We start from the raw sequence: 231,595 nt of genomic DNA, 5'->3' as shown, positions 1-231,595 counted from the left end.
GAATATTGATCCTGACGCCCCATAGCTTGGTGGGAAAAATCATATCTATTCTGTCTTCAAGATGCAGGTCAATCAATCGCAGTAAGCGTGAATACTTGATGAGCTGGAATCCACATGGGTTCAGTGAATAGTAAATGTGCTGTATATTGGAGGGAAGTAAAAGTGGGAAAGCGGGAATTTGCTTTGAAATGCTTATTATCCAACGCCTCGGCCTGTTTCCGCGGGCTCATTTGTCTCGACAAGTGACTCAGTCACTGTGAACGGTCCCCATCAGCCTGACACTAAACTCTTCCTGTGAAATGTATGAGCAAATAAAGTGAGCTCAGCACATGTAAAGCCCTCCTAATGCATTGTAAAACAGCCTTAAACACATCAGATGTATCTTCGGGATGGGAAGGTCGCTCTGATGGTAATATATGGTCTGCGCTCAGAAGTCTCAAGGTCGTGTCAAATTCGCCTACATAATGCATGATTTCCCGTTACTCTTACAGACTCCAATCATGCCTCTCAAGCCTTGAGATGAAAATTTTAATAAGTAAATCAGCCACCTTGCTGGCATTTCTATTACCCCTCAATGTGCACTGACAGAGAAAATGAATAATTCCAAATAATAACACATAGTAACAAATCAAATTTACTACTCTGAGAGAGAAAGTGCTGCCGTGGATGTAAAACTGTTAGCCGGCTTTAGTTATTCTTTCATCTCGCCTGTATGGATTTTACTTCTGTTTTGTGTTTGTTTTGCGCTGCTGTGTAAATGTCTTCTTTGTACTTTATGAAGATGAGCGTGTCGCTCCTCCACTTGTCACTGTCCTCTCGTTAGATTGTGTGTAATTATTGTGTCACTTATTGCACGAGAATTGCTTTGCTTTGAATAAAGCAGTTAAATGACCCTGTTAGCATAATTAATTTAACTATCCTGAGGGTCTGCAAAGTCGCAGCCTCATGAATATTAATCGCTGTCAGTGTCGTGCTAAATATTGTACGACAACAACGCAACGTGTTTCTGTTTCGTGTTTGTTTTGAAGTGATTCATCGTTTGATGCAATTTTTGGAGCAATATTTGGAGTCTTTGTTCCTCGTTCTTAGGCGCTCTATTTGTTTGGTTTTTTTGATTAACAATAACACATTTAATACAATCGGCCACATGTAATCAGATAAATATTTGATCAGACACTTTCACTTTTTTTTCTGCATCATTAAAACAAAAACAAAAAAAACACATTGATTTGGCAGAAAACATACAGTAATTATACACACTAGTATGGCAGAGGGGCATGTAAAGTTTGCATTTTAATGTTCACACCCCAGGGCTCTACAGCTGTACATTGTATGACACAAAGCATCATTGCCATTGATTTTACATGCTTGCAGGCTTGGTTCAATGCATTACATCCTCACTTGAAATTTGAATAATAAATGGGAGTTCCAAATTATTTGGAAACCAGAGTGTAATAACCTTGTTTTATATGGTTATTACAACCTAGTTTCCACAAACTGGCAGCCCAAATAAAGACATAAACAGATACTGTCTAACATCAAGAAATAAGTAGTACTACATATAGTATCCCCTATAGTTACATTATTGTCATTGATAATTATACTTTAGAAGAAAGATGCTTTTTGGTTTATTATATGCAATTACAAATAATATTAAAATGTCACAAAGACACATCTTTGCTATTATAACAGATGAGAATAAAAGTATTTTCCCCTACATGTTATGGCTGTTTGATTGAGATAAAATGAGTATGATATGCACATGAACTGGCCAATAACAATCTTTTTGGCAGACAACAATCACTTCAATGTGTCTAGAGTTCTGCGCCTATGCTCATTTGAGATGCTAGACCTTACATGCTTGAATAGAACAATCAAACATTGCAAAGGAAATTCCTGGAAATATTGGCATTTACTTCTTCTATCAGGTCCCGAGGGTGGAAGTGCTGATTGTGTTGAATCGCGTCTGTGTTTATCTAACAAGTGGACGTGAAAAGGAACCAAGGAAAAAAAAAGCCCCCAGGAGAAATGGCTGGTTTTCTCACATGGCCAATTCTGTATGACTCCATTGAGGCACAAGAGAATACTTAAACAAGCAGTGTACTGTACAATGAAGTGATGTGTACCTACAGTATCCGTGGCATCATGCTCTTTCACTCAAATGGCTGCTTCGGATGGATGCAGGAATTATTCTCTCAGATTTTGATTTTTTGGGGGGAGGGTTATTTCCCATGAACGTGTTTTGAACTGTAAACAATGCTCATACATTACATATGAATACACATATTATGGGACCCACGGTGGTGTGACCTGAGGGACAAATGTGCCGTGCTGTATGTCAGACTCTGTGGTATTTCCTGCGGCACTCTTAGCCTATCTCTGGGGTCCTCTGGAGGGCAGCCTCTAAAATGGCTCGACTTGGCCTTGGCCGATGACAGTGACATACAGAGGCAGTCGAATTTTGACACACGGCTGTGAGTAATTGTGAGGAAAAGGTGAGGGAAATCCGTTTGTGGGTGAGTCTTAAAGACATGGAGATCCAGCCAGCCTCCTTGGGGTATGGCGTAGCACAAATGAAATCCTTGAATCATGAATACTCTGGAGGTGAGGCACTATTTACTGCAGCCAGTCTTGCTTTTATGGAAACAATAATGGTGGTCAGTAGCTGGGAGCTCAGGTTTTAAGTAGCCCATGTTTTTCTTTTTCTTCTTTTTGGATTGCCAATATGTAGATTTCTATTTATTTATTTTTTATTAATGTTTTATTTCAACTAACCATTTCTAATAAGTTAATTTAATGATTTTTTAATTATTTTTTAAAGGAAGCACATTTAAAGAACAGTGATAAAAATGCTAAAACGGTTGAATATACCAAACTACAAACTAACCAAATCCTAATCATACTGAGAGATTTAGTCAAATCAAATAAATCATTTAAGGAGGGGTTAAAGTTAATTTTGGTAATCATTTTTCATAAACATTTTTAAAATAAATCAAAAAGAATGTACAAAAACATATCCACACAATAACAGGCTAGCACCATTACAGCAACCAGAGATCAATCCATTTAACAAATTTTACCAATTAGATTAGATTAGATTAGATAGAACTTTATTAATCCCTCGGGTGGATTCCTCTGGGAAATTCGACTTCCAAAAAAAAGCACAGCAACGACCGAAGTTTGATAAGCACAACTCCAAGGAGTTATGAAGCACTTACTACAGTTGATCAACTTGTTGGAGCAAATTCTTTGCAGTTCTTACACGGGCTTTTGTAAAGCTCAAGTTCACCTCCATCACTGCATGATCATGGATACCTGTAAAAAATGTAATGCTCTCCTGTCCTGGTTGCTGAGATTCTTATTTCTGGATCGCACACATTTTTGCCATGAAGGTGAAGTAAGAGTCAGGCAAAGTTGAGGTGTTCTCACAACAAACAATACAAATCCTACACTATTTGAGATATGCATATGGTGATTAAATGCCAATAGCACAAAACATTGATCCATTTACAAGAGCTGGTTCAAGTATCCTTGAGCTAAAGGTTTATTAGTTGTGATTCTCTTCTATGTCTGGGTAAACTTCAGCTGTGAACCTGTGCATTTGGGTATCAGCAATGCTTTCTCTCTGTGTGTCAAACTGGCTGATAGGCCTAACCTTGTCTGTCTTTCCAAACATATTGATTAGTCTGTGAGAAAAGATATGCTGAGTGCAGAGGCTAAACTTGAAGTAATTCACTTCCTACTAATATAATCCTCTTTTATTACAATGAGGGAAAAGTTTGGAACTACGAGTACACAGCTGAAGACAACAGTGCTCAAGTTTTCCACTTTTGCCTAATAAGAAAATAATCAAATGTATGCCAGTCTATTATTAATAATATCAAAATGCAAGTCTTTAACACTGAAAAACAAGCTGACTTGACAACACAGTCTTGATTTCATTGGACGTCATGTAATGACAGCCAACCACATATCTGAGTCTGTTATTGTTTGTGTGTCAGATAGAAAAACCAACCATCCATGACAGGCTTAGAGAGGAAGATTCGCCAAGTTTTCCAGAAGAGGACATTCAACACAAATTACAAATGGCAGTGGCAGCCGGGGAAAAAAGAAGAGAAACGCCAACCCCTGTGCCTTTGTTGTTCTCCTTTAATTCTGTTAATCGCCCCCAGGTAAAGATTAGCTGCTCTTGCCAATTTAATTCAGCCTCAAATGATGCCGCTACAAGGTCACTTTTTCTATTCCTCCTCTCTCTTCTGCGTTCCCTTCATTCACCCTTCCTTGCCTCACCCCCCCTCACTTTCCATCCCAACAAACTCTCTCCTCCATTTCTCTTTCCGTGAACAGGATTGAGTTGTCATGTAGTTCTAATAGGCAGCACAGGGAATCATTAGTCCACCTCGCCTCCCTGACTGATGGGTATTTCACTCCAATCATCTGAGTACTGTGCGTGTATTTGTGTAGGTGTGTGTGTGGAAGGAGAAAGCTGGAATATCCCCCACCTCACCAACCCCCCTTCCGCACATACACACTCTCTCCGCCATAGACTATCACCAACACCCCCAACCCCCTAACCCCCCTCCGTCACAGCATTGTGCGCCTGCTGCTATTGACGGAGTGTCAGAGCTGAGGGGAGATGTCTTAATCAACTTGGACACACTGGGCATTGATTTGACAAGCTGCTGTAATGACCTTCTTGTTTTTGTAAAGGATCACTGTTTATCTGGGCCACAAGTGATGTGCTGAGCATGCCTCATCGTCATGGAAACTATTATCACAGTAGAATTGGGACAGGGCTCGGTCTTTGGATCTTTTCCTTTTCTTTCTCTGTCACACAAACAAACAAACACACACACACACACACACACACATGCAGCCACACTTATCGATATCGATATGTTTGAGGTGCCCTACTATAACCAGATGTTTGGATACTGTAAAACATTGACCGTGATGTTAAACGGTTCAGGGGTCAAAAGGTAGAAGCTCTAAATGGTGTTGACAGCCTTTGTGTCAATGTTATGGAAATTGTTACACAGTGGTTGGATTGACTGAGATGGCTCAATAATCCCACGACAGCTGTTTCATGCACTTGCCTTCCAGCTCTTTTTAGAAAATTATTTTAAACCTGCAGGTCACTGATTTGCTAAACGGCTCATTATGACAAGGGGATAATGATATATATATCTAAAGATATATGAATATATCTTCTATTAGTCAATGAATGTTTAAAAGAAGTAGCTAAAAGAAGCATAAACAGCATCGGTGTGGTGCTCCATCGTCTGGTTCACGTTTAAAGGCACACCCTGCTTCCTTAAAAAGAAGAAGAAGGTGAAAAAAACGACACTGCTGAGTTTATTTGCAGGGATCTCAGGTTCAGGGTGCTGTCAGCTTCTGTCAGGGCAATCAGCAACACTCAGCCTCCCTTGAATAGCCCGCACACCAGACGGTAAATATTATTGGCATTCTGACACCCTCTCGCTGCGACGAAGTGTGTAAAATTGTTAATAAGGAACATGATGGGGCCACCACACGTCGTCCTGAGAATGGAAAAGCTTGCTCTTGTTGGCAATTATCCAAATAACAGGATGAGGCGTGCGAGGACAGGTGATTTAAGTCCTTAGCTGGCTGGTGGAGAGGTTTGTTTTGGCAAAGAGGAAGTAAAGAAAAGTCACAGAGGTCACATGGTAAACATTGTCCTTGTGATTTATCCATCAGTAAAACTCCTTATAAAATGTACACGGAGACCCTTGTATGTGCCGTTTGGAAAAATTGCCATATACGAGGCACTTTAACACTTGAGGGCTGTTCTACATTATGTATGACAGGCATGTGAGTGTAGGTAGGCTAAAGGTTGCTGGTGTGTCAGCTTTAAGTATGGCTGAGAATGTGCTGCTTGTTTACTGAAATCCACTGTTATTAGTTATTTCTATGCCTCCCTCTGAAAGTCTCAATGTGACACTGAGATAAGGCAAACAGTATTCCCTCCCTTTGCATAGAGCAGGTAAGTCATTATTTTTAAAGGCATAGTATCTCCAAGTCACAGAAGGACACGTTGATAGGAGAATAAAGTACACAATCGTAAACGTTTATGCCAGTATTTCTCACTGTATGATTACATTTTTATGGTTCATATTCTGATAGGGCTTGTATTTGCTGCCACCTCCAGAGAAATGAGACAGGCCCAGAGGTGGCATTTCTCCTCTGCTTTATGGAGAGTTGGGTGGGGGTGGAGAGGGGGGAGCTGGGAGGAGAGTCCTGCTCGTTTTTGTTCAGTAAACACACTGCCAACCTAAATGGCTGATCAATCAATTTCAGCGGGATCGATCTGCATCAGTTCTGCCTGCATGCACACACCCGGAGCCACTTTATTGTAAATCAATCATTTTGAAAACATCTCACAGAGGGGCCCGTCCTCACTAACAAGCCATCAATTCCAGCTGCCTGTGTAGCACCCTTATCAGGCCACAAATCAGCAGCCGCACAAACATCTGCTCCATTTCCATCGCTTTCCCTCCTGCCTCACTCTGTCTTTTATCCCCGCTCTGTCCGTACCGCTCGTCGTGTTTTGATGTCTGGGTGTCTGGCATGGAGAAGAGAGGAGAGAGGCCGGGATTCTTCACCACACCACTTAAGATAACCCAAGGGTAATAGTGTTTGCACATTTGAGAGAGAAATGAGGACAAATGCCAGGGTGGGTCATACGTTCTCTTTCTGACCGCCTGTTTGACGTTGGAGTGTGAAATTGCACACTTCAGCTGAGGAGGAGGAGGAGGAGGGGAAGGAGGGCAGGGCTCGGAGACTTATGAGATGTCCACTGATTTCTAGCTATGAGATAAGAGTGGCTCGTTGTCTGAGAAGTCATCCTGACACATCATAACACCTCAGAATTGGTGCTGCTCGTGATGTTTGAAGGATTCTCGGGCGATATCTCCGTACCCTTGACACGGGCAGCACAGTGTTCACTGCAGTGTATATCTAAACAGATTATTGGAGTTGGAAAATTACTGCATTACAGAAAGGTTAAAAATCCTCCAACGTTAGCGCTGTTTAATGACATGCTCGTCAAGGTGCGGGCTTCGCTTTGACATGTCGTAGCTCTAACAGCGAGAAAGAGGATTACTCCCTCAATAAATCAGTCGCTTCTATAATAACTGTATCTGCAAGCCAAATCCACATTAAGATGCTACACATCCTGATGTGGCGCACATCCACAGCGCTGACATGACAGCACAGCGAGATACCTGGTATGATGTCCTTTACTCATCCACTGTCACTGTCCTGGCGGAGATATACGAGCTACTGTGGACAGAATGCTATTCCCACCCATCACTGTGTGGATCCTCATTGATTGACAGTGTGACAGGTGAAAGTGATGGAGCAGCTAATAGCATGTCAGTAAACGTAAATCAAGACTAATGCCAGACTCAGAGGATACGTGATTGGTGGTGGGACTTGGACGGCAGGGTCACCGACCCCTCGGCAGGGTGAGGATTGGTAAAATACAGTTTGTATTCATCTCAGGTGTCTCCTGTTCATGGTCAAGGTCAGGGGCTGGGTCTTTTTCAACTGTACTGTACATGTTCAGAGAGATAATTTGGCATGTGGGTAGACTGATGGTGGTCATATTTGATGTTGTGCACGAACATGAACGCTCCATGTTGTTGGCTGGAGTGATGTTGGTTTGGTCTGCGCATTTTTTTTCATTTGCAAACAGAGTTGTGCAAACACTGCACCGAATGGACACCTATCAGACAAATACGAGATTTCGGTGTATCTAATAGAAAGCACTTTCAATCACCTCCAGAAGCTTTATAATGTAAGGTAAAGACTCTGCAGTAACAGACAGAAAGCCCCAACAATCAGATGCTGATGAGCAAATGCTTAGTGATGGTGGTAACAGGAAGAAACTTCCAGCAGAACCAGACTAAAGGAGGAGAAGCAAAAGACACATTGTGGAAAAGAGCCAAAGATTAATTAATATATGGTAAAAAATTAGAGGGATGTTTGCTTATGTTATCTGTCAATTATTGCTTAAATCAGATCAAAACACCCAAACACAGACCCGATGAAGCAGGCTAGCTGAGTTTCGGAGCCTGCTACTAAAATAAACTCACCAGCTCCTTTGTTAGGTACACCTGACAAACTGGTTTAACTGCTTGTTAACACAGAATTTAATCAGACAATCAAATTGAACCTGTGGATCTACACATGGTCAAGATGACTTGTTGAAGTTCAAACCGGGCATCAGAATGGGGATAAACAGGTGATTTAAGTGACTTTGAACACAATACGGTTGTTAGTGCTATTTTGAATATTTCAGAAACTCTTGAGCTACTGGGAATTTCCCAAATAACCACATCTGAGAATGGTCCAAGCAGCAGTTCTCTGGAAGAAAATGCCTTGTCAGAGAAGGTCAGAGAAAAATGTCCGGACTGCTTCAAACTGATAGGAAGGCAACAGTATCTCAAATACCCACACACAGCAACCAAGCTATGGAGAAGAGTGTCTCCAAATGCTCAACATGTTGAACCCTGAAGCAGATGGGCTCCACTAGCAGAAGACAACAATGGGTACCACTCTTGTTAACTAAGAACAGGAAATTGAGGCTACAGTTCACATAGGATCTAAATCTATGCTATGAAGAGTTAAAACAGTACTGAAGGCAAAAGGTGGCCGAGCACTACCAAGGTGTACCTAATAAAGTGTTCGCAAGTGTATAACATTATTTAACGTATGGACATTGTTTACAAGTATAAACTACATGTAATAGTTGTGTATGTACTGTATCACTTTCTATTTATGGTCATTCCAAATATATAATTGTATAGTTCATAACTGAGAACTGCTGTTTGTAGCTGGAATTTTTCTAAACAATTAGGAGAATGTCCAGGTTTAGAACACAAATACATCCATTTTAATTTGAGAAAAAATACAAAAAGAAACCATGTACAATCTATGTACATTTTTTTTGTACAAGACAGTATATTTATCAGCAGATTATATTTGACAGAGTCAGGTAGATCAACTCAGCACCATCAAATAATCCATTTATCCATCACATCTTGAACTCATCCAAACTAATTAGACTGCTGTGTCAAACTTCCGTTTGCTGCAATGATGATGTACTAAGAAATCCTATCTGTGATAAACAAGAGCAATATCTTGAATTCTTCCTGAACTGATAGGCAGCCAAAAAAAGCAAGTTTTCTTTAAAAGAAAATGCTGAATGCAGTTTTCATGTATTATTAAGACTTGAGACCCACCTCCTATCCCCATAAGTATTTTATGTTCTATTATATATCTAGTACATTTCCCAGCAAATAAGTTTCTATTTCCATCCTTTACAGCAAAAAAATAGATTAACAAAATTAATGCAACATACTGTAACAGTAACATATGACGCGTCAGTCTTTTGATTTGTTCAGTGGATAACAACACATCTGTGCATCTTTCAGTCATCCATATCTCATTACACTGTATGACACAACCTGCTAACCTTTAACAAAGCATGTGGCAGATAGGACATGTGTGATTTATTGACTGAAGCTTGTATCCATCTGCCCCATCAGCCCCTCGGGCCTCCTGTATGCCACTTTTCGCTTTAGTGGGACTTAATATGGGCCCTCCTCTTGACCTCCTGCACTGCCTGGCACTATACTGGCATGGAGGCATTGATGGCTTGGATGTTCTCCATGTCAGTACAAGACTTTATTCTCACAGTGGAAAACACGTGGACTCCCTTAAAGGAAGCCTGTGTCCCTGAATGACTGAAGGATGCCTGCTCAACTGAACTCTTCATGGCACTTAAAAAAAAACACTCCAAAAACTTTAGAGGTATACAATGCAAAGAACATCTGAAAAGATGTAGGAAGGAGAGACATCTCAGTCCAGTGTTGTGAGTAATGCCAGCCTGAATGAGTTGTGCAATGAGGGTTCAGGTCTAAAAAAAAAAAAAAAAAAAAAAAGCACAGTAATCAAGTATAATGAAAGTAAATGGTGCATTACTTTTCGAGTTTATGCCGGTTTGCAGCATGTACCACTTTGCTATGTTTAAGTGCCTCAAAAATATTCTGTAAACAAATAAGAAGCAGTTGTGACAGTTTGTGATAGATAATGATGAGCTGACAAAATGGAATGTAAACCCTGATACAAAGCAAAGTAATAGAAACAGGAAAACGAAGGATGTCCTGTCTTTCGATAATTGCTGAATTGGTGCTACCTTTCATCTTTGTGATGGCTGATCAAATTCTGCCTAACCTATCCATGTGCCACATACAGTACTTGAATAGTCTCCGCATTCCTACAATAAACCAAGATCTTTTATTTTTTTGAGATACATATTCATCTTTTTTTTTTTTTCTCAACAGAACAATCAGTTTGTCGATTTTTATGTAGAGTGAGCGACCGATGTTACCAAATATTAATTCCTTAAAGTTCAGGCTAGAAAGTATGGCGTTAACAACCCAATTATACGTACATTTTACTCACATATTTTTCCAAAAAGAAACCTATTTGCTACAATGTGTGACAACGATGTAATCACAGTTCAAAAGTTCACTTCAGGACAATGTGTATGAGGCTTCAGCATAGTTGTACCACACCCAAAAGACGGACACTGAGGCTCAGATCATTTTGATTGAGAAAGAAATGTCATCTATATCATGGGTTGAGTTTACACAAACATATTTAGCACAGTATCATCTTTTCCATTTTCCAAAATTGTTTTCTATTTTCAGAATGACGTTCTCTTTACAATCTATAGAGCAGGATCGCTGCAATAAACAAACAGCGTCTCCCGGTCATATTCTGTGGAAAATACCAGCACACTTTGTGGTAGTGTACATACTCCTACTCCATGCTAGGGACCTAATTTAGGTCACAGTCATCTAATAAAGGTCGTTCGGTTCTGGTCTGCACACAGTGGGAGAAACTTTCTATTCATCCCGTCATTATTAACCATTCTAATCCACTGCTTAGTTAAGTACATTTACCCTCTCCCCCAAAACACAACTCCTTTACGCCTTTCTTCCCTTTATGCATGTTCTCAGCAAGGGACGCTTAGTAGTAGACACATTATTTAGTAGACACTGCATCTGTGCAACCAAAGGAGGCTTCCGATTAGCCTAAATTTATTTCTACAAGCACTCAACAGAGCTGAGCTGCCAAGCTGAAGATGTTTTCACAATGCAAGCTAGTCTAAGCTATGTTAGCTCCAGAGTGATGCAGTCTGTCAGAGAGGGGCTAGGGTGATTAAAAAAATAATCATTTGTTTTAGTATACGTGACAAAGTGACAGTCCAACATAAAATCTTTTGATATGTAGTTGTAATTAAATATATCAATTCAGTCTTCTCCTAAAGTACTTTTAACTTTGCTCTTGACTAGAAAAATAAGTACAAATTGATTATGTTTATGGATATAAAATAATTATGCTGAAATGTATAAATCCCACTACTTTTTTTTTTCTTGGACAAGGTTGACCATTAGGAGTACGAGGCTACCGGGTCAATCCTCCGTCCATGCAGCAGCCTCATTTGGATATATAGGCGCGTTAGCATACAGAAAATACACTCATGTTGCACCCGAGCACGTTCCACTTCCTTGTCCTTATGCCTGTGGCATTTGTTGCATTTCCACCAACTATGCTTGAGCATTTCCTCGTGTTCGAGGACTGAACACAGCAGCTTGGCGTGCGACATCTGGGCTGGCAACAGAGAACATCCAAGCTCTTTACTGCCTCTGTGCCAACCCCGTGCCAGGCAGTTGCTCCGATCAAAGGAGGACCCACTGATGCCCACTATTACGCAATATGTGGCATTTCTTTCCTCATATATTAACTTTATGTTACAGGCAATACACCACTTTGCTGAGTGGTCCCAGTGCTGTTACAGTTATAACGCCATGCAGCTGCTGTTCATGTTAGATACGCTCAATCATAGTTGGCTATTTTGGTTTGGTTTTGGATGCAACTCAATGCCTTTGTTAGAATATCCAAGTGATTTATGATCTACTACTGTTTGTGTCTATTATGACTCTTTTTTTTTCTTTTCAAACATGCTGTTCCCTCAAAGGTGCTTCATCACATACAAATCAGTGTTGGTGGGGAGTGACAGTGCAGCATCAGAAGGACAAGTGGCTGTAATACGACACACACATACACACAGTTTATACATAAACCTGAATGCATGAAGGACAGAACAGGTTTTTGTTGTTGTTGTTTTTTTTTTTTATCCTTTTCATGTATTCAGGCTGATTAACCGCGATATCTACTGGGCTCAAGCACAGGTATCTGACATATCAGCAGAAGACTCGGGCTCTCCTTCCAGCCAGCATGCACCAACACTGCACCATTGTCTTGAGTTTTTAGATTACCAATTTGCAATATTTGATATCCTTTTTTTTTTGTTTTTTGTTTTCAGGCCTGGATTGATCTCACTCTACATGGCGAGTCAAGGTGAAACAGCAAAACCTTAAAGCAATGACACGATGAGCAACAAACTGAGAACAAAATTAGTATGCCTCCAAAGCCGAGCAGCCCTTCCTCCGTCATCTCCTCAATGACTCTTTACTCAGAGGTGGCGTGGGGAGGTGGGGGGTGTTGATGTTTCCAGTTGTTCTGTGGAAAGAAACTTGTTCAGTTTTAGTGCAAATAGAACAGAAGCAGACGGGAGATATGACGGCGATGAACCCAGCCGGTTTGACGCAACTGAGTTAATCTTTGGGAGATGATATGATCAGTTTATCGCTGCAACCCTCATCCTCCAATAACCAGTCACTTCAGCCATGGAGTCTGGTCACATGAAGAGGTGAACTATTGCAAAGAATTACAGGAAGTACTCTTCTTTCTTTTTTTTCCATCAACTCTCAAAATAATTCCAAAAAGTGCTAGAGGGAAGGAGCTGTACAATCCTTATTTGATTGTCATTATGTACATTTCTATGGACACATAAATAAATAAAACAAATGTCCAAGAGCATGGAAGTAACATTAAACATATACACATAGGAGGTCCCTTCCCAGTCTGGGTTCCTGTCCAACCCTCAATTAGAAGAATGAGTGAGGAGAAATGTGTCAATCTTCACCACCTCTGTCATCATCATCATCATCATCATCATCATCATCATCCCTCCTTTGGTGATCTCTTCCAATCTCTTTCGTAAAGAGCGTACAGATGTCTGGTGAGTCAGCAAGAAAACCTGGTGTTCAGCATTCATCTTCAACTTCTCTGATTGGTGGAATCAGACTACTAGTGGATTTGTATTGGTTGACTTGGTTGGCCATGTGAGTGCTCATGGGCTTGATCTGAATGTTCCTTGGGTAGGCATTTTCTGGTTCATCTGTAAACCATTTCTTTTCTAAAGGGGAAAACGTGAGAGAGGAAGAAAACAAGGGTTTAGTTAGAAAAAGTATGCAATGCTGGTTTAGTTACAACCATACTGCCTCAGTTTAAGTGAGATTAAGATTTGCATGGCATTCTTTGTCGTACGCAAGGTCCACTTTCAGTTTGGTTTCTGGTGACCTGAGACAATCTGAAGTTGATATGGTGGCATTGTCCATAACTGACTTTGTATTTATGTGGGTATGTTATATCAGATTTCTAATTAATTGTGGGAAGACTGATAAGACAAAAGAAAAAAGAAGAACAGACTAGTATGCTATACAGTACATACTAAAGCATATTTCAGGATCTGCTCACCCAAATTACAAAACAGAAAACAATGTTTGTTTGTTTTTAAACCATTTCTCCTGTTTTTGGATAGTTTTGGTTTTATTTCCAGATTTTGAGACATCCATTCCAGAGATTTCTGCTGTCACCACAATACAGAGTCAATGTCAGTTGACTCTGTGTTGTCAATTCTTAAAAATTAGTCTAAATAAAGACTATTTTTTTAAGAATCTCTTTATAGCAAAGAAATAGTCTGTATAAAACCTCCAATGAGTGTATTCCTCTGACCAGCCAGACTCAAGATGTGGAACGGGTGGATTCAAATTCAACATAAATACCCTCAAATTGCCAAGGGCAGTGTGAGTGGAAGCAAATGTGGGACTTTTTTTTTTTTTTCATTTAAAGGAAAAAAAATCTGGGTGAATTTAAATATCAAGCCTTTACAATATTAAAGTATAGCAATAGATTTAGAAATCTTGGTATTATCATTAAAACTATGTAGATGCATTGCCATTTACAAGAATACACATTTGACACATTTTTACAGGGGCTCATTTACCATTCTAAGAAATATGGTGTGTAAAATATATACACACACTATAAATAATATATACATAAATTTGCAAGTCATTTAAACATTATTTACATAAAAGTAATAAAGACAAAATATTAAGTGCTGGTGCTAAGAAAAAAGTTCGGAAGGGAACAAAAAAGCATCTCTCCATCTGTACTAAACTGGCCTTCCTGTCGGCCTGTCCCATCACCCATTGAAAATATTTGATAATTTCCCTTAACAACAATAGTGGATTATGATGAATTATTTAAAAGCTGAAATTCAATATAAGCAAAAATGAGGAAACATTTTGCCTTGAAAGCAGCAGAATCTCCTCAGTTCACACCCAGAAAAATGAAGGATTAGAGTATTAAAAGAAGAGGGAATGCAACATAGCTTTTAGTAAGTCTGTGTCCCGATTTTTTTTAAGCGTGAAATCAAGTTTAGAAAACAAAAAGAAACCAAAGAAAATTATTTTTAAAATATTTAACCGGTTATTTGTTTTTTGCTTTTTTAAATTTTTGCATTCTGTTTTTCTGCTACACAGCTTGCTCATCAAAGATTGGCCACACTCATGATAATAGTATAAAAGATGATATAAAAGGTACCAACCCTAACCCTACTGATCATAGTTTAAAAGACAGATTTTAGCACTGAGATTTAACACAATGATTAAATTAGTCCCCTTATGAAACCTGTTCTTCATGTAGTGAAACTGAATGCAATGTGCAAGGACCTGACTGAGAAATGGGCTAACTTGTGAATGACAAGTTGCTAGCTGATGAGCATGTCCCCTTGAACTGGTTCATTGCTTTTTCATGTAAAAAGTGGCATAAGCACATGTGTGCACAAATGTGCTGGTATATAAGATGGAACCATCAAACATCAGTGAAGCAAACATCAGTGAAGCAAAAGCATCTCACCGAATCATAGATACAGTTTGCAGATTTTTCTTATTAATTCAATTTTCAATTCAATTCAGTTTAATTTTCTTTATACAGCGCCAAATCACAACAACAGTCACCTCAAGGCGCTTTATATTGTAAGGTAGACCCTACAATGATACATACAGAGAAAAATCCAACAATAATATGACCTCCTATGAGCAAGCACTTTGGCAACAGTGGGAAGGAAAAACTCCCTTTTTAACAGGAAGAAACCTCAGACAGAACCAGGCTCAGGGAGGGGCAGCCATCTATTAAAGCTTTTTTCAAATGGATGTTACCCAAGCGTTTGCTACTTGAAGCTATGCCATGTTCTACCATTAAGCCACTTAAAAATTGAGCAGGATTTCAAAAGGTAAAGGAGAGGACTGGTTCTGCACCAGCACTACATTGGTGGAAAAGAGGTAAAAGGTCCTAGCTGTGAGCAGGGATGCAGTATTTCTTGTTTGGTAAAACTGGGGTTCTGTTATTAAACTGTTATTATCCAGAGAGGTCCCACTGTCTGTGCTTTTCAGATGCAGCATCTGAACATTTTCAGCACACACAATAAACCTGAATTACTCCAACTAAACGAAAACCAAATAAATAGCTCATCTCCTCTGGAAAAACAAACAAATAATAGTGGATTAGGATTGACAGAATAACAGGTAACCAGAGGATGATCCACAACTGAACCAGTACTTTGTACTTGTGAACACTGAATTTAATTAATCTTTTCAAATATCGACAGGAAAATGTGCCTTTTGTGGTAAACTCTAAATTGTTAGTGCTGTGAAATTCTATTCACTTGTGTTGTATTTGGATGGTCGCAGAAATCAAAGAAATAGATACCATGCAATAAAACCAGAACTTTTTGTAGGACCATTTACCGATAGTGGAATTATAGAAAATGTGTCTTTTGCGATTTGGGTGATCTGGTTGTTTAGCTAATAATTTAAAAAAGTGCACCATACCCTAAACAGTCGCATTTCGGAGTGAGCTCTTAAAATCACTGTCAGCATGAGAGCAGGAAGGAGATTTGAGAGGGTTGGATGTGTCATCTAGGAGAGAATCTCTTCATGTTTAAGTAGGCTATGAGAGCAGTGTTTCTGAGGAAAGGGAAGTGTGTATGCCAGCTGTCAGAAGTTTGTAAACTCACTCCCAGCACTTCACAGGCGACTGCAACGCCATTCAAGATGTCACTTCCTTTTGGGTGAAGTTGTAATATCAAATTTTAACTTTGCGATGTGGAGCACACCCTGTGCACGCATCCGTGCGTGTGTGTGTGCGTGTGTGAAAGTGCTCGTCTACATGCAGGACTGCATGTGCAGAGATTCATTTGTGTGGGCTTGAGTGTGTGTGTGTGTCAGCAAGCTTGAGGCTGCAGGGCTGTGTGTTACAGCAAAGACATTTGATGTGTAGAATTGTGCCTGAGGTGAAGCAAGATGTCTGCCATCTCTCTCCGGAGTCTACTGCTGATACGGTGAACTTAGTGATGTCGCCTCAAACCACCATATCAGGCGTGCAGGGTTACAAGGAGGAGACTTACAGACTCATATTCCCCCTTCAATTTAAACTCTAAATTGGTCACACCTCCCACTTTTGCAGTGTGACCGATGGCACAGGGCTGGACACACTTTCTTAAAGTTCTGTGAAGAAGTAAGCAATTTGGCTGCATCAGGGGGATTTGAATCAGTCTGACCTACATGTGAGCTATGGTACATGTATGTACAGTATTACAACACGTAGTTGCTCTGCGGTACATGCTGATGCTGTTATAATAACATAGTTGCTGTGCTAAATGAGAGGATAAATTTTACATCTGAAAGTCTGCTACAGTCGTCTCATAGCATTCAATAGGAGGGAAGATGCGCAAACACACAGACCTCTCACACAATGCAAACCATCTCAAGTTCAAATAAACCGTAAGAAGGCATGATAGATAATGAGAAAAAAATGTGGAAGATGATTTTGTCTGTAGGAGAGAGGAAAAAAAATCATATCATGAAATAAATAACTGAGGTAGAGGCACAAAGGAGGGGGAGGGCAGGGTGGGGCAGGGTGGGGTGGGGTGGGGTGGTAGGGTGTAGGGGTTGTCTCAACCTCATGCAGTGTGGAAATGGTCCTGATCATGGCAGGGAGGCAGGAGCAGCAGCAGACATTTTGCTTTCCAGATGAAAGCAAAACTTAAACTGAGGCATGGTTTACTTAACGTCTGAAGAACGTAAGAAATAAAACAAACTCCCCTCATCATAACAATATCCACAGAGGACATAGTTATGATCAGAACCCCAGGTAAAAAGGTTGCTAAGTCATGCAGAATCGTTAACTTGCATACCTTGGCCCATTCTATTCATCCTTGTTGCACTTCAGAAAGAGAGGTAAGTAATCTACTGTAAGTGAGGCGTATTTACAGTTAATACACAACTAACAAATGGCTACCAGTCTATCTTATGCGTACATGTTGTCATTACAGCATTCGGTTGATATAATACATCTACGTTTCAAGATGTATTCAGGACTTTTCCTTTACTCCTTAACAGCTCTGGAGTACGATTGTAACAAATCTGCATGCTTTTAGAATATGTCACGCTTCAAAAATGACTTTATTCTCCCAAGTCAAAAGAAAATTACGCTCATTTTTGGGAGAAAATATGGAATAAACACCAAGTATTGTCAAAAATATTTCACCAAATTTGAAAATAATCTTATAAGTGAATAATAAAGTACAGGAAATAATAGCCTGCTCAAAAGGGCTACCAACATGGACATGCAATAAAGCAGTACAGATGCACCATGATTAACAAAATATCAACACTGCTAATGAGGGATGATCTTATGAGTATCTGTAATGTCAACTTAATAATAAATATCAGCTACAGTAGCCAAATCACAGTACGTTACATCCATGATCCAGGTGTGCTGATCATGTGCACAAATATCCAACACATAACAGTTACTTACTCCACAAATACTACAAGATAAACACAAAACAACTAACTATTAAGACAAATACAACAGGTAGACCAAACAACATATTGAAAGTGAGTTGTGGTTGGGGCTTTTTACTGTAATCTTCTTTCCAACCACAATGGCCGTTTAATCCAAACAAATGGCCTTACTGTTTACAAAAGAGGCTCGAGTCTTTGAGGCAAATAAATGAACCCAGTTCTCCACAAAGTGAGTTTACCATTTTGCTTATGCCATGTTATGACTGCAGTGATGTCAGAGTGAAGACCACATGCAGATGATTATGAACAAAACACACAAACACAGGGCATGGACGCAAAGCACAAACACATAATACACAGTAATCATCAGTGCATGTGTCATCACCGTCTACACACACAAACACACACACACGCACGCACACACCTATAGCATACTGTACAGGTTGGGTATAAAACACTAATCAGGCAGATTGCAGGACATGTGCGTATGCGTACTTCTGTTTTTCGCGGGACTCCCGGGTCTTGCTGCTGCGGTTCTGCCGGTTCGATGGGGGGATGGAGTGCACGGATGAGCTCTTTTTGCTGGAGGAATGGGAGGAGTGGGAAGAGTGGGACAAACTTGTCCGGGACTGGCCGGCGTTGTGGTCGAACTGCATTAGGCAGAAGATCAGGTCGGTGGGCACCAGTTCAAATTCGTATGGAGGGTTTGTGATCACATACCTAGCCGGAAAACACATGTTACAGACGATAAGACTCAGATACATCAATGAAAGAGCGGCAAAGCATTTACTGCAACATTTAAAAATTAAACATAAAAGTCATGTTAAAAATAAAGTTTCCACAGGCCTCTAAGTACACCCTTACCTTTTCTAGAGGGATTAAATTAATAAGTAGCAGCCAGGCGCTTCTAATCAAATGCAACTGAAAATCAGCAAGCGTGATCAACTCTGTAAAAGCATGGGTTTTGGCAGTTTGCAGTCTGGAGCATTCAGGTAAATGTTAACACAATAGCACAATCTTCCCAGGAGTGGAGCTCCCAGCAAATTCACCCCAAGATCAGAGAAAACGATCAGAGAAACTCTGACATAAAATTGCATAAAACCCAAGAGCTACATCTCAGACTCTACAGGCTCTAGCTAGTGTTTTAAATGTTAAAGTTCATGACTGCACAATTAGAAAAAGACTGAATAAAAATGGCTCATTTGGAAGGGATGCAGGATACCAGAATATGAGCACAAAGACATCGACGAACTGTCAAGCACGGTGGTGGAGTGGTGATGATTTGGGCTTGCTATGCAGTCACAAGACCTGAACACCTTGTAGTCACTGAGTTTAATACAAATGCCTCTGTATATAACAGTACTCTGGAGTCTACAAGCGTAATCATTCATTCTATTACATCAAGATATTCATTTTGTCAATGAGCAAAAGCTTGTATCATACCGTTTTGTACATTGGCTTGGTGCACCGAGATGTGCATCTCTTAATCTGTAGATTCCGAAACACAGCATGTTGTATGTCTTCAGTGCTTTGCAGAATAAATCTCCGTAGCAGCCGCCATCCTGGTGAACAACAGAACAAAGAAACCATGATTGTGTGTTAGGTCAGTCAGGTTAGGACAATAAATGGAATTGTTAAGTTGTGAGATTCATGCGCTCTGTACCAGTCTTTTGCTTGCCAGTAAACACCAACTTTTGGCAGAGGAGACTGCAATAAAAACTGGCAGTGTTGTAAAATTATGCCAGAGTTCATCCAAGAAAAAAACAAAGCAAAAAAAACTTCATTACTCATAGTTCACAAGATTAAGAAAACCTGTTAAAAACAAGGTTGGAACCAATTAGAACCAACACCATGTTGGTTCATTGTTCTCTTCAAAGCGATCTTCCCTTTCCACCCACTAAGGCTTGCTTTGCACAATCACTGTTCTTCACATCAGATTAAGGCCCGGGAGCAGCAGAGGTGGGCAGATGTGTGCTGCTGGGTAGTGGCAAAATGTGTCATCTGCACTTAAACATCCACTTACCCCTAAGTCAGCAAATGGCCCGTCGTAGAGGGCTAGCTGGGCGACGCGACACCTGTCTCTGTTGGCCAGAGTTTGCGGTGTGCTGTAGCCTCCTCTGAGAGCATTCTCTTCAGCCAGCAGACCCTCCAGCTCTGGCGTGGCTCCCCCTGTTACCAGCGTTCGAATCAGCGTGAGGATATTATCATTAAAGTATGTCTGGACAGAGAAAAAAAGGTATATGTATAAGCAGATGTCATTAGAGTCACCAGTAGAGCTGTAGCAGACATAAGTAAAAAGCGCTTAGACCTTACTGCCTCTCACTACTCATTAGTTATTGAAAACATATTTTCTTCCTTACCTCTTGTGATATTTCACTGTAGGTAGTTTGGACTTTATTTACTGAAGTTATTAATCTTTAGGTTTCTGATAATAAATGAATTTATTTGAAAAGTCAACAGAAACACATCTTTGTAGAAACCACTTTGCTGTTATGGTCAATAACCCACAGATCTCAACACTGACATTTTTCACTGTGCCCGTTTCTTATAAAATATAAATTTTTTTAAATGCTGATCTTTTTATGCAATAGTGAATATTTGCTTTAAAAAAAATGATATTTTAAAATCTTTCTTTTCATGCGCCATTCACCAAGATGAATACATTAAAATATTTTTTTAAAAACTGACTTTGAAAACAGAACCATATACATGAATAAATACAACTAGATATAAGTGCAAACATGCTTTTTTGGCTTTTTTGGGGGGGTTAGTTGGTGAACCAGCCCTTTAAGTATTCAGTATGAGAAATGTTGCATTAGGTTGCACTAAAATATACATAAAATTCAAGATACATAAATCTATCAAATTTTAGAGCTACATGGTCAAGGACATTTTGCTAACCATAGTACATGTGGGATCATTGCATTAAATAAAACACTAGTACTTCCACAAAACATAATTCTTTCCTCTACGCACCCCACAAGGTCTGCTTTGACTTCCGAAACAACAATTTGACTGCGATCTGCAAGTGTCAGGTTCTCCTGTCCTTCAAGCCGATCAGAACCTGCTTTTGCTAAGAGTGAAGACAGCTGATGTCACCAGGCAGACGGGCCGTAGTGGCAGCGCCCCTCACTGGGACCCTGACAGGCCTGCAGAGCCTCATGATGGATGAGCAGTGTCCATTAGCTGGCTTCACCTCTGACCAGTGCCAGACTACAGCTGACGCCCGCTATACTCCCTGCACAGCTCAGCTTTGCACGCTACTCTAACCCCTTATTCGCAGAGAGAACTGCTGGAATTAAGCCATCACAGCACCAAAGGGAAACAACACACTTGGTCATCGGGAGAGGGAGAATTTTTCTGTAGCTTGTTTTCTGCCCATTTCATCTTTTTTCTTATCTCCGGCTCAGTGATCACAAATGACAAAACAGCATTTCTTTGGCCCCTTTCTAGCTGCACATATATCACCACTACTACACTAACTTTTAGTTTACTTTGTTAAAATAAAACTCCTGAAAGTTAAACAGTCAACACTTAGGGTGAGTGATGCCAACTATTTCTCTTCTGATGTCAGTGGAGTTGGCAGGCATATGTGATCAATGTACTGTGCCATTTCATTTACCAACTTCTGCCTACTTGAAATGCCAAAACTGCGCATCTACTTAAATTTATGTCAACACATCATCTCAGGATGTGTTTTTTTTATTATATACACCAGCTGAGTTTGTAACTTATAGGTAAGTACAGGTACATCTGAAAATTTATTGTTCTAAAGCAATTTAATTGTAAATAAGGAAAATAAGGAAATGATCTGGGTTTATTAACATAATGCAATGTCTTAACTCTACCTTAATCTACAGTCTCTACCTGAGCAACAGCATGCAGTTAAGTCTTTATGTACTTTATTTGAAACTCTTCTCTAATGAATATAGCTATTAAAGCATGCAGATGGAGAATTTCAAAAATAAAAATTGTAAAATTTAAAACAAGCACAGTGGGTTTTCAGTCTGTTTAGGAACTCACCGCACTCATCAGGGAGTCGAGTACACTGACAGCGAAGGCGGTGCCGCAGGCGAAGGGCTGAGTGAGGTACAGCTCTGTGTCTGGGTCGTCATCATCATCTTGGTCCAGGAACTGAACGTTTGAGTCGTTCACTGAGAGAGGGGACACAGCCGAGTTAGAGACGGGCAGAGTGAAGTGCACACCTGAGAGTTTAATAGCATACGATACACTTCTTCTTCTTCTTTTTTTTTTTAAATGCTGAGTTACATTTTAAAAGATTAGGACACATCTTAGTAATGGAAGAAGAAGGTCTCAGGCATATAGGTATTGCGGTATGGTTGGAGCTTCCAATATAATGCAACATCAGATGCACATTATATCTCACTGCATATATACACCACTGCACTTACTTTAAAACACAAGAAAATAAAATAAAATTAATTTCTTCTCCAAACAATTGACATGTTTTCCACTGATCATGAAATCAAAAATTATTGTAAAATTGATGCCCAAGTTTAAAAATACTCTTCTTTTGTCCTCATATGTTTAATTGTTTGGAATGTGACAAATATGTGTTGCTGAATAAAATACCTTTTTCATTTTTTAATATGTATATTGTAATATATGTAATTCTATGTACTGTATATAACATGCAGGGTGCGTTTCATACATTTAGGCAAACCACAACTTTAGATAACCATTGAAGAAGTCCCCAATCTTAGCATCTCTGTAGCTACTATATACTCATTTTGGTTTTCCTTTTATTATTTATTATATTGCTATCCAAGGTACATAACTGCACAGAATTTCAAAATACAGTGACAGTAGCATACATAAAAACAAAAACAGATATGTATTTTTAAAAAAAGCATATATCTATATATTTATAAGGGTTCATTAAAAAGTAAAATTTGAGACTTCAACAATGGCTACTATCTCACATGAGAAAACCATGCACTTAATGACATGCTATGTTTTTTTTTTTTTTTGTTGTTGTTTTTTAGGAAATTCCTTCTTGATGGATGTGTTTGTCACATCATCACCATTGTGGAGATACATCTCACATATTTACCTGCGCCCCGAAAGTCAAATTAAAACCAGATAACAACACACTTTTTATATTATGATGAAGAAAAACATGATCTGCACAGTCTAAATGAAACTAGCCTGATAATAAATGGATTTTTTAAAAAACCTCTTAAGTGTAATAAAAGAATGAGTTCTTGCTGCAAATCTTTTTCCCTATAATGTATTTCTAGCAGCAGTGGACAGCGATGAATCTATGAGCCAACATTACTCTAAAAGAGAGCATCACACAAGTTTTCTGTTTGACTTGTGCAGTATCTGTGCCTCAGAGTTATGGCATGAGGGAAAGAAAAAAAAGAAAAATACATTTTAAAAATAAACAAACAGCTTAAAAGATTTTGTTCGTTGTTGTTATTTTTGAAATTTGATTTCTTCCCTTGTTTCCTGTGAGCTGTGGAACAAAAATGTCAGTCAAAGAGAGAAGGGGGCTGATGCAAACGGGCCTGGGCCAACGGAGTGAAGGGGGGGAAAGCGGGAGTTAGTGTGTGTGTGGAGGTGGCAAGGAGGGGAGGTAGGGGTGGTGAGAGGCCGAGGGGGTGTTGCTATGAAAACAGCCACAAGGACAGACTGAACATGATCAAAGGCCTAGCGAAGCTCTGCAAAAACCCAACTGGAAGAAAGAAAACAAAAAAAAAAATGCCCCAAAATAAATAAGAAAAATAAAAAAATCAGTAAAAAGAGGGCCAAAACAAGACAGTCAATTTCAGCCAGAACGAAGGATAAAAATGTGTTCAAAGTGAAGCCATGGGAGCGGCGAGAGCCTTGACTGCAGCCAGATAAATCAAGACAAGCTGATGAGGAGCGGAGCGACGGAGCGAGGGGGAACGAACGGCAGCAGAGGACAAAGGCTCAGCTTACCCAGCTCTGTTATCATTTGTATGCTGGTTCCACTTTTTTTTTCCTGACTGAGTGAAACCAATGGCAGTAGTTTGCCAGGTTTAGCTAATGGTGATGAGACAGTGCAGAGAGAGGGAGAAATTGTGTCGTTATTGAAACAGTTTCAAAGACTGCAGTAAAGGCATTCGGGTGTCTCGAGACTGCTCGCGTCAACTTCGGAATTACTCTGAAATATTCACGGCTGTCCGGTGTCTAAAAGTGAAGCACCCCGGATTAGAGTGCACAGTAGATACGAAGCCCGAGCTGTCACAGCACCTTGCCGCTTCAACAACAATAAATAATTTCATGGTAAAGCAGTGAGACGGATAAAGAAAAGGATCTTATCCATAAACACACCTACTTCACACGCCATGCAAACAAAATTGATCACGAAACTCAGATGAAGCGTGTTTTTTAGGTTTGAAAGTGACTTTAATATGCTTCTGGCACTGTAACCTGAACATATGACAATGTAAGTACAGCATATATTTGGCGTAAGACATGCAGCCACTCTTCCCTTTGTATTCTCTTACTTCTTCCTTTCCTAAAAGACAATGTTATCACATCTAGTGATGCTGCAGCTTGAAAATTTTCTAAGCAAAGACCATGCAGAGAGGCAACTCCAGAGCCATGAGCATTAAGGTCCAGGACAGAAGCCTTTGGCTCTAACGTGGACTATCTAGTTTTGATGATTACATATGCGGTTAGGAGTGTAATGGGAGAGGCTCAATTCAGGTAATGGCTGTGCTGGTTACAAGTAATATTAGGCAGCTTCTTTCTCTTTCTGGCCTTTTCTTAGCTGGCCTCATGCTCCATTGCTCCCTAATTGGGTCAGAGGAGACAGAGTAGCTAGTCTCTAGTGCTTTAGAAGGCCCCTCGGAGATCTGAAAGTTTCATGAGTCCCCATCACCATTGGGAATACAACCAGTGGTATTGTGATTAATAAATGGACCCATTTTGCAACCAAGGCACTTTTCCTCTTCTACCTTTTCTCTTCCCTTTTCTCCCTCTCTCACTCTCTCCATCAGGCTGAGTTTCTCTTGTCCATTAGTGGACAAATGGCAGGAGATGTGGCTTTTGTCCCGAAAGTGCGTGTTTGATACCTTTAAGTTGAGTCACCACTTGACCAAAAAAAACAAAAAACAAAAAACAAAAAACCTTGCAGGATCCAGTAACCCACATCCGAATATGAAGTTGAGTTGGGCAAAGCTATCAACAACATGAAAGTGGACAAAAATTCCACACCGTGCATTCTTTAGTCTGTTTGACCTCGAATGAGTTGGAACTTTTGATAGCAGAATGATGCCTGAGATTATTAGCTCTGTGTGTCTACATCTGGAAATGAATAATGAGTTGACTGGTAGTTACTGGATGTAACATGCAATGTTTGCAACTGAGGTGGGTGGAAACAGTTTTACCTAGTTCTGTGATGATGGGGATGTTGGATCCGGTGGTGACAGATGCCTGACGCACGAAGCCATGTACTGGACTGCTGTCTGGAGATGACCTGTCCATTCCAGGAGGCGTGAAACCTTTACACATTCGGAAACAAAGACATAGGCTGAATACATCAGCAGATAAAACAGCATTATGGATCAAGTATTCAGGGTGGTCAGCAAACTTTATAGCTGATGTAAAGGGTTTAAATCTTAATATCTACTTAATACAAATAAAGTCATGTGAAAAAGAAAGTTTTCAGTTCAATGCCACCCTCACTGCTTCCACAGGCATTAAAGCCAGCCGGGTGCTGCTAATCAAATGTACCTGATTAACTGACCATCAGCAAGTGTGAGCACCTCTATAAAAACACAATTTTTGACAGTGTGCTGGTCTGGAACATTTGGGTGTGCGTTAACACAATGCCACAATATTCCCAATAGTGGACATCCCAGCATCACCCCAAGTTTAGACCAGGCAAAGCTAAAAAAAAAACCTGCATAAAACCCAAGAGCTACAGGTTTGACCCTATAGGCATCAATTAGCATGTTAAAGGTTAATGTTCATGACAATGTAAGTAGAAACAGACAGAATAAGTATGGCTTGTTTGGAGGTGCTGCCAGCAGAAAACCTCTTTTTACTATATAACAGCATAACTTCAGTTTAAGAAAGTTAAATTAAAAAAAAAAAAAAAACCCAATGCTTCTGGAAACTGTCCTCTGGAAGGACAAGACCAAAGATGAGAGGTTTGGCCATAGTGTATAGCACAGAGGCAAATCTACAACAGAATGGCTGAGAATAAAATGAATCGAGGTGCAGCGATGGCCAGTTAAAGCCCAAACTGATAATAAGGAATCTATGGCAGGACCTTAAGAGACATGTGCATAAATGAATGCCTGCAAACTTCAGTGAACTGAAGCAACATTGTAAAGAAGCCTGGGTCAAACTTTTCCCACAAAGATGTAAGAGATGGATAAAGTCATGCAGAAAAAAATTACTTTAAGTTATTGGAGTTAAGATGGTTCAATAAGCTACTGAATTCACACGACTGGGCATTTAAAGAAAAAACTGTTGCTTCAGCTTCAATTTATACTAAAAAATAACTACATGATTTTGATAGGTTTCTATTATTACTATTTACATTTGAATAAATAAAATATAATAAAACAATAAAAAATTATTAAAGTTATAGCAATATGTTACTTTTAACTGATGTTTTCCTACTAATTTACTAATTATTTATTCTTTGAGCCCTAACTTACATTTTGTGGTGTTTTTTGAATTTAATTTAATTTTGTTTCACCTCAAACATATAATGCTATTACCAATGCGACTACTCTTTATGAGGCATAATAATTTAATAAACATAAAAAATCAGATTCCAACTTAAATGTCGTCACTGTGTATCGGCTTAATGTGGGTCTTACTCTTTATGACAAATAGCAAAACAAAAATGTGCAGTCTGTATGTTTTATTGTAGAAGTATCACCGGCATGAGGGCATGACCTAAAACTCTGCATCAGTACAATTACAGATGCATTCTATCTTACCCAGCATGAAGTTTTTGATGTGCACTTTATGTGCGATTCAAATGTGTGGATTGAAGAACACACACGGACACAAAGAAGGCAGCTAAGTGAAGCAGGCGCCTGCCTAAAAACTGCAATAGTGATACTGTGCTTTTAGGGGTCAGCCAAGACATATTTAGCATTCACATCCCTCCATCAACTGGCAGACATAAATTTTATATGTTGTTCATTTTGTTACAATAAAATTGGTGAAGTGGATCCTGAAAACCTTTTATCGAAAATGGTGTGGCACAGAACCATGAAATACAAGTGCAAGTGACAGGAGTATGAATTCACATGACTTCACATTTTTGCATTTCCTCAAAGTGACAAGTAAACACCTTAAATCTGTAATGCTATATGCATAATGCATCAACTGTGTTTTGACATCCATCATTTAATGCTGACTACAGCAAAATGTCAGCTTATAGTGCCACCACCAAGGAAACATAATGCAGGGAATATATTCAGGTCACAAAGTTTTAAAAGGCTTGCAAATTCTCTCTGTGTGCGAGTGTGTGCGTGCCTTTCTGTCAAGAAACTCAATGAGCTGCTTACATTACAAAAGAGATCTTTCAGCCCTTTGCAACGGAAAAGGCACCAAATAGTTTAGTACACAGCGGGAAGCACACACTGAACTGAAGCATGGATAATCATAACTTTTGTTACACCAATTATTGAACTAGGAGATAGCAGCGGTTTGACACTTCAACCAGGGAGCACAGCTCAGATAGTGCAAGCATCATTTTGTCGATGTCCATAAAGGATGATGTTTACTCCACTGGAGAGTGACAGCAAGTTTTTTGGATTCTGCCTCTAAAACGCCGCGCTTATTGTATCATAGTGAACATGAAGACTGTGGGAAGACGTAGGAGAGCGCCTTCCACTCTGCGCAGCGCAACCCCAGAAAGTGGCGTTGGTGAGAACAGGGATACATGAGGCCTGCTGTAGAGCTGCTTTCAAAACCTGTTAGGTTACAAACAGCTCAAAAGTCGTTATGCAGTGTGAGCTGGCAAAATCCAAACAGAGAGCTGAGCCTCTACTGAGCACTGAAAAACAGAAGAGCTCAAATGTGTTTTTCATATGACCCATATGAAAAACACTGTTTATCTCTAAAGAAAGACACTGTTTATCTTTATAGACTAGTCTTGTGTCCTTGTGATTGAAATAACAGTATGCTTCTTGAATTGCCTAATTATACTTAAAACAGTCAATTTTCCTCTTTTATATGTTTTATATTAATGCTAACTTTTTTTTTTTTTAATGAAAAATGAAAATGATGCCCCAAAGCAAAGACGCTGGCTTTTGCTTTTGTTAGACTGTAACTTAGTTTATTCAGCTACAATCTACAATAGATGAGTGAGATCTGGGTTACATGCCCCCTTATCCCTGTAGCCCTGCGGGCACAGCTATGCTCTGTGGTTGACTACATGCTACAGCAGCCGGGAGAAGCTCTCCCCCAGGAAAGCGCATGTTTACTTATTCATTTGCACCTCTAAATTCCACAGACAGCGTCTGAATGAGAGCATCGCTAGGAGGAAGGAATCCTCACAGCAATACCCATGATACAATAGCAGCGCCTGGTTATATGAGTGTATTTTCTTATGTATGCATGATTGCATGTCACTGTGTTTTCTTAAATGGGCCGTTAAAGTAAGACCCGGTTATTGATAACGCCAGTCTCAAACCATTGGTTTGGGTTAGAAGACATAAACCTGCGAGCTTCTGGATGGACGTGGCTTTCTGCAAGTAGTGCTCCCCAGAGTGGACGCGCTCTCAGATTTACTCCTGCCGATTGTTGCTTGCTGGCACTATTATCGACAGCGTATCGCTCACACAGGCTGGAGAAGTAACTGCATCGGCATTCTAATAAAAATGTGGATATGCCCTCCATTACGAAAAGAAAAAAAAAAAAAAGGCCTCTTGAACCTTCACTTTGATTTGTATTTACAACAGTCGCTGTGGTGGCACTAACTGCTTACCTCAAGGCATGTAGAACCTTTCAAGCTAATCATAAACTGAGGATCACCTGTTTGTGAATGTTTGTGGATAGGATGCCTTGGCATGAGTACCCGAGTGTGTTACGCACGCAAACGCGTGCGCACGCTATGAAGCACTGAGGTGTGTGCGTGCATGTGTTGCTGTTTTGTTGTGACTAATGAGGAGCAGCTGAATTGGCCTGCCTGGTGATTTGTACTAGCTGCTTAATGATGATGAGGCCTGATGGGATGCCTGGTTCGTATGTTTGTCTGCAAACATCAACAATCTGTTCCAGACGATCTGCCAGACTCCAGATCAGGGGGAACAACATCAAATGACACAGTCATGTTGATTACATCATTAAAAAGTATTATCAAAGGTTTAGCAGCATCTAATTGCCAGGGACAAGACTGAAACCATCAGAAAATTGCGCGGAGTAAACACTCTTCAAAGGCTTGATGAAGGTATAAACACAATGTTTCTGTGTGTGCACATCTTCAGTTAGAGTTACAGTAATGTCAGTTTACAGACGAGACTCAAAGCAGACTTTCAGAGAATTTCAGTTATGAGCGCTTAGCAGACTCTGTGCTCGACAAACTACATCTACCCTTCCTGTGTGGCCTTCTCACTGCCCTCCAGTCTTTTCCGCTTTTCCTTTTCCATTTTTTGACTACTCTCCTTTCCTCCCTCCCATAACCTGTCCCCTTTGGCCAGGAGTGTACATGGAGTCTAATGGGACACTTCTTACCTTGGGAATTAGCCTGTAAGACCCCAATGCTGTCATCAAACTGCATAGATTTGATGTTGAGTGTTGCCAAGATGCATTCCTTATCCTGCAGAGACGCATCTTCGATATTGTTCTGATTGGCTGACAGTATTACACACATGTCGCAGAGGTTGATGTTGACAGCCCTTAAATCTGCCCGACTTAATGGTGTACCCTTCAGGGCGAGGGGAACACAGAGAAAGAGCAAGACAGCGAGAGAGAGAAAGCAAAACACAGAGAACAGACAGACATGGGGGAGAGAAAAATAAATTTAAGAAGTGAGCAGAGTGGGGCTGTGGGAAATTAGTTAACAAGTATTCTTGTTTTGAGGCGATGACATTCCACTGATCTAACCGGGCGTTGGAGATTCAGAGACATGGACTAATCTAAAGGCTAGCCTGCGCTGAGGGCTGTGTTTGTGATTCTCCTCTGATCATCAGTCAAACCAGGCCTAACAAGCTCTAAGGCAGCAAGCCACGCCATCTGTGATGGGCACTGCAGCTGCAACGCTCATAAACTCCACTTTGGATATGCAGGATGTGTCACTGCTAGGGATGAGGGAGGCTCACTGAGCTCTCATGAAGTAATCATTCAACTGAGAAATGCGCGATCAAACTCAAAATGACAATCGCTTGAAAGATTTCAGCATGAGTGCAACTTAAAATGTCAGCGCCTTCTAGTTGGACAGATATTCAACATGCAGGTGAAGTAGTACACTCACAGGTAAGATGGAGACCTTGGGGAAGTTGTGTAAAGTTTCCCACTCTCTCCGAAGGTAATCCAGCGAGCCCACAAAAACTATAGGCTTTAGCTCGTGGTAATGGAAGTTGCTGGCTCTTAAAGGCATCACCAAGTTTCGCAGCCCCACTAAAGCGGACGTGACATCCCCAAATATACAGACCACTACATGGCCGCTTAGCACTGTCATGGAGGCTTCACTCCGGGTCTGTAGGGAAGAGAGGGACACGGGGAAGGGGGGGAGAGAAAAGCAGAGAATGAGGAAAAAAAGCGAAGGCAGAAAAGAGATGAGGAGGCACATAGAGACAAACACAGGTTTACAGAATAAAAATGAGTGCCGATAACAGAAAACTGGGTCAGGTGCATGAAGTTAAAACCCCCCCAACATATCTAGAGTTTAAATGTGCTTAAAGGCATCACATAAACTGTTATATATCCACATGTAATCATTTATTAACCATGTGTTTGGTTTTATTATTAGCTCTTCATTAGACAAATTAAACACGCACGAATGTAAGCTGTAAACTGTTACATTCATAAAAAAGTACAGCTGCAAATTGTATCATATTTTCAGCTGGCGGCAAATGATGTTTATCTGTGTATCTGAAACATTTTGGTGAAGCAGCCTTCATATTCCCTTGAGTTGAGTGAAAACAGCACCTGGGTCACTCGAGTCTTAGACAAAGCAAAGATATGTCGTATCTTTACTATGCACAGTAGGTGACTGCGCCTCCTACTTGATCCTACACAAACAATTTATGCACTAACATAAATGCTTTAAACCGTCTCGTTAAAGCATCTGAGCAAAGTCATGCACCGAGTGTTGAAATGCTGCTCACTCATTCCTTGGTGGATATACACATATACTGTATATATAAATATAAAAACAAACTCACCTTGAAACAACAGAGAGGCAGTGAGAGAAATTTCAATACACATTAGTATGTGATTGTGTTACTGCAGTACTGAGGGGAAACATTTGCTCCTGAGCATACTTACTAGTACCTTCTTTTTTTATATACACTATTTTTCCCCTCACTGGGTAGCAGTTACAGAACTTTTGCCCCACTTACCAGGATGACTTTTTCGATGTCTTTTGAAGGGCACCAGTGAAACATCCCTGTCGAGTCATACCTCTTCACGTTCATGTCCATATTCTCAATTTGTTCATTTCCAGGAATTAGAAGGGGATCGTGTCGACTGGAAAAGAGAAAATATTTACGTTAGGCTGTTTTGTGGCAGAAGCCAGGCAGGGTTTCTTGATATCTGTGCTGTCTGATCGTTAAAAGTCCATCTCATTCTCAGAGTATGAAACTTTCTACTGCACTGCATAACTAGAATATCTTTCCCTCCAATCTGTCTCATCCCCTATGTAGAGGCATCAGAAAAGTCAATGACCCTTGTGCTCACTGTGGTACAGAGGAGAACAGCAAGATGTGAGTACTACTGACTGAATGGCATGACAACACAAGGCCAATTACCAGCTTTTACCCTCTCTTCCAGTTCCTGACGCCATGTGGCGCAAACAGTAAAAGCTCCAACAGGCTCGCACTTTAAATATTTCAGGAATTTGCCCAATCACATTTTGCTTTCCCAGCTGATGGTCATTAATGTTTCAGCAGCATGTCACAACCAAACAGGCTAATCCACAGCAGTGGGCTGCTGAGTTTTATCTGCTGTAACACTGACCATGAAAGGGTTCCTGTCAGTGTTGTTACGCTGCCTCTCCTGTTCTTGAACTTATTCTACAAGACATGTTCTCACAGCCCCTCTGAACACGGTCCAGAAAATGTCATCAAAAACACAGAGTCAAGATAAACGGCGGAAGTGCTGTTTTCCCACAAAGGCCCCTTGTTTTGCAGCAATGTAAATGTAGTTTATTGAGAATTTAAGAAAAATTATGAAAATTCAATACTGCTGATACTCCTAAAAAAAGGGGGGGGAAACTGCAGAGATAGACATGTGAGTAATATGGGAGAAAATATCTCAAGAATTTGACATACATCTCTCTCAGTATCACTCTCTCTATCCTCTATCAACACTGTCATTCACTGACAAGGCTTTGATGTTGTTTCTTCCTTCAACCTGCATTTGGATTGCATGCCATCGCAGGCAAAAGTTAAAGTTAAAGAAAAAAAAAAGCTGTCAATTAGCCACCCTCTCTCTCTCCACCTCTCTTTCCCCCCCTCTCCCCTCTATCAGTTAGAGCAGGTGATAATAACACTGACAGCATTTAGTGTTTTTACACTCAGCCTGAATCTTTCATCCAGAGCCGCGTGTTGCGCCAATCAACTCCACGGAGCCCCCCGTCACTTCAATCTGCTCAGCTCTGCTCGCCTCCACACAGGGGCTGACTGGCGCATGCAGACGGGCTGCCGCTCCACCTCTCACTGCCAAGACAGCTATCTTTCACAGAGCTGTCAGCGGTGTGACTGGCAGCCTGTCACAGGCTCCGCACACCTCCTTCCTCTTCCTTCTCCGCGCCTCGGGTTGAACCTACCACAAGGCTCAGGCAGAGCAGACATGACGTCTGTGCTACGGGGCCACGCCCAAGGGATATCAGCTGCAGATGATACTGTGACATCTTCTGCAAATGGATGCGTGTTGTCAGTCATGACCCATCGTGAAGGTTTGTGTGGGTGTGGGGTGGGATGGGATGGTGTTAGCGCCACGGCAGGAATGCGGTTCATTAGGAAATTTACAAGCTGGATTGGCTACTAATAAATTATTTAACACAGGGCTCCTAAATGTCACCCAAATAGCAAGCGAAGTGACAGATAAATGCAGATATTCTCTGCTGAGAATTTTCAGTCCTGAACAAGTAGATGCAGAATTACGTGAACTTTGCTTAATTTCTAGCATTGTACCAGAATGCAAACTAAATGTTGTGCTCGGTGAAATACAATATTTTATCAGATGCACTTTTATGGAGGACAAACAGTATTTCCCTTACAGCATGTCTCACTCCGGTGCCTCCCTCCCTCCCTCTCTGTCTCTTTCTTTCTCTCGTACCCTCTCCCTCAGTATATTTCAAACAGAGTTGAATTATTCCAGTGTATCACTCTGCAGTCACAAAGCTGGGGATGGGCGTGCTCCCCCAATCCCTCTCTGCCAGACTACGAAGGCAGCTTCTTGCTTTGAAAATTTTTCCCATCATGCAAACTGACAAAGGCATGCTTTTCAAAAGCCCACAGCCAATCTGTTGATCATTATTTATTTACAAAGGCCTTCAGGCTGCGAGTCCTGTAAAAACCATACTTGATACGTATGTTCGCTCTCTTGCTAGCTCTCCACTGTGTTTTCCCCCTTCTTGCTTGTTGAATAAAGTATCCCTAAGGCTACCTCAAACAATCACTTTTCATTCTGCATAAAATCCACCTCGCAAAGCACAACGGTTTATATAATATATATGGTCTTATATGTTGACAGGGGCAGCTGTGAAGGGGTGGAGGGAGGGACTGTGGACTGCGATGGGTAATTTGATGTTCTGCTAAAGGCTAATACTTGGAGGGAAAAAAAAGAAAAAGCTACACCTATAACAGAGGACCTGTCATCCCAGCACCCAAGAGCCAGCAGAATACAGAAGCAACCCTAAAGCAGAGAAAACTTTGACACCGCTTTGAAGCGTTTTCAAAACTGAGTAAATAACTCGCAAGGATTATTATCACTGCGAGATCAAAGCGCAGATGCATATATTACATGGCAAACGGGGACCGTCTTCTAAGCAGAAAAGGAAGAGAAGAAAAGGTTTTGTGCTTTAAGTTAGGCAAACTAAAGAACCTTTTAAAACAAGCAGTTATCTGGAAATGTGCCAGTGTCTCGTTGTTTTTGTAGCAGTTTGCTCCCTCTGAGCAAGGGCATCTGAGCTGATGCTCTGCTGCGAACTAGACTGAAGGGTATGACTCTGTGTTGGGCTAATGGTTTGGCAAGTGTGAAGGCTTATTAAGTGCTTGTTTTGTTGTGAGGGGGAGGCCGACAACTATACTGGACAAAAATCACATAGGCATGCCAGTGCAGTAGGAGGATTGCTGCCTGAGGGAAACTAGCAGGGCTAACGTACACGGCACTCAACCAGAATGGTACAGTAATAAGTGAAAACATTATGCAGTGTATGAAAGAGAACAAAACAGAACTACTTTGTATAATAGCTCATATTTATATTGATTTTATTTGGAAATGTTAACTATTCCACCTTAGAGTTTGCTTATTTTTTAAAGGGTTTAAATTCCATAAATAAGATTAAGATTATATATATTACGAGGTCTCTCTTTAGAGTTCCTTAATGTAAACCCTCGCTCTCATTAGGAGACGAGCAGTGTAGCTATGAGTGTTTCTGTCCTGTTAGATCTTCGCCACCGTGCCTTCATCCCGCCGTCCCAACCCGCACAGCTCGGCCTCCCTGCATTTTCCTCTCAGTCGTGCGTCTAACCCCGCCTTGCAGTCAGAGGAGCACAAAAACCTACCCTTTTTATCTTTCAAAATCAATTAACAGCAGTTTAATTCCAAAGGACAGGATAAAAGGAAGGTAATATTTGAATTCATATTTGATTGTGACGATACATCTCGCATATGGCCTTAAGTACCAGATACACTACTCACAGGGGTTCCCACAATAGACGAGTAGCCCGAGGGCAAAGTAACCATGCAGGTCTCTCTGATTGGTTGGTGGTGTCATTAGTGCCAGCATTGTTTAAGGAGTACATGTGGACCAGAACGGAGGAGGTGACAGCTGGGTCTTTAAAGCCAGAGGAGTTTTCAAACGGCTCCTCACAGCCGCTTTTCATGACAGAAATATTATTTCAGCTCTGTCATTAACAGCTGACAGCATGCCATCCTAAACAGCCAGCACCTAACAGGGCATTTCTCTTCTCTTTTTCACTCACAGAGTTTCTTACCTCCCTCTTCTGCCACCCCTAATTTGCCCCCTCCCATCCATCCAAACTCCCACCATCTCACCATCAGCAGCATACGCCTCTGAAGTATCTCTCAGACACATACCCCCCCCCCCCCCATGCTCCCTCCCATCTTCCTTATATCTGTCTTCCTCTCACTCCCAGTTTGAAGGCTGGAAGAAGAATAAAATCAGCATCTCTTACCTCATCATTTTGGGCGAGCAGTTGGGTGAGTTTCGCATCCCTCCGTTGCGCTGCTTTTTTTTGGGCGAGAGCGTTGACGGATGCTCGTCTTCGACTGAAAACACATGCGCACAATGTCAGAGCAGAGACAGACGGTTCAGAAAGAGAGCTGGACCTGACATGAAAATAGGCAACAATCAATCATTCAATGCAAACCACAAAAAAAGAAACTGAACGCAAGAAAAGGAAAATTAATAATTCAATGTGTCAAAATGGAAGGGAAATAAAAATAGAGAGAGAAAATATTAGTAATGGACAAATGATTAAATCTGAAAAAAGCCGGAGGAAACCACGGAGAGAAAACAATTCCTGACCTAAAAGGAAGGTTTATTTAAAAAATAAGAATTTTTTTTTTTAAATGTCCCCCATGTTGTGGCTATACTAAGGTGCAATATTGCACATCCTCCACTGACACTTCACTGCGTCTGTTCACCCACCGAACTCTGCAGGCGGTTGGACCTCTAGCAGTTTACATCCAAGTGACCATGCTTACCTAAAGCATTAATTGCAATGTGATGCTACAGACTGTTATTGTCACTGGGGCATGGGCAAAAGCAATGACAATGATATAAATACAGGTTATGGAGATGAATTTTGAGTGCGTAGTTGACTTCCTAATGAAACTACTTGAACCCCAACACTTGTGAAAACTTGTGTCGGATTAAATATACAGCGTCTTTGTTTCATGTTTTGCTGAACAATGCTGTGTTATTTTATAGTCCTCTTTTGTTTGTTTTTTTAAAGATTATTTGATCACATTTGAACTCGGTTTTCTGTCAGCCATGCTTCGCTAGGTTGAAAAAAAAAATCATCTAAAAACAAAAACACTGTTTCTCAAACTTTACTTGAGTCCCAGCCAGACAGAGAGAATGAGAAAGAGCAGCCGGAGTGAGTCCAGGCCCAGCTGTCTGAAGATTTCAGTCAAGCTAACAGTAGTCTGATCTTCTTCACTGTCTGTGAGTTTCAAGAGCTTTCAGACAGGCACCCAGATACTCTTATCCAATCTACGCTCTCCCAGCGCAAATGTCAAGTGCACCGTCACTTCAAACCCGCATTAGTCCTTTGGTTAGAAATCAATAACACAGCATGATATTAGTGCAAATCAATGTGCGCGCTGCAAGCCGCGGTTATTCCAAGCATGTTGAATTTCATTATTCTCTGAGCACCCATTCTATGCTGTCACCTAATTCTGCTAATAAAAGATAAGAAATATGGCTTTGCCTTCTAATAAAATGTCATTCTCTGACATTTCCTTTATGCAATTGGGCAATCAGAATAGCTAATATCACAAGCATTTTACACTTTACAAATAATTCTCTCTCTGATGTACTTTGAAAATACCACACAGCAGAAAGTATGCTTTCCTTGCTATACCATTTGACAAACTCCTCTTGGTTTAAACTTAATTTTTTAACATTAAAACAATTGAACTTTTTGCTTTCACGGACACCACGCTGCATTTCCCCACTACATAATGATATTAGTGCAAAATCCCTGAGCTCACAACACCTAGAGCCACTTCTGAAATAGCACGTTGTCTACAGTAAATTCACCTGTTTTATCCCGGCGCTTAAAAGTTATCTCATATAGACAGTAGCAGCCACTGCACTAGCAGCCAGATCTGTGCAAAGCAGCAGAAGAAACAACAGCAGCAGCTCCAGCAGAGTGAGCCGTCATGCAGCAAACAAGACAAAATGAAGAGACGGGACAGCATTACTGACTGATGCATCCCGCTAAGGGGCCAACCTACAGTGCCTACTGTGACTGAGCAGCATGGCATTACTGGGGTGGCAGCGGTATTTCACTGGCAGACTGCGGGCCCGGTTCAGTCGACTTTCAGCCAGGGATCTGGTCGCCACGTCTCCTGGACCCGAGATACTGAAGCGCAATTGCGAGGGGTCGTCCCCGGGCCCCAGCCGCATGTGGAGCAGGCATCCTTTACGGTTATTAACGAGAGGGATGTTGACTGTGCCAGGGCTGACCAGGGGGTCCTGGCTGGGGTGCAGGGCATTGGGAAGGAATACATTTGAGGTGATGGAGGTGGAGATGCAGCCGGTGGTTTTAAGTGTTCTGTTTTGAAAAGGCGGTCTAACTTCATCCGTTACTGTCAAATAGTGGAGAACAAAGAGTGTGAAAACGCCTGCTTTAAATGCTCAGAAATGACTGAGAAAAGAAGTGTTATTGTATTTCAAATTAGATTTTGTTAAATAGATATTTCAGGGTAAATTCCATAAAACAATCATTATTTCACAGTATGTTAAAATGAATATCTGATCACTATTTAAGAAAAAATGCAATTTAAGTTTTGACTGAACCAGCTTAAAGCAAAAATATATTAATAATAATGTTAATAAATAAAGGCAGGAACCATGTAGAATTTCCTAAAAATAGTTGAAGCCTTCTTAATTTGCTTTTCATTTGTGTTAAATTCATTAGAAGCCTCTTAACTTTACTTCTCATTTGTGCTGCGCTCGGGTAGAACAAAGCAGAGGCATGGCTTGGCTAAAGCCAGTCAAAACCAATTAGATATTGTCACTTCAAGTGAGCGTGGCACACCACAATAATGTCAACAAATAGAACTAAATATTTATAATATTATAAATTCAAAACATCTAATCATTAAACATGTATTGGATTCCTTTTGGATTATGTACACAAGTGTGATTTAATTCCGCATGAAAAATGTTGAAAAACAGAGCATTTGGAATTTTCACTATTACACTAAATCGCTTGAGTATGAGAATAAATACTCGCATATGTACCAAATATGTTCAGCAAGTCGTTTCACCAAACTCACAGAAACACACACTCACACACAGTCCATCTGTGGCTGCAGAGTCAACCCGCATGTTTGTATGTACTGAAAGGGTCATGGCACACTGTAGGAAGACAGCAGTGGGAGATGAGTAAAATATCTGGTTGCAAAGTTGACTTGGAGAGGCGGAGCCCTTTTCCTCCCTTTGGTTGAAGGGTGGTTGGTTGGTTGTTTGGAGGAGAGAGCATGCTTGGGTGGCCCTGGGCGATAAACAGACGTTTATCCCAGCCGTCAGCTGCCTCCTTGATTTACAGGGCGCCACCGATAGCTCCTGGATTCATCTGGCCCTTGTCAAACACGTGCAGCGTTACAGAGTGTTCACCCGCCCTGGCAGGTCCACTGTGCATCCTGAACAACCCAGACGGCAACTGTCCCTTCTTGAAATGATAATCACATGACGGTACTGTCCTGCATGCAAGCCTTATCAGATCGCCGTGACCCAATGTAAACTGGATGATGAGGCGGAGGAATAACAAGTAAAAATGTTTACTTTACTATGTGAGCTAAGCTGGCTTTGCCTTTACAGTGTTTGCTGCATGAGCGAGCTTTGTTCTTCAGCTGCATTGCAACTGCATGAAAGAGCTTTTTAAAGCCATGCATTGTGGTCTTTACAGTTAAAAAAGGGAAGAAAAAAAAACTTATGATTACTGCGCTTCCTTTTAGTTTGCTTAACAGGTGAGGCAGCCATTATTTAATAAAGGAAACCAAAAAAAAAGCCTTTATTGTCAGTATGCCTAATAATAACAAATACATTTAAAATGTAGACACAAAGTGTTAGAGGTGACAAATAACATTTCAAAAGTGAAATGTATTCTTAACCAGTAAAATAAAGGAGGGGGGGGAAAGTCATTTAACAATTATTTACCAAAGATTTACCTATATTGCAATCAGCTTTGAATCGAACGCCAGCCTCTTTATGGCTTCCACTGTTTCCTGGTGTTGTAGCGCCATCTGCTGCTACATGCAGCACAATACAAAAAGAATATTTCATGGATCTACATAGTGTTATCAAACACAAAATGATCTCAGTACTTTAGTTTGCTGTCAAAATATGTTAAAATGATTTTATCATATTTAAGTTAAATATAAATAAACTGGATATTTTAAAAGAAACACTGAAAGTTTTTCAAAAGTTGGTTTCCTTTTTTTTTTTTTTTACAGTAAAAATACAAAAATACTTAAGCAAAGCATCGCTACTAAGAATGTTATATGACATGCTGAGGGAACTATACTCTATACACAAAGCTATGGCAGAAGGACAGGGAAACACACTTACGTGATCTGACAAATCCGTTATACTTATATTTGGCTGGGGAGGATGCAAAGACAAGTGGCAGGTCACACACAAGGAGAGAGGGTGTAATGAAAGAGACACATTAGGAAAGACATCAACATAAGAGCCGTAGATGGAAATTAAATCAAATGTAAATCTGATGTTGTCTCACCAAAAGGTATGAGGGCACAAACCAAAAAATGAAAGTATAAATAATTAAAAATCACTGTAAAACCCTAATGGTGGCACTGATTACAGTATGATGTGATGGCACATAAAAGGCAGACAGATGAATGAAAGAACTGTCCATTCACAGAGTGAGCCATGCTTTTAGGAAAGTGTACTACACCTGTAATGAGATGTAATGACGGTCTAATGGCTGGTTTTAATACATTTGAAAAAAAAAGGAAAGAACTACATTACATGTCACATCATTTCCGTGTAGATTTAGCAATTCCATTTTTTCCCCATTTTATAATAGAGTTTCGTGGGGGGTTTTTATATCTAAAAATGATGGGAAGTGTGAGGCGGAACAAATAAAGCCACAATGGGAAATAAAGAAAACGAATACATACTTCAGTGCATGTATAAATCCAAAACAGACAACAGCTGCTCAAAACAGCTGCGCTAACAGAGCACTAATGCATAGATACCTGATTTTCGCATGCAGTCCAGAAGTCTTATACAAATAGAGATTTTAAAAATTAGGGGTTTTTTTTTCATAACTTGAGCTCAGTGCACGATCTTTGGGGTTGTACTTTTAAAGGGTTCACAAAGGTCTCCACTTTTGCCAGTGCAGTTAATTCTCTGGTAATTACAGTTTTTGACCTTGACCAAGAAGATATTAAAGACCGGTACCACTAGAACTACTAATGTAGTAAGCACTTGAACTCAGAGCTGCTGACACTCCCCACTCTCTCCCAGAGTATCTTCCAGCAGTAAAGGTCACAGTGAGGGCCCAGGGCTGGCCTATGACACAGATCCTCAAAAAGAGACCCACAGTGGCCCTGGCATCTGTCTCTAGCAATCTGCCCGCACCGCAAAGGCGGCAGACTAACTGGCTAGCATCTGGGGCATTGCGAGGCGGCGTAGGACAGGGTGGGTGGGGGAGGGTGGTCGAGGGGGTGGAGGTCTGCCTGGTGGACAGGAGCTGTCAGGGCAAGTTTGGTGATGAACCAGCAGGGCTGGGAAAATGCAAACATAATTTCTGTGTCAGGATGGATAAGGTCCCCAGCAATGAGATGCAGATTCACACACATGCATAGACACCGAGATACAAGTGCATGTTGTTGCGCACACAAGATGTGCACATGCGCACATATACACAGCCCAGAAGGTTGTGGACAAGCCGAAACCATCTCCCTAACCCCAGGCCCACATCCCTTGTCCAGAGCTTAGCAAACCAAGTTGAAACCTCTTAACTGACTAAAGATTTTCTAAAATAGTGAAAGTCAAGTCACAAAAAAGACTTGTTTCATTTACAGACAAAAAAACCTCTTGATGTAGCCAAAGAATTTAGCATAAAGTAATATGTTAACTGCCTATAATAAAAAAGAACAATGGAGAACTACATTTTTCTAACCACTTCATCTGCATACATATCATTACTCATTTAATGAGTTTGTGTTAAAAGTTGCCATAATAAATATTGTATTAGTCGTTAAAGCAGTTTACAGTTGTATACTTCTGCCATCTTAACTTGCTGATAGCTGTCTGTGCTACACACAGACATGTGGCCCTAATTTGGCACGTGTAGGAAAACAGCAGCTTAAACGAAGCAGTGCTATCCAAGAGATCAATAATCAAAGTGCAAGAAAAAAATTAGTTCAGAAGCGTATGAAGTCATCGTGGATAAAGATGTCTTATCCTCTCAGCCTGGTGGAAAAAAAAAAAAAGAGGAAATAGGGAAAGGAAATCCAACAATCCCTGACTGACAAAGCCCAATGCGCTCCTTCACTAAACTCACTTTGTTCAGATGAAGTCAGGGTTAAAAAGAGAAAGAAATCTAAGACAGAGGAGGCTTTCCTGAAATCCTACAGGGGGTTGAGGGAGAAGTGAGATCAGTAACCATGTAATGGCCAGTAATTGGTACCGAGGGATATCAGCGCAGGCCCAACTACAAGAGGCCAAGCCAAACTCATCATGGCATGTTTGACACTAATCTAGGCTGAGTCGGCAGACGGTGGGAGAATGTTGAGAAGGAAATCAGATCTGTATGTCTGAACCCAAGGCTTTGATAGCTAGGCCTACTGCTGCCATGTCTAATTGACAAACAATTTAGTATTTCCCATCCACTCAAAAGGAAAACAGATTTAAGGCGATCTTCTAGGAGCCTCGGGCCTCTTACCTTTCCTTTATCAAGCCAGAAGCACTTTTTATAGTTTCCTTTTTGATTTTAATTTCTCCTTCTCTTTTCTGTTCCTTTATCTATTTTCTTGTACTCTTCCCAGCTACATAAAGCATTCTTTTTCTCTCATTTGATTTTTTCCTCCTTCCTATTTCACTGCCACGTTCCTACCGTATAAATGTGACAAACTATCAATGGCTGCAGGACAGATGAAGTGCAGGAAATACAAGTCTGAACAATACAATTAATGTGGGGGGGAAATGCATGTATGTTTTCTTAACCGTTGCATAAGTAAAATTTGATTTCAGTTCCATTATTATCTGTGCCCTGCTCATCATTTTTAAGACCTGGCAAGATGATAGAGGCTTAAACGGTATTTCATTTATGATTCATTTAAAATCCACATGAAAGCAAAGCCAAAATCTTAGTATAGTTTCTCATCAAGGTTAAAAGAAAATGCAGAAAAAAGCAAAACCTACGTCAACTGAAAAGTGTACAAACTTAAAAAAGGATTAACTCAGAGGTTTGAAAGAGTCTTCAAAGTAAATGTACAAAAGGCACAATTAACAAATGTTATCATTAAAATGCAGAATAAAATCTTTCATTTTTGTGTATTCAGACATCTTACCTGAAACAGTTAAAAAGAGACATAAAACACCACGCTCCAACAGTGACATTATCACACGACTGCATGACTGGTGCCGCATGCGGGAGCCACATGTCTAACATCTACAGTACTTACAGCACCACCACTGAGCCACGTCACCACTTATCAACCACACATACTATAAATCAAAGAAAATCTAACCAGATATAGAGAAAGAGAGAGATAGATACAGAAAAAAAAATAAGATCAATATAGAAAAAAAAAAGTAAAACAACACAGAAACACATAGACCACGGGTACACAAACAATGGGGTCACAATAAACAAATTACACCTCACGCACGCACACACGTACGGTATGGTACACGGTACGATACACAGAGCACACACCACAGACACGTAACAGCATGTGTTGGGCGGTGTAACTTACAGGCACGTAAAGTGGTTGCGCAATCATGAACAGAGACAGAGGAAAGTGGGTAGGCCCTCTGAAGGGTGTCCATGTTACTATGTACACTGCCTGACATGCAAGAGCAGTCTTGCTCTGAACGGCCGCAATCAAAACAACATGCCAGTTTCATTCGTTTGTAGACGGACATCTTGGCTACAGTCATGTTTTGGGATGAGAGGAGAGGAAAAGCAGCAGGTTAATGGCAAAAGGAGAAATATACATCTAGGGGAAGTCGGAAGGTAACTTCATCAGAAAGTGCAAGCCTTAGTCACCTGCTCCCACAGGCTTGAGCCCCAAGTTATATTAACAAACTCCAAGAGTTACATTTACCTTAACAAGTCAGCCGGCACATTTCATTTTGCCATTTTAAAAGTGTCTCTAAATTGGACACATTATCTATTATTATAATATTATCAATTAAAAATACAACAGTCATAATGCTGGTGATTCTCTTAGGAGTTCAAGCTGTGCGCTAAGGCTGTAACAAGTCAAAAAGGCAAAATTATAACAGTGGGAAAGAGAGGTGGGGAGAAAGGGAAGAGGGTAGGGAGGCATTCGGGGAAGAAAGGCATGAGCAATGTCTTCAGCAGCAAACCTCATACAATGTTTCATACATTTGTACATCCTCTATCCATTTGGCTAAAGGAGTGGATCACGTACCTGTATCCCATCATGCAGCTGTAGCGGTTCTGTCCAAGGCATCACACTAGTCTACTGGCTAGACTGGCTAAATCATGCTATATTCAAAACCTGCAATTTCACTGCTCCACTCCCCAAAGGGACTTCACTCTGATGTGCATGTGCTTAAACGGTATTATTACACGCTAAAGTGTTAGTTACACAGTTGTTGTTTTGATGTAATTTGAAGTCATGTTTGAAGATACAAATGGGAAGTATAATTCACAAGAAAATGAAGAAATAACCATTAATTTGATCCTCTACTTAATATCCCCAAATTATCAATTGTTTGCAGTGTGCCTGATTTTAAACACTAGTTTGTACCTGGGAAATTCTGAATTTCCGTTTAAATAATTTATCTAATGTTCTCCGTATTCCATAAATTTATAACCATTCACGGGCCATTATAATACATGTAATTTTGTCTTTCAACCAACCAGCAAAACTGGTTCCCAACTAGCGTTTCCAACATACAATATAAAAGCATTTGAGCATTTACATACACCTACGTTTTTGTTTTTTTCAAGCTCGCTGTTGTGTGCATCAATTCAGCACATACAGCCCAGTGAATCTTTCAAATGGTTCCAGTCCACTTATGTTTCTTTTCAATCATCGCCCAAGTAGAAAACAGGCAAGATGACGATCTGGTGTGCTAATTAAGTAAAAAAGGATGTAAAAGTAGTATTACGCCAGACAAAAGTTTTAGCTACAAAAGTCAGCCTACAGCCAAGTGTATGTGTGAGTGGTGTGTGAAGCCCTTGAACCCTGAGGGAAGCGGGAGTGAAAGTCCCCAGAGTAGCATCTCTAGATTGCTGTGACTCTGGACAGAAACAGTCCCTGGTCCCCATTCTCTCATTGCCAAGGTGTAAACAGACAGCAGACTAATACTGTCTGGCACCTTTCAGCATCTTTGACTCTGACTCACATTGGAAAATAAGACCTTGAATGAAGTAATATGTTTTCAGCTCCTGGCCAAGGAAAGAATGGGAAACACAGATCATATCCCATAAGATGAATGCATCAGGGACTGCTGTATCCTGTGACATGCATATGTGCCTTACTAGCATGTGGAAAGCATGCAGGAAATGTAGCTTAAGTCCTGGCAACAAGGAGAAGTACACAGATAACTGTTCACAGTAATGAAACAGTTTTGGGAACATGGCGGACAAGTGCAGTGAGGCCGTCAGGTCATGCTGAAGTTTCTTTGCTTCGGTGTTTTTGTTTGGGCGCTTGGAACATATTATGTGGGCTCACTGGCAACTTTATTAGGTACACATGTGAAATCTAACATAACCTAATACAACAGCTCTGCTGTAAACTCTGCTTTTACGAGGCTTCTTTATTTTTTAAGTAAACGTGAGTTGTCACGTTCTGGCCTGTAAACATGTTCAGTCTTTAACCCTCTTTGCATGTAATCAAGTGGACAAATGGAGTAAGATGAAGAATTGAAATAAAAGTAGACTCTATGGCAGAGCTGTTGTATTGGTCTGCATTTAGCGTCACAGGTGTACCTAATAACAGCAGCCCATGAGTGTGTATACCACAATGTAGACTTCTGACAAATGGAAGGGGAGCAATGGAAGACAGAAGGCACATACACGCACACACGCACACACACAAAGACAATGTATTTTACTTCTGACTTCACAAATACCTAGATTCTGGTTTAGGATGACAAGGTGTCCATTTCAGGGCATTCCTAACTGAAGATTCAACATAACAGCGACCCTGATCAACTGTCTGTGTGGGCTTGATTGGCTACTACTGCCTACAAACCACTAATATTCTGTAAACAGAAGCTATCAGGGTGCTACGTTGAATATGAAGGATGTCCCACAGAAAGCAACATTCTGATATCCACCTAAAGCCTCCTTATTCAGCAACAGTGCAAGGAAAAAGATTACTGCTGGCTCAAGAGGTGAACCTTTGAGCAATAACTAACAGAGAGTGCAGTATCCTGTCAGAGTGGGGCACATAAAAGTGGACAAAACAAATACTTTTTTGCTTGAAAAAGCCAACTTTGTACACAAGTGCACACCCCTCCCCATACCCTGCTTTATATTGTAACATATAGATATAAAAGCAATGTAAAATAACATGTTAAGGATGATAAATCTGTAAAGCCGTACAAACTGATTTATTATCCTAAAACAAAAAGGCACCCATCTGATCCTTGCAATTTTGTTGAACAGGTCTCAGGGGATTAGAGTTTCCTCTACAGACATCACCATTTAACTATGGATATCTATTACCGCACAAGACTCTGGCACGGCACTACCATCTAGTGGGAACTGAAAATTATGACAATGCCGCGTATTAATCCTAGACTTGTCTCCCAGTAAAGCGAGTTAAACAAAATGGCCCAACGACAGTCTGTGTTTGAAAGGCACAAGGCTCGTGCAGTTCTGAAAAGAACCAGTGATCTCTGAAACATCAGCCCAGGCTGGGCCAGGGCCCGGAGTTTATAAAGGGGCTGAGATCACAGCAAAGGGGGGTAAAAGGGGAGACCAGATTGTTTTGATTGTGTTTTGGCAACGTAGCTTAACAGGATTTGAAGAACATCCCAGAAGGACGTTTTCTGCTCTCTGCCACACAAAACTACCTTTGACAGAAAGCAGATCATTTTAAATAGCAGTAGATCTTTCCCCCGTGTGTTGGTTCCTCTAAATCTGTTTTTAATGTACGACATCTCAGATTTTTATTCTTCTGTTCTTTCTCTGAGCAAATACACTATAAAGAGGTTAATCACATGTAATGACACAAGACTCGCAGCAGATTGGCTTTTAAATGCCAAATACGTGTTTGGTTTGATGATCAAAGAGTGAGCAAAAACTGCACACCTCATCGGCCGCATCCAATCGTGTAGCGCTTTATTTAATTGTCATCTCCAACAAATCAGATCATCAGCCGGCTGAGCCTCTGAGGAGCAGAGGCCTGATGCTGGTGCGAGTTCAATATCTGCTGTTTTGGATTCAGTTTGTTCTGAGCACGGTGTAGAAATGGGAGGCGAGGAGAGGGATGCAGAAGCTACACCGGTAACATGCAACATAGATACAATATACTATTTGCTGAAAAGGAAGAGAAATAAAAAAAAAAACAAAAAAAAAAAACACTTGCACTGCACTCTGGGTAATTAGACACCCATTTTCATTTTACTCACAATAAATCACTACCAGTGAGTAGTTAAAATAAAGTGGTGTTTTCCAATGGCAGCAGGGAAGGAAATACATCAAAAGTGTGTCACTGGTCATAAAAAAACATGGGAAAAAACAACAGAAGAGAACAAAACATGACAGAACAGAACATACAGTTGGACAGAATCCCATTACAGTAATGGAACTGTCATCTTTTTAATGCAACTCTCTTGTCAGCAACAAATGTAATAAGATAAAACATAACGCCATCAGCTGAGTCTCAGACATGAAGATAGTAGGAAAGCAAACAGAGGTAAATAGTTGTGGTAAATAAAACTAGAGTGTGAAAAACCTGTTGATTCTATTGAGTTGACAGAGCAGAAAGCGTCTGAATAATTGAAATGGCACAGACAAAAGAAGGAACTGGAGGGTACCTATTTTAAAACCAGGCTATGTCTGTAACGGACTGCTCACCGTAACAGCCTGTGACCTTTTATGGAAACATAGAATATTAACCTGAATTATTTATCCATCAGCTAACACATTCTGACAAGTGTCGCCTGCACATAGGTCAGGATGTATTTGCGTGCATTTCCTGCCTTAATGGTAATGTTGTATCTGCATAAAACATTCACTGATTTGATGTGGGTGTTTGCATAGCTAAATTAGAAAATTAACAGCTAGCAACCCTATCCATAACATTTGTGACCTATAAAACAATTGAGAAGAATGAAACAGCCTTAAAATATTTCACTGAGAGCATTCATATGTAAGTAAGAGGATATGTTTCCTAATTCCTCCACCAAGCTGAGGCTGAGGCACAGCATGTGATCAGTACTCAGAAACTACCAGGCTGAATTTCATTAAACTAGGTGAAGCAGGTAAAGCACTGGCAGAACCTGAACCCATCCTTTATAATTGCAACATAGGGCACTTGGTGGATCTGCTCTACTTTCTAATGTTTCAAATGCGATACAGAAACAAGCCTGGTTTAGACTCTTACGCTTTCTACTTACATGTTAGCACTTTGCATTTCATTCACTGCAATACAGTCTCAGTTTGTGCAAATAAAGTGGTGATTCAGTGGTTAAAGCAAGATGAATAGACATTTAAAGATGGCAACAGCTACATTTTGACAAAGAAACAAAAGTGCTTTGACTTATGATCATGCTATAATGGAGGTTATGGAAGCTCAAATGGGACCAATAACAAACACTTTCCCTAAGAGTATAATGGCAATATAATGTTTAAAACACAGATTCAGAGTACAAGAAGAACAACAACACAATGAAAGGCATAATAACCATGTGCACACCTATGAATAAAGAGAAAGACGAGACCCATAGGTTGGTCTTTGGAGTGAGAAGGAAGGGAAGGAAGGGTGCCAGTGGGGCAAAATAAAGGCACAGCTACTCACGTCGCTTGCAGCCGCACTTCTTGATCCGTTTGGGGTCTGTGATGTCATCATGACAAGCTTTGCAGTAGAAAAATGCTCTAAAAGTGACACAGTAAACATGTTTAGCGCTCCTATTCATTTGTCAACTGACACGGTTAGTGACCCCGCCGTTTGGCAGGATGGCCCAATTACCTTTTTACTTCTTTGGCATCACTAGCGATAAAAAATCCCAGTGTTCCCTCCTGCAGCTTGACATGGTTGCCCGGGTTGATGAGAATGCTGGGTAATCAAAGACATACAGACAAATAATGCTCATTAACATCTGGACATACACAAAATTCATGCACACAACATGCTAATCAAGAGGAATGGTACACACACTTGTTGAAGCCCTAAAATTGAATCTGGACTTTGCCGGGCTTCCTTTTTTGCATCATTTTAAACACATTATCCTTCCCTTTGTTACGTGTGTCTTGTAAGTTACCACAAACACACTTGCTCCTTCTGATTTGAGGCAATTTACTGATGCGATACTCACACGGATGGACAAAAATGTACAACAGTAATGATCGCACATTGAATTTTAATTCTTTTCTCTACGAAGTGGCATTGGATTGCCCCGGGGGTGGAAGAGAAGGACAGAGAGATATAAGTAGAGGGACGAGGGCAGAAAGAATTAAAATTATGGCCATGGAGTGGTTTTAGTCTCAGCACTCAAATGCAGTCATCTAGTCAGAACAGATGTTATGATGTCCACTGAGACACGGCTGTCGTACAGAGAATGTCCAGTAGGTGTATCTCAGTTAGTACTTGACAGTGGAATGCAAGGGAATGAACAGCTCTTTCTGTTTATTATACTGAGCTAATTCTTACAATTGAGTCTGCTCTAGACTCTGCTAGGGGAAAATAAGACTGGTCCAAATGTGTTGCTCCATTACAAATACTTGTAATGCATGTCTAGTTAAGTACAAACTGCTTTAATCATTTTCATTATATTTTGATTTAAAAGAAATGTGTTACTGTAATAAATAATAATTACTCGCTTCTTTTGTGATAAAGTGGGATTTGGTTTAATAGTCAAGGGTACTTTAAGTGATTGGCTGTATCATTCCCCATTAATTAGACTAAGACAAAAAGTAGACGCCACACACAAATATGCACACACGCACACGCACACACACCCCGGTCATTAATGGTTACCTGTGGGCAACAATCATCAATGAAGTGAGTGTGAAGTAAGATATCAAAACACTGTACCCACAAACCTTTAAGGGTCACTCTTTCAAAATACAAGCCCAGATGAAAGATGATCTTGATTCTTTTTTTTGTCTCATTCGCTGCTCTGTTTACATTTTAAGCTTTTGTAAATTTGCAACATTGATAAACGAGAAAAGCTCGACTGATTGTGTGTTACCAACTTGATTCACACTTACGCGTGTAATAACTATTCACGGCATTTTAGTCATTCATTTTGAAAGAGTATGTGAGGTCTAGATTCGGGGGAGAAGGGAACAAGTATATTATCGCACAACATCTTTCCTCTGAGCTCTGGAAAAAGGTTACATTAGGGAGGAAATTAAAAAAAAACTATTAAGGGAGCAATTGAATCCATATACATATTGGGATGTGATCAAATTGCACCAGTCATGCAGATCAGAATTCTCTTTCCATACTGCAAGAAGTAAAATAGCACCTAACATACGCTCAGATTGAATGGCCCCCAGAGAAGTTAACAGGCATTATACCTGGCATGCTTTTTTAGTCAAAAATAAAACAAAGAAACCAATCAAATCAAGACAGTTCCACAAACATTGCTGCCCAAATCTGAGATTTTACAGGTGTAACTATCCAAGACATTTTTCTTGAGTCGTGTGCAAACTGGTGAATAAAAGCCAAGAAGACGCATCAAAACCTCATATTGTGAGCAACAAGGCAAGCATCAAACACTTTATGTGATAGTGTCGTAGCATGCAGTTACCAAACAGTATGAGGAGGACAATAATAAAACAGAAAGGCATAGCCACTGCAGTACAGGTATAGGGACAGGTACGTAGATGCAGACGGTTGCAGTAACTTCTGTGCAGTTGGATTGTTTCTCAAACACCAAACTGACAGGAAGTGACCTCACTTAAGAACATCTACTCGAGAGACGCACGAGCATGACTGTACACGGTGGCTGAGACGCACAAAACTCCACACTCGCACACGCACACACACTCAAAACACAAACTCTCCCTTCCGAGGTGATTGCACATACGCAGACGCGCATACATGCACAGATGGATACACATTTGGGAATGAGGACATGAGAGGGTGATGGGATGCAAGAGTGAAATGTGGGCCACATAAATAAAACTTCAGTTTGGATAAACCCAATGCTATCCAAAATCAACAGCTCCATGCCTTTTCTAGTGTCTTAAAAAAATCATGAAAAAACAAAGATTGGTGAGGTGCTGCTGGTATAATAAAACCATGAAAAACAACAACAAAAAACATACTGCTATATCAATCACCGCCTACAGCAGTGGCGTGTAATCAGTCATTTTATTTAAAGATTATATCCAAAGTTGTAGGATATCAGTGCCTATCAACACCATATCTGATGTCTGAGATATGCATACAGAAACTCCTCACTGTACTGTTCTGGTGAAGACTTTTAAACACCGATGAGTGGAAAACGTGGCTCGTCAAAGCTAAGAAACAGTAGGGTAACGACTGAGCGACACTGAAAAAGAACTGAAAGTGTGAGAGAAAGAAACTAAAGGAGCAAAGGAGTTTGCTTGAGGACAAAAATGAAAAGATCAAATAAGAGGTAGATATGGAGAGGGTGAGTGTTTGGCCTTGGTACAGCGACAACAGCAAAGACAAAAAGAAAAAAGAAAAGAAAACAGCACTTCTACAAACATGTCCAATTTATCTATCCTCTCTCTGCCTGCAAAGAAGTTAGTGCATTAAGCACAAGGGACACCATAAAAAGGAGTTAGAAAAAGAGGCCTGTGAGATAGTGTTTGGAAAAATATCCTTGGGGAAACTCCCAAAGTCAGAAGCTTTAAAGTGGTGACGATTGGGTGGAACTTTGGAAGTAAGATAAGGTAGAGGGCATACCGCTTTCGGCTTCTGCAAACAACAAGAAAAAATCTCAAATCAAACAGTTATCATGAATATAAAAGAAGAGGAGAATATAGCTGTTGCTAATGCTTCTCTGCCCATTTACAAGCTATGCTTTCATTATATGGCAGCGTGTGATGCAACTTTGTCTTTGTCTGAGGGCCTTGCAACTCAGAGTCATAAAAATGAAGAAAAAACAGTGTTTGAAGTTATTCATCTTTTACAAAAAGTACATAGAGGGCAGAGAATATGTTTAATAAAAGGTTTGAAAGTATAAATAAAATATTCTAGGGTGTCACTATAAAATGTACAAAAAGAAAAAACGTAAAAGAAAAAGCTCAACTACCTTGAAAGTGATTGGACCATGGACACAATTTAGCCCACTGGGTTATATAAAGTGTATTCAATTAGTATCAACTAGAATTTACATCATCTTTAATTAATATTAAATCAACCATGCAACCTCGTTAGTACACAAACATTTGACACAGGTGAATGGGGAAGGGTGAGTGGGATTTGGCAAATTGAGACTACTGAAAAAATGCATTTTGTGTCGTTATTGGTGATAAAACCAGCACTCATGTAGAGTTAGTGATAATCATAAAGACAGAGCAGGAGCACAGTAAAAAGTGCAGGAGACACATTATGTGAAATTTAAACGTGAAGCAAATTTGTTATTTAGGTGTAAAGTTTGTCTCTGAAAAAGGACCGTGAACATGAAGTTAATCCAGTGCAGTACCTAGTACTTCTCTGAAACCAATCACAGTTTAACCACATTTCAAGTTTTTTTTGTCCTGCATACCTGCAAGGTTTACCTAAAAGCTTGTGACCCGAATCCTTGGCCAATATCAATCCCATTTATTTGCTTTTTAAAGAGGGTAATAGCTCAGAAAAAAATAAATACTGAATTATTTATTATAGGGAGTACCTCATGGTGACACAATACTGCTCAAGTGTTCACCAAATTGATCTGAAAAATGAATATCAACTGCATAGATAACAAGCTGCAAAGAGGACTTGAGAGGAAAAGAAAAATCGAGATATCTTATTAGAAGATCTACTTTTAGCAAAGTACAGTGCAGTTCACTGTTATCACAGCTGTATCAGATGCTCCGGAAAGATCCGCTATACCAACCTGCTCTCTCTCTGCTCAGACTTGAATTCAATGGCAATAAGCAACAGCTTCAGTTTCACGTAACACAGCCTGTAAAACAAGTGCACTCATTAGAGAAGAGCAGGATATAAGCAGATGACTGATGTGTTCAAAAACCGTTAAAATCCACAGCCTTACATCCCAACACTCCTCTTTTTTGTCAGTCTTACTTTGCATTATATATATTTTTAAGCTACCTACCATTGAGAGTGGTCGTGTTGATCAAAGAGTGATACTTACTCGCAGACCATGGGGAAGGAGAGGCCTACAAAGGCACTGGACAAATACTCTGTGTACATCTCATTAGCCACTCCTTCAAGGTAATACTTCTGCCATGTGTCCTCCTCGATCTGATAAAAAAAAAAAAATGAAACAGGGAAATGTCACATGTGTTGGTTAAGAAAAAAAAGTAAGAAAAAAAAAAGAACAGTTTTCCTTCCAAAAGCAGCCTAATCTGGTCAGCAGATGTCCCACTGCACAACATCAGCCTGGTCATTATAAGCTGATCTATCATCTTTATGACATGAGAACAGTTTTTTGATAGAAGCAAGCACCTCTTCAATTCTAAGCCGCAGAGAACACTGAACAGATTCCACATGACATGTCACACAATAAAATATGATGTGCCAGAATGACTGAAAACACACTAATGGAAGCCCGTCTCTGGACAGAGATGTCAATTTTTTTTTAGGGAATGCACTGTTTGACAGACCTAGTCCATGTGTCAGCAGAGAACCTTCTTATTTAGCCTATAATCCCTTAATAAATCACCTCATGTGCAAAAAATGCAATGTGAGAAATCATTCGTCAATAGTCCACTCTGTTACCTCAATAAAGGACCTCATGGAGAAGAGGTTGGCTAGCATTGTCGACAGACCCTGGGCCAGACAACTCTGCGCAATGAAGCCTGCCTTCAGCTCTGCCAAGCAGATAGCATCATCACCCTCCTTCCAGTTCCAGCTTGGAATATTCAGTAGATGGGCCTTCATCACATGAAAGTTAGAGAGGTCAGAAACACAGAAAACTGTATATATGAGTCACATTTCTTTTGGAACAGATAACATTAATACAACCCTCATATCTGCTTGAACTGGGAACTGGGTTAGCCTAAAAACTGGAAACTGGGGTAAGCTAGCTTGGCTTTATGCGGTGGTATTGAAATCCAACATTCAGGATAACAAAAGTCCACTAATTAACATGATCTACCTCAATTAGTTCAAAGCTGAAATGCAAACATGTGAATGCAAATTAAATTAAACAGTTACAATAAACAGCCAGTTAGCTTAGCATACAATAAAATAAATAAAAACTAACTAGCTTATCCTAGAAATGTAGAGCTGTTCCTTTCCTAAAGTCAGCTAACTACTAGAAAAGTTAGCATCCTGGGTAAATCCCTTACAATGTACAAGTCTCAGTTAGTGTACCAGTTTCCATACATAAAGGGCATCATTCACAGCAATTTAAAAAAATATATACATATTTGCATATCTCCTTGCCATGTCATATGACAGATGCAGTGATTCAGACACACAATTATTAAATATAAAAGACACATTTTCAAAAGCTCACATTTTCTCCTGTAATACTATTTACCATGCTAAGTGCTGCTCTATTAATTCTTCATTTAAAAAAGTGAGGTCCATTCTTCAGGAGCATGCACAGCATGTAAGCAGCTGAGCGAGTGAATGCTTTAAAAAGTCACTTATATGTCAAAGTTACCATGAATCCTTAAAAGCACCACATAGCTCTCAAGCTGACAGGATTGCCATTTTACTGCAGCCATAATCTTTCTGTGAGGAAAGGTTGGAGAGCGGCCAAGATGAAGTGAAGCAAACATACACTACACAATGCAGGGCACCGAGACGTCTCACCTTATTGTGATACTGCAGCATCTGTGTGATTATTCTGATCTTGGGGTGATAGTTCTTGATGGAAATGACCCTTTGAAAAACAGGCAGATAAAGTGAGCAAGGAAACATAACACCTCCGCAAGCCAGTTGTTACTGATTGTCCAGAAGAGAGAATACCTCATGATGTTGGAGGCATCTTCAGCATCAGGATCTGCACAATACTTGTTGGCTAGGATTAAGCAGGCATCTGCTGACTCGATCTATGTGTAGAGTACCAAAGAAACAAATATGACAACATTAAAGTGCACGTCTGTATTTAATAAAAAAGTATCCAATATACCAGATGGTTTAAATCTGCTCAACAACAACAAAAAAAGTATTTTCTTTCTTTCTTCTGTCCTGATATATTTTGGCTAAAAAATTGAAATGGATATCATTAGATTATCATTCTTCTGCATTTTTTCTTTACTCTCTTTGTCAGCTGAATTTATACAGTAATACGTTTATAGCCTGCTAATCAGTGACGCACACAACTGCAGCTAATCTGTGAAAAATGTTTCTACTCTTAAGTTCAACAACAGCTGTCAAAAATGTTAAGGATTTTCATTGCTCCAGGAGTCTCGCCACCAGCCGGTACCTTCACTCGGGCCAGATCATGAGGGTTGAGAACCGATCCCTGGTAGAACTCTACTTGGGTAAAATGGCGTTTGAACAAGGCTTCCAGCTCAAGATTAGGGGAAATACTAAAAAAAAGAAGATGGGTTAGCACATAAATATAGCTCCTATGCAATAGTTCGTTTGTTGCTAAGCTACAAAGGGTGAGAAAGACAAAATTAACTTACTTATGGAGAAAAACAATTTCTACATTGACATCATCCCTGTCCTTGTGTAGGAAGTCTTTGAGGAAGTTGGAGACACTTTCGAGGGTAATATGACCACAGACCACAATGTGCCTGAAAGAGGGAGGGGGGTGAAGAAATCATCTTGAGTGGGCAACATAAATCACTGCAGACACTGGCATGTCTCCCAGAGATAATCAGTCAAACCAAAGCACTCTAACATCTAACTCAAATAAAGACTGAAAAAAATATATATACATGTCAAGAAATGTCTTTTCGAAGCAAACAACTAACCGAATTATCATTTTTGCCATAAAAGTGAATATTTTCCTCGATGCAATGAAAGTGGTTAAATTCTGCACGACAAGTACAATCAAACACTCAACTCGCGACCACTTGAAAAAAAAAAAACTAAGATATAATCACACAGCCCACAGTGGTTGGACTGTCATCCGTTCTCAATAAAAAAAAATTGTCCCTTCAGCCAAACCGCCCCTTTGTGAGCTGAATAGATGTTGACAAAGACATGTACATCAATATGCTTGTGCTTTTACACAGAGCATTACTAAAACTCTCAAAATGATTTGGAGGCCTGTGGTTGACAAGAATTGTAAACAGGGCCTCGGAGTTTTTGACAGGTCTCTGGCAAGATTCGGTAGTGCATTACAGCAGAGGGATCTGTCAGAAGCTGTACGGGGCTGATTACAGCCGTAAGGGAGTGAGAAAGGTTTGGAACGGTTTGAGGTTTGAGGTTGTGTCCCTGTTTATCTTCTGACGACAATATAAAGTGATCAAGTTCAGGTCAACTTCATATTTATGCCAACTTTATGGACACTCGGGGCAGTTTGGATGGACATTGTTCCAGCAAATAAACTTGTGGTGCTTCTGTAACTCGAATATTTTAACATCCTAAATCTAAGAATTCAAATATTGGTGTTAATAAAAAAAACATTGCCTTTATTTTACATATTTCCATTGCATTTTATCCTGTTATATTAGGTTATCTTACTACTTTATCTCGTTTTTTCTTCCTAATAAAGTCATAGTCATGGCTGTTGGTATTAAAGGGACTTTAAGCACGAGCATTCAATAATTCTGATTTAATTCAATCACGCTAATGTGGATTTAAAACCCTTCATAAGATTAATTTGCACTATGGTAAGCTGAGCTACTCTGCTGGACTTACTGCTAAATGTCATTTGTGAAGTCTTATTGCCAAGCCTTGCACAGTAAAACCCAGACCTAATACTGACATAGATTAGTGTGGACACTCGGCAGACACCCTAATTACCCTATGGAGACCTGTAAGGCAATCTGTGTAATGACAATGGCCTTATCCACCACTTGATGTGCCAAGAGACAATTGAACCACTTTAGTTTTTGAGTGCCTGGGTACTGGACAGCTTTGCACTTAACACAAGGTGTATTGAGTTACTTTTTCCAAAAATAAAGAAAAAAAATTGGTGGTCATATTTGTTTGAAGTCCAAGTTCTTATCGTGTACATTTGTAGGAGAGATTTCTATTATCAAGTGCTTACACAGAAGAAGGGAGTCGTGGTGAACAGACTGGCCTTTAAAGTTGATGTCTAAAGCTGTATAAAGCATTATTGAAACCTGAATCAGTTTGGCAGGTTTAAAGGGAACAAAGATATTTATTGATGTTAGATGAGAACCATAGTCCAGATCATTGAGTGTTCTTCTGCCCTGTACCTGAACTGATGTGGACTTGGCAAAGTAATGCGACGGGCATATTGAGGGAATGACAGTTTGTGGATGTTACAGGATATAATGTTCTTCGCAGATGTTGCGTCTGTCCTTTAAGAGAATCTAATGAGCGGTCGTGATTGCATGGTTGGCCAGAGCTGAGCAAAGGGCCGTGTGGTCTTACAAGCTGATGAGCTGGGATGTCTGTGGGCAGCCAGCAGTATCTGGCACAAGAAGTCTCTCATTTTATGAAATGTTAAAAAAATATTTTTTTTAAAAACCCACACACACACAATCAGTCATGTTTTCCTATTCAAGTATCCCGATGCTCGTCCGAGGGTAGAGGAAGTTTAAAGATTTATAAGGCAAATTATTTGATTCATGTGGGTTCAATGGAGGTTGTGGATCTTAAGCACAAACTTGGAAGTGTAAATGCATCTCCGTGACATGTGCATTTTTCTAAATAGGTTTTTAATCAGGGAAGCAAACTTTTCTTCCACATCTTGAACACGCCACTAATTTAGGTCCTTATATTTAAGATGGAAATATTCACTTGATATCCTTAAAGGTTTCCTACTTCTACTTAGTTTCCCTCTCTATCTCTGTGCCAAAAAAGGCATCAAGCTGAATACCAAGATCATAAGCTAGTTAAACAGGACATGGGGGGAAGATATTAAAGATAATTCAACCATTTATAATTACCCAAAAACTAAATATCTCCCTTTTTAGTCAACCTGATTGTGCAGTACAGTTTTAGCTAGACATATACAGAAAGAATCAAAGGAAAACAAATAAACATAGCATTTAGAGGGAACAGGTTTCTTTCTTTTAACAAGAAACCATAGACAACAACTCAGAAACTAAAAAAAGGTGTGGCACAGAGTCACATTAATCAAATCCAATGGGTTTTACAGAGCATGCACACAAGAACATGCAGCCAGGAAACATCTCAGGATGTCACTGGGGATACACTTAATACAGCGAACAAACACAGAGCTCAAACGTCAGCAACAGAGGTCACTCACTTGGTACTGCTCTAATCCTTAGGGTGACGAAACTTACTGCAAGAATCATCTTTATGAAAATGTTGCAGTTTCAAAATCTGTGTTCCCTGTTTTGGTGTATCACCTTTCAGGGAACTTAAAGAAAGGGAGGAATAAACACCATCTCCTGTGTTTAATGCCAAGAATCAGCTAGGTGAAATGTTACCAACACTAGCCAATCAAATTAAGCTCACAGACATAACGTACTTAGTGCATTTTGTCATTGTGTAATTACATGAAATTGTGTTGGAACCTCAACTAGGTGCATGTTTTGTGAATATGCAAATAAGTGTTAATTCCTGACACTGAAAGTCTCCGAGTCTGCACGCTTCAAGTTTGTAGCCTCGATGGAGGACTTTCAAAGTTGTGTGTCAGAGTTCAGCCAGGGTTGAAGCCAGTTTTCATGCCAAGTCCTCTCTTGAAGTTGGGGCTAATGGAAACCATAGAGTCATAATGGAAACCACAGAGCCCCGAGTGCAGTGGGCGCCAACAGAACGCAACACTTGTCATTATTATATCAGCGCACACAGGCTGAGAGCTGTCATTACGCTCACGGGTGTATGCTACACTACACAGAGTACTATAAGCAACGCTAGCATGAAACAGAAATCCAGTTCAGATCCAATCCAACCTTTCACTTCCAAATAAGTTTTGAAGGCCTGGTTCAAATGACAGCAGACAGGCCCAGAGATGAAATGAGGGCTACATTTAATAAACTTCACTATGTATCATGACTTCATTGTTTGTGAGCTCTGTAATCAGGCAGATACGTGTAATCCCCTAATCTTATTTCCAAGATTTGGAGGATTGTGGGCTGATAGCTGCGAAGTGATAATGCACTGAAGCCCAATGAAAATCCTAAATCCACATGGCAAACCACTTTTTCATTTGCATTACGTCCTATAAGCACATATCCAAATGAGAATGTAAAAGAATGTAGCTACTCTTGAGTCTTTGATGAATATCTTCCGATTGTTACAATATGTTTGCACTCTAACCAGAAGGAGACATGGAAGGGGGGTGTGGATGGAGAAAATAAAGTGTGTTGGAGAAACTATCCACGATTTTGACAAGGGCTTCTCTCAGCACCCATCTGTGAGCCTGGGTTGAGGTCACTGGCCAAACATAACATTTCATCAATCTTATCTCAATGACAGGCAAATGTTACTGCACAAAGGCTTTTTTTTCCCCCTAACGTCTTGTTCTACTGCTGACTCCTCAGAATCTGCTCCGCTGAACAGAATGACTGAAACTGGTGGGGGTGAGATTGGAAAGAGAAACAGAGTGAGAAAGAGTAGACAGCAGATAGTAGCAGATGCTGGCTGCCGTACAAAATTAGAAGAAAAGAGACGGAGGACAATGAAAAGAGCACTTTCCCTGTTCTGTATACGCTCCTTTTGGATTAATTTAAATCTGTGTGCTGAATATTTCAAGGTTTGAGCCACAAGGAGGGAAGAGGAGAAGAGAACTTCACAATAAGTATTGTGGCACGTTTGTACAAACACTATAATAACCACAGTGTCACATATACTTCACAGTGTACTGGAGCCTCGGCTGCGAGAGGGCAGTCGCACATTTACATAAATATGAGAGCCTCCAGAGATAAAGTCCACCATCACCACCACCACACACACATAAGAGCCAGGCGGGCATCAACGAACCAAGCAGGCAAAGCAAGCCAAAAGCAATTGAAAGCCTCCAATGGGAACGAGGCATCCAGCATTCAGGGTGTGGGAGCTGACTGAAGATCAGGGCCAGAGTAATGTCAGGCATTGATGATGCGATGCGCTAGCAATGACAGACAACAGAAGGATGACTTTATCATCCATTTAGCAATTAATGACAAAGCCACAAGACTGCAGGTCATAGAGAACATGCCCGATATGATGCAGTTAAGGAAAAAAGTAATTCCACAAAGCATGCAAAACGAATTCAAGCAGGGAAAAAAATGCATATAATAATTTAAAAAAAGCAAAAGTAAAGAGAAAAACAAAAAAACAAGAAAAGAAATTGTATCCTGCAATGCTCATTGAGATTGATGATTCTTAAAAAAAAAGACCACCAATAATAATGCACTTGCAGATGTTTAAATCTTTCTATTTTCTTGTGAGAAAATGCTTTAAAAGCGGATAGTAGGGATTTCATGACTGTTTTGTTGCTTTTTGATTTGGATTCTAATTAATCCCTGTAGGCTAGCCTGTATTGATGAGACACACTGGGCACACGTTACATTAAATAGAAGCACCACAGGTTAGTTTCCTGTTAGGCTAAAGTGTAATAGTCATGAAAGCTCTATTTTCCAAATTAAATTAAAGCGCAACACAGGATGTTTCAAGGAGGACACAGAAAGAAAATGAAAAGCACACAAATGACTTTAGGAAAGCTTTGAATGGAGGATAGATAAAGGCAGACAGAGGAAGAAGACAGAAAGAGAAAGACTGAAAGAGAGAATTAAAGGGCATGGACATGTGTGTCCTATTGGCCAAGGTCTCCAGTCACGCAGTGTGACTTGACATAATGTACCTTTACTTTAACTGCGTTTAAACTTTACCATTCTAAAAAAGTCAAGTTAACTAACCCCCAGTAACTACCAACTTCTGGAGGTGTACCTTAGTCACACAACCACACCTTGTCTGGATTTCAACTTACTTTCTGCCTCGTGTCGAGTTATAACTCCCTCCGAATTTCTTCCGATTAAGGATGAGAGCAGCAATTTCTGGCACGTAGCGAGCAAACATGGCCTACATGCATGGAATAGAAAAAAAAAAGAAAAAAGCATGCAGAGAGGGTTCTACCGCACACAGAAAAACAGCAGAACCATCTGGAATACTTACTTTCTCCCATTAACCGCACTATAGGAACCACCATATTTCTTGCGGTTTCCTATTAACTCTATGATTTCAGGGACGTAGCTGGCAAACATGGCCTAAGGAGAAGATAGAAGACAGAAGAAGAGACTAAAAAAGAGACTAGTATGGCGCAGAGTGGGTTGTGGAGCGATTGGTGCGTGAATCCAGATTTCTGAGGATATAAAAAAAATATTAGCCTGTAAATCCCATCGCTCTCATTACCTGGAGAGACTCCCTAAAGTTCACAAAAATCAGTGGAGGGAAAAAAGAAGTAGCCCCAGTGTTTAAAAGTTCAGAACGGGTTTGGTTAGTGGGCAATAATTTTGTTACAGCTGACAGCTAGTCAGTCTGCAATTAACACCCAAAACCTTTCTTTGGAGAAAAGCTGAGGAAGAATAAAAACCTATGTGCCATGTTTTGTCCAACAAACACAGATGACCTGGCAGGTTGATTTGAATAGGCACACCTGATGGTCCACAGCTGCAAAACACATTAAGACTCATTTGTTGGGCTAGAAAATGAGCTGGATGCATTTTGCAAAGGTTGACAGCCTGTCGTCCCAGCACAGAGTTATGTTTAAGCTCACTGCTTACCAGTGGCGTATACTCGCTGGCGTTACTCGCGTAGGCTTGCATCTACAGTTAGCAACACAGAGATGCCCTTGCTCGGTAAAAGCATACTTCACTCGTGCCTGGAAAAAATGTACTGTTACATTACCAGGAATAGTGTGACATTATGTGAGTTTGATTTTATCCTTGGCTTTAGCATACCTTCACCCTGGAGTCATTGCTAAGCCACTGCTGCTGAGAGGAAGCAGGCGGAGGTATTCGCCTAAAGACTTCCAGAACTCGCAGCACTAAGAAAACCTTGCAATCTATCACCATGGTCACAATATGGTACACATCCACACAGCTGTAGGTCATCAGTGCATACTGATAGCTGTCTTTGTACAGAATTTGGCTAAATCCTCCAGTCTTTGCGAGCGAAGACGAAGGGCGTGCGCGCTCTTCTGTATGCGACCGTGTGTTCGAGTGCTTACAGGTGTTTGCGTTCATGCGTGTTTACATGTGAGTTACTGTACTAGTGTCAGCCCAACGGGACGTTAGATCAGAGGAAGGTAAGAGGGCAGGTTGTGGGAAGCTGCCGTTGCTATGGTAACATTCAGGCTGGCCTAAGCTTCATCTCCCTGTCCCTGTGTTTGTTGGAATTGTGGGAAGAGACACGGAAGGAGGGGTGTCCTGAAACCGCAACTGCTTTTAAGAGAATAACAACATCATCAGACAAAAGCTTATAATCTAATCAAACAAATATAGGGAGGACACATAGGGGGAAGAAGACAAAGGAGCACAATGATCTGTGACTCCAGGAGACAAGATACAGTAGGCTAAACAGGAGGATACAACTACACTGTGACAAAGATATAGCATGTACTGTCTAGGCAATATAGTTCTAACAATATAAAAACACTACACTAACATGTTATACAGTATAGATCATTCTAAATATTAACATCACATTTTATTTATTTTATTTTTAGACATTTTAAACAGTTCTAAACAGTTTATTGATGGGGGCAGGCAGGAATTTATAGGGAAAATGGGATATAGGGAGAATAAAAAGTCTGATTTTACCAAACCGCCAAGGATGAAGAAGACCATAAAGAGGCGCCCCAAGGTGGTTCTTGCATAGACATCCCCGTAGCCCACTGTAGACATAGTCACCATCAGCAAGTAGACACATTCCCAATATGATAGTGACTGGGAATTTTGGAAGTTTTCCCAAGGATCCCCTGAGTTTTCCACCTAAAATTGACAAGGGAGTGATGCAGAAGGATCATTAGATACAATTCGCACAACCAATTTGTAAACAGAGTTTTTCTAAAAAGAAACAGTTTCCTGAGATTTGATTAAATCCAGCTGCAAGTGTGCCAGCATTCATCTCACTTTGTGACATCGTCTTCATTTAGTGAGCCTTGACTACCATCTAGTGGTAAAATCATTTAATACCTCACGAGTACGGATTTTCACTTTAAAAGCATCTGGCTTAACTGAAACCAACACTTTGATCAGAATAAAGGGAAGGTGAAGGAGGAGGCAGTTTTATGCTCCATTTTATGTGTTTGTAATATTAAATACCACATCCCTAATTTTGGTTCACAGGAAAGTTCCAAGGGTTAAAAACCCTATTTACAATTTACACGCATCCTACATGTGATCAGTATTAAAATGACATATATGCAGAAATCTAATTTAGTAGAAATGATCTCAGGCAGGAATAAAAGCAAGTCATGCAGCGTGATCACATGAAAAAAATCTGCTTTGTTCAACACAACTACTTTTTCCCGCCACTGGAAGTAAGCCTGATAATAACTACACGAAGTGCAAAAAAGAAAAGAGGAACGCTTCACCTGTCCTGGAATGTGACACGTGTCACCAATTTCTCCATTCAGATGGGATTCATGTGAGAGTTTAGCCGAGATAACAAGAGTAGATTTCAATAACAGGTCTAAATAATAAATCTGAATACAGATCACATGGAAATTCCAGGCATAAATTTAATATAAAAATCTGAGCTGATCTTTCAGAAAATACTGATGATTCACACACATAACATGCTGGTTATTTGCTTTGTGACAGTTAGTTAAAATTTGCCCTACAGAATAAACACAAGATATTTACACAGATAGGGCTTGGCTTTAATATCCCTGATATATTTTATGTACATTAAAGTTAAAGTCACTAAAATGTCTTTAATTATGCTGCCTCCTAAGTTTTAGTGGCACAGCAGATAGTGCCCTATCCACATATGACATCACAGCAATGTTTTAAACTTGGAGAAATTTAATTTTTTACTAGCAAATACCATTAATTTAGGCTCTTTATTCATACTATCAGACTCACTGAAAGTGCTAGGTGTCACACTTGTGTCAGTGAGGTAGTTACAGTTAGTTCACTACAGTATCATTCTTTCTGGAACATTTAACTCTGGATGCCACTGGCCGTCACATCTGTCCACTTACCAAATGTATGAATCCAGCAGCTGTGAGCCATGTGCTTATGAAGATGGAACACAGGTTCACCAGCTTGATGGAATTGCTGCACAGAGTGAAAAAAAAATAAAACTCATTTAAGGCGGCGAGACCAGTGACAGAAAAAAAGAGATTTGTTTTATTCATATATATAACAAAGTTTTTTGTTTTTTTTTTACATCTTACAATAGTTGAAAGGAAATCAGGTTGAATAAAAATGTCAGAATTTTGTTCCCTATTATCTATTGTTTCCTTTTGTTTACTCCAAATCAACCACAGTGTTCATCACACACTCATGGTAAAAAGAAAGTCCCCAATCTTTCAGTTCAAGGTTTAACATAATAAAAACAATCATTTAATCCCCACCAGGTTTTAAAATTAGGTCAATGCAACCTCAGATGAAGAACACTTATATTACACTGTGTCGTCATTTATTTCACAAACATCACTGTGCAGAAATTTTGGCCCACTCTTCTTTAAATATTGCTTCAGTTCATTGAGGTTTGGGGAATTTGTTTCTTTTTCAGCCATTCTGTTGCATGTTTGCCTCTGTGCTCTGGGATCACCGGCCTGTTGCATAAGCCAGTTTGGGCCAAGTTTTATATGCTGGATAGGTGGCCTCACATTATACTCCAGAATACTTGAGTATACAGATTGCTTAATGTGCCACTCGATGATTGCGAGGTGCCCGGGTCCTGTCCCTGCAACACAAGCCCGAAGCATCAGCTCTCCTCCACTGTGCTGACAGCTGATGTTTGGTTTTCAAATGTGGCACTGTGCATTATGCCCAAACATGTCCATCTTGCTTTCTGCCCAAAACAAGCCACTCTTGTTCAGTCAGTTGCACTGACATGAACCTCAACATTTAGCAGGCTGTAGAGTCTGAGGTGTAGCTTTTTTATTTATTTTTTTAATTTTTTGCTGAGATGTTCACTCCTGGGATGATTGCCAACTGTCTTGAAAGTCTAGCTGTGAATGACCTTCATCCCCCGTAGAATACTGGATTACTTCTTTAAGATCATTGCTGATGTCTTGGCATCGAATGCTCCAGACCAGCAAACTGCCAAAATACGTGCCTTTATAGAGGTCCTCACACTTGCTGATGATTAAGTTAATGAGTTAATCAAGTACATTTGATTAGCGGCAACTGGTCACCACTTACCTTCTTAATATATATATATATCGAAGTATTTACCTAATTGTTTATACACCGCTTCTGTATTTTGGCCTAATTTGTGTGAACTATGGTATGGCTATATTATTATGTTATACATAATATATGACTTGTTGTTTATCTGAGAAGATATTTACTAAATTTTAAGAACTGATAAGGACCAGATGATTTGTATTATGTCCTGATAACCAAAGCATATTTATTTAAGACTCTAGGTGATAGGTTGGTCTTAATACTAAAAATTCTGTTGTCAGGGTATGTGTGTGTTTTGTAAATGAAAAAAAGAAAACACTTTTCTTACCTTGTTTTCAAGATATTTAAGAATTGCAAAATCTCTGAGAACTGTATCAATCTTAGTGCTCTCAGGAATCTTAAACCTGCGTGAACAGAGAATAACAGAGAAACTTATCAACATGTAACATGCACTGACAGGAGGGAAATGTAGAGACAACACCTGTGCAGACATTGTCCTGAGTTCAAACAACATGAGGTTCTGCATGTTGGCAGATCAGCTAGTGATGCAGCCCACATGTTACCACAGCATTTAGGCACAGTACAGAGCAACATCATCCAAATCATCAAATGTAGCTTATAACATACAAGAAAACAAAACAAAAATAATACATCAATAAATAAATAAATAAATAGCACATTTTCTGAATAATTATGGTGTCAACCAAGTTAGAAGGAACATTTTAAGCCGTGAGTGTCAGTGCAAAGAGCAGGTCCCTCATGGATTATAGAGCAAAGTGGCAACTGTCTCATTGTCTTTTTATATAACAGGTCCAATCCCATAGAACAAGCATACATGGATTTATGTCAGTGATAAAAATTCCTACTGAAATTATACAATCAGACCCCACAAATATAAGGTTGTCACAGGCACATCAATGATTCTGATGAAGCAATCTCACGTATTACACTTAACCTAAGGCTCTTACCCCAGTTGGAGAGAATGTGTAAACAGGACCAAACAGAATAGTAAAGTCCTGTCTGGCTTCCCTTTTTCTCCTGTCCATGATGGCCCTGCCTCACCCTGTATCCATTCTGAAAAAGATCGCCACAAGACTTCTTTCGCCTCCATGTCTCTTGGAGGGTTTGCAAATTTACATCACTGTGTGTACGACGGTACACAAGCAGTTTAGGAGGAATCATTGTTTCTGGACCAAATCCAGTACTTGGGACTTGACTTCAGGTCAAGAAGTCTGTAATCCTCAAATATTTAGGGTCTTTAAGTATTCCTAGTAAAATAACCAAAGAAAAGGCTTTAAAAAGAAAGGCTTCCTTGATAGGACAATGTTGCTTCTGTTGGTGTTAAATCATTGGTCTCCGTGCATTCAGCTGCAGTTGTATAGGTTTTCCATGTCAGTCGCATCAGAGAGTGTCTCTGTGAGCAAAATGTCAGCTCTAATATAATTGTTTTTTTTTCCTCATTTTTTGTTACAGTGCCTTTAATCCCCACAACCCAAACAGATTTACCTTTCTCCTGCCCCTTTTAGTGATTTACTACTAACCCCTATAAAGCCACGTCTCCATCAACACAGCTGTGTCAAACCTTTCAAAAAAGTCTGAACCATGCCAGGGATTAACAGAGATGAAAATAAAGCAGAACAAAAACAATAATCCGTACATAAAATGAGAGACCTGTTTTCACAATGAAATTTCAAACAACTCTGTCTGACAGTAAAAAAAAAAAAAAAGTAAAAAAACAAAAACAAAACCCATCTCTGTCAGATTAGGACTACAGATAAGGAATCTACACTTCCATGTAAACATGTATTTAGGGCATAAATTCCTGAAACTTTTTTTTTTTTTTTTGTGTGTTTTTTTTGTGTACTTTTGCAAAAACCTGTTTGTTTGTTTTTTTTAAACCCAAACAACAACAACAACAAATTATAAGTACACTCACCAGCTCCTTTGTAAAGTACTCTGTGCTAGTACTGAGTTGGACTCGCTTTTCTCTTCATAACTGCCTTAATGCCTCTTGGCACAAATTTAGCAAGGTGCTGGAAAATATTCCTTTTTGAGCCATACAAACATGATAGCATCACACAGTTGAATTTACAGTCATCTGCACAAGATACACATCTTTATTTCCACTAAATCCCAAAGGTGGTCTATTAGACTGAGATCTGGTGACTGCAGAGGCTATTTGAGTACAGTGAACTCACTGCTGTGTTCAAGAAACCTTTGTGACATGGTGCGTTATTCTGCTGGAAGCAGATAAGCAAAAGATGCGTTTCTCCTGTCCATGATGGCTCTGCCTCACCCTGTCATGTCGTGCGGCAACACAGATACATGTATATATAAATAATGCTTTTTAGTTTATTTTTAGTTTTCTTTAGTTGTAACAACGACCATCTATAAATAATGTCAATGAATAATAAAACAGTTGAACAAATGTACAATATTAAACTTAATATTAATTAAGGAAAATAAATTAGCAACATAAGTTTAAATTTCATATTTTTTAATGACCACAAATCATGTTTTCATAGACGCTGATATCCTATTGAAAAAATGTAATACTCCCCTTGGTGTTATGCTGCTTCCTGTTTTTACTCCACTACATGATGGATGCAATTATTGTAGTTTATTTATTTTAAAGCTTTAGATGTGTATTATTTCGCTGATATATCAAGAAATCTAGCCATATATGGTGTAACAACAGGTCAACAACAGCTGCAACATTAAATGTATGAATCAATAAATTCATAAGTATTATACTATGATATCATTTATACAGATGATTCTTGAAAGTTTTACTTCAACTACTTTAAATATGTTTTGTTTATATCATTGCTAGCCTACTTAAGTAGTATTCTAATTTTACTTTAGTATATAAAAAAAAATCCAACTGATGGTGTGGATCGTAATTCATACTGCACACATGTAATCCTAACTGACCTCACTGTGTTTTGCCTTTTCGCATTGGCTTTGGATGCAGTGATTCACACCTGTTTAACAATAACAAACAAAATTGTACATAAAAACAAATGACTACGCTCCACAAACTGAAACTGTATATTTGTTCGACTGGCAAACACAGAAATGCTGTGTTGCACTTACAACACAAAACATAGCAGCCAGCTTTTTGACATAAAACTGATGTGACAACATCAACAAATACTTCGCAAATTTGGCGTTCAGATTGCAAATATCAGACATGCCACCAAACACACAGTGATGCTGCGATGCAGGTGGCTGCAGAACACATTTTTCTCAATTAGTGTGAAGCATCTGTGTTTGTGTTATGCTGTACATCTGTGCGTGTGGTATTTTGTCTTGCGTTTAACACTTTGTGAGACTTTGTGGAGAAATATCTGTTCACGCTATCACATCTGAGACTTCACCTACACTGAGTGAGAGCAAGAAAAACAGCCCCACAAAGGCCTACAACAATTATAACACACAATAATTTCTTTTCTATAAAAAAAAATGTGTATTATGTAAAAATCATGTTAAAAACAAACCAAAAAAAAAACCTCAATGAAATTCTCTTGCTGTGTTCATGTATGAGAAAATCTCTTTCCCGCACATGCCAAAGCCTCTTGCACACATGTGTCAGCTTGCCAGATGCTCATTCAAAAAAAAAAGGTTTTCTGTTCTGTGCCCGCTCTTACTTAATTGAGGCTTTGCAAGCCCAAGCACTGACTCTGTGTCACATGTCCTGGACGGGCAGCTTTCTGGGGCTTTTTATCAATCGGCAGGCTGGAGCAGTTCATCTGGGATAACACTGACAGTAAACCAAGCCAGGATTAGATTATATGATGCTACGCTAATCTAAACACACAGATCCTCAGCAAGTGTACACAGCACTGACTCTTCCTGCTCATTCATGGAGGATAAACAGTCCATATTTATCAATACATAAAAAAAAAAAATGTTCAAACTGCAACACGCGAGAAGCCTGGCTATACCAAAGAGGCTTAAACTTCCCTCGAAACAGTTTCCCTTCCCTACCATGGGCTGAAGGGCCATATAAAGCGATCATGCCCATATCAGGTGCTGTAAGCCTCTTTCAGCAGGAAACCAACAAACTAACCCACCACTAGGAGGCAGTAGCATGTCAGAATATAAGGCACGTCTGAAGGCTACAAACTACTGCACATTCTTCAGGCCAGTGAAGCTTCAATAACATTAGATTGACACCATTTCTTACTGGCTATCCAAAAACAGCACACTTTAATCAAATACAATGAAATAGAAATAAAATAGACTTTGCAGTTGTCTTTAGGTATTTTCATGATGCCATTTGTCTTTAAAAAATTGTTTTATTCCTTAAATATTTAAAACTGGGAAGGTAGTCCTCTGTAATGGCTGTGGTGGAAAGGCATGGAGTTAACTTACAGAGTGTGAAAGCTAAGGCTCAGTAGCCACAAGATCTATGAGCATCTTTCAAACGGCAAATCCCACACTGTCAGGACTCTTGGGAGAAATGTTAAGTTCAAGTAGTTAAAGGAGATTAATTCCTTTTTCCAAGGAAGAACTCTACATGCACTCTTACATTAGCCTCACATCATTCTCCTCCCCTTAATCAATGTCCAATTTGCAAAGCCAAAGAGAACATGACTTAAAATGTGCACAGCGTATACAGGCACTGCCTTGTGTGCAAAGTGGGTGAATACTCTACCACAGAGCACAGGGCAGAGCCCTTATTAGTGGGCTTTTTATTAACTGGGCACACCTCCACTGAATTTCCACTGGTCTTCTCCAGGACTGAAACGAGAGGTAGTATAATTGTGATATATTATGCTGGCTGGTGTGTGGTGTGTATTCCCTACCAGCTAATTGAAGTGAAGATGAACCAATCCAAGGGGATTGAAGAGCACAATACGCACTCTTAACAGCCACCATGGCTTCTAACAAAGCCTGCGTTAAGGAACAGTATGGACACTTAACTAAATGAAAGTAACAGCAGTTGTGCATTAGCTCGTTTTGGCCCTGTTAAGCTGTCTGATGGAAGTGAACAACCACATACACAGCTAAAGCAAAACGGGCAATTTCATTTATTTAACAGTGAATTGCAAAGGTCACCATCAGAAAGCAGATCAGGTTCTGACTGATACCGTTTAATTGTGCTTATTTTCCTCCCACCACAGAGTTCCATATTAACTCCCTTATTAATACAGGATATAAGCAGTTAATAATGACTGCTATTCTCAGGTTCTCGACCTGAATATGAAGACACTTTCAGCACATGATTGGTATTCTAAAATCGACCGTCACATCCTACTGCAGATCGACGCTCTGTTAATTTTATAACATGGGCTTCGCAGCACTTTATGTTGCTATTAAACACAACGCCCGGTAAAAATAAACCCATCCCAACGCATGACAGAGGGTTTTCTGTTCTTTTACTGTGCTGCTGTTAGACAAGTCCAGCACTAAAATAAAAAATGTCTTCGTTTTTATGAGGTGGAGATGCCACCTCTCGTGTCACCACTGTGAAACTGAAACGCACTGAGTCTCCCCATTTAAAAATAATGAAGAGCCCTGGAATCTAGGGCATCTCTAAATAAAAAAAACATTATAGGCACATTTTGTTTAAGGATAACAGCTCACAGTGAAGCTGGATTATATGTTAAGGTGTTGTTCTTTCCTGCATCAGGTCTACATGCAGGATATTTAATAATCATTACAGAACATCAGCCAGCAGCCAGACCACTATTTCACAATCTTTCATCATCCTCATCAAGGGCCTAACGCCAACAGTCTTCTGGGGAGGAGATGAGGACACCTTGCATCATGAAACCAGACTACTTGGCTTGGCCACGTCTAATTCATTACACAGCTTGTTCCGTGTGAAATTCGCGAACCACTCTGCGCTTCTTAAGAAACCTTCATCAACTCAGAGATCAAACATTCACAGCCTCACATTACTTCACAGAGTCAGTGATTCTGGCGGGCATGTAAAAAAAAAACCTGAGGAAAACCAGCATTATCGAGTGATTCCTCGTGTTTCTTCTCAAATTTAACAAAAACCTTGCCAATGGCAATATCGATTGCTCTACTCTTTTAAAACTCAGTGAAATCCTTAAAAATGTAGCAGTGAACACCAAGAGCACCCTGAAACGGTCACATTTAATTAATTGTAATATTTGAGCACTCCTACTGTTACTGATAAAGAGTGTTGGAGACAAACTCGACAAAAATGGCAATTTGAAGGAAGGTTAAATGTCATTATTAGTGTGACTACTGCATTAACATTGTCGCTCAGCAATTTTTGTATTCCAGTGACACAATAAGACCAACGCTGGAATAGTGTCGGCACGAACGAGCTTCTTTTTTGAGGTTTTTAAAAGCAGAGAGGCAGAGCATCCAAAAAAGAACACACCTACAAAGAACTGCAATGTAATTTAGGTCACATCATCTAAACACGGTGGGGAAAAAATAGGTCGTTATGTAATGCAGGTTAGGGTATTTTCCAGTCTGCTCATGCGAGAGTGTGTATAAGTGTGTATGGGGATATCACATGCTTTTACATGTGCATTTTTTTGTTCGCATGGATGTGAATGAGTCTAATAGATGGTACAGCACTGTGAGGTACCCCAGGTGCAACGCCTCGACGGACCAAGTACTAATGAATGTGAAGCACAAACATGGAGAGTCACCGAGCCACAGCCCTACTCTGAGTCACTTTCCCTCCCATTAGTTGATCCACTCTGCTGTGTCTGTGTTCCCTGAAACATCAGAGGAACCCAGCCCTGTCACTTTCAATGACGAGGGAACATTGACTGTAGCCGCAAGCAAGAGAGCCTCCGAGATTTGCTCCCAGTGATGGGGAGACGGTGGGAGTGATAGGAGGAGATAAAAAGGAAGGGTGGCATTCAATGACAGAGGGCAAAAAGGAATAGAAAGACACAAATGTGAGGATGAAAATTATTAAAAATAAGCGGAAAGGAAAAGCAATAGGGTCGATAGAGTGAGAGCTATAAGTTTAAGTTTATGGATATGGAAACTTACCAAGCCAGCTTCTGTTTAAGTAGACAGAGACGAACACAGGAGGAACAGTGAAGAAGTCAACCACTGAGTTGACCTCCAGCCAGAACCACAGCTTGTCATTGGCTGCTATAAACTGTCAAAAAGAAAAAAAGGTGACAACTGAAGGTTAATTTTGCACAAAACATCCTGACTTTGCCACAGCCCGCTCTTCAAACTGCTGTGTCTTCTTTTGACAATGCTGACTTATTATACACAATGACAAAAGCTTCACCCTACTTGCTGAGTCATGCAGTAATGGTTGTTGGTGTAAGCAGCTTATGAGTTTGTTTGTTTTTTTCATTCATTCAGGATGTCAAGCATCCGGATAGCATTTGCACCATCGGAATTCTGCTCTTGCATGACAGCCATGCTGGGAACATCGTTACAGCAATGTCAGCTTAAACTAAAGGTACGCTGTTTGAGTAATGGGTGACTAAGGTAAAAGTCTGCACATGCATGTCCAAAAGATTACTGTGTCTCAAAGTAACTGTTTTTTATGCCATCATGAAAATAAAATCAATAAAAAGCAGTAAATGAATGAAGTCAGATGCATTAAAGAGCCTTTTTGAAGATAAAACAACAGCTATATGGCTGTATTTTGTAGTACATTCATTGCACAGCAGATGCATGTAAAAAATGGGTGTGTGCATGCACCAGCTTACCCGCAGGCCAAAGTAAAGAAGGAAGAATACGTTGAAGGCCATATCAATCTGTAACGTGAAATCTTTGTAGAAGTTCTGGCAGGATTCTATAGGACTAGAGACAGAGAGAATTATCAGTTAACAGCAATTATCAGTCAGTAAATGTGAAATAATTTGATCAAAATATGGAGTTATAACCACTGTAATAAAACTGAAATCTCCCGTAATACTGAGCTCAATGCAATGATGGTGTTTTACGTCGACTGAGTCCGAGGAGTGAGTGGGAGGGGCGGGTCATAGAGCAAGATGAAAGACTTATGGCTCTAGCTTAGCTGTAGAGTCAATCGCATCTAGATGAAACGGCCAAAAATATACTGAAAGTGGAGTTTGCTTTGATGTGACAGTACTTTCAACACGCATAAATTATTCCTCGTCTGTCACACACAAATGTTCCAAAAGATAGTCCCTCATTTGAAGAGAATGTGTGGAGACTGCAATCACTGGGCTGGTGATACTCTTCAAAAAGGCAGATGATGAAAAATGAGTTATTAACTGTCTGGTCTGTCATATGATCCATTTTCTTATTTACCGCGTGATGATTAACCATTAGCGAGTTGGTGCTCGCAACAAAAGCAATAACAGGCTCTGTGCCCACCCCATTCTTCACTTGGTCATGGGCCTATAGTATTTTGCTCTTGAGTAATGAGGAAATCCCACTGTGGGGATAAGCATGAATATGCATTATGGTGTGGCTGACTACAGGCGACATTTTGGGAATGTATAGAGCGGTGAGGGAAGACACACTGGGCTATTACCACAGCACACAGTTCAAAGTCAAGTTAAATGTTTAAGTCTACATGTGTATGTAGGGGGCCCATGGGGATGCAGTGTATGAATCAGAATGGAGTTTACCACATAATGAGACCCCCAAAGGAAATGATTAGTGATACTTAATCATCTTCCAGTTAACATCAGACCCTTGATCACATGATGCTTTTTTTATAATGGCTGACTAAGTAGAGAAGGAAGATTGCTCGAAGAGGATGATCCAACTTCTAATACGTGGCCTTGTTGGGCATATCCTAAAGACTGATGCGATCTTTTAGACACTGATGCTGAGAGCTAGGATGATATGGATTAGTCTAATTTATGCAGCAACTGTTTAAAAATCTAATCCTTAGAGCTAAAGTAATGGACCACCAGAAGTATCTCTACGCGATATCAGATCAAATTGAAGCAGCTCACAGATAATAAGTAAATAATAAGTATTTGGCATCCAAAATATTCATCCGCAAATCTTCTAACATCTACACAGTGAAACTCACACAATGATTTAGAAGTTCAACCTTAGCTAATGTTTGCAGACCTAAGCGCAAGTCAGTGTCTTAACAAAGCACATATGATCATAAGCACACATTTATACACATGCAGATGGTGCATACTGAAGACACCATTTGGAGCGGTCACTGTGGAGTTTTCCCTTGGGCCCAGCTCTGGCCTAATTCTGAATAACCACTAAAGTCATGTGACTGACTCTTGACAATACAGAGAAAGCATGGCAGCAGCAGCAGGGCTCATGTGGTTCACTGAATCTGCCGTCTATTCGCTTTAGAAAAACAACACAATGGTTACACAGAGAGCTCGTGTTTAGTCATTTTATAATCATCATTGGAAAGCAAAGCTCATCATTAACTAAAGTAGGGGGAAGACACAGTGAGATGATTTCATCAGTACAACATGGGTACAGTCCAATTATAGAGCGGCTGAATTTTAAACTGCATATTACGGCAATGTGAACTACAAAGGAAGAAAAACAAGAACAGACAGGTGACTTTTTTCAAGTCCACTGTTTTTTCCACCTTCTCCCTGCATTAGATTTGCCAACCTTGGCTGTTCTTTTGTGGACATTTTTAAAAGCACAAATAAAAATGAAGCCACACTCCTAATACAGGTGTGCTAATAAATGGATTCGATGTACTGCAGTCATAGAGTTGAGTGCCATCACACGCGTACAAATTGTTATGTTTTGTCTGCTAACATTAAAGCAACATTTTTTCAAATAATGTATTCCTTTAATTTAATCTAAAGCTGCACTAAATGCAGCAGAAAGCAGTTCCCAGCCAAAAAAAAAAAAAAAAAGCTGACTGTGCACTACAGTACCTGAGCCTCACAGAAAGATACACAAAGCAGGAACTACTTGACAAACTAAGTGGAACATTTAGAAGCTAAAAGGCCAGAGAGACTGTTTTATATTGTGAGGCCAGGTTTAATATTCAGACGATGTTAAGTAGAAATATTTGTTCCAGAATTCTGCTAGAAAAATGTTATTTATTGAAACGTGCAAATATACATGCAAATATCTCTTTTATGACTGTCTGCTGCCTTTTGTTCTGCTTTCTGTCAAGATGATCCCACACTGCCTCAATAATGTTGGGGTCCAGACTCTAGGGAGGCCAATCCATGACTGACAGTGTTCAATTTTGTGTTTTTCTCTCCAACTATGCTTTTACTGGATTGGCAGTGTGTTTGGGATCATTGTCATGCTGAAAAATGAATTGGATGCTGTCTGCATTCATAATTACATGCATTTTGTCAACACCACTGGATGAAATCTTAATGTTTTTTTAGTTGTTTTTTTTTAGGCCCGATATTTTGTCTTCCACTTTTCCAGTTTCCTCAGTTTTGTTGTAACCGCACACTGAGCACAATAGTGAGATAGCTGAGCTAATAGCTCTTTAGAAATCATCTTACTTGTACCAAAATACTATTGTACGCCTTTCAAACTGTGTTTTCTTTATACATTCAAGTAAAGAGATGGGAATATATTATGTGTTTTTGCGACTGGCTACTAGTAACAAAGCATGGAGACCATGTTAAAAATTACAAGAAAGTATGAAAGGAAATGGAAAGAAATTACGGCTGACCCAAGAATTTAGCACAGTATGTATTATACATAAACAAGCAATTCATTTGTATTACAATTCTCTGTCTATCCGTCAACCATAGAAAACAAGAATTTACACAAGACAGATTTTGCGAGAAAAAGATGGCATTACTATTCAGTTTACTCCTGCTAAACTTGGATTTAAGGAACTCAGTAGGTCCTTGGCACAGAAACAGATGCCAGGTCATTATATTCCTACTGGGTGTAGCTCAGGCGGTATAGAGCAGGTCAACTACTGATCAAAATTTTAGCGGTTCGATTTCTGGCTCCCCTAGTCTGTATGCCAAGTATCCTTGGGTAAGATACTAACCCCAAGTTGCTCTCAGATGCATCCATCGGAGGATGAATGCATGTGAATGTTAGCTAAAAAGCACTGAAAAGCATAGAAGAAAGTGCTGGTGTGAATGGGTGAATGTGGCATGTCGTATAAAGTGCTTTGAGTGCTCCATGAGGGCAGAAAAACGCTATGTAAGAGTCCATTTACCATTTACTGATTCTGATGAGTGAACTCTGAGACACCCCTCCTCAAACTGACCCCTTGCAACTCAACAAAAATTTCTTCAGACATGGCATTTTTAAGTTAGGGGATTTATAAAGGATAACCTAAGGCAAAATTCATTCATAGCATATAATCCTAAGTAAGAGAGCAGTGGGCGACACCTGAGAACAAGCTCCAAGTTACTGTGCCTTGATCAAGGAAAATTAACCCAGCAAGTTTCTTCCTGTGACAGAAGGAAACCAATGAAAGCCTGGAGACAACATGTAAACTTTAAAAGTTGACATTACTGTCACGTTAACACTTTTAGTCACACATACAATCAGAACTGCTCCCAACAAACAGATGTTTACATCTGCGCTGTAACTGCAATAATTTAATCAACCGATTTGCACTACAACCTGGTTTGCCTCTTATCTGTAGTTAATTTTATTTAATTTTAATAACTGTACAGTACTCTGTTTATAGTAACCATTGTCCTTAATGTAAATATGTAAGAAAAATTGTGTATGTTTCTGTTCTGTGTCCTGTTTACCGTTTGTTGTATATGTGTCTTTCTGGCTGCTGTTACAACCAAATTTCCCCTTGTGAGACAATTAAAGGATTATTCTATTCTATCTATTCTTCTATTCTACATCTCCAAAAGTTGATTCTGTTCATCTGGACGTAGCGTTTTGTGGGAGAAACGTTTCGTCACTCATCCAAGTGACTTCTTGGATGAGTGTTTTAGTCACACAGCTCAAAAGTAGTCATGAAATAGTTAATGAAGCCTTAAAGTTAAATGTTAAGGACAAAAGCAAATAATTAGCAACAACTGTGGCCTGACAAAATTCAATTCAAAATCCCTTAAAAATGGGTTCATACTTGAGAATTCTGCAGCCATGTCCAGGTGCCACTGCATATGCCTTCGTCAACGTCACATGTTATCAATTTGTCATGGGATAAAAGTGGGTTGCCCATGAATTCACTCATTATTGACCTGAACAACTATTCAAAAAGATGATAAGCCTTTTAATTCTGTTATGCATTGCCCAGCAATAGGATGGGCGCTTCTGTTATTGAACCCCACTATCTGTGTCACCTTCCCACACAAAGAGTGTGTAAGACAAGACAAAATCCAGATTCCTGCTTTCAATGTCATTTCACACTCTGCAATCACAAGGGATTCCTGGCCACATGCTGCCAGTGTCCTGCAGAAAATAGATCTGCCCACCACAGGTCTTATTACTCCTTAAGCTCTGCCACAGCCTGGGGTTACACCATCGTGCCTGACAGGAAGAGGAGACGAGAGAGAGACGGAGCAAGAGGAGGGAGCAGGGGTGGTGGGAGAGAAAGAAAGACAGCAGCAAGACATGTAGAGATTAGACAAGGAGAGAAGAAAGGTTGTGACATAAGAGGGAGAAGAGCCGAAGATGTAAAAGTGACAGCGGAAAAACTCTTCATCTCCAACCCCACTGTGCTTATTACCTAAACTAGGACTAGATATGCACATGTATACACACGCAGACACACGCAGAATAACAATTAGGGGCAAAATCTCGCAGGATATTAAAGGTAGAAGCATCAAAATCCTCTGATCCCCACCTAACCCACCGCAACATGGGCCAGACAGGCAAAAAGTCATTTGCGTCTCAAGGGCAACAGAGTATGTTGATGATGATGATCTAAAAATAGTCCCGAACACCTTCAGTCCGTCAGCAGGACCCAGTCATTCGTTAGCCTGCACATGACCTTGGCTAGCTGCAGGAGCAACAGCAAGGTTTCTCCCTGAGGAAACAACAACAACACGCTACTGCTGACATGACTAATGCTTACAATCACCGTGCAACACACACCAAATCTCAGTCACTCTTCATAGACGAGAAATGTCGCACTCTTTGTTTTAGATTATTGCATTTTCTGAGTCTCATTTTTTAAAAGTCATCAGGTGTTAATAAATGTGCTCGGGCTGAAAAATACGGATGTGTCGGGGATAATACCCAAACGTCTAATAGCTTAGGTGCAGCATTTCTCCAGAGGACAGCACATGGAAGCGGCACAGCAGGGAGGGGTCTGTGAAGCTGAAAGAAGGCCAGGTTGGTACTCTGATTGATTTAGGTCAAGGCACCATTACTAAAATAAGAAATACTTTAGCAACGACAAGGGCAACGGACAAATAAAATCCCTCCAGGGAAGCTAAAAATAGACAACTCAATTTTGTAATGTGAGTGCAAATGACTTGCCTCCTGCTGCAGGCGTATCCTGTATTAAGACTTTATTTTAGTCTCAAGCTGCCTATGAATGAAAATAGCTCACCTTTAAAAGAAAGCACAATTTCATATAATGCAAGCAGCAAAAAGAAAAAGAAAATCAACAGGTGAGTGCATTTTTAATATACTGCAAAGCCACAAAAGCTAAAATACATTAAACAAGCAACTCTGCTTTTGAACACAAACTAATTAAGAGATAATAAACTGTGGTTATTCAGAAAGTGTAAGTCTTTATCAGCTCACTGATGAAAGTCGTCAAGCAATTAAGTCGGCTGTGCTGAGTCCTACTCCTATTTGGTCTCATTTCAGGTCATTTAATCAGGGCATTATCACCTATTCATGTAAAATAACCTTCTTTAAGGACACAATATTAACTCCTTAATGCCTAGTCAATTTTAATGCACGAGATTTTGCACGTTTTTGAGGCTTCTACATCACCAGTGTGATTTTCTTTCCCCCTGAAAGGGCTATATAAATTGCACAAAACATTTTGGAGCAATAAATTGTATTAAGAAAAGTGCCAGATATAGCAAATATCACAAAAACAATGAAAATTAATATTTAAAAAATTAATTTGTCACATGGTTATCAAGAATTGTCAGGGAATTATTTCACTGAGTTTATTATATAACACATATATAATATTTATTGCAATATTCTTATCAAAAAGACATTTCTCCTAAAACTCAGAAGTAAGATTCCTTTAAAATAGTTTATCCATTAGAGAGAAAAACTATTATTTTAATTCTATCATAGTTTAATTCAGTTTCAGATCATTCACAGTAAGTGATAGAAAACTTACTTTGTGTGTTCAGAGAGTTTTAATGGTCTGAAAAGGTAAGATTACAATTTTTCCAATTTCTTGTCTCTCCATGTTAGCCCTGTAATAGACTATAGACTATAGAATACCTTGGGTGTCACCAAAGGTCAACTGGGAGAAGCTCACGATCAATAGTCATGGGAACTGTTGAGAGCAATTCATGGTATGTGTAATTTTGTACCAGTTTGTTTTAAGTTTTTTCTAGATGAGGACCAATCAAGAAAAATGAACATTTTTTTCCGATATAGAGTAATCATTTTTGTCTTCTGGGGTATCTCCCATGCTGTGTCTAAAATCGCGCCCACTTATAGAACATCAGGAGAAGAAAAAAAGAACATCTTTGTTTATTAGCATCAACATGGCAAGATGTAACCATTTGTAACAGCAGGTTTCCATGGTAACTTTAAGCCTCTTAAGCTCAAATTAAGTTTTTTGTTGCTAATGCACAACCAAGTCCTGCAGTGGTACTTCTGAGTAAAAAAAACTCATAAAATATGTATGTGGGGTAATCAGGTTGTTAGTTTCTAACTGTTGCAAATCAGCAACGTCTGCCTGGAGAGGGTTAACAATCAAACTGACAAAGTTTCAAGTGACCTGGCTAATCATGTGTCCAGTCATTTCTTTCATTAGACCTTGACCATGATGCAGTGCATGCACGGGATTCACAAGGTAACTGTCATTATAATAATGCTTTAGGACTGTTATGCTATATTGTCACATCTATAGCTTAATCGAAAGTGAACCAGGAATATTTTTCAGACTCTTTCTTAGGCCACACGCAGATGACAAAGGCAATTAAATAGCCTAATTTTAGCAGTGTAGGAGAGAGGCTCCATTGTGACCAAACAGTGCTGTTACGTTCCACAACATTCACAAAAATGTTGTTGACATTTAATCATTTCTCATAGTTTTTCCTTTTCATTCAAGTGTTGATAATCGCTCAGTTATCGGGCAAGAGAAAATCCCCCTAAGAGTTTGGATAAAAATATTGAAATGCTATTTTTGTCTCAAGTGGGAGAGATTTTGGTAAATTGATGAAAATAGCATCTTGATGGGAGTCATTTTTCTTTTTACCCTGCAAGTTGTGGATTAAGTCTGAATCCACTTGGGAATGGTGTTAACTATGACTTAATCATACTCATAGTTACACAGTCCTCGCTGATCCATACAGAAACAAAGCTATTCCACCCAGACACAACAATCAGGTGTTGCAAACACCCAACGTCCTTTAATAGGCTACCCTTCATTGTGACAGTCTCCTGTGCTTGCCTCAGTGCTCAGCCATATTTCTCACCTTACCCTATTAATGAATAATCAGGCACTGCTTCTTTGCGATCACACACCAATGATAGAGTTACGGGCACCAGATGCTGCTTTTCAAGCCTCTTTGAGGCAAAATTGAGTCTGTATGCTTATACAGACGGGCACCTCTTCACATTAACGTGCCTGTGCAAGCATGCGCATGCAGAAGCATGCATGTGTGACATGGAGGGATCGAGAGAGGAGAGAATAGAAACAGAAGTGGAGCAGGAACAAGGGCATCCCTTTAAGAGCAGCCTGCAGAGACTTTGTCCTACATTCCTCTTTGTTTCATGGGAGCACAGAGGAAGGGGAGGGAAAAAAAGGGATGAAGAACGAGGAATGGGCCAAGGTATTAAAACAGATTCAGATGTGGGCGGGAGAGGACGCAGTATTCTCCCATTGAAAACATCCCCAAAATAGCATCAGTTTGGCAAGTGAAGTCTGCCGCAGAGGAAGAGAAAAGGCATTGCCTTATCATCCATTATTATGTGCACTGTGGTAAACAAGCAGTTTGAGAAAATAAACAGATGGACAATCTTTTTCATTAAAGTTACATTACCATTCATTCGGGGGGAAAAAAATCATAAGAAGCAATCTGCTTAACAACAACAACATGGTTTCCAAGTCAGTGACAAGTAATATATTTGTTCAACTGGAAGGGCATCCAATTAGCAATTCCCAGCTTTGAACTCTGTCTACCTGCTTCCACAGAAGACTTTGCTGTTTTTTTTATCTGTGGAGAATACTGGCCAGCATAACTCCTGCTAGGAAAAGTCCCATTTGCCGAAAGGTAGAAGCAACACGGCTCCTAGGAGACTGACCTGGGCCTCCAGAACGCTACATTTTCTTCAGTGTTTTACCCTTATGTGGCCTCACGGGGTTTCCCTACATCACTGAAGTAGATATAAAAGCCCATCGTGCAGCTCCAGCCTCACGAGGTCCAACCCACATGCACTTACTCCACCGCATGTCTCTTTTTGCCATCACCACAGGGAACGAACCATAATCCTTCCCATTACTGTTGCCTTTTTCACAGACAATTTCAGAAGGATGTTCAGTTCATCCCATGGCCAAAATAGCAGATTGGGAAAGCAAGGCACTGAGCCTGAATAGTCCATGAGTCTGGAGTAATTGCTGCCATTAAAAGAGTGACCTATAAATCTGCGCTCATTGATTTCTCAGTCATTAACATTTAGTGGCAGGGATGCTGGTGGGAGAGAAGGTCATATCTGGGGAGCTTTTTTAAACGCAAGCATTTGGAGGAGAAGAATGCGAGTGTCACCATTGCAATGTATGAATTTATTTTTTTATATCCGACATACATGCGTGTGTAACATAAAACAAAGGGTGATAATGAGAGAAAGAATGTGTGTCCACAACTGTGCCCTTGTGTAGAAGCTTGTTGGACTGCGTGGGCTAATCATAGCCAAAAACGGGGAGTAAAATGTAAAGCTTGCGACAGGTGCAAGTGACAGGTAGCGTAGATGCAACGTGTAATTTGCACAATGGCCAGCACGATACACGCCTTGGATTATTTTGAGGTCAGCAGCTGCAACTTTCAGATATTGTTTGCAATTAGATGTTAGAGCAGATTGGTGCCGAGACAAAGATGTCTTTCTTAGAAGACAGTTGACAAAGAATTAGGATGTGGTCAGCTGACATGTAACAAATGGCGCAGAGCACGCAAGAGGCTTCAGCTGCTGTAGTGAAAGTATGGCCATAACACAAGGCTGGTCCTATTTACGATGTGAAATGCTAAAGCGTCAAGTGGAGCTCCTTGGGGTTGATTAGTAGCCCCCCTCCCTGAGTGGAAGTACACACGTGATAAATGACAAGCTTGAGCTAATGACAACAGTAAGGGTGGAGAAAGCCTCAGGTTAGTGCGAGCATAGAGACATCAGGTCAGTGCCTCTCAGAAGTTGAGTCACAAAGAAATACACTTAAAGTTTGCATTATGACATTCAAAGGTGAAATAGTCTAAAGAAAGCTACAGCTATACATTCTTTTTTAACCCTATAAGTTTGGTGTTCAGACATTAAGCACACTGAGTATAACCTATACTTTATTACTATGTGATAAGTATAATTGAGTGTAGTATCCAAACCTTACACCTACCAGTCACTTTATTATTTATAATTTACTAATAGGGGATTGGACCCCCATTAGCCTTCAGAACTGCCCTAATTCTCTGTGGCACAGATTCAACATGATCCTGGAAACATTTCTTAGAGATTTTGGTTTGACATCATATCATCACACAGTTGCTGCAGATTTGTTGGCTGCACATTTCCTGTTCCGCTACATCCTAAAGGTGCTCTGTTGGTTTGAGATCTGGTGACGGTTTAGGCTATTTGAGTACAGTGAACTCACTGTGACGTTCATGAAACCAGTTTTAAGATTGGTTAAGCTTGGCATGTTATTCCGCTAGAACTTGGGTAACACTGTGGTCATAAAGAAATAAATATGGACAGCAACAATACTCAGGCAGGCTGTGGTTTCAAGCGTTACTCAATTGGTACTCAGGAGTTCAAAGTGTGCCAAGGAACTGATACAGGCAGGATGGACGGATGCTGTCATTTTGTTTTAAGATCCTACATGTGAATGTCACAGCAGAAATCGGACCAGACAACATTTTCACCCAGATAACTGGCACTCGGTGGATATTTTCCCCTTTTGGAAAATTCTCTGCAAACCCTAGAGATGGTTGTGCGGGAAAATCCCAGGAGATAAGCAGCCAACAACTTGTTCAAACTTACTTAAATTACCAGTCCTTGTGCTAAGTTTTAACTTCAACAGATCATGCAACGAGTTACTTCCACGTTTAGTTTAACCTGATTAGTTTAACCCGATTAGTGCCTGATTAATTTATCCCTTAATTTACATTAAGGGTTGAAACTGGTGTACATGATGAATGTACACCAATGTGTGTGCAGACTACACAGTTATATCAGTTATATGGATGTGTGATGCAATATGCTACACATATTGTCTCCAAATATGATCATTTTTGCATGAGTGTTATGTAACAGCATGGCTCAGCTGCCAAAGGACTTTTGAGACCACATTTCACTTTCAAGTATCATGTGATGAATGCCAACCAGGTGCCTGTGATTGTTATTTTTTATTTTATTTTTTAATCATCCAGCAAGGATTTTTACTTGTAAAACTGTATCTTGAATCCCCCTTTTTTTGTCCAAATAAATGAATCATAATAATAATTCCAAAAACGTTGATTAGAAAGAATCCTGGGGTTGGGGTGGGGGGAACACAGAATATATACGAAAAGATGTGGAGGAAGAAGTAAAGGTTTTTATCCTGAGGTGCAAATGACTGAGTGGATTCATCCCATGAATAATTTTCATCTGATGCTAAGAGATAAGACTGAATAAGTTGGATTGCATTTCAGATTTACTTCTTTTGAGAAATTTGCATCTCTATTCCTGTTTCAGACTCGGTTCCCTCAAGACACAATTTCACAGTTAACACCAGTAATAAAGCAAAAATAAACTACAGAAGCAAGGCATTACTGCAAGAAATAACTATGGTGAAATAGTTGCACCCGGTTTCTTCCCTGTATGATCAGTAAGTTAGGATAACACTACAGTCAACATTCCCTTACCCGCAGCCACTGCAGATTTATTTTGGTTAATCACTAATACATAAAAGTAAGTGCTGTCAAAGTCACTGTGTGTTTTTTTAGGGCACTGTCATGCATTCCTGATCTTGATTTTCAGCATCAACCTCTAACAAACAATTACATGGTTACAAGGATGCATATGGAAACTAGGAAGATACAAAAATATGTTCCCCGCCCCTCAAAATAACACTTCTGATACAGCATATAAACATACAGCGTATTACAGGTTTTGTTGAGCAGTAATAATATACACACTGGAACCCTTTATCACACCTCCTGACAAAGAGAATTAGGTTGATTAAATGTTTTCTGGCTCTCCATTTGAGCTGCTATATTTTTTTAGCCAATAATTTTGTATCTCGAGTGTAGTCTGGCTATGGGATGTGCTGCCAGAGCTAATAACACAATATCTTTTACTAGAGAGAACCAGAAAACTATCCCTTCAAAAGGTACAGTTAGACTGAATGGTGTGAAAGTAGCTGCAATAGATGTCGGAGAGATGCCAGGCCTGCAATCTGTCTCTGGGTGACTGCCAGCCAGGGATACACATAAACTGACAATACCCACACACCCGTACTCGCACACAGAACAAGCTCCCCAACACATACAGTATCTGCCTATCTCTGTTACCATGGAAACTGACAGGCCTCCCATTGACAAATCTTCCGATGGAGATGTGTGTATGTGCGTGTGTGTCCATACAGTACGCGTGAGCATCGCTGCTTCTTGAGTGCTTGTGGGGGTGTTGATATGTGCGTTTGCATTTCAGAGATTGCACTCTGTGAAGATGAGTAAGCACACATGTGCGCCCATCATTCAGATACAGCGCGCAGGCCAAAATAAATGCATGTAACAAAAAACTGTACTCATTTAATTTAATCTAAAGTTGTCATCGGTAACGCTGGTGGAGCATGAGTGAAATTACACCCTAATGAGACTGACACTTACTCTGAGGAGTCTATAAAGTATATTCCAAGGGCCCCGATGCTGAGTGCAAAGACTAACACCACCTAAGGAGAGAGAAAAAAGACAAGGGAAAGAGAAATTACTTTCATGCACTTCCACTATGCTCATTAATAAAATTTACAGTAAACAAAACACTGCACTCATCTGGGTTGGACACAATTTGCAACACTAGTTACAGCATCTGTAATTAAATAGTGGCTTGCCTCCTGCAGGTTGCAGAATGGGTAGACATTTTCAAATAGCACACACTGAATAATGAATGCCAACTCTCATGTCAGCAAATACCGCGTATTGAACACAGGCAGTGTACAAAAGGAGGCGGCACAATTACAGGGAGCAAAGGAAGGGTGCACATAGGCAAGCTGATGAGAAGAGCAACAACAGTGTGTGTTTTAGGGGGTTAAGAGGAAGCACTTAGAGAGGACCACAACTATCAAGTGTTGACATGTGCTTCCAAGCTACTGCACTGAAACAATGTATTATGCTAGACTGGGGTCTGTAATGTTACTGCGACTATCTATCACTTCCATTAATAACATCAATACCAGAACCCTGCAGTTATTCATGTTTTTTTATATCTTGCAAAGATTTGAGTCCCAAAGCATTGCTATAAATGAGTTAAGTGGATACGGATCTTATAAACACGAAAATAGTATCATTTTCTTCCCGTCTCTTCAAATGTAGTATAAAAGAAATTCAGAAGCTGCTTGAAAACACCTTATTGTAAGCACATGCATGTCTCTTCTTGTTCCAGACCAGCAGTTAAAAAGTGCCACAATAACCCCCTGCAGCAACATCAGGGCTCAAATCATCATCATCCTCACTGTGATCATCACAATCATCGTCGCAACAGCTGACCAATGTAGCGTCGTATAATAGTTCCTCTCTGATGATCCCTTCTCCCATTCAGCCATCTCACAATAGAAGCTCAATATCCCTGCTGATTGGCCCATTTATTATTGATGATGGGAGCTTGATAACTTTCATGTGATGGGTCCTTTGTATTGATCCAGCGCATTGTGGCTGAGGTAAACACCTCCCACCCACCCACTCCTCATTGCATTTTTAATAGCTCCCTGCTTGAACAGGGGATGATGGCAATTCCGAACCCAGAGAGGTCAAGGGAAGGAATAACTAAACAAGCCAAAGACATCAATGAGGTTCCGCATAAAAGACACAAAGAGAAAGCTCAAGCTGAAACGCTACCATAATGTCAGCAATTTTGGGTTTTTTTTTTTTAATGAAAGGCACTCCACTACTCTAAATAGAAGAGGTAGTAGTCCATTATGGTGCATTATCTCATTCTAATGCTGCCTTGTTGTGTGTTTTTCCCCAAAAGATGGTCATAGATAGTCTTTGGCAGATGCTTGTTGAGCATCAAAGCCAAACTGAGTAATCTTACACAAGTTTTTTATTTTCTTAAGAGAATCTAATCAATGTTATACTTTAACCTGTTTGTTGGAATACTATTGCTTATGTAAAAGAAAATGCATTAAAATGACATTGATTTCTGTAATGGCGCTCTGTAATTTCTGTAACAATAAATAGTCAGGACATCTTTTCTCACTACTTGTGAGAACTGATTCTTAAGCAACGTTCAGACTTTCAGGAGGTGATAGTAGACAAGGTGTTTATGTTGCATTAGCAGACACCTAATCATCTGTGGTCTGGTATGCCAACACTTTATAATAGTAGCATGGCTACTGGTCTAATACCACATCCACCTGTAAGTTTTAGAGAATGACAGAAATACAATGAATACAGGAGAATCTAATCTACTGTACATTCTAAATCTGACAATACTACGAGAGTGCAATGTTAGTTCTCCACAAACCACGAATGGATCTGTAAGTCTCAGGAAATGTGACTAGAATGAAAGTTAGTGTCAGTCGCTTTGGAAGTTTGATGGCTGTGATGGTGGAAAATCAACAGTTCAAACATAGCAGAGACTGCATGTAAAACACTGATGTTCCCATCGAGATGGACTACCATTATATGAAGCATCGATTCTGGCACTTTGGCTAGGCACCAAAGGCACCATAACCAACTTCTCAGTTACAGTAGCCATACCCTGTAACATATACACCTTGACAGATATTGGATTTTTAAGACCAATTCTGATGCCGATAATTGGTATTATATATCAGCCACAAAAAACATAATTAGATTCTCCTACCATTTGTTATGTGTAATTATTCATGAGTTCTCACTAAGATAATATACTATATAATATGATACTCTGCCCAACTCTGTGCGGATTAGCTGGTTGTGTTTGTGACATTTTAAACGCACATATGTTGTCAGCACTTACAGAGTTTGTGCGTTGTGCTGCTTAGAGAGGGCACTTTGGTGGAAAAACTATGTAACACAAGTACTCATAACATGGTCAAAGAGTGTTTCTCCATTCTGTTCATCACTTTTTAAAATTTTCATTTATCGGCCGTTATAACGCGGATATTGATATAATGGCAAATCACTAATAATTTCCAAAACATCATCATGCTTTAATAAAACACCCTATTTTGTCAACTATTTTGCTCTAGATATAACCAAAATTACAAAAACAAACAAATAAATTGGTGGGCACTGCTTGCTGGCTCTGCAAGAATGAAAATTGAGTTAAGTCATTAATCTTATAATATCTCAGTTTTTCAGTAAAATGCATTAAAGAATTAAAGCAATAAAGAAAACACAAGAAAATACACAGAAAATGAAAACAAAGCAGTTAACAGTGAATACCCAGCTCTGAGCTGAAGAGATGAGAAACGTCATCATCTTAAAATGACCCAGTTATTCAACTGTGTTTTGCAGCCCACCCCTCCCCACACCCCATACACTACACTTTTCCTCACTCTCAGTGTCTCTCATCTATAAGGGCTAACTGTTGACCTCAAAACCATAATCTACCAAGGGCAACCAACTGAGCATCCGCCACTTCAAATCAAGGAAAATGCAATGACAAACTACAGCAGCAGTAATAGCAGAAGGGGCATTTCCTCCACTTCCAAAAAGAAATTGAATCAGAAACCTCAGCAGCAGTACAAAGATTACTAAGTATAGCTCCTGCATTTGTAATACCTCAAAATTATTTCGGGGGGCCATTTATGTAAACATTCAGTGATTCACATGTGATTAAATGACATCGGTGAGTCACATTTCTTATCAACTGGAATATGCCAGCATCATGTCTGAGGAACAGCTTTCGGACATGATGTCTAGGTTTTCATTGGTGTACCCCTTTCTACATTTAAAGTGCTAAGCTAAATCTGTCAAATGCTTTCCGAGGTGCACTTCAGCAGGCACACTAGAAGACTCCAAGTGTAAACAGGGCAGCAACAAATTGTGGATGTGTGTGTCTGTGTGTGTGGGTGTATGTGTTTGTGTGTGAACTTGAAAGCGTTAGGGTTTCAGGTTCTCTTACTGCAAGCAGGCTAAAGGCGGCGGCTCTCAAATGACACGATCAGAATTGTAAACACATAATAACACTAACTTACACATATAAACACACATGCAAGTCTGACACACTGAGCTGATTTGTAAGTCTAAAGAATTTTAAGAGCCCATCACAGCTCGCCATCGGAAGCGCCCTAAAACTGAGCCAAAATTTCACACATGACTTCCTTCCCCAACAAGGATCCTATCTAATGACTTCCTCTGTCCTGTAACTGCACTTTGTGACAAGAAGACAGCGGACTCCCGAAGGCAGGTGATGTAGGGTGGCAATATACAGAGAAATCACTTCACATTAAGGCCAAGTATGAGGTCAAGAGGTCAGTGAATCAAAGCTCCTCTGTTTCTACCATATTTCTTTTAAGTGATCAAGACAGAGTACAGTTATGCATTTCTCCATGGTAAACTGAGAAAGGGTTAAAGACATGCCTACACACATTTAGATTTCACTAAAATTAATTTTAAAAAGACATTCTGCCTATAATAACCAGAATGTGGGAATGTCTTCTTTACAGTGGACAAACCAACTAAAATTTGACAGAAGTAGTTTTTACTCATGTTGATTAAGACACAATATTTTAAAAGCCAGTCTGACCTATGCCTGTTTACAGATGCAGTTTACTAAGGCCTCAGTCACACAGGCCAAGAGACTGGTTAACAACCATCTAGCAGCCACTGGTTGCAAAGAAAAAAATTAGTACTCCCCAACTGCTTGAAAGTGTTTGCTGGAAACCACTGTGAAATCAATTGCTAAAGTCCTCTTTACACAAGCCCAGAGACCAGATAGTGATCCCTTAGCTACTGCCAGTTGCTACGGAAAAGCACTACCAGTCTCAAGGCTTGGGTGACAAAGCTCTAACCAAGCTAGCTATCATTAGCTGCTAAATTAGAAATCCACTTTGTCATCCATTTAAGGGAAGTTTTTCTCACGGGTTAAAGATGACTTTCATAGCCGCTGAAATGCTAATTCATTTATTAAAAGCTTTTGCTATAGACATAATAGCAGCATGTGACAAAAGAGGCAGTCCTACTATGTATCTTGCTGCTGCTGGTACATACAAATGTGTGCATGCATGTATTTATGTATGCTAGTAAGCTTCTAGAGATAATTGAAACAATAAAGGGTGTCATGAAGGGTTTCTAGGAATCCTGATTTGTTTCCGAAGATTACATGAGTGGGAAACATCTTTGGGAAGTCAAGAATGCCCATCAGTACTGTATGGCATCAGGATAAGCTTGTTCATTAATCCAGCCTGGCTCGCTGGGTTAGCCAGAAAGAAGAGCTCCAAAATGTGTGATTGATGCCTCAGCCAGAAAGGATTTCAGAGGTCCACAGCCAAGAAAATCTCTGGCCAATCCAGTGTAGAGTTTCTGCTTTTCTATGGTTTTAATCCCCAAACACATACAATATATGGTTTGTATTTTTTCAACAGACTTCAAAACAATAAAGAACATTATGTGTTAATTCATATTCTATACAGATTTTCTCTGAATAATTGACCTGTCAGTGAAACAGAAAAGAGATGCAACACTATAGCTTTCCCTTTCTCATCAACTTGTCACAATGTTTGCACTGCAGAGCAAACATTTGCATCAATCCCAAGTGTTTGCTTTCATAACATCCACTCCTACATTATCAGTCACGGGTCTATGGTGTCAATGCAGATTGAGATGCACTAGGAAACAGAATCGTATGTCACCGTGAGGCAGAAGTGTGAGCCTCTCTCTGAGGGAATGTCAGCAAAGGAAACCTCCATTAAACTTTGATGGCATACACCCATACATCAGCACACATTGTGATATCCCCTGTCAGAACGCCGCACTCTATATTCCAGCCACAGACTGCATAACTCAACCTAGACTACTGATTCGCTCCGTGAGACTGAACAGAGGTGCCACAAGCATACCAATTCACGCCAGCGTGTTCCTATCGAATACACCGGCAGCTTCGGAAAGTACGTGATTATTAACAACAGGAGCCAAACAAATTCTAAGGCTCAGATTATGACCAGCGGACTGGAAAGAGACCCAAGAGCCTCAATGCAATTAGCAGCACGTTGCTGAAATCCAAATATAAACCAAAAGTCCAATTTTTTTTGGTTTGCTTTTGAGGCAACCTTGAATTAAAGCAATTTACTTCTAGGCTTTCAAGGGACTGAAAGTCCACTTCACACTGTCTGATGATCAGTCTGCTGATAGCTAACCTCTGAACAGACTTTCCCTTGGCCTGATTGCTAATTGCCACCTTCACTACAAAAGCATTTTACTGATTAAATGCGGTTTCAAAACTGTTCTTATTTTTCTAAAGCTGGAGCTCTGTTTGTTTTTTTATAATACTCTCTTCTCCACTGTATAAGTTTAAATTAAGAGAGGCACAGAGGACAAAAAGCAGGCAGCAAACGAGCTGAAGCTCGAGTGAGTTGTGCATCAGTGTGTCTGGTTTTTTTTTTTTCTTCCATTATTTGAATCCACTGTAGACTGAGTTTATTTTAGTCAAGTCTATTGGGGAAGGAGATGGAGGAGTTGAGTACTGAACTACATCTAGTCCCCTGTAATGAAATGTCTACCACTACTGTTAGAATATCTCGGTAATGTTTTATACTTCTCATCTGTCTAGTGTACATCTGTTTCTTTTTAACAGTTGTTATACGTCTTAGCTCCTTTTTAAAGAAAAGAATCTGAGGTTTTATGAGGTTGAATTGTCTGGTTGGAATCGAGTAGTGAAAATACTGCTGGCTCTAAATGTTGCGCTAGGCAACACAATCCTGTCTCCTTTCTTTCCACTCATATCTCGTCCTCGCTCTCACAGCTAGCTCAATTTGTGTTACCATCCAAGGTCACACAGTAGCTGTTCTCTGGGGTCTCTGGGGAACAGTTGAATAGAGACTTGGTTGGAGGACATTAACATGTCCTTCAAGAATAATCATTATCATTCATCCACCAAAAAACTTTGCTTTTAAAGCCATGAAAAGTAAAAAAGTTGGATTTTCAGCATTTACATGTTTATTCTGTTACATACACTATCACAAGCAATGTTGGAAAAAGACCTTATGTCTGGAGAACTGTCAGAATGGACGTGAGGGAATGTACGAATAAGCAGAAAAAGTAGAGGTTCAATTTTATTTATATAGCGCCAAATCACAACAAGCTGACCACAAAAAAAGAGCATGTAAACCACCAGGGCATTTTGCATGGTAATCAACACATAATGCACTACACAGAGACACAAAATGCTGGCAACAACGTCGCCCACTAACGCAGATAACATCGTAGGGTCTGTAAAAACTCCTTGCAGAAGTCTCAAATATTGTGATTTTAGAGAAAAGCATGAGAAATGGGGATGACTCAGCCCATTTCCAATAAATCACTGGAAAGTTTGAAAACAATGCAGTGCGTGGTGAAATTACAGATTAGAATCTACATCTCACTCTCCTCACATCCCTGAATTTAACGATACTTTCTTCCCACTTCCTACTTTTTCTTCCATTATTGCTTTTGCCTGCTGCCAAAGCCATAATGTCTTCAGCTATAAAAAAAATAATAATTTTAACATTGCAAAAGCTGGCAATGTGACACTGCCGGGACTCTGCCCGATTTTGACGCATGAAAATACAAACACGGTGTGAAATGTAACACTTTCAGAGCGCTGACTCTGTTTAAAATGAACTCTGGCGATGTCAACAGAACAGGTGCAAGCCCGCAACAAGCCACAACAAGAAGAGTTAGATTTCTGCATTCCAAATTCTGCATAGTCACGCTTAATTTGTTGCTGGCATGTTTTGCAATACCCGATCACACAGATTTAGAGCCATCTAGAGCTGCAAGGATTGCACAAATAACGGCAGGTCAACCATTTTGATAATAAATGCGCACAAATCAAAGTTTAAAATTAGTATTAGCTGTATCTAAATATTCCGGTATTTTTATATTTCTATTTGGCCCAATTGTTTCAGTGAGGCACATGTAGGGGTTTGGAACACACAGAAATGCTTATATAATAATGCTTATAGCTACTGACTGCTAATTCTGAGAATTAACTACTAATGCTCTAATATGAAATCCTACCTATTCCTCAGACAGCATATGGTGTATTATTTCATCTTACATAACACCAAGAAATGACTAAATAAACTTGCTCACCCCCACAATGTTTTTTTTGTTTTGTTTTCAAATCCCGAAAACAAATGTGCTCTCATAAATCAGTATACAACCCTAGGAATTGGTTTCATTCAACCTTTGTGGCCTTTAAGAGACAGATGTCCACAAACTGTCGTACCTAGGCAACAGAAACAGTGATTGACAGGGGGAGAGAGTGGGAAGGGGGTCGTTATGGAGGAAAGCCTTTCAGGTCTGACAGGGTGACAGATCCTAAAATGAGCATCTGTCAGTGGGAGATGAAGAGGAGGCCCGTGGGGATCCGTTACAGATTTCACAGGACAACCTTTCTGAAAAATCTCCCTAAAAGCTTTTACAGCATCATTAATTCATAAAAAGAGATTTTTTGGGGGAGGTGTTACTTGTGTACTATGAGAGACAGACAACTGCAAAATTAAACGCCGCTAACAAAGATTAGCTTATGTGAGTTGTACAGTATGTTCTAGGTACTGGAAGGGCACCCCACCCTTCTTATGTCTAATCGCAGCCTTTTCGGGAGTGACCATGACCTTGTATGTTCTCGGAGAATATCAAAAGGACAAAAGAGAAAAGGAGAGAAGGAGAGAAAATAGATGGAGGTGATTATGACAGGAGATGGAAGGATGAGAAAATATTAGAGAGAGCTCCTCACCCCTGTGGGACATAAGGAACATTAAGAGGTGGCAGAAAATGGCTTGTGGCAAAGACAGAATGAGAGCAAGCGAGAGCAGCTGAAGAGAGATGGAGAATAATAGAGCATGTCCTCTAAGGCACAGCAAGAGCTTAAATGCCACAGCGTGTACGTGTCATTGCACGTCTTCACCTGTGTGGATGTGTGCGTGTGAGAGGGTGCATGTGTATCATGCGTTCAACCTTACCAAGCATTCAACCTTTGAGTATGTCTACGAGACAGAAGGTAGGAGCCCTACTGGGATTATGCCAGCACAGAGAAGATGAGCGCATGTGACCGGACTGCAAAGAGGTGCTGACAGTGTTCTTGTGGGGTTGGGGGATATTTTTCAATCAGCCATCATATCCTTTCTTAGTCTACGACATTAACCTATAGGTGGTTCCATCTGAACGCTTCACAGTGTGAGCGTTACCATAATCGTAACCATACATACGTATGGCAGCTAGAGGGCAATATTATTTTCAGCAAAATGTGACTGTTCAGCTCTTACAGCGGCGCTAACTGAGTGGCAGGTCATAGTTCAGCTGACACTACAAAAAAAAATAACAAAACATAACAAACTGATATATTTTAGGTTAAGTTTGGCTTTTTGCTGCTAGGTATCACAGGTCCACAGACTTCTCCCCGAGCCCCTGGGAAATGTCGAGTGTCCGTAAATGTGCAACAGCCCACGAGTAAGCCAGAGCCTCAGGCATGGAGGGTAACACTGCAAGGACACGATCCAGAAACAAACTCAGTTTGTACACCTGAAGCACAAGATATTGCAAGTACAAAAAAGCAGCTTTCACAATGTTAGCACTCAACAAGAAACTGTAGTTATTCTGGGTATATTGTGACAGGTAAAGTGGAAGAAACTTATTAAATTTTTTTCCCTCACTGAATTTTCAATTTTTCGTCATCATACAGTACTTCAGCCTGCAAAAAATGTAAAAAATACATACGTGAACGTTTAAATAACATGATAAAAAGGTTATTGAATGATCTGCCTCATTCTGAAATCATTGCAAACATAAACAGGCTTGTTTTTCTGTTTCAGGAGTGAATTATGGTGATAGACAGAGAGAGCACATTCAATAGATGCACAGACACATAGATGGATAGGTGGATGCTGCGACACTTTCTATTCTAGTAACACCTCCGAGCCTTTGAAGTTGTTACTTTTCTGTCTAATCAGCCAAGTTTTTTCTGAGTCAACACAGTGACAACACTCCCCCACTGTTGCTAGACTTATAACCGTTTAGGCTACACACGTTATGTTAACAGGGCACTTAAACGTTCAGACTAATTTAACACACAATTGCAAGGTTAACAAGAATAGTTGTCATGACTATGTCTAAGGTGGCAAGTCTGACTCATTGCAACACAAGCAGGGAGGCTGAGTGCGCTACAGAAGACCTGATACTAGTAACGCAGGGAGGTTTGATAAGGAAGTTCTTTGTTTGATTTAAATGAGCCCAAATTCAAGTATGATGCCGTCAGCTCATGCACCTCTGGACCATTTTAATCAACACTGCGGTTATTTTTAGGGCTTTCAGCAGAATGTCTTTGCGAAGGGGAGGACAAAGTTGCAGCTAGTCAAATCTGGCAAGTGGTGCAGGTGATGAGTGAAGACTGTGCTCATATTTTAAAAAATTCCTGCGTTGTTGATGTGCTCTAAGATGGCTCAAGATGGCACACATCACAGTTCACGTTAAGTCTTTCCCTGTGGAGCAATTAACTGTACCTAAGCTGATGAATGATCAGAATAATGACAAGTATTCTCCCTGCCTCACTCTTTGGGGCCCAGTCACACGGCCCTACAGTAGATACTGGTTGGTGACTACCTACAACCAACCAGACCAGTCTCTTATGTTTGATCATTGTTTGTAATGTGGAAAAAAAGTACAAGTATCCACTCGCTGGGGCGACCAAGCTAAAAGAAGCATTTACCTAAGTAAACATTTACCAACATACTCAAGTAGCTAAACAGTGCAAAGCTTGTATAGTTAAAATATATTTAAAGTACCTAAAGTAAATGTACTTATCATGTAGAATGGCTATTTTATGAATCATATATGCAGGATATTATTGGATCATAATTACTGATTTATCTCTCGCTAATGTTGGAGCTGCTGGTGATTTTAATGTATGTATTGCTCTGTAGCTTGAGATATAATATTGCAATTTGTCAGCAAAAGAATTTAAGTTCAAATAAATAGGATAAACTACTGTGTAGTGGAGTAAAAGAAAGCAGCACCGCATGGAAATACTTATATTAAGTACAAGTATATCAGTAATCCTCAGTAAAGTTCAACCCCTTATTGGACATGCCCCTGAGCTGGAGTCACTGTGGTCATTGCTTTTTTTGGCTTTTGACTCTTATGGTCCTGTTCTCAGGACTTTTTGCTCACACCTCATATTTAAGATGTGCTATGTGAGATTAATGGGGAGTTGGAGTACAGACTTATCAATCAACTAGTTCGCTTGTCTGGGCTTGATCCTGGACCACTTACAATCCTTCTGATTTAATGTGTAATAAATTAGTTTTTAAGGTCGTTGCATTCATGAAAATGAAGACAAGTAAAGTTTTATGAATCACCACTGAATAAGATTTCTACTTCTGGTGACTCGTGCACCCCTGCTGGCCTCAGACTGAATCCTGTCAAAGTCATCTTCTTCCCCACTCCCTGCAGCTTCAATCAAAAGGAAACACTTAATATCCCGCAAGACCTCACTTCAGACTTCTTCCATACTGGGAATCCTTTCAAAGTGACAACATGACACAGAGTGGGTCTCTTCTTTTTCGGTGTTTGTTTCCAAACAATAACCAGAAAATGAGACACAAATCTGAGGGGATTTTCCCTGGTTTTGTACGGAGCAGTCGAGAAGCGCGGTGACATGTCACTGCTATTAATTCATCCCTTCGCAGATGTTCTATTCAAAGCCAGATTTACTGTCTGCATGGAGGTAGTTTACCAGTAGATCTGTAGCTTGATAGACAGCAGAAAAAAGGAAAATAAAGTCTGACAGAAAAGAGCAGGTGGTGTGACAAATTAAAATGCATCAGTAGTGTAGTGTTACCAGAATCTTAATTGGTGAAAGTGAAATGACTGATTTTGTTGAGCATAATCTCTGAGCAGAAATGTATGGGTATCCCTTAATTATTAATTTCAGCATTGTTAAGAGTCTAACTGTGCCCCGTATCCACTCATAGCTAATGTGGCATTTACATAACTGGTATGATTTCCCATCGTACCACTGAATAGATCGCTCTCAAATCACAAGAAATAAAGTTCCCTGTGTGAATACTAAAAGTCTTTTCCCTGTGGTCTCATCAAAATATATGCAGGTCACTAGACACTTGTCCAGGCACCACTTACAGCCACACAGTTCCATTATGTACCTTAAATTACAGCATAAATTATCCCTGTCACAGTTAATATTATCAAAACTTTATCACACCAATCCAATTTCTGTTACAATGCGTGCAGAGCAATTACTGTGTCTGATGTGTAATGCAGAATCCAGCAGAACCTTTTTATCCCCCTCCAAAAATGTCATACCGCATTTCGCTGCCAGAGGGACAGTCAACTCCTGCCAAATGTGGAATTAAAAGTTTATGTTCCTTTCCTATAAAGCAAATGGAATAACTACCAACCAAATTATAAAACCATATAGATATATGCATACTCAATAACCTTTTTTTTTTTCTTCCTTTTCTTAAATTCACCTTTTTATGACACCAACAACCCCCCGTCAGGTACATAGGTTTCAACTCAGAAGAAACGCGACAGTGACACGATCTTTATCTAATTTAAAAAAGGTTTTATTTAATTTCCTGAAGGTTAATGAGAAGTTTATCATCCGCGACAAAATCCACTTTTTCTTGCTAACAACGTAGCGGGTTGTGATAAGGCAGAATGCTCACGCTCAGCAAAAAGAAGATGAGACTAGGATCCACAGAGAAGGGAAAGCTGCATTAGTATTCTGTGTTTGCTGGCAGGTATAAAGTGCAGAGCAGCAGTCTCTGAGTTTATCCCACCCATGTTTGCTTTCTGCCACATAAGATCAAGGGTTACATACACCTGTCCAGCTAAGTAAATGAGGTGGGTGGATGCCTGGAACCATCATGTATGACCTTAACACATTTCTGATACCTTCACCCACCAGCAGGAGGGATAAAGGTGGCAGCTGTTTTAACAAACAGAGGTGTCTGGAGAGCCAAAACATCCTAAAACGTCATATAATATTTCAAATAGATTTGTAACATTAGAAACTGTTGAATTTTTGTACTACTCACACTTTTATATACACACTTAAGATATGTGGAGGGATGAACAGAAGGCTAATTTGCTAATGGTTTCTATTTCTTTCCCTTTTGGGGTATTTTTATTAATTGCACTCTAGTTAAATTGTGCTTATTCCTAAGATAAGTATTACTCTCTACAGAAAAGAGCTAATCCAACTAAGAAAACGAAAATCAATTTCAGAAACTTCAATTTAAATACAGTTTTTCACAGGAACTATCTAAAAATACTGAGAGCTTTTTCCCCCCCATAATCATAAGTAAACAAAGAAATACCATTAATTATTTAATTTAGAAAGTAAATAATGTTTTTAACTTTTTGCCGTTTCTCTTGCAGCCCCAACATTAAGAATACACTTCAAGTCAAACTATACCTTAATATTCACTTGGTACAACTTTCACCTTTCACCTCTGAACATAGGCCACTGGTTACATTAACTATTAATTTGCATCATGACAATACTCATTATCCAACATGCTTCTCAGGGAAACAGTCAGCCGTGTGCTACCTGGAGAGCTGTCAGCGTTACGTTCAAAATACACAAGCACCGATCTACAGGCCAGCGAACATTTTCTGTGTTCGGCCAGTCAACCTCATGTATACAGCAGCTCAGCTAAACAGTTGCATGCACACTTGTCCTTAGTGTCGAAGCTCCTCAACATAAATGAGGACACAAAGTTTGCCAAAATAACAGCACAAGCATATTAATCTCAACAAGCCTAATCACAGATATTTTAAAGAAGCTAACAAAGGCAAACTGGCTAAAGCTAAAACTCAAAGCCAGCAGGCTCAGTATGAGCCTGAGTACAAGCAGAAGATCAGAGCAGCTACAAGGAAAATTATGGAGATGAGGGAAAAGAGGAAAGAGTTGATGTCCTGTAATCTGAAAAAAAAAAAGAAAAAGAAAAAAGAAATACAACCAAAATATATTTCCATAAACAGTAAGAGGGGAAGAAAGAAATGACAGAAAAGACACTCAAACTATATTATGTGCCATTTTCTTATAAGGTACCTTTCTTTAATATCCTTACACAAAAAAACAACAACAACAAATTAAGAATGTTATCACTGTAGAGGTCATACTTCAAATAAATATCATCACAAATTAGGGAAAAAATTAAAAAGGTTTTGTCTCCCTTAACAAATCACAGATTTAATGCACTGCCTGGCAATCGCACAAAGTGACGCTAAAAATAGCATCCCAAAGAAAGATGGGTTTTCAGAAAAAAAGTGGAGAGGTGTTCCCAGCTTTCACAGCTCCATGAAAGGCTGTGTGGGTAAACTGTTCAATAATTTAAGAATGAAAGAGTCAGAGAATCCAGAGAAATGTCTAGAACTGAGCCACAAGCCCAAAGAATCTAATATTGAATAGCTGTGATCTTCAAGCTCTCATTCAGCACAGCATTGAAAACAGACATGTTTCTGCAGTGGAAATCGCCACATTGGCACAGGAAAACTTAAAACCTACTGTCAGTGAACACAGTTTGTCCACGCATCCTCAAATACCAGCTCAAAAGTACAATAAATAAATAAATGAACGCACACATAACCAATCATCACCTTGTTTCTTTGGCCCACGTGCATATAAGAGAGATTGATGGAAAACTCGAACCTGAGAGAAATGAATGACTTTAATATAAATTATGGACACAGAGTCTTCTGGGCTAAAGAGGACAGAGACAATCCTGCTTATTTTTAGCAAAAACCCCACATTCAGTGTTGCATATGGAATCTACCAACTGAGCATTTGCGCTCCTGTTAATTGTATCATCCTGAATATTTTTTGAGTTTCTAATGATAAACTCAAAGGATGTATCCATTTGCAAAAAGGCAGAAATCACTTAGCAATTACACATAATTATTAATTTGCTTGAAATGCCCCTTCCAGCCCATTGAAAAAAATGGATACATAGAACAGAGGCACCGAGGGATGGTAAGGAGTGAGAGAGAGACAGAGAGAGAAATAAAAACAGAGACAGACGGAGGGCACAAAGCTCATTCTTGTGAATAAGAGATGTGAGATGTTGCCACGGTGATATGCCACTTGTGGGAATAACTGTGAATGCAATGTGCCAGAGAAATGCATGCAGCTGCAGCAAAGTAATAAAAAGGGATCACAAAACAAAGGCATTATTCAGTCTTCAGAGGCTAGGACAGTCTGCCCTTTTGGCCCCTTTTTCAGAGGGAGTTTTATGCTTTCATTACTTCATCTCAGTATACCAGTGATAGATCTCTCCCTAGCCTCTGGTTTGCAGTCAATTTATCAACAAGAATATTTCCAAAGAAACTGACGTAACTGGAGGAAAAAGAGGATGTAATTTCTAATTAATTGATCTTTTTGAGGAGAAATTTTAGTCATTCATACTTTTTAATACAGGTATGAACAGAATTACATCAATTTAATACATTTAATAGAGTTTTAAATTAACATACCTATATAATTAGATAGATGTAAGAAAATGGTACATAATATGGTTTGATAGCTTTCACTGATAACAGCTTAGACCTGCTGCGTAATTTTTTTCTTCCTCTGTGTCTGCTTATTAAATATTTTTGTTTGTTTGTTTTATTCCCACCTGCTTTTTTCATATGATTTTTACTACATGAATTCACAGAGGGGCAATCCCAGTTTACTTCTCTGTGAATCACTACCTTATCGTGGTGGAGGGCTTTGTGTGTCCCAGGGATCCCAGGGGAGTCCGGCTTTGTCTCAGTCTGAAGTTGCCCTTGAGAGGCGGCAGGCTCGGGTGGGTATTTAAATGTATTTATTTATTTATATTTATTTTGATAATCTCTAGTCCTGTGTTCAGTGTGTTTGTATTGCTTCCTCCCAGTCTCATTATGTCTGATTAGTTTCAGCTATGTTTCCCATCCCCTTATCATCCTCTGTGCATTTAAGCCCTCAGTCTTCCTCTGCTCGTTGTCACGTCATCCACATTGGCTGTGCGTTCTCATGTTTGTTGCAGGTTCCCTCATTATGCCAAGTTGTGAGCTCTTCATTTCCAAAAGTCCAAGTTTCTAGTTTATCTTTTGTTTGTTTGTTTTGGTGTGTTTTCTGTATCTTTTTGGTTGTTGAATCACAGGAATAAAGCTGCCTCTGAGTTCTGCGTTTGGGCCCTACCCTCACCTGCCACACAGCCTTCTGAGACATGGAGGGGCCTTATTGAGAGGAACAGCCTGACAGATCTGAACTTGAGTGGTGTGTGTTACCGGACTTCTGTGCAAGTTTGTCCATATTAAACACAATGTTCTAATATAAGGTTGTCCATAAGTGACTCTGGATAAGCACAAGAGGAAGGATGGACGGAGATTGATCTACCTGAAGGATACTTTGTCCCCACATTCACTATGACTGTGCACATATCAGACAATCATAATAATAATAATAATGATAACAGAAAATATCTCCCTACATTATTCATGCATGCAGTCAATTACAAGTGTGTCTTTGCCAGGTGAGGAGGCGACAAATTAAATTAACACCTTGGTTCCTAAAGACGAAAAAAATACTAAGGAAAACAGTGGTTGGAGACCATTTGACCGAAATGACTGTGACTGTGCAACCTTTGCCTTTGAAATGGATGCATCAAAGACATGGTCTTAGACCACTCTTCAGTCATTTGCTGTCTTCAAGTCAGCTTTAGTGAGTGAAGATGGCGGTAAAACAGGAAGAAAACGACAATAAGACAGAGTTAGTTTGCTGTCACTTTTCAACTGAAGTGGTTCATATTCAACCCACACAGTCTGTTTGTGAGATTCTCATGGTTAAATGTGATAAATTGCAAATTTAAATCAGAAGTGTCGACATGTATCAGAGGAGAAGGGCAAAATCCTAGGGCTAAGGGCCGACCTCTTCTCAAATAAAATGCAAGAGACTGAAGAAAAATCATGTTAACAATATTAGTTTTAACTCTTCTGGGGACAAATTATTCTATTACATTGTACAAACTATTTCCCCATAAAAACCTGAAATCTGTGTTTAACAACTATATGATTACTGCTGTGAAAAGACATGCAGAGATGTTTTCTTTGTGTACTGATTTTTATGTAGAAATGTGACTAAAAGCTTTAAACACTGGAACCTCTCTGCTCTTGAATTAAGCAGGAATGCAGGGCTCTGCACTAAACACCCAGGACCAAGTAAAGAGCAACAGGACAGAGCAACCAACTGGTCACCACAAGCACTTGCAATCAGTACTAGACACCAAAAAAAAAAATGTGAATGCAGTCTCTCACCAACCACTGCTTTTTACTCTGTTGCAAAGAGGCTGTCCTATATATTTTTTAAATATAAATTCTCTATAAAAAGCCTAAAATAACACCTAAAAAAACATATAAATCATCCAAATAAAGCTTATGTAATATATGTGAAAGAATATTTTCTCCCTCTAAAAACTTTAGAGGGAGTCCCTTTCCCTGTATGTCTCATTTTCACCTGCCCCTTAACACTCCTCTCCCTCCCTTCTTTCCTGTGTTTGTTACATCAACTATGATCATCCCCTAATGATCTCATGGAAACTCTGAGCAGTAAGTGGCGGGCTCGTGAGGTGATGTCTTTTAGGGACACTCTGTGGCCGTCCCGTCCCAGGAAACAGAATCCCAGTGGGGGTAAACGGATCTGAAACCTGGCTTACCAGATGGTCCCCACTGAGCTGACTCCTCTAATAAGCAATTAGAAGCACTAACATGACACGAGTGACAACAGCATATTCAGGATGAACCTGAAACCATATATATGACCAGGCCTTTTATGAGAATCAAAGGAGGGTCAGAAAGTTGCTGTTGTTTTTTAAAATAAACAAGGAAGCATGTCATACAGAGGCTACACATGGAAATCTCACACTTAATCCTGCACCTTCTAAAGCTCTGCACAGCACAAGAGGTGTTTTTCCCGCCAAAATAAACCCATTATGTGACGGCCTCTTTTTATGTAGGTCAGTTTTAGGAGGAGTACAACCATCATCATCCATCTTCCACCATGGATGTTGCTGCAATAATAACCTGTCCACCCTTTAAAGCAGAGGTTGGGAATCAGTCAGCCCCATCTCTACTGATCCTTCCACTCCCACACCAACTTTCTGTGTGACTCAGACCTGCTGATGTATAGATGAGACAGGCTGAGAAGAGGAGGCAGTTCCAGCTCCACAGAGCAATTGACATGCGGCATATAAGCCTGCACCAAGAAAATGTTGAATGTTAATAATGTGACACTTTATCAGTGCCCACTGGGAAATTCTCATAATGCTTAACCCACTCCAGGGAGACTGGGGCATGAAGCATGAAGTGATTTAGATGGCAACACGATTGGATCCATCTCCAGGTCAATTCCAAGTCACTGAGTGTACTTCTCAATTAAGGGTGATCTATATTTGTCTCTGCAGATATGCTGTTAAGTTGTTGACAATACATCCTTCTGCTCTTCTTTCAGCTGTTCGTCCAGTAACAAGATAGTTTCCCCTCCCAGTCTCAAACCTCCTGGTCTTTTGCATGTTTAGCAAATGCTAACCTTAACCTATGAACTATGGAGCCGCTTTACAATATAGAGAAAATCCAAATTGTTTGGTTGAGCCTTTCTTTCCACTACACAGCCAAGATGGTGTCCATGAGAGCATTCAGCTAGCTCCAACTTCACTTTGTAGTTATAACTTGACCTTTTTCACTATATTGCTTTTTTTCACAATATAGAGAAAATCCAGGTTAGCTCTGTCACCTCACTGCAAGAAGGTCCTACTGTAGGTCCTTCCTTGTTGTGTTTTAACTTAAATATCTACAACTTAAAGATAACTTATTTGTATATCTGAAGGACTCTTAATACTTCACCGAAATAAGCTATAAATGATTTATTAAAAAGAACATTAAAATAGAGATCATTCACTCTTGTTCAATTTGTTTTATCAGTAGTATTGCAAGCAAAGGAATTTTCTTTCTTTGGTCATTTTGGCAACATCGTCTGTCCCTAATCTTGTTTTCAGAAAAAATTAATAAATGTGTCTGGCAGCAAGAGGGTTGTTTAAATTGGTCGGATCACTGTGATGCTGCAAGTTCTGATCCATTAGATATGCGTCATCCTGGAGGCACTGAGTCACTCAGCACTCCTCCCTGAGACCACACCAGGCAGCCACGACAAAGATGAGATGGGGAAAGCGCAGTCTTAGATCTGACAAGGGTCTCCAAATAACAAACACGAGAATGTCTGCATCTTCTCTGACTGCCTGCTTAGGTCTCTGTCCATAGCCACGTAATTTTCTGCCTGTCTGTTTTCCTCCCGTGTTGATTCTTTGCTGTGTGACTGTGTACTCCTGTCTGTCTCTCGCCTGCAGTCTAATCTGCTTGTGACTCTAAATGTAATCTCATTTCTGACTACCCTGTCACTCTTCAGCCCGAGGCTTCAGCAGAGCATAAATAATCATATTGTAAAAAGTAAACAGTCATTTGCTTGTGGCTTTAATTTTCTAATAGCATGGGCCACTTGTTTAAGAGCTAGAGTGGGTTTGCTGTAATTATCTAAGTGATTTTGGATTTCCTTATGACACACTTCAAGGGCAATGTCACCAGAGTGTTTAAAAAACAAAGACTAAAAATAACCAGAGACAAAATGAATGTGTGCTGTCGCCACAGTGTCTCAGACACTGTGGCCTGTAAGTCACAGACAAATTTGATCTAATAGGGAAAAGGTTGGGCACCCAGATAAATGAGACATTTAGTGTCTGCTCTCTTGACCTTTTCCTCTGCAAAACAGTTTGAAGGAAGGTGGGACAGACAAAGGTCGCAGGGACTGCAGCACAAAACGATGGGTGTAGGTCACCGACTCTTTAGCAACACAGGCGCAGGTGGCAAATGGATGGGTTAATAGATGAGAGAGGAAGAGGGAAAAAAAAAAAAAAGAGGGACGAGCAAGGATGAGTCATCGCACAAAGCCTTATGATAGGCCTAAAGGGGGGGCTGCAGGGAAAACCATTCATGAGGACAAATTGACACAATCTAATGCAAAGTTGTAAAATTCTCCCTAGTGCTCTAGAAATGTAAAAGCCAAGGGAGAAATTGAGCAATTATAACTACACTACATACTCCAATGTGAATGGTATAAAAGAAATTTTACCCCGGTGTACATTTTAAACAATTTAATAAATGTATCCTCTGTAAATTTGCCATTTTAAGAAGTTCAACACAGATGAACAGCACTGTGTACACTTCTTAAATAAACCAATGTGTCTACTATCAGAAAATATAGAGCATGATAGCAGGGATCCTTGTTCTTTTCTTTCCTCCTATGACACGTTGCTTTCCCTCTCATCCCCCGTCCACCTCCTCCTCCTACACTCCTCTACTACTCAATACAAGGCTTATGTTTTTTATGTGGCGGCAGCCCAAAAGGAAAAAATAAGCCAGGAGGACCTGACTTCACACTGCTGACCAGTGGCAATGGTATGAACACAAATTCTGAACCACAGCTAAATCTCACCATTGTAAATCTAAATCAAATACAATAGTGTCTCTTATCTACAAAGGTACCTACAAAATAATTAATTTGTAATTGTTTGCTGCCTTAAACACTGTATGCATGAGAGGTAAAATAATCAAATGGTTCTTTGTCACCACTGGACATAATACTCTTTCAGCATACAGCTTAATTTCTCTGAAAGGGACCGAGTCTGCCACACATCCTCTGGGCACTTTAAGGATTTAAGCTGACTTTTGACTGTGGATAATTACAGGTTATTTCAAATCAGATGAGGTCAGTAATATAGAGAGCAAACGCATCCATAGATCTGGTGTTGAAATGGACTCTCACCAGGGATAATGGACTTCAACTTATTTATAGCACATATCAAGCAGGTGAATTTGCCTGTGTTTGCCTGGTGGGAGGGGTTTAGAACAGACAGGGGAGCTACAGAAGGAGCGCTATCTATTTTCAAAATCTAGCAGGCTAAAATTATAACAAAGTGAAAACAAAAATAGATCACCTTTCATAATGAGTTTGTGTGTGAACACATTCTATGTTGCTGTATTTAGTCTTTGAGCTAAAGCCAACATCAGGATGCCAACACTGCTAAAAATGCTCATGTAAAGCCCCAGTCACAAAAGCCTAGAGAACAGTCTGACCTCCTGGTAATTAGTGGTTGCTAAGGAAAAAAAATGTGCATTCCCGAAGCAGTTGCCAAAGAGTTTGAAGTCACTGCTAGTCTAGGTGTAAATGCTTGCCTAGCTTTGGTCATGAGCAGATTGCCATGGTCGGCCATAGTTACAGTGGAAAATGGGACAAGTGCTTGGAGACAATTTGGCATCTTTGATGCGAACTACAGGCGGCTATGGCAGTCCACTGGTGCCTGGAGCAATAACAAGGAGGTTGTTGGTGCCTCTTGGTGACCAGTTTCACCTAGCAACAGCCAGCCAACTTCCAGCAACCACTCGCCAGCTAGCAAGAGAAAGGTGGCTGTTAGTCAACTGGTTTCTACGCTTGTGTGGCAGATGCCTTAAGCAAATGTTTTGAAGAGATGTATTAAAGTTTTGGCTAAATTAAAACTTTGAAATGAGATAAAGATGAAAAAACTTGAGGGAAGTTTAAAATGTTGCAATTATTAGAGCAGGAAAATGAAACTCATTTTATGTGGGCGAAATGTGAGTGAAACTCCCCTTTTTAAGAAGTGAAGAAGTTTAACTACACACATACAGTAAAAAGGCGCTTCTACTGTAGTAAAATTGAAAATAAATGAAAGAAAGCACATCTTTGGGCTTCAAATGTAAGAAATACATCTATAAAATTACAGAAAACTTCTGGTAGCTGTCTGTCCAGACTGTTGTTAATTCATAGAAAATGTCCATTATTTACATATGGATCCATTGTAAATAACACATTTCTTTAGTAGATAAGGTTATTCATAGGTTTATCTGTTGGCTATGGAGAAGGTCTTCATCGGTAGGAAAAGATGTGAAACAGTTAAAAGTCTAAAACTTATGCCATCTTTAATATTCTCCAAAGTTGGCCAGTGGACTAGATTTGAGTCTTTGCTGGGCCAATTCTGGTCCTCAGGCCTTATGTTTAACACTCCTGTTTTAGAGGATGACTTAATGTTTCATTCCAGTCCATTTAATACTTGATTTAAACTAAAAAATATCAGTCTTGTGGTGACACTAGGAGAAAAGTCAAGGAATCAGCAGTCAATATTCTTAAGACCATAAATTCCAGTATCACAGTCATACCATTTTCAGTCATTTATTCACCATGTAGCCATCTTATACATGTTTCTCTATACAGAGAACGCATTCATTACTTCTCCAGTGGCATAGTTGAGGATTTTTGTTTTCCTATGTACAGACCTTGTCTTGCACTAGACACATCACACTCCTTCTGCTCCCTCCACACCAATCTCTCTGCCACCGTGTTTATCCCCCGAGGTCGCTTTTGCCAAAAACAGTCATTCATCACTTTTCAGAGGATTTACGTCAATGCCAATTTGATTGCCATCAAACTGATAAATTGCGGCAAAAGACAAATTAATACACTGTGCAGCCTGATTAATCCAACAGCTGAGAGAAATGGAAGCAAGGCAAGGTGATAGCCTGGAGGTTTCAGAGGTCATGGAGTTTGAGTTAGGGGAATAGGAGCAGACTGGCTCAGAAATTGAGTTTCATTATGGTGGAACACACTGCTGAGGCAAAGTGTCATATCACCAAACTGGGGGAGTTAGGTGAAAAATGTGTCTGAGCCCACTGTTATTAATTTAGAAACAAACTAATTTGTTAAATGTGTGTGATTTCTGCAGAGATGGCCTCTCTGGATCTTCCAACATTGATGTAACTGATGATGTCTGACGGCCCCTTTTGGCACCCACTGAGGAAATTTACAAGTTTGTGAGCATTGTTGTTTTAAAGGCAGAGTTGGGTAATAAGTTTCAGTCATGTGCATTTGATTTTTAGTTATATTTGATAATGATGAATTAAAAAATACATAAAAATATGATGATTATGATAATGATTTGCAAAATACTGACTAGTCTTTCTGCATGCTGAGTATCTGTGTCTATATGTGGGCGGTTGTGTTTCTTGTAAAGATTTCTCATTGAGCTTTTACAGCAATGAAGTAAACTGCTCCCCCTGAACGGAAATAAAACGTAATTTTGTAAAAACCATATGCTTGCATTCATGCAGGGAAGTGTAATTAGCAAGCACAAACAGCAACACATGGGAAACTGTCGCCACGAACATAAACACGCACATATAGCACAGAGAAACATACTGTGTCTACTCAGGCAAACACGTCTCTCATGCACACACATACATTCAGAGGCAAACAGTCTCTGGCAGTGCCCAACGTCTTCTGTAAACGAAAAAAAAAAGAAGTGCTTGCACAAGCCCAAGGACCTCTAGCACAAAAATGTACTTATACATGGGTGTAAACACAAACAGCGCCAGCATCATAAACAATCCCAGTCTGAAAAGTACTTTGTAGAGCACGGTGAATGACAGACGTTCTCTGCACAGGAATCATGGGGAGTGTGAGCGAACACTTATTTTCTCCCCAACAGGATGTTTGAGGACACATGGAAACGTGGTGAAACACACTTGCAGCAACCTTACACACTACGCACAATCTCACCTTGGTCTCTGCCAAGAAACGCACACAAGCACACACAAAGACACACTCACACAGTAAGAAATTGTTTGAAAAGAATGAGATAATAGAGGGGCAATCACGGGAAAAGCTACGTAGCAGGAAAGCAAGCATGTCAAAGAAATTTGTGCTTCCTGTCCTGTTGACTTCTATCATTTTACTGAAGTGTTTAAATAAAAGGAGCTGGCTAAAAAAGAAAAAAAGGTGTGGATTTGTCACAGCACTAGTTAAAATGAAAGTGTTATCACTTAGCTGTAAAGAGAAACAGATGTGTTGTATTTTCAGATGATAGGGGTCGATATGCAGAGTGCCGTGCAGTGTGTGGGTGGATGGTAGGCAGAGGGATGACCATAGGGTTTAGGGAGCGTGCCATGTGAACAGATGGTCTCTGGTTGCCACCCAAGATCCCATTAAGAAAGATGGCAGGACTGACCTATTTCTGGACCCACCGTGTCAGGCAAATCCACTGCACCGAGAGATAGGGGGAATATCTACATTCAGTGGTTATAATCCTTCGCTGTTTTTGTTGAACATTATGGGATTACACACATTGTCACTGTAACAATAATGCAGGAATCTATTACATGATACGCTGGGCTCATGTAGCACAAGAAGTTAGCCAACTCATATTTCCAGCTGTCCGAGTAGTTGCTTCCTCAGACGTTGTGCCCTTGAGCGCTTAATTAGGTCTTTCAGGAAAAACAACTGGGATGATACGGTTGTCGAAGTAACTGATGAGCTATCCACAGCCTGACGGGAGGTGCGCTCTTTTTCCACCTATGTTCCCGTACGCTGTCCCTTTGCGTGGACAGCTGTCTCATAAGGGCTCAGGGAGACACATTCTTCTGAGTGCACAGTACAGTCAATTAGTTGCTGCTCTGCATAAGCCTTTTTCCACCTGTCGATTAATCAAAAAAAACTTCATCACAAACTGGAACCTGCTAAAAATGCTGTGATTTTCTTCTCTTCTAATTTCAATCACTGTGTTAAAAAAAATACATGTTTTCCCTTGGACGCAAACTTAGTGTTTGTATTTGATAAAGCGGTATTACAAAGGTGTGGAGAAAAAAAAAAGAGCTAAACAACAATAACTACTAACCCATACAGCAGAACAACACTGGCTCACGCAGGCAACATTCATCTCACTGGCATCTTTTTTTGTTGGTGACATGTTGGATATACTACGTGAGGGGTTGTTGGGGGGGGGGGGGGGGGGGGTCTTTTGGGTAAGTCACAAAAGCTATGGTGAGGAAAAAATGTATTATCAGCACCTTTGCCTTACACACACACACACACACACACACACACACACACACACACACACACACACACTTTTTTGTTCTTCTGCAATTTTCTACTTGTGCAGCCTGTGGCTCACCAATGGGATTATTTTTAAAGACATGATCGCCAACAACCAGAATGATCAATTCCCATGCAGCATGTCCGGTCCTGATGGCCATGCAGCGTAGGCGAATGTGTGCTCATTTACATTTCTTTCTGATCAGAGCAAATTAGCTCGGTAAAGTCACTGCACATCATTTTAAAAAAAACAAAAAAAAAAACACAGGCATTGCGTTACTCGTGCTGGCATTTCATCACAGTATGGAGCAGCATAGTTTCCTAAGCTCCAAAATACATTTTACAATTGCTTTCCCACTGGTCAGGTGCTCAGAGGTAACTTTTTCTTCTGAATGAAGGTAGCACCGTAAGTTGGCAGGAATTTGTTGGGGTGAACTCTGTTGTAAAAAACACATGAATAGTACAAAGGAGACAACCAGGCTCCCATCTGTGGTTAGGTTTAGGCAACGAATCTGAACATGAAAGTCAGTTTCTAACCTTAACGGAGGATTTGACTGAGACTTCCAAAATAATATATGCGACTCATTATTGCACAGCACATATAAATTTTTCTAGTAATTCAGTAAGCCTGGGGGTATAGCTGATTGTTCACAAACAGGGAAGTCATCAAGGCAGACAAATGAATGGGGGATGGAGGGCTCCGCCTACCAAAGACCATCCTTCCCAGTGTGCTTTTGTCCCTTTTCCATCTGGATAGAACCGAATGGGGTCTACATCAAGATGTAATCCCACCTGTCTGTGTGTGTGTGTGTGTGTGTGTGTGTGTGTGTGTGTGTGTGTGTGTGTGTGTGTGTGTGTGTGTGTGTGTGTGTGTGTGTGTGTGTATGTATAAGTGTAAAACACAGAGAGAAAGACTGAATGTGCATGGTATTTCTACTCTGCTCTGCCCAGGCAGACGGCCCCCTAATGTCAAATGACCGAGCGCCACTACACAGCAGTTGCTATGGTTACCAGCCAGGTTCTGTGTACACGGATACTCATCGCAATCTCGATCTGCAGTGAAGCACCGATGGCAGAGCAAGAGCCCCGCAAAAGAAAAACTAAATAATATTAATAACATAAGAATTCACCTACCCACCCACATGCACATACATACACACAAATCATGTTTATACTGTATGCAGTACATGTTGAGAAATACTTGCATACATGCACCCACGAATGTTAATTCCACCCACATGAGAAGATACTGTACTCACTTCACCTTCACGTAGCACTCACTTGAGTAAATACTCAGTTGTGCTGCATATCATTAGAGTGAGCAAGTAAGCAAACACAGCCTGCTGGGCAGAATTATCAGCCCCAGCACAAGTAGCACAAATCGCAGTAGGCGATACACTGGGATATCACTATGGCTAGAAACCCCTCTAAAGCAGCCGGTGCTTTATTTCTCTCTGACTGTCACAACCACTCTGTTTTACTCTCAATCTGCCCGTCTTTCTCTCTGTTGGCGTGTCTCCCTATATGTTTCTTTGATTTATCTCTCACTCTCTCTCATATACACACACACACACCAATGTACATACAGGGCAGATTGGGAGCACTCAGTCAGAGCAGGAGATGAAAGGGAAGAGGGAGCTGTGTCCATGCCAATGGAGCTGTGTGAGTGGGGAAGTGATGAAAGAGAGGCTCATTTAGTAAATTGACAGTTCCCTTCGGGATTCTTCATCTTCTTCCCCATGAAAGGCCTGAATCTTTCTCAACTGCGAGCTATTCTCACCAGGCATGAGGAAGATGTCATATTCCAGCAAACATTAACAATGTCAGTATTTTAGTTTGGATCCATCTCTCTCCTCACTCCCACTGCTGCTCCATTCAATCCACAGATGCACAGCAGATGTCTGTGCAAAACACACCTACTTTTCATACGCTGATGTAAAATGAGATGTAAAATGAGCACTAGATGCTCCCTGACTAACATACAAATGCAATGTGTTTCATTATTATTATTATTATTATTATTATTATTATTATTATTATTATTATTATTATTATTATAATAGTTCTGTCGTAAAATTCTTGAGCTACCCATCAGTATTTTTAAATGGTCTTTAGCAATAGTCCTCCAGGCTTTGTGAAGGTCATTGAAAGTTTTTCTTTGTACATCTAGTCTAGTCCGTGTCTGTCCTTTTAGAAAAATGTGTTCTTTTTGGTAGTTAAGAAACTTAACATTGATGAATCATCCAGGCATAGAAAAGATATCTAACTTCAGGGATAATCCATCCAGTCTACACATGAAAGACAACTTGGCAAAGAATCAATTTTAAATTATATCTTTAGACATTTTGCTAGCAGTCTGTGCAAAAAACACATCATTTGCTCCTATTTCTGTAGCTGAATTTTTATATATATATATATATATATATATATATATATATATATCAAACAGACACCATTTAACAGACAATTACACAAGAACTGGACAGAGAATCAGTCAGTTTTATGTAATGATGTAGGGACGAGTTCAGGAGTTTGGTCTCTGAGAAGTCAAATTAGTCAAGCATGATAGCAAAATTATAAAGTAAACGTCAGAGCCAGTCAGCAAATGTTGCTCATTTGTAACCTTAATAGACATTTAGCAGGAAAACATAATTATTATCACAAATGATTACAAAAGCCCAGAAAAAGAAACTGTGGTAGTCCACAAAAAAACCCCCCAAAAAAAAACAACCTCAGCAATGAAAATATTTACACACAAATTTGAGCTGATACACTAATCAAGCATAACATTCAACTACTAAAACACATTTCTGTCTTCAGAAATATAAGTAAATACTAAGTAAACTGGAATTTGGCATGTTAATCTAAAAAAATAAAATAATGTGCTCTAGGTTTTTTTTCAGCTTTTCTATAAAACTTTACATTTGAAAAATTCATGGATAGTAATAATTATGTCTTAGCATTGAAAATATCATTTCGATTAAAGACCTTATGCATAATTGTGGATTAGCCATTACAGAAACATAAAAATTGATTTTTGGTCATAACCAGTACTGTTAATTTAGGGCAGCTGTGGCATAAACCTTACACCAGATGGTGGACTAATAAATAGTCTAAGCACCGTGTATACACTATGTTGCCCAACACTTAAATGGGCCTCAATTTTAATCAAGTGCTGTGAAGTCTTTCCATAACTCAGCCAGTCTAAAAGGTAACAGAGGTAGCATGCTGCTCATAGTTAACTCTCTGTGCTCAGACATTAGACTGTGTGTGGAGGACATATGGGTATGCTTATAGGGAGAACACATCAGCAACTGTGCTGGTGGAAAGACTTTTTTTTTTCTTTTTAAAAATTAAAAGCTGTTTCTCTAAAGCTTTGTCATAGTAAAAATCAAACAACAGGAGAAACAGAAAGAGAATTTGACATCCTTTAGGATATGTATCCAACTTAACAGATACCTCACTACACAGACCAGCTAATTCTGTGCCAAACTATGGAAACTTGCAATATCTAAACAATGAAATTCTGAGGGTGAAAAAGGCGACTAAAAGCAACACAGGACAAGGAGTTTGTTTACTTCATAGTTCATTGTTAACAAACATTAACAAATCTTCCTCATATGCATCTAAGTATGTACATGCACACCCACACACAAAAATAAATGCAAACTCATATAGCAGAGTGAGCTGCAGTGGGCCACAGAAAGGACACTGTAGCACAAAAAAGGCCGGACAGTGCCAGCCAAATAGCCAACTGATGTTCAACTAGCCTCTGCTAGGATAAAATGAATTGCCCTACAGTATGTCTCCAGTGGGACTTGTATAAATAAGGTGAGGAAACGTGTACACGACAGTGGATTGTGCAGTGGATTTATCCAAAAGCCAACTTGATTGTGAACACTATGTGCAGTCCTTTTGCCAGAGGAAAGACCAAACTGTTGCACTTAGTTAACGGTGGCTGGGCCAAACGATTAATGTCAAAAAAGACCTGATGTATGTGTGTCTGGGTTTGGTATCTGACATGTTCATCCCCATCAGAAAAGCGAAAACTTACAAGAACTCTGCCAGTGAGTGTCTGAGCGGAGATCATGACACCGGCCCAGTCTTTGACTGAAGTCATCCATCCCACTTCATTGGCTGGCGCCTCCTCCTTCTCATCAGGGCCCTTTGGTGCTCTGTCGGCTGCCTGATTGTTGGCGGGGTTGTTCACCTTCTGAGCCTCCTAGAAAAAAAACGGAAACGAAATCTGAGTAGGCAAATTAAGGAAACCGACAGGAACACATTGTTGATTATAAGCAGATAAGTCAGTTTGTTTAACAACAACAAATTATACGTTATCCCCCACAGTAAGGCAATTTGTCATAATCCATTATTTCCACACTTCCCATTTAATGCCTATGCATCCTGGCAGCATCATGTTCATGTTCCTTCTGAGTGGCAGAACTTCGGGTTACTCACCGTATACCTGCATGAGCCTAAAATACTTCTGGGGATACTGCAACTTAACAGTTCTAAAAAAATAAAAATTAAAAATAAAAAAACCTGATAAAAACTTTCAAACTGGTTGTTGTGGATCTAAAATGATGGCACACTTAACAGCCCGCATGGCTTCCCACTTTTCAAACACATCTTGGTGAACTATTTCTATAATATATATCAAGGAAAGTTTGCAAAAGAGCAGCCATGTTAAAAGACTGTAGGAGATGGAGAGCATGTACTGTACGTAGTATAAGTTTCTGAACTTATGTATACCCTTAAAAAAACTACACATTTCTTTAGGACAAAAAAAAAAAAAGGGTGTCACTGCACCCATCACGCCATCATAGCATCCATCTGCTACTATTAATGGTGAATATGTGTGTTCAAGTCAAATAACAAGATGTGTATGAGGCCACTCTAATTTTATTGCGCATATGGCATAATTGTTCCTCGGGGTAAACTGTTGTTCTCATGCAGCCCTTTTAATGTGCCTTCTCGTGTCTGGCTGAGTGAGCAGAGTTGCATGGCACTTCATTGACATGCTTTGTTTGGCACAGTCGCTGCATGCAGCTGTTCCTCTCTAGAAATTCGCTCATTCCTGATTTGATACAAGTAAGCACTCTGCTACCTTGTCCTTCTGCCAGAAAATGAAGCAAGTGGATTTCCTCCACTTTTGTCTTCCTCAAAGAAAAAAAACCTATATTCAGGCATAATAAATGGAGTCCATAGAGAATGCCTGGAATTGAAATAACTTTAAAGCCCCTGGATTATGTGGCATCGGTCCACTCTGTGGGAACAGCCTCATAGTGCACATGTAGCACTAGGAAAACATTTTACATGTCCCTTCTCACAGTGACATCTGACAAGTAGCCATCAGAGCAGATTATGTGCTATGTCAACAAAGTAAAATTAGTGTCCCTGTTGTGTAAGTGTGGGACGTTTGTTGTGATGACCCCATGAAATTCAAAAATGGTGACGAGTGAAAACTATAAGTGTTTACAGTGAGTTTATTCTTGTTTTTAAAACCCAACACATCATAATTCCTAGAACTTTATGAAGCAATAAAGACATGCAACCAAAAGCCAGCTGACCACTGGGGTGACCGATGCACACCCACATGTGATACGAAAACAAACCAGACTGCAACTTGAGTATTTCTGCAGGGCTAAAGAGCAGATGAGCCCAAGAGAGTGCTCTGTCCATTTCAAGAGGATTGTCTGGTTAAATTGGATTATATTTGATAATGATATGGCATGGACACAGCTGCCATTTTCCTAATTTCATTCTAACCCATAACAATGCCAATAAACTGACCCTAAAAAAGCCTGCCTTAGTCATAAGATTATCATCCAGCTCTGCCGTTGGGCCTCGCAGTACTCCAGTGGGTAATTCGGTTAGTTATGGTTTATATGCTCATTAAATGACTCAGCGTTTGGAGACTCACAAACTTTTGAAGTACCTATCGTGAAAGTGACGTGAAGCATTCAGCTTTGCTTTTGAGCACCACAAGAATTCAGTATTTCCGACAGGCTGCTATCAAGCACATTTAACATTTAGAAACTTTAGCTTAATATCATTTAAATAAATAACAGCCGGTTCAGGCATTTTATTTGGCAGAAAAAGTGAATGAGGCATTGACCTGAGACAGATATAGCCTGGTTCAAAGTTAAGTGCTGTGTTTGTTCTAATAGATAATTATCGTCCACTTCACCAGCCTGCGTTCAATATTTTTGTTCAACACAAGAGGTGCTATTGCTGTTTTGTTGTTCACTTTCTTAAAAGTAATTAAAATAAATTAATATTACAATGCATTCTTAAACACAGTGGTTCAACAAAACCCATTGCAACGGTTTCTTATTCACCCATTTGTTAGCATACCAGTGGTATTTAAGGCTACTGTAGCATGTGCAGGGGCTACTACCCCGTCTCATCCCATTCTCTTTCCTCCTTAAGTCCTCCACTAATCACACCGTAACCAAGATATCTGAAAAAGTTATCAACGTTTTATAAAGTTCAAGCTCCCACCATGAAACTTTATTGTATAAGAGCTTACCGGATATGTCACACTGCAAACAGTTAAATACTTACATCTAACTGAATTTCTCCCACTCCCACTCATCCACTCACTTTATTGCATTGCCAGCATGCGGCAAAGACCCAGGAAAATTTGTATACATGCACATACACATGTCACCATCCACAGGGATGTCTACGATTTCACTCTGACTGACACTTGATAGCACTCCAGACAGGGTGTGTGTTAGTCTATGCCCACCAGTTACTTCTCACCCAGAAGAACCCCAAAACCTCACATGCTGCACAATTATACCACAGCAGGAGCACAGCACATCACACCAGGACTACAGTGTGTCGTGCAAATGTCACATCGCTTGTTTCTGGCTCTCTTTGCCATTTGCAGTGTTGCTGTTTTTTTTTGTTTTATTTATTTTAAGCATGTTAAAAATCCCTGCAGTCATCTGTTTGGTCACAGTTGTGGCTTTACCTTCATGAATTACATTTCATACAAAATACAAACTGCACATTACATTTACTTTACAATGATTTCATTTCAAATGAAACAAGGATTTCCATCTTGTTACAAAATAACTGCTACTATTTTGTTTTTTCAATAATATATTATGTGAAGACCTCCATGGATGCCAGTTTAATCACAGGACAGTAGTTCTCATTACAGGGAGTGCAGAATTATTAGGCAAGTTGTATTTTTGAGGAATAATTTTATTATTGAACAACAACCATGTTCTCAATGAACCCAAAAAACTCATTAATATCAAAGCTGAATGTTTTTGGAAGTAGTTTTTAGTTTTAGCTATTTTAGGGGGATATCTGTGTGTGCAGGTGACTATTACTGTGCATAATTATTAGGCAACTTAACAAAAAACAAATATATACCCATTTCAATTATTTATTTTTACCAGTGAAACCAATATAACATCTCCACATTCACAAATATGCATTTCTGACATTCAAAAACAAAACAAAAACAAATCAGCGACCAATATAGCCACCTTTCTTTGCAAGGACACTCAAAAGCCTGCCATCCATGGATTCTGTCAGTGTTTTGATCTGTTCACCATCAACATTGTGTGCAGCAGCAACCACAGCCTCCCAGACACTGTTCAGAGAGGTGTACTGTTTTCCCTCCTTGTAAATCTCACATTTGATGATGGACCACAGGTTCTCAATGGGGTTCAGATCAGGTGAACAAGGTGACCATGTCATTAGTTTTTCTTCTTTTATACCCTTTCTTGCCAGCCACGCTGTGGAGTACTGGACGCGTGTGATGGAGCATTGTCCTGCATGAAAATCATGTTTTTCTTGAAGGATGCAGACTTCTTCCTGTACCACTGCTTGAAGAAGGTGTCTTCCAGAAACTGGCAGTAGGACTGGGAGTTGAGCTTGACTCCATCCTCAACCCAAAAAGGCCCCACAAGCTCATCTTTGATGATACCAGCCCAAACCAGTACTCCACCTCCACCTTGCTGGCGTCTGAGTCGGACTGGAGCTCTCTGACCTTTACCAATCCAGCCACGGGCCCATCCATCTGGCCCATCAAGACTCACTCTCATTTCATCAGTCCATAAAACCTTAGAAAAACCAGTCTTGAGATATTTCTTGGCCCAGTCTTGACGTTTCAGCTTGTGTGTCTTGTTCAGTGGTGGTCGTCTTTCAGCCTTTCTTACCTTGGCCATGTCTCTGAGTATTGCACACCTTGTGCTTTTGGGCACTCCAGTGATGTTGCAGCTCTGAAATATGGCCAAACTGGTGGCAAGTGGCATCTTGGCAGCTGCACGCTTGACTTTTCTCAGTTCATGGGCAGTTATTTTGCGCCTTGGTTTTTCCACACGCTTCTTGCGACCCTGTTGACTATTTTGAATGAAACGCTTGATTGTTCGATGATCACGCTTCAGAAGCTTTGCAATTTTGAGACTGCTGCATCCCTCTGCAAGATATCTCACTATTTTTGACTTTTCTGAGCCTGTCAAGTCCTTCTTTTGACCCATTTTGCCAAAGGAAAGGAAGTTGCCTAATAATTATGCACACCTGATATAGGGTGTTGATGTCATTAGACCACACCCCTTCTCATTACAGGGATGCACATCACCTAATATGCTTAATTGGTAGTAGGCTTTCGGGCCTATACAGCTTGGAGTAAGACAACATGCATGAAGAGGATGATGTGGACAAAATAGTCATTTGCCTAATAATTCTGCACTCCCTGTATTGCACACTGAACAGCGATAGCATATTGAGCAGCACTGACGTTTAACATTCTCTCTATGCATGCGAGTGCGTTTACGGTGAATGAGAATACATGAATAATGGATGTAGTCACGAACTAAAGGCTAGGCAGATCAGGAGACATAATGTAAACAAAGAATTTCTTCTAGCTTATTTGAGCGGCCGGCGGTGGGCTAAGCTCACGCACAGAAAGCCAGTGAAGCAGACTGTTATGGGAGAATCCATCTGCTGGCTATATATAAACACATCTGTGATGTCAAACAGGGCGAGACAGGCAGACAGAGAGAGAGAGAGAGAGAGAGGGATTCAGAGAGGGAGCCGCAGGAGTCAGTAAATGTGTTTACAACCAAAGTCCACAAAGGACAAAAAAAGTAAATATTATAATAATAATGAAAAAAGCAAAGACTTAAACAAAAAATATATGGTTGGATGCTAATGCTCACCTGGTGGTCAGAAACATGATGTATATAATATATATAATATATATATATATATATCATATTACATTTTATTGTTTTCAGTTCATCTTATTAACAGGTGTTATTATTCAGTTCCCCACAGGCATATATGAAATGTAATAATTCCCTCCTGGTGCAAATTAAACAATTCAAGCTTCTACAGTGAGCTGTCACATGACACATAGGCAACACACTGTAAACATCTGCTTAAACAGAGGTTGCTGGAGCATTAACCCTGTCCTTGCCATTACCACCCCTGACCATCGCTGTAACAAAAAAAACAAAAACACTTCTGGAACCACAAGTGTTGTAACTTATTGTAACATTTTTGCAACCCTGTGCAGAGCCTATGTGAACTTTAGCCTCAGTTTCCTGTTCTTAACTGACAGGAATGGCACCTAGTATGGTTTTCTGCTACTGTAGCCCAATCTGCTTCAAGGTTCGGTGAAGATGCTCTTCTGCATACTATTGTTATAAAAAGTATTCATTTGAGTTGCTGTCGTCTTCTTATCACCTCAAAGCAGTCCGACGTTCTCCTCTGACATCAACAAGGCATTACTGCCCAGAGAACCACCGCTCCCAGGATTTATTTCTTTTTTTAGGCTATTCTCTTTAAATCGCGGAGATGGTTGTGCGGGAAGATCCCAGCAGATCACCAATTTCTGAAACATTCAGACCAGCCTGGTCAACCACGCCATGTTCAAAGTCAGCATTTTGATTCTTGGTTTGAACTTGCGCAGATTATCTTGAGCATATCTAAATGCCTGAATGAACTCGTGCTGTTGCCAGACGATTGGATGTTTTGGCATTTCTGTTAACAAGCAGTCAAACAGGGGCACCTAACAAACTGGTCAGCGACTGTATATTGGAATCCCGGCATTATTTCACTCATTTTGAGTGGGTATTTCAATTTGGTGCCTCAAATTGATGATGGTGTGTCAGTGGTTACGGCATGCAGAAATAAACATAATTGGTATCGAATATGCCAACCAATCACATTACAGTTTGCGTTACAGTCTTTTAGATAAATCAACATTATTAATTTTAGTATTGCATCAGTGCATAAAAGCATTTGCAAATGAACTTCAGAAGCATTAGTATGAGTCACGTTAAGGCCTAAAATATATGTAGTTCACCTACTTCAAGAATCTTCTTTCCAAAAATAGATGAACATTGTTAATATTAGGACTGTACCAATTAACAGAGTACACAGGGGAGGGCTGGTAATAATGAGCAAGAGAGTGGCAGAACACGAAAAAAAATATGACACAGGAAGGAAGGAAGACAAAGAGAGGAACTGACAGTGAGAAGTCTACAGGACGCGGACAAAAACACAGGGACTGTGGGGTAAAAGAGGACACTGAGTCAAACAAAGACTCGGAGGGAGGCAGAGAGATAGAATGCCAGAACAATAAAGCAAGAGGAGCAGAGATAATGACAGAGACAGAAATTAAAAGACATCAAGAGAGACAGGAAAACTGAGCAAACACACGACTGACAGAGAAGGAGAGGACAGCGACAGAGAGACAAAGATACTGAAAGACAAGGGGGGTAAACAAGTAGCTGAAAGACAGACAGCGGCACAGATTAGAAGCAAGAGAAATGGTAAGTGAAAGTGAGAGAACAAGAGACAGAGGAAAAGACAGAAAGAATAGACAACGGAGAGAGAAAGAGAGAGAGGACCATGCCCGTCTGACTCGGCTGATCTAACCGGACTTGGCTTTAACGCAGCTGTTCCTCTGGCTTTCATTCGCATTGCTGGGGAAAACTCTATTCCACTGTGAGAGGCTATTTATAGCCTCACCCTGGGAGATGAGAAACTAGTGAATCTCATAACATGCTTCGTTCCCCCTGTTTGCTATTTAAATGCTGGTACAGTTACCCAGTGTCCCTGGGTTACAGCCCTACACTGGGTCATAGCAGAAGGGAACACGGAGGAAGAACACACACTCTCCTTAGAAACCAGTTTAAAAGCCCACATAGACAGGTGCAAGGCTGGATATGATAACACCGTGAGGAGAAAAGCTATTCCTGTGTAAAAACCACGCCTACTGAATCATATAGAACTATGGAGGCCAAATGTTACAGACTGGCTATTACCGAGTGATATGCAAATCTCTGCAACAAAGAAATGAGCTCAGTTATTGTCCCAGTTGGTTTTTATGATCAAATAAATGTATTTATTTCATAGTTGCACCTTGAGAACCCAGATCCGTTATTGCAAAGCGCAGAGAAAGAAGTTCACAAAGTTCTGATTTTAAATGATAGGCTGAGGGCTTGTTATGCTAACGTGTTTAATTCAGGTACGGACTGGAATAAAATCTGGATGGTGCCCATATTTGTAGATTATGCCCCCAAAAAATTACAAATATATATATGTTCTGTACTAAATCTGCCTGGAGGAAAGTGACTTTATGGGGCCTAACACAAGATGTATCAAGAGTATTATGAAAGAGAGTGGCACAATGGGTTTCTCAAGATCTTGCTTTTACAATCCCCGGAAGCAAAGATTGAAATTGAAAATAATATCTGATTAATTTCCCAGCCATGGGCAGCACAAATATCCTATCTGTTGTTGTCAAAAAGAAATTCCCACTCAGATACTAATCGATACTAAAAGTCACTATTGGATTAGATACTCATTTGCGACAATATGAATACCAGCAGTGCCTCGCTTTTCAGCTGACACACAGTCCCTGCTCTCACTAAGAGGATGCAGTAATATTTCACATTCATAGCGCTGAATTTCAAGAGGTCAGAAAAGCTCCTGTCTTAAAACCATTAAAGTAATAAGGAATTATCATGAATGTAAATCTGGCCAGAGCCACATTAACTTTAGGTGCTTAATTATTAGTAGTTAGCCTTAGCTGCTAGCCACATTAGCTATCTGTTATCTTAAGGCAGGGGTGTCAAATTCAAATACACAGTGGGCCAAAATTCAAAATGGAACAAAGTCGCGGGCTAACATTAATATTTATCGAAAAAAAATAATCTTCCTCCAGATATAAGAATGAATCTTTTCTTATGGACTCAAACAAGTTTAGCTGAAAAACTGAATATGGAACAAGCAAAGCTTAATACTAAACAATATATATATTAGCTGTATAATACCAGTAGGCCAGCTCTAATAGTAATTTGGTATGGCTTCGCGGGCCAAATGTAATTAGGCTGCGGGCCAAATTTGGCCCACGGGCCAGAGTTTGACACCTATGTCTTAAGGTAACGGCTAGCGGTTATAGCTAATAATAAAATGATAACATTGATGTGGGTTATTTCAATCAATTTCAATCATTTGTTAGATTTTGTACATTTATAATTTAGTTAGTTTACTCAGCTACTGTTTTTACTGTCTTGGAGCAACTGTGACACATAATTTTCCTTATTACAGTATTTTGATTCTGATTTATTTACATCTAAAAAGTGTCAAGTTCCAGATTCCAGCTGAGAAAAGTCTACTAGCAACTAGACAGAAACAGCAGAAGTGTACTTTAAAAGTGCCTTAGCAATGAAAACATGGGGCAAAGTCAAGAGAACCAAAGCACTAAATATAGGATAAATATTTATTCAGAGCTTAATACATTTATTAAACCACCTGTCATAAAAACAAGAAAATACTTTAGAAACTTCTAAACAAAAAAAAAAAAACTTTTTTAAAACTAAAGTAAGACAAATTATATTATAATTTATTAGGCAAATAATCAGAATTCTCTTTTTTATGTCCAAATTTGAATCAACAAACTGAACTCAAAACTCACAACTTAATGAAGCAGGATGTTCAGACACTAAAATTCATTTTTCTGTTCAGGAATGGAAGAAAACAACTGTAATTCATCTTAATCAAAAAACAATAATATACATTATAATTTTTTCTACATTGTGTAAAGCATTAAATGTGAAAATTTATAGAAAAGAGCAATGTTTTTGTTGAAATTTGAAGCTCAAGGGTTTAGGTTCATAAAGAAAAAGAAAAAAAATCATAAGCTTTTCATAAATTAGGACAATGCTGTGAGTCAAAACTCCAAACTATGCAGACACTTTCAAATACGTCATCACAGTGTGATCAATCAACAAAATACCATCAGTGCCGCTGAGAAGTTTGTCCATCTCCAGAAGCACATTAGCCCTGTGCTGCCCCTCTGTGCCTGAGCACTGCAGGCCAGAGAAGGATTAGACGATTTGTAGACACTGAACTATATAAATAACATCCACAATATCGGCAAAACAGGAAGACAAGCCAAACGGTTTACATCTCTCTGCATCTCTGATGGACAGCATGCCCATCTGCACAACAGGGCATGAACTCAGTCCTACTAATGGCTGCTGTTCAAGTGCACATTTTCTTTGTCCCGATTGTAACGTCTCTTCAGCTAGCTAGAGAAAAATGATAAGACATGAATATATGATCTGATGGCAGCTGATGCTGACTAAAACGTCCCTCTGTTCATACAGCAGAAGACAGAATAAAGACACATTCACATTAGCGCTGCCTTATAACTGGAGGGAGGCTGACAGAAAGAAATATCTTGAATGTACAGTCCGGTCGATTCATAATACTGTACTGCACCTCTCCCATTGATACAACATTTTAAGCCCCAGTGGTCCAGGATAAAAATAGATGATGCAGTAAATTGCAAGACTGAAAGGTCAGCACTTGTCATCCGTAACGTCTTTGAGTTTTATCATCTTAATGTCAGCGGATAATAGAAGGCCAGTGGCTTAAATGAGGGCATACTAAAGTTGTAGGGTATATAATAAAATACCCTGAATGAAAGTTGGGGTTTTTCCCCCACTTGATCTGCTACAGAGCAGAGAAAATTAACAAATGCCTGCTGTGTCTCCTTAAGGTGAAGTTGTTTGGCAGTAACAAAAAAAAAAAAAAAGAGCCTTTTTCAGTCAGGACAACAAAACAAATACCACTAACTGCTGGTTTCATTTAGTTTTCGGTGTGTCTGGGCAATAAATGGTATTACAGCAGTTTCAGACCCTAAAAATCAATACAATAATTTTCTTTGCACTTTCCATTACTCTAAACCAAGTAGAAGGCTGAGATTACATCACTGGAATTTGCACCCATCAGTCACCTCTGCTCTCGTCTGCGAACCTTAATTCAACCTAAACAAGGCGAGAAACTGTCAATCAAGCTGTCAGCCTCCCACAAAAAGCTTGTCGCCTCATCTGCAGAGCTTTGCCTCCACTCCATTACCCCGCGACTTCAGATCATGTCAGAATGTGAGAAAGCATAATAACTTAGATCTAGACGGAGGTGTGCAAATTTAACAAATTACTGTGCAGGGAGAAAACACACCACAAATGTAAAATCATTACAGACAACCACAAATTCTCCTCCACATGCTGTGGCCTTGCAATAATTGGTCATTTGATTCTCAGCAGGCTCAGGCTATCATCTATATTTTCTTTCTTTTAAATCATCAATCTGATGATGGCTTGTTACTATGGCGATCCACACATGCTCACATTCTCGTTTTCAGTGCAAATTAGATCTGAATGGAAACACTTTTTTATTTCCTGGTCAATTTAACAATCCATTCAGTGTGAATGCTGAAAATTAAAAGACAGTGGTTACTGCAGAGTTACGCATCTGGATTTTTATTTTTATTTTCTTACATTGTGGACATGTAAGAAACACCACAACCAAAACATGTTTGTGGGCCAGACAGTAACCCACAATAATTTCCCAGATTTGGTTACATAGCATTTTAAGCTTAACCTAAAAGTAGGTGGAATAAAAATAAATAAATAAGAAAACATGCTTGAGTGACATCAGCTTTTATCATACTACAGCCATCAGTGAAGAAATGACCTGAGGCTAAATTCTGACATTTTGTACTGCAGCCCACGAGTGTGCCTGAATGAATTTACAAGCAGTGAATAGAAGAAAAGCCCAACAAAACATGGCCAAAAACAGGTCCTAAAAGCACTTAGACTGAGGTTATTATAGTTAACCAAAAAGAAATGTTAAATCGACCTGCTGTGCTCTTGTTTGGGATGCGGACTTGATTTTTCCAGGCTGTTTCAGATTAGTTTTTCCAGTAAGTGAAACACAAGAGGAATGAAGTGCACGGAATAAACTGGATGTGGAAAACAACCCAAAACATTGTAACAAAATAAAAGTAAAAAATATAAATAATATAAACTTAAAAAAAATGATACTGTTCAGGGAAAAACACAATGCACCTATTTTTAGTAAAAGGAAAAAGAAAAACCAACAACAAAATATTAAAAAAATCAAAACAAAACTCAGTGAGAAAAGCTGCTCTGGAAACTAAATTTAAAAAATGGTAACGAAAAACATAATGACAACTATAATAACTACTCTCATTTAGACATCTACATGTTCCCATATAGTCCACATTTTTGAAATAGAAACTTTCTGTCCTATGTAGAGTGTCAACATTCCTTAAATAATTACTTCATTAAATAATTAACTGTGTCATTAATTAATTACACTTGGAAATAATTTAATTAAATTTAAATTTATTTCATGTATAACATTTAATACATTTTTTTATCTATTTCAAATCTTCATTAATTATTGACAGATTTAATTAAATATTTAACAAAGTATTCATTTTGGCACTCGTGGCCCGCCGTAGTCTTATACTATATTCTCTGCATTAAACGCTACTGTGACCCTTACTTGAAATGACACTGTCCTTGTGATGCTCTTGCCGCTTAAAACCTCCAACCTATATCTGTGCTGCCACTCTGTGAAGGTTCACTCTGTTTTCTATTATTGCTCTCAGAATCTGGACTTTCGCTCGTTCAAGGGCGATGGACATTTTTGCTTGCCTATGTGTGTGTGTGTATGTATGCTCAGGCCAACGACTGATTTCTGTTTCATCTGGACCACAGTCTGTGTCGACGTCGCTTACCACACCTATGAATCAAGAGGTAATAGTGTTTCTTCTAGTTTGTAACCTGTGTCAGAGCCTGAAGTGAGCTCACAGCAAACTAAGGCGCACACCACACAATAACTGTGTCACACAACCGAGGCCAGTTTTTAATTTTATCATCATTAATAAAGGTATAAACCTACTAGTTAACGATTCCTAAAGACTATAACATTTTTTTACTGGGTCTGAAAAGCATTACATGCTGTACAGGCAACGTTTACTAAAAAAATGCAAGGAAAATGAATTTTCCTTCCTCGTTAAAAACAAGCAAACAAAATCAAAGACTCAGTAAAAACACTCTCCTGTCTAAACCTGTATTCTAGTCATTCAGCTTTAATGCATTTTATTGGTAGATTACCTCAAACTAATCACTTACCAGAGCAATTTAATTACAGTGATGTTGGAGGGTTTTTTCTTTAGTTTTTAGGCACACATGAATTACAGTATCCACACTGTGTTGTGTCTTTAATAGACTCACTAATTAGCAAGTCAGGCATGGCGTTTACAGAATAGTAAAAGACAGTTAAATTATTTTTTTATTTTTTTAAAGGAGGCTGTTTACTATTATCTATTGTATGTTATATCCATGTATTAATTACATGTACTAAACAGATTCAGACCGGCATTTTTTGCAGTATTTGATCATTTGAGAGTTTAAATTTGTACTTCCTTGTGTAACTTCAGCTTCAAAGTACTACGTAAATGTTTTCTGAAACCTGTTAAACTGAAAGTAAGAGTTGTGTTTCTTCCACACCTGTCACACCTGAACTCAACAGTGCAGAGAACAACAACAGACACAGCAGTACAACAGCAGCCTTATCAAACAGCCACCACCTGTCGTAGCCCTGATCTCTTATTGCCCTCGGAACACTTTAACGAGCTTTCTCCCTAAATACAGACAGACGGCTCGCTCTCTGTCAATAAGTGACTCAGCGTTCAACAGACAGATGAAATCGGGGCCCCATTATCCCGAGCAGAACAGGCCGCTTAGGTGTTTCCCAGGAGCGGAAAACAATCAAAATGGTAGCTGTTGCCCTAATTGGCTCCCTGCTGTCTAACCTGCACTGATCAATGGCTCGGCTCTATAAAGACCAACATCCAGATATGACTGGCAGATGAATCTTTTAGCAGCAGATTGGTATGTAGTGCTAAGCAGTGACGTTCAGTGTTGAAAGCAAACAAGGCAGGAAACAACAGGCCGCCAACCTCTCACTCTTTTCTCTTTTTAACAGTTTGTAGTTGTAGTTTGTGATAAAGTAATTAAATCAAAATAAAATGTGATTTGAAAATCATTTAAACCAAATACTTAACAGTAAATAGCAAAAAGTTCTGATATTTTCTTTGCTTATTGAATTTCAACAAGAAACTTGTTTCATGGTGAAAGGAAAAAAAGTTAAATGTTTCACAACTAATTAGGTTAATTAGAAGCATGATTGGGTTTAAAGAGCATCCCAGAGGGCCTCCCTTAAGCAAGTAAGATCAGGATTTCTGTGAAAGATCGCATGGGTACATTTTCCAAAGAAATGTTTCTCAGCTGAAAAATACAAAGAAGTTTGGCATTTCGTCACTTATGAAACATAATCTGATTTAAAAATCCAGAGAATCTGTTGAAATCTCCGTACACAAGGGGAAAGACTGAAAATATTACGAGGCGGGGAAACATCTGCCTTCTTATATTTGCACAGTTTAAAAGCCAGCATCCCTGATGGTATAAAGGATGCATTATTAGTGGAAGGACACATGCAAAGGCTTAGTTAAGGCTGACTCTGAATTAAGGCTGATGCCTATATTCGTTTTGGAGCAATGCAAGTTTGTGTATGACTTTCACTGATTTGACAAGGCAATGCTAAACATATTGTTTGTTTGTACTGCTGCAGAAGAGGACGAGTGCTAAACGGACCTGCCTGCAGTCCAAATGTGTCAGTATTCAAAGCATCCTTAAATGGAAACACACAGCGATCCAACCTTTTTGGACACCAACCTTCACTCACACACACATACACATTTTTTTAAATCAGCAAACAGGAACAGTGTACTTTTTGAATCAGCTGGATCAATCAATCACTGTTGACAAAGCATTAAACAGCTTCGGTGTTTATCTTGTCGTTTGTTTTTGGCTTAAGCCGACAAGAGATTAAAAAAAAAAACTCTGATATTTAAAGAACTAGTCATTCCAGAAAATGTGTAACTACAGAACAACAAGTGAGCAGGAAAGGCTGCATGGTGGGAGTCCTGCAGTCTATGCATACGATATGAATGACTAAGTACGAACACAGTCTCTCAGCACACCCAGCAAGCAGATTTGCATATATGCAACAGCATGTCCTCGATAAGCTATGATTCACTCGATTACAAAATCAACTTCAAACGTTAAAACAGGTTTTTGGATAGCACCCGCTCAAGTTATCCCTAATAATATGTTCCTCTCTGATGCATTATCACATTTAACATGTCAAGCCACCGCTTTTACTGCTCCCGTCAACATTTTCACACTCGTTACCCCCTATTTGTGCATTTTTGTCCTCTCCACTCTAACAGCCACGTAAAAAGACCCTTTAAAAGGTATAATCACATGTACCCATTTCTTTCTATTCCCCCCATATCTATTCTCAGTGTCATCTCTCCTTGTCTATCCTGTCTATTCACATTTCCTTCCAATTCCTCCTAATTTCTTTTCACTTTCTCATCTTCTATACTCACTTTTCCCCTCCACCAGCTTAAGAAAAGTCAGAATAAACCAAGAAGATTAGGCTCTCTTTACTTGAGAGACAGATCTCAGTATCTTTATCTTATCCTGATGCAATAATACCTTAAAATCTTTCACTAATGCCAGTGAGTGCACGCGTCTATATGATTTTTTTTTGTTTGTTTTTTTAAAGATGAGGTGTAGGTATGCATCGGATGTGGAACAGCAGCAAAAGAAGTAAAGGTTTGAAATTTAATCTGTTTATTTACTTGTTTGATTCCTTGTCTAATGCGAAGCACTAAACAAAGATGAGCTTGTTTGTCTTCTGATTTCTAAAAGAAAAAGTGTTTGATCAGGTCCATAAACTGTATTGCATAATATAGAGGTCAACAATGTTATCTGGGAAGTGTTCTTGTTGAAGGCAGTAAAAAAGGCAGTCATCTGAGCCTAATGATTCAGAGCCGTGACCTTGATTTGAGAACGGCTCAGAGGCTAACAAATGGAAGTGCAAATGATTTTCTTACTCTAGGCTCATTTAATCATTTTAAATTTAGATCTCACGCCTCCCACTGGGGAAAAGAAATCAGCTTCTTTCATACAGAATTTGCATGTTTTACGCCTGAAGTTAGGAAAAGGAATTGGGGAGAGGACATGGCGCAGATTGGTATGGCTTGTGCGCTCTTATCAGCCAACACCAAGGCCCCCCGATGTGTTCCACGGGGAAGATTGCGTTTCTTTACTGTGACCTCACACAGAGAGGACTTTGACCTTAGCTAACAAGATCCATTAAGGAGAGACGAAGCCTGGATGAAACACTGCATCAAGTTTGTGTACACATTCTTAAGCCTACAGAGAATCAGTGTAATTACGCAAGATGGCAGCACGGCAAACCAATCTGTGCGTTTATAAGAAAGGTCAGTGCCTTTGGAGGAACGCTGGAATGCATTGCACAGCATTAAGCCTCCATGTGATGTCAAGTGTAAAGCATGCTGCCGGGGAGGACTGAGGCACTCTTGCTCGGTCTAGCTCCGACTGCGTGGTGACCAACTTTACCAAATCAAAGGATTTTCGCAATCAAATCAAACATCCACAGACAAGGCACACAGAGCTTAGAGGAACCACTATGTGCCCAAGCCCAACTACATTTGTTTGTGCTCAGTGTAAGACGGGCATTGGGGTTTGGTTTCCACTGTGATCTGTCCGTTCCTGTTAGCGCCATTGTTGTTAGAACAGGTTTGCGATTTGAGTAGCTGACAGAAAGTGTTGCGGGATTGCCTTTCGCCTGAGGTCGACAGAGGCATTCCCTGTGATGGTGCTGCAATGTGGGGGTGGTTGGTGCATGTAGGGGTGGAGAGAACCACCTCCCCAGACTCAGCAATTTGACCCTTGCAGGCTTGGTACAGGCTGCACTGTTAAGCTCGAATAAACAACACGGAAAATTCAGCACAAAAATGAAAATGTGTCAGGGTGCGTTAGAAGGAGAGTTGGCAACAGCTTTCACAGGGGATGATGTGAAGACTGAATCAGCTCTCCTTCACTGTCCACACAGTCTGCACTTGATCACTGCAGCACTTTTAAAACCAAGGACAAGTCACTGAGAGTGACATAAAATGTGTTGCGGTTACATTTGCATGACAGGGGGTTTTAATTTATAGTGAAGCAACAATACGCCCAATAAGGGGGAATGAGAGAGTCAGTGTTTAATAAAGGTGGTCACTTTTAAAATAGAATGTCCAATACACATAGCAATTAAAGCACCTATAGTCTCTTCTAGCAAGTAGAGAACTATGCAAACAGTTTATGTGAAGGACACATTGTGCATTATGTTATAGAGAAGACAGCTTCAGGTTTTGATAACTTAGAGTGCCCGTCAAAGTGAAGTGACCTCAAGCCTGTGAGCTTCTCTTCAAACGCAGTAGTGAGTAAATCCGCATCGCTAATCTTCAGCCTTAGCGCATTTATTTAACCCGCTCTGGATATCATCTTATGGTTTACTGTGAGAACGTCTTTGTTTCCCCTTCCACTGGCTAATAGCCAGTGTTAATCAATACTGTTGTAAGTACTTTTTAGTCCTCAGCACTGGGCTCATTTGTCAACATAAAAGCCGCAAGGCCCCAAAGGACTAATCAAAAGGAATGAAGTAACAGAGAAATTCACAGCCTGGAAACATGAAAAGCAGCAAGGACGTGTAAGGAGGGGTGTAGCAGTGGTTGAAGCATGTTCAAAGACAGCTTTAGATTACAACATACAGTGTGGTGGCAACTGATAACCCAGAACAGAAGACTGACCAAAACGAGATTCAAAAAAAGGTTTAATTCAAAGCCAATGACTCATTACAGCCAAACAAGTCCAACATGGGAGAGTGAAGGCAATTACCTGAAGGCAGACTCACTGGGAAACTTCATGCAGAAGTATCACATTTCTTTGAGACTTCTCCACTTACACATGCTATTTTGATTTCACTGGTTTGCCTAATACTGCTACACGCAGATTACTGTGAGTACTGAGATGATGCTGTCTAAAGCTGAGTATGAAATGCGGTATGGTTTTTTTTTTTTCATCTGCAGTGGTCACCATCTTGGCTAAGTAATGGAAAGGAAGAGGCCACCAAGTAATTTTTAACAACTTGGTCGATATTATCAGTGCTAGCTAGCAAACTGACTGATATCAGGCATTTGCTTTGCACATTAATGCATTGTTTGGGGCTGTTGTAGAACAGTGTTGTATCACATGTGTCGTTAGATACTCAACACTTTGATGATCACATATCAAAAATTGTATATATGTGCGGAGATTAGCCCCAGAGGAGAGACAAGGAGAGTGTTTCTCCAAAAACCATCTTGCGAGTGCTTTATGAGCTTGCCACGGTTGCCCATAATTTACATGGAAGACTCCAACTTGTCTGCAAACACTTGTCAACTGCTAACAAAGCAGAAGTACACAGACACAAGTCTGAAATGGAGAGCATTCACCTTAGAATTAAAAGCTGTACCTCACTCATGCAAACAAACGGTATCATTTTCACTGCGAAGGCAAAAGTTCTCAGTTTCTGGTTTGCTCTTTTTGCATTTTTTGCTCAGAAAGTAGAGGGCAAGTGTTTGCAGAAGTTCATATTTTACATGCAAAATATGTATGACAGCTGCTAGTGACCAAAGCAACTGCAAGGAGGTTTTTGGTACAGCACTGTATACCTCTGTGCGCCCAAATTCATCCATCCCCTCACCAACAGAGGGGGAATATACATTTTTTTCCTTGCAACCAGTGGTGGCCAGTTGCCCACACAAGTCTCCACACTTGCAGGACTTGGGTCTTCTTCAAATTAAGACAGACAGGAAATGACAATTAGATACATTTGACAGGCAATAAGGCAAGCCTCGGTTAATCACACAATAACAGAAAATATATATGGGAGAATCTGGAATAAGTGGAGACATACATATAACAAAATATAACTGGAAGCTAAATAAAGATGTCAGTAATACACCAATAAATTCAGTTACAACTTCCACTGTGTTTGGGAAACACTTGATTCAAATTGTTAATATTATGAGGAAATTACATAATTCAGATTTGATCTAGAGTACCACATGCTACAGTGAAAGTCTACAAAACTTAATAGCTGATATGGGAATAAGTTTGATTGCTGAATAAATACACTTAGTGATTTAATTTGTAAGTCACAATTTATCCCAACATCGGCTCCAACTGCAGTATTTTTTCATTATTGCCTCAATAAGTATCTCAGCCTCTTCCAAGCCTCTGCATTCATTTTCCAATAAACTACGCAAATTTAATCAATGACATTTTAAAAGTCATTTTATCAATTGCTTCAGTACAAGCACAAAAACCTCAAACGCATGCTTAGATTTAAATGCACTTCTGCCACAGTTTTCTTTTCACCGAAAACCGCTTCAACTCTTTAAAGAAGGTCCGGCGTACGTGCGGCCGGCACAGGGAAGGATGAGATCATGATGGACAAACGTCGCTCTCATAAGAGCAGTCCAGCGCTCGCTGCTTGTCGCTAAGCAACAGAGACCTGGCAGGCAGACAGTAGGTGTGTGAGACAGAGTGCGTGGGAAGGGGAGGTTTGGAGCGGGGGGTAGAGAGAGGGACAGAAGCAGAGAACAGGGAGAAAAAGACACAGAGCCAGGCTGAGAGCGAAAGACAGATAGGAGGTGTGATGCAAGACGCCAGTGGGAGAGATTTGACCAGTGTCAATAAAGGATTGTGTGGCGTAATCAGAGAAGTGATAATTCAACTGTCTGAGAAGTAGATATAAACACTGGTGTGCATCTTAATCATAAGACAGGCAGTGGTGTTTATAATAAGCAGCTGATTCTTTTTTGAGTTCATTCATATTTCTTGGTTTCACCGTTGTGAAACATGTCAGCATTGATTTGCTGATCTGCAGAATTAGTTTCGATGTTCAAGGCTCAGTCCACCGTTTACATTATTTCTTTATTCACATTCGCTTGACGGTCAGAACTATTGCGTGTCATGAACAGTGGGAAGCGAAGGAAAATAAGGTACCTGTGTTGTTTGTGCATTTGCAGGCCACCTTAAGGCAAGATGTTTAGTTTTGTTGTTACAGGAATATATTAATTATTTTTACACTGCTGACCACGTTTCTGTTTATAGCTATTCAGTTCACGCCGTGATTTAGTTTGCTTTATGTGCTCTCAGAATCAAAGCACTGACAGAAATTAGATCTAACACTGCAATGCCATAAATGGAAAGGCTTATAAGTAATGCACCGTAGGGCCTTTTGATAAGATTATCTTTGCTCCAATTTTAGCCTTAAAGTAATCTGGTCAAGGAATTGACATGCAATAGTCGGAGAACAGCATTAATCCTGTTATTATCAAATTATGGTTTGCACAAAAATGCATAGCTTCGGTTGTATGGTCAACGTGTTCACAGTGTTTATCCAACAGTCCCTGGGTAATCCAATCTACAGTTTTATGATTTGGGACTGAAATCGAGAAATTAGCAGGTATGAAAGATACATGCTCATTTTAACTATACAAAAAGCCACTTATCATGTTTGAAACTGGACATCACAATCCAATGGAGATCTAACTGAGATCCTGTCTACATGTAAACTGGCAGTTTGGTAAACTTAGCTTTTTCTGTGTGTTTTGGCCTTTTGTCTGCAATTTAAATCACTGAAAGTTGGAGCTTTAGAAAAAACTGCTTCCAGGTGAAAATTTATCAGAAACTCTGCTTCTGCATTTGATGGAGACCAAAATAAGTCAGACTGTGCGCTGTGTCACTGTTTGGTGACTTCTGATCAGCCAGCACTTCTATACATTTGGGGTTAGGTTGCTACGTTGTTAGTTTGGTATGCTCTTGACTATGCTTGAGATTTTTATGTGTGTTTTCACGTGTATGGAGAAAAAAACCCACTGCCCACTCTTTTCAGTTTTGTCAGGCTAAGTTTAAAGTGTACCCTGCTTAACTATAATACTACTTTTTATTTGACTGTAATTTACAATAAAAGCCTAAGTGTTAATGGAGGTCATATATAAAATGTGAAAAATAATGTAACTGAAATTTGTTTATATACATTTATATATTTATAACAGTCACCCCAAGAGGCTTTGTATTATAATTTAACAAAATTAGAAAGAAAACCCCAGCATTTAGACAACATGGCAACAGTGGGAAGGAAAAACTCCATTTTAACAGGAAGGAACCTTTAGCAGAACCAGGCTGGGGGAGGGGCAGCCATATGCCACCACACCACGTGGTGACTGCAGCCATCTCCAGACTTTTTTTGGAAGACCTCCTTCTGGCTGTTCAAATGTCCAGCAGGGGGTTGCATTGGCTTCAGAGCCATCTTTTATATACAGTCTAACAGTTTTGGCAGAAAATTTCATTCCACAGTAACACAAAACCTGAGCCAAAAGTGGGACCAATAGCTTGACACTAATATTAGCACAGGAATATCGAACGTCTTTTTACAATATTTGTTAAAAAAGTCAAGATTCCAGGTGAAAAAAGCAACATTTCTTTCATAACATTTCATACTTTTAACCATAACTGAAAGAGTAAAGCTTACACATTTTAAATTCTTATTTCCACATTAAAAGGTGCAATGCAAAGGAAGTATGCTCTCTTAGTGCAGGTGGCAAAATACTAAAATACCATCACTTTATTTTTAGCTTGGTGAACAGTAAAAAATAGCCCAAGTGCAACCTTGGTAAACACTCAGTCCTCGCTGCCTAGGCTTTACAAGACATATATTCTCCTGTGTGGCCTAATGTCACAAACAGCAGCCAAGTCTCAAGGAAATGTCAATGACAACGAGAGTGCTGTGCTGGGGTAACATAAGGTTGCCCTAATTCATACTAAGCTTTAATGTGGTCATACGTGGTCATCGCAGCCAATATTAACCTATCACAGGCTTTGCATGCTCTGTCATTCACTCTTTCAGTGTTTCAGCAGCAGCTTTCATCCTGTCAGTCAAGTTAACTTCGCTAGCTTTTCCCACAGCATGATCAAGCAAATAATATTTTGTGCACTATTATGCCATATTTGCAATTCAACAAACCCATTAGTGGTAACATTTCCACTGAGATTTGTGGCCGCAAACTAAATAAACGTTTAGCGGTAGCATCTTCCCGTCGATCATCACGGGGCACCATAAATGCTCCAGGAAAAGCACCGTAACAAGAGAGACTCTTAGCAAAGACGCTGCACATCCCAGGGACCTCAATAATGGACCCAACTGACAGCACTCTAATTCAATCACGTGTTGCAGTTGCAGCTAAGCTGCCTTCAAATACCCGTATCTATTTTAAACCCTGTTCAACAATGATAGACCAAGAAGAGCCCAATATGCCTGTAAAAACATTACGCAAAAGGAAAGAAACATACACCGCCGGCTTTTCTCAGTTTGTCAAGTGTTAATGTGCATTTCAGAGTATGTGCATGGATAAATGCCTCTGCATAACCTCAATGTCCCATTATATTAGTATATAAGTAAAAGGCACACTTGATAGACCTTTTTTTCCTCCCTTTTTCAAACACAATTCTCATATCAGAATTATCTCTGGATCATCTCTGAAGGCTTAATTTATAAAAGGAGGACCTATTTGAAAGGATTTCCAGCAAGATTGAAGTCATTTCTTTTGCCTCTTAATCGGAGCATACTTGAGCCTTACAGCTGTTGTTTACTATTAAAGCAGGATTAGGGCCAAGTTTTGCTGGGTAGTTCCAGGAGATGTCACTGATCACATGGTCATTATCAGAACGCCTGGGTCTTTCAGATCATTTCCTGCAGCGTGTCAACCTAATGGCCTCAAGGCCATTTCCTCATCTGCACTCTAGCCACGAAGCTAGAAAGAAAATTAGTCACGTGACAAAGGAGAACACATACAACCGCAGACATTACAGGCTAGGCCTATGCTTCCTTCTTTTTCCTCTGTACAGCAAATGTGTTTTTTTTCCTCGTCATTCACAAAAGGCCAATGCTTTATTGTGAAAAACACCCTGAGGCCTTTTGTTGCTATTGATTTATGAATATCAGGGTAAAGAACGCTACCTCCAGGTAAGTCTCAGCCCCATCAATAATGCAGCAACACTATCTGTGTCCACACAAAAAATGCACAACACATCGGCGTCTCCATTATTCATGAGTGTTTCCACCTGTAGCACCTCAGCTGTATTATATGCGTCCCATAGGAAGGCGTGCAGGAGCTCAGTGGAAACCACTCGATGCAGTATTTGTAGTGGCACTACATAAACGTTATGTTGTAGGAGCTTACACACCATAGTGCTTTAGTAGAGATAACACATATTCTTTATATAACCTCTAACCAATAGGAAATGCCCTAATAATTAAGATCCATGTGGTAACACACATTATCCCATATTTATGTCATTTCTATTAAAAAAATAAAATAGAATACTACAACAGTATATCAACAAAATCAAAAAAAGATGCCATTTGGATTACTTTTTCTCATATTTAATGATTTCTGCTACAATAAACGAGAGCTACCTTTAAAAGAGGGAGTTCCCAGTGCTTCTGTTTTGTTTTGCTTTCCTAACACAGAGGACAGAAAGCATCAATCCACAGCAGTAATTGGAAAGATGAAACAAACAACAACAACAAATGAAAATGCAATTTGGCTAAGAACATTGCTGACGCAGAAAGGAGAAACTTTAAAGGACCAAATGGCTGGAAGAATTTAATTGCCTTGATTTTTCTTCCACTTTCAATTCCCAAAGCCCATTTAGCTGCTTTTAAGTGCCTGTAAAACTAAATCTGAATCTAGACTTCTGTTACTTTTTGGCATATGGAAACAATTCTAATAACTTTTCAAACTGGAAGGTCATTAGGCAGCCCTGTGGTTCACGTGGTAGAGCCCTCACTGCAAGTGGCCCAGGCTTGATCCTGCCCTGGTCCTTCTAATTCATTTCCATAACTCTGTGACTTTCCCTTTCTTCAGCTTGTACAGGTCATTCCTCACCAAGAACAATGTCCTGTCCCAGAAGACTAAATGAGGCAATCAGATCCATGGAAAGATTGTCTCCCTTGTGCCATTGAGTATCATGAATTCTTGGATTCTGCGTGGCAGTTTTTACATAATCCTGCTGACAAACAGCAAATACATCTTGCAGTACATGTAGTTTTATATTTATATCTATGAATGCTGTTCTGCTGTAAGGCCTATAACATAGCAGGGTTCTCACTTTCACTGTGTCACAGCAAATGGCCCATGCTCCTTATTGAACTTACAACCAAGAGGTCACAGCCAGGAGGTTAAAACTAGGTCAGACAACTGTACTGCCATAATTCAAGCAGACAGTATTTATATAAGATCACTGCCATGATGCCTACAAGTAGCCTGCCTGTATTTTGAAGCTATTGTTATCATTAATATTAAGATTACATTAAAAAAAAATTACATTTTACGTTCGATTTTTGGAGTAACAGCTTCCACATCTGGTGGATGAGCAACTTTATAGCAATTCAAGTTAGATTTTATCCTATTTGTTTTCTTTTTTTTTTCCCCCACTGTGCCCTAACTGCTCTGCTATGACACAGAGGCTGCACGGAAAAACAAAACCACCACCTGCACGGCATACAGTGCTTAAATGTCAGATTCTCGATACTGCTAATGGCGTGCAAGCGCGCACGCTTGTGTGTTTTATATGTGTGTTTACTTTATGTGTGAGTAAAAACAGCAGGGCCAAGGCAGGCCTTGAGAGAGCAGTAAATCATATTATCCAGCACAGTCTCTATATATCACAGCTGCTGCCATTCTGCCCACTGGCTTCCGACTGCTGTTCCAAGTCCCCTCTCTATATTTCATGCCTCTGAACAGACTGCTAAAACTCGAGCTATCTCGGAATTACATTGATGACTTCATAATGTTTTAATGAAATTTTTTTTGTCATCGTTTGAAAGTGCAGAATGTCCTCATCTCAAGTATAACAAAGAAGCTCTTTTTCTTTATTGGACCAGTGCGTGGAAATGGACGTAATGACTAGACTCTGGAAGGTTGAACAAGGCTAAGACAGATCCTCTTTATCTATTTATAACAAGGAGATGTATTTCCCAACTCATGTGTCTTTGTTCTTATCGCCTAGCATGCATTTTTAAATTGCATAAACCCTGTATTTCTCACACCCACACGCACACCTCGCCAAGAATGGGGTGCTTTGATCGACGGGGAGCGTGGCAGCGATGGTCAGAGGCTGCGTGTCAGAGTAATTACAGAGCAGCCATGTTAGCAGGCCAGAACTGGTCCCACGGGAGGAGGAAACAACTCGCATAGGTAGGGTTTCACCTTAAAAGTCAGCTCGCCTCTGTACCGTTCACTGCCTGGACTGACATGTGAGAACACTTAGGCTAATTTCTCCAGCGACCCTTGTCAACTTTGACTCTGACCCCTTTTGGAACAGGTGAAAAGCTCGTTCTCTAGTCGCACACAAACTGGAAACTGGTTTCCATTTCTAATCCCGGGAGCAAAGGTTAAGTCCTTAAGTTTGAATGCAAAATCACAATGAAATAAAAAGAAGGCAGAGGAGTTATTCTCACAAATTGTTAAAAACGGACAGCAGACGTCTGTTTTCTCCCTTCCTGCTGACTGTTTCTCCACTTCAACCCTCTCCTGTCATACTCTTTAATTGCAAGTGACTGGTGAAGGAAAGTCTTTCCTAATATTTTAACACTGGTATGTTTTCACGTGTCATCTGTGATTTGAGTTACGATCTGTTTATACCCCCCCAGGGCAGGGAACCAATTGAGCAACAACGGCTTCCCAGAGACCAGTCTTGCCTGGCTACAAAATTCACAAACCGTGGCTCCTTTGGGGAAACATCAGGGAGACCCGAAGGACAATGACCGATGACGATGCTTTAGGACAGGAGAAAGGGAGATGGCGGCCGACGCAAGGGGAGCAGAGAACATGCAAACAGAGGGAAAGCCCAACGTATGGAAACTAATAAGGATAAGCAAGAACAAGATCAACAGCAGATCAAACTAAAGAGGACAGATGAATAAAGGGAAAGAAGGTGAAAGCCTGTGGCATTCTGAACACTTGCCAGAGTACTTCTGTTGCTCATGTTCACTTGAGACAATGTGCAGCAGAGCAGCTGCTAAGCTCAGCTGTCTCCTATTGCATCGCTTTGAAAAGCACAGGAAGGCAAAACCATTCATGGGTACCTGGGCTGTTCATCAGGAATGACCATCGCAGTCACTTAATTATCAGGACACAAAGCACAGGATAAGCTGTAGCATGCGTAACGACACATGGAAGATTATTGAAGATGAAAAATGGAAGTTAATGAATATGACAACAAGATGTTTTTATTACAATTTATGGTGCACAGTTTTATCCATTATTATTCATTATACTGTTTAACTACCTCTCTATATAGCAATTTGCATTGTAGTAGCATGAAGTGCTATTCACAAGCTGGATTTAAATGCTTCCGATTGTTCAAGGGATTCACACAAAACTAGGAGTGCATTTCATTCATTTTTATCTCACTGACATGAGCCTCACTGCGTGCTGCTCACTTGCTTATTCTTTCCACTAGTGTGCCTAGGGTCTAAAACTGTGCTTTCCATTATTGCTCATATTGCAAAGGTAGCTTTTATTGTGAGGTAGTCACATCAATTACTGCGTTTTGGTCATTAGAGTTCGGAGGTTAAAACCATCATTTAGCAAATGAGTTTAATTATTTACAAGCAGCTCCAAGCCTCCAAGTCTTCAGCCAGGTAGTTGGCTCTTGTCGGGAAAAATGAAATTACTGTGTGACGGAAAATAAAGATGCAAACAGTCTACTGTGTTTCCAAAAAAAAAGGAGCTCCTCAGGAAGTGTTTACTGTGCCCAGAATCCCTGAAACATGGATGGAAATCTGAAAACCAGAAGTGGCTGATGTAACTGCCATTACACACGGCTGTCTTGTACAGAGCGAAATCTTATAATGCATTAAATTTGTCAATATTCAGTCCTTGAGGAAAACTGCATATATTTGATTTATTTAAGGCTACTTTCAGCTGCTCCCTTATTCACAAGGGTGTCGCCACAGCGGGTAGCGCCGCATGTTTGATTTGGCAGATATTTATGCCGGATGCTCATCCTGATGCAACCCCAAAGGGATTTGTGTCTCCACATAGGATCGGACTGCGGTTAGGTGTAAACCAAGAGAGGAATTCAACCATCTCACAAAACTGCCAAAATGTACAAAACAGCAAAATGGCTTTCAGAGAATCTATAAACATAACCGCTTCTTAAAATGATCAAAACAACAATGGATGATTCCACTCAGAAGTGTGTGTGTGAGTCTTATGTGAGTCTAATGTCTAATTTAAAGGTTTGCCTTGGACTGTTTTCCCCAATCCCACACCTGCCCCTTCCACAGATTTCAGACCATTAGTGTCTGCTCCTGCAAATGCACTAAGTCACTCCTCCTGGCACAAATAAAAGCTCTCAGCCCTGCCATGTTAGCCCTCAAATCTTTTGCTGAAAATCCACTGTTTACCTGGAATGCACATTTCAGTAATAACTGTATGTTATTTACAGATCAGAAACATTTTGCAGATTATAGATAATGAATAAAAGAACCAATAAACAATCGTTTACTGGTTTATTCAAGGAGCAAAAGATTCTAGTTAACTCGAAGAAATGCAGTGATGTTCCTTCTAGATGAAAAAACAAACAATAAACAGTTATAATGATGAAATATTAACATTTCTGTAGACAAAGTGTCAAGCGCCAGAATGGTATTTGGTATAATCAAAATTATCAGCTGAAATAAGCTTATCGAGCATTGTTATACAAAATACATTGACTGATCATCAACAAGACGTGTCAGTAGAGATATTTCCAACAGAGACTAAGATCAGCCAAAATAATTCAGAAATGCTGTTAGCACCATCTGTGCTTCGTGTATTCACCACAGAGCACCTATGAATTAAGGTGCACCTTAATAAAAAATGACATTTGAGAACCTTCCATCCATTTTTTAAACAACTCTAAAACTAACTGCATCATATCAACCTTAATATTTCTGCTTCTTGATTTCTGCAGGCTAGACACTGCGGTTGCACAACCGTTTGGAGATCCTTGACATTCACTGAGTGCATTTTTGTTCCCCAAAGAATGAACCGTGTCGATTCTGAACATTTGTGAGCTTCCTCCCAGTGGCACCCTCAGGCTAAAATGTCAGCTTTGCACATAATGCAATCTAATATGCATAATCTAATAAGCAGATTGCCATGAAATTTGCTGACGAAATGCTCCCAGGGGAATAACCCCTTTTCTTTAGCCCCACTTTCATGACTTTCATGAACTTTAAATTTTTTAGCTGGTAAGCGTCTAAGAATAGCATTATCCCTGCGGCTAACGACTTGCAGAAATTTGGACCTCTTCTCTTATCATTTTGCTCTTATACACCAAATTTTAGCTTTAAAAACATGTGAATGCTGTGATGTTTTAAGGCACAATAACAAACTAGTTGTGCAATGCATGAAGAACCGTACTTTAAATGTTAACCAGTTGCACACCAGTTGTTTAATTAACTAAATGTTTGAATACTGAGTACTGTGTGCATTACTGTGAGACACTGAGTACAACCCATGACTCGGTAGCTTGTAGAACCACCTTTAGCACAATCTTCTAAAACACTTCACATCAATTCATTAAAGTTTGCACACAATTGTTTATGCACAGCTCTGACCCGCCCACCACAGAATTTCATTGTAGTTCAGGTCTGGTCTTTGACTGGCCCATTGCGCTTTGATTCTTCTCTTGATGGCCTCACGTTTGACTCTGGAATACTTTGCTATGAAGAGGAGTTCATGGTCGATTGAATGACTGCAAAGTGCCCAGGTCCTGTGCCTGCAAACAAGCTCAAATCATCACCCCTCCCCCACCGTGTTCTTTAGAGAGAAGCGGCTGTAGCGTCTAGATGCAGCTGAGATGCAGCATTCCATGGTCTGACCTTGGGCTGAATTTCCTGGGACATCCACTCCTGAGAAGATTGCGTGCATTAACACACACCTAAATTCTTCAGACCGGCAAACTCACAACATCTACTTTTACAGAAACAGATGCTCACTTACGTATGATCAGTTATTCACGTGCACTGATATGCAGTGTGATGGAGAGGCCAACACTCCTATATTAACAACCTATTCACACCCCTTTTTAGTTTCTGTGGAACCAATTAAACCTGCTTTTGGGCCATGAGCTTTCCAACTTCATTCTTTAGTAAAGAGCAGTGAGCAACAGAGAGTTGCTCCATAGACAACCGAGAGCTCATAACAGGTTATCAGTGTAAATTAAGTTAAAATTTTCATTAGCAATTAGCTGTATGCAAAATTGTTGAAGAATTTTCTTTCCATGTGTTGAGTGTGAAAAGGGAAACTTGATCAAACTGAAAGATGAGAAAATTTACTTCTGCATCTTTTCTAGACATAAATTTTAAGGCTAAGTGATGATTTAACATCAGCTCATTCATCTTCCCCAGCTCTATTTTTATATTACAAAACAACAAGGTTCTTGATTATTTAAACAAAAGACACAAAAATGTCTAACAACTACTTTTTAAGTGCTCACCAGCACTGACACCGTCAGGAATGTATGAGCACGAGAAGCCTCGCTCATGCTCCCTTCCTGCGCTCTCCATGGTGCTGAAAGTCTCTACTTGTGTAAAATAACTGAGACCGGTAACGATCATGCTTAATAAGCCCTGTCAACACACAACAGAGATGGAGCACAATTGCAGTGTGTCACTGTGGCCAATGGATGTCATGTCTTAGATGAGCAACACTGATAGAATTACGTAGTCTGAATATTAAAACTAGTCCCCGCTGCTCCCGTGGACAACATCATAACTGAAATAGAAATTTCAGAACAGACCACAAACGGCCCCTAAAGATTCAGGATGTTCATTCTAAATGATGCTAATAACGAGAAAAATATTGTGGTAGCACTACTAATTTACAACTTTGGCAATGCCATAGCCAACTTGATAGTGCATGTACAACATGGCCTCTAATACTCTAAGAAAGTCCATGGTTCGAATCCCAGTGAAGCAGTTTTTGCATGTCATTATTCTATCTTGTGAAATAAATAGTTAAATAAAAATGAAAAACTTAGATGTATTACTTATCATACCTACATATGATTAACGGGGAGGCCAGGAAATGGCTGGATCTGTCCCATGGTGGTGAATGTACAGCCTGCCTTTCAGAATCTGTTGTGAATGATCAACAGCACTTTCTGTACAAGGTATTTATCTAGTCATTTGCTTCTCCTCATCAACAAATAATATTTCAAGTTGCTGGTTTGCCCACTGAGAGCAACTTAGTACTCTGCATCTTCCCCAAGGACACTTCAAATTGTAGACAGAAGAATCGAACCGCCAGCCCCCGCCAGCAGCGAACAAGCGGAGTGTCAATAATTACAGCAGAGCCACATTTCTTTAACTGTAAGTACCATACTGTTTCCTAAAGAAAACTGGCCCTGCCAACACATAAAACACTTTGTACAGACTCATCCACAATGTCACACATATGCATAATGTATAATGTATACCCCCAAGCAGCTTTTCCAAGTCTGTGTAAAACGATGGGAGTAAAGAGTGAGGCATTACATCTGACGCTGACGCCCTAACCAGCAGCTTCAGAGGAGACACCTACTAGAGATATACAACTCTGTGTATGGGCGTCAGCGTTTAAGGCACCTTACAGCAGGAGATATAGTGTATGCATTTTGTGTCATTAAAGTTTAAACCGATCCATGTTTAAAATGGCTTTAATTGATAGAAAACACACTGCTTAATGCAGATTAAAAGCTAACAGATGACTAACAATCATCATATACAATGCTGCTTAATCTCAATAGCAGAGGCTGTCAGGGAGAAGTATGGCAACTCTGCATTATCATCCATCTTTAATGAGAGCAGCAGCGAAGCCATGCACTCTGCGCATCATCTGTACATCATGTCTACACATGCTGTCATATGGAGCTCAACACTACGGGGATCATCTTACAAAGCTCATGTCACTCTGAAATTGGTCTGCATCGCTTGGTTCATGTCTAGATACATTTCACAGCATTCAGAGCAACGCTGGGCAACAGACGGAACCTGAGTGAGACAAGACCTTCTGGGATTTCACTTCTGCAAGCATCAAGCAACACTGTAATTGACAGCTGGGCTATTCATTCTGCGCAGCCACTCTGGAAAATGTCAGAAGAAGTCAAGAGGTAAAATCATTGTGAAGCAGGCCTGCATACTTTGCCTGAACAAGGTTCAGCTACTAGGCTGCCCTTTGCTGTCATTCATGTTTGCATTCACCCTTCAATAATATTCCCTTTAATCCGCGTCTACGCTTCTGTTTACTAATAGAAACGGACTGGGTTGCTGCCATATGAGGGGCAAGCTAAGCAATGTAGCATGCTGGCTATGAAGGCAGAGAAACCTGATCCTGCTGTTAGCCTGCAAGGAGAAAAACAATTAGCATATTAGCCTGGCTACCTAGGAGGTTAATCGAGACTGGTTGCTGAGGGCAGCGGCTGTGGTGGTGGTGGTGGTGGTGGAGACGAGTAATCCTAACACTTTACCAACCTTCTCAGAAAATGGAAGTTTTGCTTCTGTGCTCACCCACAGATTCGGCCTCACAGAGTCATTTCTGTTGCTAAGAGAGAGAGCAAGAGAGAGCAAGAGAGAAAGATTGGATCTCTAAAGCAGAATCACCGCCTGCTGGGATCTGTGAAGGTCACTGCCATGTCCTCTGCGCACTCCCTCTCTCTATCGCTCTCTGTGCATCACCGCTCACAGCTCAAAGCACCAATTATAACGTTAACCATGTTTTGATGTCCATGTGTCAGTGCACCACTGGCATTGTTGATATCCGAGGTGGGTGGTGGGCTAAGGGGAGTGGAACGAAGATGAGGGGGAGGCTAGGAAATGGCTGGCTCTGCCTGATAATCAGCACCAGAAAATGCGAGTCCCATGGCGGTGAATGTGCTGGTCTGTCTGGCTGCTGTGATTCCATGCAACGACATGCAAGGTTAGGCTGTTTCTAGTACTTTAATAGCTCTGTATGGCAAACATAGAACATCAGAGTATATTTCATAGTTTAAACAGTCAAAAACATTCTGAGACAGTTCCTTTTTTACCACTGCTAAGAAACATACAAACATGTAAGTGACTTTTTAAATTAAGCTATAAAAGAAAAACTAAATCCAATACATGCTGCACGAGGGATGATTATATGCCGCTATCCCTCTATGAACGTCCAAATATAAAAACCAGCTCAACCTTTCAGGTGAAAAATTGTCAGGCATAAAAAAAGCTTTAAACGTTGACTTCTACGACTTGACTATAGGTCGTGCAGACCCAACCAATGCAAACTCTGACATTGAGCCGTTTGACTACAGCTGAAAAAGAGAAGTCGTTAAACACTAGAAACCATAAGCTGTAAACCAGCAGGACAGCCAGGTACTAGCTAGCTATCTCCCTCCTGCAGGCCTCCCATGCCAGCTTAGGTCTCAACCAGCAGAGATATATGCAAATGCGTTTCCACTGCCAGTTTGACTGGAGGAGGATAAGGTGGCTTAAGACAGTATCGCACACACTTTGAAAATGTTAGAAATATCATCCCAATGCTCTTCGCCCTTGTGGAGCCAGGTACGCATTGCCCCTCTAACCTTTCACCTTTGAATGCTTCCTGGGGCACGGATGTCCTTTTAATAGTTCAGAGACTGGCCAAAGAAGACATAACAGCCTGACAGCAGGGTAGCATAGTGGCGGCCCTGGGTGTAGGGGGGCGGGGGACCTCTGTCTATCCCATGATATACATAGTCCAGCCTGATATATGGCCACTTCTTGTCTGTGGATTAACATATATCCCTGTGGCAAACTACAGTTGTCCCTAGATGGCCATCATTTCAGGCCCAGGGAGGATCTTCACTAGATAATAACTCATGAGTCACATGTTCCACATTAGAGGAGTATGAGAAAAGAAGGTTAATCAGTGATACCGAACATAGCCAGTTTGTAAAAGCTTGTTAAATCTTGTCGAGGAGGGAAATTATTTTACTGCTATTGTTAAATAATTGTTATTGCATTAATAATATAATTTGCAGCATGGATATTGCACTCCAAGGTTTAAACAGTGTCTCTTTCAGAAAGACTGAGTTGCAGGCTGACAGGAAGTTGTATGCAGAAGTGAAAGCAGGAAGTTATTTTGAGCCGCAGGCTAAGACGAGGCTTTAACAATATAACAGATAGCTTTATCATTTTATATTAAGGTTTTAGTAGAGGTTCTTGATTAAAACATTTATTTAGTAGAAGACATACACATAGTCTCAGTGAGCTTCTGGTCTGGTAAAAGGTCAGAAGTGCAACAGGTGAATTGAGAAAGAGCATGTGAGGTCAACACACACACACACACACTTTAAATTAGATTTATTTAGAGGAAGAGGTTAGTTATGTTTGGCTGTAACTACAAAATTGTCTCGGTAAAAGAGGAACCGTTTCTTGTTGTCTCGACAAGAAAGAGGAACAATTCATTTTAAGATAAGAACGGAAAGTACCAAGCCATGAAAATAGGAGATGATTTTCTGGGTGAAAAGTCATGATGATGTTGATCTGATCTATGTATAAAATGTGTCTGTGACGTATGAAGGGGCGTCAGTAAACAAACCCTGATGCTATAAAATATCTGTTCATGCTTTGATTAAGTTGAAGACTACTGGCTGTCTGCGTACAGAGTGTCTTCCCACGCGTGTATTCATTAAAATCATCGTTTGACTTCACCCGGCCGGATCGGTGTGGTTATTCTTCGATCACCTCTTGTACCCTTCCTCAATATTGAATCTTAACATTTGGGGGCTTCGTCCGGTTATTGAGGAGGGTGAGTTGGAGGTTTGGACGGAGAAATCCGGGGTCTTAGGTGGTCTGACGGGCAGACATGAATTCCAGTGGTCTAAGTGAGTGGGCATAAGCCGGCTTATCCAAAAGGTAAGGCACTACCTGTTGAATTATTTCCAAAGTGTGCCAAATTGGACATGATAAAATTTAAGTCTACTCACTGAAGTTACTGGTGGATGTCTGTTTTGATTTTGATGAAAATCTCATGAGTTGAAGCAGTTAGAGTTCTGCTAAGAAGAAATGAAAGTAGTTAAGAGTCTGATAAGAAAAGTTTAAATAATGGGTTGAAGTCCCAAAGAAATTGAGTTAGAGTCTCAAGTAGGTTGGTAGGGAATTGGTTATTGTGTTGGTTAGAGTCCAAATTTGGTCATAAGAGTGGACCTGAGCGGTCAAATTGGCCACTAGGTTGCACCTGCCTCAGTTATACACTTGTTTCGGGTGTTGATTGTTGTTTCAAAATATTCTAAATTATTCTAGAACGGCAGTTCGAGTCTGCTAGGAAGTGCAGAGCCCGGAGGTTACGCTCCCTCCTTGTCGTGGACGCGCGACATTGACCTCTCGGCGAAGAGGGTTAGTTCAGTGTGGTTTAGCTGTGGGGTACAGGGCATCCCGGAATTAAGCTAGGAGTTGGAGTCTCCTTACCGTTTGCAACGGTATCTGCGCTTTTTTGGACAGGAGAAGTTGGTCTTCGGGCGTGTAACTTTAACTCAACACTTCGAGGTAAGCCTTGGCTGTGAAATGCCAAAAATAGAGCTTCAGGCAAAGTTTGGGTTGGTTGACGCTTTTAAATTGAGTTAGGGATTTTAGAAATGAGGCCAGAAACAGTTAAAGTCTTGATACTGGTTAATTGGTGGGCGGTTATTTTAAATTTGTCGAAATTGGTTAGGCGCTAAAGCTGACAGATCTGACAGTAGTTGTAAATATAAGACGTCTTTGTAATAAGAGATCTCTGTGTGTCGAGTCAGTAATGCACTGACTGCCTGCTGCTATTTTTGGAGGTGTGTGTGTGAGTGAAAATGCAAATGAGTAAGCAGTGAACTGTTTAAGCCACAGTTGGTTTTACAAATACTGCTGCAAACATTGTAGAGTGTGTTTAAAATGCCATTTATGTTTAGCAAAGGACTATAAATAAAGTTTTGAGTTGCCGTAGTGGATGTATAGTAATTGACTGAGTTTGGATGTAGATATATAAATATATTGAGTGCACTGTATATACTTAAGACTAACACATGACTTTCAGTAGTAACTGTTCTCCAGCATTAGCTGCTGGTGGGTTTTATTTTTTCAATTTCTTGTGTGTGCGGTGAGAATTAATGGAGGTTTCAATTTTTTGTTTGTTTGTTTTTTACTTGCTTTTTTGATTATGACAAGCATGTCTAAAATACTCTTAGGAAATTGTGTTTTGAGTTATATTCTTCAACTCTAGTCACAGTTTAAGTGTGAATGCGGTGACTAGAAGGTTTTGAATGATGAATGAAGGTGTGAGAGGTATTTCTTTGGTGATGTAAAGTAGGAGGTTTTAAAGTTTGAAAGTGTTTTTAATTTAAGAGATGCATGAGTGATGTTATGAGAGTTTGAGTTTCTTTTTCTTTCAGTTTAAAACACATAAGTACATACACTTGGTACACCTGTTTACTCTTTGACTTTATTAAAACAGATGGTGTATTTGAGTTTGAATTTCAGTAATTGTATGTTGATATGGTAATTTAGTTTTATGTTAGGTGAAGGAGATGTCCATCTCTGCGTCTTGCAGGATCGAAAGTGAAAGTTGAAGGTTGTGATGTGAATGCTGTGAGTACTCGATTTGAATGATTCTGTGTGAGGTGTACAAAATACTAAATAATAATAACACTATGAAAGTTGATAGTAGAGTGAGTGCAAGGTGATGTGTGAACAGAGGAAGTCTGAGAGAGAAGTGTGTGCGTAGGCAAAATGCAGAGTGTGTGCGTGAAATAAGGGAGTATTGTTTTTTACATCAAGGTTTAGTAGAACTAAAGTAGAACGTTACAAACAAACAGATAAATAAAGTAAAATGAAGAGAGAAAATAACTGACAATTACATTAATGAATAGAAAACACACATACACAAAGTGCCATATGTGAAATTATTCTAGGAAGGAGTCAGAATTGAGATAGCTTATTATAGAGATAGTTTAACATAAGATGCAGTGAAGGAAGCAGCTTACATTCCTTTAATTCCCAGAGCCAGTGTGTTCCCTCCCCTGCCCACTTGGGCCCCGTATCAGGCGAGTATGGAAGGCTGGATAGCCCATGACGGGTAAGATCCCACCTCGAAACCCTGGGACAACCTAAGGCAGGCACAGTCACGAATACTCTCGGACCTGACGGGTAAGACCGCTGGGCTAGGGTGGAGGTGGAAAGTGGCAAGTGGAGCCCTACCTTCTGGCTGAGGACAAGGAATGCTGCTATTTAAGGTAGGAAATCAGAATTTGGGTTAGTAAAGTTGGGGAGGAGAAAATTGACTGTTTAAAGGCAAAATTATGAAGGAGTCTGACACACTGTAAAAGCACCATATGCAAATTCACACACACAAATAGGAAATGCATTAAACTTATAAAGACAAGACAAGCTCATGGAGTTTAATGCATAGACACTGATTAAACCTGGCTAAGAACACAAACATAGGCAATGAAGAACAGCTTGCTATTTTGTATGAATGATACAAGGGTGTGAATGCTTAATAAAATACATTTGAGTTTGTAATTGAGGAATAGAATAAGCCATATGACAAAGGGAGTTATGAAAACGAAAAAGGGATTAAAGTAGTTTTAAAAAAGAGTGACTTAGGAGTGCTCTCGTACTGAGTGATCAACACTAGTGATCACTGTTGGAAGAAATAAAATGATTTAATGAGTTGGGAATGTTTAAACATATGTTTCTGTTGTTACAGCTTCTTGAGAGATGATTCAGTATGCAAATTAGCTGGAGTGTGTGGTGACGAAAGAACTTCCTGAGTGTGTGTGTGACTGTGACTTTCAGGAAGAGGAAGCATAGCAGAGACGAGAAGTGCAGATTGGGGTAGGAAATTTATAGTTTAGTGATTATATGATGTCGTAAGGGGTCTTATGCTGAATTTAAGAGTATAAGGGGGTGATTTTTGTGTGCAAATTGAGTGGTTTTAATGAGACTTTTGGTGTATTGAGGAGGTGAAATTATGTGGTGGCAAGATTTGTGTGTTTAAGGTTGTTGTGGTGATGGGTTGATTCTGTCAGGTAGGTTGTTGTTGTTATTTTTGTTTTTAATAGAGGGAGTTTTAGGAAACATGGACATGTCTAAAATTGGGCCCATTATTTTATAACAGTGCACTTAAAGAAAACCTGTCAGGTGATTTTGTTTTGTTTTTATGAGCTAACAATCAGCTCTATTTTTTTTTCATTTCTGTTTTAAGCAGGCCTGCAACAGTGAATAACGGCGCTGAAAATTATCGGGAGGAGCAAATATAAGGGGGCTTTCCAGATTACAATTGGCTGAGGAGAGCTACCTGGGGACAATTCAGGTCGTAAGTCCCTGTAAAAAGGATTTTATGCGAGTCAATCCAGTCCAAAAGCATAAAGAAATATTTTCCTATGGAAAATAAAAAATGACGGAGCTCATTTTGCTGAGGGTGGAGTATCTGATCATGCGGGAGGCTCCACTATCAGCAAATACATGGTGTGACTGCATGTGAGTGAATGTGTGACTGGATGAAGGTGAGGATGAATAAATGTGGATAAACAATTTGCTTTTACCAGAAAAATTTTTGTTTTGTTGACTGGGGTTAGATTATGGGATTATAGTATATTGTTGGGAGAATGCCAAATGCTAAAGGGGAAATATTTTTTGATGTAACTCAGTTATCATTGTTTGAAGAAACACATGACTGATAACTGTTCTGTTTTAAGTTTGTTTTTATGACATAGATTGGATCATGAGTGGGGAAACTGAGCATTTTTAAGTTTTGTATAGTATCTTGACACATGAAATGTATCAAGATAAAGGGGGGTTTAGGGTTTAATAATTTAATTGTTTAATAATTTAGGATCATTTTAGGACCTTTTGGGTTTTGATCATTTGGATATGGTAAAACTGAAACTGTTATTTTTAAGTTAAGGTTAAAGGATTAAAAGTGAACTTGTCACGGTTTGCGAGGCAAGCCGTGTGGAGTTGTAGAAAAGGACCCAAAAGGCGGCACCTCTGGTGCAGGTGAATATTTATTTACAACGGTGGGCACAAAACAGCACTGGTGGAAAAACAAGAAACCGGAAACCTAAACTGGGTAAGCTAATAACACAAACCAGAAACGAGACGCAGGGAGACCGAGGGGAAACAACACAGACAAACCAGCAACTACCATAACAGAAGACACAACTTAAATACACCCAGAGAACATAGGGAGATTACACACAGGTGGGGAACACAGGTGACACTGATAAACATAACGAGACAGGGCAGGAGTGAACACAACATTACGCATACTGACGAGAGACTGTCAAAGTAAAACAGGAAGTACACAGAGGTTCAGACAGGAGGAGAAAAAGTACGGGGAGAACACAGACATAACAGGCTGGGGGAAACATGGAATAAACACAAAGAGAGACGAGAGCTCATAAATACACAGAGGGGCACAAGGGGGTAAGAGTCACAAAGGAAAAATACTTAGGGAACACCACAATAGGACACCTCAGAAAACCTGGCCTAAATAAGGAGCGAAAATACAAGGAACCAAGAATACTGGGCCAACATGGCCCAGGACCATGACAGAACTGAATCCTGTTTAGAAGATACAATGCCGGTTTTTCAAAGCTGTGAATAAATCTTAGAGGGAAAATTAGTGAGGGTTGAAGGGGTAGAACAGCTTTGATTTTTGATTTCTAGAAGTAGTGGTTATAATGTAGGCTTACACATACAGATATTATATAGGAGGTATTTTTAGGATAAAAGGGGGAGCTTATAAATAGAAATGATTTTTATACATATTGCATTTTGTGCTTTTAAAGGAGTTGTGGCTCAAATTTGTCTCTGGAGGGTCACGAGCCTTTGGCTAGCGCTATGATTAGCCAATCTACTGTGAGGATAATATGAGTTCATGAAGGATTGCACACGCTTACAGACACAGAGTTAAGAAACACACATGACAGTATTGATTCCAGGCAAAAGGCCTTAAATTCATTTAGCTTTTAACTGAACTTAAAGAAGGACCAAAGAGGAAGGAAAGCATATATTTTGGTTAAGTCTGATAAACTAGAATTAGGAGGTATTGTTACATTAAAGGGAGCAAAATGAAATAAAAAGGCTATACCAAAATGGATTATAACATAGGAAATGTGAGGTTTTAAAATGAAGTTAGTGTTAACACATAGGAGTTGTTTCAAGGCAGTATTTAGCTATGAGGAAATGTATACAGGAGTAATTGCTTATATGCTTAAACTTAATTGATTAAAGTGGTTGTTTTCTTTTGGAGTAGATTAACTTGCAGCAGCGACAACTTGTGCACAGGATATTGATGATCAGATAAGGGAAAAATAGAGCGAGCAACCGGACGTGAAACCAGCGCTTAAAAGGATTTTAAAGTGATGAGTAACGTTGAAGAGTATACATAAATACAAGTCAATAAGTTAAGAAGATAATTAGGATCAGGCTTTTGATTAAAGAGTCCCAGATAGGATAAGTTAGGGAGATGCAAGAAAAGGTGTTTTGTTTCCTTTGCAGAAGACCGATCTCGGCGACCACAGGAGGGGCGAGGATCCTGGAGATCTCGAGGTTCGAGACCACCAGAGAAGGGTCTGCTGAGGACACAATGTATTGTGACCTCTGGTTTTCCAGAGGTCAAAAGGGGGAGTGTCGAGGAGGGAAATTATTTTACTGCTATTGTTAAATAATTGTTATTGCATTAATAATATAATTTGCAGCATGGATATTGCACTCCAAGGTTTAAACAGTGTCTCTTTCAGAAAGACTGAGTTGCAGGCTGACAGGAAGTTGTATGCAGAAGTGAAAGCAGGAAGTTATTTTGAGCCGCAGGCTAAGACGAGGCTTTAACAATATAACAGATAGCTTTATCATTTTATATTAAGGTTTTAGTAGAGGTTCTTGATTAAAACATTTATTTAGTAGAAGACATACACATAGTCTCAGTGAGCTTCTGGTCTGGTAAAAGGTCAGAAGTGCAACAGGTGAATTGAGAAAGAGCATGTGAGGTCAACACACACACACACACACACACTTTAAATTAGATTTATTTAGAGGAAGAGGTTAGTTATGTTTGGCTGTAACTACAAAATTGTCTCGGTAAAAGAGGAACCGTTTCTTGTTGTCTCGACAAGAAAGAGGAACAATTCATTTTAAGATAAGAACGGAAAGTACCAAGCCATGAAAATAGGAGATGATTTTCTGGGTGAAAAGTCATGATGATGTTGATCTGATCTATGTATAAAATGTGTCTGTGACGTATGAAGGGGCGTCAGTAAACAAACCCTGATGCTATAAAATATCTGTTCATGCTTTGATTAAGTTGAAGACTACTGGCTGTCTGCGTACAGAGTGTCTTCCCACGCGTGTATTCATTAAAATCATCGTTTGACTTCACCCGGCCGGATCGGTGTGGTTATTCTTCGATCACCTCTTGTACCCTTCCTCAATATTGAATCTTAACAATCTAGTGTGTGCTGCTCAAGTACAACATCTATTTCTCCATCTGCTCAGAATCTAAAAGCACATTAAAATTGTGAGACATTTTTACTAAACTCCACACAGCTTATGTCTTTTTCTTTTTGGCTGGATCTTAAAAATAGATTAATGGGTTTTAAGTGAGCTATGAAGGAAAATTTCTGCTTTCCTTCTTAACATAGCTGACTGGATATTTTTTTGAAGAGGTCATCCTTGCTCTGGAAAATATTGCCAATTTGAAGCATTTTTCTGACTTCTTATAGACTGAACAAAGAATTCAAATTAAATAAGTAGCCAGCTAATGATTATGAAAAGAAGGGCTGGGAATAGGCATGTGAGCTGGAGTGGAAACTGGTCACGCTCTGCCCTGGGACAGCTGTGAGGCATGCTCTCTCTCCCGCAAGTGTCAACAACACATGACAAGACGCGTGCAATTCAGCTACTTGCCACAAGAACATAGTCCACCTACACGCATGCCTTCAGTGCACTTGTGCATGTGTGCAGATATACAGCTCTTTAGGAAAGGGTTTGTTTTTTTCATGTATTTTTTCAATTAGTTCTGGATTTTCATAAGCTTTGGGTTGAAGGGGACCAAGTTGGGCCAAGTTAGGCCGGGGTTAGTGAGAGCGACAGCTGATGGCAGGGTGTGTGCACTATGCTGTTCTGGCAAAATGCAGCTGGTCTGTTGCCAAGAGCAAGGGATACACAGGCTCACAACAGTTCCTCTCTGCAGGCACCTCAACAATCTATTCTGCTTAAAGGCGCACCGAAGAGTGCACCAGCGCACCTCATTTCCTCTGCCGTGGAATATTTTTTTCCTTGTGATACGGGGAAATGTTGCCAAAGACACGGAAACACTGAGGTGGGGTTCGGACTCATCTTTCATCAATTCCTTAGAATGAAAGCTAAGCCTTAGTGCATAAAAATCAATAACAATCTTCAATTATGGAAAATGCATTGGGATGATTTAAAATCCACCAGGGTTGCCATATTTCATTAGAGAGGCTCAATGGATTGATTTCTCCTCGCAGTTTGAAAGCAGATTTAAACAATACAGATTTGCCGTTCCACCGTTAAACAACCAAGTGTTAGTTATTAAGACTCTGATCATGTTTTTACCACGAAAACTTAAACCACACACTGACACGGGTCAGAGAAGATGGAGCCTCAGGACCAAATACGTTCTCAACCTTAACTTTATTAGTGAAAATGCACAAGCACAGTCTGGCCAACACATCAAACTCCCATTGAGGAAAACAAACCTTTAATAGCCTTGTGATTGCCCTGTTGACACTTGTCTGTTGCAAACATCAGAAACAGCACATGCTTAATTCAAGGTTTCAACGATAAATGGGCTATTTTAAATTAAATGTAATTATTTTAATTTATTACTCCTGCTGAAGGTTAGGATTTTGATATCAAGGAATTTAAAAAAAGAAACTACAATAGGCTAAAATTTGAATCATTGTACAGTCCTGTACAAGAGTCTTGAGCCATTCATTACAATTTGCTAGGAAAGTGGTGCAGTTATTTATTGAAACATGTAAACATACATGGAAGTACAATGCGGTATATGAGGCATAAACTGTTTGGGCAATTCTTATGAGCTTGTAAATCAATATATGCTATGACCACCTTTTTACTACAATACAGTCTAAATCAGGGATGGGCAATCTCAGTCTACGAGGGCCGGTGTCCTTGCAGGTTTTAGATGTGTCCTCGAACCAACACAGCTGATTTAAATGGCTAAATTAGCTCCTCAACATGTCCTGAAGTTCTCCAGAGGCCTGGTAACGAACTAATCATGTGATTCAGGTGTGTTGACCCAAGGTGAGATCTAAAACCTGCAGGGACACCAGCCCTCGTGGACTGAGATTGCCCACCCCTGGTCTAAACTCTTAAAGAAATTACAAGAAAGCTTCCCTAAGTAGTTTTCAGGAATAGTTCTTCAGGCTTCTTCACAGCTCTTCTTTGGCTGTTGTTGGCTACCTTTTGCTCCTTTCTCTCTCAAAATGGTCCTACACTGCTTCTATAATGTTGAAGTCTGGACCCTGGGGAGGCCAATCCATGACTGATAGAAAAAACACACAGTGGAGCACTTTTATTGTGATTCTGAAAAATAAAGTCATTGCCAATCATTGTCATTGACAATACTTTTTTGTCCTCCACTTATCTAGTTTCCTCACTTTTTTCAAGGACACACTGCACACAATGCCAACATATGCCAAGTTTTGGGTAATAGCACATAGCATCTCTTTGGGAATCATCTTGTTGGTTTAAAAATAAGTGGAAAGAAAAATGCTATTTTATGCCTCGCAAACTGTTTTATCTTTGGCTTTTTTAAGGTTCAACTAAAGTGTTTGTGTTACAGTGTGCTAGTTACAAAATGCATGAAAAGATTTGCATTTGGTTTTTTACAAAGTCGTCTGTTATGTGTAGACAACACTGGTCCATCGGTGCGTTGTTTTATGTGTGAACGATTCAGAGGTCAGTATTAAGAGGCTTAACAAATGAAAAAATACATTCCTCTGAAGATGGCCAGGTACATCGAGTGGACTAAAGATGACTGAAAAAGCAGCCAATGTCCAAACTTTGAAAGCGCTTCAGAAAGTCTGAAGAACTGCTCCTTGAAAACAAAATATAAAAATATATATAAATTAGGGCTGAACCCAACACTTGCACAGTATTTAACTTCAACACGTAATTCATCAGTATTACAATTTCCTATAATTGGGACGACCTTTAAAATAGCAGCATTACATATGAAAGATTTTGCAAGAAAATTTGACAAAATTTAAAGAAATAGCAGGTGACTCAAGATTTTTGCACGGTAATGTAAAAATGAGCAACAAATGCCGTATCACATAAAGCAGAATTTATATTTATAGAGAAAAATGTAACACTGGTGACGGAGAGGGTCAAACAAATTTTATGTGTCAGACCGCAAATGTAAAACAGCTATATTTGCTGTGTAATTTAATGAGTAAACAATAGTGTATAATATTTGTCATCATTACTACAAAGACAAATATAGAGTGTAGACCCAGGACAAAAAAAGCATGCAAATATATCAGATTTGGATACAGCAAAGCAAATACAGAGTCGAGTGTACATGCAGAGCGAGGAGCACTGCTCCATCGCTGTTCTCGTTGGGCTGTTTAGACAGAAACAATTGCACAGTCCTGATGGCTGTTGGCTCTAAAGTGAACATAAAACTCTGCATGTTGCACCTTAGGGGGATGAGGGGGAGGCTGAAGGTAGCTGCATCAGCTGTTGTACTGAGGTGAGGTGGGAGGTGTATTTTTTTAGCCTCATTTGGTGTATATGTCTCATCAAAACACAGAGATACAATGGGTGGTGTGGTGCTTGGACTGAAGTACGTGACAGTTCACTCTTTTGTTGCTCGTACAGCAGCTGTGTACTGTCAGTTCATACCGGTGTGTAGTTGATGTGAAACCGCATTGTAACAGAAGCCTGTTTCTACATCTCAAAGTCCATCGCCAGGTTTCTTCTGAACATCTGTGGAGTCTTGTGTAAATGAAGTAGCAGTTTAACAGTAAAGTTGACCTCATGGGAAAAGATTTTTAAAAATTTTAAATGTTCTGATTGTGTAAACAGACCAACAGTGACAGTATATGCTTTGTGTCTGCACTTGTATGGTTACGAGACTCCTGCAGAGGTCATGGAGACAATCTACAAAAAAAGAGCTTTGAAGCATTTGGTATCTGGACTTTAAGGCAAACACAGTTATTTTCAAAGTGTGACCAGGTCGATTTAGAGCCTCACTGTGCACCCTTACACTTAAATCTATCCAAACAGCAAATAAAAACATAACCCGAGTGTTAAAATAATAGCAAACAAAGTGCAAAATGCATTAGTCACAGATGGGGTTTTAAACTGTACTCTGTAAAAGAATGGCGAATGACTTATACTGCCCCCATGTTCTGCCTCTTAAATGCAGACCTAGGTTGCTGGAGCTGGAAAGAGTACACTATGATCGTAAATAAAAAGAGACACATTTGGAACCTGCCCTCAGACTGAAGCAACAATTGTTCAAAGACAGGAAAATTTATGCCCATAACCACAAAATCAATCGATAAATATTTTTGATTATTTCATAAACTTCATTCGAATAATTTTATTTGCTTCTCACCTGTAGAACAGACCTGATCGAGGATTTCTCAGAGTTTTCACTGAGCCACTTTCTACAGAGGACAATGGCGCCATTCATGCTTGAATAGAAAGTGGTGCCACAAATGCAAAGCCTCTATACGCCTCCTCCTCCTCACACATTCAAAATAACACAGGCGTCATATAAGAACTCCTGGAGGTGGCATGATGCAGAGTAGATAACTAGACCATTAGATAACCATACTGCATTGAAGCATCACACCACAAAAAACGGTCCAGGACTCTACATGAGGAAAATAAAGAGCAGGCTTATATATTAACAAGCCTGTCAGCGTGGCCTTAGTGTCCTCCACTTCAGTACCTCTGAGTGGGTATGCTTACATTTCCCCTCAGTCATACATATTCATTATAATTTTCTTGAGTGAGACTTTCCCTTCTTAGGAAACCCCTTATTTAGACTGTGTGAAGTCTTTACTGTAAAAAGGGAATTGAATAATCAAGCTCACCCAGGCAGCGAGAGAACGGCTGTTTACAGGATAACTTGAAGCAAATCAAATTAGAAATGTAGTAAATATGTGGTTTAAAAATGGCATTTGGGCAATCTGAAATGCCTGGCAGATAAATGATTCCATAAATATAGCCATTACAGCACAATGCCAGAAACATCAATAGCTTTTTTTTATTATTATTATCTTATGTTGGGCTTCTTTTTTTTTTCAGTCCACATAGGAGGAAGAACCAGACCTATAAAGTATTGTTCTGTAGTGTGGAATACAAGCGTATTGCCTTGTTTTAGAGAGGCAGAGGTAATGCTGTAAACATCGCTTGTTTACGGCGTTTTGATCATTTTTCCAACAACTCTTAGGTGCATCTATCAGCTTTGCCGTTTTAAGAACAGCACAGCGCAGGTTTGCAGACTTGAAATGGCCCCAATTCCAAAAATCCAAAATACTGCACTTGACGTTTTACTTCGCTACATCTTCTCATCTTTTTCCTACTTCCAGTACGATCCTTTGATCTTTCACTTCTATCTTATAAGCCTGACAGAGAAGAGTTAGGATACAGCTGTGTATCAACAGCAGAGCACACAAGGACACTACACAAGGTATGTAACACAACACCCCCTCTAAAACCCTTCGTCACCCTCAAACCCCCCGTTTCCATTTCCTCCTGTGTCTCTCTCAGAGTTTCCACCTCTGTTTCCTTGCCCGTGATTCCAGGTTCCCAGTACCGCCACAGAAAGCTGACCACCGCCACCACGCCAGCTATGCATCCTGTTTCTGACATATGCCAACTTAGCCTGCTGCACTAGTCAGCTGAACACAGATCCAGTTTCCCCTTCTTAATACCCCTAACAAGCCTTTTCCCTCAGCAGCCAAGTGTCAAGCCTATCAAAGTCACCTAACGGGATGACTCTGCCTTCCACACACAGCAACACAAAAACAAAGGGAAAGTACGAGCACTAACTAAGATACACGCTCTCATTTTTTGCTATTTCTCCTCATTTGCAAGATATAAGATGCAAACAGATACCGACTAACAGTCACAAGATGGATACCTAATTATATTTGCATGGTTTGTTTTCATCACTTTCTCAGCGGGATGGTGAGAAGTATGAGGGAAGACATATGGTTTGATGCCATTTCTTACACCAGGATCCATGAGCACAACTAAATGACAGAATCCTGACAGCTAATACTGGTGTAGAAAATGTATTTCTATTAACAGGATACGAACCACAGGCTTTCAAGGTGGCTGTAATTAAACCGTCTCAGCTAACTATAGAACATTCTACAATCTTCCTCTTATTTCTAAAATCCTTGAAAGAGTGGAAACAGTAAACAGATTATTTGCAGAGGAATGGTATATTTGAAGAGTTTTAGTCAAGATTTAAAGTACATGGTAGCATAGAAACAGCACTAGTGAAGGTTATAAATGATCTGATTGCCTTTGACAGTGAACTCATCTCTATGCTCGTGTTGTTAAACCTCAGTGTAGGATTCAATACAGCTGATCATATCATTTTAATACAGAGACTAGAATGCATTATAGGTATTAAAGGAACTACACTATAATGGTTTGAATCATATCTATCTGGTAGACTCCAATTTGTTTATGTAAAAAACAAAAAGTTAGTCATGGAGTTCCACAGGGTTCTGTACTGGGACCAATACTATTTAAATTATAAAACACTGCTTTATTTATTTCTCTATAAAGCCAGTTGTTTTAACACCTGTTAAACAACAGGTGTGTCTTAAAGACAAACATCTGGATGAGCTCCAATTGTCTTCTCAAGTCAGACATAACTGGTTATTATATTTGGAACTAAACATCTTAGAAACATGGTGTTTCACGTATCGTGGATGGCAGTAACCTCCAGTAACAGTGTGAGGAATCTGAGTTATTTTTGATCAGAATATGTTATTCAATGTTCACATTAAACAAATATTTAAAAATGCTTCCTTTCACCATCGCAATAGCTCTAAAATTAGAAATATCCTGTCTTGAGGTGATGCTGAAAACCTATTTCATGCATTTGTTACTTCTAAGGTAAACTACTGTTATTCACTATTATCAGATTATTCTAAAAGTTGCCTGAAAAGCCTTCAGTTAATCCAAAGCACTGTAGTTAGAGTACTGACAGCAACTACAAAGAGAGCATATTTTTTCCACATATTGACTTCTCTTCATTGGCTCCCTGTTAAATGCAGAATCAAATTTAAACTCCTTCTCTCCACATACAAAATTTTTAAGAATCAGAACCCATCATATTTTAAAGACCTCATAGCAGTATATTATCCTAATGGAGCACACCGCTCTCAGACTGCTGGCTTGCTTGTGATTCCTAAAGTAGAATGGGAGGTAGAGCCGTCAGCTTTCAGGTCCCTCTTCTGCGGAACCAGCTCCAAGTTTGGACTTGGGAGACAGACACCTTTTAAGATTAGGATTAAAACTTTCCTTTTTGATAAAGCACATATTTAAGGCTGGATCGGTTGTCTTTGAGACATCCTTTAGATATGCTGTAATAGGTTCCAACTCCTGTGAGACACTGAGCATTGATTTATTTACCACTGACGCATATCATTACATTTTTGTCCTCTCTCTCCCTTGGAGCAGATAGGAGTAAAACACACTTTTCTCTTCCTGAGCCTGGTTCCACAAGTGAGATCTTCCTGTTAAAAGGGAGTTCTTCCTTTCCACCCCCGTAAAGCCCTTGCTCATCAGACATTTGATTATTGGAATTTGCTTCCAAATAAATAGAAACCCAACAGTATTGTGATTGTGATTTGGCTCTATATTTAAAAAAATAAATAAATAAACATTAATTGAATTTAAGGGTGCAGCTCTTTATGTCCCATTTTATACCAGTCCTTATAAGAAAGAGATACAAGCAGGAAAGGGTCAAGTCCACCAAAAACACATGATAGCAGAGCAGTGGGAGTGAGAAGGGTCATTCATTTGAATATCAAGGACAAAGGATATCACTCTCACTCTCTGTTCTATCTGTCCATCAACACAAAAACATCCTCTTTCCCCCCAAATTCTATAAAACCGCTGAAGACAGATCGGCAGCATGACTGCACTTGCTTTCTTGTATTTGTTCTTTGGATTAATATTAACATATCTCCCATGGCAAGTAAGCATCGTAAAATAAAATACTGTAAGCCGTGTTTTGCACACTCTGCGAATTACTTTTAAAACACCCCTCTGTTCAGGGGACCACTTGGACTATACACAAGTGTGTGAGTCACGTATGAAGCTGCCTTTAATACAAATGTGAATCAGCCATGATTCATCTACCCCCAGCAAAGTAATGGGCAGTCACCCTTATTATACCGTTTCTATATTAGTCCTGCAGACAGGTTACCTTCATCATGCCACGAAAATATTTGATGTGCAGCACAAACACCTAGTGTAAACATTTAGGAGGATAAATGCAGGGGGGAAAGGATCCAAAATTGAAGAGGGCACGCTATCTCAATCTTAATGTCCATGAGAAGTCCCAGTGGACTTCATTAGGAGTGCAGGATCATATGCGTGGTTACATAAAACTAGTGCATGCCATGTGAAATCCACACTTTCACCTGAGAACTTAGCAGCTGACATGGCATGAGGATACTTTTGTGTTTTGCTAAAGCTAAATAAAATGAAGGAACTGCTCTCCTCTCATCCCACCCATAGCTGTCATGCAACATCACCCCCTTCATTCAGGAGTGGGAGGTAGTAAACAGCCAAAGGACAATAACAATCATGCTGAATTCATTCTAAAGGCGCTTCAATCGGCACAGCACTCCGGGGTATGCAGAAGATGTACATAAAAAGGAAACCATCAGATTCAGCCAAGGGAAATGCAGCTTGCGTTATGAAAGCCATTATAGAACAAGAAGTCAGGTCAGTGCCATAGAAATACACAAGGATGTGTATAGCATGTGCATCAGTGATTATGTACGAGCAAATTCAGAAAGAAAGACTGTTGATGGGCCAGCAGACATACCTTGTTTTTAATGTTGCAGTGACAGCAAACAGTCCACAGATATTTGAGGGTCCTCCATAGCAGAATGATGAAGAGACCCCCAAAAAACGTCACCATGGAGGAGGCGAGGAATGCCCACCACATGCGCTGGCCATTATTGTCGCAGGGCACCTCGGACGAGTACGGGATGACAACGTCTGCCATCCTCGATATTAAGATCGAAGAGTCCGGATTTATGTTATTATTGATATTGCTTGTCCTCATAGAGCTGTCGCTTCCATGGGGAACCGTGCCATCTGCCTCAGCTAGCATTTAGGAGCCTTGGAGAGCCTGTGCCAGCGTCCCCAGCCCCACTCACCAGCCATATTGCTTGGGAAAAATAAAAACAAATCTCCCTCTTTGCTGTAGATTATGTTAACCCACCCGATAAAGTCTCTTTCCGTTTTTCACAAGCCTGTGAATTGTTTGTTCGTGACAGAAGGAGACACGGCACACGCGAACCTATCCAAAACAGCGGGTCGGTGGCCTTTGGCGAGAGGCATTTAAATCCGCAATAATGACGAATCTTAGGCGCTTCTCCTTCCGAGGGGGTTCTCTGGCTCTTTCACGCAATATGCCATGGCAGAGACGGCATCGTTTGCAGCCGTCGAGGCTGCCACTGATATTTCGGTTAATGTAAACACAGCGCCGGGGAAAATTGTTGCAGCCCAATCTCAGCGAGTCGACCTCTAGCCGTCTTCCATTCAGGTATCCTGTCGATTCACAGGCGGAGAATCGATTTCATTTTCTTGAAGCGTTAATCGAATGTGAGAGGACTGGAAAAGAAAAAAAAGGTTGGAAAAGCTGGGGAGAAAGTGCACATGAATCGAATTTAATTCTAGAGGTGTGTAGCTGTCACTGCAGAGAACAAGACTGTTTTCTTGCGGGCGTTTTCGTTGTCAATTCTGCGTAAAAGGGCTGGCGCTCGGGTGGTTATCGCTGTCTCCATTCGGTCCCCTGCAGCCCTGGCACGGAGCGGCCAGCTGAGAGCGCCTGTCAGATCCGCTCCAGAGGAGAGCGGGGAGATTTACAGGTAGGAGGGCGGAGCGAAGCGCTAATAATAAAGACGGACAGAGGGCAGAAATACCGTTTATTCCAAGTACCGACCGGAGTCCGCTGCTCGGACGTATAAAGAAGAAGTGGGCTACAGTTGCGCCTTTGCGTCTTTATTGCACGCCAGTGACGCACGTCGCAAAACAAGCAGGGATTTTAACAAAGGGACTGTGTTGATCAGCCACAAACTTCAGTATCCTGATTAACATAAAAAAAACAACGATAACCACTCCCACCCCATCCCCACTGGGTTCTTATACAAGGCAGCATAAAACAGCCTGTATGGATATTATTGTAATGAGTGTTCATTAAGGATAGTGCTCCTTTTTCAATTACTGAGTCTGTGGATTTTCATCTATGCATGGTTCCCATTTAAAAAACTGAACTTGGGCCACAGGATAAATGCCCCTCCCAATTACTGTAATATGCTTAGGCTTTTAGCTCACATATTGGGTCAAAAACAGGTGTGGATTGGTGATGACGGCAAGCTATGACTAGCAGTAGTTTATGGCTGCCCTCAAGTAACCAGCCAGAGCAAAGGATATGTGGATACAGCTGGCTTAGGGCCCTGAATAACCACTGACCTCTCTAATGAGCAGCAGACAGGCAGGTGCACACAGCCACCTGTGTCACAAGGCTCCAGACTTCTTAGAGATCGTTTGCAATGAAGTCCCATCAAAATGTCTTTCATAATACTTAACTTTAGCTGACAGCTCAGCCAAAGGTTTCTTCTGGACTGCGATGATTGCAATGCCCGGATTAGCAAAGATCAAGGAAAGGAATATTAACAAGTGTTGCTCTAAGCCAGTCATTTTAGGGAATGAGTTTCACCATACAAATCCCCCATGAAGCCTGGTGGTATGAGACCTAATGTCAAGCACAGATTGTTTGAAAAGGTAAACATGCCGATGCATGTGAAGAAGACGTGTGGTAAACTGGAAATATCAGTGTTTCAAAAACAAAAGCACCTGTAAATGCTACAAATCTGTTAAACTGGTGTAAAACACTGAAGACAAAGCTGTCTGTAAATGACAGCACTGCAGAGTTATGACTGTCTGCAGAAGCGCCTTGCAGAACAACACTTTACCCACCTTTGGTTCACATATTTAATAAGAGTAAAAGAAAAAGAGTAGCAACCTCCAAGTTTTTTTGTTGTTGTTGTTTTTTCTTAATCTTGTGATTTCCTATTTCCTTCCTTTATTTACACCAAGTTTGGTGAGAATCAGACAGGACAAATGTTAAAGCACACCTTTATTCAAGCAAGATTTGATCAGCAAGTCCTCAGCCTGGGACATAACTGTTCAAGTACAGGCATTAATCCACAGCTCTGAAGTCGTCCTCCTGCTGGTAAAACAGTGAACTGTCCCATTAAAGGCAAATGATGCTGCCCCACATTAGGTCTGCCATCATGATGCACTGCCAGGAAGCAAAAATGTTGCTTGAACTCAGGGTAGACTGGTGAAATGATAATAACTTTTAATAAGATTTCAAATGCCTTCAGATGAAAATATGTATTAATGCTCATTTTATAATACCTGGTTGTCAAATCTCATGAAAAAAAAGAAAGCACCCATAGCACATGTCCCATAATAAATAGTGCTGAGGGTTATACTGTTAGAGGGAGCTTCAACTGGTCTTTCCTGATGAAAGGCCAGCTGTTAGGTGAGTGGTTCCTGTGGGCCAGCAGAACTTTCACTCAAGGATGACGAGGCGGACAGACGATGGGATTGGCATTAAAGCAGTCAGGTGGTAATCTGCAGGACATTTTGGAGATGCTGAAGTCAACATGCCGGAGAACCAAAAGACGGCCAATCGAACAAATCCATCCCACCGAGCGTAAAACATGCCATCTCACTTCAACAACGAGATGTGACGTGAGCCTGGAAAGGCCACGGCTCACCAGTGCGGACTACAAAGATCCTTCGCTGTCAGACTTCAGACTTATCGTGTTCAGTTGAGCTGTCAGCAGCTGTCTTGAAACAGACACCCCAGCAGGAAGGTTGGAGACCATACTCCTTTCTAAAACAGGCACGAGGAGACTTGGAGGACATAAAGATCTTGGGCACTGCATAGTAGAGCTGCACATAAAAGTCTATCAGATTTAGGGAGTAATTTGAGGCCAACATCTCGAACAACATTCTCCGGAGAGCATTTTCACTGCCATGTTTATTCTCACCATTGTACAACTACAGCACATGGCCTGATATCAGAATCAGAATACTTTATTAATCCCTAGGGAAATTATATTGCTGATTATGCAGAATCAGTGCTGGATGTTTTTTGAGACACTGGGCGCTCTCTTGCCTCAAGGAATCCAACAGGCAGCTGTAGGGTGGTCACTCGCTGTGATATTATTGGTTAGAGGGCCACATGAACCCGGATGAAGAGCTCAGAGGTATCAGACTACAGTAGCTGCAGAATTCCAGCTGCATGGAACATGATTCTCATATCTTATATAGATCTGGACTATTTGTTCATTTTTGTAAGGAACACCTTGTTTTCCAAGCAAAACTCTTGTTTGTGTTAAAGAAATTATAGTGAAGTCTTGGTACTTGTCTTTAATGGAAATCTGATTGATTTTTTAAAAATCCAACATGAAAGAAAAGATGCTGGTAGAATGTAAGAATTCAGTGCCAGATTGGCCAGCATAAACATCAAGATTACACGGGTCAGTCACAATCAGATGGCAACACTGGGCTTAACAGTGTAACACAATGATAATTACAATAAATAATATCATTTTATACTAGCTGGTGTTCATAATATACCCAGTGATAAAGTTCAATTCTATACAAATATCAGCGCTCCAAATTATGATGTAACACACTTATGTCCAAAAGGAGGTGAGATCTTTGTAGTAATCTAAGAAAAATCACTTTTAGCAGTTTGATTCATCGTGTAGTGATTTACACATTCCCAAAAGATCCACAGTTTGATCCCAGGGAGACACAAATCCCATTGGATTGTGTCAAAAAAGTAGCCTAGAAGTTTGATGTAGCTCTAAAGGTCTCTGAACCGTTTTAATCAGGTAGTCGTATTAAGTGCCTCATGTTTCTGTATTTGATAAACAACCAGTTTCTCAAATTTTAGGAGAAAAAAAAAAATATTGGTGGATATAATGGAGCTGCCTTTACAAATGACCTGGATCAAACCAATTTGCATGACTTGTCTCATGCTGCTCATACTGCTGCTTTTATGCCACTGAAATGACGCTGAATTGTATACTTTTCTTAAGTTCCAGGCAGATATTTTCCAATTGCCTTTTCTCATCTCTGAAACCATTTCATCTGCTAATTTCAGTAAAACAAGATCCCTTTTGTCCTTAAACATCTCTGTAGGACATGGCTGCATTTTTAGTGGCGCATTTGCTCTCAGCTCTCCTTTAAACCATGATCCAAAACATGAAGATGAGACTGAGAAGCATGCTGAAAATCGTACATGTTGTACCAACATATTTTCTTTGATACTTCCCAAACATAAATAGTCATTTAACCAAAAAAAAAAAAAAAAAAAAAAAAAAGACTCAATGAGCCCATGTTGTGATACAGAAAATGAGCTTTATTCTCATGTTAATGTCTTAACATACAAATCACATTCTTTTTAATAAAAGAAAAATTCAATCAGTACCTGGCATCTACACTCTTTCTCTACAAGTACAACCACTTCACGTTGTGTCCTGCTCTCTAAACATACGCTACCTACTCATAAAAATAGTAACATTACAGTTTGCTTCTGTTTACTCCTTTAGCCCAATAGTCAAACACGTGGACCTTTTTGTTTTGTTCGAAAAACTGTGCAAGAGTAGATCCCTTTTTAATATTTCAAATAAGAAGTGATCCTTTCCCCCTAATTACGAATAAAAAGGCCATCAATGAAATGTAAGGAACTGATGTGATACATAAAAACATGAATTAGCCACAACAAAAATTAGAGTACCTATTCATAATCTGCTGGAAACCTAAGAACAGTGACATGTTTAAGGTTCACAGAAAAAACAAGTGCAAAACAGAAATAAAGGATAAAGTTGACTTAGTGGATTTTGGCACAACAAGATACAGGATATGGTTTGATGGAAGGGCAGAATATCTGTAGTCAATATTTTTTGCTTCTTGAATAACAAAAAAAAAAAAAAAAATTAAATAACAATGAAAAGTCAGTAACATTTAAACAGATCAGAGGAAACTCCAATAAGACATTACCCTGCAAATTTTGCTTCATAGTGTCTCTGAATGAGTACGTAAGTGACTGGCAACGAACCACAGAGAGAGAAAAAGAGTCTTTAAAAAGAAACATTAAAAAAGAAAAACACATGCTAATACCTGCAAAGACGTGACTTGACTGCCAGACGTTCCTAGGCATATGACCTAGTGAAAATACATGAACTATATATTTATATATATATACTTATATATATATTTTTGCTTGTTTTTTTTCTGTATCTGCATACTGTATAAGGTATACTCTATAGTGTTGTTAAATATATGTTAAAGAGAGAATGATAGTTACACAGTGGTCTGTCTAGCCCTGGAGTGCATTCTGAGGAGTTGACCCGTTGGTCGCCGCTTCGACCTACCCTCCAAACCTCGCCATTGTCATGCGCTCTACATAGTACTGGTCTCAAATCAGCCTCTGAATCATCTAGTCCACCACGGGTGAAATGATACATCGGATCCAGATTAGAAACTCAGAGAAAAAAAAGAAAGAAAGAAAAGAAGAAAAGAAAATCCTCAGCTTTCTGGCTAAGTGATCAAGGGCTGGTTTCAGATCAGGCCTTTTCTCCGAAGGCACTTCCGAAAGGCCCGTAAGCTGTCCACACACCCAGCTACTACAGAAACACAATGCATAGAGCAAACATCAATGTGTTTAGAGTTTTGATGGCCATCACTGCTGAGATGGGCTCAGTAAGACCACAGCTACATACTTCAAGAGGTTTGATACTTCTTTTCTTTTTTTTTTCCTTCTTTTTTTCCTGTTTTGTGATGAAACACCACGCGAATGTGATGTCTGATCCTGGCATTACATTTCTATAGCATAGTATCAATGTGATTCAACTCATTTGAAATTGTCATTACAATTGTGTACAACAGTCTCAATGTTGCTTTTTTTCCCCCTCTCCACACTCAAACTCACACGCACACACATACACACACACACACAATACAATTAGTTGTCAGTCATCATCAAATGGGTGCATAATTTCAGGGAAACCACAAATGTCATCTGGTACACGGGCGGGTCAGAGGTGGCTGAACTTCATTAGTAAGGAGGTTTGCGTACATGGGGGCGGGGCACACGCATTCAAGCAAATATTGAACACCAATAGTCAGACTCGTCTTTTGACTGTAAACGGACGCTTACATTGCAGCATCACAAATACACCACCACAAACCCTTAGGGAAGACTGAAAGAACTCTAATGTTGATATCCAGTGCTACTAACCTGCTCCCGAGTACATCACAAAATAAACGAGGTTCTGATTAGGAATCATAACAAAAGACAACATTAAAAAAAATATAGCAATAATTTACACAACTAGCTCTATGTAGTGTACCTAATGGTGTAGTGTGAAAGGGTTAATTAGTGTGCGGGGAATGGGGATGAAAGCCGAAGCTTGCTGTAATAGCTGCTCGTCTCCTCTAGGGGCAGCCGAGTGGAGTCCACAGGACTTTACTTTGTTCTTGATCAACTATAGTCATGATCTGAGTGCAAATGTACGGGAGGGTGCCGCCTTGGACAATACCTGAAAAGACAAAAATACTTTATTAAAGCCAAGCGTTTTTTTTTCTGTTTGTGGGTTGTTGTTTTTTTTAAAGATAACTTGACTGAATACATACCTGTGAAGAATTTGCTGTATTCTTGTTCTATCTTCTGTGCACTTTCAAATTGCTCCTTGGAATGTTTTTGAGACACTTTGTCTCGCAGATAAATCGGATCTTTCTGTTCCCTGTGAGGGAAGGAAAAAAAAAAAAGTCATTCAGATCACAGTCACACTTAAATGTTTCAGAACACATTTAAAAAAAAAAAAGAAAAAAAGAAAAAAGAAATCAGGAAGGGGGCAAACACGTATTCGTGGAAAAGTGTACAAAACCATCTTTTCTACTCTTCCATTGTGTCCAATTAAGCTTTTGATAACTCAAAACATTTAATACAAACTGACACTTTCAGGTATTAAAGTCCCAATTTTAAAAATACAACAACAATGTCCAACAAACACCTACAGATATTAAGTGATAAAAGGCATACAGCACTTCAACTTGGGGGGGCGGGAGCCAGGATGTTTCACCAGCTGTTTCGGATTATGCAAGTGTGTGTTGGAGCGTGGTGCTTTTACAGATGCGCCAAAGGGTTCATGGTGGGATAGAGTGTGAAGGCTTATCCTGCTCCATTTATCTATCCATCCATCCATCCATCCATCCATCAGCCACACAGACACACACACAAAAATACCGGGACATCCCCAAGTCATGCTGTCCAAATTTGTTATAAAACAGGTTGATACTTACTTGATCTGCTTGGCGTTTTTGTAGCGGACAAAGACAACAATTGGATAAATGTGAACACTGTGGAGCCTCTCAATGGCGTGCGGGGCGATGTCGAGCAAACAGTGACAGCCCTGCATCAAAAAGACATAAAAATAACGGCAATCATCGACGACCGTTTTCACCATCAGCGATCTTGCCTTTTATTGTCCACTGTCAGAGATCAAAGAGCCACAGCTGTGATAGCTTATCTTGACCAAATGCAGACAGTCGTTTCATCTTGTCCGATAAAATCTGAAGAGAAAGAAAAGCACAGAATAATACCTTATCTGTTATTTCTTTTATAGAAGCAACCGTGGTCACATCAAAATGTCCACTCCTGCGCTTGTAGTCGATGAAGAGGCAATCTTTGACGCCCCGCTCGATGGCTTGCTGGGACGCCTTCATCACCTCTGCAAACGAGACAGAAAAAGTACGAGAGTGAAGATTCCTGCTATGAAAGAAAGTAAACACTGAAATGAGAAACTAAATGCTTGCTAAATTACACCCTAAAGCTTTCCTCCTAAAACGTTAGTTGCAGTTCACTGATGTACATGAGGTATTCATTCTCCAGATTTACAGGTCTGAAACATCTGCACGACATCACCTTACCCAGTACACATCTGCAGAACTTTCCGGGGGATTCTTTCACCAGCATCTCCTTGACAGGGTCTGTGAGAGGCCCGAGGATGAGTACTGGTCGGGGAGAGGTGCACTCCACCTTCTGGACTCGCTGGTATGCCAAGCTCACACAGTCTGAATAAAACAGGACAAGCAGGCCAATCAAAAATGCTGTTCAACTACCACTACTACAACAACACATCTAAGCCTTTGATCGCACCATCAAGGAAGGGGATGGAGTCTGTGCTGATGGTGTCCAAAGCCACCATCTCTTTGCTGTCTTTGGAGCTGCTGCGTTTGTGTTTCTGTTTCCTCCTGAAAAAGGATCTGCGGGCTGCTGCAGAGAGAGTCTTACTGGAGTCTTCCTTCATTTCCGTCACGCTGTGTCTGCGGTAAAACTCTTGGTCCATCCTACACAACAGACACAAAACAAAGTTTTAATGTAAGAGAATCCAAACCAAAGGTCAGTTTGGATTCCTATTGTAGATATTAGACTGCAGTTGAGGAGTTGGTTTCCAAAACAGGATCACCTTTAATCAGAATTTAAATGTTATTGACTAATGTTCCTAATGCCAAGACAAACTAGAAGCATATTGTTTAGCACCACACCTCTGCAGTACGACAAAAATAAGATCTTGCAGTGCAATTTAAAAACAAATGTAAGTGATTTTAAATGTGCTTCCTAAATTGCAGCAGCATGGCAGGGATAATGGTCACAGCTGCTACAAGCTTAAAAATATGTGTAAGAAATGGGAAAAAACAAGCTCAGATTCATGGAGAATTCAAATGGAAGGTTATAATCTGATTTTTCAGAACAATAGAAGTGATGGCAAAAATTTGCCCACATACACGCTACATTGCCAAAACTATTCACTCCTCTGCTTTTACACACATATGAACTCGAGTGATATCCATTCTTAATCCATAGGACTTAATATGATGTTGGGCCACTCTCTGCAGCTGTAACACAAGGCTCAGAAGCTTTTATGGGAGTTTTTAACCGTTCATCCAGGAGCACATTTGTGAGGTCAGACACTGATGTTGGACGAGAAGGCTGGTTTGCAGTCTCCACCTTAATTCATACTAAAGAAGTTCTGTTGGGTTCCAGTGGCAGCGTGCTGTAATCCACTGCATCCAACACTTTGCATTGCGCTTGGTGATGTAATGCTTAGATGCAGCTGCTCAGCCATAGAAACCTATTCTATGAAGCTCTCTACACATATTTGTTCTTGACCTAATTTGATGGCCACACAAAGTTCTCAAGATGGTATTTCACCAAAATCACGCAAAAGAGCCCAAGGTCCCGGGTTAATTCCTGAGTATAAATATCTGTTATAATTACCACTGACAGCAGCAACTAAATTAAATGCATTGCAATTAGATGCTTGAAGCTCGACCTTCCAACATATGTGGTTGGATAGAATTTGGGAAATCTGATGGAATGAACGACATCATTTTTCTGGAGATAAAGACCTATTTTTATTTTTTAAACAACAGCGAGACGTTAATACTAAAGTCTGTTAGATTTTAAATATGTGTGTGCATTTTTCCTTCCCTTCATTTATTGTTTCTTTAGATTTTTATTATTATTGAAGAAAAAAGGAAAACTGTCAATATTGTACTCACAACAACTGTAAATGTGACGACAGCAATGTAAATATGAATGGTGATGTACAAATTGTTTATGAATGGTGATGATAGAAATATATTGTGTATTTGCAGTTTCCACCCACATGTACTTGCTGGGGATCTGCCCCCTCTGGATCTGCTGCGCGTTCTCATCTAGCTGCCAGGCCATCCAGGTCCCAAAGATGCCCTTTGGTAAAGACTCATCCACGTACAGGATGTCATCCTTCTTAAAACTGAGGTCCCCCTCGGCCTCCCCCACCCTGTCGTAAAGTGCTCTGGTGGGAGGAAGAGACAAAGATAGATGGGGAGTTATGAAGAACGGAGCAGAACGAAAGGAGCAGAGGAGCATGAAGTTGATAAAGTGAGAAAGGAGGTGAGGAATCACACAAGATAAGTGTGAAGAGAACAAAACGAAGAATCAGTAACACATGAGCAAAAGAAAGAAAGTGTCCATTTCATTTTCAATATAAGCCTTGCTTTCCTCATACTGGAGGTTTGTAAGTCACTCCCGAGCAGCCCGTCTATGACAGCCACAGAAGCTGAGTATATTTACTGCAGATGACATCACAAGCCCACTTGCCTATATGACAAGTGACTGCAGCAGCTGCGGCAACAACGCCCAGACTGACACCCAACAATAAAAGTGACTATTATAGAACTTAATTTTCCATTCATACACCGTGAATCTCTAATGCCCTGGCAAACACTGAGAACTAAAATGGATGTGGTGTTGCATCTGGTGTGTACTGAGATCAGATAACCTAAATCTGTAGCGTGATTAGCTTCGCTGCAGTGATACAGTGGATCTGGGACATAACTGGTTAGATGAGAAAGAGTCCAGCTTGTCCAAAGGCTCTCTCGTGATGGTTCTATATTTAGCAGAAGAAAAAGAGATGAGGCTGCTGTGGGAAAATTAGCGGTCTCTTTTTAGAAACCTGGATCACAAAACTCTTACGTGACCGTATGTTTAAGGCAAGTACAAGCACATACCTAATGTAAAAGCCATCTCCTGAAATATCTTTGACCACGTTGAAGTCATCAGGCCGATGCTGCACCTTTAATGTGACTGTCTCCGCAGGCTTTAACATCTCAACATAAACCTCTTCGGCTGTCTTATTCTTCATATTCACCGAGTTGTACTGAAAGAAAGGAGAATGCGAAAAAAGGGAGGCTTATTTCTCGTTACATCACGAAAATAAAAAGGGCGAAATCTGATGAATGTTTACACTCCTGTAATCATTTCATCGGCATGTGAATGGTGCACAAGCAAACAAGATTTCCTCCGAGCTTTCAGCTGTATTAAAGCGTCGCAGTATTGATTTGTGCCATGTATGGGGGAAGAAAACAAACGGGATGCGAGTGTGACGGACAGACTGATGCTGTGCCGCCTGATGACAAAGCCGCATGGCAATTCACAACTGCAGGCTTTTTGTGGCAGAGAGCTAAAAAACAGGAGAATGGCAGGAATTGTCTTGTATGAGTTTGTGATGTTCTGGAGAAATTGCCAAGTGGGAGAGAACACAGATGAAGACGAGATCAATGAAATCAATGAAAAACAAAGACAGGCAAGGGGGGGGGGGGGAATGCCAGCACTTTCTGGCACTCAAGTTGTAAGAAACATCCATCCATCCATCCATCCATCTTCATCCACTTTATCCGGGGCCGGGTCGCGGGGGCAGCAGCCTAAGCAAAGAGGCCCAGACCTCCCTCTCCCCAGCCACCTCCTCCAGCTTATCCGGGGGAATACCAAGGCGTTCCCAGGCCAGCCGAGAGATATAATCTCTCCAGCGTGTCCTGGGTCTGCCCCGGGGCCTCCTCCCGGTGGGACATGCCTGGAACACTTCACCCAGGAGGCATCCTTATCAGATGCCCGAACCACCTCAGCTGGCTCCTTTCGATGTGGAGCAGCAGCTGCTCTACTCTGAGCCCCTCCCGGATGGCCGAACTTCTCACCCTATCTGTAAGGGAGAGGCCAGCCACCCTTCGGAGGAAGCTCATTTCTGCCGCTTGTATCCGCGATCTCGTTCTTTCGGTCACTACCCACAGCTCGTGGCCATAGGTGAGGGTAGGGACGTAGACCGACCGGTAAATTGAGAGCTTCGCTTTTACACTCAGCTCCCTCTTCACCACGATGGACCGGTGCAGCGTCCGCATTACTGCAGCTGCAGCCCCAATCCGTCTGTCGATCTCCGGCTCCCTTCTCCCATCACTCGCGAACAAGACCCCGAGATACTTGAACTCCTCCACTTGGGGCAGGAACTCATCCCCGACCCGGAGTGGGCACTCCACCCTTTTCCGGCTGAGAACCATGGCCTCAGATTTGGAGGTGCTGATCCTCATTCCCGCTGCTTCACACTCGGCTGCGAACCGTTCCAGTGCGAGCTGGAGGCCCTCACCCGATGAAGCCAACAGAACCACATCATCCGCAAAAATCAGAGATGAGATTCTGAGGCCACCAAAGCGAAAGCCCTCCGCCACTTGGCTGCGCCTAGAAATCCTGTCCATAAAAATTATGAACAGAACCGGAGACAAAGGGCAGCCCTGGCGGAGCCCATCACCCACCGGGAACGAGTCCGACTTATTGCCGGCAATGCGAACCAAGCTCTTGCAACGGTTGTATAGGGATCGAATGGCCCGTAGCAATGGGCCAGACACCCCATACTCCCGCAACACCTCCCACAGGACACCCCGAGGGACACGGTCGAATGCCTTCTCCAAGTCCACAAAACACATGTAGACTGGTTGGGCAAACTCCCATGCACCCTCAAGTATCCTGGAGAGGATAAAGAGCTGGTCCAGTGTTCCGCGACCAGGACGAAAACCACATTGTTCCTCCTGTATCCGAGGTTCGACTAACGGACGAACTCTCCTTTCCAGCACCCTGGCATAGACTTTCCCAGGGAGGCTGAGGAGTGTGATCCCCTGTAGTTGGAACACACTCTCCGGTCCCCCTTCTTAAAGATGGGGACCACCACCCCCTATTGTTTTAAGAAACAATAGCACAAAAAGTTACAAGACACAGCAAAACAACAAATTAGTATTGTGGCTGGTATTACACCTAAATATTTTTACCGTTTATCTATAGGAAACAAGGACACATCTTTATGTTTGAAAATGCTGTTTCAGGTATGATTTCATTTGGATGATCAGTTCTCTCATATCTTGAATGAAAGTTTTGCATGACACTTTCACAACCACAAACCACCTGAACGGCAGGCAATTACGGTAAATTGCAGCCATGCTGCTATGATCAGATTATCAAACTGTGGGAAATGTGCAGGAAAACAAACAAACAAAACCACTACAAAAAGAGCATATAAACCCAATTCCCAAAAAAGTCCCTGTGTAAAATGTTAATAAAAACAGAATGCAACGGTTTGCAAATCTCATGCACCCATATTTTTTTTTCTCCACAATAGAATACAATGAATTTGATGGCATCAGCATGTCTAAAAGAGGTTGGGACATGGGCAACAATAGTAAGTGGAACTAAACACAAACAGCTGGAGGACCATTTTGCAGACAATTACATTTAATTGCCAACATGACTGGGTTTGCACACCTATAGGCAGTTAGCAAACTTGTCCTGCTCAGACATGTAGTGTATAGCTGGTAGTTGGGTTTATCGAGGTCAGATCACATGTCTCCTCTCAAGACAGTAACATCACGTGTCTGTCTTAGTGAGGCGTTTAGGGAAACACTGCATCTACAGAACAAAACATGAATGAGGCTTTTACTAGTTACTAATACAATATTCATGCAAAAATGACAAATTTAAAATGACTGATCTTTCCAGTTACCCATCCGACTGAATATGAATATACTGTATGAAATCTATCCAGGTCCATTATAAAATTCCATGTGTCTGTTTGTGAATGTGGGGTAGGGTTACAGTATATGTCCCTACCTCCAGGATGAGGTCCCCAGGAAGCAGCCCATCGGGACCTCGAGCTGGACTGTCCTCATCCAGACTCTCTATGTAGACACCCCTCAGGTTTCCTCCACAGAGTGTGACCCCTACTTCCACCCCAGGCCTGCGTACTGTTACGAGCCGCGGCTCACCCGCTTTCCTGCCCCCCTCAGACGGCATCCTGGAGGGCAACAAGAGTCAGTTACAGAGATAATGAAGTGTAATTGTGTGTGTAATTGTCTTCCCATCTTTGCCTACATGTGTACCTGATAAAATTGTGAGGGCTGGTAGTGGGCGTAGTCTGCTTGGAGGAGGGAGTGAGTGTGCCCTCGTCCTGTTCACTGAGTGTATCGATGGTGGAGTGATTGTCAGGTGTAGCGGCCCCACTGCCCTGCGGAGTTGGCTGAGTACTGACCGGCTCCAGACGGGAGCTGCAGTGCAAAATAGGTTACACTGATTGCATTAAAAAGGGAGTTATGATTGATGCGCTTCATAAATGTCACAAATGTTTTATTTGACCTGAACGTATTCTGTAGCCAATCCAAGTATCAAAAAAGTCCAAATTTAGATTAACACCAACTTTTATTGGACCCAGTGCAAACTGGCCAAGTGCATTAATTTTAATTAGAGTGACTCAGACTTTGTAACTTTGTTCCTTGCTTTATATTGTGCGTTTTCTCTCGTTAAGAACTGGTGAAAGATCACAAGAATTTAAATAATAGAAAAGCATCAGGCTAACAGATGAATCATTTTAGGTATTAGTATTTTTTTTGCTATATTCTGCATATGTGGAGATGCTTTAAAGCTGACCTATTACAATTTAAAAAAAAAAAAAAAAAAAGAATAGAAGGGCAATATGAACCCCGAGCTTTTAGCTTGTACCTACACTGCTTCATTATTTGAAACTTCATTATATACATGGCAGAATATAAGGAAAAGCATAATAGGTCCACTTTAATGTGTCAGGATCTTATTAAAAAAAAAAAAAAGATACAGTCAATGCTGAAATGAGCCTAAAACCTTTTGTGTTGGTCTGACTCTGTGCACATTTCTAATATTTAAAGACAAACAGCTACAAAGTTAATCTTTTCACCTGGGTGATCAAGTGCTGTTTCAGATATTACTTTATGTATACTCAGCTAGAAAAGTGCAAGTCAATAAGATGTAACACCTGGCCTCACTGCCACAGTGTATTTAAAATGCAGCTGGAACCGATTTAAAAATTAGCCAAATGAAACAGCTGAGATTCCGATAAAAACTAACCCTACACTAACGCCACATTACCTCGAGCGAGAGTGGTTGCCCAGCTGGTACATGTGTGGGTTGTACTGTGCCATAATGGTGATGGTGTCGCACTGCTGGCCAATGATGAGACGAGCTTGCTGCTCAGTAGCGTTCCGCAAGTTGATGCCATTGTACTGATAAAGTGAGAAAAGTGTGATTAGGACAGGGAATGAAGGAAGACACGGGAATATATTCTATTATCAGTCTATTAAATGCTTTAAGTCACGGATGTCAAACTCATTCTAAATTGTGGGCCACATATAGCTTTGATGTGAAGTGGGGAGGACAAGTGAAACGAAGAAAAAGAAGTACCTCTGTTTATCTACATGATAAAGAAATGTTGCTGTAGAATTATTTTTTACAATTTAAGAATCAATACGTAAAATTACAGACAAATTTCTAGAGTAGACAGAAAAGTTCACTAACATTAAAAAAAATTATTTAATTTGTTTATATATTAGTTAATTACTTTGTGTTGTATAAATGAGAATGGGGGGGGGGGGTGTCTTTATCACTAGGAACTGCTATAAAACCTATGAAAATACAGTTAAAAGTCCAAAATTTAGATGCAAGATGCCTTCCTTTACTTGTTCCAAAGCCATCCAGTGGGCCAGATTGGAATCTTTGCCTGGCCGATTCTGGCCTCCAAGCCTTATGTTTGACACCTATGCTTTCAGTTATTTGCAGCAATTGGTGAAGAAAGTAGTTATGAGAGCTGACTAGTCATTAAAAAGGAAGAGTGTACATATGCATGAATGTAGAGCTGAATGCATGCACCTCAGCCCTTAAAATACATTATAATAGTCAGAGCTCCAGATCAAGGAGGCATCTGCTTTCATTTTTACTGAGCTTCAACAACTAATAATAAATATATCGGTGACATATCTATTAATATCTTGCTTCGAAACAGATATGCTTAAAAAAAAAAAGAAAAAAAAAAAAAAGATATTTTTTGGACTCACTCATATGCTGTTGCATGCCTGTAAAAATGTGAAGAGGGCACGTTACACTGGAGCAGCCCAGACGCTGTGGCTCTTACTTAAAGGGAAGCGACAAGCCGAAGCACTGTTAAAGGCTCCACTACTTTATGTGATGGTGAAATAAATCAAAATTATGGAACACGCAGCTAAATTTCTGCAAACGCAGTGGGGGTATATTTCTTCACTTCAAAAACATTCCTACTAAGTGTTTCTCTTTTTTACTACCTAAACTGTGCATCATCTACAGCTACAGTAAACTCACAATTGATGTGACAGCTTGTGCAGTTATTTTACTTGTGTAGAGGGAAAAAAGAAAAAGGCATTTCAGCAAGTATTAAAATACTGGGAACAGCTTCAGCACTAATGAATACAGTCCTCCAGGAAGTGAAGCCAAACAGAATAAATGTATGGTAGGCAGCAAAATGACTGTGCCTTTGAAGACTGAATATATTTGTGGCATCTGTATTACTGTGTTTCTATTTTGCAGGCATCTGCCAGTAAACTCTTATTTATGTTGCTTGAAGGTATGTAACCTTTTTGACCAACAGTAGGTTGTTCATACCTCCAGTAATTGGTCTCCATACTCCAGTCCTGCCTGGTGGGCGATGCTACCTCCAGTGACTTTAGACACAAAGATTCCTCCGTTCTCCCCACTGACAATGGAGATGCCCAGAGGCTCTGCACCTTTGTGCACAATGACATTGCGGGGTTCCTCCAGGTATGGCCTAATGGGGGAAAAGAGGAAAAAAAAAATATATACATGAATGAACAGAATCACATAAATGCAGTTATAAGTAGGTCACCACACAGGAGTACAAGGTAGTGAGGGTAATATGTTTCCTTACAGATCTGGGGAGTTACTTCCTGACTGGGCTTTTCCTTAAGTTACACAAAATTACATCTGGTTCAAATTCTAAATAAGTTATGAATAAAAAGCTAATCTTCAAATTTAAGAATATTTAACACCAAGCTTCAATACCACCCCCCACCCACAGGTATGTAGTGGATCATCTCTGCAGAGTGCCACATTGTGACCGTCCTATAGAAGAAACCGCAGCTTTACAGAGACAATGTGCACAAAAGTGAAATCACAGCCATGTGAAATCCTTTCACATGAAGAAGATTTGCATGAATTTTGTGGGTCTTCATAACAAGGTGGCTTTGGATATGGGTTACAGTTTCATGTAGGTAGATAAGAGGGAGTGGATTAGCAGCCAGAGACCAGGGTAAAGAGAGTGGTGCGGTACAAAAACAAACAAAAAGATCATGATCTAGAAGCTTGAGGCTGAATAATAATGATACCAGTGCATAACATACATACTGCAGACTAAAGGGTGACTTGGCTTAAAAACCAGCAGTGCACACATGCATAGTGACTATGGTGTTATCATAGAGCACGGATGCTACATGCACCCTGCTAGATTCAAATGGCTTTCTGACATGGAGAGAGATATGGGCGGGGCACATAAACAACACCAAACCTTTGAAGTTGAAAGTGTATCTAATCAAGAGTTCTGTGTCCTCAGGCACAAATCACACTGCTGCATGCAAACAACCATCTGTCTCAGAATTACACAACTCTTGGGGTGGGTTAAAAAAAAAGTATAAAATAAATAAATAAATAAAAACCTCTTTTTGCATTCCATATAGTCCACATAAACCTCACAAGCCTTTCTGGTCCTCCTTTTTCTCTATCCAACTATTACATGTTGACAACATGGGCTGGGGAGAAGGCTGGGGGAAGGGGGGGGGGCATATCCTTGTTTGTATCACTGTGAGAAGGAACAAACCTGAGGCTCCTGAGAGAGGAGAACCTCGGCCTTGCAGCCAGAGGAATCCTTAGAAAAGAGCGATTACGGTAAAGAGATCTGGAAGTGGAGGGTTGCAGAGAGGCAAGAGGAAGATAAAGAGGAAAATGGAAGACAGATATCATACAGAGATAGTAACATGTAAAAGAGTGGTGTTGGTTATAAAATATGTGGCAGGAAAGTTAAAAGATAGAAGATTCCAACAAAACATTAAAAAAAACTGCTTTTTTGAAAAACAGCAAACCATATTACCATATGGAGTTTTAATAGGATTTCAATCTGAATTTCAATGGGGGGATTGCACAACTGACCATGATGGACCTGTTGCCTAGCAACACCTTTTGAAATAGCCTAGGAGGATCTTTGAGGGCAGACACAGGCTATATAGTACCAGCTTCTAATCATCATTCAGCCAACAACTACACCATTCGGAGGGAAATTTTTGCAGCATCTCAGTCCGATAGCAGACGCTGCAAAAAAATCTCTCAACAAGATGGTCACACACAGTTAGCATCTTCTATGTTCCCTTTAATTTAATTTTCTTTTTAATGTGGGAATAGTTCTCTACATCATACCTGTCTTTCCTGCGCTCCCCTATTGGCACAGGGCTGACTGAGATCCGAGGTAAAGTAGAAATGGATCCTTGTGATTGGCTGCTGGCAAATGAGGAAGTCTCCAGATTGAGTGGTGATTGTGGAGGCGTGATGAGGCTGGGACTGCTACACTCGGAATGCGAGAGGGAGCCTGGGTTTAGGTAAAGAGGAGCAGAAAAGAATAAGGACATTCCTAAAATACACACTGAAATATGAAAACTTCAACTTCATAACATTTTCCCTCCCAGAAAAGATCATTAAAAACCTAAATTTTCTCCTCAAATCTTTATTTTTTTATTTGCCTCATGCAAATGTTAGTTTGACATTTTGAATCAGAAGAAAAATTATTCTAGCAACCTGAGGAGTGTTTGGATTAATCACTTAGATCTAGATGTTATTCTTGTGTCTTAACACAATTTGACTACTGATCCACATGAACCCAGAGGTGATAAGCAAACCACTTACTGGTTTGCTTATCACAAACTGGTAAAGATTTTTCTGCTTAGGCAGTTTAACCTTAGTTTAAACCTCTATAAAAAACACTGAACTAACCAAGCTCAACAATAGTAAAGCAGACATTGAAAAAAATACAAACAAACAAAATAAATAAAATAAAAAGTCTGGAATTCTGCCCCCTCAGAGTTTGATCTGAGAGACTTCAATAGTCATATTTTAACAATCATTTGATGTGTTGACTGTATTTTACCAGCAGGCACAGTACCTCTGTCTGAGCCCAGCATGGAGCGCGGGTAGCGGGGAGTAGAGGGGATTTTGATCCTCTCTGTGCGGTAGTGAACATTATTGGAAGAACCTGTCAGAAGCATGAGAAGGATAAGACACAAAAATGAATGCAAATAGAAAAAGTGGTGTTGCGCTTTGGGACTGCTGGTGTGTGCATGTGCGTGCGTGCGTGCGTGCGTGTCAGACTGACCGAGCCGTGCACTGGATGGCAGTGAGTTTGTACCGTGTGAAGCTCTGCTGCTGCGTGATGATGAGGATTCGGAGAAGTCATTTGAGCGTTTCTGCTGGCTCAGGTCCAGGCTCAGACGACCCTGGTGTTGTGGGCTGCACAGGGAAAGAAAACAAGCTTTGAGACCATCATAACTGAACACAGATTCTTTTTTAATTATTTAGGCTGATTTTTACAAATTTACTCAGACCTGTAGACTAAAGAACTCTGTTCCCCACTGCCTTTAAAGTTCTAACACTTGACAGGAGTTTATTACCTTTTGGACTACTTCAGTTTTGCAGACACACAAGTGCACACTCAATGTTATATCATATGTATAAATCTTATTATTTCTACTGTATTTCTAATGTTTTTAATAATAGAATAATTGATAAACTATTTATTTAGTTTATGTGTTTGTTTTTTTGTACAGAGAAGCATGTTTTTTTACTGTATATGACAAAACTTTGAAAACTGTGTGAGTGGCTGGGCTAAATTGCAACATCTCGATATTAAGGCAAAGCAACAGCAGGTATGTAAAATAACTGTCAGTTTGCCTTGGGGAACTGGATAATTTTAAATCATTAGTCATTACAAAACACTAAACTTCCAGTTAAAGTAGCCTGAAGATAAACCGTCAGTTTTAAAGCTGGGTTCAAGGAAACTGTGGGCATTTAAAGGCTATAACCTGGTGTGGGTGTGCTGGTGGCATATCTGGGATGCGACAGATGGACAGTTGCTGGTATGAACACGGTGACTGCGCACAGTGTACACTGGATTCCTCATCACGGCCGTCACAGCGGGGCAAGGTGACAGTCCACGGTGGGTGGAATCTGCCAATTACACACATTCACACACACACGACCATTTTATAGACGCTGAAATCTGTGATTATCCTGAGAGCACATAGGGACCGACCTATGCTTCAGCAGTCTGCAAACTTACTCGGAGGTAGGGATCCACCGTAGACTGTGGGGACAAAGCCGACACTGTGTCTATGAGAGCGGCTGGGGGAGGAACGCAGCATGTCCCTGGGCTCTGGTGAATGCTCATCATTAGAGTAGCTCTGTGATTAATGACAGTTAAAAATTAAACAGTGGGGCAAGTACCATATGGCAAGAATGACAACCTGAACATCTCCTAACACTGAAAATAACATTTATCCTTAATGCATTCTCCAGGTATGGTATTTGAGCACTCGATTCTGACTCAGCTTGTGCACGGGGTGCAAGGCATCAATCACTCCGACAGACTGGCAAGAGGCAAATCCCAGAGGCTTTACTCTGTCTGGGCTGTAAATTCTATTATAAAATGGAAGCTTTGGCCCACCGGGATGATTTGAAAGGTCCCATTTTGAATTTTCCCTCAAATACATCATATTCTCTGCATTACAGAGGCTTCTAATCAAAACTACCCCATTTTGACTGAGGGTGAAAGCAAAATAATATTTTATGGGAAAAGCAAAAACAAATGTGACTCAAACTAAATGCACTTTTGCACCTCTGAGCCCCTCAACTCACTTGGAAGGTGGGAAGAGTAATGGTCTGAGGGGTCATCCTACGTCGAAGGGCAGGGGCAGATTTAGGGCGCGGCCTCTTCACCTCTGGCTCCTCCCCTCTGGTACGACCAATGTCCTCATCACAAGACTTCCGTGAGGTGAGGACCTTGCCTTCCACAAAATAGTGGTTTCCGTTCCTGTCCCTTTCTCGCTCACTCCTGTCTCTGCACTCGCCTGCTGCCATGGAGATGGCAGCCTCTCCCTTGCCGTCAGAGGTGATTGTGCAGTCAGAGGCAGAGCTGCTTTGATGTTTGTGTTTGAATTTGAAGGAGTCGCTGCGAGTGGGTGGGGTTGGGGGAGTTGGGGTAGGGGTTGATGAGGAGGAGAGGGACTCTGTCTTTGAAGGTTGTGGAGAGTGAGAAGCTGCTGCAGCAGCAGCAGCCACTGCTGCAGTCTGATTGGCTGCCATGTACTCCATCTTAGTGGAAGGTGTTTCAGGGCGTTTGAAAGTGTCTGGGTCAAAGATGGACTTCCTCTGCTTGGGTGATTTGTAGATGGAGAGTTGGGTGGCTGCAGAGACTGGACTAGTGTCTCTAGTATCTGGAGCGACCGACATACTTCCCACTATCATTTTTGGCCATGTGCCGCCACTGTGCTTCTTCTCCATGGCTGCATCCATGGTGATGCAGTCTGCAGGTGAAACTGGCTCAAAGGGCAAAGAGGAAGGCGCTTTCGTGTAGGGACAGCACTCTTGGAAAGCACTGGGCCCATACCGGCCATTTCCCAAGTCTGAAGATGGCCGAAGGCTGGTGGCATGGAGGGATCCTGTGGAGAAGGGCCTGCTGATGTCACCATACATGTCATCAGATTCACCTCTGACCTTTCTCCTCTCCCCAGAAATGCTGCCTGTGCTAGCGCTTCCAACATCTGGGCAGAAAATGTCCGTCTGTGTCGAGCTGTTATGTTTGAGATTCCGACTGTTCCGGGAGTGAATCTCCGACAGGTGAATGCGCCCGTTTGACTTCTCTGATGACTCGCGCAGACTCTCAAAAATGTTCTGGCCTGATGTGCTGTGAGGGAAAAACTGTAGAGAGAGCAATGGAAGCGATTAACCACACCTGATAAACATACTTTCGTTTTTTAAAAGAATACACTGACAAACAAAATGAGTCCGTTTTCTCAGTTCTCACAAACCACACTGTTGAATTTGTAAACCTGCTATGTAGGACGGACAGCAGTAGAAAGGAAATCTTTTAAAAACTTTCAGTCAGGCTCTCAGAGTTCACAGAGTGAGATGAATACTGGCCCACCTTCATAAGAGAGAGGCTGAGAGAGTCCCTGCAGCTACGCAGCAAAGCCTCACACTCTGTCACAGACTTGTTATCCAGAGCGATTCCGTTTATCTGCAGAATGGGGAAAAACACTGGAAATAAAAGCAGGTCCTTCAACACAAAAGCAATGCACACTTGTCTTTCCTGATATTCCCCCGATGCATTTGTACATCTTGGGTAGCAGTATCACTATAACAGATACACATCTACAAACACATACAGGTGACAAATCTCCTAAACATGAGATTCCCAGGCTCCGAGATGTGGTTTTCCCACCGCAGTAGCATATGACACAAGAAATCTAGGCCAATACATTTCAGTCTCAACAACCCCTCACACTGTAGTCTGCACATTCCTTTAGAACAGACGTGACCTGAGAGGATTCTCCAAAACACAAACAAGGTCAAAGATACTGAAGAGCAAACTACGTACTTTATTACAGCTGAGATTTAACATAAATTATGTCCTGAAAGAACATCATGCCTGAACCTAGAACAAGCAGGGGAAAGAAACCTTCACTTCTGATCTTTAGGGTTCAGTAGCGGGCATTCATTTGCATTTTGTACTTATTTCACCTCCAGTTCAGCACGCTGTTCTCTTTTTTTGCAAATGCAACTATGCATTTATTAAGTCATGCTAAAGAGATTATATAAAAAGGGAGACAAGGTAGTCAAATCTATATGGGAATTCTGTAACATCAAAGTTGCTCATGGCCACAAAGAGCCAAAGGATCACCAAGGTGAGAAACATGAGCCAATCGTGTTGTAACGGACCACTTTCATGCATATTTCTGGATGTCAGTGGGGCAATTTGAACTCTTGTTAGAAGAGTTGGGAACACATCTGAGGAGGCAGAGAAATAATTTCAGAGAGCCGATTGTCCCGGAGTGGTGACTTGCTCTGTGTCTGAAGTAAAATTGTGTTATTAAAGTGCTAGACTTGTTGCCAAATAGAGTGGTCTGATTGGTCAGATCTGTATATTCGGATTCAAAAATTTAAAAATCATACTGCAGATTTATCTAGTTATACGACATGGTCAAAGTGAAGAGGTGCATTAAGAAAATATTTTTAACCCACTAAATATTTGCGCAGATTTTACGTGTGTTAAGTCCTTTAAAGGTGATGCACATGTTTCATGATTCTAAACAAACCAGGGACCTAAGAATTCTGCTGCTGCTGGAAGATTAGCACTAAATACAAGGCCGCGTTTCCATCTCCTTTAAAAAGAAGGATTTCTGACACGTCTCTCTTCAGTTCCCCTCTGGGGTGAGTATACTGCAGCTATGTGCTTGGAGACAGCTCCACCTACCACTGCAGAGCTCCAAGATTTTGAGGATTTAATCAGAAGAGGAGACTTCCCTCCTTCCACTTCACACCCTCAGCCAAATCCCACCTTATCTACTTTTGGAGTGTGGATACTGAAATGGATCAAGGGCTGGATTAGAAACCCAAAGAAACCTCTGTGAACTGCAGTGTGCCAGACATACAGGAAGAGAGTATCAAAAAAAAATAGAGAGAGGGGATTTCATAGAAGCTGAAACTAACTCACAGCAATGAGTCTGTCTCCAACTGTGAGAGAGCCCTCCCTCGCTGCTGGACTTCCCTGGACAATGGCAGTGACAAACACTCCACTTTCCAGACCAATGCCACTGTCTAAGATACAAAAGACAAAAAGAGGTTGATGAACAAGGAAAATGCAGACATCTATATAAATATTTCAATCCATTTATAGAGACAGTAGTATACCTTTGTGTCCCATAAGGTTTATATGGACAGGAGTGACCAGCCTTCCTCCTAGAGACTTCCTCCTTCGTACCACCATATTGATCAGTCCTCCGCCATTAAGAACAGCCTTCACCACCTGCTTCCTGTCCTTATTGGTCAGGTCGATGTCATTAATCTTCAATAGCCAATCATTCACTCTAAAAAACATGAGAGAACAAAGGGTGAGGTATTTAATAAAGCATTAATAAAGCCACATAAACAGATCTTTTCTTGAGGCAGCTCATACCTTAACCTTCCATCTGCGATACTTCCTTTGTCCACCCGTGTAACAAAAATGCCACAATCTCCAGGTAAATATGGATCATTTACCCCCTCTGCAATATCAAACCCAAGCGCCTTCAAATCCATGTCATCCTGTGAAGCCAATAACATAAGTGTCACTTGGCTCATTCTGAAAAACCCATTTTAATGCCATCATGTTTTGACAGATCTTAGGGGTCTGCTGGCTCTCAGGAGATTAGCATGTGACCAATTCAATCTCAGCAATAAGACCTGACCACTACTCTTACCCTGTCCTTCTCAAACTCCACCACCTCCGTCTCCCACTCCAGGGAGTCTGTGTCAATGGCCGAGTCATGAGAGCTGTGGGCCATTAACTGACAGAACCGCGCCTCCTTGTCCAGCTGGCTTTCCATCTTCTCCCTTAACAAAGGCAGACATAACACACACAGAGTCAAAGGTTAGTCACTTGAGGAAGGATGGGCAGAGAGAAAAAGAAAGAGCAGGGAAAGAAAAAAAAATACGGCCTGGATCAAAAGGGAGCTGCATCTACAGATTGCGCAGAATTTTACATATTTTAATCTTCGTGTCAGTCTCGAGCTTTGTTTCAAAACATCTGACGTGCTCTCATTCTTACGAACACTTTCCATTTAGAGGTCCAACGAGTTCAATTTAAATTTATTCCCAGAAAAAAAAAAAAAAAATCTAAAAGTAGATTGCACACAATGCCACACTGTCAGCAAGATATATGGTGTCCTACTGAGGCATGCCTTAAGGGTTGCAGTGACATTAAAACCCCAATTGTACATCAGTCTCTGATGAGGATAGAGGAAGAAACTCAAAGTCACTGTATGGTGCATACTCTATATAGGGAAAATGTTAGATTACTAGTTTGATAATAATTGGATACAAGCACCATACATTACAAGTGGTTATAGTTAGATAATGTTAGGATTAAATTAGTAGATGGGGAAAGAGACTCGACTTTCCCCAGAATCTACCCTCCAGCCTGGAAATCGCAACCCTCGTGCAGGGACCTGACACATAATGGTTGTCATACACACTTTCGCCAGCAGAGGGAGCCTCTACATGCATTCTAAACACAGTCACATGAAGGGCCTTGAAGACAGCGAGACAAAATGTGTGTGTTCAAAACACTGACACTTTGCGGGATTACACTTTAATCTGGGTGTGTGGAAATGTTGCCAGAAACACAACTGCACTACACCATGTCTCCAAAGGCTGAATGTCATAGCTTATGCCCAGCCAAGCCACACACTGACTACAACAGCTTACAGAGACAGCACAACACACACAGCTGAGTGAGTAGAGGCCATGTTGTTTGCACTTGCTGAAATGCAGAAGACCTTTCCACTTATTCCTTATGAGTCTTTATTGGGATTCAGCTTTTATGAAACAAATGGAGAATAAAGTTGGAAATGTGGAAATATCATGCAGTGAGGGAGTCAAACAAGAGACTTCAGAGCTGACAGCAGCTTTAAAACCACGGTGAAGACTCACTTTAGTTCTTTAAGTTCTCGCAATGTGTCATTCTTCTGTTTTCTCATATCATCCAAATTACGCAGGGCATCAGCCAGATCGCTGACTGCCCGGTCCCTTTCTCGCCGCAGGTTGTCACACAGAGTCCTACAGAAAGGAGAGAAGGGAGATTGTGAGTAATTAGTTTATTGGAGAGGGAGATCAACTACAGACCCTCTCAGCTTTGCTAAAAGTCTTTTAAAAACCCATAAACGCACTGACCTTATGCTTTCCCTCTCCGCCACTATTTTGTCTCTCTCCTGGAAGGCCCAATCCCTTCGACATTTGGCCACCTCAGCTTCCTGTGTGGCCTCCTTCAGCTCCTGGGACATCGCTTCATACTGTTTCCTTAGCATCTCGATCTCCTTATTGGCTCGTTCCATGTCCAAGGTGGCAGAGTCTTGTTTCTAAGAACATTAAGAGTACATGAAAAAGATTAATTTTATAACACACTACGTCTCGTTTTTCATCTTAAGCATTCTAAACAATAGTCCCATACAACAAACCAAGTACTTTTCATGTATATAACCCTGCACAAGGACTATTTAAATGGCTGCTTAGTGGGTAGAAAGAGATGCTTTTTAATCATACATTTTGGTTTATACTGAATTACATATCATGGATCTAGGAAGAAAGGGCTAGATATAAGTGCTTGGCTACCTTTTGAAGAAAAAAAACAAGTTGGGAAATTGGTTCACAGGCTACACCAGTGATAGTATATGCTATAAAGAGGACACCACAACAAAGACGTCAACAGACGCTTCCTGAGATTTTATGAAAGAGCAGTGACATTTACTTGTCTGGCTTGATAGTATTCTCTGAGCAGCTGATCCCTTTGAATGATGGCCTCTGTTCTCTCCTTGCGGGCCACATCCCTCTCCTCCCGGACCGTCTCGATGTCCTTGCAGGCCTGGCTCAACTCCTTCTGGGCCTCAGCTTTGTCCTTCACCTCATGGCAATACTTCTCCAGCAGCTCATTCCTCTCGCAGATGGCCCTGTCACGGTCCACCAGTGACGAGTTCAACTCCTATCCCAGAACAAAAGGCAAAATAGAATGAGGGCATCTCAGCACAGTGAGTCATTAATGTGATGTGAAAATATTGTTGGGGGTCTAATGCAGAGTGATCTGATACTAGCTTCAAATCCTTTTGCAGTGTTCAGAAATATCCTCCAAAAAGAAGCAGAACCATTCGTGTGTACAGTTTGAGAAGGTGTCTAGTGATCAACCGATGACGCAGATGTGCAGATTTATAGATTTTGAAGGTTATGGTGAAAGTAGAGTCAATTCGGTTTTATTTAGAAAAACAAAATGATCTCAAAAAAAAAAAAAAAAAAAAAATCAAATAGTAAACCCAAGACCTTCAGTATTGCAATAAGAAACCAGTTGCATTTTGTTAGCCTTGGAAGCAGCTTGGCTAAATGTTTCCCCCACTCCAGGCTTTAAGCTACACTAGATGGTTGCTGGCTTCAGCTTTACCATGACAGCCAATGCTCCTTTCAGTTTTTTGGGTTGTTTTTTTTAAAATGACTACTACAAGTCAAATTCTTTGATGGATTTGGCATGTTTCTTTAAGCAGGTCATATTCAGTGCCAATTTTCTTGTCCTGAAGTCTATCAGTTATAAAAGACATATACACCTGAAGATATGCTGTTGTTTTAACGTGTTTTAAAGCCCGATACCTGTCTGAGAGCCTCCAACTCTTCACTGGCCACCACCCTCTCTGATGAAGTGTTTTTCAGTCGAGCCTCAGCTGCCTCCAGTTCAGTTTGCAACTTGTCCACCTCCTTGATCACCTGGTCCCTTTCACTCATGATGAGGCGATATTCATTAAACACAGAGTCCCTCTCCTCCTTGTACTTCTCGCAGTCCTTGGCCGACTTCAGCTGCAAGTTCTTGTAGCGCGTCACCTCTGACTGCAGCCGCTCCATCTCTCTCTGCAGCTCCTTGTTCTGAGCTGAGGACTTGTTCAGCTCCTGCTGCACTGAATCAAACCTGGAAGAGGGGAGAAATGCATGTAGTCTGAGTACAGCACTAACCCTACTTTGACTCAAACAGACAATTTAATTTAACCCTTTTGTGTCTTTTTTGTGTCACGTAATGATGCTTTCACCTCCTCATTGAGGTAGAGTACTGCTGCTGGTAGTGCATAGCTGAGTCTCGCTGTTTGAGCAACGCATCCATCTGCTTCTGCAGCCTCCGGTTCTCCTCCTCCGCTTGCTCCAGGCGGCTCAGGTCTGTGTTGTGGTTAGCTACCTTCTCACTGTAACGCTTGCTCAGGGAATCATACTCCTTCTTTACAGCCTCCAACTTCTCTATAGCAGTGTCGTACAGCTTATTTAATACCTCTGATGAGCCCTTCTCGCTCATTACCTGGTAACAAAAATGCATACAAAGCAATTAGCGTTGGTCAAAATGTTAATACCACAAACCTGTATGTACTTGTTGTACCCCACCTTAGCAGCAGATGGCGTTAATGTGCGGACAGGAGTGTAAGTGCAAGATAATCTGTGCCCACTTAAAACAAACAAAAAAACCAAACAAAAACAAAACAGATTTTATAAGGGCAAGTTTATTTCTAGGACTGCAGTTACGTACTTAGTTAACTGTGCTGGTCAGTCATTTGTCTTTAACTGTTTTAAGCACAGAGTGCGCCCTTCAGACTGCACTACTTATTCTCTTTCATTTCTGCAGGTCTTGCTGATATAGTCTTCCAGATTCCCAGAAGAGCTTCTGTGACCCGAAGGCTGTATTGACCTCTGCGAAAGCACACACTGCAAATGCACCAATGTGATCGTTACGTTGTTTGGGTCAGAGTGCCCTTTGCCCAAGCCAAGCCCTTTTCTTCTGTGTGTGCCCTTTTCAGAAATGCTCTGTGTGCATTTCCCTCTGCTTGGCTGCCCTGTGCTTGCAACTACTGCAGTGTCCCCATGGGTACTGTGTAAGACACTACTTCACAATATGGGTCACTGTCCCCTTGTGCTCTTAGAAGAAAGTATTCAGTACATAAAACACAAGAGGAAAGACTTTCTGACATCCCAAAATATATGAGGTGCGATCAAAAAGATAAAAAATAAAAAATCTGTGGCTGCCCCTTAGAAATGCAAGAACTGAATCCTGTTTAAATCTGATCACTATCAACTTTGAGATAGTCTCCTCACTAAGCAAGAACTTCTGGGAAATCGTGCTTTCCCAGCACATCTAACACCATCTCCAACGTGCACATTCTCTTATACACTGGTTTTTTTTAGGGGGAAAAAAAAAAAAGATACAGTCATGTGTGGTCAGTAGAGTTTAGGGAGAATGATTATAGTGTTGGTGCAGGAAAAAGACTTTGACTGTACATTAACACATTATGAGCACGGACAGCTCATGTAATTTAGCACAAACATTTGTCATTAAATGCCTCAGGATGTTAAGGTAGAACACTGTGTTAACTGACCCTTGGTGACTAATTCACTGCGTACAATCCTGTGCGTGCCAACAACAGCACCAAGCACGGGTTTGGTCACACTGTGGCCTTTACGTGTGTGCTCTTGCACTTGAGTTTCTGTTTATAGCAGTACACCCAAATCGCACAACCAATGACTGTCCTTTAGGAGAGCTGCCGCTCACACCTTGCAACACACGCATGAGCACACCAGCCTCACATGCTTTCAGAAAGATTACAAATATGTGGTGCCTTAGTAAAGGAACAAATATTTACATGAAAAAGCAGTTCGGTTTTATATATGCAGGCCCACCATCTGTGCCATGTCACTCAATCTCTTATATAACATCTGGACAGCAACAGCGGTGCGTCTGTGACCGCGTTATACCTGCTGTTGCTGCAGCCGAAGGTCCGCCAACTCTTTCTGGTCTTGACTGTGCAGTCGTTTGAGCTCCTCACAGTTCTGTTTTAGGTGGTTGTGCTCCCGGACAAGTTGGGCATTGTCCCTCCTGAGTGTTTCCATTTCTTCCTTCAGCTGTGTCTGGTCGCCCAAGACACGGCTGTGCAGCATGCTAAAAAGAGGAAGAGTGAACATAGATGGACGTGCAAACATACAGAGCAGAAAGCAAACTTTGATTAGATTAGGTAAACACAGACAGAGGATACGCAAGTACATGCAAAATGTAAAACTAAAATATTATTTATTCTACATCATCTAAAATTTGCAACCAAAGTTCAAACTGATTGAGAATAAAATTGATAAAAAATATTTACTCAGAGTAGAAGTTGTGAATGAATTGTTAAATTGTATTAGGTAAAAGCACACAATCATTAATGATATTAATTTACTTGCTTAGTAATCTAGGTGTGTGGAAAATATAAAAATATTGAAACACATGTTCTGCCTCTGTGCTCCAGAAATTTTGGCTGGGCTCACAAGCTATGAGGCTGAATGATTCAATCATATAAATGGCTCCATTTTCCAAGCTTTTAAAACCATGCACGTTGTTATATTGTAGTGCCAGTTCCCTTTAAACGTGAAAGCCGACTGTAGCTCCGAGCGATGTTCTTTCAGTCGGGTTAACTACAACACCACGCAAGTGTTTGTTACAGCTGCAGCAAAACAACGCAATAAAACTTGATTATTTCAATGCTGAAAAGCAGCAGATTGCAGAATCCCACCCCAAGCTTGTTTATATTCTCATTTTAACAACGGTTCTGAACAACACTTACCACTGATACCAAATGGAAATCTAAGCAACTGATGAGCACAAACTGCATAACAGAGATACATATGACAACAGAGTCCTTCATCAACAACAAGAAAGACAAAACTCGTTGCAAGGAAGACTTACTGGTAGAAGTCAGCCTCCTTCACAGCCTCCTCGCACCTCTTGAGTGTTTTAGTATGCTGGTTCTTCAGAGACTGCAGATCTGCCATGGCCCCAATGCACTGACTTTTTAGACGCTCATAGTCATGACTGGCTTTGGAATTTGGCCTTAAGAAGAAAGGCACCAAACCAAAATTTTATTACACAAGCCTTGAATGATAGCGTGCCCAAGCACATCGCAGATAAAAGAGCTGACCTTCTCTTTGTACAAAAATGCATAGTACTGGCATGTTTAATCCTAATAACAATACTTTAAAACTATGCGTGCATATAGGCATTTTAGCCTTGGTATCATGTGTTGCAAAGGAAACATCTTGTTTCTAGAGCACATTAAACTTTATTAAGCCGTCAGTGTCAATGTGCTCTCTCTGCAAGGCAAGGTCAACATTTTCCCAGACAGGTGAGAATTATTAAACATGGCAGCCAGCACTGAAGACAGCCAAGAGAGAGTAAACAATACCAGTGGAGCTCTGCTGATTCAAAGAGCAATGAATCCCAGATTTGATGCCTTTCATTTAGGCAGAAAAGGGAGGCATGAATGTCAACACTTTTATAGTCATGAGGCAAATTTAAAAAAAGTGTTACCAGGAGGTAACAAGAAACAGTGACAACAACAACAACAATTTGGCAAACAGGCCAAGATTTGCACCTGCAGTCGTCGAAGGTGGTCCCAGGCGATGCCAACGCCAGACGCTTACGAAGCTCATCCCGCTCCCTGGTCACCTGGCGGAGCTGCAGCAAGATGGTGTCCAGGTTGTCACCGGAATGCCGGTTGTCATTGATAGCTGGGGGTGGGGAGGATGCTTCACCATTAACAGGAGAACCTGGAACGGTAAACACATTACTGAGAAGCCCGTGACCATTTATCACACACTGGATTGTTTTATCTCATAAATTTGTTTTATCATTAAGAAGTTGCCTAGAGGATTTTATTTATTTTCGCCCCCCAAGAGTCTTTAGCGAGAGACAAAGCATGAAGGAGTAGGATTGTGAAAATGATTTCTTCCTAGTTTTGTTCATTTCTTCAGGTATAATAGATTTTCTATGACCAAATTAAGAAAATGTACAGATTTCTGTCAAATAAAGACACACAGACATAATTTCCTGCAAGATCACAGATCGTGTTTACACACAGTGTCACCCTCAATGGTTAATTCCAACCCAGGAAAGAAACAGACATACAACTGTCCAGATGTCACTGAATGCATTCCCTTTTCTGTGCCTCAAAACAACATCAAATTTAAACATTATGACCCATCCAGAAAGGATACTTGGTCAGAGTGTGCTCCCAACTTTAGAATTAGGAAGCAAAAGTCCCATCCAGCTGTGAGGGCAGCACCTGGTTGTTTAGAAATTCCTTTATAATATGCCAGGGGTTTTTCCTGAGACGCTGTGCAATAAAAGTTGGTGGGAATTACATTCGATTTAAAAGACTACACCTTTTGTAATGTCAGATGTAAAAAAGGAAAGAAAAAAAATGAAAGGTTTGTGCTGTATCTCTGGTATTTTCTTAACAAGGTCCCCAGAGATTTATCTTTAATCAAATTAAATGTCTACATAAATGCCTGCAATACAAATCCACTGAAATCTTGTTTTATGGAAAATATATGTTCTTATATTTCAGATTTTTTTTTTTTTTTTTTTTTTAAACCGAGTGTCACTGATGTGGTGCCACATAGATCGAGTCTCATAAATCATATATACACCATTACAAGTCACGTTCTGGGTTGTTTTCCTTGAAACATGAACCAGGGCAGGAAATCTGGGGATTATGTTCATCTTTGAGTCATTTTTTTGGACCTTTTGGAGGTTTATGTAACACAGCTGAGTCATTTGGACCTTTGTCAAGCCTAGGGAAAGGAAAACATGGCTTAAGGAACGGGAGATGTGTGGCGAGTGCCCCAATGGTGGGTTTAAAGGAGAAATAAAACCGCTAGATCCTTCACTGTAACGCTACAGGAATTACGCCAATATCAGTGTAAACAGCTTCCCAACAGTGCACTGTGGGCATCATACAGAACCAGTGTGACCTGACATGACAAATAACTTCTTAAAAAGGCTTCTTGGGTCGTTATACATACCAACACTGCTGAGGGAACTGCTGCTTTCTGAGTCGGAGGGCATTGTGGAGAGAACGCTGTACGTGGAACCTGCCAAGAAAAGCGATGCGGTCAGACTTACAGCACCGACAGAATGATGAACCACTTACACACGAGCCTGAATTAATTGCCGGTAAAATGCCAAATGAAATGAATATTACATAGCCAGCTTCATATTCCCTGCACAGCTGTATTATAAATGCGGTACTGGGTTTATACTTGGAATAATAACTTCAATTCTCCTCCTTAGCAGCTCTATATTATCACTCCAGACCCCTGTCGTCATTAAACCTCCGTTCCCTCACTGTGCACTCTGCCTTGCTTTGATGTATAGTCCCTGTATGTTTCTGCTACACAGGCAGAATGTCACGGCTGAAATGGGATTTTCTCTTTTTATGTCAAGCACATAGAGAGAGTAGGAGAGAGAGAGAAAGAGAGCAGCAGAGAGAAAATGATTCTCTATCTGAATAGCTATGCACAACGTTAAGCTAGGGGATATTTCACACAGGCTACCACAATCCATAGGAAAGACACTACAGATCGCCGTTATAATGCAGAGTCCCTGCTCCAAAGGGTAACATAAACATGGCTGGCAACACAAACTGCCCTTTTCTTAAAAAACACATCTTTGACTTATTGCAAAATGCATCATCCATCGTCCTCTACAGCTTTCTTAGATTCACCAACTAGCCACTTTTCTATTAAGTTTTTACTTTCCAAATGCTAGACTGTTATCTTCAGCAAAAACACTCAGACGATCATTGTGTGTAACAGTCATCTTGCAAATATCATACTGAGTAAACAGTTGCACTAGTATAAACATTCAGACTTGTGTAATTTTGTAATACTAGTATTTGTGATGAATTGCACAATCTCTAATCTGAAATGTAAAATAGATACTGATGCAGTTAGGGACTGAAGTGTTTTGTTTTTTTTAAATACAATATTGATATATAGCATACAAAATACTCGTATTAGAGAAACTGGAACCAATGATAATGTTTTGCATTTTCACATGTCTACAACACTAAATTTGTCCTGTCTGCACTGTTAAAGTGGGGGGGAAATGACGCCGAGGTAATTTATAAAAAAAAAAAAAAAGCACAATGAAACTGAGATAATACTAATCTGATGTGATAAATGAAAGCCAAACAGAGGGTTTAGGAGAACAAGGGATTGGTAGCTGTCAGCAGCAAGCAATTGACGCCAATAGTTCTAGACCTCCATCTCTGTCCTTGCTTCCCCACTGGGTTTAGCTACAGCTCTGGCTCCAGCCCTCAATGTGTGACAAGGCCAAGCCTAATTAACTATGAGCTCTGTGCGACTGAGCCACTCCATCTTAGGCCCCGCAGACAGAGGAGGGAGGGAGGGGTGCAAAAGGAGAAACATGAAGAAGGCATGGAACAGAGCAGAACAGATAAAAGGAGATAGCCTAACTAAAGTTGCACAGGCGATAAGGAGGGAGAGAAGTAAGGAGAGAGACTGTGAAAATAGAGAGAAGCAGGGCGGAAAGGCTTTTAATCTGTTCTGACGTTCCCCGATGCTCAACACTTTTACTCCATGAAGTGCTCGGAGCACACGGCTTTGATTTCATATTGTTCCATCAGACACAATGAGCACCACTGTGGGGTTGCACAGCATTAATTCTCTACAACCCAGCTATGCAAAAGGCTCATGTGCATTTCCGAAGAGGCAACTAAAAGCAACCAAAAGCAACTACTGACTTCTTGAACCCAGTACGTGACGGTTAGGGTTTTAGAATAAAACTCATGAGCCAATGGGAGGTAATGTCAGCTCTAAACCTTGAAGGAATAAAAATAAAATACTGAACGGAACAAAACCCTCAATTTGTGCTGTTTTTGGCACAAACAAAGATCTTACAAATCTAGCTACTTGGGGCAATCTAATAGAGTAGTTAGGATACATACAGAACAGGTAAAAATTCCCTTTTGCACTCGACTCCCTGGTTCCACTCCCAGCCTGTCAGACCATAGCTGCAGGTGATTTATCTACCCTTTTTCTAAACAACATCTAAATCAAGGAAAACAAAATGAATATCAACATAGAACGCTTGCTTGCTTGCTTTTTAATCAGTTAATTCCATAAGCACCCCAACAACTGTACACCTGATTGGCATGAACCAGCCGTTGATCTGAGGGTCAACAGCACTGGAGTTTTCCTGTAGCTTTTAGACACTGATACCAATTAGCACCAGCCACAACAAGTGAGGCTAATCATTTGTAAGCATGTTCACTGCATCAATAAAACAGACATCCATTAAGGCGGCATAGATCTGATGCTCTACAGAGGTAGAATCCGATTGAGTCTGCCAATAGGAGGCACACAGGACAGATGAGACCTGAAAGATTGCTTTCAGCCTCATAAATAGAAACATGACAGCTTTTATCAGGAGATATTATACACGGGGTGCACAGACTGAAATTCTTGACGATTACTAATACTGATATTTAATATAATATTTCAGGCAATGCCAGTACACATTGACTTCACACAAATTCAAAACTGAAGCAATATACCGATAAACCACCGATGGTCTACAGGGTAAACAAATGCCAACAAAAGAGATGCATTCTGAGGTGAGAATATAATCCAGTAGAAGACCTGATGCAATGGTAACAAAAGACTGTCACAGTCACCTAAATAGGTTAGGGGAGTACTTGCCATTCCTAAGGAGCTCCGCTTTCCCCACTTGCCCATCTGCTTCCCTTTAAAAAAAATCAAAAAATGAAAAATAAATAAATAAATAAATATTGGGATCACTACCAAAAGTTGCTTCAAACAACGAGATTATGTTCTCAAGGACATAAAAGGAGATGGCATAAGTTGCCATAGTGAAACTGGATGAGAGGAATAGTCAAAGAGGACGGCATGAGAGTTGGAGGAAAGCCTTAATCAAAGAAAGATACAAACTCTGCCTCCTGCAGTGGCTGAGACTAAATTATTCATCAATTCCAGAAAATTCTGACAATGAGATAGTTTCCCCCTAAAGTAAAGACACATGATTATCAGTGAGATGGGCTCCTTGCTGCTGCCGCTTCAAAACCCCTTATTTTTTTAGAGCACATTGACAAGCCTCATTGCTTCTGATTTAAAGCAAGCAAGGCAACTGTGATATTTCAAAGCCCTCTACAGACAAACATTTTGGGGCAACTTGGTAGAGCAGCAGCATTAGCATTCCAAAAATAATACAGTGCGCTTTTCTTTATTAGCCACTGTCAGCTCTTCTCACTGTCAGTGAGCAACAGTGATTAAAACAAAGTTGAGGCTAGCAGAGTCTGTGCCCTTTCTCCTTCACCATCCTTAGCTTTACAGCCATTTAACCACAGAAGCGCAAACAATAGCAACACTAATAACACGGTTGACAACAACCCACTCATTTTACAGTGTGCTTAACTGAGGCTGAAGGATGTGTCAGCGCTAAGCCAGAGAGCAGAAAGAATGATTTATGCTGGGTAAGCTAGACCTCCGAATGCTGGCCGTGTCTCTGCACACAATAAGGACAATGTTGTTTAAATTAGCAGTGTACAACACCCCCCAATCATTATATCATGATACTGGTACACAAATATACACACGCTTATGTCCAAACCTCAATATCTCTACTCGGGGAGCTTCAGAAAGTAGTGTGCCAAACTTCTGGTGAGGCACTGACACCACATGGAAAATTCTGGGAAATGAGCCAGCTCAGCCTTACTACTGGGGTAAAGGATCGATCGTCTGATTTAAAAAGTGTACAATTAGCGTAAACACGAATCTGTCAAACATGACGATGTCATGAGCAAGGATTACTCCACTGCACGCCCGCCCACCCACCTTTTTCCACTTAGACTTGAGTCTGTCCTCTAGCATGAGTCAAAACTAAATCTGTTTTACCACCAAGCAAATAGCAAGATCACCCAAATGTAACCTTATAGTAATCATGGATCCTTGCAAACAGTTTGAAACATTACCCTCCCCAAAGAAAAACAAAAACGCTACTGCCATCCATTCCAGCCTATTATGAGCAAACCATAATGTGGCTTCTTTATGCAAAGAACCCTTGCTCAGCATAAATGAGGCATGATTTGTTTTAGATCAGCTTACTCGTGCCAAGGGTTGGGTCAAAAAGAAAAAAGGTGCCAGAAAGAGCCCAATACAGGTTTTTGAGAGGAATGCTGCCACTGATCTATGGCAATAAATTTCTGTACATACACACATACACACATTGTTTTCAGAATCAGAATACTTTACTGATCCCTTGGGGAAATTATTTATTTATTTTTGTAATTAGCTCCATTTGCAAACCAGTAGGTAACTTATATTGGGAAGACATCAGTAATCTTGCTCCAACTACTGTTCTGCTATGAGGCATATTCTGCAAAGTCAGTTTGAATTTAGTGTGAGCTGTCCTCACAGCAACAGATAATGAATTTTCTATTCCTCATGGTTGTTAACATTTTGAATTGTAGGAAAATTAGCATAGCACTTGGTCCCAGAGGTACAATTATAAACGTCCTCGTTTCTGCTTGCTATGAAGCTGTGATTAATAAAAACACAACAGATGTGCTTGCCATTGAGTTGAAAAAGGCTACAGACACTGCTGTTGTCTAGATTTTACCCCCAAAATATGGAGAGCAGCATCAGTAAAAGTACTGTGAATATCAGTATCAGTCCAAACCATACCTCCCTCTACCAGTTACATGCCTCAGCAAGTGAAAAAGCCAAAACACTGCCAAAAAGCCAGTTTGCATGGAAAAACCCCACTGCTCTAATTTCAGCAACCTTTGTGATGTTCCCTTTGCGTTTAATCACAGGGCAGCATATGTTGATTCACAAACCATTTTCATTTTGCGTTGAGGTAACTCTGTGATTAAGCCAAACTACCATTTCTTAAAAAGGTCAACAAGAGAAAGGAGAAGAAAAGAACATAATCATTTTTCAGACCTGCAGACGTGGTGGGTAGGACTTTAACAATTCTGGGCAGGAAAAGCAAAATATTCTACACTGCAGTTCTCTGTGTGAAGCAATTATGCTAAAGCTTGGTGAGGTATCTAAATAATAAAAGAAAACACCCCACTCCCCCCAAATAATCTATGTAGCTGCTATAAAGTCTTTGCTGATATAAGTGTTTTCTCAGGTTTCCTTACATGTGCAGAGCCCTAATGCAGTGGAATTATTAGCAAGCACTAACCAATCCTCGAACTTTCTGTCGCCTTCGTTCGTCTGATATTAAAAGCATATGCACTAATTGATCTAAAGTAAAATAACAAATCACCAACTAACCACGACTACGCATAATACTTTAGTCTTATCTAATCTTCAATAAGAGGCAGACCCACATGCAATAACGATTACTATCATGATTATTATAGTAGGGGTGCAACGATACTCATATCGATATTGAACCATTCGATACAGTGCTTTCGGTTCAGTATGCATATGTATCGAACAATACAACATTTTTTATTTATTTTAATCAACTTTTCTTCTGACGATACAGTCTGTGTTGAGCGCTCAGTGGATCTGCGTTCGACTACTCCGCCTAGGCTGTACTGTCGAGTGCAGATCCACTGAGCGCAGCGCAAACTAGCAAGACAGAAGCTAAGCTCGTTGCAACATGGCAACTACCTCAGTGCTACCCAAAATTGAACCTCCCCCACCCTCATTCAGATCTGGCGTTTGGAACTATCTTGGTTTTCATGTGAAGCGTGACCCTGATGGTAAGTGTGCCATGGAAAAAAGTAAAACAGTATGTCGGATGTGCCACGCAATGCTCAATTTGTGGGAACTAGTGCGATAGCGCAGTTAGCTTGTTAACGTGTTGACGCCGTCCAGCCCCAAGCACGGGGAAATCCGCGGTAACTTGTTAACGGAGATTTGCCGCGTTATGACGTTAATGTGATTTTAACGAGATTAACCCTGACAGCACTAGTGGGAACACAACGAATATGACTCCACATTTACACCGACATCGTCCTAGTGCAAAGACAAGTGGAAGCAGACAAAAACAACAAGCACACATGCTACACACTTTACCCGAGTCATTTAGACAGCCGTTAGCACATGATTCTCCTTATGGGGACCTGATATGTTTAATATGCTGCTGAGAATATACCCCAGAAGAAGCGTATAGTATAGCTTTTATTTTGGAAAGAGCCATTTCTCTGTAATAAATTCTCTTTTCCAAAGATGAGCTATTTCTCGAGCAGATAGATTAATTTTTTTTTATTTTGTTGTTTCAGCAACATTAAATTTAAAAACTGTACTTTTGAGTTAAAATATATATTTATAATTTTAATGAATGATGAATTAAAAAGGCATGAACATTTGTTTTTGTATCGAACCGAATCGTGAATTTTGTGTATCGTTGCACCCCTATATTATAGGTTAGGTTTGACCCAAGATCACATGACAAAAGAAAGAGACAATACAAGCTGACGGAGAGAAAGATAAGACGCCAAAATGGAAACAGAGTAGGTGGAAGAAAAATATAAACAGAGAGAAAATACAGCACAACAAAGACAGAATGGGGGTAAGGATGGTTAAACAAAGAGAGAAGCTATTCATTTCCATGACTTCACGATGCTGGTAAACATTTATATTCTGGCATTTCCTCCACTTTGTGGGGTAATTAGGAAGTGAAGAAACATGTGTAAAATGGTAATGTAGTTCTGTTCCACTATACTGCCTCCTGGCTGTTGATCTCGCATTCAGAGTGTCAATAAGCCCACCATCAGATATTAATCCTAGTAAAAGTGAAAAAAAAAATAAAAATAAAAAATACACATTTTACCCTGTTAGAAATCAATAGAATTAAATTGGAACAACACCACTGACCCAAAGGAAGTGGTGAGGTCAGACTCATTACTGTGCATCTCTGGCTTTGATTAGATGGATTTATTGAGTTAATACTGACAAGAAACCCTATACCATTAAAACTGGTAATTACAACTCAACTAAGGCCCTGAAACTAATGATTTCATTATTTTCTGTTGAATGATTAGAAGATTAATTGGCCAAATGTTCCAACACTAATGTCAGTGACACACTATTAATGTCCTAAAAAGTACGAGGCATCCTGTCTTGATGGTTATACGGATATACAGCAATTTAAAGTCTTCATCTTATTTTTAAAAAATAAATAAATAAATAAATAAAATTTAAAAAAAATGCTTCACGACAGCTGATTATCAAATCTAATTAACAGTTAAGCCTCTATTATACTGTGTAACATGTTCCAAAGTAACTTGTTACTGTACTCACATCACATTTTTCAGTTACACCGTAACAATTTACTGCATCAACTTCGGTAATAACAAAACAGTTACAATTATGTTGTTATTTTGTGACTTGCTTTACTGAGGCTCTTCACTTATTTGCATCACGAGCTGATTGCACATTTACAATCAGCTGACATTAGTTTGTGTGCACAGAGGAGAATAGACACTTATTTTTACTGCGTGAAAAGATAAGAGTATAACAATAAGATAAGAGTGTCCAGAACAGAAAGAGTAGGCTGCTAGCACAACATCGTCTATTTGCAAGCATCTGCACAGATCGCTAGCTTTGCGTTTGCATGCTAAGAACCTCGAGTGACGTTAAAGTTGTTAAAGTTAACTGTATGTCAACCCCAAACCAGCAGCCAGAGCCTGATCTTCAGCAGGTAAAAAAGGCAGCGATGAGCAGTCAGGCTTGTAGTAATATGGCCCCCATTTAAAGTCACAAAGCAATTATGTTTTTTTGAGTATCAAACCAAGACCTGATGGCCAAGTAGCTGTTCCTGTTATGCTTCTTTGAAATCCACTTGAAGCCCACTGTCTGGGGGACATGCGTACTTGTTGCATTGTAATGGAGATTCTCTGCAGACAAGTCCACACAGTCACAAAAAACAGGCAGGCACACAGACTTTCGCATGGACTGATGCAAAAATTATGTCACTCAGACCCTAGCAGACTTAGACGAGCACGAATAATCTAGGCTTTAGGTATGTTAATGACATCCAAGGAAGTGCAGTGACAAGATGAAAGTCATCTACGTAAGCAGTTCTAATATTATGGATACAAGTTAAATTCCCACTGACGTAGTCTGACACAGGGAACAGAGGACAGAACGCTGCAATTGGCCCATTCTGCACCACCACATTCTGAGTAAACGCTGCACTTATAAATATGCACGCCTGCACTCAAAATGCATGTGGAATCCGCTCAAATATCAATCACACTAAGCAGAAACTAAAAGGAGCTGAACTGATGGCCTTCTCTGCGCAACTAGAACACAACAGACTGAAGCACACCAGTTGGTGAAGGAAAGGAGAGTGCGTTGACAAGGTAAGTGGCAGTGTGCATCACAGAGTGACAGACACTGACAGACACTGACGGAGAAAGTGAGGTCAGGTCTGGACCATGGGAGATATTTAAGGCCAGTTGCCATGACACGAGAGTTGGGGTCATAACTCACTCTGTCTGTCCACCGTGTTTTATGGAGTGGGACAGAAACTCCCCCTCCAATAACACTGGCCTATGTCCTAGGCTGCTGTACACAGAACAAGCTGCTGACTGGGCACTTTGAGCCTGCTCAACTTGTCAACAAAAGGTCTGTTGTCTCCCGCTCTCTTACTCCCTCTTTCAATCACCCTCCTCTATCTTTCTGACGCGTCCTTTTATTTAAGTGTGCAGAGAAATGAAACCACTCAGTGGGGGAAAGAAATATAATGGGTCATAGAAAGAGAAAGTTAAAGGAAATAGATTGTGACTCAGAAAAGGACAATAAAGGAACAAAAACCAAAACCACTGATAAAGCAAAGGCATACAGACAGCAGAAGAAGATTGTGGATGTTGCATCCTGTCAGGAGATTTGTGTTACCCTCCTCTTGCAGTGTGTTTAAATCACTGTCAGACTCTGAAAAGAGTGGGGGGTGTGCAGGTGCATCTTTTCTACTACACTTTTCTTTCATCTTTTCTACTACACTTTTCTTTAGGTACGTCACTGTTGGTATAATGCAAAATAAGGCACAAAAAAACAAAACAAAACAGCATGATTGTTGCCATTGCATGAATTTATGAAATTCATTCAGTTTCATTTAAAAGCCAAAACAATATTCTAAGGGAATCTTTGCCGTTTAATGAGAGGTAAAAATGTTGTCAAAAATCAGGAAGCCAGACTTGGTCCCCCCAGCACACAGATGCGCAAAAACAGGCTAAATAATGAATGTGTTTGCGTGTTCTCTACAGCAAATGTGCTGCAGGTTGCCACTGAAACACTTATAATTTACAGAGCCCGAGCTTTAAAGAATACAGTACTTATGCGTGCATCTGTATGTTTTTCCTTTGGGCTGAGGATGCTTCTTTGGATGATTTCGTGTGTGTGTGTGTGTGTGTGTGTGTGTGTGTGTGTGTGTGTGTGTGTGTGTGTGTGTGTGTGTGTGTGTGTGTGTGTGTGTGTGTGTAGAGGCTCAGCTGGCACAGGAGGCACATCTGAGAACAAAAGCAGGCAGGCAGCCTGAGAGGAAAACAAGTTGAGAGCAGGTTGCTATCAGCAAGACTCATCACACTCATATTCTCTCTTTTTACACACCCTGCATTGTTCACAGATACACCGCAGCTTTGAGGATTTCATCCATATGTGCTTTTTCTACCAGATTCTTTGCCTGAAGGTGCTCCGTGAGCAGCTTGTCTTCAGTCTCTTGCAAGTATGGCTAAAACATGGTAATCGCATCATCCGAATTACTATATTAAAAGATAATAAAGAGCACATTAAAGAGAAGCACAACACTTGAGTCAAAGCAGAGGGAGTCAAAAGCGTGACAGCTAATAAAGAGGACTGTAGAAGTACGATAAAGCGCGTCTCACAGAGAGAATTTATACCAGAGAGAGGAGAGCAGGCCCTAATCCTTTGTTGAATAACCACAGGCTGACAAGCCAGACTCATCATTTGTGCTTGCATTCTCCTAATACAAGGCAGGTCAGCTCTGAGGCCCGGTGTTATGATCTATAAAGGTGAGCAAGTGAAGAAAAACCCAAATCCAGACTGCCAAGTACTGCCAACAGCAAACAGACCAGACCAGACCAGACTCTCAGCTGCTCACAGAAACACAGTGAATGTGTTTCTTAGCATGTCAGCAGGTGTGTTATTCTGCAGCAGCAACAGTCAATACAAGGAAGTAATCAAGCTTAAGGAAGCATTAGTGATCCAGTCAGCAGAGCAGCAAGAACAAATCAGCATTACCTGCTAAGATCTACTTGCTGGTAGTAAAGTGAGGCGTGCTACAACTTGGCAGCCGTAAACTATGGACACAACTGTAGCCGTTTCACACAGGGTGGCTTCAAAATTATTCAACATTGCCTGCATTGCATTGCATTTAATGTGAAATGTATCAAAAGCCAAGCATGGTGCTGCATCTCTTCCCCAGATTTGGATCTCAAGGCTCATCCTGCATTCAGGCCCTCGGGGCATGACACTGTTTGTAAGCCACTGGCTTCAGTCATTCAGACAAAGTAAAACAGGCAAAACTAGATGAGGCTTTTACACTTGGTTGCCCTTTGTCTCCATGCAACAACAACCCACACCGCTGAAGAGGAGGGCACTTGCTGTGAGGACAGAGGCCAAATGAAATGAATGCAATGAATAAACTCTGATTAAAAATACAGCATTAATGCACAACTGGAGAAAAAAAAAAATCAGTCCTTGTTAGAATAAAAGCATGGTTTGCTCCCCCAAAAGGGGAGTGTGGCCTGATGCAGACCAATCCATTTAGGCATGGGCAGGCTGCATGCACACATCACGCACAAGGTACAGACCAACATGTGAGTGGTACACCCGTTGTCATGGAAACAACTCGGATTAATCTAATGTACCATAGCCATCGCATGCCACTAACAACACATGAGAATTTGTGGTGGTTATTAGGTGGTCTGACTTTATTTAAACAGAACACTGATATCAACACTTAAAATATTCTGAAGCTATAGCAACTCAATCGAATTCTACACTATTGTAATGATTTTTATTGGACTGTAGAGTAAAGAGAGGGCATAATGGCGAGCAATGACAAAAGTCCTTAGTCCTTGCTTGTGCATTATTTCTCCAGCCTGCAGTTTAAAGATCAAGGCTAGTGCTTTATATTCTGCACATTTAACAGCACAAAAATTTGCACATTGCCATTAGTTCTTACAAATTTCACAGCATGCATAAAGGAGCACTGCTGCAACCCCCCTCTACAACCTCTTCCCGTTCACCTTTCTCATGGCAAAGCAAGCTTCCAGCTTGAGTATTGTGTAGCTATCCACACACACGGTTTCTTCTGAGAGACCACCCAGATTGTCGCTGCTTACAGTAAGTAGTACTCATTTATAGATTCAAGTGAAGACCCGTTCAGGAGAACTGAGAGTCTCAGCTCTTACCGGTGGAGTGGTCCACAGGTCCTCCCCCGTTGTTCCCGAACAGAGCAGCATACAGGTCAGGGTATGCCTTCTCCAGGGCCACACACAGGTCGAGGAAATGGTCGCTCTCCTTGTTCATCAGCATCTTCAAAAGGTGGTCGACTTTCTCGGCGCTGGACGAACAGTTCTGGTCCAGCTCGAACCTGTCGAGTTGACTCAAAGTACCGGAAACTATCAGCAGCTCGATCACACGGTCCGCATCTGTTATGGACTCCAATAAGTTCTGGTGACACTGGTCTAGCAACTCTTTGTGCTTTGGCTCCATTGCTATCCGCTGTAGTTCCGTAGCTTCCCAGCTAACCTCAGACGGCCAAGTGGATGCAATATCCTTCCCGATCAAAAGTACTGAGCGATTATTGAACTTAACTTGTAGCGGCTTGCAGAACTTCGCCGGAGCCACCACGGCATTAGGTTGCACGGGAGAACAATTTTTATAGCATACTGAAAAAGGCACAAGAAGCCATATTTGTTGCCCAAGGCTGTTGACTGCACTAAACAGCGATACATTTTTCCATCTTACCAACGTGTGGCGCTTCTCGTCGTTTTTCGTTCCCTTTCAGAGTACGCTTTAACCGAACACATTTTCCTCTTTTTATGTATCATTTCATGCGCCTTTTGCTGACTCAACTGCTGGGGAAAACTCACGTAACTCCGCCGCTGCTGCCCAGTTACACTGTATCCTCCGCCATGTCTGAGCAACTCAGCAGCTGCTGCTCGCTGTCAATCAACGGTCCGCTCGGTGACCATATAAGGCAAAATGAGGCGGGGAAGACGCGACGACACGCCCATTTTTTCAATGGGCGTACACATCATCCCCGTACTACGTCGAAAATCCCAGGTGGAAAAAAATCACAACGAACAGAATGAAAATATTAAATAATAATATTAAAAATATCGACATGGCGGTAAAGAACCACAAATGCTGCACTTCTACCCAAAGGGGGAACGTTCTAATTTGTATTCTTATTACAGTACTGTAATAAGAATACAAATTAGAACTACTAGTTAGTATATACATACTAGTTAGTTAGTATACATTTATATATTCCTATTTTGAGTATGTATATTATTAATATTCATATAGAGATTTATTTGTTATATCTACAGTAAATGCCATATATTCTATTTCTGTATCACGGATTTTTGCATCATGACAACAAGACAAATATGTGCAAAAACCTGTGGACAAACTTGCCAACAACAATAAATAAATTCTGATTCTGATTCTTTAATAAGATTTAATACGATTTTGCAGTTTGAAGCCATTGTTATACTTTTTACTGCAGTAAGTGTAAATTGAACTCTACTAAGTCAGATTTTACTGATGCAGTCAACCGGCACAAAACGACAGTGTGTTGCTAATTACATGATAATTATTTACGTAATGCAAGGCTTTGTGATGGAGGATGTTCTTGCTAGTTTTACCTAAAGCATATATCTTTCCTCAGTGTGAATCATCTCCTATGTCACCACAGTGCGTGAGATGAATTTGAGAGCTAAAAAAAAAGAGATGTTGCCAAAAATAGGCTGGTTGATAAACCGGGTGATATTAATTCATTATTCTAATCTTTGGATTTAACACTGACACATCAAATCAGCAGAGCTTCATGCTAATCCTCACTGACTACATTAGGAATTTTATTTTGGAAGAAATGTTAAAGCAGTGATAAAAACATAGGGATTTTTATCTTGCCCTTGCATAATGCTGCTGCTGCTGAAGCCACATTATGCGCCCTGCTTCGAAAACCAAGCCGCACTGCAACCAGTTTTACTCTGCGCGCTAAGTATGTGTGCAGGATTAGGCAGAAGAGGGCAAAACGCCATTTGTGAACGTATATGCGGTGACAAATGATATGTGTATTTGACTAGGCTTTGTGAAATGCAGTGTGATGATGATGGATGCACTCTGCCTCTAGTCTACAGATGAATAAAGACTGCTGGCACAGAGGCAAGCATCTGCGGGCATACCTCTCAAACCGTGACCTTATTCATGCATGCACTGAATCTCATTGTGACATCGCCTCCAAACCCACACCTCCTCCTTTCTGTCTATCTGCCATGCTGGCTCCATAGCTTGTGCAACCATGTGCTATCCCTTTAGATGAAAAATTAATTACAATTCATTCATATCAAAGGGAAGCAGGTCCCTAGTGCTGACACTGATTGGACAATTGTGTCTGTATCCTACTTCCGAGGACAACCCATTTAAATATAGAAGACAGCCTGATCCTTTTTATCTTGGGGGTATGAATGAGTTTATTATTTAGACTACAAGGGTGGTGCTTGTGGCTGTCTGATAATTTACTGAATTTTATTAAACAAATTATACGTCAGGCAGCTCAGATCACAGCAGATAATAGCTTTATCTTTTATTGAAAAGACTGTCAACAAGTATATCCATCACCGATCCCGGTCAAATTGTCTCAAATGGAGACAACAAATCATTTTCGCGTATTTTTTCTTTTCTTTTTTTATTATCAGCTTCGCTGTCTCAGCTGAGAGTAACAAAGCAATTGGTTTATTAGACACTTACTTCTCACACTAATTTCCTGCACGAATGCATGAGAGTGATAGCATTCCCAAAGCAGTGAATACACAATGCTCATTTAGTGAAATGTTAGACGGGCATGTGCTTGCTGCTGTCATTTATAGAGTTTTATGTTTCATAATGTAATTTCATCTTTTCCCCCACAATACCTCAGACACTGTGAGAGGATTCCCAAGTGATTAGATCAGTCATAACAGACAGTAAATTAGGCAATTCGTGGTTTTTAATTAACGGTGAATTACACAGCCTTCAGCTAGACGCCTGCAACAGATGAGAGGCTGATGGTTGTAATGATATCAAAACTGCAATGTTGGCATAGACATGCCAGAGACACTTTATTTTAAAAAACTAATCTAATCACATCTAAATTATCTTTTCAAAACTGATGTAATCGCATTCAGGATTCATTACACTTTTAGCCATCGCAATCTAAACAGCCATCTAAAGCCCTCAAACCTTCTCTGCCATTTCTAGTCAGTTTTAACGTGAGGTGATCAAAAGCGATTCCTCCAGCATGGCTCTTCCCTAAGGGTCCCCCATGCATCTGACAGCACCACAGTCATGGTAGAGTCGTTTAATGTGGGCATGGCAGCTTTATGGATGCCATTAATTCCACAGGCTCCTCCCCCGCCTCCCCCCTTCTCACTTCACAGAGTTATTGATTGTAGTGCACTTAACACACACACGTACACTACTATGGCCAGCCAAGCGCATAGCCATGTCTTTACAGTGTTGAACAGCATTTTAAGTGAAGCCAACAGGATTTAATAAGGCATACAGAGCTCCTTCTGCAGCCACACATGCTGGCCTTACGCCCCTTCAGGAAAGAAAAAACAGTTATCTGTATTGATTGAGCAAAATACAGTGTTTAAGTCTCACACTACTTTATGGCAGTGATTGTGAGACTTTTAGCTGATACAGTGTGAAAGAACTAGCAGCCTTGTTTGGTGGTTTGTACATGTGTAAACTGTGACCGTGATGATTAATTCAGTGCCATGATGTGACTGATTTTTGCTTGCTGCATTTTTTTTTAGAAGTAAAGACATCACTGCCCTCTGCTGACAAACCAAGTCTACTACCAAACCCTTACAGCATCACAGTGGTACAGCCAAAGGTTTGGTTATTAAGCATCACTGCAAAGTTTGAATGGCTGGCAATACATTTTACTTTTTGACCTAAAATACAGTAACCAGTCAATCAGTATCCTTGACAATGGCAGTTTAGTGAAATTCTATTCTTTTAGTGAAACTGACCAATCATTTTAAAACAATCTGAGTAATTTCAGACTTCCAGAGTTGACTTAGGTGATCAAACGTGTGATTTAATTCAAAAAGGTAAGCTTAATTTTCTTTATCAGAAAAAACTAAAACAAAATTCTTGCCTTCATCAATGGCCAAATTATCATCTTTATGGATTTTTCAAATGGCTTTGAACAACCTGTGAACAATTTCTCTGTAATGTTATCTGCTGCACTATGTATTAACATTTTTTTTAGACAACTGTATTGTGCAAGGGTTTGTCTGCTTGAGGCAACAGATGTTGGTAATGTGGTGTGACACAAATAAAAATGTAACTAAACTTGGTTTCTTCTAAAAAAAAAAAAAAGCATTACTGCCATATTCATATATTCACAACGCCTTTTCACCAGAATCCACTTGCGCTTGTGATCCAATAAATGGATGTGACATACACTAGAGTGTATGCCCGTTTCCTAAAGCCTTTTCATCGAGTTTGTTGCAGTTTTATGGTTGAATGAACAAAAAAAAAAACAAAAAAAACCAATCCCAGTGTACATTCTCAGTATTTATTTCCTGAATCCCCTGAAAATGGCACCTTAATTATGAAACATCATGCTCAATGATGAACTATAGTGACCTTTATGTGACAAAACTACTGCAAACATAGCTTTTAGAAACAAAACTCAAGACTAGAAAAAAAATATAGAGAAGAGATTGTACAATTGCAAGCATCATCTTTTACTTTGGTACTTAGCTGCTATGTATTATATGCCTCACATGAGCTAGCTGCTAAACATCAGATACAGTTCAGTATCTGATCATATTGGCACAATAAAAAAAATCTTTTAAAATATATATATAGCTCTTCAAAATCCAATGTAAACTCTTACAAATCTATTTTGTAAATCCATGTACTGTCATATCCGGCCAATATAGTACAAACAAAAAATATATATAAAACATGTTTTGCATAGAAAGGCAACAATATGTATGAGCTTTTCAAAGCTAGGTAAATTTTGCATTGAAAGCATTGACATGGCATGCAAGTATGCAGTGTGTGTATAGTGCATACAGATGACTCAGAAAGATTATATTTGAAGAAGCATCTGTAAAGAAGTCGACAGAACGTCTCCCTTTTTCAGTCACTGCCCCCGCAGAGCTTGAGTAGGAGTTTCTTGTAGTCTCCTGATGTGTCTCCCTGTTCAACACAGGCCAAGAAAATTAAACATCGGTCTCTTAAAAACAGATTTTAGTGGATACAGTGCTTTTGTATCATAGTGGATACTTACAGAGATCGCAGTGTACAGAGACTTGCCGTAATTTTTCAAATACTCCTGGCGAATGTCCAGCATGTCAACCTCGGAACGGGAGACCATGATCCGGATCAGAGTTTTGTCTTTTGTCCCAGCTCCCTGCACACAAAAAATAACACGCACAAAAAATGAATATGATGCTCCATCTATTTAGTAACGCATAGAAAGGGAACAGGCTGTCTCACCTTCATGGCCTTGTAGAGTCTTTCAGCAAAATATGCAGGTGTATTTTTAATGCACTTCACTAAAACAGAGAAAACCAAGTCATTACCAAGACAACAACAATATATTATTAACTGTACAAAAGCAGTTTATTTCTCTAAAACACCACAAAATGACATCTGTGAAATGGAAACAAAACAACAACAAAAAAAACTTCTTAAAAAGAAGTATCTGAATGTTATTGTGTTATGTTATTTAAATCTTATTAAACTGGACTTCCTGATGTATCCACAACAATAACAGCAAGGTGAAACAAATTAAGTAACATAAAACAAAAAAACAAAACAAAAACACCCCAACAGAAAACACAACAACATCAACGTCAGGCTCAAATCTACTGTGAAATAGTAAATGTGACATTAAATATTCACATGATATTTACTCCACCACCACCTGAGCATCTACATAAAGCAATAAAGCTGAAAAATTCTTCTAAGCCCTAAAGGTGATGTTAGGTTTTGTATTGTTGATTGTCATTTATGCTTAGAAATATCTACTTATATATGCTTAGAGTTTTATAATTAGTTTTAGATTGGTAAAGGTTTGATCCTTGATAGTCTGCAAACTTTGTGTGCATTAGAGAGCACTCTGGGAGCATGGGAGAGGTCGAACCTTCTCTTATTGTTTTATGGTAGGATAAACGTGGCTATATCTGTTTTAGGCTAAGTGCCTTTTGTTTAGATGAACTGTTAGACTTCCAGACCAGCAGGTTTAGGGAAGTCATTTATGGGGTCTCACACACACACACACACACACACACACACACACACACACACACACACACACGGTACTCTTTGTCTGTATGTAGACGTCGTATGTTAATGAACCTATGCATATTCATGTAACCTCAATAAAAGAGCAGTGTTACGGGGGAGCGGACGAGAGCAACTGGGGTCAAGCGAAGGAACGGCGTTTGTCCGGTTCTCTCCCGTGCACGAGAAACATGAAGAACTCGTGTCTTGTTTTGCTGTGTAGCAAATTGTCCTTAACGCTCCAGCGAATAGGTTCAAGCTACAAACCTATCAGGTGAGGTATTGGTTGAAGCTTTAGAGCAAATTAAAAAACAAAAAAACCCCAAAAACAAAACAAAAAAAACCAAAACTGTGGCAAACTTTCAACACTGCACTGCACAAAACTCAGAATGATAACACAGAGGGGATGTGGAAAACTAATGAAAGAGTTCACAAAAAATAGAAATAATATCTAAACAAAACAAAACAAAACAAAAAAAACAGGTTACTCTACCATATCTCTGTGAATTGATGGCAAAAGGGGGAGAAGGAGGAGGGCAAGACAAAACAAAGATTAAGCATTTGAAGGACCCTTGCATCTGTACAACACATTTAGGAAAGTTAACTGCAGTACAGTATTAATCCAGTAAGGCAGTTTAATAGTTAATAGTGAATCCTTTACTGCGTGCATGCCTCTACAATCATTGACCTTTTACGTAGCACACAGTCTAACTTTCCCAGCACATGGGAGTGGCTCTTTTAAGTAAAAACTTGAATAGGCGTGTGCGCATTCTTACCCACTGCCAACATGCCACTCTCAAGATCGCCAGACATTTCCCTGCCGATGCTCTTCTCAATATCCCTACCGCACATCTGCTGGTACTCCAGGAACACTACACACATAACCACAAATCCACAGGAAACAGGTAAACAGACTGAAAAGGACGCCAAAGATTTGCCTTTGTTTACTAATCCAGAATTTATACCTGCTCTGAGATGGGATTTGCTCCTGGCACATAAAATGGCATTGAATTTGGACTCATCTGTTCCCAGTTTGTTTTCTCCAGCAGCATACAGGGCCTGTTTAGACAAAAGCCAGGTGTGACAAACTGAATGTCCTTGCACTCAAAGAAATCAAGGATTGACCATTTTAAGACATGCAGGTGAATCACTGAACATAAGTCAACAACATGAAATCCGGAGGTTTTACCTGAGCATCTTGTTTAGCCAGCGAGATGTCGACATTTTCTCGTTCATCCCGATTACCCTGCAAAACAGAGAGCAGCACATTTCCTAGTACAAATTCGAAAGTAGTTTCTAACAAAAGCAGGTGGTGCACAAGTGTTTCACAACTATACCTGAGCGAGAGAGACCAGGAGCCTGCGGAAGTGGCCTGAGGTGTCTCCACTAATTGAATCCTCCAGTGACTTCTTGTATTCTGATATGGCAAATATGATGTTTTTTTTAAACATATCAAATGTGAGAAAAATATCAAATGTGACTAAATTTCTCAGATCAATATACTACAAACAGCTATCTGGGAATATTTTGTAGCCCAGATTAGTGACAAAGGGGAAAATGGGACACAAGTAGATAAATATAAAGAGCTAAAAGAGCAAACAGTGAATGATTAAGTAATTAAAATAATACCCTTATTTTATATGTTTTGATATTAGAATTGCGACAGCTTTCTTGCTATCAAATCAGAATTTATAGGCGTTATCGTGCTACCCACATCTAAATACACTAAGCTTATCCTCTATGCAATCAATCTCAGTGGTGTCATGCTGTGAGACTAAGGTTAAGAGAGCAGTGAGGAAAAGCAGCATTTAAAAAAAACCAAAAAAAAGAACCCTCAAGCATCAAACCTTGTTTGTAAATACGGTTAATCTCCTTGATTTCAGCATTGGAGCGAGAAGACAGGATCTCAATTAGACAGGCCTCATCAGTTCCAGCTCCCTATTAAGAGGACAGAATAATGCTATCATAAGAACCTCTTTGTCTGGATTGCAGCAGCCTGTGTATGTCTTTTCAATGAGCATGCATTCAGACCTTCGTTATGATGCGACACACCAACATGCATTTTCTCAGTATTTACCTTTATGGAACTGTTGAGTTCAGAGGCATCAAACTCAGTGGGGGTCTTCAGCATGGCCATGACGAGCTTCCTGAAATCCCCAGACAGTTCTGAGTGCAGATCCTTAATCAGATCCTGAAAGCGGGGGATGGTTCAAAACCATTGTTAACTGCTCCTTGAAAATTTTGCTGCAAAACACTCCACTGTGGCCTAACAACAATCAGCTTTTAAGGACATTCAATCCCCTCTGAATCTGACCGGCACGATAGACTATGTGCACGTTAGCATATGCTACTTCCGGTGTGGAAACTCCTGTGGGGAGCTTTGTTTCCGGTGTCCTATTCGCGCCTTGTTTAGGGTCCAAAACAAGTTAAGCAAATGAATGAATCAAGCGGCGATTTACATTTCTATAGATGTCTTGGGCATTTACCCAATATATCTGTAAATGATGTCCATCGACTTGTCGATATTTTTTCCCCCGCGCCTCAGAGCAAAAGAGAAAAGGGATTCAAATTTTATATTTCTCAGTATCTGTAAACAGCGGTCCCTGGTTTATCGTGGGTGTTATGTTCTAAAAATAACCAGCGATAGGTGAAATCAAGTAGCCAATTTTATTTTTTGATGGTGCAAAACGTTTCGTCGACATACAGTACTGCACTTCAGAGTCACACTGCTAGCGATCGATGCAGCGATTCTGTACTGTACAGGAGAGACGTCACGGAGGAGATCGTCTGCAGCGATCAGGACGCAGGACACAATGTAACGTAAAAATAAGCATGCAAACTTGCACTAAAAAAAAAAATCTGCGAAACAGCGAGGTGAAAGGTGAACTGCATTATAGCGAGGGACCACTGTAATTTTGAAGATAAGTCACAACATACCCTTCGTAAATACTAATGTATAGAAACCGTTACCAGCAATCATTCATTTTTTGTGTGGCTTTTTTCACGGTTTGTTGACATGCTGTGTAGGTGTGTACTTGACTAGCTGATATCGACATAAAGGGGAAACATCTGGTTGGACTATTCTTCACCTGTAGTTTGAATGCTGAACATTTGCCTGTTTAAATCATAAGACCAGTCACTATACAGAGATGTGCTTCTGAATGTGGACGATGTGTCTTCTGATTTTGTAATGCAGTTCTGCTTGTGTTGAGTGATGTAAACAAGTGATCGATCTAAACTGTTTAAACGTCAAAATTGATCATTCGACTTTTTATGACACAACAGTGGTGAGTGTTCCCACCTTCTGCTCTTTGTAACTTAACGCGATCTTTCCGTTTTCAAGTTTTGGACATGATTTTCGAGTATATCTTCGCAGTAGTGATTGACCGCAAAGTAAAGCTACCGGAAATGTACAACCCCACATCCGGTCTCAAACCAGGAAGTTAGCATTTTCTCGTGCACATGGTCTATTAGCATGATTTACCTACTGCTATGTAATGAGACAAAGTCATGTTTCTATTTTGGCAAATTGTTTGTATACACAGTACTAAGAGAAAAAAAAAGAAAAAAAGAAAAAAGGCATTAGTTATGAGAATCGTTACCTTGCCATAGGCGGTTTTGTAAGACCGGAGCAAAGGAACGCGCTGTTTGTTGGACCGACTCCCGAGCAACTCAATGATGGCTTGCTCATCAGTTCCTGCACAGACAAGCCAGAGATGTCAAGTCAGGCACAGATCAATTTAAAAAAAAAAAAAAAAAAAAATTGGCTTCTTCTCACATTTAATTCACACTATGAATGAAATGAAAATGGCATAGAAAAGAAGAAAACTAGGGCTGTGTTGAGCTAATGACAATAAATGACTATTCACTAGGGGTGCAACGATACACAAAATTCACGGTTCGGTTCGATACTTTGGTGTCACGGTTCGATATTTTTTCGATACAAAAAAAATTTTCATGCCCTTTTAATTTGTCATTTATTAAAAATTATAAATATATATTTTAACTCAAAAGTACAGTTTTTAAATTTAATGTTGCTGAAACAAAAGTAATTAAAAAAAAAAAAAATATATATATATATATCTCAGGGGTCTCAAAATTTCAAAATCCCTGGTAGCCCTTCGGGCAGGGACTCTTCAGTTTTTGGTAGCCCAATAACCCAAATTAAAAAAAAAAAAAAGAGAGCAATTTTTTGATTGATGTTTTGTTTCCTTTACAATATTATACATTAAAGTATAATATTGTAAAGGAAACAAAACATTAATCAAAAAATTGTTGAAAAACAAATTGCAACATTGTATAAAAATTACAATCATCAACTCAAATACTTGGTTCTAATTGAACAGAAATTTCTATGAACTTGTAAGAACTGTGTAGGACATGAATCAGTCTGTGTCAGATCCTGAATTTGAAATTTCCACCGAAGTCACGGGTAAGAGGCAAGTGGAACCAAGATCTAGGCCATTTGCTTTTTGAAGTTTGCAAAGACTGCTACATTTTGCCAGTGGTAGTTCACTCTTTGCAACATAGTACACTGTTCTAAACAGATTTTTCAGGTTTATTTTTAGTATGTTATTTGCAATTGGTGTTTGTTCTGGGAAAGATATTGCAGACTGAGCAATAATGCATTTCTTGCATTTCTCATGGGTTCTAATGGGGGCCTTTCTTAAAATGACTGGTCCCAGTAACAAAGGCGCTTGTCGACTCAGAAATCGAGAGAAAACCAACAACACACCCGGCAGAACATTATGTTATTTACACGGGTGCACATAAGTGGTCCGCATGTGCGCATTCGCTGTCAAAATAAAAGACGCGCACCAGAAGTTGCAACGCGCGTTTGCGTCCATATAAAAAGCACTGTTTTTGTCCGCTAGAGTGGGATTTTCACGGCACATTCCGCACCACATCTCTGTGCGTTCATCATTTGTTTGAAGCCAGCTCACGTCCTGCAACCACTTTTCCGAGGATACGTGCTTCTTTTGTGGTTCGGATTCCATCTGACATTTCTTTGGAGGTGGAGGAACACCAAAGTAATTGCTTAAAGGAGCTTCTTCGACATCTTTAAGAGTTTTAAACAAATGTCTGTCCTCCTCCAGAAAATCTTATGTATGCAAACACGCGTTGCAACTTCATATCTTGTGTGCGTTTTTTGTTTTTCTTTTTGACAGCGAATGCGCACCTGCGGACCACTTATGTGCAGCCCCGATTATATAGCTCGTCATACTGCAGCCACAGAAATTCTTTTGTCCATGAAACCATAAAGCTGCACTTTCTTTTTGCCTTGTAGTCTGATTTGTCATAACTTTTCCGTTTTGTGGTAAGCTTTTCTTTGTGTCACTTCTTCACCCTGACCTGTCTTATTTGGCTCACCAGGGGCCCGTTCTTCGTACGTCACTTACTACATCCAAGATCAAATAACACATCCAAGACCAAATCATCGCGCTAACTGTGAGCTCGCTAATCCGGTTCTCCGAACACACCTGCTGTTGACGATTAGTACAGCTGGATGAAGTAATGTGAGATCACTGGGTATCGTAAAAGGGGCTACGCATCGATAGTAGAAACATTGATCGGCAACCCTCTGATTGGTCGGCGCAAATGTCGAAGGAGCGTGCTCGGTATTTTTCGGCAGCAGAGCAAGAACTCTTGAGTGAGGGATTTCAGGAGTTTCAGAGTTTAATCAGAACGCAAGGGAACACTGCAAAGGCTGCAAAAGCAAGGAGAGAGGGCTGGCAGAAAGTTGCTGACAAATTAAACTCGTAAGTGATTTAATAATAACAATAACAATGGAGTGGATTGATATAGCGCTTTTCAAGGCACCCAAAGCGCTTTACAATGCCACTATTCAGTCACTCTCACATTCACACACTGGTGGAGGCAGCTACGGTTGTAGCCACAGCTGCCCTGGGGCAGACTGACAGAAGCCAGGCTGCCATATCGCGCCATCGGCCCCTCTGGCCAACACCAGTAGGCGGTAGGGTAGATTTATTATATTACACTATATTATCCAATATTATATTACATTATATTATATTATGTTATATTATATCCCCTTCCACATTAGAGCCACAACAGGACCCACTAGAACATGGGAACAAGTAAAAGTGAAATATAAGAATATTCCACAGAATGGTAATATTTATCACTTATATTGCTTTTCGTCTCTTGGAAAGAGACCCTGAAATAATCTGTTTGTTTGTTCATAACAGCAACCAAGAAAAGGGCAGAGCAAAAAAAGACAGGTGGTGGTCCTGCACCCCCTCGTCAACAAGTTGGTTAAGTAAATAATACCCTCGCGGGAAAATCGATATCTCTCTATGAGCACACTGTCGCGCTGAGCTAAAGGATCCTGTCTATCCCGCAATATACGCTGAATTCTGAGGACTCTCCTTATCAATCTTGCACCTTCCGCAATGGGCTGCTCGCGTATACGGACAGGACATGGCTGCGACAGGCTTCCCAAATCCACCTTCGCTTTTATAGCCGTGGTCTCTCATCTTGATTACACGAAGTAATTTGCAATTGCTACTCTGAAATATGAATTACATCTGTAATAATCACATACATGTAATAGAATGTTAATAGTACATTTCCCTTTTTTAGGAAATGACCTGTATGTATCTGTGTGAAATCAATAAAAGGATCAAGTGCTGCATTATCTTTGGTTACATTGATGTTATTTATTTATGGTGAAACAGTGGTGGAATATCGCTGTTGCTTTCGTATAAATGAAGCGGACATACCTGAGTGGCCGCGATCTAATCCTGTTTACATAAAGTAAACCTGCTACCGAGCAGGTTTACGCTTACGGCTCTGTTGCTACGACAGCAAGTCCCGGATGAGCTTCGGGGAACCGAACGATCCAAGATCACGCGAAATCGTCAACAATCAAATCCAGCTAACTTACTTAGCGAGGTACGAAGAACGGACCCCAGAACTAAAATATATATCCTGCTGCTTTTACACACGCACACACACACATAACGGTCAGCGATTCTCTGCGCGATCAACCGCTCACATGTTTAAGCTTGCTGCGGGAGATTTCACTTGTCATGTTTGCATAGTAAGCTAACGATTGATAAGACGATGTCAGAGGAATTGGTGCGCAAATTATCATCACTCACCAATCAGTACTGTCGCTCTCTATACACAGTTCGCCTGATTGCAAAGTGAAAGCAAAAAAAACAAGCGCAAATTCAAACGCGATTTCAATATGTCACATATTGACAGTGGCTCCCCGATGCCAATGACATAATTACCCAGCTACATTTCCAAAAGAATGCAAAAGCATTGACATATATTTTTCCTTCCTACAATAGCCCGACGGGCAGGGCAGAGATAGATTTTGGTAGCCCGACTGGAAAAAAAAAAATATCGCTAGCCCCGGGACGTCGGGCTAGCGATTTTGCGAGCCCTGTATCTGATTGAGGAATCACTCATCTTTGGAAAAGAGAGTTTATTACAGAGAAATGGCTCTTTCCAAAATAAAAGCTATACTATACGCTTCTTCTGGGCTATATTCTCAGCAGCATATTGTAGCGGGTCAGGGCTGTTCGGGGTTCTGTTTGTACAGTTATGTTTTGTTTATGTTGCCATAGTGACGGGTGACGCCCTCTCGCTGCGACGGTGCGTCCTTCCGGGGTCAGAGGGCGCCCTGTGTGTTGTTGTTGTTGTTGCTGTGCGGTTGCCGCGCTGAGCAGTTAGCTAGCGGCAGTGTTCTTCTGCAGATGTCAATAAACGGCTGTGCTCCCTGGCTAGCTCACGGGAAGCAAGACCAAACGATACCTCCGTCTCCTCCTTGTCTGAGCTCGCCACATTGGTGTCAGAAGTGGGATGATGGTGGCACCCCATGTTCTGACCCGAGTGACTTTTCCCCCGCCGGTCGTGACCGGCCGGTGCGCCAAAATAAGGCACCTGGACATTTGCAGGACTTTGTGTGGGGTAATGGGGTCGTCGGGGACGACTGACCCCTTAGGTGGGGGCTATGTAGCGGGTCAGGGCTGTTCGGGGTTCTGTTTGTACAGTTATGTTTTGTTTATGTTGCCATAGTGACGGGTGACGCCCTCTCGCTGCGACGGTGTATCCTTCCGGGGTCAGAGGGCGGCCCTGTGTGTTGTTGTTGTTGTTGCTGTGCGGTTGCCACGCTGAGCAGTTAGCTAGCGGCAGTGTTCTTCTGCAGATGTCAATAAACGGCTGTGTTCCCTGGCTAGCTCACGGGAAGCAAGACCAAACGACACCTCCGTCTCCTCCTTGTCTGAGCTCGCCACAATATTAAACATATCAGGTCCCCATAAGGAGAATCATGTGCTAACGGCTGTCTAAATGACTCGGGTAAAGTTTGTAGCATGCATGCTTGTTGTTTTTGTCCACTTGTCTTTGCACTAGGATGATGTCGGTGTAAATGTGCAGTCATATTCGTTGTGTTCCCACTAGTGCTGTCAGCGTTAATCTCGTTGAAATGACTTTAACGAGCTACCCCTGATCGCCCCGTGTGTGGGGCTAGACGGCCAACACGTTAACGAGCTAACTGTGCTAACACACTAGTTCCCACCCATGTAATTGAGCATTGCGTGGCACATCCAACATACTGTTTTACTTTAGTCTAGGGCTGCCACAAACGATTATTTTGATAGTCGACTAGTCACCGATTATTTTTGCGATTAGTCGACTAATCAGATCATCATCCATTGGACGTAAAACGTACAGCTTATTGCACCAGCAGCATCTGCTCTTATATAACTATCATTAGCTCACACCGTGCACATCTACTGCGGGTGGGTTGCCTGTTATGCAACATCCCCCAAAAAAACGAAGAGGAGAGTCCTGGCCCCTAGCCCTGCCAGTGTAGCAGAAATGATGACGGATGATGATGGCAGCAGCAGCCGTTCTTCTCTGCGTGAGTAGCTAATTTACGTTGAGTAGGCTAACCACGTTATTACATTAATGCATGTAAGGTGAACTAGCAAACATCATCATAGCTACATGCGGCTGTCCTCTTGTTTGATGGCAGATACTCCCTTCACCCTGGCCAAAAAGGCTAAAATGACCAAAGAAAAAGTGGAAAACAGTTAAACATGAGAGGTTTTGGACAAAGTTTGTGTTTTTTGGCGATCGTGGCTCAAGAGTTGGGAGTTCGCCTTGTAATCGGAAGGTTGCCGGTTCGAGCCCCGGCTTGGACAGTCTCGGTCGTTGTGTCCTTGGGCAAGACACTTCACCTGTTGCCTACTGGTGGTGGTCAGAGGGCCCGGTGGCGCCAGTGTTCGGCAGCCTCGCCTCTGTCAGTGCGCCCCAGGGTGGCTGTGGCTACAATGTAGCTTGCCATCATCAGTGTGTGAATGGGTGGATGACTGGATATGTAAAGCGCTTTGGGGTCCTTAGGGACTAGTAAAGCGCTATATAAATACAGGCCATTTACCATTTATTTATTTACCATTTTTTCCATTGTTTAAGCACTGCTTCCAGCCAAGAGTGATACCATATATGCCCCATAGCTGCAGAAAAGGCTAACATTGTTATCTTTTTACAAAAAACAGCTGAACATGAGAGGTTTTTGGACCAATTTTGTGTTCTCCATTCTTTAAGCACCGTTTAAGCACCGGCACCGTTTCAAAAGTACCGATTTGGCACCGGTATCGGATAAAACCTAAACGATACCCATCCCTACTTATATATCATGTTTAACCTGAGTAGCGAAAGATGGCGGTGGGTTTGAAAACGATTTGCCGGGAGTCCGGTGTTCTCACGGCTCTAGTGAGCCCAGCACCCGGCTCGCTATCAAGCTAGTGGGTAACAGACGTCTCCGAAAACGTCGGAGCGCTTTTGAAAATATGTGGTGTCTTGATAAACTGAGCAGATATTTGAGGTTTACACAGCTACATTCTCGCCTGAAAATATGTTAAACGTTTATTTTGTGACCCAGAAAGAATAATAAGAGTAATATTAAAACTAACTAGCTGCCGCCATTGTTGGAAACTGAGCTGGGCTGCGCTATGAATTCTGGGACGCTGCTGCTTCTTCTTCGGGGTTTAACGGCAGCTGGCATCCTTGTACATGCAGTGCTGCCATCTTCTGTTTCAGTCCGTTATTACACTCTTAAATCCTACTACTTATTCCTGCGTCTTGTGGGATCTTACAAAGCTTCAAACGACGCGTCGACTATTAAATCAGTCGTCGACGATTTTGATAGTCGACGTAATCGTGACTAGTCGACTAATCGTGGCAGCCCTACTTTAGTTCATGACGGGCTTACCTTCAGGGTCATACGTCACATGAAAACCAAAATAATTCCAAACGCCAGATCTGAATGAGGGTGGGGGAGGTTCAATTTGCCATGTTGCAAGGAGAGCTTAACTTCTGTCTCGCTAGCTTGCCCTGCGCTCTTCCTTCTGAGGATGCTGTCTGTGTTGAACGCTCAGTGGATCTGCGCTCGACAGTGCAGCATAGGCGGAGTAGTCGAACGCAGATTCACTGAGCGCTCAACACAGACAGCATCGTCAGAAGGAAAGTTGATAAAATAAATTACAAATTTTGTATTGTTCGATACATATGCGTACCGAACCGAAAGCACTGTATCGAACGGTTCAATATCGATACGAGTATCGTTGCAGCCCTACTATTCACCCATAGTTTTAAAAAGGCTACCCTGCTAAATATGTGCTTATTTATCAGGCTGTGAATCAGGTAAAATGTTAAATGGGATTATTCCCAGAAGAACAAACAGAACACAGTTTCCCAAATGTACAATATCCAGAGTGTCTTGCCTATTTGCCTATTTTCTGGGATGTTTAAGCTGCACAAGATAGAACAATTTACATAGTCAGACAGTATAAAGCTTTTCAAATTCCCCCCACCTAAACTGGAAAGTTTCTCTGTTCTTGCTTAAAATAGAGTTTATTCTTCCTGATCAGAGTCTATGTCCATAACACTCACCAAAGCCCTTCATGGCCTTCCTCAGGACCTCCGCATCTTTGAGAGGGTCAGCTCCAGGAAAGTCCTTGATTGTTCCCCTGAATCCTCTCTGGAACAGGTTAATTTGAACTAGGGTTATTAAGTTAGTTTTGCAACACTGCACTGTAAACACAAAGTACATTAAACACATTCAGAGAGGAATAACAAGAATACATTTAATTGTTTTTAAACAAATAAGTTAAAAAAAACAACAACAAAAAAAAAAAAAAACTACTCTTACATTGATAGGTGGAGCTATTGGCATGGCTCCTCCTCCACCATAGGCTGGCATGGATGGATTTGCTGATGGGGCATTTGGGTACCCAGGCATAGGTGCTGGTGCTCCTCCATAACCTGGCATGGATGGGTTGGGTGATGGTGCACCTGGGTATCCAGGCATTGGCTGGCCAGGCTGACCAGGGTAACCCATTGCTGGACCCTGGTTTTGTTGTGGTGGCATGGTTCCTCCTGGCTGTGGGTACAGGCCACATGACTGTTGGTTAGGGATGGGGCCACCAAACCCACCAGGTTGAGGGGCAGGTTGGTAGCCCCCAGGGACTTGGGCAAACATGGACGTGTTTGGAGGAAACCCCCCCATGGCTCCAGAGATCTGGTTAGCCTGTGATTTGGAAATATTGTCATCCCATAACATGTGCACAGATTCTTGAAGATTTTTTAATTTTTAATACAGGTAGCTGGTCACACCTTTTTTGGTTACACTTGTTTGTCAAATTACCATGATTAAAATAAATATTTCCAAGTAAATACTCAAACTGAGTTCAATATTCCTGGTGTTTATACATGATATCCTCCTAAGACCCAACACTTCATTTTTGTTTTCCTTTTTTGTTTGGGCAGGCATGAGTCTGAGACCTCTCCGTCAAATACTATTTATGCAATCTGTATTATTCCTCTGTACCGGCGAGGGGATATCATGGGCTTTCTATTTTTTTTAGTGTCCTTACTAACAGACATCTGGACTTACTACTTTACATTTTCAATCTATGTACATACTTTAGGAAGCAGATGGCAGAGTGAGGCAAAACCTTTATTCAGAAATGTGGAAGGGCAGTTAAATTAAATACACAGTATTTGTTAGCCATGATGGACTTGTGTGGTTTGTCTGTTAAGTCCTCCTCTGTTTTTTGTTAAACTTACATTTCAGTAATCAGATGGGGTTCTGTCATCTAACCATTTTTATATATTACACCACATCATTCGGTCATGAAATAAAACCTGAACAATTTTAACCCCTCCCGGAAAAAAAATGCTCCATTGAACCACTAATAACATTTATAGTTCTGGGTCTCAGGAGGATATAAAGAAGAATCCAAAGAAAGTGTGGCCAAGCTATTAAAATGTCATTGCATACATCTGACAGACCAAATAAAAAGAAAATGCATGGGGAAAGTCAAAGAGTAAAAAAAAGGGCATTGGTATCTTTAAGAACAATACACAGAAATTAAGTTTATGACTGCTTTTCATGCAGGAAAAATGGAAAAAAAAAACAGGTAAGGGAAAAAAAAAAAAAAAGCAATAATGCTGAGAATTTAGGGAGACGTATTTTGAAACCATCTTACCGTAAAGTGAAAGTGCGTGATATTCCATTAATGGCGTGTAATTCTAACTTGAATATTTAAGGCAAAAATCCAGTGATCATGCATTAAACAAAATTTTACAAATTTCTGGGATGTATATTTTGAGATCAAACTTACCATGCCAGGATTGTATCCAGGGTTGGATAAGCCATCAAGACCAATGGAGGGATATCCACCTGTAGGCCCTCCACCCCAGCTGCCTGCACAAGTTAACAAAGAAGAAACTATTCAGGAAATTTAAGGAACTGCACTTGCTCCTTGTTTTCATTTAAAGCTCATTTTGAGATTCTACGGATCATTTTAAAATTTGCATGTGGGATGAATAACGCCAACAGCTGGAACGCAGAAATGCTGACCAACTACGAGTCCGTTCATATTCTTCGATTTTAGATATGACGGTACTCCTTCCATGAGTAATGTCCTTCAAGTCATGTTGTTTGTTTTTAGGTGATGTCATCTTTTATTGTCCTTAATGGTCATCACTGCTGTTAGATATACACTTTAATTTTCCTTTATCATATCATTTTCCTCTTTCTGTTGTAATGGAATTTCCGAAGCAATTTGTAAACACTGTTGTTAAAGGACACATAAACAAAGTTATGAACTCCAGTCCATTAAGTATAAATTCTCATGATCCCAAGTTGCCTGCAAACACCACTTAACTGAAAGTAGGCACCATTTCACATTAACCAAAACACATGTTAATAAAAAGATTAAGATCACTTTCATGTCTGAATGATAAATATGAAGCTACAGCTAGCAGCTCGTCAGATTGGCCTCGGATAAAGACTGACTATTGAGCCTGTAATAAGCAAATCTTCAAATCAGCAATTATATGAAAAGTTGTATAAATGTTACTTCTTTTCTTTCCAACTTCTTTGCATTCGGCTTAATGTTAAGTGACAGGCAATCATTTTAATTTATTTAATACATCAGTAAGATATGAAAATGATATTTATTAGTTGGCCGTGTTGCTGTATGTGTCATTGTCACATACAACAACAGTTAATTTGTGTATATACGGTGCAGAGCTGTGTATCGTTGTGCAAACAGACTTGTTTTGTGTGCAGATTTCCTGAAGATAAAATTAGATCACATTCAAGGTCTGCTGGACTCTGAACAGGAGACCAAATGACTCATCCGCTTCAGTCATTACAGTCAGAGTTTGACAGGACATAACGATAAACACATTTAACTGATGGATTAATCCATCAATCAACAGCAGCAACCAGCGCTACATGCTAAGATTTAACAACCTTGCTGCAGAAAGTAGAATTATATACATCACAAAATCTTTACAAAGAAATGAATCTTCTCTTTACTTAAGTGTGCAAAAGTGTGCACTGACTTTAACAGTCCTGCACAGTGGCTCACCTTGAGGTGGTGCCTGTGGGTAACCTCCAGCCTGTGGTGGGTAACCTCCAGCTTGAGGTGGATATCCTCCTGCCTGTGGTGGGTAGCCTCCAGCTTGAGGAGGATAGCCACCCGGCTGTGGGGGGTAACCTCCCGCTTGGGGAGGGTAAGCACCTGGTTGTGGAGGGTAAGCCCCAGGCTGAGGTGGGTATCCTCCTGCCTGTGGGGGATATCCTCCTGCCTGAGGGGGGTATCCTCCTGCCTGAGGGGGGTATCCTCCTGCCTGAGGGGGATATCCAGGGTAGCTCATTGCTTTAAACATAAAACAGAGCAGTCAAAGGGATGCCCACCATACAACATAACCTCTTACAAATAATAAGAATCTGCAGCATCATTATCATTTTGTGCAGCTGCCTCCATTAAAAAGTACATCATCTGTTGAAAATGAAAAAGAAAAGTAAAAGATCAAACGTTTATGTGAACTGCACCTTTAAGTAATATGCAAATGATGCAATGTGCATCGCATTTCTAAACAGAGTCATTATAGTTTAGCATTTTCAAATGAGGTTTTATTATTTACTCTAACATGGAGCAGAAAATGGAAGATGAATGTTACGTTTGAGTGTTTTTGTCTTGAGTTTAATTTCGGTTAGCCCCCTGGAGCCGATTTGCTCTTTCAGTTTTGTTTTTACCGTTTTATATGTTACTGAAGTTTTTATTACTTCCGGGTTTGTTTGTTTTTTTAAATAATTATTACATAAATGGTATTTCCACAATGTAGTGGTTTACACATTTGTGTAACAAGCAAAATGTCCCCAATTAAATTCATCAACCAGTATAAAAATCTGCCAAATCAAACATGTGAAACTACCAGCTGTAGTGAAGGGACCAGGTGAAAGGATCTTCTGTTACGCAGAGGTTCTTTGTCAGAGGCAAGATTTGAATTCCTGGATATTAGTTAATTATTTAGCATTACAATAAAGCACAAGACTCTGTGAAAACAGTTGACTCACAATCATGTGCGTCTAAGTCTCAAAAAAAAAAAAAAAAAAAAAAAGTAAAACTAAGTACATTTCCTCATTTTTTAGTTAGTTTTCCCTCAAAATCTAGTTTTCTTGTACATTTTACTTACCTTTAGGTGGCTTTACTAGCAATAACTTGTGGTGTTGTTAATACCACATTTAAAAGTTTTAAAATCTGTATGCTTTATGTTTGTAATCTTTTGTTGAAATGAACTTCTGACCTGAGAACCTATAACTGTGAAAAGGTAATGACTATGTGTTGCCTTGGTTTCCTGGTTTGGAGTGTGTGGTTACACCGTTGCTGCTGCTGCATGTTAAAATCGTGTGAACTACTATTCAAGGCAAGTTCACACGTTTAAAACTAAAAAATAAATAAATAAACAAAAGTTTTTAAAATGTTTACAACACCTCAGTAAAGCACGTTAATTTTGCTGCTTTTCTGAATTTAACAATGATGTGCTTTAATTGGCTTCTGGTCTAATATTTGCACAATGCTTGTTTGTATAGTGATACTACAGGTTTTATAGCCGATTTATATCCCTGACCCCAAACTGTCTTTCACTGTTAACCAAGCCATGCACAATAGAAGAAACTCATTTTACGTTTCTTTCTTCCCTTAATATGAATTGAACTAGTCTTTTTCTAGTCGCCATTAACTTTTGCTAATGTAGCAATGTAGAGGCCATGGTCATGGAAACCTAATGAAGGACAGACTCTTCATTCCATAGTCATGTGATCACAGATACTTTTAGCTCAGTGGTGGGATGGTAAGGAAACTTTCATTTTGGTTAGGCATAGTATGAAAAGCTTGTCCTCCAGCAGGCCCATTTATTCCGTGGTAAAACTGACTCCAGTTGACTTAACTGGAACAGTCTTCACTGCTTTTATGCACTGAGGATGAAAACAAGCTGCTACTGCATCTGAATAAGCACACAGGGCAAGAAAGATACTCAGGGAAATGCAGAGGTCAAATTAGAATATTTTATCTTAAAAACAACACAGCACACGTCATTATCTTAAACTACTGCTGATGTCCAGCTCAGAAACACTGATGCTGAGTATTAAGGTTAAGGTCTTCGTGTACAAACATGAGTAAATACGGTTTAGTTTCAAATCTGTCTTAAACACATTTAAATGTTGTTCAGGGGGAACACATCTGACTGTTTTCCCCTGCAAATTGTAAGCAGTCACATCTCCATATATGTTCTTTTAAGGGTTTGCGGTCTTTAAAAAAAGTGACTGTTAATATTGGGAAATCGTAACATACGCAGTTTACTCGCTTTATAACTTAGGCGACTTTTGGACCGGTTAAACATCGTGACCAGTGTTATAATATGCTAAAAATCTACTATGACAGTCCTCGGAAACCAACCTTTGGCTCGCTAATTATAAAATACATACAGCCATGCTTTGGGCCTGCGTTAATAATTTTAGAGAGCTCGCAAGTTAAACTGGCTCCCAACTGTATTTACATAGAGTAGCCATATCCGTCTAATCCATTGAAGGCTCGCTCGCTTCCCGCATTAAGCTAACTAACTACAAATAAATATAACAAAATATCAAGCAACAAAAACGAAACTACGACCTGCGTGTGTACTTTCTAGCTTTCCTCGACTGAGCTAAAGGCAAAGGTATGTCTGTAATAACGTTGACAGAGCAGCTAGCGACTGCTTCGAGAAGACAAGCAGCTCGGTAGACGTCAAAGCAGCAAAACGCCTTAAAAAACGACACCACGATCCAGCTCAGGTATAACCTTTACTAACCTATCAATCAACGCTTTAGTCTGTGTAGGAAGCTGTTTTCGCTTTTAGCACTTACTTTAGTTTTCTTGCAGTCTCTTCCTGGAAGCTTGTATTTCTTCGACTAGCTTGGTTGTATTTAAGTGGTGTGGGTGGGACGCAGAGTTTCCATTCAAGGTTCCCACCCATCTCTCTCTCTCTAGCCGTCCTCTTTCACAACGCCTATAAACAAAAACGAATTACTCCCTGCTGGACGTATATGTGACCTATGGTGACTTAATGGAAAACATGACAGCTATTATTTCACAAAAGGTATGTTGTTTGACTGATGTGTTCCTGGAAGGTAACACCCTACTCAGGTAAGAATATCTGAGTGTATGACTGAGTTAATCCCCTTTCTTTGTACATTTCTTTTTATTTTCTTGGAGCTACAAGAAAATGTAATGATTAATGTAGCTGGCAGTAATAAGTCTTAGCAATTTTTAAAAGATAAAATGAAATAAAATAAAAAAATATTAGGAAGTGAAACCATGCTGTAGGCTTGTGAACATATACAGCCAAAAAGAAAGAAAGAAAAGAAGACAGGACAACCAATTCTGTTCTAAAGTTTTACTTATCAAGATAAGATAAGATAAGATAAGATAAGATAAGATAAGATAAGATAAGATAAGATAACACATTTTATTGTCATTGCACAGTCATAGCTAGTACAATAGTACAATGAAAATGGAAACTGTCCCACCTCGACAACTAAACACAACAAAACACAACACAAATAGTAACAACACAACACAGTAACTTTAAAGTGGAGTGATAAGCGCAAAAAGGTATAAGCAAAAAAGAAAGAAAGAAAAAGGAATGACTTCATAAATAAATAAAAGAAATTAATGAATGTTTCTTGCACATTATTATTATTGCCCTCCAAAAAAAAGTCCAGGGAGGTAGCCAATCAGGTTAGCTGTTAGCATTGATTAGGGCTATTGCCCTATTGTAAAAGCTGTCCTTGAGTCTGTTTGTCTGTGACCTTGGCAACCCAAATCTGGGCAGGAGATTCAGGTTGCTGAGGTCACTTAAACACCTGGTGACTTGGGTATGTGAAATCCCGTAGGATGCTACGTGCTCTCGTGAGACAGCGAGTGCTGTACAGGTCCTTCAGGGAGGGAAGAGGATGTCCAATGATTTTGTTCAGGACGTAATGATGAAAAGCTATTACAAGGCTCCTCCAGATGGCCATACGGGGGCCACTAAAAGTATTGGGGTGGCACACCAAATGTTTTAAGTTTTCTATTCCAGTTTTATTATGCTATTGTCAAGTATAGGCTACATGAAAAAAAATGTTGCAAATTTTGTGAGATGAGATGAGCATCAACATATGACACATTTCACCATATCATTACTTATTCAAATGAACCAACTAAATACAAACTACGCCCTTACTACTTACCTGGGAATTAAGAGGGTAAATAGCAGCCATATGTTTTGATCATCAATACATTTCAGCATCTCTATGAAAGCTAAAGCTTTTTTAGCCAGTCTGGAGTTTTTAGGTATGTGTTAACTCAAAGCCAAGGCAAAAAGACATCAGCGGTGATCTCGGAGAACCTATTGTTGCTGCCCATCCATTTTGGAAGGGTTAGAATTATATCACCAAACACTATGACCTTCATTATTGTACAATTAGAAAGATTCAATACATGGGAGAATTTCATGGGACATCCCAGTAGGGTCCCAGCAGCAAGGCCATGGGGTCATAATTGGCCTGACAAAAACTCCAATCACTCCAATCCAGCCCACTGGACTGCTTTGGAAAATATTAAGGAGGGCATACATTTTGGACTTCCCACTAATAAAAGACCTCCCCATGGACATTCATACTACACTAAAGTAATAGATAAAAAGTTAAACGACAAAAAAGTTCATTTTTTCACTATTATAGAAACTTTTTGTTTCACAATAAAAAGACAAAAATGTACATTTTCTTCTAATTAACAAAACCTTTCAGTTTTATAATAACTGCAGGACAGTCTGGGTAACAAACTATCTGAACTTGTCTGTCATTTTTTACATTTATTTCTTACAATTTAAGCCCAAAGGGTCATTCTTTTTTTTTTTCAGCAGCATTTCTCTGTTGTTATCTCTGAGTTCAAATGTGCAGTTGAACTTCTGTACAGTGATAGATACCCAGATAAGTTTATCTGGCCCACTTAAGATTAAAGTGGGCTGTATGTGGCCCGTAATGTAAAATAAGTTTGACATCCCCGCCTCTGCCTCAGACTCCTAAATGTTAAAGTTCATGTACAAAGTACATTTAGAAAAAGACTGAATAAATATGGCGTGTTTGAAAGGGTTGCCAGCACAAGGCCTCTTGTTTCTAAAAAGAAAACATTAGCACAGTTTAGGTTTTCAAAGTTGCATCTGAGCAAATTGAAAACACCTGGAACAATGTCGTCTGCACAAATGAGAACAAAGTGGAGATGTTTTACCACAATGTACACTGCCACATTTGGCAAAAACCAAACACAGCATATCAGCACAAACAACTTGTAGCAACTATAAGCTTGGTGGTGGAGGCATGATGTTTTGGGCTTGTTTTGCAGCCACAGGTCCTACGCACCGTGCTGTCATTGAGTCGA

At 40.3% G+C, this 231,595-nt stretch overlaps 3 protein-coding genes across 53 annotated transcripts; all 3 read right to left on the bottom strand.

Moving 5' to 3' along the window:
* Positions 1 to 8,894: 8,894 nt before the first annotated feature.
* Positions 8,895 to 163,363, bottom strand: kcnma1a (potassium large conductance calcium-activated channel, subfamily M, alpha member 1a). 47 transcript variants are annotated; one of them, XM_026189557.1, is made up of 36 exons: positions 162,141 to 163,363; positions 113,697 to 113,864; positions 85,153 to 85,214; positions 72,778 to 72,871; positions 72,098 to 72,209; positions 65,433 to 65,508; positions 63,949 to 64,024; positions 62,561 to 62,731; positions 60,915 to 61,006; positions 55,337 to 55,447; positions 55,132 to 55,237; positions 54,672 to 54,754; positions 54,516 to 54,585; positions 53,472 to 53,627; positions 52,885 to 52,994; positions 52,627 to 52,695; positions 51,489 to 51,500; positions 48,576 to 48,662; positions 48,405 to 48,481; positions 47,014 to 47,022; positions 43,155 to 43,328; positions 40,121 to 40,150; positions 39,775 to 39,807; positions 39,375 to 39,455; positions 35,645 to 35,738; positions 31,622 to 31,748; positions 30,532 to 30,756; positions 29,793 to 29,985; positions 25,478 to 25,591; positions 24,042 to 24,125; positions 22,119 to 22,249; positions 20,119 to 20,313; positions 19,539 to 19,657; positions 18,591 to 18,815; positions 17,483 to 17,511; positions 8,895 to 13,357 (listed from the first exon to the last, which is right to left on the bottom strand). In XM_026189557.1, the coding sequence occupies exons 1-36, from the start codon at positions 162,429 to 162,431 to the stop codon at positions 13,206 to 13,208; spliced, it is 4,038 nt and encodes a 1,345-aa protein (XP_026045342.1). In that variant the 5' UTR covers positions 162,432 to 163,363; the 3' UTR covers positions 8,895 to 13,205. The 47 variants fall into 47 exon arrangements, with proteins under 47 accessions (XP_026045342.1, XP_026045344.1, XP_026045343.1 ...); XM_026189559.1 differs by having other exon boundaries at positions 39,375 to 39,452; XM_026189558.1 differs by lacking the exon at positions 60,915 to 61,006 and adding an exon at positions 60,730 to 60,821.
* Positions 163,364 to 166,748: 3,385 nt separating this feature from the next.
* dlg5a (discs, large homolog 5a (Drosophila)) lies at positions 166,749 to 206,936 on the bottom strand. 4 transcript variants are annotated; one of them, XM_026189611.1, is made up of 34 exons: positions 206,192 to 206,936; positions 194,775 to 194,843; positions 193,343 to 193,517; positions 192,658 to 192,801; positions 191,691 to 191,874; positions 189,986 to 190,245; positions 189,555 to 189,867; positions 188,671 to 188,901; positions 188,097 to 188,281; positions 187,857 to 187,982; positions 186,626 to 186,758; positions 186,343 to 186,470; positions 186,078 to 186,253; positions 185,881 to 185,984; positions 184,312 to 184,404; positions 183,024 to 184,085; positions 182,449 to 182,569; positions 182,192 to 182,336; positions 181,486 to 181,619; positions 181,276 to 181,365; positions 180,537 to 180,705; positions 179,944 to 180,021; positions 178,716 to 178,878; positions 177,174 to 177,307; positions 176,156 to 176,320; positions 175,887 to 176,070; positions 172,970 to 173,118; positions 172,084 to 172,254; positions 170,571 to 170,761; positions 170,342 to 170,485; positions 170,015 to 170,142; positions 169,715 to 169,824; positions 169,046 to 169,155; positions 166,749 to 168,951 (listed from the first exon to the last, which is right to left on the bottom strand). In XM_026189611.1, exons 1-34 carry the CDS (start codon positions 206,493 to 206,495, stop codon positions 168,848 to 168,850), a joined length of 6,177 nt encoding a protein of 2,058 aa, XP_026045396.1. In that variant the 5' UTR covers positions 206,496 to 206,936; the 3' UTR covers positions 166,749 to 168,847. The 4 variants fall into 4 exon arrangements, with proteins under 4 accessions (XP_026045396.1, XP_026045397.1, XP_026045398.1 ...); XM_026189612.1 differs by having other exon boundaries at positions 181,519 to 181,619; XM_026189613.1 differs by lacking the exon at positions 179,944 to 180,021.
* Positions 206,937 to 210,560: 3,624 nt separating this feature from the next.
* Positions 210,561 to 229,155, bottom strand: anxa11a (annexin A11a). 2 transcript variants are annotated; one of them, XM_026190256.1, is made up of 15 exons: positions 229,042 to 229,155; positions 226,223 to 226,513; positions 224,966 to 225,048; positions 223,492 to 223,869; positions 223,233 to 223,320; positions 215,906 to 216,000; positions 214,381 to 214,494; positions 214,151 to 214,241; positions 213,641 to 213,720; positions 213,493 to 213,549; positions 213,269 to 213,362; positions 213,080 to 213,175; positions 211,515 to 211,573; positions 211,306 to 211,428; positions 210,561 to 211,214 (listed from the first exon to the last, which is right to left on the bottom strand). In XM_026190256.1, the coding sequence occupies exons 2-15, from the start codon at positions 226,509 to 226,511 to the stop codon at positions 211,155 to 211,157; spliced, it is 1,707 nt and encodes a 568-aa protein (XP_026046041.1). In that variant the 5' UTR covers positions 226,512 to 226,513; positions 229,042 to 229,155; the 3' UTR covers positions 210,561 to 211,154. The 2 variants fall into 2 exon arrangements, with proteins under 2 accessions (XP_026046041.1, XP_026046042.1); XM_026190257.1 differs by having other exon boundaries at positions 223,492 to 223,722; positions 229,042 to 229,152.
* Positions 229,156 to 231,595: the final 2,440 nt, after the last annotated feature.

This window comes from Astatotilapia calliptera, chromosome 13, assembly GCF_900246225.1.
Source record: "Astatotilapia calliptera chromosome 13, fAstCal1.2, whole genome shotgun sequence".
NCBI lineage: Eukaryota > Metazoa > Chordata > Actinopteri > Cichliformes > Cichlidae > Astatotilapia > Astatotilapia calliptera.
The sequence above is the reverse complement of the archived record's forward strand: the minus strand, read 5'-3'. Positions and strand labels throughout refer to the sequence as shown.

What these genes read in the sequence shown, in the direction of transcription:
- kcnma1a (XM_026189557.1), bottom strand. Translation starts at nt 162,431, where the DNA reads ATGCTAGCTGAGGCAGATGGCACGGTTCCCCATGGAAGCGACAGCTCT. An exon ending in AGTGCGGTTAATGGGAGAAA is followed by an intron (nt 55,448 to 60,914) that starts GTAAGTATTCCA and finishes TCCCTCTTTCAG; the next exon opens with GCACATTGTGGTCTGTGGTC. An exon ending in ATGATCTGGCCCGAGTGAAG is followed by an intron (nt 54,755 to 55,131) that starts GTACCGGCTGGT and finishes CTCTACACATAG; the next exon opens with ATCGAGTCAGCAGATGCCTG.
- anxa11a (XM_026190256.1), bottom strand. Translation starts at nt 226,511, where the DNA reads ATGAGCTACCCTGGATATCCCCCTCAGGCAGGAGGATACCCCCCTCAG. An exon ending in CAAATCCCATCTCAGAGCAG is followed by an intron (nt 213,176 to 213,268) that starts GTATAAATTCTG and finishes TTATGTGTGTAG; the next exon opens with TGTTCCTGGAGTACCAGCAG. An exon ending in CTCTGTACACTGCGATCTCT is followed by an intron (nt 211,215 to 211,305) that starts GTAAGTATCCAC and finishes TGTGTTGAACAG; the next exon opens with GGAGACACATCAGGAGACTA.
- dlg5a (XM_026189611.1), bottom strand. Translation starts at nt 206,495, where the DNA reads ATGGAGCCAAAGCACAAAGAGTTGCTAGACCAGTGTCACCAGAACTTA. An exon ending in GGCAACCACTCTCGCTCGAG is followed by an intron (nt 176,321 to 177,173) that starts GTAATGTGGCGT and finishes TTTGCACTGCAG; the next exon opens with CTCCCGTCTGGAGCCGGTCA. An exon ending in AGCCCTCACAATTTTATCAG is followed by an intron (nt 176,071 to 176,155) that starts GTACACATGTAG and finishes GTTGCCCTCCAG; the next exon opens with GATGCCGTCTGAGGGGGGCA.